A 270,317-nucleotide genomic window follows, 5' to 3' on the forward strand; every position below is an offset into this window, starting at 1 on the left:
GATTCTCTATTCCATCATTTGCCATTTCTATAGACTATTACTGAGTTGTAGCAAAGTTAGTATTCATTTGCTGGTAATATTTCCTCTCTCATTTTAGTCCTAACCATTGAAATCACAACACCTCTGACCAAACAAGTAGAAGATTCACAAAACAAACATTTGGAGAAGGATAGTGAGGGATGCAAGGTCAGGGTTTTTTGCTGCACAAGGAGAAATAAATTGCTTGCTGCTCTTCTAGAAGAGCCAGATGTTATTGCTTTTGATTAGTACCAGGCCAGATGTTCTCCAGTTTTGATATTCTCTTTCAAAATGCTGCAATCAGCAAAGTCAAACAGCATGTTGTAAAGGATGCTCGTCCATATGATACGTATATTTCTGATAATGTTTGTGAGTCATTTGTCTCACCCCTGCTGCTCTCCCTCCATTTAAGTGCTTGGATGGCACTGTCGGAACATGCAAATGACAAAAGAAAAAAAGGGATAAGATGGCACAAAAAAGAAGTAGCTAAAATGAGTCTCTAGTATGTGAAAAAATAGCCACAACAGGAAAACAAGAACAAATAACCCAATGATTTCAGTCCAGTCTAGCCTAAATTTGCTTTTATGTCTGTTGATCATAGTAAAGATAAACATTTTCTCCCGACATTAATTCCAGTCATGTCTGACTCTGGGGGCTGGTGCTCATCTCCACTTCTAAGCCAAAGAGCCACCGTTGTCCATAGATACCTCCAAGGTCATGTGGCCAGTATGACTGCATGGAGTGCCGTTACCTTCCTGTTGGTGCTGTACATATTTATCTACTCACATGTACATGTTTTCGAACTGCTAGGTTGGCAGAAGCTGGGGCTAACAGTGGGAGCTCACGCCACTCCCCCCCCCCCCCCCCAATTCGAACCTGCGACCTTTCGGTCAACAAGCACAGCAGCTCAGCGCATTAACTCACTGCACCACTGGGGGCTCCCTGTTGATCATGTAATTGAGTCTATTATCTAGATTATCTAGATAAGACAAATGAGGCTGTATGAGCATGGTGCCTTCATCTGGTCTGTGCATCTATGTCATAGTGAGATAGCACAGTAGTCATGATGACGGATTTGGGGTTCTGAATTGCCATTGTTACTGCATATACTCATTTAACAGGGGGAAAAAGTTTGCTGTGGTGGTATCCATGCTACAGAATTATAGCACTTTGACTCCCATGACCTCTTCTTATGTAATCTTGGGATTTATTATTTGGCAGTGAGCTACAGAATTCAAGCTCCTTGGTACAGAATCCTAAGTGTGAGGATTTTGAAAAAGGACACCATGATATGGTGGGTTAACTAGAGAGAGATGTGTCAGCAGCTGATTGGCTGAACGTGCCAGGAGCCAGAGTTCTGATTGGCTGCTGCCTCTGGCTAGCAGCTAAGACCAACGGTTCTAACTGCCATTCTGTCATTTTCTCACTTTGGACAGTGAAGAGATAGTGCTGGCTGCCAACTATCTTGAAGCTTGATCATTTTAAGGCATGAGGCTTATTTCAAAGACTATTTAAAAGGACTATTTTATTCCCTCTGATCTCTACCTGAATTCAAAGAGACAGAAATATATATTGTTACCCTGTTTGAACTTTTGAACTAAAGTAAAAATACTGTTACTTGTTTCATAAGCCTGAGTGACATTTTATTATACTGCAGGGTATATCTTGGTTTAAATACTGTGGTAAAGCTTCTGCTTATTCACATTTACCAACCCTCATACTAAGTACCTTATGAAATTCAAATGCCAAGATTCCATAGGATAGAGCCGTGGCATTTGGAGTGGCGTTGTGCAGTTGTGTGGTGTAGTTATGAACCATATTGTTTTGCATGACCTCTAATAACTTTCACACAGTAGCTGAACTTGTATATTAGTTAGTGGTCCAAGGCTTCTGAAACACACAAGTAGTTCAATTATAATACATAAGTAACTCCACAAAAAATCCCCAAAAAATCCTCAAGGAGAAATGTTGCAGAGAGGAATGTGGTTTAGTGTTAATCCAGACACTTTTCTTCAATAGCACATTCATCGTGAACCATCCAAACTGCCTCTTCCAACTCACACAGCTGTGTTATGTCTGAAATGTACTTTAGCCTGGTGCACAAAGCTAGACTCTCCACATGTCGGCATGTTGCTTGTGGACAGTACATTTAATCTTCTTTAATAATAGCAGGCATCTTGGATTACAGACAAAAACACAGTTGCGGACAATTAATTGGCTTCATGGGAAGGGGGTTCAAATATTTGTTCAGACAACCCCAGTAAAATACAGCGTGACTTGAATTTGTGACAGTGTGATGATTCCATTTTAACAGCCTTGGTTCCATCCAATGGAATCCTGAGATCTGTAGTTCGTGAGCTATTTTGAATTATCTGTCAAAGAGTTGTAGGCCTCCCTTCGCTGCAAATCCTACGATGATAGAGGAGAACAAATGAGGTGAGGCAAAAGTGTAGAACCTCTCAGTGAAGTTTTTCCTAAGAAGAGCCCATCAACCCTTAATAGATCAGATTAAAGACATTACCGCATGCTTGCCTCTATTCTGCAAAATTCCTCCAATGTGGAATAGTGGCAATTTACCATCATGTTGATAGGTAGCTTCGTATAGCCACTGACATTACGTAATTGTGATGATACAGCTGTGCAAAGCCACATGTGGGGGGGGGGTTTGCGGGGGGATTACAGGCATTTCACAAAATTTAGAGGGAGGGGCACACATCAGATCCCATCACAGAAGCTTCCACACACATTGCACAAGGAAAGTCTTTGGACTGCAGTATCGTCAGGGGTTATTGATGGGCTTTGCATATCAATACACTCTGATGGATTAATCATAAAGAGGAGGAACAGCAACAGGTATTAGCACAATTTCATACAATAGAGATCCTCACCATGGCAGTCCTGCTACTGTGCCAGTTTGCCACCTAAGGGTCTGTGATTGATGTCCACATTAGGTTTTGCAAATCTACACCTTATAGCCCATGATCCAAAGATCTGTTTACTTTAGATATGTGATCTGTATAGGCTCATAGAAGAGCACTCACTTGCCAACTAAAATGTTTGATGACTTGGTCACGGTAGTCCACATTCTGGTTACATTCCATATAGACTACAGCAACACGCTCTACGTGGGGTTGCCTTTGAAGACTGACCGGAAGCTTCAAATGGTCCAATGGGCGGCAGCCAGATTGTTAACAGGAGCGGCGCTCAGGGAGCATACAACTCCTCTGCTGCACCAGCTCCACTGGCTGCCAGTCTGCTACCGGGCACAATTCAAAGTGCTGGCTTTAGCCTATAAAGCCCTAAATGGTTCTGACCCAATTTACCTCTCTGAACGCATCTCCCCTTATGAACCATCTAGGACAGGAGTCCACAAACTTTTTAAACCGAGGGCCAGGTCACAGTCCCTTAAACTGTTGGAGGGTCGGATTATAATTCGAAAAAAACATGAATGAATTCCTATGCACACTGCACATATCTTATTTGTAATGCAAAAAACACTTAAATGAAATACAATAATTAAAATGAAGACCAATTTTAACAAATATAAACTTATTAGTATTTTAATGGGAAATGTAGGCCTGCTTTTGGGTGATGAGATGGGATTGTTGTTATTGTTGTTGTATGCTTTCAAATCATTTCAGACTTAGGTTGACCCTGAGCAAGGGCCAGGCAAATGACCTTGGAGGGCCGTATCCGGCCCATGGGCCTTAGTTTGAGGACCCCTGATCTAGGACTTTAAGATCGTCTGGGGAGGCCCTGCTCTCAATCCTGCCTTAATCACAAATACGTTTGGCAGGGACAAGAGACAAGGCCTTCTCTGTGGTGGCCCCTCGACTATGGAACACCCTCCCTAAGGAAATTAGATCGGCTCCCTCACTCTTAATGTTTCGGAGACCAGTTAAGATATGGTTGCATGAGCAAATGTTTACAAATGCAGCGTAACTGACATAGGAAATGGAATCACTTGACAATGGAATTTGGACAATGTTTTTACTAGGAGACGCTGATGATAATGATGTTGGTTTTTGTTGTGGTTTAATATTGTCTTAATGCTTAATCTTTATTTTGCTATTATGGGTACTGACTTGTAAACCACCTTGAGTTGCCGATAGGCTGAGAAAAGCGATATACAAGCATAATAAATAAATAAATAAATAAATAAATAAATCTTTTCTTCCACCACATCACAGATTGATTTTATAACATACACAGCATATTCATTTACTACCAAAAGCAGTCTTTCATGTAACCTGGTGGCATTATATTCAGTGGTGGCTCAACCCATTACGCAAAGTAAGCATTTGCAGTATAGTTGTTTTGCCAAGGGGCGCTCTTGGGGGAAAATAGACCTTGACATATGTGAGTTGTAGTTACGGGGATGTATAGTTCACCTACAACCAAAGAGCATTCTGAACTCCACCAATGATGGAATTGAACCAAATATGGCACACAGAACTCCCACGACAAACAGAAAATATATATCAGTGATTGGTTGGGGGGGGGGGGGGCAAAATACTGTTTGCTTACTGTTGAAAATTACCTAGGGCTGCCTCTGATTATACTAATAGTATAATGCCAAGTTGTTAACTTTGTTTGTAGTTTTTCTATACATGTCAATTCGCTTCTGACACGATAAAAAATATACCCTGATTCAGAGGCCCCTTGGTCTCATGTTTTATTGTGCTCTAGATTTTGCCCATACTTTTTGCCTTGGATTTTATCGATGCTAGACTGATCTTTTGTTTTGTACTGTGGGATTTATTGAGATTTTTATCATTCTATTGCACTATTTTTTATTATATACAGTACCTCTTCAGGAACTTATGAGCCACTCACTTGCAAATGGTGAAATAAGTGACTGGGGAGCCTTCCATGCAGACAGATGACCCAGAATATCAAGACAGATTAACCACAATATCTGCTTTGAACTGGATTATCTGAGTCCACACTGCCATATAATCCAGTTCAATGTGGATTTTATACAGCCATGTGGAAGAACCCTGGGATCCAAAGTTCTACGTGTAGCATCTCACCAAGTCAAGGAGACCACCACTTTTTCAATGAAGGGTTTCTCTCTCTCTCTCTCTCTAAAGCAGTCATTGTTTGAATCACAACCAAGTCCAGTGTGAATCTACTGCCCCATTTTCAGGTGAGCCAGGCAGATTTTGCCTTAAAATATTGTAAGCATTTAAAAATTGAGATTTCTTGAGTGAGCGAGGAAAAACATTTCCAATTTTAGTTCAAATCCTTTTGTCCACAAGAAACTTCAGTCATAGAATCATAGAATCATAGAATCAAAGAGTTGGAAGAGACCTCATGGGCCATCCAGTCCAACCCCCTGCCAAGAAGCAGGAATATTGCATTCAAATCACCCCTGACAAATGGCCATCCAGCCTCTGCTTAAAAGCTTCCAAAGAAGGAGCCTCCACCACACTCCGGGGCAGAGAGTTCCACTGCTGAACGGCTCTCACAGTTAGGAAGTTCTTCCTCATGTTCAGATGGAATCTCCTCTCTTGTAGTTTGAAGCCATTGTTCCGCATCCTAGTCTCCAAGGAAGCAGAAAACAAGCTTGCTCCCTCCTCCCTGTGGCTTCCTCTCACATATTTATACATGGCTATCATATCTCCTCTCAGCCTTCTCTTCTTCAGGCCCAGTTCCCTAAGCCGCTCCTCATAGGGCTTGTTCTCCAGACCCTTGATCATTTTAGTCACCCTCCTCTGGACACATTCCAGCTTGTCAATATCTCTCTTGAATTGTGGTGCCCAGAATTGGACACAGTATTCCAGATGTGGTCTAACCAAAGCGGAATAGAGGGGTAGCATTACTTCCCTAGATCTAGACACTATGCTCCTATTGATGCAGGCCAAAATCCCATTGGCTTTTTTTGCTGCCACATCACATTGTTGGCTCATGTTTAACTTGTTGTCCACGAGGACTCCACGATCTTTTTCACACGTACTGCTCTCAAGCCAGGCGTCCCCCATTCTGTATCTTTGCATTTCATTTTTTCTGCCGAAGTGGAGTATCTTACATTTGTCACTGTTGAACTTCATTTTGTTAGTTTTGGCCCATCTCTCTAATCTGTCAAGATCGTTTTGAATTCTGCTCCTGTCCTCTGGACTATTGGGTCCCTAGAGTGCCACTTATCAATCCTGGATTTTTATTTGTATGTGTATGTTTGCTGTTTCTTCATTTTGCAGTTGGTTTTGCCACTGCTAGTAAAATTACATTTTATTACGCTGAAAGAGCTGTGGAAATAAATAGCACTGAATCATGGTCTTTCTTCTACTCTTTGCAAAACACCAGCCAAGAAGTTATGAGGGATGCAAACGTCCTTTTAAGGGAGGCATTCCATAGCAAAAGACAGAATGCAGCCTTTCCCATGTCTTGAAAGAGATTCATTCTACACTGTAGAACTAATGCAGTTTGGTACTAATTCAGTTGTCATGACTCAATGCTATAAGATCTAGTCCTTTTTGTCAGAGGAGACTAAAGACTTTGTAAAACAACAATTCCCTTTATTCCATAGAGATAAGCCATATCAGTTAAAGTCACATCACACTGCATTAATTCTAAATTGCATATGCAACCGGGGTTGAATCCAATGCACATTGCATAGGGCAGCATTTTTCATACTGGGGTTCAGGACCCCTGGTGGGGGTCGCAAGGGGGTGTCAGAGGGGTCAACAAAGACCATCAAAAAACACCGTCTTTTCTGTTGGTCATGGGGGTTCTCTGTGGGAAGTTTGCCCCAATTCTATCATTGGTGGGGTTCAGAATGCAATTTGATTGTACGTGAACTATAAATCCCAGCAACTACAACTCCCAAATGTCAAGGTCTATTTCCCCAAACTCCACCAGTGTTCACATTTGGGCATATTCAGTATTTGTGCCAAGTTTGGTCCTGACCTATCATTGTTTGAGTCCACAGTGCTCTCTGGATGTAGGTGAACTACAACTCCAAAACTAAAGGTCAGTGCCCACCAAACTCTTCCAGTATTTTCTGTTGGTCATGGGAGTTCTGTGTGCCAAGTTTGGTACAATTCCATTGTTGGTGGAATTCAGAATGCTCTTTGGTTGTAGGTGAACTATAAATCCCAGCAACTACAACTCCCAAAGGGCAAAATCAACCCCACCCCAATCCCAGAAGTATTCAAGTTTGGACATATTATTGGGTATTCGTGCCAAATGTGATCCAGTGAATGAAATACATCCTGCATATCAGATATTTACATTACGATTCATAACAGTAGCAGAATTACAGTTATGAAGTAGCTACAAAAATAATGTTATGGTTGGGGGTCATCACAACATGAGGATCTGTATTAAGGGGTCACAGAATTAGGAAGGCTGAGAAACACTGGCATAGGGGAAAGCCTGGTTAAAGAGGAGACTATCACTGGAAAAAAAAGAATATTTTTGTCAACTTCCTCTGAAAACATAATAGATGGGATTTTGTGACAGTATTGTTCCACAATGAGACTGCCCATGCTTTTTGGTTCAGATATAATGAGTTACAGCTAAGAAATGTTTTAAGTTATGGTTGCTGTTTAATGTCTTCATTAGCTATAATTCAGTTTCAAAGAAGGATTAAAATTCTGTGTTTAATACTTTCAAAGCAGAGCAGTCCTTTTTGGCATAACTGAATGAAATACAACTGAGTAAAGCTATTCATAGTCTTAATTTCAGGTCCTCCTTACCCCACTGTTATGCTGGATAGCTGGTAGTTGATGCTATATATATCATGGGTCCTCAAACTAAGGCCCAAGGGCCGGATATGGCCCTCCAGAGTCATTTACCCGGCCCTCACTCAGGGTCAACCTAAGTCTTAAACAATTTGAAAGCACACAACAACAACAACAACAACAACAACAACAACAACAACAACAACCCTATCTCATCAGCCAAAAGCAGGCCCACACTTCCCAGTGAAATACTAATAAAGTTTATATTTGTTAAAATTGTTTGTCATTTTAATTATTGCATTGTTTTTACAGTATTTTTGCACTATATTTAATATATGTGCAGTGTGAATAGGAATTCACTCACCTTGAGTTTTAGAGTTGTAATTCACCTCCATCCAGAGAGCACTGCGGACTCAAACAATAACGGATCTGGACCAAACTTGGCACGAATACTCAATATGCCCAAATGTGAACATTGGTGGAGTTTGGGGGAAATAGCCCTTGACATGTAGGAGTTGTAGTTGCTGGGATTTATAGTTCACCTACGATCAGAGAGCATTCTGAACCCCACCAATGATAGAATTGGGCCAAACTTCCCACACAGAACTCCCATGACAAACAGAAAATACTGTGTTTTCTGATGGTCTTTGACAACTCCTTTGACACCCCCTCACAACCCCCTCAGGGGTCCCAACCCCCAGGTTGAGAAACACTGAGTTAAATCCAATAGATGTCTGAACTACAGCCCTGAAATGCTGTATGTTTTGATGCCTGAGCATGTAACCTGGGGTATCAAATCTGTGCCACTTCTAGCATGGTGCAAGCGCTCTAGCCTGGTCTTTGTACAATTCTGTACGAAGACAGAGGAGTGCCAAGAAGGGTTAGAGAACTTGAGGCTGCGAAGCATGCGTAAAGTCAAGAGTAGAGTTCAGAATTCTTCCTGGAAATAGGGATTAATTTCCAGATGTTCTTAGAAGCCCAGGGCCATTTGTCTCGTTTTCTCAGGTGAATTCTGCATTTACCTCGAAGTTACTCATCCCTGAACAGTGTGTGTTGCTGCATCCCTCTTGCTTTGGAACTGAATTGTGGAAGATTTGTACACAGAAACTCCATGAACATCACTCTGAAAGCTGTGCAAAGGCTCCTTTCTTTGACTCTTCAAGATATTAGCATGACAAAGTCAGCATACTTCACATGACATGCTATAATTTATCTGCAACAATTGTTTGTTCTGATGTTATTGCTGAAATATGCATCTAAGGCTGAGTCAGAGGATACCATACGTTTTCAGCAGGGAAAGTGGATTATCAGAGAGATTCTTTCCTTCTCTTTCTCTTCGGACCAAAGCAGCAGAGAAGCCGTTGCCCATCTTCACTATCAGTTGCAAGGCACACAACCTGCTATGCATTCTTCCAGTGTCAAGAGTGGACCAGTGATTAACTATGTGAGAGTTTCGTAAAAGGGGAACCAGGAAATTACTTATCAAGCTCAAGTATTGCAGAGATTTTAGTGCCAAGGTTTGGGGTGGAGAATGAGGGAAGGCTAAACCAAACACGGCATCTGCATACATTATAATCCAGAGGCTCCAGCTGTTCGGAACTTTTTCAGGCCATGTAAGTAAGAAAAGGCTTTCTTTCTATCTTTGAAGCACACTGTCTTTTCTTTTTTGACTCCTGAGAACTTCAAACAAACCAGATTCCAAATGGGTTTGCTAAAATCAGTTTGTGTTTTATCTGCTTTCTTGCATCTGGCAGTGCATACCCAGACATCAAATAAATAATGTACTATTTTGCTTGTAAATATAGTGGTATGCTAATCAGTTCCTAGACAGACTTGCTCCTAACACAGAGAAATCTAACATCTAGCATTAGTAGTTTAACAAAAGGGATGTCTGATTTAGTTCGATGTATTTATTTACATTTTCTATGCATACAGTTTCTTTTCAGAAGAAAGTGGTGCGGTCAGTAAGCTCTTGGAGTAAGAATGGTTTCATTCTCTTCAGATAGTAGTTCAAGATTTATGGTAAATACGACATTTTTAAGAGCTGTGATGGCAGCTTGATAGAATAATCATTGGCCCCAATACAAATATGCCTCTGTTTATGCTTTGCTGTGGGCTCCCATTAAATAGCAAGCTCCGCTTTTTGTTTGTTTGATTTATTTTTTAGTGTGTTTCAAGCCAAACTAGGAGAATTCAGTTCTTGTCAAAAGGGAGAAAATATCTTATTCAACAGTTGTGTTGAATGTGCCTAATGGCAGTATTTGACATCCTTATTGCTGAGTTAGTATATCATTGGATGCCAAAGTCACATATGTCCATGACACCATATTTCTGGTTTTAACATATGGTTGTAAAAGCTAAACAATGAAGAAGATTCATAGGAAGAGTATCAACTCATTGGAAATGTGGTGCTGAAGAAGAGTTACTGTATATACTCGAGTATAAGCCTAGTTTTTCAGCCCCTTTTTTAGGTTGAAAAAGCTCCCCTCAGCTTATACTCGAGTCAAGGTTATTTATTATTTTACTCTGTTATTAGTATTATTTTTATTTCATGCATTATTTTACTCTCTTTATTATTATTACATTTACAGTATTTTACCTTATTATTATTATTATTATTATTATTATTATTATTATTACATGTATTATTTTACTCTATTTATGATTATTATTACATTTATTATTTTACTTTATTATTATTGCATGTATTATTTTACTCTATTATTACATTTATTATTCTACTCTATTATTACTGTTATTATTGCATTTCCATTATTTTACTTTATTAATATATTTATTATTTTACTCTCTTTATTATTGTTGGAAGGATACGTAAGTACATTTACACTGAAGATATGTAATGGTTTAATCAGAGTTGGGCAGTCTTATCTCAAATTACAGTTTTATGTAAATATTAAAAAACATTTCAGCTCCTGATGCCTCAATTAATGTAATTTTATTGGTATCTATTTTTATTTTGAAATTTACCTGTAGCGGCTGCATTTCCCACCCTCGGCCTATACTCGACTCAATATGTTTTCCCAGTTTTTTGTGGTAAAATTAGGTGCCTTGGCTTATATTCGGGTCAGCTTATACTCAAGTATATATGGTATGTAAATACCCTGAACTACTTGAAAGATAAACAAATGGATCTTAGAGCAAAGGGGTCATACAGCATATCAAGCCTGAACTCTTCACAGAATCCAAGGTGATTCAAAATGAGACTGTAGTTTTGGCCATATCACGAGAAGACATGGTTCACTAGAAAAGACCATAAAGCAATAAGAAAATAAGACTGCATTACAGATGGATAGATTCAAATCAGGGTGGCTATGGCCCTCGGTCTGCAAGATCTGCTGGTAATAGGGTGATTGGCTGGGTCACCACAGGCAATAAAAATTAATAATGTCACAAGTTTTGCCTGCCAGATAAGATTTTATCTAGAAATATTAAAAAGACTTCTAGATTTTAGTATGTTTGGAACACATAATGGGAGACTTGAATAAAATAGGAAACATTGTCCCATGCTGTTATTTCTGACATTGAAGCCAAGCTGAGACTTCTCCTCCTGTTCCCAACTTCAGTTTTCTATTTGAATTTCCAGTTTTCATTTTGTGCTGACAGAACAAATTTGTGTCTTTAGGATGTCAAGCATAGGACGTTTAATATAGTTCTCCACTGTATTGTTTCTATTGTCTTTTTATATGTACTTGACTATGCAATGTGTTCTCCTTCTAATTGTATAGCATCCCCACTCTTGGTTTACAGTTCCCATTGAGTTCTGATCTTGTAGAAGAGGTCTCCTATTCTTCCTTTTTATTGTCATCTTTTTTCTGTATTAATTTTTATAGTCGTTCTATGTGTCCCTGGATAGTTGTATTTAGGATTCTGACCCAATTTCTGTCTTTTTTCTGTCCTTAATTGCTTTAATAGTTTCAGCTATCATCCATTAAGGCTTTACTTTCTTTTTGGCTGAAAATGGTGTCATTTTTATTGCCTTCTTGATAATATTCCTATCTTCATTCTAGAATTCCTTTGGCTTCTGGTCAGTAAAGCAAATTGAGTTTTACATTGTCTTTAATTGTACAAGGATATTCTTCAGGTTGTATTTTGGCATAGTAGTTGGTTACCTGTCCAAACGTATCCCATTCTATGAACCATCTCAATCTTCGGGGGAGGCCCTGCTCTTGGTCCCACATCTTTCACAGGCATAATTGGTGGGGATGAGAGACAGGGCCTTCTTAGTGGTGGAACTCCCTCCCAAGTGAAATTAGATCAGTTCTCTCTCTCCTGGCTTTCTGAGAGGAAGTGAAGACATGGATGTGGGACCAAACCTTTAGATAGAAATTCTCAGTGCAATAAGTGACTATGGTATAGTACAATTTACAACCAGAATGGCTCATGGAATATACCTTTGGATTGCATGGTTTTAATTAATTGGTTTTAAGATCAACATCTTTTAATTATTAGTTTTAATGTATATGTTTGATTTTATCTTATGTATATGTGCCTCTTTTGTGAGCCACCCTGAGTCCTTTTTGGGGTAAGAAAGGCGAGATATAAATGCAATAAATAAATAAATAAATAAATAAATAAATAAAGACTATTACTAATGTTTCAAAAATGGTTAGAAAATGAAAATCAGGAAGCTCTGACAGAGAAAATCCAACACTGGCAAAAAATCTTTTCAGTTGGGAACCTATTCTGTAACCTATTCCATTTGTATGTTGGGTTTTGGTTTTGGGTTTTTTAAAACATAAAATGACATGTTTTTCACCAAACAAAAGGCTCTTGAACAATTATTCTGAGCAATAAAGAAATATATAAATCTGTGCTCTTTTTTGTACAAAATAAGTTGTGAATGGTCCCTAAAAATAGTACTTGTTTTCCACAATTTGTTTGCAGCAAGTAGAGAAATTGTTGGGTTTTTTTTACCTGCAAGATCAAAATGTATAAAAATGTATATCCTTAGTTTGGATGCAATAGAAAACAGGAAAAAAATTTACTCTTTAGATCAGGGGTCCTCACACTTCTTAAACAGAAGGCCAGGTCACAGTCCCTCAAACTGTTGGAGGGCCAGATTATAATTTGGAAAAAAAAATGAATGAATTCCTGTGTACACTGCACATATCTTATTTGTAGTGCAAAAAACACTTTAAAACAATACAATAATTAAAATGAAGAACAATTTTAACCAATATAAACTTATTAGTATTTCAATGGGAAGTGTGGGCCTGCTTTTGGCTGATGAGATAGGGTTGTTGTTGTTGTTGTGTGCTTTCAAGTCGTTTCAGACTTAGTTTGACCCTGAGTGAGGGTCAGGTAAATGACCTTGGAGAGCCGTATCCGACCCCCAGGCCTTAGTTTGAGGACTCCTGCTTTAGATAGTAGTGTTCTTCATAATGAGGGGAGAGATCATTTGTGTAGCAAAACTATTATTTATTTGTCTTATTTAAAATGTACATTAAATTGTGGAGACCTTTTCCTAGCAGGTTACATCGTAGTCTGAGCAAAAGCTCATCATATAGGAATACACAGGAATGTTTCAGGCTGTGTCATACAAATCTTATATACTTAATGAAGAGCTCTTCTAACTGATGCATGATGTTATGTACTAGACATGGACATTTGGGGCAAAATTTGTTCTGTTTCATATACCAGCTTTTGTTGGGGTCCCCAATCCATTTTTGTAAGCCTTCCAAAATTGAGAGGGTTATTTTCGGTTCTTATTTTTTGGAGCCCAAAAATCAGACCATTACGGAGAGAGGAGCTTCCCACCCACTGGCTCCCCTTCCCGGCATGTGTTCTTCTTACCTGGCACCTGCTATTTCTACTCTAGGGTATGTAAGAGGCATGTGGCTGTAGGCAATGGCAGGTGTGCATGCTTTCTGGGCCTGCCTGCGCACCCCACCACACACACACACACACACACACACTTTCCAAGGAGAGAGTGTATGTGGCAGGGTGTGCAGGCAGGCCCTGAGTGCACCTGCAGCCAAGCTCCGGGCATGCCTGCCTGTACAGTCCACCACACAAACACACAAACACACACACTTTCCAAGGCAAGGAAGCAAGTTCAGATGCACACAAAAGTAGGCTTTCCTATCAAGCAGATTTTCATGTGGGGAGGGAGCGTCCCATTTCATGCTTCTGAAGAAATGGAAAGCACAAAAGAAATTATTGGAACAGTAGGAACAAATTTCGTGCACATGTCTACTATGTACTGGTTCCAAAGATATCATGTTACATTTGGCATTTCATTTCTGTTGTTTTGTATATGGAAATATTGTTGGAATTGAGATATATCTCTCAGTGCTCATGGTCCCAGTACCCACAGCCCCAGTTTAAACTAGCTAATCATGCCCCACAACTATATTTTATCAATGAGATGCAAAATTCAGTTATTGAACTCTATAGTGTCTCCTCCTTTAGCCCAAAATTTCCATACAAATTGCCTACATCAATGGATAATATTGACTAAGTAGGCAATAATGTTTGGCCTCTTTTTTTGATAAGGGCTCCTCCAAGTGGTAAAAGGCATATGTTTTTCATACCACATGATTTCTCACACCTTTCTATCTTGCATATAGTGTGCTTTTTTTGCAGCTAATCATTGCAAAATAAATATGGAGTTAATTTAAAAGCCAGATTGCTAGAGTATGGCTCTTTGAAAACTCCTGCTCTGGGAGAAATAATCAAAGGAATACAGAAAACACTCCATGCCCACAGATTCTCTATCCATGGATGTCATTACCTGTGGCTTTAAAATAGCTCTTCTCCCAAATACAAAAAGCTACTCTTGGACCTTATCACATTGGGATATACTCTGTTTCGGAGACTCTTTGAACATGGTCCCAAACGGGTCCTATCACATTTGCTCCATTCTGTCAGTAATCTGCCTGCAAAGCATCACAGAAACAGGGTAAATACACAAGGGATTCTCATCGTGTTTTTTAAAAATTACTGTGACTTTATACATTGCTGAAGTGCTGTTTTTACGTGTGATCAAAAAAATCAGTATGCATTCCGTCAGCTAAAATCTTACAAGAACGGTAAATTGAAACTTCAAGGTTATGTCACTGTGCAAAATTAGGGAGGAAAAATAAAAAGTGATGGAGGGAGGCATTCACACAGATTGGAAGGAGCCAATCTTTCATGGCATGATGAGTCAACACACAGCATTTTCAAATCGTAGAAATTGTAATACAAGTAATCCTTACATTACAAACAAGATAGGTTATGTAGGTTTGTTCTTAAGTTCAAGGAGAAAATGCCTTTAGAACATGGCCATATAGCCCAAAAAAACCTACAACAACCCAGTGATTCCGGCCATAAAAGCCTTCGACAATACATTAAGTTCAATTTGTTTGTAACTTGGAACAGGTACATTTTTCAAGTGTAAGACCAGATGTGTGTGTGTGTAATATATATACATTAGGCATGGATAGAGCCGTGTTGGATTACCCGTTTCTCATAATAATTTCATTAAAGTTACCTTTTTGAAGTGATTTCTAAGCATTTTAAAAACCCGGAAGTCCCTTTGCCTTTCCGAAGCTTTCTCTGCCATTTTTGTTCCAACTCACAAAGTGAGTTGGAAATGGTTCCGTGTATTTTCAGCCCTCTAGCCTGCTGGGAGGCTGGGAGGCTCCTTGCCTCCCCTCGCAGCCAATCAGGGGAGAAGTATTGGGGAGAGGAGGGGTTTTGGCACTAGCGGTGATTGCTACATATAAAAAGGAGCACATGGCTCAGAGGGTCATTCGCTGCCGGGAAGAGAAGGAAGAAGGGAGAAGGGGAAAGGGAAAGGGGAAGAAAAAAACAAAGACCAAGGGAAGGGAGGTTGGAAGAAGAGCACGGTGGGCAAGCAAGCAAGCAGAAAGGAAGAAGGGCTGTTGCCAGCCATTCTTGGCTGGCTGCCTGATACTTTTTTTTCTTTGTTTCTTTGCTGTGAGTTGCCTAAGAAGACACTAGAAATCCCATTCTTTCCTGCATATACTTCCCTGACAAGTGAAATCTGCTCAAAAGGCCCATAAAGTTCTCAGGGCTATTTCTTGTTTTCTTTGTTTGCTGTGAGTTGCCTAAGAAGACACTAGAAATCCCATACTTTCATGCCTATGCAGTTTTTCACATATTGTGCAATCACGTCCACCTTTAACGAAGCGATTCGGAAATTTCGGAAATTTTGGAAAGTCCCAAAAAAATTGGGAAAAATTCGGAATTCAATTCTGAATCGAACCACCAGTGCCCCCTACATCTGAAACGAGTTTTGAACCATTTTTTTAAATCAACCAAGCCTAATATAAAACCGCTTTGAGTCGCCTAAGGGCTGAGAAAAGCAGTATAGAAATAAAGTAAATAAATAATATACATATAAGCTTTGGGTAGCAAAGGGAAGGGTTAACACCTCTGTGGTGTATGTTTTGCTTCCTGTGCCCCTGTTCAGAAGATTTCACCTCACTTTCTGTCCCTGTGAGAATTGAATTTTGAAAAATGTGGCTTGTTGTGGAAATATGGATTGGTGACAAAGCTTTGGTAGAGACACCTTTTCCCCATGATAATAACTCTTCCAGGAGTGAATTCCCCTTCCTAGGGGTATATTTCTCTCCCTTCCTTTTGTCTCACCCCCGTTTGCAACTTTGAGTCATTTGTAAGTCGGATGTTTTTAACTCAGGGACTGTCTGTAATTGGATGTGATGGGGAGAGTATGCATCTTGTCTCAATACAGTATGCATCCAGTTCTTTAAAAATATGGGATGCATATTGGTATAAATGGATTATATCTCAATGTGACAAGGTCCCTAGATTTTGGCATGTTATATCCAGTGCTATTGTGTATAATTTAATTTGAGCATTCATGGATTTTGGTAACCAAGCAGGATTCTGTAACCAAAGTGAAGCAAAGCCGAAGGGCTCACTGTATATCTAGTTTAACCCCCTATTTTACAGATTTCTTACTACAACAATCCAGGGCTTTAAATACTCAAACACAACATAAGTACTATGTTAGATGGCATTATTTCAATCAAGAAGAAACCATATGATAATATTTAAGTCAAGGTATTTTTCAGTAGGTTTCCTAGATTCTCAACAGATGCACCTTCTACATATTTAAGCTTTCTGGATCTATTATTCCTTGTCCCTTTGATCCAGCAGATGTCCCATGAACTACAGATGGTTAAGCTTCTTTACTTTTCTTTATAACCCTCAAATGCTATACTCAGTATATTTCTACATGCAGGAATGTGCTGGGCCGTATCATACAGACCTCATATACTGAATGAAGAGCTCTTTTAACTGGTGCATGATGTCATTTCCTGGCTCCAAAGCTAATAAGCCACATATGTCATGTTGTGTATTTGTGCGGGTTAGTTTCTTCCTTTTCTTTAATGCATATCTTCCAACTGGCAGCCATGCACTAAATGCTTTAATGTGGTTCAACTCTAGTTATGCAAGCAATCAAAAAAGGTTTGTTCTCAAGAGTTGCATAACTGAGTGTTGTCTGGATGTTATTTCCCAAACTATATCTTGTGAAAAATAAATAAAATTGTATAATTACGTTACAAACCACAGGTTATAATCTTCCAAATAAAATGCATCTTCCCAAAAGCTGGGTCCACATCTCATGTGTGCTGCATTGCCTAGAACATCAGAAACAGGGATGGGAAGATCTGCATTTAGTTTTGTGGATCAGCAGTTGTGCCAAAAAATATGTATTGGCTTGTTTACCAACACATAACCTATGTCTACCATTTGGATAGCCTGAAAAAAAAGCAGATTGCACACAAGAACAATATTTCCTTCTCCCAAGCATCCATACTTTCAATCCTGGTAAATATTAACAGTAGAAGATGTGACATTTCTGGTACTGCAGTTGGTTCTCCACTTTTGCTGGTTTGACTCTTGTGGATTTGATCATTCATGGCTTTTATTAAAATGTTCTCTCTAGAAAGAAAGTTCTTGATTTTCCAGGGCAACTCTATAGTCAACTTCACTAGAAGTTGATTATAGAGTTGTGCTGAAGGATGCAGAGATTCCCAGAGAAGTATTCTCTCTAGGAATGTCTAGGTCCTCAAGTGTGACTCAATGATCAACATCTGGTGGAAATTGATTGTGTCATGCTGGAGAATCCAGAGGCTCCCAGAGATGAATTCTCAAATAAAAATGGCATCTTCTTATTCGTAGTTTTTCATTTTCACAGTAGTCTTGTCTCCCTAACCCCGGTAAATGTGGAGGGCTGACTGTAATGTCTATCAAGGCATATTTAGGGAATGGGGAAGGGAACGTGTCTGGTGAAAGCATTAGCAGGTCACAAAACAACTCCGTGAAAGTATTTCATGAGCATCTACATACTTAGCTGTTGCAATAGCCATGAACATAGTTGTCCTGGCTTGGGAGCACAAGTAATGATGCTGCATTACATGTGTAAATGAGAGAAATCAATTGAAATACTAATTTTGGTGAAAAATAAATAAAATTGTATAATTACAATACCACAGGTTATAATCTTCCAAATAAAATGCATCTTCCCAATTTTGGTGTAATGCTCATTGGGTAACTTTGGACAGGCCACTATTTTTCACTTGCAGAGTCACTTACAACAGACTGGGGGATGCAAATGGTGTGAAGCACAAATGTAGGGTGTATTATTTATTTATCTGCTATATTTATATCCCACCCTTCTCACTTCAAAGGGGACACAAAGTGGCATACAATAGGCAAAAAATCAATGCTGCATAACACAGATATACAAATAAAATAAACAATTGCATTATAAGCCAAAAAGTTAAAACATCTAAACATTAAAATCAATTATTAAAACCACACAATCCAAAATCTTAGCCTAGGAGCCATTCTGGTTGTAATTGCACTTGTTCCATATCACTTATTTCACTGTGTTTATTGTCCAAAGGCTTGGTCCCACAACCACATTTTTAATTTCTTCTTAAAGGTCAGGAGGGAGGGAGCTGATCTGATTTCACTGAGGATGGAGTTCCACAGCTGAGGGGCCATCACTTAGAAGGCCCTGTCTCTCGTCCCCACCAACTGCACCTGCAAAGGAGGAGGGACTGAGAGCAGAGCCTCCCCCGAGGACATGCCAACTCTCCACTACAAGTTGGAATTTTTCTCCGTCTACCAAGTTAACAGGACATTTGTCAAATGAGACAGGTGATCAGAAGATTAGTGTTAAATTCTGGTTTGTCCATAAATTAGCATGGGGCCCCTATGTCCAGGGAGTGGGGGGAGGAATTGCCCAGTATGCCTGTTACAACGGCACTGAGTTTGACCCCTATTTAACTGCCATGGCTAAATACTATGGAATCCAGGATTTGTGAGGCATCAGTATTCTTGGGTTGTTGTTCATTCATTCAGTCACTTCCGACTCTTCATGACCTCATGGACCAGCCCACGCCAGAGCTCCCTGTCGGCCGTCACCACCCGCCCTAGCTCCTCCTAGGTCAAGCCAGTTACTTCAAGGATACCATCCATCCATTTTGCCCTTGGTTGGCCCCTCTTCCTTTTTCCTTCCTTTTTCCCCAGCATAATTGTCTTCTCCAAGCTTTCCTATCTTCTCATTATGTGCCAAAGTACTTCATCTTTGCCTCTAATATCCTTCTCTCCAATGAGCAGTCAGGCTTTATTTCCTGAAGTATGGACTGGTTGGATCTTCTCGTGGTCCAAGGCACTCTCAGAACTTTCCTCCAACACCACAGTTCAAGCACTCTTGGGTAGAGAAGGCTAAAGACTCCCATAATTTTACATCCTGGCACTTAAAATGGATAATTCCACAGTGTAAATGTACCCTGTGACTTTTTGTTCTGATTGTTCCCAATTACCCTTCCCAAGCACCTCCCATTTCCATAAAGTGGGAAGTCATAAAGGCCTCTGACTCCTCCCTCTATAAGAGTCACCCTAATGCTGGAATATGCTACCGCATCAGTGCAATAGCCCAGGAAATGTGTGACCCACATAGATGCAACTGATACCCCAGTACTTAGGAGCCACCAATGTTGGCCAGGCTCACATCATTCAGCTTCAGGGAATTCTAGCATCTCAAGCTCTGGTTCCACAATGATGCAATTCTGAGTATCCAAGTAATGGCTTGATACTTAGGACAGGATAGGTCAAAGTGGAATAAATAAATAAATAAATACTGAAATCTTGATGACTGCATTTAGAGCACCATGTTGGAAATGTCAACTCTGGAAACGGACACAAGAGGCTGGCAAATAAATAAATAAAGGGGGGATTCTAAATAAAAATTCCAAACAACTGATAGATAGCCTCATTCTCAGGTGTATCCTGCCAAGCTTGTTTTCTTTTATTTTTTTATTTTTTGAGTCAGGATTCCATTCATTAATTTTAATAGATGTGGGGTTAGTTCATCTTTCATAACTTTATAGTAAGATGCTGTAAAGCCGTCTGGGCCCGGAGCTTTGTTCCCGTCCATTTTAGTTATTGCCTTTTTAATTTCTTCCTCAGTTACTTCTTTGTTCAGTTTTAGTCTTTGTTGGTCTGTTATTTTTGATAGATTTTGTTTACTTAGGAAGGCCATAACTTCTTCTTTTTTTATCTGGTCATTAGCATAAAGTTTTTGGTAATATTTATAGAATTGTTTTATAATATCTTGGTTGTTTGTAAAATGTTTACCCTCTGTTTCTATTTCTGTTATTATTTGTCTCTGTTTCTTCTGTTGGATTCTCCTGGAAAGCCATCTTCCAGGTTTGTTTGCATGCTGGAAGTCTCTTTGTTTGATAAACTTCAGCTGTTTAGCTAACTGTTCTGTTTCTAATTTCTCTCTTTGGGTATGCCAGAGTTTTAATTCTTGTTTTATTTTTTTGTCAGTTGGGCTCTGTTTTAATTTTCCTTCTAGTGTATTAATTTGTTGGATTATCTTATCCATTTTTTGTCTTCTTAATTTTTGTTTATTTGCATTTTGTTGAATAAAATGGCCCCTCATTACTGCCTTACTGGCATCCCAAATTGTCTGTATTGAAACCTCTTGAGATGAATTTAATTGGAAGTATTCTCTTAAAATTTCTTTGTTTTTGTTTATATCTTCTTCTGATTTTATGAGGTTGTCATTTAATCTCCATCTATAGGTTTTCTTTGATTCATTTAATATAAATTCTATGGGGCAATGATCTGATATTGTTCTAGGTTGGATCTTAATGTCTGCTGTCTTTGTGAGTATATTATTTGAGGCCCAAATCATATCGATCCTAGACCACGAGTCATGTCGATCTGAGAAGAAAGTGTAGTCAATTTCTTTTGGATGTATTTTCCTCCAAAGGTCATTCAGATCAAATTCTTCTTTCAAATTTAGAAATCTTTGAGGTAATTGGCTCATTTTACTATTTTGATTCTTCTTTTTCTTTTTTGATTTGTCTAATTTTGCTTCCATCACCCCATTAAAATCACCTGCTATAATTAGGTTATCAAATTTCTGACTGAGAAGGTTTTCTCGTAGATCTTTAATGAACCTTGTTTTAGGCCCATTTGGAGCGTATATATTACAGAAGAGCATCGTTTGACCATTTTCATTTAGAGTTATTCCTATCATTCTTCCATCTTCATCTTTAAAGGCTAATTTGGGGTCTAATTTTGGGTTTGCATAAATAACTACTCCTCTTTTCTTCTCTTTGGCAGCCGAGTAAAATTCCATCCCTATACTTTTCTGGATTAAATTTGAAACTTGTTTCTGATTTATATGAGTTTCTTGAAGTGCCACTAAATCGAATTTACCCTTTCTTATTTGATTAAACACTTTTTTTCGTTTAAACGGGGAGTTCAAACCATTAATATTAACACTCCAACACTTCAACTGCATCTTTAATCTTTATTTATTTAGTTTCGTTCAGTTGATCAAGGTCCAGCTTAGGAGGGTTTGGGGTCATGGCCGTGGTCAGCGTCGGGGAGAGGAATCTTGCTCTTTTCGTATCTCTGTCATCTGGATCATTTGGTGACCGGTCCCTTTCTATGTCTCTCAGCAACTTTTTATGAAAGTTTTTTGCTTTATCTTCAGAGGTGATCCAAATTCTTTCCTCTTTATATGTTACCATCATTCCTTCTGATCTTTCCCATCTGAATCGGATCTGATTCTTCTTTAATTCATCCGCTAGGAACTGGTATTTCTTTCTCTTCATCAGCGTGCTTACTGGGTATTCTTTCAGAATAAGGACTTTCTTCCCTTTATAGGACTGGGGATTCTTGTTGTTTTCCCTCAGTATTTCTTCCCTCAGGCTTCTTCTGGAGAAGTGCACTATGACGTCACGGGCCACTTTATGTTTTTTGGCATAACTTGTCATTATTCTGTATGATTTCTCAATATCGTCTGAAATGTCTTCTTCTGTAGCTTCTAAGAGATCAGCTATTATTTTACAGATCTTACTTCTTATATTTTCTTTCGGTTCTTCCTCTATATTTCTGAACCGTAATTGAAATTCAGTCTCTTTTTGTTCTAATTTCTCTTGCCTTGCTTCAAGTTTGCTACAAGTAGCCTCTAAGGTCTTCACTTTTTCTTGCAGTATGTCTTGTTGTTGTTTTAGTTCTTGTTTATCCTGTTTAATTACATTGATGTCAAGTTGAACTGAGTTATAATTTTTTTTCATTTCACTTAATTCGTTTGAGATCTCATTTTTCATCTCCAGCATTTTTTCCTGAAACTTTGTCTGATTTTCTTGGGCTACTTTTTGACTTTCAGATATTCTTAGTATTTCTTTCAAGATATCTTTTAGATTCGGGTTATCTGGGAGAGAGTTTCTTCTTTGTGGTAATTTTGGTTCCTCTTTTTCTTTTTCCGATTTTGTCTTTGGTGTAGTCATTTTGTCTTTCAGTTAATTGTATTCAGTTAATATATTACTTAATTTAATAGCTGTATGTTACAGAATTGTGATTTGTATGAATTTCTTTAAATTTGTTAATAAATTCAGAAATATGCAAATTGATTTATCTGCAAATTGATTTATCTGATTATTGGTGTAGTTTTTAGGATCCCAATTTAGTGGGCTTTTGCTAAAGTGCAGTATTTATATTACAATAATTAATTCTTATAGTTCCAATTGACTTAGTTGCCTTGATTACCTTGGTTTTAATTAAATTATTTCATTCCCTTTTAAATATCTCAATTGATTGAAGTTGGCTGAGTCAAATAGAATTGATTGGAAAAATTCAGTTAATATTAGAGTCTTTGTTTTATCTTCTTTCTTCTGTTCTTCACCCAAAACACCTCTCCGTTGCTCTCCTGCTATGCACCAATTTCTTTAGCTTTGCTCTGTCTGTCGTCAGCGCTTTTGATGTTCTCCGTCGTCCCCCGTCGTCCCCTTCAATCCGTCGATCCTGTTGCCCTGTTGTCCGTCGTCCAGAATCATGGAAACTAGCCCACATCACAATGATACATAAAGAAAAGCAAGATCCACGAGATGTCAAGAATTATAGGCCTATCTCTTTGTTAAACACAGATTACAAAATCTTTGCGAGTATTCTAGCTGAAAGACTAAAGACCTTCCTAAATGAATGGGTAAAAGAAGAACAATCTGGCTTCCTCCCAAATAGGCAAATTAAAGACAATGTGAGAACTATTTTAAACACAATCGAATATTACGAAAGACATAATCAAGAAGAATTAGCTCTACTTAGTTTAGATGCTGAAAAAGCATTTGATAACCTTAACTGGGACTACTTAAAATTTTTAATGAAGGAAATAGACCTCGGATACCAATTCATTAATGCCATAGATGCAATATATGATTCCCAAGAGGCAAAAATTTTAATAAACCAACAAGAATCGAAGAACATAAAAATAAATAAAGGAACAAGACAGGGGTGTCCACTATCGCCCCTTTTATTTATAATGGCAATAGAAATTCTATTAAATAATATAAGAAACGACCCAGAATTAAAAGGGATCAGAATCAACAAGGAAAACTATAAAGTAAGAGCCTACGCAGACGACATAATCTGCATCATTAATAATCCAACAGAAAATATTTCAAAATGGTTGGACAAATTTGAGCAATATGGGAGGGTAGCAGGATTAAAAATCAATAAGAAAAAGACAATGGTATTAACAAAAAATCTCTCAAAAAGCAAAAAAGAAGAACTCGCAAAACTGACAGAATTTCAGGTAGTCGAAAAGATAAAATATTTGGGGATCACGCTGACAGCCAAAAACTCCCAGCTAATGAAAAATAACTATGAACAAAAATGGAAAGAAATTAGAAAAGATTTGGACAACTGGAAAAACCTCAAATTATCTTTATTAGGCCGAATCTCGGTAATCAAAATGAATATACTACCAAAAATGCTATTCCTTTTTCAATCCCTGCCAATAATCAGAAATATGAGTATCTTTAACACATGGAATAAGGATATTTCCAAATTTATATGGCAAGGAAAGAAACCAAGAATAAAACGATTGGTCTTATTAGATGAAAAAAGAAGAGGCGGATTTGGATTACCTGATTTGAAAACATATTATGAAGCATGCGGACTTAGCTGGATTAAAGACTGGACTACATTAATAAAGAAGAATGTGTTGACATTAGAAGGGGCAGACCTGAGACGGGGCTGGCATGCCTATCTGCGGTATGATAAAATTAAAATTGAAAAAAATTTTACTAACCATTATATTAGAGCGGGACTAATTAAAATATGGGAAAAATATAAAAGAAGATTTTACAGCAACACACCACTATGGCTGTCACCTCTGGAAGCTTTTCACAGGAGAGAGCTAGGCTGGGAGACCTGGCCAACATATGAGGACTTATTGAGGAAAGAGAATGGGAAATATGAATTGAAAGAAGAAAATGAGATTAAAGAAATTTTTACTACCCTATCATGGTTAAACTACAGGCAAATTCGGGACTGTTATAAGACTGATAAAGAACTAAACTTTGGGGCTAAAGAAGGTTTCTGGGACACTATTATGATGACAAATAATAAAATAATTACAAAAATTTACAAAAAATTATTAGAATGGACAACAGAAACTGAGCAAATAAAAGAAACTATGATTAAATGGGCACAAAACATAGGACATCAAATTCGCTTAGACCAATGGGAGAGGGTATGGAATCAGAAAATGAAATACACCTACTCCTATAACCTGAAGGAAAATCAACTAAAAATGATACACAGATGGTATATTACGCCACAAAAGATTTCAAAATTCCACAAAAACCTATCGGACAGATGCTGGAAATGCGAACAGCACACAGGATCCTTCTTTCATATGTGGTGGTCTTGCCCAAAAGCCAAGAAATATTGGAAAATAATACATACTGATATTCAAAAGATACTTGACATAAAAATGAGAAAGGAACCAGAGTTCTTCTTGTTGGGAATGTTTGATATTATAGGAGACAAAAATAAAGATATTATTTTCAATTACCTAATCACTGCAGCCAGAATTGTCTATGCCAAAAATTGGAGGCTGAAAGAAATACCACAAATAGAAGAGTGGCAAAGCAAGATACTTGAAATAATGAATATGGATGAGTTAACATACTGGCTAATGCCGAACGAAGGAAAACCGAAAAAACAAACAAACTGGGACTCAGTGAAAAATTATTTTAAACAACTAAAAATAGAGGTCATTTCTTGAAATGTAAGAAGATAAATAACTGTGTCACAGGAAAGCAGCCTGAAATATTGAGAATGAAAACCGGGTCTTTTTTCTCACCCGGCTCTCACTATCTCTTTTTTAACTCTACACCTGATTTTTTTAAACAAATATAGAAGATCTTCAAAGAACAGATGGAAGTCCACCCACATTTTTATTTTTATTTTTATTTTTATTTTACTTTTATTATTATTCTGATTTTTGATTTTTGATCTTTTTTCTTATTTTTGATTGGACTCTTTGATTTTTTTTTCTTTTCCTTCCGGATATTTTTTGTTCCCTTTTTTTTTTCTTCCCCTTCCCCTTCACTGCCCACTTCTTGCTTATTATTATTTCCTCCTTTTCTATCTCCTCCACAATTATTCCCCCACTTTCCTTGTATTCACATTTTACTGCAATAAAAATTATTAAAAAAAAAAAAGCTTGTTTTCTTTTAGTTTGCATCCTAAAAAGATTATATTAAATCCACCACTTCAATAAAGCACAAATGAGCAACAGTCCTTTTTACATGTGCATTTAAAAAAGAGAGAGGAGCGAGAAGGGAGTCAAATCTATAATTCAATACTTGTACAACTGCAAGCCAAATTTAGGCATCCCCTCATGGACCAGTAAAAATGCTCTGTGATTTCTCATACACTATTCTAAGAAATATGTGGCAGTATTGTAGCTATGTATTGTCGAAGGCTTTCATGGCTGGAATCACTGGGTTGTTGTAGGTTTTTTTGGGTTATATGGCCATGGTCTAGAGCAGGGGTCCTCAAACTATGGCCCGGGGCCCGAATACAGCCCTCCAAGGTCATTTACCCGGTCCTCACTTAGGGTCAACCTAAGTCTGAAACGACTTGAAAGCACGCAACAACAACAACAATCCTATCTCATGAGCCAAAAGCAGGTCCACACTTCTCACTGAAATACTAATAAGTTTATATTTGTTAAAATTGTTCGTCATTTTAATTATTGTTTTGTTCTTAAGTGTTTTAGCACTACAAATAAGATATGTGAAGTGTGCATAGGAATTCATTCATTTTTTTTCAAATTATAATCCGCCCCCCCCCTCCCCAACAGTTTGAGGGACTGTGACCTAGCCCTCTGTTTAAAAAGTTTGAGGGCCCCTGTTCTAGAGGCATTCTCTCCTAACGTTCCCCCTGCATCTGTGGCAAGCATCCTCAGAGGTTGTGAGATCTTGTAGCTGTTTGCACTTTCCTTTCAATATTTAGAGACTTAGGACTTTATTGCACAAGGCAGGCAAACCAGTATTGCAGCTCCCTATCACACAATGATGTGCATCCTACTGCCAATCTGCCTCCTCCCTGGGGTTCTCCCATTCCTACCTATTAACAGGTAAACTCACCAATAGTTCTCAGTCTCAAGCTGTTCCTATCACCTACCTTGATGAAATGGGTTCCTTCCACATCTATTCCATCTTGCCGGGAGTAACATGACATCAGAGGTGGGATTCTCCTTCACTCCCTGGTCCCTCTCATTATTCCCAAACTTACTGGTTTTCCTTTTATATTATAATTTTATTTGGACCAATGGACACTGAAAATAATTGAAATAATGAACATGGACAGGTTGACCTATGTATTGACAACAGACTGGCAACTAGTTAAAGATTACTTTAGAAAAGGAAGAAAAAACTGACTTTATTACTATAAATGCGATAATAAGAAAATTTATATAAAATAGCAGACTGTGAATTAAGTATGATTTAAAGAAGGGGGAGATGGAAGAAATAAGAAAATAAAGGAAATACCAATAATAATAACAATAGTCAATATGAAAATATATGTGTATTTTAATTTTACTTTAATGTCAAGGTATTTTTCCCTTTTTGGTTTTGCTTCCCTATTCCCCCATTTCCCCACTATGTCTGATTTTGTGCAATAAGGAAAAACACTAATAAACATTATTTAAAAAAATAAAAAATAATTATATTTGACTTTTTTAAAAAAATGCTGTGATTTAGAATATCCTGTGTAGGAACCATCACAACAGCTATCTTAGTGCCTAAGGGCACAGCCATCAGAGGACAAATTATTTTTCCCACCCATTATTTTTCAGTCATCCTTAGGCAGAGAAGCCTCCCACAGGATGGTAAAAACATTCACGTACCTGCAGACAGCCAATTCTCTCACACCAGAAGCGACTTGCAGTTTCTCAATTCCTTGGGATACGATTAAAAAAATCCTTATTTTTATTTACAACAACTATTTTATTATGGTCCAAAGATCCTTATTACACTGTAGTATGCAAGTTATACAGGTAATGAGATTAAGAACAAAAATTTAAAAACTCCCTCTTGGTGTTCAGAAACCATCTATCTTATAATGTCTTGAACACAAAATCTACAACGTGGCAGCATATTGCATTTCTCAAGCTTGAGTGCCCTGGGATTTCCTTGCTCTAGTATTGCTGTTACTCTCACAGTCTCTGCACTGCAGCAGATGGCAATTTGGCTGGCTGCTGCCTGGGTTGGCCCCTAAACCATTTCTTCTTTTCAGTTTCCAAATCCTTGCTTTGGCCTCTATGAAAACATGGCATATACATTATAAAGATCTTCAGTGTCCAAATCCTTGCTTTGGCCTCTATGAAAACATGGCATATACATTATAAAGATCTTCAGTGTCCAAATGAGGTTCATGAGTAACCATTTTGTGTTGTTCCTATGCAGACCTTCTTTTTGCCAATCTTGCCTCATTTCATCTCAAGTCATTATTTGCATTCTCTGCATACATTTAGGTCATAACTCAGTAGGATTTCAGATAAACAGCCTTCACATCCCAAGGTAATGTCAAATTCTTCATTAAATTTGCCCCAGGTTATAAGATTAATTCCTACTTATATCAGAGACCATAGCTGTAAAAAGTGAAGAATTAGAAACTAGCCCAGGGGCATAAATATTCCTTTCTTTCATTTCCCCCTTTCTCCTTCCTTCCTACCTGTCATTTCTCTTACTGGGTGCTTGTGGACAATTTCAACAGAAAGGAGGAAACCATGAAAATGAACAAAATCTGGCTACCAGTATGAAAAAAAAAAACTAAAATTACAACAGCACAACAACAGAGAGGAAGCAAACAAGGACATCTAATCACCTCTCAACAAAAGTTTGCTCCAGGCACTGTCAGGCCATTATGTGCTAATCAAGGTGGTCAGTTGAAACATTCACACCTAGCTCCAGCAGACAAGAGTCCTTTGTCCCACCCTGGTCATTCCACAGATATATAAACCCTTTTTCCTAGTTCCAACAGACCTCACTACCTCTGACGATGCTTGCCACAGATGCAGGTGAAACGTCAGGAGAGAATGCCTCTAGACCAGGCCCATAGCCAGGATTTTGTTTCGGGGAGGGGGGGGGCTGAGTTTGGTTCGGGGGGGGGGCTGAGTCTGAGCGAAAGAGGGCCTACCCTAGCAAACCTTTTGTATCATTACCCCAATACCCCCATGCATATGGGATATATTGAGCATGGTGATCAGATCATGATATGAATAAACATAACAGTTTTAATAATGTACCAGTAAGGCCTTCTCGCGGACCACTATCAGAATTCCTGGGGGGGGGGGTCTGAAGCCCCCCAAGCCCCCCCCCCCCCAGCTACATACCTGCTCTAGACCATGGCCATCTAGCCCGAAAAAACTTACAGCAACCCATTTCACTTAACTATCAGATTATCCAGTGTAGTGGTAAAATCCATAGTGCAGACCTTCACCAGGAAAGTCTCTACCCCAACAACCTCCCAAAGATTCCAAAAGTGTAGATGGCTGTTATTAACTGAAATACTAAAAACATCAAAACATCCAGGCATCCCCTGGGCAATGTCCTTGCAAACAGCCAATTCTCTCATACCAGAAGCGACTTGCAGTTTCTCACGTCGCTTCTGACATGACAAAAAAAACAACAACCTGAAATACTTCCAGGTAGCATTTATCTCCACCAAGAGGGTCCTTTAGAAAAACAACCCGAATACTTATCGTTGAGACCACTCACATCAATTCATTATTTCTTGGCAAATCTATTTTCACTCATTATGGAGATCACTGCTGAACTCAGAAGGAACATGGCAGTCTGAGGCGTGGACTCGTTGCTGCTAATAAAGAAATCACAGTTCTTTGACTTTGTAAGCTCTGGGCTTGTCATGCAACCAGCCACAGCATCCTACTGGCCAGTGGATTTTGAAATTATCCATGAATAAGTCGAGGGGAAAAAAGAGATGGGAAAGTACCAATGCCAACTGAAGAGAGGCAGCTGCATCTGGCTGCCACTTCGACTTTTCCATCTAGGCATTCAAAAAGGCTAGAAATTGTGTCATGAAGGAGAGAATAGAAGGAATTGGTGTTTCTTTTGGGTTCTCCTGGGACAGACTTAGCTTAGCTTAGCTTAGGGCGCATCCAGACAGCCACTTTATTGTAGGAATCCCCACAATAAAAAGGGGGCTCCCCAGATGACATCCTAGACAAACCCGAATTTATTTATTTGTTTATTTTATTTGTCGTGTCAGGGCAACCAGTCAAATTATATTACATTTCTAACAGAACAAAGCAAACAAACAGACAAAATACAAAATGTGTGAGTTTGGTAGTTGATTAAATGTCCCTTGACCAGTATCTGGGCACTTGGAGTGCTTCTGGTGTTGCTGCAAGAAGGTCCTCCCTTGTGCATGTGGCTGGGCTCAGGTTGCATTGCAGCAGGTGGTCTGTAGTTTGCTCCTCTCCACATTTGCATGTCGAGGATTCCACTTTGTAGCCCCATTTCTGAAGGTTGGCTCTGCATGTCGTGGTGCCAGAGCGCAGTCTGTTCAGTGCCTTCCAAGTCGCCCAGTCCTCTGTGTGCCCAGGGGGGGAGTCTCTCATTTGGTATCAGCCATTGGTTGAGGTTCTGGGTTTGAGCCTGCCACTTTTGGTCTCTCACTTGCTGAGGTGTTCCAGCGAGTGTCTCTGTAGATCTTAGAAAACTATTTCTAGATTTAAGTCATTGACATGCTGGTTGATACACAAACAGGGGATGAGCTGGAGATGTCTCTGCCTTGGTCCTTTCACTATTGGCTGCTACTTCCCGGCGGATGTCAGGTGGTGCAATACCGGCTAAGCCGTGTAATTTCTCCAGTGGTGTAGGGTGCAGACACCCCGTGATAATGCTGCATGTCTCATTAAGAGCCACATCCACTGTTTTAGTGTGGTGAGATGTGTTCCACACTGGGCATGCATACTCAGCAGCAGAGTAGCATAACGCAAGGGCAGATGTCTTGTGATCCCCAGGTTGTGCCAGTCAGCTTTTGTATGATATTGTTTCTAGCACCCACTTTTTGTTTGATGTTCAGGCAGTGCTTCTTGTAGGTAAGAGCATGGTCCAGAGTGACTCTGGACCATGCACTGCAATGCTCCAGTGGGATTCCTTCCCAGGTGATCCTCAGAGCTCGGGATGCTTCTCTGTTCTTGAGATGAAAGGCACATGAAAGGCATACTTTGATAGTATGTTTATTCTGTGCTTTTTTGGAAGGCACGAGATAAACCCACTACTTCCAGTGCCTGGACTGAAGTCCAGACAGCATTCTCATGGTTTTCCAGGCTAAATTAGCCCAGAAAACTATGAGAATATCAACTCCCTTTCTAAAAGATCTCAAAAAGCCCTTAAAAAAAGAAAAGTACCTATCTGGCCTCTATTGGAGAGCTGCTGGAGCTCTCCTGGTGTGTATAAATAATGTGCCAGGAGAAGGGGGGATAGAAGGAAAATTGCTCTCCCCCCCCCCCCTTCCTCCTGGGACATCATTTCTACATGTCGGGAGAGCTGGGGCAGCTCTCCAATGGAGCTCTCCTTTTTTTTTTTTTTTTTTTAAAAAAGGCTTTTGGGGGCTTTTGAGGAGGGAGTTAAAGTGTCTGGATGTTCTCCTGGGAAGTTCCAGGAGAACATATGGACATCCACCCAGAAAGTGCATGCTGCTCCTGGGATAACGTGGCTGCTCTTGGGATAACGGGCTGTCTGGAAATGCCCTTAGTTACTATATCAGTGTGGCTGTTTCCTTTTAAAAAATAAGAGTTAAAGTACAGTGCCCACATTGACATATGGATTAGTCAACCCAATTTTGGGGTCCCAATTTTTTGACTAAAATTTCTAGACTTATATAGCGTAGCTATGTATCCTGAGTCCTGTTATGGGGAGGAAGATGGAATAAAAATTAAAATGATAGAGATAGATAGATAGATAGATAGATAGATAGATAGATAGATAGATGGCAGAGGACTTAAGTGAGGTCTAAGCTTCAGCTGGAACAGACCTTTGGTTATTTAGAACCGAACTTCCAGTTACAGTTGATGCAAGGATATCATCAACAATGGCAGTCACTTGGAGTTTCCCCATCTGTATGATGATGTATAATTAAGGCAGGAAATTTTATAACACAGTGATGTCTTGACAGACTGCAATATTCGGAGACAGTGAGCATCCAGAATCAAAGTTATCAATACTATTTGCAAAGCCCTAAGCAGCTCAGGCCCCAGATATCTGAACTGATATCAACCCAGAAAGGTTTTCCTGAATGCAAGATCCTCCACAAGAGCTTGCTGGTGGTATTCTGGAGCAGAGTGAAGATCTACTATACATGTCAGGAATTTCTTGGTCATGACACCACAGTTTTGTTCATTGTTTGATAGATGCAGCATAAAAAGCTTGTTTTAATGAGTGAACTTTCTTATTGCCACAAAGACAGTATTTTTCAAGAGAGCAGAGTGATACAATCAGCTATGGACAATTAAGAATAAATATATGCAGATGAATTAAGTCCATACATGTGTGAATCAGATCCTTGGCAAGTTCTTCTGAAGCCCATGGAAGTTAGGGTAATTAATGTTACTGGAAGCAACACATCAATCAGTAATTTCCATGTCTCTGTAGTAACATTTGCTTAAAGGAACATTTTATTGTAGGAAAGATCCCAAAAATAAGACACATAAAAAATGATACCACATATGTGGCATAGACAATGAGATAGGTATTAACACTCATATCTTAGAATCATAGCAATATAGAAGTGAAGAAGACCACAAAGACCATCTTGTAGAACCCTATACTGCAATGGAAAAGTACACAAAGCATTCTTGACAGATGGCCATCTAGCCATTGTTTTAAAAGATTCCATCACACTACCATATTCCAATGTCCAACAGCTATTATTGTCAGGAGGTTTTTCCTAATGGGTCGGACTGGTAGCCCAACTGGTTAATCAGCTGCAATAAATCACTGCTGACTAAAAGGTGGCAAGTTCAAAGCCTGAGTTGGAGTTGAGTGCCCGACTGTTAATAGCTGTTTAAAAAATAGCTGTTAAAAAATGTTCAGCTCACTGTCGAACTAAGCAATTCGAAAGCAGCTGTGAACTGTGAGTAGAAGAATTAGGGACTGCTTAAAGTGGGGAAGCTTATTTATGACACCATAAAAATGCCGGAGAACAAGGAGGAAATACTACAATCAAAAAAGCTCAGCATCATAGTGGATGAAGCGACAGCTCCCCTTGTGGCCGAACTGAGCAACCTCCAGGATCCAAAATGGATGTACTGCTGAATGACCTCTATCTGTCTGTATGTCTTGTATGTCAGAAACGGTATTGAATGTTTGTCGTGTATATGTACACTGTGATCCTCCTTGAGTCCCCTTTGGGGTGAGAAGGGCAGAATATAAATACTGTAAATAAAATAAATAAATAAATTTAGGTAGAATCTATTTTCTCGTCGTTTGAATTCATTGCTCCATGTCCTAGTTTCTTGAGCAGCAGAAAGCAAGCTTGCTTTCTCCTTAACATGACATCCATTCAAATATTTAAACATGACTATAATACCCCGTCTTAACCCTCATTTCTTCAAGCTTAACATATCCAGCTTCTAAAGCTTGGCTCCTTAGAACTGGATGTGTTAAACTACATGGGGAGGGAGTGTTTCACCAAAGTTCACTGAAGAATTGTTTAACAGATTTAAAAACTGTATTCTTTTAGTACAAGATATTTTTGGAAGCAGACGTTTACAAACAGCCTTATGATGTGACAGCGTTAGGAGGCTGGGATGCTTTGATCATTGAGAACTCATGAGTGGCTATCAATTTCAATAAAAGATCAGAAAAGTCTTTTCTTAGATGTTTAGGAAGCTCTGGAATCTAACAGAGTTTGGGGAAGATTGAGGCAGTAGAAAAATGTTTCAAAGCACAAAGGTGATTGAACTTGGGAATAGATTGAGAGTGAAGAGTTTAAGATGGAGTTAACAAAATTGAAGTTCAGACGTGATGGATTGTTTTGTGTCTTTCTGAGAATTTGACGTTGGGCCAGCAGTTCTACGGTCTGTTCTTGCTAGTGTGCTTATTCGTAACAGACTGTGCTTACATATTTGTAATTAAAAACAAATATTGTAAAGATACCATCAGTCTTAATTATTCTCTCACCCAAATGAAAATAAACCCTTTAGCACTTTCCCTGGAATTACCAGTATGTAACAACTGAATAAATGTGCAAAAAAATGTTTTGGGGATTTTGCCAAAACCACTATTTTTTACTTTTAAATACTAGATTCTTTGCATATGCTGTGGCTCATGTACTGAACCTGCTCCTCTTTATTTTCTTTAATCATATGAGAGTGCAGAACTATGATTGTTTGGTCTACCAAGAAATCTATATAGTACAAGTGGTACCTCCTGCTTCGAAATCATCTAGCTTGTTTTGTCTATAAAAGCTTATTAGATTCAAATGGCATGTTAACTTGCGGAGGACAACTTTGGAAAAGCTAGTCAGTTCTTTATTGAATTGAATATTGTTACTGGTAATTTTCATAACTTGTAAAGTTGCTTGATCTATTACCCGGACTATGACAGCACTGGCCAGTAAATCAGAACTAGCCCTGAAGGTGGCCACATCCATCTTTCCACTCCCTTTGTGACAGCAGGTTGGAGTCAACACGGTCCAGCTAAGCCAAAACCATGTTGGCCCCCCTGACCGCACGATCTGTGTTGCTGTCACCACTCCCAGCCGGTCACATAGATCCATATGCACTTCTGCTGTTGCAGGCACCTAGCTCTGGCATCAGCAGAGGTGCCCACACAATCTGTCCAACTTTTCATGGTCATGTGTGTGCCTTGGATGATATCAGTCCAAGGTATCTGCAGTGGCCAAGAGTTCACACTGCTCTGTAGCTGAGAGTGGCAATGACATTGAGAACAAATATCTAAAATGGAGACTGAAAAATCCAGATATACAGAAGGGAAGGACTGTTTGGAGACAGCTCTAGCAATCCCACACACAGCCTTCATTGGCATATAACAACAAAATGTACAGCAAGAGGAAGTCACAGATGAAGAGGAAAACATACTTAAACATTATTAATCTCAAGAAAAAGATTTGAAACAGTATCAAATGCATCAGAGTTGTTCAGAAGATATGTTCAGAAGACAAGAGAAGGGAGAAAATACAGCAAAACAGAGACTGCCGCCAAGAAGAAGAATGGAAGTCAATGTAGTGTTTAGTAACCACACACATATATTTTCCTTTTATTTTTATTTTTATTTTTATCTTTATTTCTTCTTATTTATTTATTTTTTAATTATTATTTTTATTATTTTTTTCTCTCTCTCTTTTTCCTTTTTCTTTCTCATTATATATAATACCCTTCTTTTAAATCCTACACTCCACTAAACCCCCACCCCATACCCTTCACTTTTATGCTGTATTCTATCTTTAGATGATTTACTCAACATACTGTATTCTGAAAACTTCAATAAAAATACATTTAAAGAAAGGAAGAGGATATGGAATTATATAACACCCTGTGAAAAACGGAATTCCTGTGTTTCAGCTGTATATTATTGTATTCAGGGCAAACAAATGGAGAATGGTGAAATGTTTCAACAGAGACCAAGTCACAAGAACAAAACCTTTTGGAACGTTCCACATTTTTATATCTGCCATCCAGAAGAGCTGATGGCAACACATTACATATTGCAGTTGGCAAAGCTCTCCTCTGGGTGGGATTAAACAAATATGAAGATATGTTGCCATGATTCCACACTTGTGTGGAATTAATGATGTGGTAGGAGAACAAGCTGTCTTCGCTATCTTTGCTGCAAGAGTCAGATTATGAAGGTCAAGATCCAAAAGTCTGTTCTTGAGTGACTTGCACACTTCCACATTTCCTCTAGCAATCTCCAGTTTTCATGCTTTTGTTGTTAGATAATATTATTAGGTAATGCTCATAATTTGAAAACAGGACCAAGCGAAGCCATAAATCCTCCCTTCTCATTGACCAGGAAGGTTGTGTGATGATCTGGTAGAGATAGGTGAACTATAAAACCATTATTCTAATGAGGCCAGGGTCCTATCTGTTCCGTTTTTGTCCTTTTTTGCAAGCCTGAATAAACTTTTTTTCTTGATCCAAGCAATAACTGCATCAGCTGTTTCCCTGCTTGATGGGGTAATAGTGGCAACACAAGCATGTGTTCATTAGAGTACAGATAAAAAGGGGTAGAAGCAGTGCCCTGTGTGGACAGCAAACTGACACAAAGCCTAGGGTTTTAAGCAAGGTCTGGAGCATTTCCTGACTTCTACTAATGTGTGGCAAAAATGGATTATTCTGCTTTATCCTGAGATATTTATCAGAAGTGGAGAAACATCAGGAGGAACGCCATAAGCCAACTTCATCACATTGAAGCAGGGAAGTGTTTGGTAGAGTAGAGCTCAGTCATACTCAGTTTTGAAATGAAACAGATGTGAGTGAGCCTGGATTTTAATGGCTATGTAGATGAACCCTTGTTCTCTATCTGATACATAAGCATGTCACTTTGCTTGTGACACTGTCATAACAGAATTTTTCACAGCTTAAATCATTGTTTTAATAAGTAATGTTCAACATTCCAGATGTTTGCATTTCAGGGTCTTCACAACACCTAAGCTCCAGACATATAAATAGACATGTTATTTCTGATTGTTTACAAAAAAGGAAGGGAGAAAGTGCTCTTCTAACTTTATTCCCCTATGATATATTCAAATTAAATTTAGTTCTTATGTAGAGTTTTTTTTAAATAAAAAGAAAGAATGAAAGAAAGAAATGGGATCAAGGGGTGGGGCATTTTGGCAATTCTAGCCCCTTACAAAATGAGATATACTTTCCATTATTTAACACACATCCCTAAGTCCCTGTGCATTGGAGTATGGAGGAGAAAGTGAGGGCTTGGGTACTCCTCCACCCTGGAATGAGATTTATTCATTGTTTTACTTCACTCCTACCTGTGAGCTCACAGCAACTAGCACAAATATCATCACTGTCCAGAGAGGGGTCAAATTGAAGGCCCACCAAGGGTATAGCAATGGGAGAGCACATAAACATTCCTAACACTGCATGGAGTGAGGCACTGAATGCTATTCACACCTACAATTCTTACATTTGTTGAGTGCTCATTCCCTTGGTGCCTTTTAGTGTCCGTTTTCTTATATGCCTAAAATGTGTTTGCAAATTCTCAGCTGACATTTTAAGTTATTGTGGTGCTAGAAACTTGGAAAGTGAAGGAAACTTTTATTAGGGCAGAATTCTTTGGGGAGGAATGACCACATTTCCCCCTTCTAGTAATGACACCATGCACTTGGACTTTAGCTAGGATGCATTAATTTTCAGGTCAACAATGGACAAAATCCTCCAAACAGCAAAGCTACAGTAGTCCAAAAAGTCACTTGCTTGCTTGTGGCACAAGTGTTGTGACTCCATATTTCTATGGTCGCTTCTAGTTTCTTTACAACCATGGCTGGTTAATTCAGTACAATGTTGGGACAGGGAAATACTAAAAATTCAGGTTTACATTATTTGTGGTTGATCTCATGTGCTTTCAAGCGGCTTCCAACTCTTGGTGACCCTGTTCCTGTGGTATTACTTCAGTAGGTTTGCCATGGCTTTCTTGTAAGGCTGAAAGAATGTGAATAGTTCAAGGATATACCCAAGGATATACCCAGTGAGTTTCTATACATGAGAAAGGATTCACACTCTGGTATTCCTTTTAGAAGCCAGTATGATGTAATGGTATGAGTATTGGACTATAACTCTGAAGAGCAGGGGTGGGGTGCCTGTTCAGCCCTGGAAACCCATTGGGTGACCTTGGATAAATCACACTCTCATGGTTTTAGATGAAGGAAAATTTTGATGGGAAATCCCTGTGATAGGTTTGCTTTGGAGCCAAAATAAGTTGAAAACAAGATTAATGCACACAATAATTACAAAGAATAGAAGCTAATATCAGATATGCCATAAAGTGGGACTTAAGAGTGCTGGTGCCTCACCAAACTATAAAATCTGTTGTAGTTCAGCCTGTGATTGTGTCTGATGTCAGTGGATATAAGGGTTCTTCTGGGCCTGTGTCTGTTGTCAATGAGGATGAGAGTTTTGCTGGGCCTGAGTCAATTCCAGGAGAGAGGCCTGCAGATGCACAAGGTCAAATTTCTGGGAACGGGCCACAGCAGTCTTTCTCTGAGGATGATTTGTCAGGTACAGAATTTAATGAGGATAAACTAGACTTTTGTAAACAGAGGCATAGTTCTCAGGCTCTAAAAAGGTCAAATCATCAAGGAAAATGCTTTCCTTTCATTTCAGGGACCAAGAAAGGTTTTATATTGAAACCAGGGAAAGTTTTACTTTAGCCTCGTCAACGTTGATACTTCATGACAGTCTTGTTTCTCCAAGTGGATGTCTAGATTCATGTTTCAAGTTTTGCCAAGCTCCTGTTCCATTCATTGGCTTTTCATGCTGTCTTGTTCTATGGATTCTGTACCTTGGATCTTGTGTTTTTAACGTATTCCCTGGAAGCTTATTGACTGATTTTTATCTTGGAACAACATTGCTTTGAACTATACTGTTTTTACCATTTTATTGCTTTGCTTACATATATATTTCAATAAACTGTTTGCTGATTTTACTAAACTGGTGTGTGATGTTTAAAGACAAAGGTGTTCCTGTTCTGGCACACAACAGTATCCCGAGAACCCCAAGTTACAGAAATAAGACATTTGCCTATAATCAATAATACAATCCATAGCATAGAATTAACAGTTTAACAGATATATGTTTCATAATAATAAAGAATATATTTGGACAAGAGCAGAAAAAATATGCTCACCACTTAGTACTATTAGTACATAACAACATGCAGAATTATTGTTTATAAAATTATGGCCTATCTTTCCTGCAGAACAAACGTCTTGCCCTATAAATTAAACATTACCCCTGACCCCCAGGAAATTACAACTAGAGGTCAGATATACCAGTCTGGAAATAATATCTTATTTCTTTTTTCCATTTATTCTCCCTCCCCAGGCAATTGCTGTACAAATAGACCCAGTATGTGAAATGGTTCCAGTACAAACACATTTGTGTTTGCAGGAATGTAAAAAAGCTATCCATGGTGTTAAGCAGCTCATTCTTGCATTGAAGTAATTCCATGAAGTCAAAGGATGAGAGCATTTATGCACAAGAATAGCTCTCAAGTGTCTGGTTTTCATTCTGATTTCCAAGAACTACATCGATAGCAGCAACAAATATGACACAATGCTGTCCAAACTCTTTAAAATAGGAATGTAAACTGTGCTTTTTCTGCTTACTTTTTATGGAATTGTTTTATTCATGAAACAATTGTTTATTTTTATGGTGTGCATAAATACAGTCATAGCCTATGACTATGACAGAAGGCTGTATGAATTTATCCATGGCAATAGTAAATGGGTTGCTCAGTCAAAGCTTTTCGTTGGGTTACTTTATTTCTAGCACTTGTTTTCTAGTCATAGTAGATTGTACACATTCTGTACAATCTACTACATCTACAAATCTAGACTATACAATAGAAATTATGAAGCCAAGGGCTGCTTTACAAGCTCTTCACTATTTCCTCTAAGTGAGTCTTTGGCAGATTGTTTTGGCTGTAGTAATCATTGTGTATCTGTAATGTTTGTGCTGGCACATACAGCGGTGGATAATTATTTTGGTGACAATGAAAATAATGTCCAACTACATTCATATTTTACTATTATTTCTAGGCATTGTGCACTAAACCCAGGCAAACTGCCAACTCTTCTTTAACAATCTCTGTAAAAATATCCTTTGTTCAGTATCTTAGAACTGAACAAGAAATTTGCCACCAGATGCTGATTTGGGGATCCTTCTAATTGCTGAATATCTGTGAAGCACATAAAGTATGGTATATGTTGCATGGCTGATTGTGATATTTGGGGTCTTACAAAAAATGGAGCAGTGGAGTACAGTGGAAACTTGACTTAAGAGCATCCCAACTTAAGCTTACTTTGACTTAAGAGCTGTTGCTTGGCCTGGGTTTTACTTTGACATAGGAGCAGCATTTGAGTTAAGAGCTAGCTCCAGAGGGAGTGCTACCATGAGAGTACAGGGCATCAAGTGAGAAGCCTCCATGCCTGGAGCTCTTGTCCGCTTTGGGAGATTGCTGTCTGCTTTGCTCTTGCCCACTTCTAGAAACTTTGAGTTAGTTGATTTTGTGTGTTTTTATATTTCTGGTATGTGTGTCTTCATGAAGAGGGAGACAGAGAGAGAGCAAGAGAGGGAGGGAGGCTGAAATGAGTATAGTATGATGAAGGTAATGCTTCCTTGCCACAACTTTGTGCTTTTACCATTGTGCCATAACTTTGTTCTTACACCATTTTAAAGTTTATTTTTCTGTTTTTATTCTTATTCGTGAATGTGCTTTTATACATTACAAAGTACATTTTCTTATTTAAAAACTTGTAACAAAAATGGCGGGGAGTGGTTTCCAAGGGCCAGTACAGATTAATAGTATTTCAATGGAAAAGTTTGATTTGAGATGAGTGATTTGAGTTAAGAGCTCAGTCACAGAACAAATTAAACTCTTAAGTCAAGGTATCACTATATATTGGTGTCTAGGCTGGTGTGAGACAATAGGGCCTTTTATTCTACTCAGTTATGTCACCATGTTTTCAATTGAAGGACTTTATTCCACTAAGCAGCTATTCTACCACAGTTGTAAGAACCAATAGCAGCTACATATTGGCATAAAAATCCTCATTGTCACACCTCTACCCATTTGTGCAATTGCACTGATGCACATACCCACAAAAGAAAAAATAAATTACCAGAAAAGGTCTGGATCTTTGCAGTTATGGGGCCTGCCTCCTGGGATCACCATCTGTGATCCCAAGAAGTGTCCCCCACTCAGTCATTCCTTCCTCCCATCTCTGAAGCTACCTGGTATCATTTCTCAGCATCACAGAACTAAGGCAAGCCTTGTGCCTTGATAATGCCCCTTCCAACCCATGCTAACAGAGGATCAGTGGGTTTCCCCCACATGTGTGACTACAAAATGTGGTATGATGCAATTTTAAATGCTGATTCATGTCACATCTTGATCTGTGTAGAAAGGTCCTCAGGAAAGCACACTGTCTAGAAAATAATATTAATATATTAGTGCTCTCTCTGACTCCTTCCATTCCACCTTCCCCTGGTTCTTTGTCTACTTTGCTCATCACTTGGCCATAACTCCTGGTCATCTTCATTTTCTCAACATCTCTTAATTGATTGTATCTTCTCAATCTTTCATTAGATATAATATCTCCCCTGTTTTTCTTTCTCCTTTTCCCTTTCTTTCTCTTTTTTTCTGGTTGCAACTATCTTCTCCCTCCTTTAGCATTTCTCTCTTTCTCATCCTTCTCCAGTTGCCCTCACTTCTCTTCCGTTTATTCCTCTCCTTTTCTGTCTCCCCAGCTCTTTCTTCATTCTCCTCCCTTACCAAGAAAGCTCTGAATCCATGACTGGGATGTGCTTGATTCTCCATATTTAAACTAGTAAGTCCTATTTAAACTTGGTACAGCTTGCTTCGGAATGATCCATGCAGACTCCATTTCCCTGTTTGCCACCATCATCATTGTTGTGGTGTGCCTTTTCCTAATATATTTGGTAACTATTAGTGCATTGCTACAATTATTATTTTCATAAGCAGAGAGAAATTCTACATACTGATTGTAATAATATGAAAAAGAAAAAGAAAGCGTTGGTAGTGAAAAGTATGATTAATGAGAGCAATCTATTGAAAAAAGAGTTTAGAAAATCTTTTTAGTTTAAACATATCAGTTGACTGAAACTCTCGTATGTAAACATATGCTTGTAAAATTGTCAAAAATAGAACTGGAAAAGGTTTGGATTTTGTTCCTCTTCAAAATAATGCTTAGGAAAAAAAAACAGCTAGAGTTTAGCTCCCATGTGTTGCTAAAACAGTGCTTGTGAAAGGAAAAGTTTGGATTTTGTTAATGTAAAGCTTGTAAAATGTAATTTACAACCAGATAACTATTTTAATATTTGTTAGACTTGGGAGTTTATCACAGGAGGCTGGTAGTTGCAATTATAGCAACATAATTACATCTGTATCTGGTACTTATCACATTCACTCGTGTCTCTCCTATTTCTGCTTTGTATCTAAGTTGCTGGTGGACTGTATCCTTTCATTGATGGGAAAGCCCCATCAATCAGTTCCAAGATTACTGCTTCAGTAGAAGTGATCCTCCTCCTCTCTTCTCCTCTCCCCATTCCTCTCCTTCTCCCGTCACTGCTACTTAACAGCCCAGGACAACTTTTGGGAGAAAAATTATATGACTTATGGGTATGTTGAAGGTTATTCTGTGGAGAGGAGAAAACACCAGCATTCCCTCTGAGGGCCAACACCCATGGCTCCCACCATTGTCCTGCCCAGAAATCTAACAATGCTGGAAGCTGTGGTGTAGCAAAGAGGATCAGTGTTCTTTTAGGTTCTCCTAGGATGGATTAAGCTTTTACCTTTCACTACTCTACTAAGATAGTTCATTTTTGACAATAGTTAAGGTAGAGTACTTTCCGTGACTAATAGAGTAGTCAACCCAATTTTGAGGTACTGATTTTGATTAAAATTTCTAGACGTATACCTTAGTATGTACAGTAATGTGAAATTTAGAATCAGACCAATAGCTTGTGATCTCTTTAAGACTATGCCAGAATGTTTAAAAAGAGAATCAAGAACACATAAGATATCTGCAGTTCACTCATATAATGATAAACTAAAGCAGGGGTCCTCAAACTAAGGCCTGGGGGCCAGATATGGCCCTCCAAGGTCATTTACCAGGCCCTCACTCAGGGTCAACCTAAGTCTGAAATGACTTTTTTTTGTCATGTCAGGAGCAACTTGAGAAACTGCAAGTCGCTTCTGGTGTGGGAGAATTGGCTGTCTGCAATTACGTTGCCCAGGGGACGCCTGGATGATTTGATGTTTTTATCATCCTTGTGGGAGGCTTCTCTCATTCTCTGCAGCTGGAGTTGATAGAGGGAGCTCATCCGGCTCTCCCCAGATTTGCACCTGTGACCTGTCAGTCTTCAGTCCTGCCGGCACAGGGATTTAACCCACTGCGCCAATGGGAGCTCCGGTGACTTTTTTTTTTTTTTGCATTACAGATAAGATATGTGCAGTGTGCATAGGAATTCATTCATGTTTTTTCAAATTATAATCCAGCCCTCCAATACTTTGAGGAACTGTGACCTGGCCCTCTGTTTAAAAAGTTTTAGGACCCCTGAACTAAAGCTTGGGAAAATTACTTTTTTGTACAACTCCTAGAATCTCCCTGTTGGAAAAGTGTAAATCTTAAAGCATGAAAACATAGGCTGTGTCTGTTCTGAGTACCGGATCATATAAACATTGTTCAATTTGCTGAGATGAGCCATGCCCAGTTTGTCCAATCTAGCTTCAAGACCCTGTTTTCAAGTCTCTGGGATAACTAGTCTCAAATATCTAGGCTGGTGGAAGTTTTAGAAGAGAGATGCTACTACTTCCATATGCCAATCTGTCACACCAAACATCTCTTTATATGTCAAAGCCGTGCTACTTGGAATTACCTCTCCAAATAATTAAGATGGTAGAAAGTGTGGTGAAGAGACTAAAAAAAGAGAAGAGGAATGGGCAGCAGTAGCAGTAGAAGGTTAGTTACAAGTGATCCCAAACAGAATTTAGACTGAACGGGAAAGAAGGGAGGGACAGTGCAAAAATTCAGAAAGTGAAAGGTAGAAAACTGGGAAATAAGTGGATTTTAAGAATAACAAAGAAACAGGAAAGAAGAAAGTAGAAGATCTCAGTGACCGCACGAAATCAGACTCCAAATTATGAAATAAAGTGCATAAATAATAAGTTGCTGCTCCATTGGGACATGCAGTGAGTTCACACTCCTTTTTCCAACAGTAACCTCTCTCATGAATTGTCTTTGGAATGTTGCCTAACACATCTGGACCCCAGGCAACAATCTCTCTAATTCCCATAATACCCTCACAATGAACTGGGAGAATTGGGGGGGGGGGGGGCACAATGAATTTGCATGAGTTCCAGTGTCTTTTTCCTGTTCCTTCCTCTGACATCCTCTATGGCCAATCAGAATAAAGCATCTGCTTTTGTCTTCAGCCCATCTGTGCCTTATCTGCTCCTTTGGAAGTTTGGCACTCCAGTCGCCAAACCTGCGGTTTTAGTGGAGCTGAAATCACATAACATTAGGAATAAATAAAGGAAATGATGCAGGAAGGTGATGTGTGTGAGTGAGTGTGTGTGTCCCTACGGATGTCCCAGTCCTCAAACACTCTCTGCTTCATTCAGAAAAAGCTGCACTCGCAGAGCTCAGGCAGTGTTGTATTTCAGTGTCAATGTTGACTTTTGTGGAGAGGTGGCTGCCAAGGTAGCAGAAATGATCAACATTTTCTAATGTTACACCATTAAGCTGTATTTCTGGCATTGGAGAGGGATTGGCTGGAAGAGCACTTTGGTTTTCTCGATGTTCAATGACACGCCGAGCTTCTTGTATGCTTCTGCAAAAGTGTTTAGAGTGGCTTGCAGGTCTTCTTCGTGTGTGTGTGCGCGCCCGCATGTGCGAGCGCATGTGGAAAAGATGGAATTGGTTAGGTTGTTTGATTTATTTGCATCTCAGATATCTATTCATATTTTCACAGTACACAAGAACTTAAAATGAACCGCACATGAAAACATAAACTGTTCCCTGTTTTCTAAAACACTGGCTTCCTGATAAAGTCCTGTTACTAGTTTTTAGCTTTTGTGTGGTGTCATGTTCAAAGGTTGTTATTGTGGGATCCTGGCATCTCTACAAGTTAATTCTTCAAGCAGAGCAACATATGCATCTTGCGTCTAGTGCACATGCACATAAAACACATGTGGAACAATACAAATGTACCATCCAGTGCACAACCACATGTTGGAAATGTTAATTTTGAATTCTGGATGACATATTGTGGGATAATCAGGTTTTCAAAAAGCCAAAAAGAACTAACACCCTGTTAGAGTGCACTCAGCGTAGCATAAGCTATTGCAGAGGAAATAATTACAGTAAGTGGAGCAAAGCCTTCAATAGCACATGGGTGGAAGTAGGGATATTTGGGCAAAGATCTTTGCTATGAGATCCAAGGAGTTACAAGCAAATCTCCATCTGGAGTACTCCAGTATATTAGACAAATGCAGAGGCAACTTTAACCAACTTTAACACCTTTGGGTGTTGGAGCTAAGAGCCTGCCTACATCAGCCCCATACCCTAAGGTTCCTGGGCATCCAAGAATTTCCAGGGACTTCTTGTCCCAGTACGGGTTTAATTGGCCAACCCAAGTGAATGCCACATTAGCAAAAGTTGCAGAACAGCCTGGTAACTTGGGGAGGAGGTGAACAACTAAAGCACCTGTACAAACAAAACAGTCTCTATGAAAGACGATAAAACAATACAATTCTGATATAAGAAATGACAATCCCTGAAAACCAGTTGCAGAACATTTCAGATTTCCTGGACATACTGTATTGGATTTTTATGTTACAGTCCTTGAACAAGGAAATTACAAAACAAAGAACAGAAAGAGAAACAACTAAATAGAATTATATTCACTGATTTCAATCCATTAGCAAGGTATAAACAAAGACAATGACTTCATAGAAGACTTTGTATATTAATACAAAGCCATAGAACCCAAAATATACACATACAGAAGGAAGGGGGAATAATAGACACAAAACTGTACAATACAATTATCTGGATGTACAATACTGTGCATCCAGATAAAATGGGGGAAACCAACTTCAATATAACACAAAACAAACTGATTAATACATGCAAACAAAATATTCAAGTTTTGTTTGAATACAATACTAAAATTCCAAAAGCTTTGGAAAACAAAATGAAAATATTGCAATTGAGATTTTAAAACAGTGAGGAAAAGGGCAGTACACAAATGTTCAGGAAGGCCTTTGATAATTCATTATGCGTATGTTGTGAATGCACATTTGTATAGTTGATATGGCTCAATGTCCTAGAAAAATACAAGGGACATTTAGCAGACAATCAGTTACAATATGGTTACAATGGGTTTAACCCATTGCACCACTGCAGCTCCTGTTTAAGTAGAAATTAAATACTAATATCAAATGGAAATGCACGGAACTAACATTAACACAAAAAAAATGCATATATTTGACATACATTTTGTGTGCCAATCTAAAATATGTATGTGCTTTACATATCGATTTGGAAACTGCTCTGAGTCCCCTAGATAGAGCAGTATATAAATAAAGTTGTTGTTGTTGTTGTTACTACTAGTACTACTACTACTACTATATCTATTATGCTCCTGAAAACACACATATAGGAGGGCAAGTGCATAGAAAAGATTCTGCAGCCGTTGCTGCTATAATGACGACACCCCCCGGCCACCCCAGAGAGCTGAGCACCATCCTTCCTCTCTCCTTGTCTTTCCCCATTCCATCCCCTCCCATCACGCCATCCACCCATCCAAGTGAGTGAGCAAGTAACATGTGCAAGGATAGGTCCAGACAACTCAATGGTTTGATTTCCTCCCAACAATCAAAGAGTTGAGCTCTGACAAAGCCTGTCTTAACTGAACACAGCTCAAGATGGACTCCGGTTTTATCAAAGTCCCTATTAAAATGTCACAGGCACGCGGCAAATAAAATAGTCAAAGGTGTACTTTATACATATGTCTATGTAAAAGCTTGAATTCAACAAGGTTAATTTATTGTCTGCACATCTGTGTTCTTTTTCCCCAGCACCAAGAATGTTTGTGTTCCTCTATGTCACAAGCTTTGCCATCTATACGAGTGGACAAACCCTCCTCAGCCATTTTAAAGGAGAAAATTATTCAACCAAATATGTTTGTAGCATACCTGGATTGCCAGGTCCAGCAGGTCCTCCTGGAAATCAAGGATCACCTGGACCTCATGGGCGCATCGGTATCCCAGGACGAGATGGTAGAGATGGCAGGAAGGGAGAAAAGGGTGAGGAAGGAAATGCAGGTAATGTTCGTTCATTTAAAAACCTGGTAAAAGTATCTACAGGGTTTTTTGTGTTTCTAACACTTATGCATGGGTCAATGTGATCACTGTATCTTAATTCTTATCAGAAAAGGAACCATTTCCTTCTCCGAGTAGAGTGATAAAAGGCAAGAGCTTAGTTGTGGGAGAACCTAAAAGAAGCAGTGATCTTTCTGCTCTCCCCACTGTGGTGCCACCTCTGGTCTTTATGAATGCTTAAGTGGGAAAATGGTGGTAGCCATTGGTTGCTGCAGTCTTGAAACAGCATAGGGACTTTCCCCTCTCCATGGAATAACCCTTGACTTATCCATGGGCCATGCCAACATCTATAATTTTGACCCCAAATCCTGCTCTTGATTAATACATCAGGTTGACATACATGGGAATATATGGTAGAACCCTTCACAAGTTTTGGAAATTAAAAGCACAGCAAATATTACACCACACACACACACACACAACTTGGTGAGAAGTTAGGTTAGATGATCACAGGTTTTCATCTTCTCCTTTTAACTGGAATGTCATACAGGAGTGATCTGTTCAATGAGTGCCAGCTACAGGAACAGTTTTAGTCTGCGTCATAACATTGTGTATAGCACAAGTGACAAACACAAGGCCCATGAGATGAATCCAACCTGTGATGTCATTTTATGGGGCCCACGAGGCTTTCAATACCAGGACAATGTAGTTATATTTATACAGTCTTAGAATCACAAATGGTCCTTTGAAGGTAACAATAAGGCTGGTGTGGCCCTTGGTGAAAATGGGTTTGACACTCCTGGTGTACACAGTGAACCAGGAGTCAGATCCCCTGTAATAAACAAGGGTTCTGCTCACAACTCAACACTCTCTCCCTCCCTCATGACAAAATGGTGATTAGTGGAAATTGTGAACATAATGTTGCTAGTGGCTACATATGTTGTAGTAATAATGGTAACAATTGTGCTGATAAGACACTTTGCAATAATTACTAATGCCACTTTTGGTAACCTATTGTAGTATGCCCCCAACTCCTCATGTGGGTACTTCAGTTCCACAGAATTTCAAGGTTTTGCACATTTCAGAAGGAAACATTCATTATTCTGAAATAGCTGCTGCTGTTCCCCTCGGTCCCATTAGATGCATTTCCCCACAATCCCCTAGAAATGAGAGATATCCAGAAAAAAACCCCAAAGTAGCAGTTTGAAAGGATTTCACCATGGCTGTGATTAGGCAAACAGTAGTATGTTGTTGTTGTTGTTGTTGTTGTTGTTGTTGTTGTTGTTATTATTATTATTATTATTATTATTATTATTTTGTCCCCTTTCTGAAACAAAACATATTTGCGGCCATTTTATTTTTAGTGTGAAATTGGAAGGACCCTTTCTAAAGTCTTAGATGCTTTTCTATAGCATTTTCATATCTCTGTGGCCTCTTGGAAACTCAAATGGCAGAAGAAATGTGACACTAGGTTCAAGTAGGAAGTTTAACTTTTTTATCAGTGTAAAAATGCTTGTTGTTCTGTATACTTAGGAGGGTTGAATTTATTTTTAAAATACAGCATTATTTTTGGATGGACTCATTTAATTTCAGAGCATTAGTCAGCTGAGTACCCAAGTTATCCATGAAGGGAATAATATTATTTTTGCTCAAGCTTTGGGGTCAGATGTCATCTGTATGCAGATGATGTTCAGCTCTATCACTCCTTCCCACCTGTCTCTAAGGAGGCTGTTCGGGTTCTGAACTGGTGCTTGGTAGCTGTGTCAGACTGGATGAGGGTGAACAAATTGAAACTGAATCCAGACGAGACAAAGGTCCTCCAGCTGTGCCCACCAGGTTTTGGAGTGCATCAGCAGGCCAGACAAGGGGGGCGGGGAGGAGGGGTCGCAGTAGTCTTTCGGCAATCCATCGCCGTGATCAGATGCGCTGTCCCACAGGCTTCTGGGTTTGAGTGTGTCCACTTGAAAGTGGGGAGCCGTGACAGTGTGGGGTTCCTGCTGGTGTACCGCCCACCCCGCGACCCAGTAGTTTCCCTGTCGGAGCTAGCGGAGGTGGTCTCTAATTCGGCCTTGGTCTCCCAGCGCCTGGTGGTGCTGGGAGACTTTAACATCCACGCCGAGACCACTTTATCTGGCGCAGCTCAGGACTTTATGGCCACCATGACGGCCATAGGACTGTCACAGATAATATCCGGCCCCACGCATCAAGCTGGGCACACTCTCGACCTTGTCTTTGTGGCGGACAACGAATTGATCAGAGTGGAAGATCAAAACATCCTTCCAGTGTCATGGTCTGACCATCATCTGATCACATTTAGACTTACTGCGACCCTAAACCTCCGCAGGGGTGGAGGACAAATTAAGATGGTCCGCCCTAGGAGACTGATGGATCCGGATGGATTCCTGAGGAATCTTAGGGTTCTTCCTGCCTTGGAGCCTGGCGATTCTATCGACGCCTCGGTAACTCTCTATAATGGGGAGATGGCCAGGGCGTTAGATATGATCGCACCCGAACGCCCCATCTCGTTGCGTCGTGACAGGCCATCTCCTTGGTTCACCGAGGAGCTGGCTGTGATGAAGCACACGAGAAGGGGGCTAGAGCGCAAATGGAGGAAATCTCGAGATGTATCTGATCGAACACGGGCTAGAGCCTCTCTTAAGGCATACTCCGTGGCCATACGGGCGGCCAGGAAGTCATTCATGACCGCTCGTATAGCATCTGCAGCAAATAGATCATCGGAGCTGTTTCGGGTCGTGGGAGAACTCCTCCACCCACCTGCGGTGGAGGATGTCCCTGACGACCCCGCAGCTCGGTGTCGCGATTTCGCACACCATTTTGCAGATAAAGTCGCCCAGATACGCCTCGAGCTCGACTCCAATTCCATCGCAGTGCCTGAAGAGGTGACGGAGGTACCTGCTTGTCCAATTTTGTGGGATTCTTTTAGGCATGTTCTTCCTGAAACCGTAGAGGAGGTTCTTGGGGCTGTGAGAGCGACCACCTCATCTCTAGACCCATGCCCATCTTGGCTCATTAAATCAGCCAGGGAGGGGTTGGTTGACTGGTTTGTATTGATTATCAATGCATCGTTGGAGCAAGGGATTTTTCCATCTGGTTTGAAACAGGCAGTGGTTCGTCCACTCCTCAAAAAAGCTTCCCTTGACTCCACGGTGCTGAGTAACTACAGACCGATCTCCAACCTCCCCTTTCTGGGCAGGGTGCTGGAGCGGGTGGTCGCCTCGCGGCTCCAGGGCTTCCTAGACGATACCAACTACCTAGATCAGGCACAGTCTGGTTTCAGGCCTGGCCATGGCACCGAGACAGCCTTGGTCGCCTTGGTGGATGACCTCCGCAGAGAGCTGGACAGGGGGAGTGTGACCCTGTTGGTTCTCCTGGACATCTCAGCGGCTTTCGATACCATCGATCATGGTATCCTTCTGGGTCGTCTCTCCGGGATGGGCCTTGGGGGCACGGTTCTGTCGTGGCTCCGGTCCTTCCTGGGGGGACGCACCCAGATGGTGAAGCTGGGAGACGCCTGCTCGGACCCCTGGCCTTTGACCTGTGGGGTCCCGCAAGGATCTATCTTGTCGCCCATGCTCTTCAACATCTACATGAAACCGCTGGGAGAGGTCATCCGGAGTTTTGGAGTTGGGTGCCATCTCTATGCGGATGACACACAACTCTACTACTCCTTTCCACCTAATTCCAAGGAGGCTTCTCGGGTGCTGGACGAGTGCCTGGCCGCTGTGTCGATCTGGATGAGGAAGAACAAGCTGAAGATCAATCCCGACAAGACAGAGGTCCTCCTGGTCGATCGTAAACCGGATCGGGGTATAGGGTGGCAACCTGTGTTGGACGGGGTTACACTCCCCCTGAAGCCACAGGTCCGCAGTTTGGGTGTCCTCCTGGATTCTTCGCTTACACTTGAGGCTCAGGTGTCGGCGGTATCCGGGAGGGCCTTTGCACAACTGAGACTTGTGCGCCAGCTGCGACCGTACCTCGTGAAGGCAGATCTGGCCGGGGTGGTCCACGCCTTGGTCACCTCTAGAATGGAGTACTGCAATGCGCTCTACGTAGGGCTGCCCTTGAAGACGGCTCGGAAACTACAATTGGTCCAGTGGGCAGCAGCCAGGATGCTAACTGGAGCTCATTATCAAGAGAGGTCAACCCTCTTGTTCAAGGAGCTCCACTGGCTGCCATTTATTTTCCGAGCCCAATTCAAGGTGCAGGTGCTCACCTACAAAGCCCTGAACGGTTTGGGACCACCCTACCTGCGTGACCGCATTTCCATCTACGAACCCACACGCTCACTCCGGTCATCTGGGGAAGCCCTGCTCGTGATCCCACCTACGTCGCAAGCGCGCTTGGTGGGGACGCGAGACAGGGCCTTCTCTGTGGCGGCCCCCCGACTTTGGAATGCCCTTCCAAAAGAGCTTTGTCAGGCCCCTACTCTGGCAGTTTTCAGAAGGAACCTAAAAACTTGGCTGTTCCGATGTGCCTTCGCAGATTAGGAATCCCCATCCCAAGTCCTAGATGCACTTTAGCACAACTAATGTTGCTGCACACCGCACTTAATCCCACGTTCCTCCTGCCATCTCAGCACTTTTAACCCTGTACCCCATTGCGCTGGCCGAACCAGTTTTAATAGTGTCTTGTGAGTCTGTAGGTGGCCTATTCTTGATCTGCATCTTCTTCCTCAGTGAGGGCATTGGTTTTGGCAAGGGATGGCATCAGTTGTACTCCAGAAGTTGATAGGTTCCCTAGTCTATTATGTAGAGAGAGAAATCTGGTAGAAATATCTTGTTTGAACAAGAATACGTCAGGATGCCTTCACCAAAGATCTCCATATCACTTAAAACATGGTAGAAATTCTTGCATCCAAAATTTTAGGAAAAAAATAAATCCTCAATTTTGTTAATTTTCAATCAGTGATATGCATAGAAGCTACTCTGAATTTGCACATCAACTCTAGATTACTTAGTTGTTTGTTTGTTTACACATGTTTGGCTTTTAAGCAGAATTTTGTGCCAAGTGTTTAATAAATTTTAATTCAATTTTGCTTAATTTAACTCTGACTTCCTTATTTTTTGTTAGGGACTTCCTTATTTTTTCTTTGCCTTGGTTGAACTATTTAAACCTACATTTAGCTCAGTCATTCAAAAGGAGGATGTTTTTGATAACGAGACCAAATTACATTACATTCCTTTTCAAAACAGTGATAGGTCATGTCTAAAAATGTTAATGGAAACATGGGAGGAATTCTCACTATCTGAGGAATTTGGTCCTTAGAGGGATGAAGGAACAGAGTTTTCCAGCACTTGGTTGCTACTGACTGTTCACCTGATTAATATCATATACTTATTCATAATACTTAATTCATTTCTTTAAGGTTTAAGAGGAAAGACTGGCCCCGTAGGACAACCAGGAATGAAAGGAGACCAAGGAGAACCTGGTAAAAAAGGACCCAATGGATCAGGTGGTTTTAAAGGTGACATAGGTCCTGTTGGCCCAGCAGGCTCAAAAGGGGAGAAAGGAGAAAGAGGAGAAACAGGCTCACCGGGAGTCTGTAAGTGTGGAAAAATAATACTAAAATCTGCCTTCTCTGTTGGGATTACCACAAGTTACCCAGAAGAAAGAATACCAATTGTCTTCAATAAAGTACTCTTCAATGAAGGAAGTCATTACAATCCTTCAAATGGGAAGTTCATATGCGCCATCCCAGGAATATATTACTTCTCATATGATATCACTTTGGCAAATAAACATCTTGCCATTGGCCTTGTCCATAATGGAAAGTTCAGAATAAAAACATTTGATGCCAATACAGGAAACCATGATGTAGCTTCTGGGTCAACAGTGATTTATCTTCAGCCAGAAGATGAAGTATGGCTGGAGATCTTCTACACTGATCAGAATGGCCTCTTTGCTGATCCCACATGGGCGGACAGTCTGTTTTCAGGATTTCTCTTATATGTTGACACAGACTATCTTGACACCCTGTCAGATGAAGATGAACTGTGATGTTCGAAATGGGCGAGGAGATCTAAATGAACATAAGAAAAGGCACAGAACGGGATCTCCATCATTAATACCACAATACAACAAAAGATTATTTTGGAATTTTGATTTTGCAGTCAAGAATCCAAAAGTAGAAAACCAATTGCCTAGGTTGTCTGTTTTCAGGGTTGACTGTTGTTATTTTTATTCTACAGATGGTTCTACTAATTCAGTGTAAATAATTGTCTTCTCATATGTTTATAATAATATTTAAACAAATTTGAAATTATATGCATGAGGTTGTCTAACTGTATTATTTCTTTGAATGGCATGGACTTCAAGGTGCTCCTCTCTTGGAGCAGTTATATTTCCAATATACTAGGGTCCTCATCACATTGATGCCCCACCCCTCTGTTCTGTTTCTCCAGCAATCATCAGCAAAACAGAAGGCACACATGGTACCTCATGGCAATCTGCACACCTTCCGACCTTCCCCATTGCATGGGGGCAAGATTCATTGGCTCCCTGTCCCTTCCCCCATTGGACAGGGAAAACTGTGGCAATGCGTGTTGCCACATTGCCATTTCCCCCATTAGAGGGGAGGAAAGGCCTAAAACTGCAGGTAGCTCCATTAGAACTACCCAAAACTCAATTTACCTACTGTGGCTGGCGAGGAAGCATCTTGCCATGCTTCCTCATCACTTTGGCCATCAATGGGGCAGGGCCGTTGCCTGTATCATGTGATGGCACACAGCAGGATCCATGGCCAAAGAAGAGTAAGAGACCAAAAATCCCTTGTTTGATGAGGTGGCTAATTAATCTCATCTTTGGTCAGGGCTTATTGTCCAATGTTGCGGTTCTTCTGGTGTCTTCTCAATGAAAGATTGCTGGAAAAGTACTTCTCTTTTGGCTGTTTAAGCACAATTTAAGCAAACTAAACAACAAGCAATGAACAATCCACTAAGACACAATAAAACTGGGCCGGACCAGAGTAAGGGTACAAGGGTTAAAAGTGCTGATGTGACAGGTGGAATATGAGACTTATGGGCAAGTGCAGTGTGCGGTGTGCGACGATCTTAGCTTTAATAAAGTGCTTATGGGACTTGGTATTGGACATTTCCTATTCGGGAAAGGCACATCGGAACAGCCAGGTCTTCAAGTTCTTTCTGAGGACTGCCAATGTAGGGGCCTGTCTAAGATCTTTGGGGAGGGTGTTCCAGAGTCGGGGGGCCACCACGGAAAAGGCCCTGTCTCGTGTCCCCACCAAATGCGGTTGCGACGCAGGTGGGATCACGAGCAGGGCCTCTCCAGATGAACGAAGAGAGCATGTGGGTTCGTAGACTGAGATACGATCACGCAGGTAGGCTGGTCCCAAACCGTTTAAGGCTTTGTAGGTAAGCACCTGCACCTTAAATTGGGCTTGGTAAGTAAACGGCAGCCAGTGAAGCTCCTTGAACAGGAGCTCCACTTTCTACCCTTTCATGAGTCATGTACATTTTCTGTAAATGTTTTAGCTTGTTTCAAAAACTAAGAGCTTAACTCATGGAACTTCAGTTTTTTTTTCCAGCTATTAACAATGGCAACAAATTACACAGTAAATTACACTGGCCAACACACATTTTAGTGCCTCAAATGTTAGATCTGTTCCTGGCTATATTTGACCTGATTCAAAAAAACAAAAAAGGCACCAGTTTTCCAGTATTAGCTCTAGTTTTTGAGATACATAACATCTGCCATATACCATTTGCATCTTCTCGCCTATAGAAAACCATGATAATCTTATCTAAGAAACTGGAACTGGTCCAATATTCTCAATAAGTGTCACAAATATTCCCAAGAACAGGCCTAAACACCAAGACACCAAGAATTTTGCTTTGGTTAGGCTGCGCTATCTTTCAGGAAATGCCCTCTACTTATCAGATTTTTTTCTTTCCTACAAACTCCACCTAAACAATTCTTGTAATAGGATGCTATTTCAAATACTATCCTTACCATTTCCCCAGTAGTCTTGCTCACCTTTGCAATAGAAATATATTGGCTGAGAAAGTAATGCTCAAAACCTTTCCTCTGCATGTTTTTCCCCACAGCATTCCAGATATGTTTATTTATTTACCATATTTATATCCCACCCTTCTCATTCTGAAGGAGACTCAGGATGACCATGTCTTCGCTTTTTTCTGAAGGCCAAGAGGGAGGGTATTGACCTGATTTCACTAGGGAGGGAGGGGCCACCACTGAGAAAGCCCTGTCTCTTGTCCCCACCAACCGCACCTGCAAAAGAGGTGGGACCGAGAGCAGGGTCTCTGTGGAAGATCTTCACATCCAAGGTGGTTTATAGGGGGAGATGTGATCGGACAGGTAAGCTGGGCTGGAATTGTTTTGGGCTTTATAGGCTAAAGCCAGCACTTTGAAGTGTGCTCAGGATTACTATTTATTAGTTACTGTGAATAGCAGGAGCTTTACAGGATCTCAGGCTGAAATCTTTTTCACCCCTTCTTTTCTAAGAGGAGGAAAGTGAAGCTGGGGGCCCTTTTTCACCACAGAATTATAATGCTATAATTCAATTTTTGCTGCTATATTTCCATCTTATGGAATTGTTAAGCCTAACAGGGCCCGGGAGGATGGAATAATGATAAAGTGGAATCAAAATATTATACTTGTGTTGTATGACTTCTCCATGAATCTCCTTTGTGTAAGACCTGTAACTTGAACACTCAGGCCTGGATCCTGTTTTAGACCCACAGAATCAATCTAATTTATTAAATGGCGGCTTACCATTGAAGTGTTTATTCAATCAGTCTATTCTAACTCTGAGGTGAGATGTAGAAGGAGATACGTTCAGACATATACGCTGGGCCGGAGCTGTATAGGGTTTTGTAGGTCAATACAATTTAGGCTTGTTTTTTTCTGCTGCTAAAGGTGACTCATAACTAGTGGTATAAATTGATCTCTTGGATTTTTAGCCCAATTTTCCCCATCTTTGGGCATGCTGGCAGTTCACCTTCACCTGGAAGTTCCCAGAGGCGGCCCTAGGTAATTTCATCATTGGTGGAGTTCAGAATGCTCTTTGATTGTAGGTGAACTATACATCCCAGTAACTACAACTCGCATATGTCAAGGTCTATTTTCCCCCAAGAGCGCCTCAAGAGCGCCCCTGGGCAAAATCAACTATACTGCAAGTGCTTACTTTACGTAATGGGTTGAGCTGCCCCTGGAGGCTCCCCTAATTCTCATCTCTGTAGTAGACAGTGACCTATTAAATTAGTTTTGGTTGCGCCCCTAACCTTACTCACTCTATGTATAATGGCCATAAAATAGCATTAAATAAACTGTGGAATAGCAAATGTTTTAGCCACACCTATGGTGAAAGTGAAGTCATTGATCTACACAGATGGAAAGGCTTTTCTTTCATACTCATTTCAGTGAATCCTTATAGTAATGGAAAAGTTAGCTCCGTTTCCTCAGATTTATCCACATGAGAGATGATTTCAGTGGCTAAATAATGATGGCATATACAGATTTTATTACTTCTTCTCTTTATGTTTATTAATCTTCAATGCAAGCAATTAATTTCCTTTGAACCTACTTCACAGTCTTATATCTTAGCAGTGCACTAGTAAAAAAAAAAGGAGAAAATAAAATTTTGTTATTTTCCCACCATCACCTGTCCCCTGCCAAAGGTGCTCTGTACACTTACATTATGTTTTGGTGTTGATGCTTAAACCATAGACCATTCACATTCAAAATAAATCTATATAAATAAAAATATAATGTTCGTTTGTGGGATTAACAGAACTCAAAAACCACTGGACGAATTAACACCAAATTTGGACACAAGACACCTAACAACCCAATGTATGTCCTTCACTCAAAAACATTGATTTTGTCATTTGGGAGTTGTCGTTGCTGGGATTTATAGTTCACCAACAATCAAAGAGCATTCTGAACTCCACCAATGATGGAATTGAACCAAACTTGGCACACAAAACTCCCATCACCAACAGAAAATACTGGAAGGGTGGGTGTGGTGGGCAGTGTCCTTTGGTTTTGGAGTTGTAGTTCACCTACATCCAGAGAGCAATGTGGACTCAAACAGTGATGGATCTGGACCAAACTCTACACAAATACTCAATAGGCCCAAATGTGAACACTGGTGGAGTGTGGGGAAAATAGACCTTGACATTTGGGAGTTGTAGTTGCTGGGATTTATAGGTCACCTACAATCAAAGAGCATTCTGAACCCCACCAACAATAGAATTGGGCCAAATGTCCCACACAGAACCCCCATGTGGGCAACAGCAATGTGTGGCAGGGGATGGCTAGTATGAAATAAAAGAGCAACAACATAGAAGTACTATGTAAAATAAATGACATGTTAAAAGAATGCAATATAATTATCATTAAAAGAACTCAGTGCAATTAAAATATAAGGCGGCATGCTAAATATTCAAAAACCTGAAAACATAGATGAGATAAAATTAGATTAGATAAGATTAGCACCCCCAAAGTGCAGTTGAGCCCCAAAGTGATCAACAACAATATCATTTTTAGTGTAATGTTAATATTTGCCAGCATTGTTATACTGGACCTCACCTTTTCTCATAACAGTGGGGAAAATGTCACTAGGCATCACTACTACCATCACCACCATTATCATCAGTATCATCATAAATTTTTATTTGTTATCTGCCTCTCCTCCAAGCTCAACACAGAGCACAACACAGTTAGAACACATCACAATAAAATACTGACTGTTAAATACATACATTAAATACACATCATAAAATACATATATGAAAATGCATAGTGTAAGGATAAGATACAATGCAAATGCACAGATTAAGTGGAATGTAAATTTCAAATTTGCTATTTAAGATTGATGGTCTTCAGTTTTTGTTTCACTCCAGGCCTGGGAACACCTATGACCAGAGCACTACACAAGAGTCCAGAATATAAGCAAACAGTTTATTGTAGAAACATATTAAAAGTATTGGGGGGGGGGGGGATCAGGAATAAAGAAAGTAGATGTATAATCCAAAAAGATTTAGCAATAAATGATAATCCAAACAGTAATCCAAATGTCTCATGGTGATCCCAAGGTAACATAGTCCAGGAATAACCAAAAAGTCACAAGTACAGCATAAGTCCACAAGCAAAAGGTATACTTAGTAAAACTTGAGCAGGAATATTAAAAAAAGAACATAGAAAACTTCCAGGAAACTTAAATCCAAAACCAGTCACAGCTTCTCACTTGAATGCTATGTTGCCTGAACTAACTCTTAGGTGAATGACTTGCTAATTAATAGGCACCCATGAAGTCATGTTTCCCCCCACTAAATCTCTCCCCAACTTTCCCATGCAATCACTCTGACTTACGTTGTCTATTTTCCGCTCTGATCTGTAAACGAAGACCTTTATTGATCTCCAGGGGTTTTTTTTTCCTGAGAGCCTTCTGTGTCACTTATCTCTTTGCCCAACTCCTTATCTAATATTGCAATTTCTGGCTCTTCTGACTCACCCTGAAGCCCTGCACTTTCCAAGTCAGAATTCTCACAGAGAGAAGCATCATTCTCCTGACTTGAATCTTCATCATTTCAAATCCCAGGAAATTCCACAGGTAATCCCACAGTCATCTCTAAATCATAAGTGAACCCATCACCCTCAGGAGTCTCTGTCTGATCTTCAACACTTTTGTCTTGAATGCTGATAGCTCATTGGAGCTCTTCCAGTAGGTCATTCCACAGTTTTGGGGCGGCCAATGAAAAGATCTTCTGGGTGATGGTTGCAAGTCAGGGTCTGGTGGGTTGGAGTAAACATCCCTCTAGAACAGTGGTTCTCAACTTTCCTAATGCCGTGACCCCTTAAGATAGTTTCTCATGTTGTGGTGACCCCCAATCATAACATTGTCATTGTTACTTCATAACTGTAATTTTGCTACTGTTATGAATCATAATGTAAATATCTGATATGCAGGATGTATTTTCATTCACTGGATCAAATTTGGCACAAATACCCCATATGCCCAAATTTGAATGCTGGTGGGGTTGGGGGAGGATTGATTTTGTTATTTGGGAGTTGTAGTTGCTGGGATTTATAGTTCTCCTCCAATCAAAGAGCATTCTGAACTCCACTAACGATGGAATTGAACCAAACTTGGCACACAGAACTCCCATGGCCAACAGAAGTTACTAGAAGTGTTCGGTGGGCACTAACCTTGAGTTTGGGAGTTATAGTTCGCCTACATCCAGAGAGCACTGTGGATTCTGACAATGACTGATCTGGTACAAAATTGACATGAATACGCAATATGCCCAAATGTGAACACTGGTGAAGTTTGTGTAAAATAGACCTTGACATTTGGGAGTTGTAGATGCTGGGATTTATAGTTCACCTCCAATAAAAGAGCATTCTGAATGACACCAACGATGAAATAGAACCTAACTTGGCACATAGGACCCCCATGACCAACATACAACACTGTGTTTTCTACTGGTCTTTGTTGACCCCTCTGGCACCCCCTTGTGACCCCCCTAGGGGTCCTGACCCCCAGGTTGAAAAACACTGCTCTAGAAGACCTAAGTGTCCTGGATAGATCATAAAGGAGAAGGCGATCCTATAGGTAACATTGACCCAAATCATGTAGGGTTTTAAAGGTAATAACCAACACTTTTTTACTTTGATTAGAAACTAACTGGCAACCAGTGGAATGATTTTAGCATGAGCGTATTTTGCTTACTCCTAGATATTCTCATGATCACTCTGGCTGTCATGCTTTGAACTAAGTGGGGCTTCTGAACTTGGTACAGAGGTAGTCCAATATATATTGCATTACAGAAGCAGGTTCGAATCCGGGGAGAGGCAGATGAGCTCCCTCTATCAGCTCCAGCTCCTCATGCGGGGACATGAGAGAAGCCTCTCACAAGGATGATAAAAACATTACATCATCCAGGCATCCCCTGGGCAACGTCCTTGCAGATGGCCAATTCTCTCATACCAGAAGCGACTTGCAGTTTCTCAAGTCACTCCTGACACGATAAAAAATTTACAGAAGCACAACCTTGAGGTGACTAAAGCATGAACTACTATTCTACCATGTGACAATAACTTCCTCTGCACAGTCAAAAGTGAGAAAAAGTGCTTTCCCTGTGTTTGTGAAAGTCAAACCATTTACAAAACTATTTTGATGCTAGGGTCCCAACAGGATTCAGGTCATTACATTACAGTTGAGAGTTCTATGGTAGATAAAAATTCCAATGAGAATGTGAGATAATGCCCTGTATTGAACTGCTCATCAATTACTTTGAACAGTTAGGAAAAACTTCTCCCTGGTGAAGACAAAGCATTTTGGGGTAACAAGTAGGAGTGATCCCATGAGAATATTTCTATTATGGAATTGCTTCCTATTTCTATGATGAAATGAAGCAGATATTAAAATTGGCACCAACAGATATAACATTTGATACCTTTTTAATACTTAACATGACATGGGTTTATTGATGCTTTCATGAGAAATTTGGTGAATCAGTAAATGGTAACTGGAGTTTAATGCAAAACATCCAGTACATTCTCGAATTCTATTACAGCAGGCAATAAATCTAACCCTGCAAGTCATTTATCTGAACTCTTAGGCGATAAATATGGCCAGGAAAACCATCTATCTCAGTCAGTGGGTTATATATCATCTACTGTACTGCATCTGCCCTGTCTTAGTTAACGTCTCATCTTTTCTTTGAGTAATTTATATTTCCACATAGCCATTTATTGCTTATAGTTTAAATGCAACATGTAGGTCATTTATGAAGGGAAGAGCACAAATTTCAGAAGTGTGTAATGTTATTTCCATTTTAGACATGTTATACTGCACTAAAGAAAATTTTAAATATATTTATGACCCTTTGTTTCTCTTTATATTTTTCATTTTTGCATTGCTATCTACCGTAAGTGCAACAAAAAGGGAATTTAGAAAATAAAATAAAACCAGGGCCTATCAAAACTGGGATCCAACATATTATTTTCTTTACTAACCTTTAAGTAATTTAAGCTAGTAATGTTGCTTAGTTTGACTGAAATTGGGTTATGTATTTAGGCTTTACCAAAAGGAAAGATTCCTCTAATAAATTCGACTGAAATCAAAATTAGTTTTTTGTCCATTCTCCTCATAAACAAAGTCTTTAGTGAAACAAATACTTTGGTTTTTATTAAATCGCCAATGATAAAAGCAGATTCCATAGTGTTTACAAAAGTATTAAAAAATAAAATACAATGAAACCCAAGACAGCAGCTTGAGCAATCTTGCAGTAAGAGAGTAGTGAATACAATAGCAAGTTGTATCAATTGATGAAAGTTAAAATGCCCTGGCCAGAAAAAGAAAAGTTTGAGCAAACAAATGATTGCAACTTTGTTATTCCCATGGGAGATATCTGAAACTTCCAAGAGATCTTCAAGGGCAGCCCCAGCCATGGTGCATTTCCCTATATTTAGGCAAACGAGGCCCCCAAACCCATGATTCTAGCCAGATCTTGTATGTGGCATCAGCCTGACCCATACTGCTAGTGCTGAATTGTGTAGGATGTTGAAAAATGATGGACCCAATTTTAACCCAGTATATCTCATGGTGGGAACATGTTACAGTTACACCAAGTTGCAAATGGTTCTTACCGAGTTACCGTGTTTTAGTAGCCATTTGTTTGGGAAAACCAGAATCTCCATAATCTTTTGGAGAAAAATGGCACTCTCAATCATTTAAAAATCATACTTTACTTATTTATTTATTATTTATTTATTATTTGCACTTGTTAACCGCCACTCTCAGCCCGAGGGCGACTCGTGGCGGTGTACAGAACATAGAACATAAAGACAACAGTTTACAATAGATCGGGACCATAACACACATCTTACTAATACACAACTAATTAAACTAAAAATCCGCTTCGTCTTGTTTGGGGTCATAATCAATCTCGTAGTCATAATCCATTCCGGTGGTCATTCCAAAAACATAGCACTTAGTTGAAGGCCTTTTCGAAGAGCCAGGTTTTCAGGCCCCTGCGGAAGGCCATGAGGGAAGGCGCCTGTCTGATTTCAGCAGGAAGGGAGTTCCACAGCCGGGGGGCCACCACCGAGAAGGCCCGCTCTCTTGTCCCCGCCAGGCGTGCCTGTGAGGCAGGCGGGACCGAGAGAAGGGCCTCCCCGGATGATCTCAAGGTCCTCGTGGGCTCGTAGGCCGAGATGCGGTTCTCAAGGTATTTTGGGCCGGAACCGTTTAGGGCTTTGTAGGATAACACCAGCACCTTAAATTGGGCCCAGTAGCTGATCGGCAGCCAGTGGAGCTGGGACAGCAAGGGCGTAGTGCGCTCCCTGCGTCCCGCTCCGGTTAACAACATGGCTGCCGCGCGCTGGACTAGCTGGAGCTTCCGGGCCGTCTTCAAGGGCAGCCCCACGTAGAGAGCGTTGCAGTAGTCGAGGCGGGATGTGACCAAAGCGTGTACCACCGTGGCCAAGTCAGACTTCCCAAGATACGGGCGCAGCTGGCGCACGAGCCGAAGCTGTGCAAATGCTCCCCTGGTCACCGCTGAAACCTGGGGATCCAGGCTCAGCGATGAGTCCAGGGTCACACCCAAGCTGCGAACCTGCGCCTTACTTACTTAGATGATCCCTCCTTGGCCGAGTAGGATAGTCTTCCAGGATCAGAATTCTTGTGAGTCTGTAGGTGGCTGTGGAGCCCTATTCTTGATCTGCATCTTCTTCCGCAGTGAGGGCATTGGTTTTCAGGTGGAAGGTGGTCCCGGTTGGGTTAGCTTGACGCTCCTTCCTCTTGGCACGTTTTTCTCTTTCACCCTCCATTCGTGCCTCTTCAAATTCTGCAGTCCTGCTGGTCACAGCTGACCTCCAGCTGGAGCGCTCAAGAGCCACGGCTTCCCAGTTCTTAGTGTCTATGCCAGAGTTTTTTAGGTTGGCTTTGAGCCCATCGTTAAATCTTTTGAAGCTACAAGGCCATTAAAAGCTGATCAAGGTGGCCAATTGCAACATTCACACTTGCCTCAAGCAGACAAGAGTTCTTTTTCCCATCCTGGACACTCCACAGAGATATAAACCTCACTTGCCTAGTTTCCAACAGACCCCACAACCCCTGAGGATGTCTGCCATAGATGTGAGTGAAAGGTCAGGAGCCATACTGCTCAGAAAACTCACAGCAACTCAGGAATTCCTGTTTGCATTTGCAGATCTCAAGAGCTAGTAGCTTGGGGGAGGTGGTGGAGGGGGGGCGATTCTGTGTGGGATGTTTGTTGGTGGGGTTCAGAATGCTATTTGATTGTAGGTGAACTATAAATTCCAGCAACTACAACTCCCAAATGTCATGGTCTGTTTTTCCCAAACTCCACCGGTGTTCATATTTGGGCATATACTCAATCCGTGCCAATTCTGGTCCAGATCCAACATTGATTGAGCTCACAGTGCTCTCTGGATGTAGGTGAACTATAACTCCCAAACTCAAGGTCAATCCCCACCAACCCCTTCCAGTATATTCAGTTGGTTATGAGAGTTCTGGGTGCTAAGTTTGGTTCAATTCCATCATTAGTGGCAGGCCCATAGCCAGGATTTCGTTTTGGGGGGGCTAAAAAAAATTTCGGGGGGGGGGGTTTCGGGGGGCTGAGTCTGAGTGAAAGAGGGTCTAGCCTAGCAAACCTTTTGTATCATTACCCCAATACCCCCATGCATATGGGATATATTGAGTATGGTGATCAGATCATGATATGAATAAACATAACAGTTTAAATAATGCACCAGTAAGGCCTTTTCGCGAACCACCATGAGAATTTCGGGGGCTACATGCCTGATTAGTGGAGTTCAGAACACTCTTTGATTGTAGGTGAACTATAAATCTCATCAACTACAACTCCCAAATGTCAAGGTCTATTTCCCTCAAACTCCACCAGTGTTCATATTTGGGCAGATACTCAATCCATGCCAAGTCTGGCCCAGATCCATCATTGATTGAGTCCACAGTGCTCTCTGGATGTAGGTGAACTAGAACTCCAAAACTCAATGCCCACCAAACCCTTCCAGTATATTCTGTTGGTCATTAGAATTCTGTGTGCCAAGTTTGGTTCAATTCCATCATTGATGAAGTTCAGAATGCTCTTTGATTGGAGGTGAACTATAAATCCCATCGACTATAACTCCCAAATGGCAAAACCAATCCCCCACCTCACCGGTATTCAAAATTTGTTTGTATTGGGTATTTGGGTAAAATTTGGTCCAGCAAATGAAAATATATCATTACGATTCATAACAGTAGAAAAAAATACAGTTATGAAGTAGCAACTCAAATGATGTTATAGTTGGGAGTTGAGAAGGTTGAGAATCACTGCACTAGAGAGAAAAAATCCACTTCTAATCCGGTTTCTGCCTCCTGCAGAGTTCTGGGGTTTGTAGTTTAGTGAGGCTGTTAAAGGTACCTGAGTATATAATGCACTGTGGAGGAAGAAGACAAACACAGAGATGCTGGGCTTCTTCCTTCCCTCTGGGCTGGAGGAAGGACGAAGGCGGGCCCAGTGCTGAGGCCTTTGAGGCCACTCTCTGAGCTCCTCCTCCTCTTGCTGTTGCTCCTCCTCCTCCTCCCGCTGCTTCTTCGTTGCCAAGCGCCCAGGCTGAAGGCGGGCTGAAGGCGATTACACCGGGAAAAGGCCTTCGTTGCACGGCTGGGAAACCTTCTCGTGACTCCCCGCCTTTCCTTGCAAGCAAAAAGGTAAGTGCAACAAGAGCAACCCGGGGAAAAGCGCGCGCTCTTCGCGTTCGAAGCTCGTGCGCGCGGAAGGAGTTCCTCCCATTGGAGCTCCTTGCAATTATTGAATTGTGGGGAGGCCCCAATAGAGCAGGCCCAAGGCCCTGTAGAACCACAGCTCCCAGCACTGAACCCAGCTATATTCATTCTGTAGTCTAGCTCAGCCTTCCAAAGTCTCCCTGCTACAGCATATATTATTCTGCTGTACATGCAAAGACCTCTTTGTCTGCTATGCATTACAAACTGCTTGTGCCCCCCCCCCCTTTTTTAAAGTGGAAGAAACTACAGTGAGAAACTACCTACTTTATCCACCCTTTCTCCCCAATTTTCCATTATCGATATATTTATTTATGACATTTATATGCCGCCCTTCTTGCCCTGAAGGGGACTCAGAGCGGCTTACAAGATATATATACATACAATATATTATATTATTAGCATAGTACCATATCAGTATTATATATTACTATATTGTACTATACCATTTATATATATTACTATATTACTATTATTTACTATACTCTCAGCCTTATCAGTGATTCAAGGCGGTACGATATAATATAGTATATGTAATTATAGTGAATTTTCCTTCCAAGGGGTAGATTTCTCGCACTTTCTGTTGTCTCATTTCTGTTCTTAACTATGAGTCATTTGTGAAGTCAGATGTTTGTAACTTGGGGATTGCCAGTACTTTCCTCAATAGCTGATCCATGTGGTTCATCACAAATGTCACTGCCAATACATTAATTTTTTTTAAAAAAATAGAAACTTAGGAAATTAGTGGTAATTAATTATTGCAACTGAATTTGCCAAAGTTAGAACTGTATCTAGATTTGAACAGCACCAACACTCGACTTCTGTAGTGATTAAATCTGTCTGGATGGCCATCCATGGGTACTTTGAGTCTTTTTTTTTTTTTTTTAAATAATCTTTATTGAAATTTTCCATACATAGTATGTTTATAGGTAAAAAAAAGGAAAAGAAATAGAGAGAAAATAAAGAGAGGAAAGAGAAAAGAAGGAATAGAAAATTGATAGTAAAAAGAAAAGAGGGGTAGAGATGGGAGTAGAGGATAGATAGGAAAATAAGTTATAGAAGGAAAAAAAGATAGGATAAAATAGGAATATTTCGACCTCCTGGTGTCTTCCAAAAATCTTCTGTTCATTCGGTTTCATCTTGTCATAGAATATACAATCTAAGCAGAAAAAAAAAAGAAAAAAAAAGAAACAAGGAAAAAAGAAAAAGTTTCTTTATTCTTCTTCTCTTCTGAGATTTCTTTCCCCTCTTTTTTCTTTTTTTTGAGTTTCATCCTTAATTTCTTCTTTTCTCCTCTAAATCCTTGTCTCATTCATCTTTTTCCTTAGGTATTCGGTGACTTCTTTCCAATCTGTCTCTTTTCTTCCACTTTCCTTGTTTTTCAATAGTAGAAAAGTAAGTCTATCTAGGTTACTAATATCCAGCATTTTCGTTCTCCAGTCCTCTTCTTCTGGTGTTTCTATCTGCCTCCATTTTTTTGCATAGCACATCCTTGCCGCCGTTAATGCTAAGAATAGTATTTTGTCTTTATTGTTTTCTATATTGTTATCATACATTCCCAAGAGAAACAATTCTGGTTTCATTGGTAAATTTATTTTTAACATGTTTTGTAATTCTTTCTGTATCTTCTTCCAGTATTCTTTCGCTTTCTCACAGGTCCACCACATATGGTAGTAGGAGCCTTCTTTCTTCTTGCATTTCCAGCAGGTCGAGCTTGTGTTATTATATATTTTCCCTAATTTTTTTGGAGTTAAGTACCATCTTAATGACATCTTGATCCAATTTTCCCTAAGGTCTGTGGCATATGTGTATTTTAATCTTTTCCTCCAAATTTCTTCCCATTCTGATTGTCTAATATTTCTTCTTAGATTTTCATTCCATCTTTTCATGTAGTTTTTGTCTTTTTTGGATTCTAGTTGCCATTCTAAAAGCTGTTTGTATAGTTTAGTTATCGGTTTCCTTTCTGTTTCTAGTATTTTATCCCAAAAATCTTTACCCTTTGAGAACCCTACTTCTTTATCTAATTTATACTTCTCTTTGATTTGCCAGTATTGTAGCCATGATATTTTTTTATCTATAGTGATTAGTTCCTGTTGTTCCTTTAATATTACCTCTCCTTGATGGTTTTTCAAGATTTCTTTATATTTTGGCCAATCATTCCATCCCATACATCTCCTTTGAGTTGCCTCCAATGGTGAAACCCATAATGGTGTCTTTGTATGGAATTTCTTTTTATATTTTTCCCATACTTTCGAGATTGCGGATCTCACAAAGTGATTTCCAAAAAATTTTTCTTTTTCCCTTCCCTTGTACCAAATGTAAAGATGCCACCCTCCCCTTAGGTCTACTCCTTCTAATGTCAGTAATTTTTTCTTTTTTAGCATTGCCCAATCTCTGGCCCAGACCAGTGCGCTTGCTTCGTGATAAAGTTTCAGGTCTGGCGCTGCTAGTCCTCCCTTATCCTTTTGTTCTATTAAATTATTATAATGGATTCTTGGTTTTTTGTTGTTCCAGATAAATTTCTTTATATCTTTATTCCAATCTTTAAATAATTTCATATTTCTTATTATTGGCAAATTTTGAAAAATAAATATCATTTTCGGTAGTATTTTCATTTTAATTGTCGCTATCCTTCCTAATAGTGATAAATTTTTATTTTTCCAGTTTTCCATGGAAAACATGGGTACTTTGAGTCTTGTGTTGGCTTAAGGTGGTTGGACTAGGTGTTCTTTGGGGGTCTCTTCAAACCCTAGTAAAGTCTAGACTGCTTGAGAGACCAGTGGAGTCTCCTTCTCTGGACGTTTTTGAACTGAAGCTGGATGACTGTTTGGGGGGCGGCGGGCTTTAACTGTATTGACCAGGCATCCTCAAACTGTGGCCCTCCAGCTCTTTGGGCCTCCAACTACCAGAAGACCTAATGAGCTTGTTCAATTGTCAGGAATTCTGGGAGTTGAAGGCCAACGTTTGACGATGCCTGGTATTGACTGTATCTTTCTGTCTGAAGAGGGTTCAACTGGCAGCCTTCGTTTATTTGGGGGGGGGGGGCATACAACAAGCCTAGGGACTAAACCTGACACACAGTTGGGAAACTCTGCACTAGACAGGTTTCTTCCCACTCTTCCCTTCTTTCCACTACACATCTACAATGTATTTTCTAATCACAAATACAGCTTGAAACATAGTCACACTCCAAATAAAAGTTACATAGTCATTAGATTGGGATACACAGTTATTCTGCCCTTACATTTGATCTTCCTTGGCACCAAGGAACCTAACTGCAAAACTCCTGGGAGTCATAGGTGAGTGTGATGGTGCTCTACAGAAAGCGGGGCAGGAAGAGCAGCTCTTTTATTCTATCTCTCGAATTAGCTTCTCCCAGTTTCAAAAATATTGAGTAAAGATGACACAGACTGCCTCAAACACAGATAATGTAAAACAGAGCATTCATTTAGAGAACATATAATTCCAATGTGCACATTTCCTTGCTTTGAGCCATAAGGAGAGGTTGGTAAGAAATAAAGAAATATCATCATCATCATAGCATTCCCTTAGCATGTCTATAGGGTCTTGGGTAGATGGTTCTGCTTGGTGCCATGGCTCTACAGATAGGCAAGACATCCATTATTTTTTTGTATTCAATCCTTGGTCCAGGTTGGACTCAACAGTCACCTGTTTCCCTTCCTCAAGTCTTCCACAGAGAAACAGTGCAAAATTGTCTTCATTGTGTCACCTTGCCCCCAGACTAGAACTCAGATGCAATCCACTGTCTTGCAGTAAAGGTCTCCTATCTATAAGGTAAAGGTAAAGGTTTTCCCCGACATTAAGTCCAGTCATGTCCGACTTTGGGAGTTGGTGCTCATCTCTATTTCTAAGCCAAAGAGCCAGCGTTGGCCATAGCCACCTCCAAGGTGTCTATGGACAACTGTTACCTTCCTACCGGAGCAGTACCTATTGATCTACTCACATTTGTATGTTTTCGAACTGCTAGGTTGGCAGAAGCTGGGGCTAACAGCGGGAGCTCACACCGCTCCCTTGATCTGAACCTGCAATCTTTCAGTCAGCAAGTTCAGCAGCTCAGTGCTTTAACCCACTGTGCCACCAGGGGCTCCTTAAAGGTCTCCCTGAGCATACATTACCTATGTATGCTCAGAACACTGACAGGGAAGTAATAGTCATTTGGGTCATCTGGTATTCTTACTGTTAAGCACTTGGCAATTATTATGATCTATTTTCTTCCCAATCTGTCTTTTAGGTGCCAAAGACCATACAAGTACCATCTAACAATCCTGGCTAATACACCATGGAAACTACTCGTGTTCACACGCCTCGCAGTAAGTGTTGAGTCAATGTGTGCAGAGTGGTTTAGAGAAATGCCTGTCTCTCTGAGTAGCTGCTATCACTTCAAGAAGGGAATCAATACTACTTTATCACTGTAAACTAAAAAAATGTAATAATGTAAATTTTATAGCTAAAAATCAGGGAAATATATAAAGTTAGTATGCACATTATAATATGCAGCCATTTCCCAAGCATTTTCTTTGGAACCACAAAAGGCCAAATTACTCTTCAATAATAATAATAATACCTTTATTCTTATATCCCACCGCCATCTCCCCGAAGGGACTCAGGGCAGCTTACATATGGGGCAGAATGTCCACAAGACATAAAAACAAGCACAATTCATAAAACAAGAGACATTAAAATAGGAGCATCATAAAATACAACAACCCAGATAAAAACACACTAAACATAAAAGTAAAAAGAAAAACACGGATTGCATTGAAGCTTTATTAGACAAGATTTAACAAAAACTAATGACCAGGATTACTAAAATAGGCGTGACCAAGCTATAAAGGGGCTGGACAAGGAATAGTGCAAACAGCATACCATAGGGCTGGGGAAGTGGATGAAGGGCAAAACAGAGTGCTATCTGGTGGCCATTTATAGTTAGGGACTAGTCACTCTCAAATGCCACCTGGAACATCTAGGACAGTGTAGGGGCTTGCCTAATCTCCCTGAGGAGGGTGTTCCAAGGTCAAGTGCCTACCACTGAGAAGGCACTCTCTCGTCCCAGCTGTGTTTGTGAAGGCAGTGGAACTGAGAGGAGGGCCTTCCCGGAGGATCTTAGAGCCCATGCTGGTTCATAGGGGGAAATGCAATCATGAAGATAGGTGGGGCCCAAACCATTAGGGCTTTGTAGGTCATAACCTACGCCTTGAATTGGGACCGTAAACTTAGTGGCAGCCGGTAAAGTTGCTTTAATATGGGCATTGTACACTTCAAGAATAATTTCCTATAATCTACAATAGTTTCCATGCTATTTACCTCCAGAATTATGGGCAAAAGCATTCTAAACCACTATGTATTTATGTAACTTTTGTTTATGATGCCAGGTTGTTGCAGATACTATCTTTGTTTTGTGCTGTTGCATGGTGGTGGGGAATAGATTAAATCAGGGGTCTTCAAACTTTTTAAACAGAGGGCCTGATCACAATCCCTCGAACTGTTGGAGAACCGGATTATAATTTGAAAAAAACATGAATGAATTTCTATGCACACTGTGCATATCTTATTTGTAGTGCAAACAGCCACCTTAAAACAATAAAATAATTAAAATGGATAACAGTTTTAACAAATATAAACTTATTAGTGAGATTGGGTTGTTGTTGTTGTTGTTGTTGTTGTTGTTGTTGTTGTTGTGTGCTTTCAAGTCATTTCAGACTTAGGTTGACCCTGAGTGAAGGTCGGGTAAATGACCTTAGAGGGCCGTATCTGGCCCCCGGGCCTTAGTGTGGGGACCTCTGGATTAAATGATGCAGCTGGATTTCCATATAGCAGTTTTCTCAACATCAGACTAAACCAGGGTTGCAGCTACACTGCAGAATTAATGCAGTTTGCAACTACTTTAACTGGCATGGCTCAATGCTCTGGAATTATGAGAGTTGTATTCTGGTGAGGCACCAGCACTATTGGGCCAAGAAGTCTAGCGGCCTTGTAAAATTACAACTTTCATGATGGCACTACATTGAGACATGACAGTTATAACTTTATCAGATAGTATTAATTTTACAGTATAGATGCACTCTTAGTTCAGTACTTTGAATCAATTGGTGGCCATCCAGAGATCTCCGAAAATCTCAGAAACAGAGTATGCAGTACCAGTTGCCTTCCCTGTTGATCATAAGGTATTTATAAGAACCCCCAGTGGTGTAGTGGGTTAAATCCTTGTGCCAACAGGACCGAGGACTGACAGGTCAGAGGTGCGAATTTGGGGAGAGTGTGGATGAGCTCTCTCTGTCAGCTCCAGCTCTCCATGCGGGGACATGAGAGAAGCTTCTCACAAGGATGGTAAAACATCAAAACATATGAGCGTCCCCTGGGTAACGTCCTTCAGTTCTCGCACCAGATGTGACTTGCAGTTTCTCAAGTAACTCCTGACATAAAAAAAAGGAAATATGAGGACTACATTTAGCCAATATGCCTAATAGACCATAGTTTTATGAATGTTCTGTAATGTAGGTAACTCTTAATTGTATATTAACATTCTCATGGGGCTCTTTTATTTGAAGGAGGCCTCCCATACCCTGACTCTGAAATCAATGTTTTCTCACATGCTTTGTCATGGATGGCATGTGAGATCCAAAATTGTTGCTTCTTACATGGAAGTAGGATTTGCATGGATTGAAGGAAAGAGGACTCTTGATCTCTTTAAGCCTTTCTGAATTCTGTTCTCTGCTCTCTTATAAATGCCTTTAATTTGCTTCTCTGTTTTTCTGTAATGATAGAACTTAATTATCATATTTGTAAAGGCTAGGTATTGTCCCAAGACAGCTGTGTGGGTGGGGGAGAGGGAAATCCCAGCATGTCCAGACTTAACTTAATATCCCACAAAAGTCACTCAACTTACTATTTATTTTTTTAATACTTATCCCAGAATGACAGCCCGTATATAAAATTACATCCATGGAATGATTAACAATTGCAACAAGATACTTTCATTCTCCTCTGAGTCTTGTTCCATATTTTCCTTTTTTAAACATCCTTTGGCAAAAAAACACCCCTCCCATTTCCCTTTGTTTAATCTCTACACTCTCTTGGATTCAGAACTGTCCTTTTAACTCCAAGACATTGGCAGTATTTAAATACACTAATCAGGAAGACTAATAGGGAATAGAAAACAGCTGTGGATAATGAGGAAGTGGTGTTTTAGTTTTTGACAGCTATTCCCATGACAAATGCGGGAAGATGAAAACATTGTGAAGTTCATTCCAAGTCTATATGGTTGCTGTGAGAATGTTCACGTAGGTTCTGTCTTACAACAGTTTTATCAACTTTCTGGTTTTAGGGGTCCACACAATTCTGCATACAAAAACTAGTGACCTGATAGTCTGTCAGAAAGAAATCTTGTTCATTGTTCTTGATTTTATTTTCAAGCATTGATGTATTTGTGTAGGATTGTGTCCCTCTTCTCATGAGCTGGTCATTGACCATCATAATGTGAACTTGAACTGTTTTCAGGCAAGGAGACAGAATATCTGCATGTTCTTTCCTCTTAGCTTCAAGTGCTTCCTTTTGTAAGGAAAGTGCTCCTTGAATGCTGCTCTTTGTGTTTATTGCCATGCACAAAATGATCTTTCACAAAGGCACTGGGAAAAGTATCAAGAGATAGATCAGAAGGAACTAAATTTTTAGGATTTCGGAATGGCTGCATTGTGTGTGGGATTACAATTGGACTAATGCTGTTGGCCCAGTATTCCCATCCATCTCCAAATTTGGAAAGCAATACTTCTGACTTCCCTAGTTTTTCCCTCTTGGAAAATCATCCCAGTTCTTTCTGTATGCACTCCATGTTGTATCAACTTCTTGTTTAATATATTGTTGAAGGCTTTCATGGCCAGAATCACTGGGTTGTTGTAGGTTTTTTCGGGCTATATGGCCATGTTCTAGAGGCATTCTCTCCTGACATTTCGCCTGCATCTATGGCAAGCATCCTACTACCTCTGAGGATGCTTGCCGTAGATGCAGGCAAAACGTCAGGAGAGAATGCCTCTAGAACATGGCTATATAGCCCCAAAAAACCTACAACAACCCAACTTCTTGTTTTCTCTCCAGTCTTCCTGTAAGCATTATATTTTGTGGGACCAGACAATTCAATCACCCATTTTCATGTTTGTATCTATAGTAATGGTTCTCAACCTGTGGGTCCCCAGATGTTTTGGCCTTCAACTCCCAGAAATCCTAACAGCTGGTAAACTGGCTGGGATTTCTAGAAGTTGTAAGCCAAAACACCTGGGGACCTAGAGGTTGAGAGCCACTGGTTTATAGCCTTTCTGACAGGGCATTTGGGGTATTTTACAATTTACAATACAAACAGCCTCCCCATTTCAATTATCTGCTTTTCAATTATCTGTTCTTTTGGCAGCAACCCAAACTCCTTCTATCCTCCACTCCAGCCATCCCGTTCCACTCCAAACCTCACCCAGTCAGAAATGTCCTAATGGAAATGGGGGTTAATCATAGTTTTGAGCTTTGTGCAGATCTACTTCATTAGAAAGCTGTTCTCGCTTTATTCCACCCACCCATTTCCATTCATCACTCACTTCTCTTCTCCCATTCCATATTTTCTAATCACATGGATCAGTTTCTCATGCTTGTAGCTGCCTCATCACTACTCCACCATCTTTAAAACTCGTTCTGCATTTTGACAATTTCCAATTTTTGGCAATGCTCTGGTCCCTAACCCATCAAATAAGAGAATGCCTGTATTGAGAATGAGAACAAAAGAGAAGGAGGGAGATAAGTTGATAGCAAACCAGTGGTGATAACTTGATTATACTATGTAACATGATTTTTGTGCCTGGGACATTTCATATCTATCATAAGAAACACAGAATAGGTTTATTACACTGCAAAAACTTTGTTTTTGCGGGACATCCTGGGGCACCTTTTGCTATAAGTTTTTCAATGAATGTCTCGTAGAGTCCCAACCAATTCAACATAGTTTTTGACGGCCACAAAAATGAAATTTCTGGAGTATAACAATTTAACAACTACTTTCAAAGCACAATTAAACAAGAAACAATGCCTTTAAACCAGGAACAGAAAATGTTTCCAATTTTGTTGCATAGGGTTCAAAGTTGGTCATGTTGGGTATGTGTGCCAGGTTTGGTCCAGATCCATTGTTGGTTGGGTTCACAGTGCTCTCTGGATGTGGGTGAACTATAACTCCCAACCTCCAACATCAATCCCCTCCAAACCCCACCAGCACTTAAAAGTTAGTTATGTTGGGTTTGTGTGTTAGGTTTGGCTGAGATCCATTGTTAGTGGGAGTCATGGGGCTCTCTGGATGTGGGGTAAACTATAACTCTCAAAATCCAGAATCAATCCCCCTAAAAAAGCCCACCAGTATTTTTTATTGGACATGAGGATGTGTGTGCTAGATTTCATCCAGATCTGTCATTGGCAGGAGTCACAGGGATCTGTAAAAGTGGGAGCCATTTTGGAAATCGCATACAAAAATATCCCATAGTGAAAACAAAGAGCTAGAGATAGCTATCATTAATATGTCACAAAAGTGAGTGTGTAGATGCAAATCCTTTACCAGATGGACTGAGGTCTATGGATTTGATCTGATCCAGGAGGGTAATGTTCTTAAATGTTTCTACGTTGCCTTTTAAGTAGATCAGATAGTATTTGCTTTGTTGCAGTTTGATTTAGCAGTGGCAAACCTTATTTTAAATGCTTTCTTCATTGTGTTGTAATTATTTTGCTAACTTCAGTAGGATGTGGGATTGATTTTGTTACAAAATAACAACAGTAGTAATAACAATAGCAATATATTCTTTTTGTAGGTTTGCCTCCACCTCCCTCTGCCTTAGAATCAAGCTTTGTTGAGACTTCTGTGAGAGAACGCATGAGAGAGAAACTGAAAGCAGCACGGGTGAGAGTAAATACATGCAAACCTTCTAAAGTGAGCTCAAGTGGTAGAGAGCCTATTATTTTGGAAACTACACAGAATAAGGAGATGGTTTCTCCCTGTCTGATGACCTCCCTAGAATCATTTAGTTGGAAGAGACCTCATGGGCCATCCAGTCCAACCCCCCTGACAAGAAGCAGGAAAATCACATTCAAAGCACCCCTGACAGATGGTCATCCAGCCTCTGCTTAAAAGCCCCCAAAGAAGGAGCCTCCACCACACTCCAGGGCAGAGAGCTCCACCTCTGAACAGGTCTCATAGTCAGGAAGTTCCTCCTAATGTTCAGGTGGAATCTCCTGTCTTGTAGTTTGAAGCCATTGTTCCACATCCTAGTCTCCAGAGCAGCAGAAAACAAGCTTGCTCCCTCCTCCCTATGACTTCCCCTCACATATTTTTACATGGCCATCATGTCTCCCTCAGCCTTCTCATCTGAAGGCTAAACATGGCCAGCTCTTTAAGCCGCTCCTCATAGGGCTTGTTCTTCAGGCCCTTGATCATTTTGGTCACCCTCCTCTGGACACATTCCAGCTTGTCAACATCTCCCTTCAATTGTGGTGCCCAGAATTGAACACAGCATTCTAGATGTGGTCTGACCAAGGCCAGAATAGAGGGGTAGCATGACTTCCCTGGATCTAGACACTATACTCTTATTTATGCAAGCCAACATCCCATTGGCTTTTCTTGCAACAGCATGACATTGTTGGCTCATGTTTAACTTGTTGTCCAAGAGGACGCCAAGATCTTTTTCACACATACTGCTCTTGAGCCAGGTGTCCCCCGTTCTGTATCTTTGCATTTCCCTAAGTACACATAGTTGTATAAAAATATGAATGGTTGTAAATTAAAAGAAATACATGTTTAAAACTTACAAGGACCTGCTTGCTTCTAGAATTGAAAGCTAATCACGATTTTTTACCAGGGTCAGGCCCCTGCAAGTTAGATGCTAAATATAAAATCTACATTCACATTGTAGTTATGGACATTGTAGTTATGGACATTGGGAAATTGTGTCTGTATGCTCCAGGTCACAGGTTGACTTGGAATAAACAGCTGTGGTAGGATCCTAAAGGGTCTCTCCAGTTGTCTGTCTTCAAGTCATGCCACAATCTCCTATGCTACACAAAATCTTCATCCAGAATGCTGCATGGCAAAAAAGGTCAACTTGGCAGTTTTTCCTGTCATCATTGTTACAGTCACAACTGGCATCTCAGCCAAAATGGACTGAAGTTGAAAGTAATCTCCTTAGGGTAATAAATGATGAACTTATTGAGGTAAAACCATGATTCCTTTTCAGGAAGACTGGATAGCACAGCTGTCTGGACACAGTGCTCACTAAATTTGAGTATAAACAGAGTAACTTTAGTATAAACAAAAGGAAGCCCAGTGTATTGGACTAAAAAGTGAGAATCCATTCCACTTTGTGTGCATCCGCCTTCAGTCACCTGTCAATTTATGGCAATCCTGTGCATTTTGTACATTTTTCTTAGGAATACTCAGGTTTGTCATTGCTTTCCTCTGAAATGTAAGCTACAGCACCTTTTATTCTTTGCAACCCAGCATTTAATACTAACACTGCATGGCTTCCAGGATCACATGGGATCTGATGCCTTCAGAGTGTTAGGCTCTTTAGTGTGTCCTTAATCAGGTTTGATGGCAAATTGCCAGATTAAGGCTTTTAATTTCAGGCTCATTGGAGATGCAAAATCTTGTGATTTACAGCCCTGAAATATAGGGTCTAGTTAATGTAATATTTAATAGTTAAAGAAGTAATTTAAGTCAAGTTTCCATTGACCAGTGGAAAAGGTGGTTTGGTCATAACAGTGCAATGGCTTTTTTGTGATGCAGTGAAGGGAGGAGACTCATCAAAAACCATCTTTGTTTCTTACCCACCTTAAGCCATGAGGAGAGGTGGGTAAGAAATAAATAATAATAATAATAATAATAATAATAATAGTTATTATTATTTGATACACAACAAGATTAGTACACAGCAAACAAGATCACTATGCTGGCTTTTGTATTCGATCACACATCAGACACTTCCCAAGTGTCTAGGACTATATGATGTATTGGCAAATAACACCTGCAGATCTGTGTGTCACATTGCCAGGGCTCTACCTTGTTTAGGTAGAGCTGAATCAAACTCCCAGTTTTATCAAATAGTTTAATTAAAACAGCACTTACTTGCTGGCTGTTTTAATAGACCAAAACATAAAGATAGCACCCAGCCACAGAATAAACAAAAACTGATAGCAAAAACAACTCCGTAGTCAAAATGGTCCAGTCCAGTGGTCAAATGCCGAGAGTTCAATAAACAAAGTCCAGGGATCAAGAGTCTATACCGTAGTCAAAAGCCAGTCCAAAGGTTCAAGGTTCCAGGATTCCAAGATTACAGGAGACAGGTCAGGATACCGAAAAATCCAACAGACCTGGGGGGAAAACCAGCAGCATCCACCACCAAAATACAACAGATATTTTTCTCCCAAAGATCAGTCTCAAGGTTAGCTCCTTAAATCCAGTAACACCCAGCTTTAACCCATCTCCTGCACACCTCCATCCCTAATTGCTTTCACCCATGAACTCCCACTTACAGATTACCAAACCCTCTAGAACTAATACTCACATTAACCCTTCTATCACCAACCACCATCAACTGCAGAACATATGACACTGTGTAGGGTGGCCTTTTGCAGTTGACAGATAGTAATTTTGTCAGTGTCAATTGTTTTACGTGCAGGCCAAGGTCTTTAGGCACTGCACCTAATGTGCTGATCACCACTGGGATCACCTTGACTGGCTTGTGCCAGAGTCTTTGCAGTGTGATCTTTAAATCCTTGTATCGTGTAAGCTTTTGCAGTTTCTTCTAGTTAATTCTGCTGTTGCCTGGGATTGCAACATCGACGATTCATACTTTGTCCCCCCCCCCCCTCATTCATGAGGTCAGGAGTATTATGCTCCAAAACTCTTTATCAGACTGCATTCAGAAGTCCCAGAGTAGTTTGACGTGTTCATTTTCTGTAACATTTTCAAGCTTGTGATCCCACCAGTGTTTTGTCACAGGCAGATGGTATTTGTGGCACAAGTTCCAATGGATCATCATCATTATCATCATGGGATAAAGCTGTTCTTCATGCTCTCAAGGGGCATAGGAATGGAAGAACAGCTTTATCTCCCAATTTAAACTTGGTTTGCTGCTGCTCTCTGTGTTTGCTGTTCCTATGACCTGCTTGAAAAAGTAATGTTTGCTGTCATGGCAGCATCAGGATTCCAACCTAAATTTTTACTGCTAATTATTCTGTTGCAGGCATTTAAAATTTGAAATCTATATCTAGTTAGAAATTGGAGGTGCAATTTATAGTCTCTGCTCATAGCACTTCCCAAAGTGGGTTGTTTATGCAAGCCATTGAACTAGTTTTTATACATGGTATTTGTGGGGTGCTGGCAAATTGTGACGTTGAAAGAATAAAAATGATTTCCCCCTTTCAGTCAAAAACAGAAAATGCTCTACAGGAGGAAGCCTCAGGCCCTCGTCCACGATCCCTGAAAAAGCTCGGAGCGAGGAAGGCACAGATTAGACTGGATAATGAGGTGATTATAACATGTGAATTCCTGCATTGTTCTCCCCTTGCTATATCAGAATGTTTCACAAGATGGAGGTGGATAGTTGCATGATATTTGCAAGGCTAATGTATTTATAACATTATTAATATAGTTAATTTTTAAAAGCAGTTTGCTAGATGAATAGACACAGTGGGAATATATGTATTCACATTTTTCCAACAGTAAATATAGGATACTTTGTTTTATTTATGACAATTCTAGCTATGGAATCCAGTACTATTCAAGAGATTCATTAACAATTATTAATGACTGTTCAGTTTCAATTGCACTGGCGAATGAATGAGTGCTTATCTCTCTTGGGGGTTCAAACATCCCTCTTGTTGCACATCAGTCTCCATTGCCCTTGACAGAGCATGTCTTTCCCAATTTTCTGCCAAACACGCTGCTTGTTTGAATGAAAATATAATTGGAGTGCCCCAAGGCTCCCAAAGTAAAATATATTTGTGCCACATAGCCTGTATTTTAAGTCAGACTGTCCCAGACATAACATAAGACATTGGAGGGAATTCAAATCTGTTTTCCCACGATGCAGTAACAAACAGCCAGAAATTTTATATAGGCTGATGTTTGGATAATCCTACCAAAACTGAAAGAAATAATTATTTAGTTTTCCAGATGATGCTGGACTGGGCTGCCAGGACATGGATTGAACATCTGGGGATCTCCATGCCTGGTTCCTTCTAAAAGATCTTTAATTGGACAGTTTAAATCCTCATCAAGACAAATAGGACATGTTTGTCTCCCAGGATCATTTCAGTTGCAGAATTCATGCAGAACTCAACCTAAAAAATGATTATTTGTCCACATTGTCGTCTGACATTCAAGCACCTGTCATGTATGTTCTGTAATAGGCAGATATCTGGAGCAAAATAATCTGTTTTATTTGTATTGTTTCATTTTTGTTATGTTAGTCACAAAGGGCTGACAAAATTTTATGCAAGAATTTTACATCACAGGAACATTTGATTTATGACTCTTGAGAGTTTGAGTGTTGTAGAATATACTTGATTTAGTATCCACAAACAGTTCTATGGACTTCAGATATAATACAATGCACATTATATATACTATATATACATTATATATATTATATTGCAATTCTCATTGGAGTCAAAATCTGCCTTGTGACCAATTAGGGAAATCCATTATGTCATTAAGGCCAGTAGAGATCTCTCTGCTATGGCTCTATCTTATGTAATCCTGAGATTTGTGAATTTTTGAGGTACTTGGAATCCACCTGTTAGAGAACTTTAGCTCACAACTTTGAAGTGCAACACTAGAGTTCCCTGGGAGGAAAATCTAATAACGAATGAAAACTATAAACCCCGGATTTCCCTCAGAGTCATGACAGTTGAAATGGTATCAAACAACAAGATCTGTGTAGTGTAATAATGTATTTGGACAGGGGCTTCGTCAATAGGAAATAGACTAAGGGCAGTTTCCACAGAAAAACAAAAATGACAAACATGCAATGCCTAAAACAGACAAACAGCATTCAAGACATAAACATGAAATAAATGAAATCAGTCTAACTTATAACTTACAGAACTTAACTGAAATTGACCAAATATTAAACTAAATGAACATAATATAAGACAAGGAGTCATATATTTACCATTGCAAACAAAATTATCCAAAACTCTGAATAGTCACCTCACACATAACAAAAAACAGAAGCACTAAAGTAAAATTGATCTACCTGCCAATTTAAGTGGATGAGAATTTATTTCAGCAAGTGTTATTGAGTTGCTTGATTTCATTATGTGTTGGTATTGACGTAGTCAAAATGGTTTCTATGACTAGATCTCACTTGTAATAAATTTAATCATAAAGACTGGTGATAAGAATCAACAGATTTTTGCCAGAGTTGGTATCCTAATGTTTTTGCCATAAACTATCTCTCCAGTTCAGGTCAAATGCTGACTTAAAATCTATTGAAACTGTCCAAAGGAGAAGAGTATTCTTCTATCAGTTGATACATTCATGATGCCATGATATAAAACTTGCTCATCCCCCCAAGTTTTTTGGGTAAAAAACTTGATATAAAAACTTGATATAAAACTTGCTCATCCCCCCAGGTTGAGAACCAGTGGTTCTCAACCTGTGAGTCTTCAGGTGTTTTGGCCTATGACTCCCAGAAATCCCAGCCAATTTACCAGCTGTTGGGATTTCTAGGAGTTGAAGGCCAAAACATCTGGGGACCCACAGGTTGAGAACCTGATTTAGAAGATGACTAGCATACAATTTACTCTGTCTGTACAACTTAATAGCATACAATGTAAATGACTAATTGATACATAATTGGTAGGATCCAATCTTTCACTTTATTTATAAATTGCAGTAATTACTTCAAGTCCACATTTGGATGGAATGTATGTAGTACATTCAATGCACATAAAATCTTTAAGGACCTTGGTCACTGGTCTAAATTCAACTTAAGCAATTTGAGTCAGAAATTAAAATGCATGAGCATCAGTGAAAGTGAGCAGAATTTTAGAAACAGAGCATTTATAAAATTAGATAAAAGCCAACATTTACACCATTACCACCATTTCTTGTAAAGTCTATGTTAATATCAGAAGGTGAAACAAATTATTGATGTAGTTTGTGTGTTTGAATGTGTTAGCAGATTGGTGAAGGTGAATCAAGTGTTATGCAAGAGAATGAAAGCAAAGTATCTGCAAGAGTGAAGTTTCATGATTCTGTCAGAAAAGTCAAACAACGGCTACAGGTGAGGAAAATAGGTCTGTTTCCCCTTTCTCCATGCCATCCTTCATTTTCTACATGCCTATGCTATCTTCTCTTATTTCACTTCCCCATTGTAAACTAAACAGCTATAAACTTTGTAGCCCAAAGGCTTCTTTCCTGGTTAATAACTACTCAGATCCCTTCAGTATATAGGGGAAGCTTTGGGCTGAAATGGTACATGTAAATGGTAATATTATAACTGCATATGTTAAATGTCAGGCAGCCTTTTCACACCATGGTTCTCTGGCACGAGGAGATATTATATTGTTCAGTGCTCTGCTCACCAGCAACACAGAACTCCTTTCTTTGGTAGGGCTGGTTTTCATTAAGGTCAGTTTGTGAGTATGGTTGTGGCAACGATGCCACCGTTGTAAATGTAAATGTAAAATAAAGTTGTAAATCTAGTTTATGACATCACGTAACAGCATGTAACAGGATTCTGACTAGGATGTGTGTTTTTTTCCCTTTCAGCCTGATTTTATCGCCATGCACATGTTTACACTGAATTGTCTTTAGAGTTATAATGCCCATCCTCTCAGTTTAGAGTGAGGCTTTTGAAGTGTTAACTATCTGTTTTTATTCTAACCATTCAACTGTTTATCCCTACTTCCAGGTCATTCATGAGCAAGTTGAAAAGCATTGGTCCCAACAGTGATTCCTAGTGGTCTGTGTTTACATTTATCCATTGTAAGACTAACCATTTTTCCTTCCATAATCTCTGCTTCTTTAACCATTTACCTGACAATAACACAATTTCTTTTTGATTCCATAACTCTTAGGTTTGCTCAGGAGTCTTTAGACAGTGGGAAAGTGGATCCAGGATTTATTCTGAATTTTGCAAGGAGCTATCCAATGTAGTGAACCATGTCCATAAAATAGATTCGGCACCTTGGATAGTTCCATTAAAGTAAAACTTCTTTTGCTATGAAACTATAACATTTCAACTGGATCATTCTTGTTCATGTGTTTATTGACACTCTAAAAGAACTCAGACCCCTTTCACCAGCAATAATAATAATAATAATAATAATAATAATTATTATTATTATTATTATTATTATTGCTGGTGAAAAGGGTCTGAGTTCTTTTAGAGTGTCAATAAACACATGAATAAGAATGATTATAGTGATGATGATGATGATGATGATGATGATTTTATTTGTGGTATTTGTATACCACCCTTCTCAACCCCGAAGGGGACTCCCTTACCCTTTCATATGTCTTAACATTTTTATAATCCTGCTTTCCATTACTTTGCCCAACAGATATCACATTTTTCTGATCTATGAGTTCTGAGATCAACTTCTGTCTTTTATTTTTAAATGTTATTAGGCAGTTTGTTCTCATGACTTTTGGTGCAGGTGTTAGTCTTGAGTACAAATGTCATATTTTGTTAGGAAGATCAGAAATTTGAATTTGAATTTTTGAAGAACTTTCAAGAGAACACTATCTGGCCTATGACATTGTTTTGTTTTGTTTTCACTACCCATTTCCTAGGGTTTCATCACTTTTGGATTTCAGGGCCATGATTTCTATGTATTGGGGCAGGTGGAATCTAAACACATGGGTTTGCTGCCTTCAGGTGCAATTTATCTTTCAAACATGTACAGCTACATAGCAAAAATACAGAACTAGTGGAAGCCTGAGTCTTCTACAGCTCTTCTGTGGACAGAGAAATATAATATTGGACAAATATGCCATTCTATAACAGAAAGTGGTCTGCTGTGCACTTGGCTGGTACTCCTTGAGCAGAGGATATTATTATTATTATTATTATTATTATTATTATTATTTGAATGAGATGCAAAATGAATGATAAAGAGACCTTGGTAGGCCTTGTATGGCAAAACATAATGGACCTGAAGCAGGCCTAAAGTAAATTGGTCATCTCTTTTGGTATTGATTTACAATTCAATGTGGTGTATTTGCTTATGACTCAATTCAAAATTTCAACTCAATATAATGTTTTTGCTCTTTTTCAAATTACAGGGGGAAATGTAGTGTTCAAACCAATCCTGTTTATTCCCTCAGTGTGCATAATTCTGGGTGCAATTTTTTTTTCAGAATGACTACATTTTCAATTTCTTTTCAAAATGGCTAGGTCTGGATGAGGCTTCTCAGACGTTTTTGCTGTTTTTCCAGGGTTGTTTTTTGTCATTATGGAGGATGAATGAGAACAGTTTTTAACTGCTGAGTTGAATATCTGCTTAGTTTTCCCAAATAATAATTCTGTGAATTCTACCTTTTATTTCTATTAAAAATTATGTCATGAATATCATTTTAATGAAAACTACATTTTCCACTAGGTTCAGACTGGTTTCCCTTCTTCTGAAGAAGCTTATAATTTTTTTACTTGTGATTTTGGTCCTGACCCAGAGGATGGAGGAGACAAAACAGATAACAAGAAAAAGGCTACATTGACTATGGGTGAAAAAGAGGGGGAAATTCAGGGATCTGTACTCAGCAGTCAAGAAGAACAAGGAGAGAGTGAAATGGTACTGTTGAACTATACATGCCTATTTTATTAGTGTTTATTGTTGTTAGTATATAGTAAACATAATTTGGAAGCATGATATCAATGCCTGGGAAGCAACAGGAACATTTCCACGTGTTTTTGCACATTGGACATTATAACCCTATCAGGAAATACAGTTAACAACAATGTTTGGGCAGAGTGAACATGCTACTCTTTCCGTACTCACTATAGCTTTTTCCATAGGGCGATTGGTGATTTGAAAAAGAGTGATCATGCTATGTGCAGCAGATCTCTCTGATGGGACCCAAAACGCTCAAATGGAGAGGTTATAAATGTGCACATCATGTCAGTTTTCCTTTTCAAATAATTTCTTCTCCAGTGAAGAAAATGGTAGAGGCGGTGGGTGTTTCCTCTGTTTGACAAGTTTATTTTATCCTCAAGTTGTGTGTTCAGAGAGTTTATATCTCGCTGACACCTGAACACCGAGGGACTTTCTAGACAGGCCTTTTATTCCAGAATTTGATCCCAGGTTTTCTATTTATCCCAGATTTTCTGGCAGTGCGAACTCATATAATCCAGTTTAACAGTGTCTTTTGACTAGACAAAACTTTGAGTTGGGTGTAAGGCTATGGCAACTTATCAAGGCTATTGTCCTTGAGGTTCAGGCTGTCATTTATAAATACTGGAATGAGGTCCCTAGTCTCTTCAATCTAGTTCCTTCTTCATTTGTAAACATTGTAGCAAATGGAAAGTGTATAGCATACATTGGCCAATAGGCTCACTAGTCTAAGGCCCCTTCCACACAGCTGAATAAAATGCCACATTATCTGCTTTGAACTGGAATATATGGCAGTGTGGACTCAGATAACCCAGTTCAAAGCAGATATTGTGGGATCTTCTACCTTGATATTCTGGGTTATATGGTTGTGTGGAAGGGCCCTGAGATAGCATTTTGAGTATAGACATGAAAAGTGGAAAGGTGCAAAGATAGCCTTTGTGAACAAAGTGCTTAAGATTGAATTTTGTTTTGTTTTAATAATTTTGTGCTTTTTATACTGTTTTGTCTGATTTCGGTTATAATTTTGTAGATATCTTTCATGTAAACATCTCTTATTTTTATTCTTCTCTGCGCTTCTTAGTCCATATTATTAGTAGAAATTAAAAGATTTTGAATAGTGTCTGAAACATGTTGACACTTGTAAACTGTATTCCTTTTACCTTAAAAAAATGTGTGTAAGATACAGGATGAAGAGGAACATCTTGTTGGTGATAAAGATGACGATGACCTATCTCTTTTAGAACAGACAGTTCTTGATTTCCTAGTATTTAGACCTGCAGAATATGAAAGCTATTCTGCACGAGTGCAGAAAGAGAGAGAAATATTCTTCATTCCCAGTATGCTCAAAGGTATGCATATTATTGTGTGGTTTGTGAGATATACATAATTAACAACAATAATGTTTCTTATGGAACTAAAGTACACATTGTTTCTGAAATTACTTCAATATAAGGAGATTTAAATTGGTATAAGATAAAATAATTCTGAGATTATTCCAGCCATGAATAATTTGTCTAGGGTCCCTTCTACAATGCCATGTAATCCAGATTATCAAAAGAGATAATCTGCATTATGCTTTGAACTGGATAGTGTGAGTCTACACTGCCATATAATCCAATTCAAAGCAGATCATTTGGATTTTATATGACAATGTAGAAGGGGCCTAAACCATTGCCAGAAATCTGTGGGCTCATTTGCGCTACAGAATGCCAGTTTAACTACCATGGAATCATGAGATTAGTAGTTTAGGAAAAGCCCTTTAGAATTCTCTCTCAGAGCACTTTATAATGGCTCCCCAAACTACAAACTTCTGGATGCCATAGGATGTAGCTGTGATAGTCAAAGTGGAATAATAGTCCATCCCAATATCTCAGTTGTTACATCAAGAATTTGTCTGTATTGTCACTAAGGGCCCTTTCAGACAGGCCCTATATTCCAGGATCCAATCCCAGGTTTTCTGCTTTAAATTGGATTATATGAGTCTGCACTGCCAGATAATCTGGGATAAACAGAAAACCCGGTATCAGATCCTGGGATATAAAGGCCTTTCTGGAAAGACTCTAAGCTTTCAAAACTAAGATTACATTATACTTACAGGCTAAAATGATGTTAGTCTCTATATTGTTCAAAGACTAGGATTTTCAAAACAATACTGCACCACAAACTGCTGTCAACATTTAAATAATGTAATATGCTCCTAAACTTTCTTCATCATGGGGTTGCTTAGAATTGGAAAGGTCAGGTGCAGAAATTACTGGTAATACAAAAGTGCCATCATTGACTTTAAAGCTGATAGTGATTCTGTTGCTAGTTTGGTCAACTGAACAGGGCTTTAAGGTATATTTTATCTATGCAGTGATTGTCTTCCATTTTTTAGTCATATGTACTTTGATGACTTACTCATATCCTTTGATGACAAAGGATATGTACTCGTATCCATTGATGACGGCATACCTCTTGCCAACCCTTCTCCAAATTGTTGCTACTATATTTGCTAGGCCTGGGTAACAACGGAAAAATTTGTTTCTAAAATCGATTCGTTTTTTGGGGGTTTTTGCATTTCGTTATTTAAAATAATTACAAAATTTTCCTTTTAAAAAGTTCGATATTTACGAAATTTCGTAAATGTGAAAAAAATTACAAAACATTAACGAATCGATTTCCGAAACAATAATGAATCAATTCGTTAATGGCGGACGCGACCGCGAAATACGCTAAGAAACCTCCAAAAACTTCTGAAGCTTCCCTCTCCCTCTGTTGTTGACTGTTGGTGTGATATTATAATTTTTTTTCACTAATTAAACAAAAAACTTGCCCCAGACATGCGGAAATAACGAAACGACCTCAGAACAATAACGAAACGAATACAATAACGAAATACGAAGCATTTACAAAACGTGTTTAAAAATTCGTTTTTTTAAAAAAATTGCTCCAGAATGGTTTGTTATCGTTTTGTAATTGAAAAATAATAACGAATTATTAACAAATTACGAATTAACGAAATGAAACCGCCCAGCCCTAATATTTGCATCAACCTCTCTTCCAAAGAGACTGTGTAATACTATATTTTCCATTCATTGGGATACAGTTTTCTGTACGCCTTGGACAAGATATTGTATCATTTGAAAGTGATATATACAGAGTTCACAGAAATGAGTTACGAATAAATAGTTGCTATTGTGTATAAAGGATGGAAAAAAGTCTTTGTTTGACAGTCTTGATAAAGGCTGGCTTTTTATTTTCTTTAAGGCATGCTGTTACTTCATTTTAAGCATATGCCTTTGTCAGTTTTACAGGATGTTTTGACAAATAAATTATGTGTATTTTAAAATAAAACTGACTGAAATATGAATGTGTGTGTGTGTATATATATATATATATATACATGTGCGCAGAAATGAGTTTTAATCAAAGAAAAGTTATGGGCAAATGAGAATATTAAATAAATACAGAGATTGAAAATTGAGACAATTTAAGTACAGGAAGAAAACGCAGACTTGCAATCTGATACAAAAGAAAGATGGGAAGAAAGTGCAATTATTAAAAAGTCAGTGAAATTGAAAATAATTAATATTCTTGTCTTCTCTGGGTGTGTGTAACATATGACTCTTGCTTTTAGTTCCTACCTCTTTGAAGGTACCTGAAAATATGCAGCCAAGGTATGTTGAAGATGAAGGTATATATGCAGGAAGACGTCCTATTGTATCATTCTCGAACCAAAACATTATTGAGAATAGGATACTGAAGCAGGAGCAGGTAAATTGTCTGAAATATTGCTGCTTTTCCTTCTTTCTTGTAAACCAGGAATAACAATGCTTCAGTTAAAGGCACTTAGTGAGAAAATCTGAAATGGGCCAGTTATACAATATCACACAATACCTTTATAACATGGAAGGATTCCAGGTGGTGGAATATTATTGAAGGACTATAATAAAGTAGAATAGAAAGATGTATCTATTTTGCATTTTATTTTTTTATTTTTTTATTTAGAGTTCTTATATTCCGCCCTTCTCACCCCGCAGGGGACTCGGGGCGGATTACAGTAAACACATATATGGCAAACATTCAATGCCAGTTTGACAAATAACATTTAACAGACAAATACACCGAGGCTATTTAACTTTTTTTCTGGCCGCCAGGGGAGCTGCTGCTTTTCATCGTCCATCAACGACACCGATGAAGTTCTTCCGCATTCCACATTCCCCGGAGTCTTTTTTTTTTCTTTATGGCCTCATAAATTAGTTAAATTTAGCCTCCCACACAAGGTGGTACCTTATTTTCCTACTTGACAGATGCAACTGTCTTTCGGGTTGCAAAGGTCGACAATGGGCTACACAATGGCTGGACACCCACTCCAGCCCGGGCTGGCTTCGAACTCATGACCTTTTGGTCAGAGTGATCTTAATGCAGCTGACACTCAGCCAGCTGCGCCACAATCCCGGTGCCACAATTTTGGTTTTGTGTGTGGGTGGGTGTGTCTATGTCAGGAGCAACCTGAGAAACTGCAAGTCGCTTCTGGTGTGAGAAAATTGGCCATTTGCAAGGACATTGCCCAGGGGACACCCGGATGTTTTATCATCCTGTGGGAGGCTTGTCTCATGTCCCCGCATGAGAAGCTGGAGCTGACAGAGAGGAGCTCACCCCACTCACCAGTTCCGAACTGCCCAACTTTCAGTCAGCAGTCCTCTCATTGGCCAGTGGAGGCTCCTGCTTTTTGGTAATTTGTTGGGGAGTAGGAAGATATAAATAAATATTCCTATGATCCTGAGACACAGCATTTTATTTATGTATTTATTGAATTTGTATTCTGCATGCCTCTCAAGATAGTTGGTATTCAGAGTGACTGGTTTTATCAATAAATTCCAGTTATAATTAGAGCTGATATAAAAGTTTAATATCAGCTTGATTAAAGTTTGTGGTAAGGTAGTTGTGGCGATGTAAGTAGGAATGGATAGACATTTCAGCTATTTTTTTCAAGACATGTGCATATTCATATTTGTATTTGATGTAGAGAAAGCATCTGGCTATAGCTCCAGTAGATAAAACTTTGGACTAAGTATGCATGACTCTTGTCAATATTCACTTTATATTACACCTACTAAGTATAGTGAATCTTGTCCATGGTATTGTTGTGTCGTTATGGTGTATTGAAACTCTTTCCTTTCCAACTATTCCTCATGCTTAACTAGTATGTTATGGTGAAAGCGCTTGTGTGAAATTGGTTAAAATCATTTTCTGAAATGGTACTTGTGAGTTGATTCTAGATTTGACCCATGGGAGTCAAAAGGGGAAGGCGACAAGGTAAAAGGGGATGAAAGGAAAGCCTATATAGAAATGGATGCAAACTTACCAATCAAAACAAAAAGAATTTGAAATTTGCAGTACTTGGAAGCATTTTGGTCAAACCTTTAGATCAGGGGTCCTCAAACTAAGGCCCTGGGGCCGGATACGGCCCTCTAAGGTCATTTACCTGGCCCTCGCACAGGGTCAACCTAAATCTGAAACTACTTGAAAGCACACAACAACAACAATCCTATTTCATCAGCCAAAAGCAGGCCCACACTTCCCATTGAAATACTAATAAGTTTATATTGGTTAAACTTGTTCTTCATTTAAATTATTGCATTGTTTTTAAGGTTTTTTGCACTATGAATAAAATATGTGCAGTGTGCATAGGAATTCTTTCATGAAAAAAAAACATATAATCTGGCCCTCCAACAGTTTGAGGGACTGTGACCTGGCCCTCTCTTTAAAAAGTTTGAGGACTTCTTCTTTAGATCAATATATTACATTGGTTTTGTATCTTGTAAGTTTGTTCCTGCGGAGACAGCATCAATTGATATAAGGAAGGATCTATCTACTCTTCAAAAGAGCTGCTATGATATCCAGAATTGCCTTTGAGGACTATTTCATTGGAATTCCTTAGAAAGACTCCAGATATTTATTTGGGGCTTTAAAATGCTCACATAAGAACCTTTCTAGTTATGAATCCTTCCAATAGCGTTGTACAATCATATGCAGGTATGGTAGGGCAAGTAAATGAATACCACATATATAATTGAGCTGAAGCTATTGACGTAGCGTGATACTTAGAATGCTGAAGTATAATTGGGAACAATTGAGTTCAAATTTCAGCCTAGCCATGTAACTTACTGAGTGACTTTATACTGACTGTCTCTAAGTCTAGCCTACATCACAGGATTGTTGTTATAAGCATATGAATCATAGAAACATAGCTCTTGTAGGGTTTAGGCTTTTCTGTTGGTGTATAGTCCTTTAAAATGTTGGGGCTTTGTTTTCTGAAGTATATCATAGTTCTACAAAATATTTCTTGTAGTTTACTTTTTGTTTGTTTGTTTTCCAGGGGAAAAAGTGGTTTGGAGATGATGGGCAAATTTTGGCTTTGCCCAATCCAATTAAGCAGTCTCTAACTAGACCACCAATATTTCCATCTGAAGAAGGGAAAGAATCCGAGCTAGTAACATTTTATAAAAAGGTGAGTTCGTTTAATCATCTTTTTATATCTTTCAGCATCATTTGCTGTGTTATGAAGAACCTTGAATATAAGCTGTTTTTTTCTGCCTGAAAACGAATCAATGGTTCCTGGACTTTTTCACCAAGGGGTCGAGAAGATTCAAAGATATTTATTAAAATATTCCCCTTTTCTTCTCAACTTAAGAGTGTTTTGCCTTCATATTACAGGAAGAGATGCTTACTTAGCTAGTTAGGTTCTCAAACCTTTCAGCAACATGCTTGACTTTGGACTATTCATAGTATCTGTATTATTGGATTTATAAGAAGGTATCTTGAGTTTGCGTGGAGGTTCTTTACATCTGCAGTGCACATGAAGATGGTTTCATATCCTGCTTCATTTGTCTTCCAGTCATGTTTGTCTGAAGTTTGTTTGTTTTTTAACAAGTAAATTGTATATCCAACAAAAATATTGTGTCACATTCTGTATTTAGTTGTGTTGAGAAGGCTTTGTAAATTGATTAATTGAAAAATGAGTCCTGTGTTTTCTTTAACGGACTCCAAGCACTTCTCCTTCACTTCCTTTTGCACTCTGGCTTTAATGTTGGCAGCTCTGGTGGATTTAATCTACTGTAGTACCCCCAAAACTAGCTTGCAGATAATATGGAGAGCTGTAAGTGAGAGAGGAGAACAAGAAACTTCCACTGTTTTGTGAAAATTACATTTTTACTTATATATTTCTAAGCTTCAATGTGCACATTGGAAAACTTTTACTACTATTCATTTACTTAATCTTCTTTTTAGGCCATAAAAATGAAGCTTGCCAGTCAGTATATTGTTGGATCAGATGATCCTCAGGGACAGTTTCAGTTGGATGTTGATATTTCTGGATTAATATTCACTCACCATCCCTGCTTTAGCCGTGAGCATGTCTTAGCAGCTAAGCTGGCTCAGTTGTTTGATCAGTATCTATCAAGAGGACAAAAAAATCTCACTAAACTTCTTACAGATAAGGTAATTTGTATACTGTTGGGTTTTTTTTACACCTTGGAACTTCAGAATAAAATAGAAACAGATATTCATGTGGAATATCATAGTCACTCAAGTATGGCATGCCATCAAATGTAATATGGTCTCAATTTTGAAGTTGCACATTACAAAACATGAATTTGCCCTTGAATTTGATGCACCCAATAGCATCACATCATGGAGGCGGGTAGCATGAATGAGCCTATTTGGAAAGCCACACTCTTCTGTCAGGTTTATTAGCCTCACACGATTCCCAACTGGTCTCATTCACAAGACCTTCAAAACCAAGGGGACATTTGGACTTTCCCCTGTCCTGACACCTGCTTTTACAGGGGTTTTGTGTAATTCTAGCAGCAGAATATGAAGCCCTATCTCCACATCCCCCCCCCCCCCACAACAAATTTCAGGTGGTGTTGAAGCCAGAGCTCCTTGAGAAAAAACTAGCCCCCTTTCCTCAAGGATGGAAGTGGCTGGCATCAAACAATCTGCATTTTGGATTTCTGGGAAAACAAGACCCAACCTGTATTATTGGATGTCTACAACATACATATGTTTGCATTCTCCTTAAAACACAATTTTGGTCTGGGGATAAATAATTAGCTATTGCTAGCCTGACACATCTCATTAACTCATCCTAGCTATAGGCTCAACAACTGATATCATGGAATATTAATGGGTCTTCCAGCTGGCGTAGAATGATGGCTATGAGATGGCCTTGGGAAACCTGTTTCCATATGTGCCTCATCTTTTGTATAACATAATAATACTAGTAAAGTTACTATGTCTTAATATTAACTCCTTCATCTGCTATACACTGAGTCACTAATTTTTCAAAAAATTTGTCTTCCTTTTGAAGTTGCGTGCTCTCAGAAATGCCTTACAGAGTATTTTGGATGCGAGTGAAAGTGGAGTTCTTAACCCAATAACACAACAAAGCATAACTGAATATAAGAATGAAATAAGGTGAGCAGAGAAATCTTTCACTATATTTATTTTGTAGACAGGATAAAACTATTCTAATTGACACTGGAAAGACTAACACTTGTAAAGCAACTGGTTCAAGGTATAGCAAGGGGAGTAGACCCTCTTTTATTGGATTTTTCATAAACTTAACATAAATTCATTTTCTTTGATAGCAAATCTTAGATTGGAGTGAACTGAAGGTAGTTGAAGATAGTTGGTAGAACAGCAAGAATGTCTGGTTTGCTATCATCTAATAACTACTTACAATATACACTTTGTAAATTATAAATATAAAATATAAACATTTCATATTTGGAGCCAGTAGGGTATAGTATTTTTTATCGTATCAGAAGCAAACCAAGGTGCAGTTGTCATGTATTTAAAAAAAACACAAAGTTAAAAAACTTGGCATTATATTAAATGTCCTTTGACAAGTAGCTGTCCACTTGGAGTACCTCTAGTGTTGCTACAAGGAAGTCCACCATTGTGTATGTGACAGGGCTCAGATTGCATTGTAATAGGTGGTCTATGGTTTGCTCTTCTCCACACTCGCATGTCGTGGACTCCACTTTGTGGCCCCATTTCTTAAGGTTGGCTCTGCATCTCATGGTGCCAGAGCGCAGTCTGTTCAGCAGCTTCCAAGTCGCCCAGTCTTCTGTGTGCCCAGGGGAGAGTCTCTCATTTGCTATGAGAGAAGCCTGCCTGTAGGATTGCAACACATCCGGGTGTCCCCTGGGCAACGTCTTTGTAGACAGCTGATTCTCTCACACCAGAAGCAACCAGAAGTATGATATAGTGATTTGAATATTAGAATGTGACCTGAAGAGAAATGTTGAAACCCTTGTTTCATTATAGAAACCCACAGGTGGATTGCCCTCTGAACAAATCATGCCAAGAAAACCCTTAAGGTTACAATAAGTTGAAAACAACTTAAAGGCACATAAGAACAACAAAAATATTATATTTTCCAAACCCAAAATATGCTGAGGAACTCTCCAGAATAGCAAGTAACGTGGCATGGGGGAACAGTTGGGATGAGGAATCTCTAGAAATCCTGTGAGGGTGTCTTTCACAAGCATTGTAGCTTCCTATACCATACTTCACTTTGTGCTGAATATTGGAGACATTTCTATTTAGTTCTCACTATCTCTTTCTGTCTCCATATAGTGGAGACAAAGAGATGTGAAAACCCACTGAATAATCAGCCTTTTACTACTAATAATAAATAATAAACTTTCTTTATATCCCTCCACCATCTCCCGAAATGAACTCGGGGTGGCTTACAAGGCATTCCAAGTGCAGCATGACAAAAATGGTACATGGGTATAAAACAATATCATATACAAATTATAAAAACAACCACTATCAACACATATAAAGACAAAATAACACAATTTTAAAAATGCAGACCATCTGTAATTAAAACTAGCTGCCATCAATTCACAACTAGCATGTATTTGGAACCAAGTATTTTTATTTACAGTCCCCGAGAGGCATGGCTTCAGATGTAGTGTATTTCTTTTTAGCAGAATTACAGTTCTTCGGGGCTTCGTTGTATTATTAATTTGGCCAGAAAAATCCTTTTGGTTTCTGTATTCACAAACAGATAATTACATATTTGAAAATGAATGCATTGACCTGCTAATTTTAGAAAAATAATTTTAAAAATGCCACATGAATATATAGCTTTGGTAAGTATTATTTCATAGTGTTACTAGCATTGCTTTTTAGGCCTACTGGCTCATATAGCCATATGTATCAATTTCCAGCTTAAATTTAGCAGAACTTGTGCATATTTGTGGCTTGGATTGCAGCCACATTATTAACATGTTCTTATTCCTGTGTGTTTATAATGAACCTTATTTGTGCTGGAGAGCTCAAGGGAGGAAACTAATTTCTGTGTGAAGAATTAAACTAAGAAAACCAAAGGAACTACTTCCAGTATGGTGTTGTGGCAAGATTGTTGGACTCGGAATCCCCAGTTTAAAATACCTGTCAATCATAAAGCTAATTGGATAACCTTGAGCCACTCACAGCTTTCTACCAAGCCTTCTCTTCACCAGACTCTGCATATTCCGCAGATCTTCCAAACCATCCCACAAAATGAATTTTGTATAATTGTGTACCTATATGGTATATCAGAATATCTCAAAGATCCCCTCAAAATCTGGTGGATATCTGTTTAACTTTTTTCATGTCAGGAGTGACTTGAGAAACTGCAAGTCACTTCTGGTTTGAGATAATTGGCCATCTGCAAGGACATTGCTCAGGCGATGCCTGGATGTTTTACCATCCTGTGGGAGGCTTCCCTTATGTCCCCACAAAGGAAGCTGGAACTGACAGATGGGAGATGATTTACCATCCTGTGGCAGGCTTCTCTCATGTCTCTGCATGAGAAGCTGGAGCTGACAGATGGGAGCTCCCTGTATTTGAACCACCAACCTTTCAGTCAGCGGTCCTGCTGGCACAAGGGTTTAACTATTTTCATATCACTAGTAAGTAAACAGACCAACTATTTTTCCAGATGAAATGACCTTGGCTTTATCCTGCACACAAAGGGAGAGAAATCGGATCTAACTATCTTTTCCCTTATCAGAAAGCAGTTTTTAGCAAACTGGCAGTTTACAGGGAACTTCAATCAATGGGGCTGGCATGATTGTACTTGAGGGGAGCCGGATCTTCTTAGTTGGTCCCTAAGGTTCATTTAGATTTAGAGCATTGTAATTACTTAATATTGCTGACCAGAGCATTTGATGTTGAATCATTTGTGTGCTCCCACATGTGCGTAGGCAGACAAGAAGACTTCGTGATGCTGAGCAGGAAAAAGACCGAGTCTTGCTTAAGGCAATCATCAAAGTTTGGAAAGAAATCAAATCCCTGCGTGACTTTCAGAAATTCACAAATACACCCTTGAAACTCTACTTGAGGAAGTATGTTTTGAAACATAATTTGATCGCTTAGGGGTAGCATGCTATAGTCATAGTTGGTTTGGGATGGCATTCCTCCATAAGTAGCTTATAGATAGAGGATTGAAAAACAATTACGCCATCTCTTTATACATTAACTCCCTAACCCTATCCCTCTCTAATATCTATTGTGATCAATAATACTCAAATCCTCTTGGAAATTACTATAATTCTGTTATCTGGCTCGAACTTTTCATCCAGATTCTTTTGCAACCAGTTTTTGATCTAGGGCAGTGGTTCTCAACCTTGAGTCCCCAGATGTTTTTGGCCTCCAGCTCCCAGAAATCCTGACAGCTGGTAAACTGGCTGGCATTTCTGGGAGTTGTAGGCCAAAAACATCTGGGGACCCCAGGTTGAAACCACTGATCTAGGGGAATGCTTAATCACATCAGAATTTACTTGCAATTTGAGTTGGTACCAGGCCCGTAGCCAGGATTTTGATTTGGGGGGAGGGGGGGCTGAGTTTGAATCTGGGGTGGGGGGGGGGGTTAGGATCTACCTTAGCAAACCTTTTGTATCATTATCCCAATATCCCCATGCATATGGGATATATTGAGCATGGTGATCAGATAATGATATGAATAAACATAACAGTTTAAATAATGTATCAGTAAGGCGTTCTCGCAGACCATTCTGAGAATTTCGGGGGGGGGGGAGCTGAAGTCCCTCAAGCCCCCCCCAGTTACGGGCCTGGTTGGTATGTAAGTTTATGACCACAGTAACAATTTGTTTGAGTATACGCTACGTATTGTCTCTGTCAGCTTTTCTTTCTCTGGACCTTTTCAGTTAAAGTGATTTTGCCACTGATAAAAAAGACAGTTGATTTTTTTTGTAGTGCAGGGCATAATAATGATCTTCACATTTGGAGAAAAATCTGGATTTCAATCCAGTTTTATGGTTTAATGAAATATAACCATATCTTGGCATATAATCTTCCTTTTATTGGGATATGCCTGCATTTTCATTATGGTTTTCAGTGGGATTGGAAGACAGACTTCAGAAATGCAAAACCTTTGAACTAACAATGTGCAATAATATGCTAATGAACTGATTGTTTTTGAAGGGAAGAAGTTGACAAAAGGTTGGATGAAAAGGCATATGAGACAGAAATTCAGGCTGAAATAACTGAATTGTTTGAAGAAAGCAATGAAGAGTATGAAAAGAAAATGGAAAAATATAAAATTGATCTTCAGGAATGGAAATCTTGGAAGAAGGCACAGGTTAATGATGATTTAATGATTTAATGCCATTCTGTGTTTGATCATTTTTCACTTTTTCACAGATAGGGCATGGCACTGTAAAATGAGAGAATTGTGATAGTACAGAGTGAACAGGTGTTTTCATAATATGGCCACAGCGGCCAAGATTCAACAGTGTCTTGAAGGATGGACTTTTGTTAGGGAGATATGATAGAAGTATCTTCCCTATATTGGACTGTTTACTCCCCTTCACAGGCCGCCATACAGATTTCCACTACAGGATAAACACAGTGTGATAAAATAAGTGTTGGGTTTTTTTTAAAAAAAACAAACACTTATTTTCTCCCTATATTGGTTTAAGTTCAGTTCGAACAGTAAAAATAAATTAACTTAAAGTGTAGTAGTGAAGATAAACGTACAGGGAGCGAGTGATGTGTCAAAGAGAAGGTGCTGAGTGCCCCTTCTGCCACATGTGCCATAGGTTTTCCACCACTGGATAGGCAACTGTGGAAGTCTTAAGAAGCTGCAGGAGTCTCTCCCCTTAGATCACATGTGTCAAACTCGAGACCCAGAGGCCAATGCCAGCACACCATATCATTTATGTGGCCCTCCAAATGCTGGACTATAACTTCTATATTTCTCATCATTAGAGATGTAGTTCTGTATTCCTCATCATTAGAGCTGATGGAAGTTATATTACAGTGACATTTGGGAGGCTGCAGTTTGTTCTGTTTAGTCCGGATAATAGGGTTTGAATTTAGATGTGGTCCTTTAACTTTTTCTCAACCTCAGAGCCACAAGAGCTATTGGGTTTCAATTCCGACTATCCCCAGTCCACATGGCAAATAATCAAAAGTGATTGGAGTTTGTGAGGGTTGGTAAAAAAAATAAACATAAGCTTTACCACAGTATTAAACCAAGATATACCCTGCAGTATAATAAAGTGTCACTCAGACTTATGTAACAAGTAACAGTATCTTTACTTCAGTTCAGAAGTTCCGACAGGGCAACAATATATACAGTAGGGCTGGGCGGTTTCGTTCATTAATTTTGTAATTCGTTATTAATTCGTATTTAAATTAGCTTACGATCTGATATTGAGCCATGCTGGAATAGTGTGAGGAGTAAATTAGATTCGAAACAATTTTTTCAATTTATTTCATAATTATTTTGTTATTTTTTCAAAATTATTTCGTAATTTTTTCGTAATTATTTCGTAATTATTTTCGCATGTCTGGTGCAAGTTTTATAGTTGTTGTTTGTTTTATCACACCAACAGTCAACAACAGAGGGAGAGGGAAGCTTCAGAAGTTCCCCCTGTCCCATTTGGAGGTTTTTTTTTAGCATATTGCGCAATCGCATCCGCCATTAACGAATCGATTCAAAATTAACAAAATTTTGTAAATAACGAAACTTTGAAATCTCAAAATTTCGGAAGTATTTAGAATTTGGAAACGCTAGCGCTCCCTGGAAACGAATCAAGTTTAGAAACAATTTTTTCCGTGGTTACCCAGCCCTAATATACAGCAGTCTTTCTGAATTGACACAGAGAATAGAGGTAATAAAATAATCCTTTTAAATAGTCTTCAAAATCTGCCACATGCCTTAAAATGATCAGGCTTCAAAATAGTTTGCAGCCAGCACTCTCTCTTCACTGTTCAAAGTGAAAGTGACAGTTAGAACCATTGGTCTCAGCAGCAAGCCAGAGACAGTAGCCAATCAGAACTCTGGCTCCTGGCATGCTCAGCCAATCAGCTGCTGACACATGTCTTTCCAATTAAGCCATTACATCATGGCATCCCATTTCAATTTTTTTCTTTTCAAATGGAAACTCAAGTTGTGGATGAAAAATGAGAAGCAGCATCAAATCCCTGGGAAGATAGAATTGATAGAAGTCCCTTGGTAGCATGTTGTATCCTGCTGATGGCATGCTAGTCCTAAGAGGACATTACCCTGGCATTTAAATTGATAATGTGGCTGCAGCAAGCAGATCTTCCATTTGTATTTTATCTATTTTCCCTTCTCCTTTTATTTTAATTTGATATTTGTGAACTATCTAGAGTTGGAAGTTTTTGTTTACTGATATATTTAGTTGTTATTGTTTTCTATGGACATTGTCTTCTCTGGAAATTATACATGTTTACAAAGTCTATGACAGTGTATAAATCATTTCTACTTAGGAGGTCTTAATGAGAAACATTTGGAACAATGATATACATTAATGTATAATGATATACATTAAACTCAAAAGGAACTAGGCAGTAAATATACCAAAATTTTGGTATGGTATGTTTTTTATAGATCTGGCATTTTAATTCATTTCATTTGATCATTTCCAAATTATGAGAAACAGCCAATTTACTAATATTATGTATGTGTTTTTAATAGTAGGCTATACTTTTAATGTTTACAGAAAACCAGAAAGAAAAAGAAGAAGAAATCACATCAAAACTTAGAAGATGAAGAAATACTAGATGAATCTGAATGCACTGATGAACATGTGAAACCTCTTCCTCCACCAGTGGTTGACAGACTGCAGATGGAAATGCAAGTTCGAGAGAAAGCTGCAAATATTAGAAGGAAACCAGGAGAGCCTGTTTTAATTCCTGAGTTGACCTTAACAGGGAATATTACTCCTAATGAACTTTGTCCTCGGTGAGTTTACAATTTCAATTTTTGTGACAGTAGCCTAAAAACATTTGAAATGTGTTTTGCTACTGGTCCATACAACCCTAGAATCTGTAAGTCAGTGAAACTAATTTAAGATTGCCGTTTGACTTTTTGATTGATTGATGCAGAGTATTTCTATATCATCTTCTAGTCAATCCGATTGCTCACCAGAGTGGGGTACAGGGAGCACACAACCCCTTGTTACGCCAACTCTACTGGTTGCAAGTCTGCTACCAAACACAATTCAAAGTGCTGACTTTAGCCTAAAAGGCCTAAACCAGTGGTTATCAACCTGTGGGTCCCCAGATGCTTTGGCCTTCAACTCCCAGCAATCTTAACAGCTGGTAAACTGGCTTGGATTTCTGGGAGTTTTAGGCCAAAATACCTGGGGACCCACAGATTGAGCACCACTGACCAAAACAGTTCAGTCCCAGCTTACCTGTCCAAATGTCCCTCTATGAACCATCTCGAAGGCTAAGATTGTCCAGGGAGACCCTGCTCTCGGTCCCACCTCTTTCACAGGTGTGGCTCATGGGGATGAGAGACAGGGCCTTTTCAGTGGTGGCCCCTTGTCTACGGAATGCCCTTCCTAATGAAATTACATCAGCGCCCTCCCTATTGGTCTTCAGGATAAAAGCAAAAACATGGCTGTGGAACCAAGCATTTGGGCAGTAAGTAGGACAAGAAACAAACACGGATCATGTGCAGTTGTTATTTAATACTGGAATGGCCTGGACCATGCTTCTGGATTATGTGATTTTAATGTTTATATTAATATGTTTTAATCCCATGTTTTAATGTAATTACGTTTTATGATTTAATTGATAATTTTATGTTACTGTTGTTTTATGTTGGGGTTTCATGTTTTGCAAGGCATTGAATTTTGTCGTGAATATGCTGGAAACAGCTTTGACTCCTCCCAGGGGTGAGAGAAGTGGTATATAAATGAAGTAAATACATAAATAATAAATAAATAAATCAGGGTTTGTGACTCACCTATTTGGGTTCAAAGCCCCAAAATTTATTAGGGCTTGATTCTGAGCCTTGATTCAGGGAGAAGTTTGAACATGGGTCTCCAAATCCAAGTGCAGCAATCTCTGCATTTGGATGATTGCTTGTTGCTTATTCTTATAGTGTCTATGACATCTTCCCATCATCATGTAAGAGAAACATGCCATTAATCTCAATTTGTCATTTTAATGCCAGATAACATTATATTTTGCGTGTTCTAAATTCTGTAGCACTTTGGCCTTTCCGTCAATTTGTAATTCCATAAAATTCTGTTTATGTTATACTCATGTTGAAAACTTGGTCAAACTATTGTTCCATCATATTAAATACAAGCCTGGGAACTGCAATTACAGTCAATAAACATACTTTTAGTGTTTAGGGTTGGGTTTGGTAGGATCAGCCTTCAAGTCCTCTTTGGGGAAATCCATATGATTCCAGGAATTGGGGGTGGACATTGTATTACATTGGAGATCCTCCAACATACATTTCTATGTTGGAAATTTGCTGTCACATTGCCTGGGATTTTAGCTGGTTTTAGAGGAAAGACTTGGTTCCTGATTGTTCCTTTCAGAAATATGCCAGGTTCTTTTTTCTATTCTGGAAAAGACATTATAAGATGGCAAAACATTGTGTCCTTAAAAACTACACACCTAAAGCATTTTGAAAAAGGTGGACAGGTTTTTGTACTATTTTTACTGGTTATATGTTATATGTGCACCCTGGAGTGCTCTGTAAGCCACCCCAAGTCCCTTCAGGGAGATGGTAGTGGGATATAAATCTATTATTGTTGTTGTTGTTGTTGTTGTTATTATTATTATTATTATTACAGCAAAAGGTGATTCTGACAGTTTCTCTATCCTCAATGGAGCTTGTTTTGAAGTAGTCCAAGATTAACATTAATATATATATATATATAGATAGTGCTGACTTGAGTTAATTACAGTAATAATTTTGCAATTATTTTAAAAAATGGGACCACAAGAGGTAACACTTTCTTCTTGAGCATAGCTTTGTCCTACTTCAGTGGGAGATCATTGTTACCAAACTCCCATGGCTTGTTGTTACTGTACTTTTGATGTTGGACATACATATAACTACAGCACTAATTCCTGAAGTGAGGTGTACCGAAGCAAGGCATGCAAGCAAGGCAAACAGGAACATATTGTCAAAAGCTTTCATGGCCAGAATCACTGGGTTGTTGTTGGTATTTTGGGCAGTATGGCCATGTTTTAGAAGCATTCTCTCCTGACGTTTCACCTTCATCTATGGCAGGCATCCTCAGAAGTTGTGAGGTGACAACCTCTGAGGATGCCTGCCATAGATGCAGGTGAAACATCAGGAGAGAATGCTTCTAGAACATGGTCATACAGCCTGAAAAACCTACAACAATCTACAAACAGGAATGTTTGAATGGGTGGGGAGGAAAAGACAGCACAAAGTGAGTGAGCTTGTATCTCTTGGATTTTAAAGTTTTAAAAGCAGAGGGTAGGTGTTTTAATTGTTCCTGCATGGAAGAAGGGGGTTGGATTGGCTGGAGCATGCAGTCTCTTCATATATACTCCTTCTGTATATTATAACTGCTATGTTCACTAAGAAGCATTTTTGGATTACAAAATTTGTCCTTAGTGTACACCAGTATTTCCCAACCTTTGGTCCTCTGGGTGTTTTGAACTTCAGCTACCACAGTACCTAAGATGGCTGGGGTTTCTGGGAGTTGAAGTCGAAAACACCTGGAGAACCAAAGTTTGGGAATCACTGGTGTAGACTGATGTACAAAGTAATATTTCAAAAGATGTGTATATCAACATGAAGTTGTTTTACAATGGGAAAAATCTTGTCCTTCTAAATGAGACAATGGGTTATAGCTTCTCAAGAATCATAATTGTTAAAGAGAATGTACAGAACTAAAATCTAATAATCATAAATCCAAATTGTGTGATTGACTTTTGCACTTTTGATATGGGCACAAGATGATAGCTGCACTGTTTTGGCTTTCTGTACATTGGTTTTAGGAATGTACAGCATAATCAGTTACCTGAACTGGTAGATTCAGGTTTCTTAAGAGATAGAACAGTTAAGCCTAGTAGGCATAATCTGCCTTTTCCTCTTTATGGTGGATAGGGGGTATGTCAAAGGTAGGCATCCAATACTTGGTAGTTCTCAACCAGAAATTCACAGATTGTTTTGTGCTTGTATTCCTTGATTCCCATTCTGGGAAAATGGTGAGAGCTTTTCCTTTGATTAAGGGGAAATTTAAGGGAAATTGAAATTCCACTGCTTTCTAAGTAGGAGAGTTTTTGAGATTATTCTGCTAGACTGGAGCCCTATTGGCTCAGAGAAATTCCTGGGGCTGTTGGATACAAGCAGAAGGGTTCTGGTGCTCTACTTTGGATTTGAGGCAATGCTCCTGTATATCAGAGCGGTTATCTTTGGTGCTATGGAGCCTCTGCTGGCGCAAATGAGTTAAACCCTTGTGCCGGCTGAACTGCTGACCAAAAGGTCAGTGCTTTGAATTTGGGGAGTGGGGCGAGCTCCCAGCTGTCAGCTCTAGCTTCCCATTCAGGAACATAAGAGAAGCCTCCCACAGAATGGTAAAACATCCGTGCATCCCCTGGGCACCATCCTTGCAGATAGCTAATTCTCTCACACCAAAAGCAACTTGCAGTTTCTGAAGTCGTTCCTGACAGGGCCAAAAAAAAAAAAAAAGAGAGAGAGAGAGAGAGAGAGAGGTATAACAACTGCAACTGATAGGCAGGTTGGGAAGACTCAATCTCTATTTAATCAAAGAAGGAAATGTAGATCATAGTATCATCTAATAGTGAGATTTGCATATGTGTGGTATTCAAGTCCTGTTACATACCCCAAATTCTATCTATCTTTCTTTCAGGAAAGTATGCATGTTCTAATGTACACATCTTTTGACCTCTTTTGTAGGGCAGAAGTTCTAAGGCGTGAAGATGTAAAGAAACGATCTCTGTTCATAAAAGTTCTGTTCAACTCGAAAGAGGTATCGAGAACTGTCTCACGGCAAATCAGCTCAGATTTCAGAATTCATTTTGGGCAGATTTTCAATTTGCAGATATTCAATTGGCCAGAGAGTTTGAAACTACAGGTAGGTTATAGTATGTTTTAAGCTACCTCCATACATATACAAACTCATATATATTGCTGTTATTGGCCATCAAGTCAGCTTCAACTCATGACAATCTTACAGTCTCAGATCTGTGCCTTCCTTGGGTGAATTGTGCAGCTTTGGATTATCTTTTCACATCTGAAGATATCAGCAATTGAATGTCCATTTGGCTTGAGCTGAGTTCTTTCGTTAGACATACAGCTCTTGAATTAGACTTTGTTGTTCCCCAGGTAGCTGATGGAGTGCATTGGAGGGTCTCATCTTCCAACACTATCTTTTGCTTTATTTTCATTAACTCATCATAGTCTTTTAAAGGTCAAAGAGGTTTATCACCACCTTTTTCTGCACACTACTGACAAGAGTTAATTAAAGTGTCATAATGGTTGCCTCTGAAAGTCTCCACCTCCACTACTCCCTGCCCTCCCACACACTACCTGGGGGTTTCACTTCCCATATATTTCTCTGCTGTGCCAGTAAGGCTAAACCACACTATCTAATGATAAATGGAAAAATTGTCCATTCCCAAATCACTATCCCTCTGCTAGGAACATAAAACAGGTCCAAAATGTGTTCTGCAAAAAAGATGGCACTAGATATTGTCTTGAACTGCTTCTGATAGAGCAGTTCACATATGAATATTGATCTCCCCAAGGACAACAAATGAAGGTGACTTCCAAAACAGCTGCCAAGACCAATTCAACCAGCTTTGAAAGGTAGACAGACTGTTGAACAATGGGGTGGCGGGTACACCAACAGGACCTTTGTCTCAACCACCCATTTTGAAAAACAACACTCAAGCTCAGCAGACTGTGGGATCCTGATAGACTACTGCTGTTCGACCTCCCTGCTCCCCTTCTCTACAGATAGAAAATGAGATTTCATAAAATGAGATTGTCATGCATGTGCGTACACATATTCTTTCTCTGTTTCATTTTTAACAAATGCTTTTTCTCATTCATTTTTGTACATCCTTTATAGATACTCTGTACTAGATGCTGTTGCCTGTCTTGTGACGGCTTGTCTTCCTTCTCGTCAACAATGATTTATAGTCACATACTGCATGAGACTCTTAAAGAGTGAATACAAATTGTTCCTTGTTAACTTGTTTTGGGAGTACCTCCTCTTTCCAGTCCTGTGCAACTTTGTCTATGTTATGTGTCAATATTAGGGCTGGGCGGTTTCGTTTCGTTAATTCGTAATTCATTAATAGTTCGTTAATTTTTTCAATTACAAAACGATAACGAACCATTCTGGAGCAATTTTTTAAAAAAACGAATTTTTAAACACGTTTTGTAAATGCTTCGTATTTCGTTATTGTGTTCGTTTCGTTATTGTTCTGAGGTCGTTTTGTTATTCTGCATGTCTGGGGCAAGTTTTTTGTTCAATTAGTGAAAAAAAATTATAATATCACACCAACAGTCAACAACAGAGGGAGAGGGAAGCTTCAGAAGTTTTTGGAGGTTTTTTAGCGTGTTTCGCGGTCGCGTCCGCCATTAATGAATCGATTCGTTATTGTTTCGGAAATCGATTCATTAATGTTTTGTAATTTTTTTCACATTTACGAAATTTTGTAAATATCGAACTTTTTTAAGGGAAAATTTTGTAATTATTTTAAATATCGAAACAAAAAAAAACCCCAAATACAAATCGATTTTAGAAACAAATTTTTCCGTTGTTACCCAGGCCTAGTCAATATCCACTCACTCAATCTAATTGCAGTTACAGTTGCAGTGCTGCTTTCTCCTGATACAAGTTCTCACCCTTCTGTAGTCTTTGGAAATATGTAATCTCATTTGATGTTTTAAGAATAAAGTTTCAGATTTCAGAAGATGTTATGTACATTTACTCTAAAATAATAAAAGGACCCACAGTGTGAAAATCAAAAATGTATTCTATTCTTTCTGCAGCTATATGAAACAGTTGGACTTGGCACTACTAACTTATTAATGGAAGTATTTATTCCAATCCCAGAAACAACTGTGCTATCTGGGAGAGCTCCAATAGAAGAAATAGAATTCAGCAGCGACCAACGTGTGATGTTGGACCACGAAGGAGTGGGGAGTGGTACAGAGCTTTTTTCTTACTAATTTTATTTTATGTCCAAGGATTTAAAATTTGCTTGTAAGGTTGTATTGTAGTGGATAGATTGCTGAATATAGATTGTGATGACCCAGGTGCAAATTGGGTCACTCCACTGCTAGCTAATCTCAATCTTTTATTCTAACAAGGCTCATTTAAATATCTTGCTTTGATACTTGGCAAGTGGTTTCAGACATTGTCTGCTCTTCTGGAAATTCTGAAACCTTCTACTCTTATGCTAAAAACATAGGAGGAACAATACAATTGAGGTATTTGCTACTTTAACAACAGTCAATGGTTTGTGTTGCATCTAAATAAAACCAGGGCTGTGCAATCAATGAAAACAAAAATTTCAGAATTCATTACAAAATTTGTCATTTTGTTTCTAAAGTGTTTCTAAAGTATCATTAGTGAAAATTTCATTACTATAACGAGAGTAATGAAATTTCATTACTTTCTGTTATAGTAATTGTGCAAGTGTACAGTTTTTAACAGTTTTAATTTATAGTTTTAATTTATAGTATTGCTCTATGTGATTGTAAGGCATTGAATATTTGCCATTTATTATGTTGGAAATCGCTTTCAGTTCCCCTGGGGATTGAGAAAAGCAGTATAGAAATACAAAAATAAATAAATATGTGGAGAAAATTCAGGGTCTCCTTTCTCCCTCATTTTTACAGCTATTGGAGTGAAATTTGCCACAATGGTAGAACACATTTACTAATTTTGTAAACTTTGTCATAAGTACAAATTTAACATGTTTGATCTGACTTGTGAGGACGAACAATAATTTTTCACAGCCCTAATAACCAATATGTTTTGTTTCTTATTTCAGGTGTACCATTTTCCTTTGAAACTGATGGTAGCAATAAAATAATTTTAATGACATCTGGTAAGGTGTCCTGCTGTGTTTCCTGGGCAGTTGGAGAAAATGGAATACCATTGATTCCCCCTGTATCGCAGAAGAATTCTGGAGTCTCAAGGTGATGAATATTAACACACATTTCAAGAATCCTTTAGAATCTTACCATTAGAATAATACATAAATTATTCTAATAGCAAGCAGTTTTATTACAAATTATGAATTTTATTATAATTGTGAGGTAATATAAATTCCTGTATGGTGTGTCTTAAATGTATCCCAAGTCCCTTCCATACAGGTTCCTTTTCTGGTGTTCTTAAATCCCACACAACAAAGCACTACATGTTTCCATTTGTCTCTTTTGTTTTAGTTGTTACAAAATGAAAGTTTGTTATAGGTTTCCTCAGGTTCACGCCTTGTTGGATTAAATAGTGAAAACTTTCACACTATCAAACACAAAAATCCTGACTAAATGTACCAGTGAAATGGAAAACACTTATGTGTATGTGTGGTTCCATTGAGAGAAATCACAAAAAGAGCAGACTGTAGGCTAACATGTAAGGAAACAGTTACAGGTTGAGCATCATGTATCTGGAATTCTGAAATCTTAAATACTCCAAAATTGTCTGCGTGGATGGCTGAGATAGTGGCATCTTTACTTGCTGATAGTCCAGTGTACCCACATTTTGTTTTATGCATGAAATTATTACTAATATTGTATATAAAATAATCTTCATGATATGCATCTACAGTACAAGTCAAACATAGATGGACTTGGTGTTTAGACTTCATATCCTACCTAGAAATTATCTGGTTTATAGTGATAATTTTGATTTTAACATTGCTTTGATAATAGCACTGACAGTTTTGTTACTTTTGGAAAGGGATTACCCTGTTAGAAGTCACAACCTTTTGAAAAATGATACCATTACCTTTTTGTAAAAGCATGACCTGTTAGAGTCATAACCTTTTGAGAAATGGCATTCACCAGCATTCTTGCAAGGCAACTGGGTTTCTCAGCTGTTAAACTAATGTACCTAGGTATGTCTTTGAACAAAGATATGCCAATGCACAAAACACACATATATTCAACAGAGTTTCAAAAGTGTTCTTTTAGTTGCTCAAAAACATCTACTCCCCTTTAAAATATATTTGCCTTTAAATCATGCTCTCAAGAGAAAAAAATAAGCAAACTTCTTTAAAAGAAACATAGTTGTTTACTCACAAACTTCATGTATTAAGCATACAGGTAATTTGCTTATCAATCCAGTTATAAATAAATTTGAAGTCGTTTCTCTGTGTAGGTAACACAGGGCATTATTTCTTAGAATCAATAGTCCATAGTCCAAAACATCTCTCTGTTCTGAGAATCTAATAGAGTATATGTAGTCTGTTTCAACTAACTTCTAAAAGCATACATCTGTTTCTACTGAAGTCTCTAAGCATACAGTTCCTGCATTGAAGTCTGAAGGCAAACTGTTTCTAGAATGGAGTCTGAGTCCTGAACAAGCCCAGTTCTGATCATATGGTCTACAGCCCCTCCCACAACAAAGAAGTAAAAGAAACCTGCAAACCAATACATAAATATACACTACAGTATATGAGTTTATACCTTGAAGAAAAAAATCATATGAGAACATCATTTCTTTTCTCTACTATGATTTCTTCTAACTATGCTTGTGTTGTTGTTGTCATTTGTCACAATTTCAGTGCTTTAAAAAATATTGATGCCATTGCATCAATTGGCACTTCAGGATTAACTGACATGAAGAAACTGGCCAAGTGGGTAGCAGAGACGAAGCTTGACCCAAACGATCCGAGCAATGCAGCCCTGATGCAACTAATAACGGTAAGACAGCTCTAGCAGACATGACAATGAAATTAAATTGGCAAAAGTTCTGGTTTCTAGAACTTTCAGACAGATGATAATTCCCTATTTCATATAGAGTCCCTTTATTATTTGTGTATGGATGGGTGGTCATTTCAGTTGTTACAAGTAAAATACAGACAGTCTCCAAGTTACAAACAAGATAGGTTCTGTAGGTTTGTTCTCAAGTTGAATTTGTATATAAGTCAGAACACGTACATTGTTAAAGTATAACTCCGGCCAAATAGGCTCTTTTCCTAGTTGATTGCTAGAAAGCCCCCTAACCACAGCTTCCTCCTTGCATTTGGATAGCAGGTAGCAGATTCCTAATGTAGTTGGTTACTTCTAAGAACCTATTACAGTTTGTAACAGTTTTTCTATAACTTTGTATTATTCATTTAGGTTGCTGCAAGTGGAGATGCTTCTGTTCCTGATTTCTTTAGACTAGAGCAATTGCAACAAGAATTCAATTTTGTTTCTGATGAGGAGTTTAACAGATCCAAAAGATTCCGACTTCTTGAGCTCAGAAATAATGAAGTGGCTGAGTTTCGGAATTATAAATGTGTTCCATTACTGGAAAGAGAAATTAGCGAAAAAGTCTTTCAGGTAGGAAGTGATCTAGAATTGTTGTGATTAAATTGCACACTATAGGGTTGCCTTTCTCTCTTTTGAATGCTTCCCTTCTATCAGATAACTTCATTTTTGCATTGTTTTATATCTATACGGTTCCTTTTAGAGGTTTTTATAGCTATAGTGAGACTCCTAAAGTCCATGTGTCCTGTGCACTCCTCTTGGGATGTTTCAGTGCCCTTTGTAAACATTATTTGCTGAAGAAATGGAAAGCTACAACTTGTAGAAGTTCCCAGAAGAAATGATTCTTCATCAGAAGAAGTGTAACCCCTTGTGTCTCTTTCCCACTTTAAAAAACAACAACAAAAGGACATTTCTGATGACTTTTAATTCTCCTTTCTCCATTAAAAATGAAATCCATGCAACCTTGAACAGATTCTGTGGGTTGTGAAGTTGACCCTTGGATTTCCGAATCTGATGTAGATGATTCACAGTAAGGGACCTGTGTGGCTTTGCCATTTATTCAGTTTATTCTCACATGAAATGGAAGAAAATGATCAGCATGCACTTGTCTTACTGAATCCAGGATCAGCCACTGAAGCTGGTTTTCACTTTCAGGAAGGAATTACTTCCTTTTCTGAACAAAATTAAATTATTTGCCTAGTATTTTGCCAGTCTGTGGAATTTCCTACTGGAAGATGTAGGCCCCTTTATACTGTCATATACTCCACATTATCAAAGCTGATAATCCACATTATCTGCTTTGAACTGGATGATTTGTGTGTACACTGCTATATAATCCAGTTCAAAGCAGGTAATCTGGATTTTATATGGCAGTGTAGAAGGTGCTTTAATGAACCTTGCAAGAGGATACCAGATTGAGGTTTTAAAAAGAGATTAGGGACACTCACAACCACTAGTAACAATCTTTGTATTTTTACTCCAAGTATCAAAGAAAGACTGTTGCACTAGGATTCTCAGTGGGTTTCCATGGCCAAGCAGACCAGGCTTCAGATGCCTGCTTGGCCATGGAAACCCACTGAGGCTCCTTCACACTATCTGATGTAGATGATTCACCGTAAAGGACCTTACAGAGTTGGCATGTCCCAACTCTGGCAGTCTTTAGGAGGAGCTTGAAGACGTGGTTGTTCCAGTGTGCCTTCCCAGAATAATGATCCCATAGCATTTTGTCCTCCAAAGCACTTTATATTGTTTTAGGTCTGCTTGTATGTTTCCACAAATGCCCCATCACTTTTTCGCCCATGTCCAGCATTATTTTTAAATTTTAATTACATTTGGCCTACCCATAGATTTTAAAGTGTGTTGTTTTATTGTTAATGCTTATGTTATTGTTTTATTGTCTTGTTTGATTTTAATTGCTTGTATTGTTGTTGTTACTGCTTGTATTGTTGTATTCTCGGCCTCATGTAAGCCGCACAGAGTCACCTGGGGAGATGGTAGCGGGGTATAAATAAAGATTATTATTATTATTATTATTATTATTATTATTATTATTATTATCTGCTTTGAACTGGAATATATGGCAGTGTGAACTCAGATAACCCAGTTCAAAACAGATATTGTGTGATTTTCTGTCTTGACATTCTGGGTTATATGACTCTGTGGAAGGGGCCTGAGTGATCTTAATCAAGCCACACTCTCTCAGCCTCAGGAGAAACTGCAGTCAAACCCGTCTCTCCCAAACAGATCTTGCCAAGAACATCCCTGTAATAGCTTTGCCTTAGGAAAAATATAAGTAAGAAATGATATGAAGACACACAAGAACAAATTAAAGGGAGTTCCTTTCAGAAAACTAGTTACTTAGGAAATGTCAGATGCACTCATCCTATTTGTGGGCCTTCCCTCGGCATCAGGTTGGTTAGTATTAAACACAGGAGATCTTTGGTCTGATCCAGCATGGCTCTTCTTGGGCTATAGTGTGTGTTTGTGTATACACACACACGCACACACTATATATATATAATGGAAGGGGGAAGTTTCAAACCCACGTGTTACTTATTTCCTGACATTGTTTTTTTGCTTAGATCCTATAATGTTTAGATTTTTACTGTTTACTCATTTGAATTACACAGTCTATATGTATTCATTTGCTACTCCTGCTGCTTAGAAGTTTACAGATAATAAAGGAACTGCCTCTAAAACTACACAGTAAAATTAATTGCCAACATAAGCTTGCCACTTTGAGTAGCACTTGCGTAGGGCATTTATGGAAGTCATCTTTGTTGACCTGTTTCTCCTAGGACTATGAGAAAAGATTGCGTGAGCGGGATGTAGTTGATACCAAAGAGCACCTGGATGCACACAGAGCATTAGTTGCGAAGTACCTCCAAAAGGTAGGAAATAAAAGAAGGTTGTCTTTTGATCAGTGAATAGTTGACTTAGTTTGGTAACATAGTCATAAGTATAAAATGAACTTAATAATAATAAGTTTGGTAACATGGTATAAGTGAAGTGAATAATAATAAGGTGTCATGTTAAGTATGTTAAATTGCAGCCTCAGCAGCCAGTCTCTGGTACCTTGCATCTAATATGCATGTTCTTTAAAATTTCAATTTCATGGGTAGGATCAAAGTAGGGTGTATGTGTGAAAGGGAAGAATTAATCTTTTCTTCCCATCTGCAGGCCTTGAGGAAAATTCCTCTATGGAGAAGGTATTTGCTTTGGTACAAAATTCTTGTTTTAACCGTAGCATTATAATGCTCATATTAAAAGTATTTTGCTTGTTACTTTTCTCTTTTACCAATGACACTATATATATACCACTTTTGCAGATTCTCTGGACCAAAATGTTGCCTAAAAGTTTAAATATAATCTATTTATTTATTTTATTTATGTACATAATTTATATATTGCTTTTCTCACCCTTGGGGGGACTCAAAGTGGTTTACACATAGATGGCAAAATTCAGTGCCTTGCATTTGGCACCTGACATGATGCCAATACGTAACAGTTACAATAAAAACCACAATTAACATAAATAATAAATTAAGCAATACATCAACAGCATTAAAACTATTAAACAATCTATAATATAATAACATTTCACGTGGCATTTAGTTAAATGTTAGCATACGTACTTGTTGTTTGGGACAATTTATAAAACACATATAACTATGGAACCAGATAAAAATCCAGATAAATAAAGTAAAGGTTTCCCCTTGACTTTAAGTCTAGTCAAGTCCAACTCTGCGGGGTGGTGCTCATCTTCATTTCTAAGCCAAAGAGCCAATGTTCTCCGTAGACGCCTCCTAAGTCATGTGGCCTGCATGACTGCATGGAGCACTGTTAACTTCCCATTGAAGCTGTACCTACTGATCTATTCACATTTGCAAATCTTTGAACTGCTAGGTTGGCAGAAGCTGGGGCTAACAGTGGGAGCTCACCCCATCCCATGGATTCAAACTTCAAACCTTCCAGTCAGCAACCTTTGCAGCTTAGTGGTTTAACCCACTGCAGCACCAAGGCCTCATAAAATCCAGATACTTGCCTTGAAATGAGATGTAGTAAATTAATCCATTATGAGAGTACAACTTAGTGTTTGTCCTAGTGTATTGTGTGGCAGACAACGATCCTCATAAATATTTTTTAAGAAAAAGAGTGATTGTATTTGGTCAGTTAGTGTTATTCCAAATTTCAAGTAAAGGTGGGTTTTTTTCCCCCAGGTTCGAGAGTCAGTAATTAACCGATTCCTGGTCGCAAAGCATCATTTTATCCATTCTGATCTGATCAATGAAGATGAAATCCCCACTCTTGGGTAAGGAAAGTAATATAAAGAAAAATTGTATTGACGTCAACTATGTTTCTGTATTGTTCTTGGCTGTTTCATTTATTCCCTTTTAATTCCTCCTTCAAACAATGAATGGGAACTGCAGATAAAAGCAACTTGGGGAAAATGCAAATTAAACATTAAAGAACAAATGTGGACTTTTCCCAGCTATTGCAAATATCTCTGTGAGGAAGTAAAATTTGATGGTCTGTTTACATATTTAAAATGATATAGCCTCCAATGAGGTGCTGCATTGATTGAAGTTGCTTCGTTGAGCAAAAAAACACAGAATTTGGATAGAGATCTTGGGAAAGCAGCATTTGGCCCAGTTTCTTCTGTCTCTTCTGCAAGGGGCACAACTTCTTTATGCTTATTCCATGAATGTTTTAAAAATGATTATCATTATCATCATCTATATAGGCAGTCAACAAACATATGACTTATGTATGATGCATGGTTCAGAACGGGGGTGAGACAACAGGAAGTGAAAGAAATCTACTCCTTGGGAGAGAAATTCACTTTTGAAAGAGTTATCATGGGGAAAAGGCGTCTCCACTGAATCCTTGTTTCCACAACAAGCCATTTTTTCCAAAATGCAATTCTCACAGGGACAGAAAGGGAGACAAACTTTTCTGAACAGAGACAACAGACAGCAACTGTACTCTTTTCTCAATATTTGTATTCAATGTGCCTAAAAGTTAAAATGATTACAGTAGAATTGAAAGCATATAAAATTCAATTAGAACTGAACTATTAACCATATTAAAACAATTTCAAATATACATTTTTAAAATGTTAAAACAGTACCATTTAAAACAATACAGCACCCTCTTACAGACCTTTCCTTACAACTCTCTCTCTCTCTATATAGCATAACTTCCCAAGCATTTCACATTGGTGACACGCATTTTAGACATACATCATTTTGCAATGCAATAATTAAGTTTATTTAATTATTGGTTTAAGGTTAAACCAACCACTTATAATTATTGGTTTAAGGTTAAGCCAACCCCTTATAAGAAATACAGACACATATGGAAATTGTAATAATGAAATGTATGGGGATACAGAATATCTCATGAAAACCTTTGATTCATATTTTGAAAACTATAAGTTTTGCAAGATAGTAGCATATATTTCCAAGATTTTTGTGAATTCTTGTTGCCTTCACATGATACACCTAAACACTACAACTGACACACTAACATGTTTGAACACACAGTTTAGGAAGCTCTGGTCTATATAAATAAAAAGGTATTTGCCTAATGATGGAGGGACAGCAACAAGGAGACCAATCTAGCCTTCCTTGGGAGGAGGTTCCAAAGTGCAGGGGCCGCAACCAAGAAGGTTCTGCCTGATAAGCACAGCGATCAAGCAGCAGGTCAGAGAAGAGGCTTCTGCTGAGGATCTGGGCAAGCTTATCTGTGGATATATGGTCCATGAGATCACTTGGGGCCAAGCATTATAGGGCTTTATTGATCAGAGCCCCAACTTTAAGTAGTGCCCAGACCTGCCAGACTAGGAGACTTGTACAATCCCTGTATTCTGAATCAATTCTTTTAATTAGATAGTATCTGTCTGAACAGTACCATCTGCTGGACATTTGAAAAATAACAAAAAGTTGCTTGTATTTTATTAAAGAAATTCATCTTTAGTTACTGCAAGCCATTTCATTAAGCATTTAAGAGATAAAGGCTCTTAAACAGATTATTATATCTGTAATTAATGCATATGTGCTGAAAGAATTACACTGTGTAACACGATTTTTATTCTTGGATTATAAATGTCATTTCCTAATTGGTTCTATCATAAAAACATGGAAAATGTTTATTAAACTGCAAAAACTTGGTTTTTGCGGGACATCTTGCAACACATTTTGCTATAGTTTTTCAATGAGTCTCAACCAATTCAACATAGTTTATGGTGGCCACAAAAACAAAGTTCCTGGAGTAAAACAACTATTTTCAAAGTAAGCATTGTACAATTAAACAGGAAATAACACTTTCAAACCAGGAACAGATTGGTTTTTTTAATTTTGTTACATAGTGTTATAACAAGAGTGCTAAAACTGTTGAGTAATCTTTATCTAAAATGGCCAGGACCAGAAGTGTTTTAAATTTTGGATTTTTTTTTAGATTTTTAAATATCTGCTTGTGCATAAATGTACAAAATGAGATATTTTTGGGATAGGGCCCAAGTCAATACACAAATCCATTTATGTTTCATTCACACCTTATAAAATTATATCTGAAGGTTATTTTATATGCAATATTTCTAATTTATGTGGAATCCCCTGATGGTGCAGTGGTTTAAACTTCTGACCTGCTGGATTTACTGATCGACAGGTGGACAGTTTGAATCCGGGGAGCAGGGTGAGCTCCCGCTGTTAGTCCCACCTTCTGCCAACCTAGTAATTCGAAAACATGCAAATGTGAGTAGATCAATAGGAACTGCTCTTTTGGGAAGGCTTCATGCAGTCATTCCAGCTACATGACCTTGGAGGCATCCAGGGACAATGCCTGCTCTTCAGCTTAGAAATGGAGATGAGCACCATCACCCAGGTTGACTAGACTTGACTAGACTTAATGTCAGGGGGAAACCTTTACCTTTACTATTTCTGATATTTTTGTGCATGAAATAAAGTTTGTGCACATTGAACCATCAGAGAGCAAAGGTGTCACTATCTCAGTCACCCATGTGGACTGTGTGGGATTTTGGAATTCCAGATAAGGAACGTTCAACCTGTAAAAGTGTGTGCCTTTTAGTGACATATATAATAATTTGTCTAAGAGCCCTTAGCATTTTTACTATCCTGTCCACACATATCTGCAAGTAAGTGCTACTAAACTCAGTGCCAAATACTTCTCCCACAGCATATTATTCAGCTACAATTACCCTTCTAAATGGTTCAGGACCTGCCTATCTGTACAACCACCTCCTCCCTTACGAGCCCACGTGGTCCTTAAGATCTTCCAGGGATGCCCTTCTCTCGCTCCCGCCCCCATCTCAGGCACGGTTGGTGGGGATGAGAGAGAGGGCATTCTTGGTGGTGGCTTCTTCTCTGGAACTCCCTCCTCAGGGAGATTAGGCTGACAACCTCCCTAGACACATTCTGTAAGGAAGTAAAGACATGGATGTTTCGTCATGCTTTCAATTGACGACTCCTATGACAAATGGCCTGTATCATGACTTGAATTGTCATTCAACTTGATGTCCTATATTATATTAACTGATCCTGTTAATTTGCTCTGCTTCCATGATATTTCCTGTGCCGTTATACATTGTTATCCACCTTACTAAACCACTTTATCCTTTAACTAGTTCACATAGTGGTTTTCTTTCCCCCCTCCAAAATTAGTCTACTGTTATTGTTGTTGCTAACTATTTTTGTTATGTTGTTTTACACTGTTTTATGCTGTTTTAATTGTTATTGTTTTATTTTAATTGTATTCTGCCTTGGGCTTGGGCCCCATGTAAGCCACCCCGACTCCCTTTGGGGAGATGGAGGCGAGGTAGAAAAATAAAGTCCTCCTCCTCCTTCCTCCTTCCTCCTCCTCCTCTTCTTCTTTTTCTTCTCCTTCTCCTCCTCCTCCTTCTCCTTCTCCTTCTCCTTCACCTTCTTCTCCTCCTCCTCCTCCTTCTCCTTCTCCCCTTTCATACAATCTTTCCCCACAGACACTTCCCTTGCCTCCTCACTCATACACATCTAACATGATTTTTATATATTGTACAGGAACCTAGGAAGATTAATGCATTTATGGATATCAGCCCCACTACAGAGATAATTGCAATGCAACCAAATATATTCTCCTGTATGAATGAGAGAGCTTCCTGTTGAGAACACACACATTGCCGGGCAACCACAGAGTGCTCCTCTTTCAAACAGAACACATATATGTCTAAAGACTAACACAGCTTTCCCCACATACACTTCCCTTGCCTCCATTTTCTCCAGCAAAGGTGACCTAACCTTTCCACATTTCACACCTGTTTCTGATTCTCCACTACCATGCTGCCCGTTTCTCCCACTACCAGGGTTTGTTAACTTATCTTTGGCCTATGCATCTTGCACTGTGTTCAGGCTGATTCTTGCTGTTGCTGAACCAGCACAGTATAATACAAGTCTTGAAGCAATTGAAAAAGTTGAGAGCTAGCCAGAGCACAGTGCAATGAGCTACAGTGGGACATACTTCAATTCTGCCTCTCAATTCATTGTAGCCCAAGTGTGTGCTTCTGTTCCTTCATTCCCTTCCAAACTGGCCAAGAAAACAGCAACAGTGTGCATTCAATTTTAGATTGGAAATGAGGAGACAAAAGAGATGAGGCAGAGCCGGTGGAATTCTGCATCGGCAGCAGTGAATAGCTTTGTCTTTAATTTTTTTTACTGAATAGCATAAAATTCTGCTTCTGGAAGGTGCTGATGGAGCTGTTTGATACCGTTTTCTTAGTGGCCAGACCTTGGCTGCTCTTTATCAGCACAAATCAAAATGTCTGTTTAATTGTATAGAACTAGTTATGTAGTTCTTTAGTCCCAGATGTGCAATTGCATGCAGGTTTCTCGGTTGAATGACATTCTGACATGCAAACTCATATTCCATTCCATACTTAAAAATATTTTTTCACAAAAAATGTGATACAGTGGATAGTATTTGTGTAACTCTGACACTGATTGTCAGTGGGAAGCTAGCTTGGCTCCTTCTTCAACTTTAATTTTGGCTTCAGTATGATTTACAAGAGGCTGGGAAGCTTCTGAATAATGACACCCTATTTGTGCTAGAAAATAATGCAATACTTTACGGCTTCACTCAAGCAAAACTGTGTTGAACCTGGGGTGCAAGATGAAATGTTTCGGTAATAAGGGAATTTGTCTTTGATTACATGTTATTTGTGAATGTTTTGTTAAGTTAGTTTGCTATATGCATGTATGCCATTTTGCTTGATTTGGTATCTACATAACTGTTTTTCTTTTATTCTTTGTCTCTCTTTTTGTTCTGCTTTGCCTTCTGTTAAGTTCTGAAGGTCCAGGGTATGTTGTTAATTTTTGTATCTCTGTAGATGGTTGCTTTGGTATGTTCTGTGCATCCAAACAGGCATGATTTGTACACTATTATCATAGCTTAGACATAACTGTATTCTATAACTTTAGCTCCGTTTTATGTTTCCTTTATGAGTGCCCACTGCATGTTTTGACTTAACTTTTTAAACTCAAAATATTTCCTACTTTAAAAATGAAGAAAAAACTCTGTGAACATCTCTAATTTTGCCTTTTTATGTCTAGCATTTTGGGGCTCAGCCTTTTCAAATTGGCAGAGGTAAAGCGACCCTTAAGACCAAGACGAAAAGAGAGGAAAAAAGTAACTGTGCAGAATCTTTCAGATGGTGACATAAAACTCTTAGTGAACATCACTAGAGCTTATGAGATTCCTATAAGAAAACCAGCAGGAAGGTATGAAGCTTTTACTCAGTTAATCTAGCTGAACTAATTTCTTATTTCCATTATGAATCAAGATGTATCAGATGATGACGCTTGAAAAAACACATAAATTCAGTCCCAAGGAGAAATGAAACCAGGCTATGTCTGCTAAACATAGTAGCTTGCTTAGGAAGGTTGATTTTCTGTGGATGAAATTGACCATGAAGTCATACTGGACCAACCACTTCATCACACAAGTCTTTGCAAGTGTTGCATGATGCTTGCTGTACACTTCATCTACGGAGTCCCATACCACCATCACATGGCACACACTGACTTCTGGTGGGGCTCTATAGATGGAACTGTATTGCAAGCATCCTATGACACTTCACCCAGAACACAGGAGGTTTCCCGAGCAATGGGGCCAGTGCGGAGGGAAGCCATGTGGTAACACTTCTGCCCATAGGATGGGGAAGCATCTCTGTGGACAGGGCGGGAGGTGATTGGATTGTCTTGTTGCCCTGCAGAATCTCCACAGAGGCTGGGGACCCCCCCCCCCCCCCCCCCGGCTGCCCCTCACCAATGTGATGTGTTCCTTAGATACTACTCTGGAATCTCTAGGTCATCCATCGCAATTCTGTGAGCAGCTTCCAGTGGAAGTTGATCACTGAATCTACCTCGAGAACCTAGAAATTTCCAGAGAGCTGTTCTCTTGAGTGGAAAAATTGTGCATTTTTTATTCACATTTTCCCACATTTTGTGGGGGTCTTGCAAACCTAGTCACTGTGAAAATGTAAAGCCTACTGTACTTACATATTTTTTTTTCTATCTCCCATTTTGTTGTCATGCTACTCTCTGCTGCAAGGATGCTCCTTGGATTGCCCCAGCAGTTGAGGGCTGCTGATGCTGTTGTTTAAATGTGCTTTCATCTGTGATCAGAAGTCCGTTTAGTCAACCACACACTCCATATAAACATGAAACTTGAAACCTAGCAGTTTAACTTGGAAGATCATTAAAAAAATATATTTTTAGAAGTCTAGCATGTTGTCCTAGTGAATTATATCTGCCACAGATAAGCAGACACACTAGTTTATTATTATGGAGACATGGATGATCCCCAGAATCAAGTGAAGAAGGGTGAGAACTTGCCATTCAAGTTTAATCAATTGTATTGTGACTTAGTATATTTCATCAGTTTATTATATATTCTGACTTTACAAACATTTTATGAAACAAAAAGGTGAGAAAATATAACAGAAGAATGTTTTCTATCTCACAATACTCCAGAAAGAGATTTTATAAAATTAGCAAAATATGCAGCTTCAAACCTTCTTCTCAGATGGATGGTTTTTTAATGGTCGTGTTGACAGTTCATTGAAATTTTTGTACATTTTCCTTTCTAGCAAACTTCAGCAGGCGTCTAAATCATCATGGTCTTTCAATGAAATGTTTGCTGCTTCTGCACCACCTCAGAGCCCTACACAAAGTGTAGACTGGGCATTTTACCAAGTAAGTTAGCATGCCCTCATTCCTTTCCCCTTGATTTTTTTTCTTTTTAGTTAATTATTTTGTTATAATAGTAAGTAACATAACAGGTATGAAATACTTGCTTGAAAATGTGTAGTAATCTTCAGTGCCATATAAGGGGGAAATTTTCGAATGATGCATTATGGACCTGTGCTGCTTTTTCCTATATATCTAGTTCCAAGATACAGAGCTTCAGGATCAGAAAGCCAGATTTTACTTTGTTGAAAGTTAAGGCTTCAACTAAAGACCTCATTAGACATGTGAAGGGAAAGTGAGGGGACAGCAAAGAACACAGTCTTACTCTGTTATCTCCTGTTGAGATCCATTTTCTGCTACCCCACATCCTTTCCCCTTAGAGGCCCTTTTTTCCTTTGCTTTATGCCATTTGGAGTCAAGTAATACCTGACTTAAAAGGCACTCTGAGCTCCATTTCTCTATGCTGCCAAAACAAAGCCCCACAGAGTTCCACTGGAAGTTGCCTTGCATCATGTGATGGACTCTGTGGGACTCTTTTTTGCAGCATAGAGAAACAGGGAGAAGACACAAAGAAGACTGCATCTGATGAGGTTGTAGAACCATCTTCCACATTTCAGTCCTTCATACCAGCAACAGTAGGGACTTTACAGGTCAATTTTTGCCTCTTGCCATGGGTTGGTGCTGAGGAATCCTAGTCCCCTGGCCACCTTGATCTTCTGAGTGTTCATAAATCTTCTGGATATGTGCAGATGGGACATTCAGCATAATAGTTAGGCAGCTTTCTACATACTTATGTGTATGTGTCATTAACTAATTTTTAAGGATTCTGCTCTGAGCTTTGACAAAAAGTATGCCCTTTGTTCACTTTATAGGTTTCGGTGCGACCTTTTGTAGAAGTTTCTTTTCAGAGAACAGTGTGTCGGACAACCACTGCTGAAGGGCCAAATCCAAATTGGAATGAAGAGCTTGAACTTCCATTTAGGTGCAAGTCCACCCTCTAAAGCATTTAATTCTGTGCCTCTTACAATGGATGATAATCTTACCTGAATAAGTATTTTGAGTTGGTCTGTGTAAATCACTTGCTATGACGTCTTTTCTTTATTTACACCTGTGAACTTGAATAATTTTTATTCCATTTTTATGGAAGAAGGAATGAAGTTAAAAACAAAAAGCTTCATCTTGGAGGGCAAAATATCAGCATTGTCCTCTCAAATAAGATTTCTGCTCTTCTTCCTCAGTATTTTTTTGAAATTGTTACTTTTCTAGCATTACACAGATTGTGGATCCATTTGTACCATTCAGTTATAGTGCTAGCATTCGTTTTTTATGTTTTTGGATTTGTAGTTTAGGAAGAGGTGTTTTTGAATTCTCAGCCAGAGAGCTCTGTGGTCAACAGACTACAAATCCCAGGATTCAATAGGATGGAACCTTGATAGGCACTACTACAGTATAGTGGGAATGGGCCCTTGAGATACTGAAAATTGTTCACACTCCGAATTTGTTTTAACTGGGTTGACATTCTGTTGCCAACTTTCTCTACACCTTTTCTTTGGATGACTAAATTTTCTATCTAAATGTTCAGCTGGAGTTTTAAGTTACTGTGATGCTAAATATTTGGGGACTGAGAATAAATTTAATTGAAGATAGCAGAGTTTTTGTTTGAGAAGGCCGTCCCCACTCTTCAAGTTACATCCCTGGCTTTACCCCTACACCTCACAAGTCACTCCACAATATCCTTTACTATGTTTTCTTTTGGGGAAGGGAAGGGAAAACCATTGACTGTCCAAACTCTGCCTTAACCATTGTGTGAGATCTGGATGGTAACCTTCCCTTGTTCAATGCTTGACCTCCATCTCAGTCTTTTTTAAGCAATTCCCATAAAATGTTTATGGAAATCGATGAGACATATTTGACATGTGTGAAAAAAAGGAGAAAGAAGAGAAAAGTGGTGATGGACCAAAGCAAAATATTCGATGGTTTGAAATTGTGTATGTGTGACTACAAATTGTGAAATCGTTTATTTTGAATATTTATCTCTATTTTTAAAAAATAATGTAGAGCTCCTGACGGGAACTACAGCACTTCCAGTTTACAGTCAGTAAAGGATGACGTCTTCATTAACATCTTTGACGAAGTCTTGTATGATGTCTTAGAGGTGAGCAAAGCACATTATACTTATATTGTATCTTAGGAGGACAAGGTGCTGACAGCCAAATACTACATAATATATGTGAGATACCAAATTGCAGAAAATCTTTTCAAAGCAAAGATTTCTTCCAGGATTTGCCAGCTAGTTCCTTCCACACAAGATGGATTGAGTTTGTCATGCTAAAGTTCAACAGTCTGAACACTTAAGCATTGGTCTGTATGGTGGTACAGATGGAAAATATCAGCAGTTAGACAAAGTTTTACCCTTTCAAAAAAATACCTGTATTTGCATAGATATACATAACTTTTGAAATGGGACTCAAGTGCAAACATAAACATTCATTTATTTGTCACCCATACCTTATACACAAAACAGAGTTTGGGTAGAATGAACAACTGGCAAGCAAATGTGTCCCTATCACAACCACCCATGTTACAATTTTGGATCTGGGTCTATTGCAATTCTGGATGTTCAATCTAGTATTCAAGAAACAACAAACCTACTAAACATAAGTTTGCTCCTATAATATCCGATGAAGTACTTCCTCCCATGTGTGCCTATTTTGTAGACATCTGTAGAAGACCTTCCCCAAGGTTACCAATGGGATGGCCTTCTCTGTGGACCTCCTCATCCAACCAGTTTTGGCAAATACTTTGTTATTTTATTGCATTGCTGTTCCAGTTATAAATTCATGTTTAACTGCTGAAAATTCATGTCAAAAGCTTAATTTGCCAAATAAGCTTTTCTTTTCTTTTGTTTTTTGCACAAACCTGTCCTTTCATCTTCATTGAAAATCAAGTACATTGTACTAGCTTCTCTTAATCCCAGTTTATGTATGTGGGGGAGCTCTCTGGGATATGAGGAGACTAGACATATTCTGCTTATTAGGATTTTGTGATTTCTATTTAGGATAATCGTGAAAGGGAAAGTGGTGCTGTCCATACTCGCATTGAGAAGCATTGGCTTGGATCCATTCGTATTCCATTTACAACAGTGTATTTTCAAGGAAGAGTAAGTACAAGTTCTAGAATGTGTTTCAAGGAATTGTGTGTTTGGGGATGGTGGTGTTTAAATCCTTTTATTCATGGCTGGGCAAAATTCAGCTTTCTATATGCTGTTGGACTACTAACTCCCATCTGCTGTAGCCAATAGAGCCAATGGTTAATGAATGCAAGGAAGTGCCATCCAGCAATATCTGGAGGAGTGCACATCGCCCTCACTGGCTATATTAATAACAAAGCAAAATATGTGTTGATCTTGACCGTTAGTACTCGGGTGAATATTGAATTTAAAAACGGTTGTGTTTAATTTCTCCTAGATTGAAGGTACATTCAAGATAGATATTCCCCCGGTTCTTCTTGGATATAGTAAAGGGAAAAATATGGGAATTGAAAGAGGCTTTGAATCATTTCGAAATCTGAGTGAAGGCTCTTTTCTGTCACTGTTTCTTACAATTGAACCCCAGCTCATTCCTGGAGAATCTATTCGAGAAAAGGTAACGCCCTTCAAGTTATTTTTTCTGAGTATAATTTTGAAATCTCAGGGAACGTTAATTAATATTTAGATTTTTAACTCATCAAAGATGGAAAGCTCAGAATAAGCAACCTTATTTGCAATTTGCAACCTGCAATTTTCTGCTCAAATATATTGTTGTGGTTTAATTTATGACAAAATTATTTTCATTTATTTTATTAAGTAATATGTAGAAGAAAACAACACAAGATGTGTGTTTTAGAATTTGATTGAATATGTTCAAAATAGCAATAGCTAAAAGCTGTAGCTATTTGTGCTCAGATGGATTTCCAGTTTCATTGTGGCAATACCCTTAATTAGTAGTAATACATTAATGTATGTGTAAATCCTGGGGAAAGTAATTGATTTGAGACTTTGCAAAGAATCAGATAAGTATAGGGAATGAGATTGCAGCTTCCTTGCATTTTTCAACTATCTTAGCTTTTTTACCCATGAGTCTGTATTGGTATGGTTGACTTCATTTGCCCATAAACCATTAGAGATGTGTACTATGGGTTGTTGTGGGTTTTTTTCGGGCTATATGGCCATGGTCTAGAGGCATTCTCTCCTGACGTTTTGCCTGCATCTATGGCAAGCATCCTCAGAGGTAGTGAGGTCTGTTGGAACTAGGAAAAAGGGATGTGTACTATTTGTAAAATTTTAAAAATGATAACCAAAATCCTGTATAGAAGCTTCATCTTTTTAAGTGGGAATTAGAATTAGGCAGTTTTATAACGTATCTATTCTGTAGTAAGCTGCTGTTATGTTATTATGCAGCAGGCCTATCAAAGTGATCAATGCACAATGATACCAATGAGCATCATATGCTGATGTGCATTGGTCCAGTTGAGCATCAGGCATCTAGACCTGGGGTCCCTAAAGTAAAGCTCATGGGCTGGATGCAGTCCTCCAAGGTAGTTTCTCTGTCCCTGCCCTAAGCTTTAGACATGGGGTTGCTCTAAGTCTGAAACAACTTGAAGGCACACAACAACAACAACAACAAAACTAATTAACTTAACTTTTTTTTGGAAGATGTCTTGAGTGTTCTAGGCAGGTTTTTTGGAGGAAGTTCCGGATGTGGAATGGGATAGCCAAGTGTTTCACTGAAGCCAAGGATGTATGGGAAATTGTTGGAACTAGAGTGGAAAATGAAAATGAAAGGGAAGCTGAGAAACAAGCTGAAATACTGGATAGGATAGCCTATGATGGTTCTTTTGGGAAATGTATCTCCATGTATTTACATAAACCTGACATAACAAGCATGGGAATCATGTGGCAGTTTAGATAATACTGGACTTTAGCAGCTCTAACTAGTAGAGGTGTGCAATTTGGCCAAAATGCATGCCATTTCGGTGACCATTGTTGGCTAGCCCCTCATTCTGTTTACCAGGAAGTTACTTGAATTGGGAGGGGTGTTGCTGTTTTCATTCAGAAAGATTCAGCCCGTTGGCTACAATGGGAAACTTTAAAGGCTCAATACTCAATCATTTTAAGGCCTATCTGCATGAACCCTACCTCAGTTTTAGACACCCACTTACAACTGCAGGCCTGCCAAGTTTCAAAACAATTCACCAATCTACTTATTTCTTAGAATTATTTTAAGTTTTTACCATAACATTTTTTTTAAAATAAGAAAAACTGCAAGGGAGGGTTCTGTGAATTGTCGTCACTGGTTATTCTCGGCCAATCAGATCATGGGCACAACCAGGCTTTTTATTGGCTGAGAAACAGAGAGAGAGAGAGAGAGAGAGAGAAACTTCAACTCCCATCATGCTCAGAGAGGAACGCAGAGACTTTTCTATGGCCACCCTATGCAAGTTCTGCTGGGAAAGTGAGTTCCCAGCAGGGCCCATGCTGGAGGAGGAGCCTAGGAAACTTTCCAAAAAGAAATGGATGGATCCTCCTGCTGCCAGGGAGGGAGAAAAGACACTGCAATAATCCCATCATCTCCAGGAGTCTTTCCTCAGGTATATTGCAGATTTAACCTCATCCTTTCCAGGAGCCAATAAAATCTGGCTCCCTTCATCTGTTTTGCTGGGCTTTGTGGTTCCCTCCTCCCCATTCTGTTTTCGGACATTATCTAAAATGGACCACCGAATATTACAAATTACTTTCGTTCAAACTGATTTGGGCTCAAGCCTACTAACTAGTATAACTAATGATGAGAAACGTTGGGAGTTGAAGTCTGAGAGGCCTCATGCAATAATTAATTGCATTCTCTGTTTTGGTTTTGTTGTTGTGTTCGTATACAGTTGGGAACTTGGTTAGATGTTCTGCAGAATCTTAATCATGATGTTGTCTGACTTTCGTTGTTACCAGAGACATTATATAAGCTTAGTCAATGTTTAAGTTTTATTTTAGGAACTTTTATTTTATGATTTTTAGTCATCTTTTATATTTCACCGATGTCATTTGTTTTCTTTCAGAAATAGTGTTAGCTAGTTTCTTTCAAGACAAAATTCAGTATCTTAGGAACTGTGGAGGAGAATATAAGAAATGCTCTGGAGATGGACTAAAAAGCATACTACTGACTTTTAAAAAAGTAATAGAAGAGAAAATTCAGTTTCAGTGTTGGAAGCCAGTTATTATCAAAATGTTAGCTAAGCAGTGCTATCAAAATAAACAGTTTAAAATTGGGAGAGAGAGGAAAAGGAAAAAGAAGTCAGGTAAGAACCTATTAAATGTCTCCAAAAATGAAAGGAGAATAATTGGGTGCATTCAGGTAGTCATTTTGTAAACTATTCTTTTTAATAATCAAGTTGTGGTGACAGAATTTAAATAGTCACGTTTGTTTGTTCACATGTATAATAAAGTGAACACAATGAAGAATACATATATATATATTTTAAAAACAACATGTTATTCTTTTTTTCTACCAAAATGTCCATAATTATGTTTGATGGTAAAACCTGGACTGTATGTCAATAAGGAACTAATGTAAATGGTGTTTTCAAAATCCCTCTGATTGAAATTTATATCATCCAACTTCAAAGGCATGGAGGTGTGTGTGTGTGTGTGTTTGGTTATGATTAATTTCTAAAGAACTTTGTTTCCTGCACTAGTCAGTTCTTTTTCACCTATTCTGTTACTTTTAAGCTTTCAATAAAATGAAATAATTGAATATGTTTAAATGCTTAAAATGCTTAGTTGATTTTTCATTTTATTTTCCATTTCTCACATCTTTGTCTCTCTCCGTGCTTGCCTTCAATCTGGATAGATGAATGAAATGCTTAAGAAGGTACACAATGTTGTGTGTAATGATGGAGCTTGGTTGGAATTGTTTTCATTCTTGTCTTGTACAGCTACCCCCTCCTTTTTAAAAAGTACAGTAGAGAATCGCTTATCCAACCTTTGTTCATCCAACATTCGGTATTATCCAATGCAGTCTGCCTCCCGCTTGGATCCACAGCTGATTTTTTTGCTAAATTTGTTAATAAGTAATTGCTATTATTATTATTATTATTTTTATTATTAACTTTATTTGTACCCCGCTAGCATCTCCCGGAGGACTCGATGCGGCTTACACAGGCCGAAGCCTCAAAACACAGTACAGTAAAACGTAACATCACAATAACAGCAAATCAAAACAATAAACAAAATAACATAACTCCACAATAACTAAGCAAATCAGATAATAAGCAAAATAACGACAATGACAGTACATCAAGACCTTATTAAAACTGGTTCGGCCGGCGCACTGGGGTACAAGGGTTAAAAGTGCTGAAATGGCAGGAGGCACGTAAGATTAAAAGTGCGGTGTGCAGCGACAATTTGTTATGCTAAAGTGCTACTAGGACTTGGGGTGGGGGTTCCTAGTCTGGGAAGGCACAACGGAACAGCCAAGTTTTTAAATTCCTTCTGAAAACGGCCAGAGTGGGGGCCTGTCTGAGATCCTTTGGGAGGGCGTTCCAGAGTCGGGGGGCCGCCACAGAAAAGGCCCTGTCCCGTGTCCCCACCAAACGCGCTTGTGATGTGGGTGGGATCACGAGCAGGGCCTCTCCAGATGACCGTAACGAGCATGTGGGTTCGTAGGTGGTGATGCGGTCACGCAGGTAGGGTGGTCCCGAACCGTTTAGGGCTACATAGCATTACTGTGTATTGAACTGCTTTTTCTGTCGATTTGTTGTAAAACGTGATGTTTTGGTGCTTAATGTGTAAAATCATGACATAATTTGATTTTTAATAGGCTTTTCCTTAATCCCTCCTTATTAACATTTTCACTTGTTCTGCCAGCCCATTTATGTTGGATAAGTATGACTCCACTGTTCTCTGTATTGTTGTGTCATACCAAATACGTATTTTCAGATAATGCAAAATGTGTAAACAGTAGAGTCTCGTTTAGCTGGACTTCACTTGTCCAACTTTCCGTGTTATCCGATGCTCTCTATCAGGATGAAAGGGGCAAAGGAATCCTCCGATGTCGCTTCCCGTTAGCTCGAAGGCAGGGCAATCTTTTGGCCTGGGAGTGGGAAAGGCGTTCTAGAGAGGGTTGCTGGAGAGCACTTGCTGGCACCTTGCATTGCGTCAGAGGAGAAGCAAAGAAGAGGCATGTGGTGGAAGACCAAATGGAGGGAGGGGGCCAAAGCAAAGGGCAGTACACACCACCTCTTCCCTGAAGGACTGCCACCTCCACGGCTCTGAGGGATGGGGCTTGGAGCTCCTCCAGGCCAGGAGAGAAAAGGTAGAAAATGTCCCTGCTTTAATTCCTCCATGTTATCCAACATTTTTGGCTATCTGACATTCTGCTAGCCCATTTATGTTGGATAAGCGAGACTCTACCGTATATCTTTTTGCCATAATGTTTCAAAACCCAGATAATTACATTTATAACAAAAAATGTAAGTACGTCTGCCCAATTCAGAAGTAAACTAGACTTCGTCAGAACCAAATAGAAAGAAGGGAGGTTTGAGGATCTGAATATATCTGAGTTAATCCTGTTTTAATTGATGCTTTTTGGCCTTACTTTGTCTGCTGAATCTCACTGTCTCAGAGTCTTTGCTCCAAAGATTGCCTGCTCATCAATAAAAGGAAAGGCAGGCTGTGACTGTACTTTTGAAGGAGCAGTACAGATCTCTTGATATTGTGAAGATAGGGTGCTAAAACAAAAATCACTTTATGATTACAGTATGATTGATCATACTGCTGGAGCCATCTACCTACATCCAATAAAATATGCCCTCTCTGGGAATTGTCTAAGTCCTCAGATGATTCTGCTGGACATTGTTATAGAGTCACCATAGAGGACATAGGAAAGCCCTTGAGAGGATACCACTAGCAGTTTTCTAGGTCCTCCAGGAACTTCTGGCAGAAGTCATTCATTTTTAAAGGGTTCACTTTTGTTCATGGTTTCCTGTTTCTATTGTAAGTTCAGGCATATATCCTCCTTCCCTCCCAAACTGGAATCATACTGGATATGGTAGACTTTGAAATATCTGAGATTTTAGGTAGAATTATCTGAGGAAAGTAAAATGATTCCAAATAGTTTAGGGCTCTATAGGTCAAACTCAGCACTTTGAATTGTAAATAGAAAAGACAATGCAGTTGACTGAACTGGATCGAGTGAAGGAAATTGAATCCTCCGTCCCATCTCTGTAAGAAGCATGTTTGCTGTATTGTGGTCCAGTTGACGTTCTCAAGTGATCTTTAAGAGCAACCTCACTTAGAGCACATCAGAAAAATCAGCAGAAGAGATAATTGATGCATATGCCTTCCATTGGATATGTACTAGAGCAGGGATGTCAAATTCATTTTCACTGTGGGCCACATCAGTCTTACGTTTGCTTTCAAAGGGCCATTTAAAATTGTAAGATGGTACAAATGTAACTATGTTTCCCTGGCACTGAAAGCCTCGCGGGCAATATAAAATGATGTGGTGAGCCAGATTTAGTCAGCAGGCTTTGCATTTGACATGTGTGGGATAGAGGGCCTTAGTAAACAGGATTATCATTTTTACAAGTTTGACAGCCAAGAAGATGAGAAGCTTCTCCAAGCAGCTGAGAGATACCAAGCTGAATGTGCTCTGAAGTTTCCAAGCCGCCAGTGTGTGACGACAGTAATTGACATCAATGGGAAGACAGTGTTTATTACAAGATACATCAAACCTCTGAACCCACCAGAGGAGCTCCTACAGCTTCAAGCAGACAATCTACAAGAAACTTCTGTAAGTTTTCTGGGATGGGTGGATAAAATATTTTCAGGTGTTGTAAAGTGCATTTTTATTTCCCCTTGTACACATACAGGGAGGTTTTGTGAAAATTAATGAAAAGGGGACTTTTATAAACAGCTGTAATCCTAATATACAAAATTTCCCTAATCTGGTGGAATAAGAACCCTTATTGTAAGCATCAGGAATATATACTGAACAATAATTTATTTTATTTCATGTCAAAAGCATTGCATAAATAAGTATAAAACTGGTAAAGGAAATACAATCGGTTAAATAATTTTTTGACCAAAAATGGGCAACAGCGACTGCAAGTCTTCCTCTGTGCGTGAGGCAGGGCATTGTGGACAAGCATACAGATGCAGAGTTGTTTGTTCTGCTCCACAGTTGCACAAGGTGGAGGAGTCTTCTAGGTAATGCCATTTTGCCAGGTTGTCTTGTGATCTGCCCATTCCACTTCTGAGTCTGTTCAGGGACTTCCAAGTTGACCTTTCTTGGTTTGACCCTGGAGGATGACCCTCGTGGGGGCCATCAATTTGGGATTTCCTGGTTTAGCTGCCCATAGGGATCCTCTTGTTGTTGCTAGAGGAACATTAAGAGGAGTGGTGGTTCTCATGAAGCTTTTCATTGATTAGGACCTACAGGGAGGAGGCTGATAGCCATGCAGTGGATGGCTTTCACAATGTTCAGCCTTATTTCTCTCACCATTAGCAGCAACTTCCTGCCGCACATTGGGGGTGGGGGGCAATGGCAGCTAGCTTGTAGAGTTTATCAACAGGTGTAGATTTAAAACATCCTGTGATTATTCTGCATGTTTCATTCAGTACTATGTTCACCTACTTCGCGTGGATAGACTTGTGCCAAACAGGGCAGCCATGCTTGGCAGTTGGGTAAGACAAGGCCAGGGCTGATGTTCTTATTAATTTTGGGTCTGCACCCCATTGCTGCTTGTACATTTCTACAGGATATTATTGTGTGCAGCTACTTTGTGCTTGATGTTCATATAGTGTCTCCTAAATGTTAGTGTTCGATCTAAGGTTACACTGAGATATTTAGGATGGAAACAGTGTTTGAGCTCTTGGCTTTCTCAGGTAACTTTCAATTTCCTGTTGTCTTCACCATTACATAAGTGGAAAGCACACACTTGTGTTTTGGCAGGGTTAGACTTCAGGTGGTTATCTTTGTAATAGTTGAACAATACTGACTTGCATGCCTTCAAGCTTCTTATTCCTTCTGCCGCCACCTACAGCTGCATGGTCATGGCGACATAATGTACCAACATAATTCTGGCATGAATCTCAGCTGAGTAATGATCTCTTGGCATTTTGATTTGTGAACCTTCTACTTCAGTCATCCTCAGATTGTTCCATGAATATTTCTCTATGCTTTCTACAACTTAACCCTCAAACTGAGCCAAAATATAAACCAGATTTAGTTTTAAAATGATTAAACTGGACCAGCAAAGAAGAATCCCCTGAAAGCTGGAGGTTGTTCAGTGTCTGGTGGGAAGTGATGCAGAGCTAGGAATGGGCCGGGGGGAATATTCTGTGGATTTCATCAGCATTAGCAATAGCTCTAGCATTATGCTAATGGAAATATCTATTCTGTGTCTTTTTTCTAGGAACTTGTGGCACGCTACGTTGCCTTGATTCCTTTCTTACCAGATGCTGTATCATTTGCTGGAATCTGCGATTTGTGGAGTACTTCAGATGTAAGTGAAAGGCCTGCAATTTGTCTTCATTTTTGTCTACAATTTCTTCAGTTCCCCTTCAGTTATTTTAGAACTAAAGAGCAGTTCTGATGCATAAAACCAAAGGCCTATCTTCTCCGGCATTATGTTCCCACAGTAGTCGGCCATTCTCCTGGTGCTGCAGATAAATGAGTATATGTCACTATTTAGATCAGAATCAATGTATGAACACAGAATGTTCATATTTCAGTTTTATTTGAGACTTCCAGAGATGTCACTTTTTACTGTTTTGAGTTCATGGTGATGTTTGGACATGGGCAAAATACTTGCTTATTTAGGCGATCTCTCATTGTCCGAGTAAGATTGTCTTCCAGATTCAGTGTACTGGCGGTGGGTATACAGGTAACTGTGGAGCTCTGTTCTTGACCTGCATGTTCTCCCGTAGTGAGGGCATCAGTTTCCAGGTGGAAGGCGGTCCTGGTCGGGGTTTGCTTGATGCGCCTTCCTCTTGGCACATTTCTCTCTTTTGCCCTCCATTTGTGCCTCTTCAAGTTCTACAGCACTGCTGGTCACAGCTGACCTCCAGCTACAGCACTCAAGGGTCAGGGCTTCCCAGTTCTCTGTGTCTATGCTACACTTTTAAAGGTTGGCTTTGTGCCCATCTTTCAATCACTTTTCCTGTCCTCCAAAATTCCATTTTCCGTTCTTGAGTTCAGAGTAGAGCAACTGCTTTGGGAGATGGTGGTTGGGCATTCGGGCAAAATATTGCATACATTACTGCTGATCTGTATATGATAAAACATGACTATGATTAATATGGCTTTATTAGGTAATATGGACTGCTTGCTGAGGCTATATTTATGAATTTAAAAGGTTTTATGTTGTAGATCAGAGCTTTCCGAACTTTTTATGTTGATGAGACAACTTTTAGTCATGCATTACTTTGTGATACAGTAATTCAGTTTTACTAGCAAACTGGATGGTAAGCCAACTCCAACAAGATTTTGTGAGACCCAACATATTTCATGAAAACCTTTCATTTATATTTTTAAGTATATGATTTATTGCTTATTTATGTTTGCATAACACACCTACACAGCACACTGAGAATGGCGACTTCCCACTAATCTGAGGGATGCTGAGTACTTGAAACAAGAATATTGCCCATCTTTCTGGTGCGGAAACAGATTCACTCAAAATGAATCTCATTCTCATTTGCAAACTCTCTCCCTCCCACCCATTTGGTTGCTCTTCCTTACCCTTCACCCAACCCAATTGTGTTCAGGGTCAGCTAGCCTTATTTCTCTCTCTCTCTGAGCTAAGTGCTCTTTTTCTTTTCTCCCTTTATCTTTGGAACAGGTGAGCTTCGTTGCCATAGTAGCACAACTATGGATGTTCTGTTTTCCTTTGCGTTGCATAGCAATGGGTTCAAGACGTTGACACAGAGCTAATTTTCTCTGTTATATACAGTGGGCTCTCTGGATCTGTGGAATCTGGATATGCAGTTTTCATGGGTTACTGTTCCCCATATTACTAAATGGCAGTGATATAAAAGCAGACATGCTGAGGCGTGCACATTCACATCACCACCATTTAATAATGTGAGCGGAATCATACGTGGACATTTGTGTGTCTGCGATGGCTTTCAGAACAGAGACCACTGTATATTAGCGTTTCCCCTCCAGAAGTGGTCCCCAGCTCTAGCTATTTCTGTTGTGTTTACTTCTTGTTTGAATCCAGAGAGCAGGGTGAGCTCCCTCTGTCTGCTCCCATGCGGGGACATGAGAGAAGCCTCCCACAGGATGATAAAGAATCCGGGCATCCCCTGAACAACATCCTTGCAGACGGTCGATTCTCTCACACCAGAAGCGACTTGCAGTTTCTATTTTAAAATAGTTTTTATTAAGGATTTTATAGTATAAGATAAGATCTGGGAAATTGGGTCGATAAAAGTTTGGACTGGAGAAGGGGATGTGGCTGGGGGGGGGGGGGGAGAGAAGGAGGAAGTAAAAAAGAGGGGGGAGTTACAAAAACTGTGTGGGGGGTTGTACTTCCATTCTTTATAGTGATTCACTGTAGATAGTAGCACCGCTAAGTCCTTTGTTAAACTTCGGCGACCTCCTCTTCTCTTTTTTCACACGATGGTACTTTCTTCTTCTCCTATTCATCCTGTTAAATTAACATATTGAAATTATTTTCTTTTAACCATTCTTTTAGTGGGGTCCAGTCAATTGTCCTTATGGGTATGATTTTGATAACAAGAAAGTTAAATTGTCCATACCCATAATATCTATTATTTTCTCTAACCCAGGGGTCCTCATACTTTTTAAACAGAGGGCCAGGTCACAGTTTATCAAACTATTGGAGGGCCAGATTATAATTTGAGGAAAAAAAACATAAATGAATTCCTATGCACACTGCACATATCTTATTTGTAGTGCAAAAACACTTAAAAACAATATAATTAAAATGAAGAACAATTTAAACAAATATAAATGTATTAGTATTTTAGTGGGAAGTGTGAGTCTGCTTTTGGCTGATGAGATAGGATTGTTGCTGTTGTTGTTGTTATTTTTGTTGTTGTGTGCTTTCAAGTTGTTTCAGACTTAGGTTGACCCTGAGCAAGGGCTGGGTAAATGACCTTGGAGGGCCGTATCTGGCCCCCGGGTCTTGGTTTGAGGACCCCTGCTCTAACCAATTTTCCTTGGATGGTATTGCAGTTTGTCTCCATACCCTGGCATACACGATTCTCGCAGCCGTTGTCAAATATGTGAATATTTTGTCATTGTTTATGTTCCATTAAGTATTGGTCATTCTTAATAGAGAAAAATCAGGTTGCAATGGCATCTTTTGTTTCAATTTTTTTTGGACATAGTTCATGGATTTCTTTCCAGAAAGATTTAGCTTTCTCGCATGACCACCACATATGGTGGAAGGTACCTACACAATTCCCGCACTTCCAGCAGTTGTAATTTATGTCTTTACAATATTTGGCCAGTTTCTCAGGGGTTTGGCAGTTTCTCAAGTCGCTCCTGACACACACACACACAAAAACATATTTGTGTTGATGTTTGCTGTTTACATTTGCCACAGCTATTTCAGATGGAGCCTTCCTCACCTTTTTGTGTTGTTGCTTGCCTTACAAGCATTTGTTCTTCAGTCTAAAGTGCTCTCACTGAAACTTTTGTCTTGTCCCTCTTTGGAGACCTAATAGCTCTTTTGAAGTTCTACTACAACAAAACACTTTCTTTCAGTAGTTGTCCCAGATCAGTGTTTCTCAACATTTAGCCATCTTGATTTTTTTGAACCTCAGCTCCAGAAGCCCAGACAGAATGGCCAATTTGATAATGAAGCCTACATTCCCCCCTAAATCTCAGTATTTAGCCTCACACCTTCTAGGTCACAAGCTGAACACCTCCAGATGAAAGCAGAGATCCTGCCACCATGACACACTATCCTCTGGAGGTTTTTTTGTTAGTTTAGGCACATTAAATCATAATTTACCTTCCTTATCTCGTGTTGAACTGAACCAAAGTCCTAGGGGGCATAGGGCATTTCCAGACAAACAAGGCAGTACATTACGAGGGAAGATTCCTGCACAATGCAAATAAACTAGGAGTGTTAATGATTCTGCTAATACAAGTTGTTTGCTTGCGTCTGCTAGCAATTCCTTGATCTTTTGGCTGGAGATGAAGAAGAACATGCTGTGCTGTTGTGTAATTATTTCCTTGCCCTTGGCAAAAAAGCCTGGCTTCTAATTGGAAATGCTATTCCAGAGGTAAGTCATTTGATGTTTACACAAACCTCCACATGACTTAGAAAATAAAAAATCCTTTGTAGTTTGCTGCATCAAAATGGTCAGATTTCATTGCACTGGCAACGTATTTTAAGATAAAATCATTCAATGTGCTTGACAAAATTGTGCAACAAGTTCTCTAGTTCTAGTGGTCTTCAAATTCAATAGAATCACACTGGATGGTGATTTTTTTCTTTGTTTTTATTTCTCATAATCATCATCAACTACTTTTTTGTGTTTTGTCAACAGCTTTTAAAATAGGAAACCTAACATTAAAATAAAAAATAAATTCTTAGAAATATTAGAAATTACTTTAAAACAGGGGGTGTGGTGGCACAGCGGGTTAAACTGCTAAGCTGCAGAACTTGCTGATTGAAAAGTCAGCGGTTTGAATCCACAGACAGGGTGAGCTCCTGTCGTTAGCCCCAGCTTCTGCCAACCTAGCAGTTCGAAAACATGCAAATATGAGTAAATCAATAGGTACCGCTTCTGTGGGAAGGTAACAACACTCTATGCAGGCATGCAGGCCACATGATCTAGGATGAGAGCTAACAAATTGAAACTAAATCCAGACAAGACAGAGATCCTACTGGTCAGTCAAAAGGCCAAACAGGGCATAGGGTTTCAGCCTGTGTTGGATGGGTTTACACTCTCCCTGAAGATGCAGGTTCACAGCTTGGGAGTGATCCTGGACTCCTCGCTGAGCCTGGAACCCAAGGTCTCAGCGGTGCACGGGAGAGCTTTTGCACAATTAATACTTGTGCACCAGCTGCACCTGTACCTTGGGAAGTCTGATCTGGCCACAGTGGTCCATGCTCTCAAATAGATTACTGCAATGTGCTCTATGTGGGGCTGCCTTTGAAAAATGTTCTGAAACTTCAACTAGTCCAACAGGCGGCAGCCAGATTACTTACTGCGGTGACATACAGGGAGCATACCAACCCCTGTTATGTCAGCTCCAATGGCTGCCTGTCCAGTTCTGAGCACAATTCCAAGTGCTGGTCTTGACCTATAAAGCCCTATATGGTTCTGGCCCAGCTTACTTGTCCAAGCGTATCTCCCCCTACGTCGCACCTCGAAACTTACAATCTTCTGGGGAGGCCCTGCTCTCGATCCCACCTTTGTTGCAAATGCGCTTGGTTCCCGCCTGTGGAACTCACTCCCCAGTGAAATTAGGTCAACAGCCTCCCTCCTTTCCTTCAGGAAAAAGTTGAAGACATGGCTATGGGACCAGGCATTCAGATAGCAGGCTGACAATAGAAATGACGATAATTCTATGGAAAAAAAGGACTATGGACAGGCTTCTGATTAAGTTGTTGATCATAGAACATGGACTTGACATGCCAACTAATTCAATGTGTACTATCTTAAATGGTTTTTAATCTAATTTTAATGTTTTAACTTATTATGTCACTGTTGTTTATTTGTTGTATATGTGGGGCATTGAATTGCTGCCAGCTATAACCCATCCTGAGTCCCCCTTCAGGGGTAGAGAAGGGCGGGGTACAAATATTTGAAATAAATCTATATATATAAATTTGTTAGGGGCATCCAACGAGGAAACAAAACTCAAAAACCCCCTAACGAAACTTAACCAAAATTCCCATGCCCATAACACAACCCACAAGGTACAAACATATCTACTCAAAATGAAAAACAACACAACAACACACTCACAAAACGGCAAAACAACAAAACTCAAAAATCCCCCAGCGAAACTTAACCAAAATCCCTGTGCCCATAACACAACCCACAAGGTACAAACATATCTACTCAAAATGAAAAACAACACAACACACTCACAAAACGGCAAAACAACAAAACTCAAAAATCCCCCAACGAAACTTAACCAAAATCCCTGTGCCCATAACACAACCCACAAGGTACAAACATATCTACTCAAAATGAAAAACAACACAACAACACACTCACAAAATGGCAAAAGAACAAAACTCAAAAAAACCCCAACGAAACTTAACCAAAATTACCATGCCCATAACACAACCCACAAGGTACAAACATATCTACTCAAAATGAAAAACAACACAACACACTCACAAAACGGCAAAACAACTGAGCATGCGCATTGGCGCCCAGCCGCAAGTTCCATCGCGCGCGCACATGGCCTTCCGGCCAACGTTCCCTCTGCGGAAACCATGCCCACTCCAAGCCCCGCCGCGCCACTTCCCGCACACACACACACCCTGCCGCACACACACACGCAACCCCACACTCCATCACTCCCCCCGCCGCCGCACACACACACGCAACCCCATGCTCCATCACTCCCCCCACCGCCGCACACACACGCAACCCCACTCCCCCCGCCGCCGCACACACACACGCAACCCCACTCCCCCCGCCCCCGCACACATACAAGCAACCCCAGGCTCCATCACTCCCCCCACCGCCGCACACACACACGCAACCCCACGCTCCATCACTTCCCTGCCCCAATCTTACCTCCTTTTACTTCAGGCCACCTCCAAACCCCACCCCGCCCCTTCCCGCCCTGTCAAAATCTAGGAAAGACAGGAAGGAAGGAAAGAAGGAAGAAAGAGAAAGGGAGGTAAAGAAAAAGGGGGAAGGAAGGAAAGTTAGAGGAAGAAGAAAAGGAAAGGAAAGGAAAGATGGAAGGAAAGAAAAGAGAGACAGCAGAAGAGAAAGAAAAAGGGGGAAGGAAGGAAAGAGATAGAGAAAGAAGAGGAGAAGGAAAGATGGGAAGGAAGGAAGGAAGGAAGGAAGGAAGGAAGGAAGGAAGGAAGGAAGGAGGGAGGGAGGGAGGGAGGGAGGGAAAGAAGGAGAGAAAGAGGGAAGATTGGCCACAGCAACACGTGGCGGGTAAAGGTTGTTATTTCTATTATTATTATTATGATGCTATTGTTCCTATGAGACCCTTTTAGGGGGAATGGGAGAGGTGTCCGGTCCCAGAGGCAATGCATTGCATTATTGTTATTGTTGTTATGGTGGTGAAATAAAAGGAAATAAAAAGTGAAAGAAGGAAGCAAACAGGGAGGGAAGAAAGGCAAAGGAAGAAAGGGGGAGGGAATGAAGGAAAGAGAGAAGGATGAAACCAAGTAGTGAAAGAAGGAAAGAAAGAAAGAGGTAGAGAAGGAAGAAAGGAGAGAAAGGGGGAGGAAAAGGGGGAAGGAATAGGTAGGGAGTGGGACCTCTCTTTCATAATAGTCCAGATAGCTACCTCAACTTTGATAAGTTTTACTATAGGCCACAGCAACGCGTGGCAGGGCACAGCTAGTAAATAATAAGAGGTGTCTACGGACAACGCCAGCTCTTCGGCTTTGAAAAGGATGAGCACCGCTCCCCAGAGTCAAGGGGAAACCTTTACCTTTACTTTAAAACAATTTTAATAGGCCCCCCATATAATCAATGGTCACGGAAGCATAAAGCTGATACTTAAACTACAATATATTTCTTAATAAAATAAGCATGTAGTGTCCCTTAGCTGACAATGCAAATTGGGCTACCTTGACAAATAGGCATTATCACTTATCAATGCCATAAACAGACAACTCCTTTAGTAGGGAGTCTCTCTCTTTCCCACTTTCTAGGCTGTGGATTTTCTTCTGCAAGGTTTACCTTCACAAATGTTTTCTGGCTCAGTCAGTTACCCCTGGTCTTCCTCTATCTGGGAATCCAAATCTTCTGCAGAATGTAGCATAAGACTTTACTGCTAGGCTCACAGATTGTTGATCTCAGCATCCCAGTTCTTCAAGATATCAACCAAGATATCTAGGTCTTTCGAAAAAGCCCTCTCCATAAACAGGCGATTAAGACACCATTAATGAGCCTTTTGAAGAGAAACCAAAACTTCTGAGTTTTGTAAACACTACACAGGCTGTAAAATATCTAGACAGACTGAGAATAAGAAGAAAAACACTGAAAAAAAAGCTGGAAATACAAAGTGCTTCAAAAAGATGAACCTGATTTGAAATCAACATATCTCTGCAACCACAAAAGGATGGAGCATAGAGTTCCAAATAATTATTGCTAGATGCCTCTCCCAGCACACAAACAACCCCTAACCTCAGTCAATCACAAGATGGCAACTACACAACTTAAGGCCTAATGAGATTATCTCCATTTGTGGAGTTATTTTTTAAGATTGATTTCTGTCTCAAAATGGTTAGTAAACTATTTGTAACTTTATACTGCTTTGAATTTGGGACCATCATTTTGAAACATCTTATACATAACAGAGCTTAAGACAAGCCATTTGTTGTCATCTTCTCTCTCTAGTCCAGTGGTTCTCAACCTGTGGGTCCCCAGGTGTTTTGGCCTACAACTCCCAGAAATCCCAGCCAGTTTACCAGCTGTTAGGATTTCTGGGAGTTGAAGGCCAAAACATCTGAGGACCCACAGGTTGAGAACCACTGCTCTAGTCTTTGTTTTTGTCGGACTCAACAATAAGAAAGTGACTTCTCTGTATGCAGCTGAACTAGTTTTCTTTTGAATGCACATTGCCTGGCCACTCCATGATGTTGGCTCAGCTAACAGTGATGTGGCTAGATTCATCCCCATCCAGAGCAAAGGCAGCCTAATGTATGCCTATGAGTCATAGGATGCTTCTAGGCATGTCATCTTTATGCCCCCCCTCCCTCCAGGATTGTCTCATTGCTCAGCAAGAAAAACAATCAAATGATTGTTTGCCATACCTGGAATAAAATAGGGCAAAGTCCTGGACAGGCCCAAAGGAACAAAAAAAGAAATTGACTTTTCAGCCACTATTGATTTTATATGAAACATATGTTTATACTTTTGAATCTCGTGCAATCCTTGTGGAAAATTCCTTGGACCTTTAAAATTGCCACCCCGAGCTAGAGCTGCTAGATTTTAGGTGCTCTGCTGGCAAGAGAAGTTTAATTCGAATAAATACTAAACACTGGGTCTAAAGTAGAACTTGAGTATCTCTGCTACATATTTGCTTTCTTAACTGAGTCCTGGTGGAATGCTCTTGATGAAGACAAATTAGATTCTGAGGGAACATGAAAAATGGGATGTGTTATGCTCAGCTGTAGGCCTCACCTATCTTTCCCTACTGCATTCGCCTTCCTCATAGATATGCCAGCAAGGGGTTTGAGATGCTGAGCATACAGAGTATATGCTGAGTATATGCCAGCAAGGGGTTTGAGTTGCTGAGCATACAGAGATTGGAAAAGTTACTTTTAGGGGTGACTGCAACTCCCAGAACCCTCCAACAGGATTCGGGAAATTATCCTCCAAAAATTTCTCATATCTGGAAATCTCCAAAAACGCCCACCTTTATTCTGCTAGCAATCCAATTCTGCCTTTGCGGTGGCAGCTGCAGCACTTGCTCTTTCATCTATCAGATATAGTATATCTCCAACCTTGTTTCTTTTATGTCAACAAGATGTGATGCTCGAAACAGACTAAGGATCTGTGAAATGGTGGAAGGTATAGATTTGTGCTGAGTACTATACTTTGCTTTCTGCCATTTCGTAGATCCTCAGACTCTCTCAAGTCTTACGGCTCATACACGAAGAAGTTGAAGGTTGGAGAGACACTAAAGATCTGCAAAATGGCAGAAGGCATATCTTTATATGCAAATATTGCTATTCCAGAAGCTGAAATGTAAAACACTTCTGGTCCTGAGCATTTCAAATAAGGGATGCTCAACCTGTATTTCAAGCTCTGTGAGCATATATGTGTTTCTTGCAAGAGTTCAAGGCAATTCAGATGCACTGTCTCAAGAGTGAGGCACATTTGAACTTCCAGATGGTTTAGACCAGTATTTGTCAACCTGTGGGTCCCCAGATGTTTTTGCCGTCAATTCCTAGAAATCTTAACAGCTGGTAAACTGGTTGGGATTTCCGGGAGTTGTAGGCCAAAACACCTGGGGACCCACAGGTTGAGAACCACTGGTTTAGACTGAAATACTCATAATGTCATGCCGGGAGCTGAATTCCAAAACAGACTAATACTGACTTTCTAAAGTCAGTATTAGTATCCACACTTAATTCAGATAAGTTAGCTTGTCTGCCTGGGACATTTAAAGGCACTTGGATAAATCAAGCATTCAGAGGTTTCTCATTAATACAATTGCTATAAATCAATGCCAGTTTTGTAGTAGATAACAAATTTGCCTAAAACCAACATGTCAAACTGGCAGAATAATAAACTGTAGTCCTAAGTGTTCACAGTAGGGAAAATCTGCTTGGTAATGAAATGCCTTCCCTCCTGAATCTGGACACAATTTTAAATGGCCCCGGCCCAATTTACCTTTCCGAACACATCTCCCCCTATGAACCATCGCGGAGATTAAGATCCTCTGAGGAGGCCCTGCTTTTTATCCCACCATTGTCACAGGCACGATTGGTGGGGACAAGAGACAGGGCCTTCTCGGTGATTGCTCCCCAGCTATGAAAATCCCTTCCTGGTGAGATCAGGTCAGCCCCCTCCCTCCTGTCCTTTAGAAGGGTGGTAAAAACTTGGCCGTGGGACAAAGCTTTCGGGACAGGGCAATAAAGCAGCAATAGGAAAGATGACCAGGTCAATTAGATTTGACACGGATGACTAGGACGGTTTTTAAATGGTGTATTTTAATATTTTGATAAATGTTTTTTTTAATGTTTATGTATTGTATGTGAATTTGTGTCCCGGCATTGAATGTTTGCGTGTACCTGCTGTACTCCGCTCTGAGTCCTCTTCGGGGTGAGAAAGGCGGAATACAATTTTTAAAAATAATAAATAAATAAATAAAATCCTAAAATGTACTGTTATAGCCAAAATATAACCCCTAACCACAAGATGAGGGCAATATATAACATCCTAAAGTACCAGTAATACATTAGGTCTTCCAGCCCCTTACAATGCAGTGTGTAAAGCCCAGTCTATGAATAATTAATCTTGGTATTAGAATGAATTCACTGGATATAAAATACAACTTAGCTAGAATAATATCTGTGTATGATAGGAATTGCTGATATCACCTATTGTGTGCTTCATAGGGATAAGTGTGCGATCAACTGTTTCGGCTTATGTGACATGCTTACATTTGCATATATCTGTCCTTGTCTAATAGCAATGATTTTTTTAAATGCATGCAAAATTGAAATGTTTTCTGTATTGCAAAAAATATTTCCTAAGACTTTCAAAAACTTTATTCCCAGGGACCAACAGCATATGTGCTAACTTGGGAGCAAAATCAGTATGTAATTTGGAATCCCAGTTGTGGCCGTTTCTATGGACAGTATGATGCTTTCTGCCCATTACAAAGTGTTGGCTGCTTAATTTCCTGTGACAATGTAAGTCAATCACATTTATGTATCTGTCTTTTTATCTTAAGAATCTATGAAGCTCCTGGGTCAAGCCCGTGACCCATTAAAGCAACATAATTTAGGTTATACGCAGATTCTTTTTACTAAGTTGTCTGTGCCTGAAACCCAGTCTTCAGATGCAGAAGAAAGGGACAACCCTGTTTCATCTAATGGTCATCTTTTTGGCTAAATTGCCTTGCCAAAATTAAGGTTTACATTAGATTTGCCTAAGAGGAAGCTCCTTCAGTAGCGGCTGGAGCTCCTATTTGAGGGACAGTCACTTCTCATTTAACTGGTACACTCATTAGTCATAAAACACAATTTAAAACATTTAGCACACATTATAAAACCATGAAAAAATCATTAAAACATATAATCACCAGTGACCAAATAAATATAACCAAGTAAAACCAAGTTGCTCTTCAGGTCAAAGTAGAAACTTAGTACTTGTTTGCTGTTAGGGAGTATTAACATCCTATATTCTCCTAGGTTTGGTTCAATGTTCAACAGTACGATTCCCCACTGAGAATAAGCTTTGATGTCACCAAATCTAAGCATTGGAAACCCTTTTTTTCAAGAAGTCTACCATTCCCTGGTCTTGCTAGTGTGCAGGTAACAGAAATTTTATTCAAGCATTTTCTAGCATAGAAATATATTTGTAGCTTTTCCTCCATGTTTCTGTTTTGATTTTCTTGAGAGGATTTGAGACAAATCCTAAACTGGACTTTTACTGTGCAGTTTTAGGAAACGTTTGTGAAATTGCATGCATGCACATGTTTGTGTTTGTGTATATTGTTCTCCTTCAAATAATAAACCAGTCAGGAACCTGTACCATTTTTCTCCAATAATAGAAGGCATAGTTTTTCAAATAACACTGCAGATTTATTGCAGCACATAGAAGAGTTTCAAGCAGACTGGGTTTTTAAAATCATCTTTATTGCATGATTTTTTAAGTAATTATACATTAAAATTTTGGGTAGGATGGGATGGTGTGGTAGGGGTTTGGATGAGAGGTGGGGAAAAAGAAAGGAGAAAAAAAAGAACCAAATGAAAGAAATAGGGGGACGAGGAGGGAGGGAGAGAGGGGCTTTGTCTTCCAGTCCATTCCACAAGTGGGTTTCTCTTCCTAAAATTTCTCATAATTTTCTCACAGTTTTGCACCAAATGATATCTTCTTTCATATTTTATCAGCCTGAAGAACTGTTCTACCAACCTGCAGACAATGCAGCTGCACTAGATCTACAGAGCAGGTAATCTTGCCTGCTGTTTTGCAACCACATTAGCCATAGTCTATATCAGGTGACCATTGACTTTCAATATCTGAGTTTTCCAGGCTGTATGGCCATGTTCCAGAAGCATTCTCTCCTGATATTTTTCCCACATCTACAGCAGGCATCTTCAGAGATCGTAGGTCTGTTGAAAAATAGGCAAGTGGGGTTTATATATCTTGGAATTTCCAGTGTGGGAGAAAAAACTCATCTGCTTGAGGCAAGTGTGAATGTTGCAATTGGCCAGCTTGATTAGAATTTAATGGCCTTGCAGCTTCAAAGCCTGGCTGCTTTCCTGCCTGGGGGAATCCTTTGTTGGGAGATGTTAGCTCGCCCTGATTGTTTCATATCTGGAATTCCCGTTTTTTTAGTGTTCTTTATTTACCCTCCTGATTTTAAAGTTTTTTATCATACTGATAGTCAGATTTTGTTCATTTTAATGGATTTCTCCTTTCTGTTGAAATTGTCCACATGCTTGTGTATTTCAATGGCTTCTCTGTGTAGTCTGACATAGTGGTTGTTAGAGTGGTCCAGCATTTCTATGTTCTCAGATAATATGTTGTGTCCAGGTTGGTTCATCAGGTGCTCTGCTATGGCTGACTTCTCTGGTTTAATTACTCTGCAGTGCCATTCATTTTCCTTGATTCATGTTTGGGCAATGTTGCATTTGGTGGTCCCTATGTAGATTTGTCCACAGTGGCATGGTATATGGTAGACTCCTGCAGAGGTCAGAGGATCCTCCTTCTCCTTTGCTGAATGTAGCATTTGTTGGATCTTCTTAGTGGGTCTGTAGTTTGTAGGTTGTTTCTTCATCAGCTTCCCTATGCGATCAGTGGTTCCCTTGATGTATGGTAAGAACATTTTTCCTCTGGGTGGATCTTCATCTTTACTTTCATGGCTTGTTGCTGGTCTTGCAGCTCATCTGATGCCTGCCATAGATGCGGGCATCAGGAGAGAATGCTTCTGGAACATGGCCATATAGCCAGAAAACTCACAGCAACTCAGTGATTCCAGCCATGATAGCCTTTGACAACACAGTATCAGTGTCATTCTTTTTGTATTAGTTGATACATTGCAAGTGTGTGCTAAATAACCCAATAGTTCTCTCCATAAAAAAACCCAATCTCTACAGAAAGATCTCTTGTACTATACGGAGAATCTACATCCTTTTTTTGATATGTTTTTTTCAAATATATGCAATTTTTTGTATGGAGGCGCATTTTATCATATAAGCCCTGCTCCATTCTCTCCTGAACAAAGTTTAACTCAGTTTGCCACTTGCTTATGAAATATCTGGATTGTGGCTTTTTGAAACTGGTGGTAGTTTAATTGTAATTCTGACCATTCATGATGAGAGCCATTAAATCAAATGGATTTATCGGTGTTCATTAATCATTCACAGTAAAATTCAATGAGTTTCTTGTAGGGACTCACCAACAGAATTCCAGTCACTTATTTCTACTAATGTTTTTAAACCACATTCTATAGGCAGAAGTCAGTCTCAAAAGTCTGGGTGTCCTCTGGGTAACGTTCATGCAGACGGCCAATTCTCTCACACCAGAAGCGACTTGCAGTTTCTCAAGTCGCTCCTGACACAAGAAAAAGATCTCAAAGTCAACCAGATTTCCTAGTTGTTTCATACTTTGTGAATCCAGTGTTGCAATGAATCTGCAAAAATTTAACAGCACCTTTTAAAACTATTTTATTCAAATTTAGACTTGAGAAGATACTGAAAGAAAAGATCATGGAATGGCGGCCAAGATACTTGACACGTTGGAACAGATATTGCACTTCCACTCTTCGGCACTTTTTGCCCTTGCTGGAAAAAAATCAGGGCAAAGATATGGAAGATGACCATCAGGTCGAACTTCAGAAACAGCTGGGAGATTACAGGGTAGTGTGTCACTTTCCTGTCCCTCAAATCATACATAGATCCTTGAAATATTAAATTGACACGGGGATTATAGATGTGGTTTAAAAAGTGTGCCTGGTTTGCATGCACCAGTGGTTTGCATGCACCAGTGGAGCTGGGGAAAGGTAATCTTGATTGTGGAGCAAAGTCCCCAGGCCAATGGCATCTCTTGGTGGCAAAACATTTTTGGAAAAATTAACACTTTAGAAGAGCATCAGATAGTAAATTTACTATCAGCAGATGGTGCCGTGGACCAAGAGAAGAAATATCATATTTTATTGTACAAAATATACATTGTAACATCATTAAAGTATGTATGTCTGCTGCTTCGGCAAACCTGGGATACTGTCATTGGCCAACTGGGTGTGGAAGCCGTATTGCTATAAATTGACATTCATCATCCACAATAATTTAAGTTCTAAGGCAGAAACAATCTATATTTTATTATTAAGCTAACCGTGAACCGGAAAGGTATTGTTTTAAAAACAGCTTTAATTCCTGTCAAGTCCAGAAGTGATTTGCAACCTGTTTTTTCTTAGTATAATTTATAGTGGAACTACAGGAATTGCTATTTTGCTGGAGATTAAGTATTCCCAGTATAGGGAACATGTGACCTTCAAGCTTTTGAACTGCATCCCCCCCTCACCCCAGATCTCTCTCCTAGCTATGCTGGCTAAGACTGTGACCGAATTAAGCATGCTATTAGTTGCCAAACCTCATCCAGTTTCCCACTCCACCTCAGCCTGGCCATGGTATTTCCCAAAATTGCATCACAGGTTATTGGCTAACACTTACCTTCTTTTTTCCTTATAGGTGTCCGGGTTTCCTATCCACATGCCCTTTTCAGAAGTTACACCTTTAATAGAGGCTGTATACAGCACTGGAGTTCATAGCATTGATATTCCCAATGTCGAGTTTGCGTTAGCAGTGTATGTTCACGCTTACCCTAAAAATGTTCTTTCAGTGTGGATTTATGTTGCTTCATTGGTTCGTAACAGGTAGACGCTTTCCTACTTCAATTTTTATCTTGAATGCTTTCATGCATTTTTATCTGCTCTTTTTAGTATTTGAATATGCATCAGTTTGTATTTTAAACTGAGAAGGCTTTGTATTTTTATACACTTAAAATAAAGTCCAGTGTAGGCCTCTTCAACCAGTGGTTTTCCAGCTGTTTGGACCTCCAACTCTCAAAAGCCCCAGCCAGCTTGTTCAATGATCAGGATTTCTGGGAACTGGAACCCACAGGTTGAATAGTCCTGGTTTAGTGGCTTAAGTCTGGCATGTTTTAGCCAAGGCTTGGAAGCAGGGCTGGCCCTGCCATTCAGCAAAATAGATGCAGTAGATGCTTGGAGGAGGGAAAGAACACTGGCAAAGTGTTGGAGTTCAGAAACCTATGTACAATCACTCAGGTTGGCACTGACTAGAATTATATAAAGAGAGGAGGGGATCAGGAATCATATCCCCTCCTCTCTTTATATACTTCTGTGTACTGATCAAAACTATCAAAATGTATCAAATCACCTTAGTACAAGGCTTGGAAAAATCGAGTTTTATGGTTTTAAGAATTCATTTCCTCGGTAGTTTTTTTCCAATTCCTGTAAATCTTGTTCAGATGGATTTGGTACCTTTTGGAAACAAGCTTCACATTTGTTTTCATATGCTTTTAAAATACCATTTCACATTTAATTATAGGATCGGAACATGTTAATTTGAACATCTTAATGAACTGATCTGTTGACTAGTCTATGAAGACCACATGGTTACCATCATAAATAGCAGCTTACCTTCTCCCTCCCCTAAGGCACTTTAACATAGGAAAGCTGATGAGTCCCCTAGTCCTACAATGGGTTAAAAAAAAACAACCAACCAACAACAAAAACTCTTGAAATTCCTCTTACTGACCACTAGATATATTTGCACACAGTCCCAAATGTAAACTGTATTTTTTCAGGATGAAAGTCAAGAACTGTTTCAGGCAATTTTATTTATAGAAACCTTGATTGTTATTTGCAATGTTTTATACTTTTTGTAATTAGCACAATCCAAAACATTGATTAAAATAATCCTTGTTCAAATTGAGTCTATGGTCAATTTTAAAGCAATGGTTAATCAAATGCTAAGCTCTGTAATATACAGTCAATTCTATCCTTTGTCCTCTGTAATTCATCTTTATACCAAGTGCTGCACTGACTTGGTACTTCTATAGCTAGCTGTATAATAGGGCTGGGCGGTTTCATTTCGTAATTTCATAATTCGTTAAAAATTCGTTATTTTTTTTATAACGAAGCGATAACAAACCATTCAGGAGCAACTAAAAAACGAAACGAATTTTTAAATTCATTTCGTAATTGTTTCGAATTCGTTTCGTTATCGTTTTGAAATCGTTTCGTTATTATTTCCGCATGTCTGGGGCAAGTTTTATAGTTGTTGTTTGTTTAATCAGTGAAAAAAAATTATAACTATCACACCAACAGTCAACAACAGAGGGAGAGGGAAGCTTCAGAAGTTCCCCCTGTCCCATTTGGAGTTTTTTTAGCGTATTGCGCGGTCGTGTCCGCCATTAACGAATCGATTCGTTATTGTTTCGTTATTGTTTCGTATTGTTTTGTAATTTTACGAAATTTCGTAAATATCAAACTTTTTAAAAGAAAAATTTCAGAATTCTTTTAAAAATCGAAACGCAACCCCCTCAAAAAAACGAATTGATTTTAGAAACAAATTTTTCCGTGGTTGCCCAGCCCTACTGTATAATATTAAAATTCAAAGTTTAGACATAGACAGTTGATTTCCTACATGCAGGAAGTTTAATACATAAGTAATGTATTTCCAGAGTGTCGAAGGGTCCACTTCCTCTCTGCTTTCCTCCCTTTTTTCTCTTTCCTTTGTCTCCTCATACCTTTTCCTCTTTTCCTTCTTCTCCTTCCTTTCTTTCATCCCTCCCTTTCACACCCTCCCTTTCACACCCTCCCTTTCCTTTCTTTCCCTTCTCCAGCTCTGATTGGTCCTACCTCACATGTCTTTGTGCTTTTTCCTCCCTTCCTCTCATACATGTTGTGTTTCTTTCCCAGTGATATCACAGGCCACTTGACCTGGCAACAGCCTTTGGAGCATGCATATATGTGTGTGTGTGTGTGGTATAAAAATTTTCATATCAGATGTTAAATATTTTATCAAGAACATTCTTTTTCAAATAGGGTTATTAGCAAAATCTTTCTACCATCTTAGTATAACAGGAAGCATTTTAGTGTACTTCAGTCTCCATCATGTAGGAGTTCTCAAAATACACAATAGCATGTGACCCACCATAACACAGTTGCTAGATCAATAGCGCTCTTTCCAGTTAATCTACATTTCCCCCTGAATCAAATGAACAGACTATCACAAGGGAATTCCTTAAAGCCGCATTTTATTTATTTATTACAGTTGCTCTTATGGCAGAGAAATCACTTCTTGAAAAATCCCTTTCAGATTTCAGCATCTTTAGTGGGTCTATACAGAAGATACAGGGGATTGTGGTTGCTATGCAACTATTAAGCTGTTACTTTGTGAAGTCCACAAAATGATGTGGCAAACAGTCATTGGCCTGCTGTGTTAACATATCGAACTAACAAACTTTGATGCTGATGGGAATGTTTCATTTACTGTTTTTTCAAGCCTAAAAAATGTAAGTTCAGTGATAAGACGGAGGTTATCTCCCTAATCTTGCAATAGGACAACTCTGGGATCAGAAGGTTAGGAGGAGAAAACACTACTGAACAATATATATTGTTACTCAGATGTATTTCACATTCACCGTAAGGTTTATATTTAAGCATGAGCTTTTAAAAAATGTTATGGGCTCAGCACAAAAAACACAAACCAAATTAAGTGCCAAACATTAGGGGAGAAGTGTCAAAATAATTTGAAAAGTTTTCCACAGCACAAAGACACCCCCCACCTTCCAAATAAGAGTGAAATGCTGTGAAAATGGCATGACACTACACAGTTTGCTTATAAGACCCTGAATTATGGAGCAAAAAGGACCTACGTATCGCACTCCAAAAAGGGAACTGTTAACACAAGATGCGGGCTGTAAGTAAAGTGCATGAGAGGAAGCCTGCTCAGCTAAATGAAGTAGACTGAAAAAGGTAAGTAGTGAGGTCATTCACCAGAGCGGCAGCAGGCACGGAAACCACACTGCAAGTTCTGGCATCCACTGGCGGTTTCAGCGTGAGGACCTGTGTAAAGACAGAACAAATGTGAAAGGAAGAAACGGGGAACACATTCATTTGGGACATTTATATGTACATACATGCACATTTCCACTGAAAGTTTTTAGTTTTATTTTTAATAGAATTAGATTTTACATTGGCAACAATGTTCAGCTTTCAACCCTCATGTAGTTGCACCAATAGCTTTAGATTAATGAAACCATTAGTAAAAATACACTTAAGATGGTAGTCCTCATTGGTAGAAACATAAACATCAAGCCTCAGTATCATGACTGTACAAATACCTCCAATTTGCGCAAAATGTTATTGCAAAATCAGAGACACAACTGATGTGCCCTAAAAGTTTTTTTCCTGAAGGCAAAATGACATTTCTCTTTTTACCCTCCTCACTCATTGTCTTTTTCTGAACCCCCTCATTTTCTTCTAAATCTATTATTATTATTTATTTATTTACTTTATTTATATACCGCTGTTCTCAGCCCTTAGGCGACGCACAGCGGTTAACAACAGGAGCAGCAAAAATTCAATGCTAACAACAACACGATATTTAAAACAATTGACATCTCTGCCTATGAACCCACCAGGAGTTTGAGATCTTCCGGGGAGACCCTGCTCTCGATCCCGCCTGCTTCTCAAGCTCGGCTGGCGGGGACGAGAGATAGGGCCTTCTCGGTGGTGGCTCCTCGGCTGTGGAACGTCCTTCCTACGGACATTAGACTAGCACCATCTCTAATGGTATTCCGCAAAAAGGTGAAGACCTGGATGTTTGTGCAGGCGTTTGAGTAATTTAGTGCAATCTGGTAATGGAACATAGGAATGGAACAATGGACGACAAACCTGGACTACGCTTGGATGATGAGAAGATTGGGTACGGTTGTTTTTTGTAATAATTGTGCATTGTAATTGCTTATTGGTAATTTATGGATAATGTGTTAAGTCAATTGTTATATGTTGTATGGAACCACTGCTGTTTCTACTGTTTTTACTGTTTGTGAACCGCTGTGAGTCGCCTTCGGGCTTGAGATACAGCGGTATATAAGCAAAGTAAATAAATAAATAATAAATCATAGACACATTATACAGTTAACAACAATAACCATTCACTGGCGTCTCATAACTAAAAACATGATCCAAATTCGTCATCCATTGTTCCATTCCTATATTCATTACACTCATTGCACTATCTATTCAAACGCCTGTTCAAATAACCAGGTTTTCACTTTTCATCAGTGTAGAATATCTGCATATAGAAACAATATAAAGAATGTTCTTTCACACTGATCACTTTATCTTCTTTGGACTGCTCCCAAATCTGTTATGGTGAGACTGATTATTCATTCCCAAATGAAAACTCGTGCTTTCTAGCATCATGGCCACTTCAGAAGAGTGAAAGTTACTAAGATTGACCAGTCGCAAAATGGCACAGCAGAAGCAAAGAATCATGAAAACACATAATCCCATAATGAGCTGACAATAACTGACATTTCTGTTGATGAAGATGGAAGTAAGGGACTAAAAGACACACCCGAACCCTACAAGTGCTTTGCCTAGTACTTCTCCATTCTTTTTGTCTTCTTCATTCCCTCTATGCTTTCCTCTCCCTCTCAAATTCGGCATGCGACCATCTACTGCATTCCTCACTTCTGAACTCTATTGCCTTGCTCTTTATTCAAGTCACATTCCACACATGCAGAGCTAATAGGGTTTTTGCGAGGGGTGGGGGGGTAGGTACTTAAATGTTTTGCCACAATTTTGCCTCTTCACAGTGCTGAGTATGCTGTGATATCTCAACAAGGTGTAGTATAAGATATGGAAACAATTACATTAAATCTATTTAAATTCCAGGTTATACTTTAAAAACCTATGGAAAACTCAAAAGGGAGATTTAATACCTCTGCAAAAGCACTGTAAATGACAGCACACATTATGCCTTATTTATTTATCTCTGAAATATTCTGCAAAGACTTATGGCAAGATTGGTGTAATCATGATTCAAATGAATCGGTAAGAAATGCTGAGTCTGAACTGTGTTCTGATTACACTTCAATTACAGTGTTACCAAGATTAAGAAAATCTAGGAAATGGCAACATAATTACTTGATACTACAGATACTGTGTAGTAAAGCACGAGAAAGTACTGACAGAGACATTTTCTAATCATTTTCAAAAAAGAAATGAAAAAACAGACAACTAAAGTCCATGTTACCATGGTAAAAGTCCCTACTATTGTAGTCAAAAGGACTATTTTTTGTAAACTAAAGACTCAATCAAGTGCAGGCATTTTTCTGATCCAGAAAGATTATGAAAGGAAAGTACGTGGGGATAAATCAAATTTGTACATTAATTTAAATTGTCCCTCACTGTAAAACTACCATGACGGCTGACAAACAAGGTCTCAATTTAATAAACCATCAACAAACCTCGGGATGGTAATAAATGTCAGATTTCAACATTCACAAGATAAAAGCTTGTGAAAATAAGAGAGAATTATATTTGTCTGGTCTCAAGAAGACCTTAAAGAAAATGCCAGAAAAGAATCCGGCATCACCTCCTGGACTAAGAATCCAAAGAGCAAAAGAAACAAAGACACATCATGCCTTCAAACCCAAGTTAGATGGCATGGTCACATGATCTCTCAATGGCTTTTCATTCCACTGCCTACTGAAGACATCACTTTAAAAATCTACAGTCTAAGGAGGATGAAGGTGAGTGATTTTATTCTCATAATCCCTGATGAAAAACACCACCACTTCCAATAGTTAAAGGATTCCCGCAAATAATATAATACTTATGCCAAGCAGTATGCACAATCTATGACATGATGATGTAGTCTTTCATGCAAGTCCATGATGCACATGAAAGGAATTTAAATGGGATGGTGGCAACAATAAAAAGAGAGCTGGTAGGAAGGGTACATGGAAATTCATGTGGCTACATGATAAAGTCCCAGATAAAGTCCTAGAAAGCTTAGGATCAAAATATATGATCATTTTCTGCCATACGACTCTGCTCAAATCCCCAAATACATCCTCAAATACATCGCTCTGATATTTTCTGAGATTAAGTAGATTAATCAAACGTTTAGAGGGGCAAAGGCATACTGGATCTGGAGCAAGCTACCATCTTGGATTCAGACTTCATGTTTCTATTTGGGAAAGCCTGCACTCCCTCATCTCTTAATACTTGTACCTGGGAAACAGGGAACTAAAAGCATCTAACAAAAAGCATTGGATCACTCAAATAGAAGAGGTGTGTATGTGGACAACAGAAGCACACAGAAACATAAGTGACTGAATAGACTGTACTTCTGCCAAAATGTAGATATTGGACCTTTAACCTCCATACAATCTTTTCAGGGAAGTAGAAAGATGACCAAGTACCACAAGACTTCAAAGTAAAAGTAACATACTAAGGCCCCTTCTACACTGCCATCTAAATTCCAGAGTATCTGCTTTGAACTTGATTATATGGCAGTATAGACTAATATAAAACTTTAGACTTGGGTCACCTTAATTCTGAAATGACTTGAAGGCACACAACAACAATCCTATCTAACGTGAGTATCTCATCAACCAAAAGCAGGCCCACACTTCCCATTGAAATACTGGTAAGTTTATGTTGGTGAAAAATGGTTCTTCATTTAATATGTTGTATTAATCTTTCATACAAGTTTTTTGCACTACAAATACAGTATGTGCAGGTTGCATAGGAATTTGTTCGTGTTTTTTCAACTATAGTCTGCCCCCCACCCCAACAGTCTGCAGGACTGTGAACAGACCCTCTGCTTAAAAAGCTTGAGGACCCCTGTTGTTAACCCATCTTAGGATTCCAAGGCCATAACATCAAATTAAAAAACAAGATTTCGCAACACTATTTGATAACAACCCCCCAAAAATGCATGTGATTATAAACAAAAATCTGGTTTTAAAAATCAGCAACACCCTACAGCATTGTCTATATAGCTTCAGATTCCTTGTGAAATATCCAGTTCAGCTGGATGCTCAGGGAGACTCCTTGAAAGCATCTGCATAGTATAATACAGCTGGACAAAAAGGTTTGCAAACACCACACCCTCATTCAATGCATTGTCTGTCAAAAATTAACAAGTAGCAGCACAGACAAATGATTAATACAACGCTCACTTACAATTCTAGTGAGCGTGTATAGATTTCAACTTTTTTGACTTTCTATAGTGTATAATTTAACTGTTTTTCCACATCAGTGTTGTAATGGGTAGGGGAGCTGTGTGGTACTTTTATTTTAATTGCTATATATTATACTTTCATACTATTTGAATTCTGATATTTTAGTAGGATAGCATACGTAATAGTGTATGTTTTTTTTCCACCATGAAGTTTAGCTGAAGTTGATGTGTTCCTAGGCATCACTTCTTTTAAAGAAATTTGGTGCCAGAGTAAGAAATAATATGGAAAGAATGGTGATATGTTTCAGCACCATAAAAATGTTTGAACAAAGTTCAGCAAACTTTTTATTCAACACTGACAATATGCACATATAAAATGAAACCACCAGATCAGATAAGCTTTGCAGATGTAAACAAAAACATGTTGAACTTTCTAGAAACTATCTGAATGATCTTCCCAAGGATGCTCATGCTCATCAATCTACACGTTCTGTTCACCCATGCTCAGTAACACATTATGGAGGCGGCTACTGTAGGACAGCAATGGGGGAATCTCATTCTTTCCCAGCTCAAACTGGTATAATTTATTGCAGACATACTGCTGACAGCAAAAGTCTGTATTTCTCCTATCCCCTTCTTTACTTTTCTCCTACAGTTAAAAAAAACTTCCAACTAGACACGGAACAAAGATGAAAAAGGGTGTCTAGATGAAGATAAAAGGAAGCTTCTTTTTTAGAAGGTTTCTTAAATGAGATCTGCCTAGTAAGGTTCCATGAGATTGATGAAAGTCCTTGAACGAATTGTGGTAGGAGGTATTTTTTTCTTCTTCTGAGTAGTAAGTATAATAGTTTTATACAGCATATTCCAGAAACCTGAAAATTATTTCAAAGGTTCTTCCAGGGTAAAAAGATTGAGAAAGAAAGAAAATACTTTGTTTTAAATTATGCTGTAAAGCCACCTTGAATCATATGTCAAGAGAAATGTATGACAAGTAAAGTAATTAAAAGATGCTCGACAGGTATTGTCAAGACATATGGGACCAGCGGAAGCAATCTGCCAACAATTAGGATACTTCTTATCATGTTTCTAAAGAAACGTACAAAATGAGGGATGCAGAAACAGCTTTCAAATCAAGAGAAATTATGCTAAACATTCAAATAGCCATCCTTATTGGCTTTGAATACACAATTAACATCTAAGACGTGACTTAGGCACAATTTCAAGATACAGAATTAGATTCGGAACATTACACAGAAATTCATGTAATGGCCCTTGATTCCAACCAATGTTACAAGAACATACAGCTGTATTCCCATCTCCATTCCTAGTGCTATATCTTGGAGAAAAGCATGTTTCCTTCTCAAAATTGTGATAAGATTACCAGAAAGAATAAGGATGGAGTAGCAGCATTTCTGGATGATACCTTTACAGAAGTCAAGGGCTAGATAACAACTGAAAATAGTACTTTCAACACATGGTAGCTTAGATTATGGGCAGCAGAGGGCATTAGCTTGTGCTGGCCCTTCATTATGAGTAAATAGGGCCAATATTAAAATCAGAAGCAGGAATTCCTCTCAAGGTACCACTACATGAACCATACAGTACTTACATTTTAAAAGCAGACAGCATGGAAGGAGTTATCCTTTATAGCAAGTCTTCACAACATATTTTTAAAGATGGTGACCAGCAAAATTGTGGCCAGTGAATTAAACATCAGCCAAAGGTAAAATATTTTTTTTCATAACTAATGTGTGTTATCTACATATATATTAAATGGGAGTATCAAATTTTGGAAAGGTACAATGCTTTATACTTGAAAAATTAAGACAGGCAGTCCCTTGCATTTATCATATGAAGTAGAAGAGGCACATGACAAGGCAGTCAGGAAGGCACTGTCCATTGCACAATATTAACACAAATCAGCCAGGTCTGTTTGACACTGGCAAGGCATCACTTTTTTGTGGAGGAAGATCAAGGAGGAGCTGTGTAACAAGCTATTTTTTTCATTTGTGAGATATATTTTCTCTGCCCCATCAACACTAAAATTCTCAGAGTGGTACTAGTAGGGCTGTTGCTTTCCTACAATCTCATTACCCAACATTAAAAATTTGAATAACTACTTCAATACTTCAAATTAAAGTATCCACTAACGGCAACCTATGGAAAAAGCTGAATTTTCTTATCTTTTAAGAAACTGAAATAAGACGTCTAAAATTATATGAATACTAACTAGTTAAGTACATAAATATTCAGAAGCACTAAGGAAACTCAAGAGTTTTAAGTAACAATATACTCAACAACACTGAATAATAGACTGCTTGAATGAAAGATATAACACAACCAAGATATCCCTTCCTGAGGAAAGAGCCACCATATGTTTTGTTAGAAGCAACACTCTGATCATCAAAAGCAGGTACACTAAGAGGATTATCATGGACCATGGCTTATATTTTGTAGGTCCAGCCACAAATCCAAGCCTAATAGGATTTCAGCTTCATACATTAACATGAGTTCTACATATATTGTCATGCTAAAATCAAGTCAGCAAATTACCAATAAAATGTTCAAATTTGGCCTTTATACTATAGAAGACACTTCTAAAGCACTCTGGAGAAAAATAACTATCTATGACACAATTTTCCCATTTCAAATCAGATTATTTGGATGGGAGGCCACCAAGGAATATCAGGTGCTGCAGGTTATATTTTAAAGGATGGAACAGTTAAAACTACCTCTTTCCCTCAAACCCTGTTGAAATTCATGGAGTTGCCATAAATCATCAAGTTACTTCACACCTGCATTTGCTGTATTAATTCTATTTGTATACATCATTATGAGAAAAAAGTGGTGGAACACACACACCAAGTATTTAACTGTGCAAACAAATATTTAAAGAAAAATAAAGTTAAACAATTTAAAGGATAAAATAAAGGAAAATTTAAAGTTTAAAGAAGCAAATTAAAAAAGGCAGGACATTAAAATAAATAAAATAGATGTATAAAAGAATATTTTATTCAAAAAGACATTACCGTTAATGTTGTCACAGTAGTAAAAGTGTTCGTGATTTAGAGAAGGGCACACCGAGACCAAATCTTGCAGGCCTGCACCACTTACAGTCAGGCAACCAGAGAGATTGAGGTGTTCTAGGTGAGGAAGTCCACCTCCCAGAGTCAACATCCTAGGAATAGAAAGAAAAATCACTTTTAAGACTATATCAGGAACCGGACAGTCATTGAAAAATCTTTGTTATGATCATAAGATAGATAGATAAATAGATAGATAGATAGATATATTGTAAGCTGCTCTGAGTCCCCTTCAGGGTGAGAAGGGAGGCATATAAATGCCGCAAATAAATAAATAAATAAATAAATAAATAAATAAGACCATCAGTCCCTTTGAGCTTCTCAGAACCAAGCTTTACTACTTTGCAAAAAGCCTTTCCCCACTTGAAATCACCAAATGAATTTTGGTACTGCTGAAACAGCAAGTTAACAAAAGAATTGGCAGACTAGATTTTGAGCCTGGATTTTTTTTTAAAAAAAAAAGCAGAATGTGCTTCAAATGGAGCTACACACCTGAGACCACTGTCTGTTATCTGATAACATCCTGATAGACTGAGGAACTGAAGACCTCGTGCTGTCTCTTGGTCTGATTTTGCACTCCTGAAGTGTGCCAAGTCCTTCTCCTCTGACAGCCTACTAGTCCTTTGTGCATGTTTAGGCAGTGCAGAGGATCCAGGGAGTGTCTGAATAGTCCTTAACGCTGTTCCCGCACAACAAAATGAATGACCACAATAGGTCAATGCAGCAGGACAATGCTGCTGCCAGCAGATGCTAGTCCTTAATCCAAAAATGTCTTTTCTGCAGCATGTTGCAGGACAAGTAAAGCTAGATGCTGGTTCTACCACGCAAACTCTCTCCATATTTTTCTGTTTCCATTCTGCAGCATCTTCAATATCTGCCAGATCTTCTGCATCCAACATCCATATATAGGCAGAGCTGAGGCTATCTGATCCGACAGATGAGCTCCAATGGCTTTCATTTCCTTCTCCCTTAATGTCATTGTCATTTGTAATATCATGCAAGCCACAGTTCTCTTTGTTGGCCTGCAAGGTAATGTTGTTGCTTTTCCACACCGTTTTTCCATTCCGGTTTCGGCCATTTTTCTGAGATCCTGCTTCAAGGGACAGAATTCCCAAGGCTCTGGAGATCTTTCTTACTGCCACATCTGTAATTCTTTCACATCCAGAGAGATCAAGATGCCGCAGATTCTGGCAGCAGCCAACCCAAGACCAACTGAAACAAACATTCAAGTCTTTATTAAATAGTATTCAGCTTCAATACCAGGCAGCATGTCTAAACTTTTATCCTAAAGTTGGCATATAGCAAATCTATGAATACTACTCACCACGCAAATCAGAAAACACAAATGTGTATCATAGAAGAAAATGGGATTACATTAACACACTAACAGTGTTAGTCTGAATATTCGTGACATCACAAGAAGCTGGCTCAAATGTAATTCTGTCGAAGCCCTCATAAGAAAAAAAAAACATTGCTAAAAGCAAAGTTACCATGCTTGCAACACGGTATAGCATGTTCTGTATAGCATTTTAGCTGCAACACTTTATCAATCACCATCTTTGGTTATTCAAACTATGGCTGAAAGGACCTGCAATCCATCAGCGTTACCCACTCTATTTCAGGTAATGCAAATTTTAAAAATTTGCTTCTCTCATAGGTCCAAGACTAAATAACATTACCCTTTCCTTTAGTTCTTTCTTTTCTTTACAGACTAAATAAGTAAGTTGCCAATCAAACTGGACAAAGTTTCATCCTACTGAATCTTCTGTAAAGTTTTTACACAACTGACACTTGTAACAGAGTACTAAATGTGGTATAAAATGCAATCAATAAAAGTGTGAATTTCAAGTTGAACATCCACATATTTTTTTATCAACAATTATTTTAAAGAATATGGATGCTCCATTTCAGTAAAGCATTAAGCACAAATTATCATAGCAGATATTTACCATTCTAAATACTCTTAGTCTGATTCATAAACACACAAACCAGTGAGACACAAGCCAGAAGCCTGTGATCAAAGGAACACAGGCACAATGATGATATTTGGAGCACTCAGAGCACTGCATATTCGCATTTAAAATTATATTACTGTTATATTCCCCAATCTGTAGGCAGACTATAACCTTGACCAACTGTCTAAATACAAGGTTCTTTTTACTTGCTATTGTACTGTTTTGTAAACAACAACACCTTCCCCCACACACATGAAATGAAATTATATTGAACACACACAAATGAAATTACCAACCTTTCAAAAGCAGAATCAGAAATATCAGTTTGAGTGAGATCAAGATATTCCAAGTTTGGACAAAGTTCTAAGATCTGCCTGACCTATTGTTTAGAAAGAAAAGTCAGATTAAAGGGGCTGCATTACAAAAAGGAATCAAGCCATATGTAGTTATTTTAGTATACTATATTGATATCTTTAGATTTTCTTCTTCTGTCTTGAGTGCCAACTAAGAAAGACAAACAGCACGAATTTTGAAATAAAATACATCTCACACAGTATCACTCTTTACAGATTGCACAGACTCACTCAGTATGTATACTGTACCATTTTGTTAGATATGGCTGAGCTATAGGCCAGCACAATTGTTTTCACTGAGTTGCCTACGCGTGGCAGAACATGATGAATTAAACCTTGGAGTAAGTCTTTCTCCTTCTGAATAATGCTGATAGAGAGTGATTCTTCTGCATTTTCCTCTATAAAGAAATCAAAAGACAAGTTCAAGAGCAAAACAATCACATATATTTACAGGAGCTGCCCATATATAGTAACTCCATTTTAAAAATACATACATGATTGGTCAACGTTCGTATTAATGAAGTTATTAAAATCTTACAATCTAATAAGCAGCCTTGGTTGAAAAGATCAAATTCCAGATGTAAAAAGGGGTGATTTGCTGGGGTGATTCCAGATCACTGTTTATACTGATAGAGAAGATGGAAATGCAGTAAAACAATATCTAAAGAGACATTTAATCCACACACTCCTGCACTAATATATTTAACATGAGGCAAACAGGCAAGAATGAGCTGAAGTATATTTTGGAATTATTCAGTTAAACCTTTCATCCTTCTGTGTGGTCAAGATTTCAAGGATTTCATCTTATTTATTATTTATTTATTTCTTGCATTTATTGACCGCCCCTCTCAGCCCGAGGGCGACTCGGGGCGGTGAACAACAACAGAGAAGACAGTGTACAGTGCGTCAAGACGATACAAAACCAGACAAATACAACATAACATATACTTATACTAAAAATCCGCTTCGTCAAGTCCTGGGGTCATAGCCAAATTCGTAGTCCTAGTTCAATCCAATGTCATTCAAATACAACTCAATTGAAGGCCTGCTCGAAGAGCCATGTTTTCAGGCCCCTACGGAAGGCCATCAAGGAGGGCGCCTGTCTAACTTCAGCAGGGAGGGTGTTCCACAGCCGGGGGGCCACCACCGAGAAGGCCCGCTCCCTCGTCCCCGCCAGACGTGCCTGTGAGGCAGGTGGGACCGAGAGAAGGGCCTCCCCGGAAGATCTCAAGGCCCTCGTGGGCTCGTAGGCCGAGATGCGGTCTGCAAGGTATTTTGGGCCGGAACCGTTTAGGGCTTTGTAGGATAACACCAGCACCTTAAATTGGGCCCGGTAGCAGATCGGCAGCCAGTGGAGCTGGGACAGCAGGGGCGTAGTATGCTCTCTGTGTCCAGCTCCCGTTAACAACATGGCTGCCGCGCGCTGGACTAGCTGAAGCTTCCGGACCGTCTTCAAGGGCAGCCCCACGTAGAGAGCGTTGCAGTAGTCGAGGCGGGATGTGACCAAAGCGTGTACCACCGTGGCCAAGTCAGACCTCCCAAGATACGGGCGCAGCTGGCGCACGAGCCTAAGCTGTGCAAATGCTCCCCTGGTCACCGCTGAAACCTGAGGCTCCAGGCTCAGCGATGAGTCCAGGGTCACACCCAAGCTGCGAACCTGCGCCTTCAAGGGGAGTGCGACCCCGTCCAGCACAGGCTGTAACCCTATACCCTGTTCGGCCTTGCGATCTTCACTTTTCAGAACACATGGGCCCTTTGAAAATAGCTGCCAGAAAGGGTTTACGAATGGATTAAACTCATGCTGGATAAGGTAGTTGACATCCAGGTTCCATATCATGTAGGCTATATTAACATCAGCATTTTGAACTGTGCTTAGTGGTGGTCTAGTAGCTAATGCACCAGTCTGAGAATTGGCAAAATATGTGAATGATAGTAGTCCAGACTGGAGGTTATGTCAGTACAGACAACCATCAGGGGAAAATATTCAATTTTTTAAAAAAATGTTTCATAAACTCAATTAGTCTCATTGAATGTATGTAAATATAGTATTAGACAAGGCAATAATGGAGATGCCCAAAGGAAGATCTTTAAACTAGGTTAAGGTAGATTAATGCATAACTATAGCATTTCACTGGATGTGTGGAATTACTGTATTAACCATTTTCAGTAGCGTTTTGCCTTACATTTAAGAAAATAATGTAATGCTGTAACAATATTATGGCAAGTATTCTAATAAAAAGTCTAGCTATACATTTCATTATCCTTTGAGTTCAGTTCAAATACAGACAGGTCTGTTTATCGGTTAGTCTATTGACTATATCAACAATAACAGACAAAAACAAAGATACACAGAGAAATAGACGCTAATCACTATCTTTAAACTCCTGCAATAATTAACTAAAATGAATTAAAACACAATAAAACTTGATTAAACAATATGTTTGGTAAAATGGGATTATACTGCAAGAGGGGGAATAAAGTGATGAGTGTAAAAGAATCAGTTGGGAGAATTTAGTTCGTCATGACAAGGGATCCCATTTTATGAGATAAAGAGATCTCTCGGGGGGGGGGGGGCTTTTATAATGAATTTGGCTTGAAGGTGTCTAATTCAAATATATATAGACACCTCTGAGACTATAATTTTATATACACAGAGAATATAATTACTTATGTAAAATATTTGTGATAAACAACTTCACACTGCATCGGCTGTAATTTACCAGAAGAAAACCATTAATGACTATAGCCAGGCTCTGCTTTGGTGTAAGTCTTGTGCACCAGCCTTAGATTGAATATACTAAGATAGTGAAAGGAAGTTCATGACGTTGTTCAACCTGTTCCTCCATTATGAAGAATGATGCATTCATATTCCCAGACTTTCTTTCAGGGGAAATGCAATGCTATGCAAATCACGTATCTCCCAAATATATTGATTCAGATTTAGTTTACTGCCATTCACCGCTATCCCAGACCCTGTTTCAACACCCCCATATCTAATGAACAGAGGAAAGTATATTGACAACATCCTTCTCACATTCTGGATGCCTTGATTTAGGTGTTCGATGGAGATGCTGAGCAGCATGGGATAAAAATGACCAGAGAGACAAAATGGTCAACAGATGGAGTAGGAATTCCCCAGCACTATTTCAGTTCGTCTTATAAGAGTGCATATATGATTGCATTGAGAAATCCTGATTACCAATCTTTACAGTGGGTTGTGAAAACAAGCCACAATCCCTGAAAAGCAACACTTCGGTTCATGAGAGACAAAAGCTAGTTTTGCAGAGAACAAACTACTGAGGACAGATAAACTTTATACTTTAGTTTACCAGACTCATCTATATCTGCATCTTCATCCCATTCCTGAAAAGCACGACTTTCATCTTTTCTATTCTTTACCCATTCTTCATCAGGCTCTGTGTCAAGGTCACCTGGTGGGCCGCTGGACCAGTCTCCTGATTAGGCAATGATAAAGAAATTGTTAAAAAAAAAATCAGGTTTGGGGTCAGTCACCAGCATGAGTGAGTAAGAGGTTTGTAAAGAAACAAAATGGTAAGCACAGAAGTTGCTAGGAACACTGCATGCATCTTGCCATCTTTAGTCCCTAATGACTGGAAAATGTGGGCATACAGACTTACAGCACCTTAATATATTTTCCAGGTCAGGATCATTTCTGTTGGTTCAATCTTCTGCGGACTATGCTCAGTTAATACATTCCCAGTTGGATTAGCCTGCAGTCTTCTCTTCCTCCATGGAATTTTAAAGGATTACATTTTGTCATCAAGAGATTAAGAGCAAGGTTGCACAGCAAGATGAAAGCAAAGGCGCCAACCTCTTTCCTTATAGCTCAATTATTATTTCATTGTACTCTCTATCTACTATATAGAGAGTTGTGTGCACTTTAGAATTTCCCAGATTAAAATTATGCATTTTCTTTAAATGAGTGCATCTGTATACTGCCATGCTACTAAATATATAGAGCAAAATCCAAACCTATGCTATGCAACCCACATGCTTTCTGAGCTATTCCTTTTGAGAGGTTTATTGATATCTATAATCACTCTATACCAGGCACGGGCAAACTTTCTAACTTGGGGGCTGCATGGTGGGCCAGAGTGAGGTAGGTAGGCCAGGAGGAAGTGGGTTCTCCCCAAGCCCCGGCCTGCCCTTTCCCCTGCATCCTCTTCTCTTTCGGGGGCAGAAAGTAAAGACAGGAAACGTTTGGATCCCAAAAAGGTTGGCTTTGGTCAGGATGAGATGGTGAATGGAAGAGAAAAAGTGTATCCATTAGACCCTGTATTGCATATTCCTGATATAGAATCATAGCGCTGGAAGAGATCCCCTGCCATACAAGAAGACACAATTAAAGCACTCCTGATAGACAGCCTATGCAGAAAAGCCTCCAGAGGAAACTCCACTGCACTCTACTCTAAAATACACACAGACACAAAGGCGAGGGCTACAATCAAATACAAGATATAAGGAAAAAAATCAGCAGGAACTTTCAAGAAGTAGCAATTTATCAAAATAGTTGTCCATGAGAAATTTTTTAAATTAAATAAATTAAAATTAATGTGCCATTTTACAGATGAAATATATGATATTTACAAATCATAATATGTAGCCTTAGAAGTCAAATTATTTTCCCTTCCCCAGCCACCTCCTTTTTATATTAAAAAGTATTGACTGTTCTAATGTAGCACAAATCCTATGTAAAATCATACTACATTATTTTTGACATTAATATTGAAATCTGAAATATATACAGAAAGTCTTTACTTTGCTAAACAACGAATCTCCTCCACTCACCTCTGGCCCAGCGAATAGGGTAAAGATGTTTCCAGAGAAATCCAGTTTTTGCCAGCTGAGACCATTTGGTGTTTACTTGACTACATCGACACAACTCTTGAGGGCTGAGGTAACTAAAAATAGTCAGCATCACCTCAGAAGGAAGATGAATAATATTGCTAGCCTGTCCTGTTTCTTCAGTTTCTGAAATATACATGAATCCATTCAGAAGTGGCTTCACTAGTTTCTTTTTTTCTATTAGAAAGCAAGCATAAGTGTCCTCCACTAAAACTGTAGCAGCAGGATATACTGAACAACCATTACATTTTTAAAAAATCTGTTTGCATAATTCATTCTGGTTTATGGTACTGGCTTTTAATACCTTGTATCCATTTTCAAAAGGATTTTAACAGTCAAGAAATTAAAAAGCCATCTCAAACTATAGTGATACTGGTTTATACAACTGGAAAACTTCATGATACTGAAATACTACTAGCCTCCTAGATATTTCTCTGTAGAACTATTACCTTTTTTTCTACTGAATAGCAGTGCTACAACCTTGCATCAGAAAGTCAAAGTATATTTGGAATTTTAAAAATATACAATCCGAAAGGCAAAGGAAATTTATGCAAAGGGAATGGTGGTCACATTTCTCTAACTATAATGACTTTGAAGAAGAAACCCACTCAAATCACGCTAAGTTTTGTAAACTATGTCTACGCACCATTGCATTCTTTACCAATATTTTCAAAGTAACTTGGTCACAATGGCTACAAATTGATTTCAACTGAAATAGTTCACCTTGATCTGCTTTTTCATCCACAGAATATTTGAAAGCTTTCTGGAGCTCCTCAGCTTGATTCCAGAGACTAATGCCTCTACGAATTTCTGCTGTAGTTTCCTTCTGAGAGCAATGTTGTGCAATTACTTTCTTTTTTATGTCCTTTAATTCTTCGTAAGTGAAATATTCCATCAACATTGGCTGGAAAACCTAAGATGGACAATATGGAGCACTTTTTGAACAATTCTCTCATCATGCTCTTTCCTCCATTTTTATACTGTCAACACATTTTTAAAATTGTTACAGTAATCTGTTTTTCTCTAAGAGATTGCCCCTACAAGATAAACTATAATCTTTTTATACTACATATTCATCAAGCATAATTTTCCCATTTGGACAGTTTGATAAGGGCTTCTCTTAACAAAACTTAATTTTTCTAATATGTGATGACTACTGAAAGCGTTGTGCCATGTTTCTGTGTAAGTCTGATGCACAAAGGAAAAGATGTACAGCCAGACTTATACGTTATGTCAGATATTCAGTCTTATATCTAATTCTCTATCTCAGTTATTCTTAACCTTAATACTGCTTACCTCCTCCTCTTCTTTCATGTGAGGAAGGAAATCCCTGGTAAAAGCTTCCAGCCTCTCCTTTAACTGTTTAGCATAGTTTAGTTGCTCATATTCATTCTGAAAACAATTTATTGTAAAGAAATGCATCAGAGAACCTTTCTATTATTTTAATTTACAGACACTTATATCACATATTATATTATACTAAAGTATGTTTCAATTAATAAACTTCAGTTATTTGTGATCATTAGCAGTGTAAATTTATGCCATCACTATCACCACCAGCTTTCCAATTTACCTAAAATAGGTATCCAGATGTCAGTGTACATACAAGATCTGGATACTGTTGTTCTTATGTTATGATGTTCGTTGTTTGGTTTTATTATTTTAATTATCGAAATGCAATTGTTATTAATCATGCTATATTTCATTCTGTTTTTTGCTGGGCATAATCCCTACATAAGCCACCTCCCCGAATCCCTTCGGGCAGATTGCAGCAGGGTATAAGAATAAAGTTGTTGTTGTCGTTGTTGTTATTTTATCATCTGGGAACATTGCAATAGTGTATGACAACATTTAACTTTTAGAAGCATTTGTGGGATTTATTTCCAAAAAGGTACCAAATCCAAAAAAATTGAAAAAATAGTTATAAGTGGCAGCACATTGCTGGCTATGAGTATTTTGCATAGATAATAGCTATCAAAATGTATCAATTTATTTCAGGGTTTGGAAAATTGCCTTATAGCGCAAAAGAATGCACATCCTAAGCACATTTTTTATTCCTGTAAAATCTGTTCAGATAGATATAGTACCTTTTGGGGGGGGGGGACCTCCAAATTTATGTTTTCTATCCTCAAATAAAACAGCTATTTTTATATGAGCCAATTAAGGTAAATTTAGATTAGGAACAGGAAAATGTGTGGCTGTCAGGGCCATTTTTGTGAACCCCAGGAGTAGAAAATTATTTGACCAAAATTTTCAAAATGGCCTCTAGAAGGTATGGAGGGAATCTCCACAACATTTGGCGAGTCCTCTAGAATCAAAATAACTTTTTAATTTTTTTTTTAAAAAAACCTTTTCTCTCAAAATATCCCCAAATGTGCTCAAAGTCCCAAAGCAAGAGTGAGCATACTCCGGTGGTCTCTAGGAAGTACTTGTAAACAAACAAATGTTTTTTTGCCAGCATGATAGGCAGTGCAGGCCTCAAATATCATCGGGGGTTTGTGGTCTCCTAGCATTCCAAAGTTTCTCACCCCAATTCAGATAAATTTCACCATCTAACTTTAAATGTAAAAGAATTTTATACATATTTTACTGGCATGAGAGATTTGTCTTTTGAAGATGTTTATAGCCTTCATCTTAGTTTCTAAAGCTGTGGGTACAAACATAAGAGTTCATACTTTTTATGGCTCAATTGAATACTTTTATTTAAACTCCTCTTAGGCCAGCAAAATTGAATAAAAGCATAAACCATGAGAACCATATAAAGCAATAATTTTTCATTAAAATTATATATTTGTACAAATAAATTTTGTGTTGTATAGATAAAATACAGAGGTAGAAGATTACAGTCTGTGTTTCTTTAACATAGCCATGTATGTACTATATACTACTATTTAAATCTTCAATCTTTAACAAGCTTTATTATGATCATTATTCATATTCAAAATGATTTCTGAATTGTTATTCACAAGGGAACAACATCCAAAAAAGGAAGTTATGCCTTTTACAGGTATGTCATCATTCACACCCTACCAGAGAAATCCGAGGTCTGACCTAAAATTATGGCTAACTGGTAAATAATAATAATTAAAACACACACACACACACACACACTAAAGTAAGTTGCACTGAACACAGTGGGACTTACTCCCAAGCAGACATTCACAAGACTACACTGCAAAAAACAAACAAACAAACAAAAAACCAAAAAAAACAGAAATATATTAACTCAAATGTAACCAAGTTCAGACCAGATTTTAGGAACAAAGTTTCCCATTATACAACAGAGATAACAAACTCTTTCCTCTAGCAGATTACCTTCACATTCTTCAACCCTTTCTCAAACAGGCTCAGCATCTCTGACAGTTTGTTGTCTGAATGAACATTATACACTGTCCGGCTCCGTTGCTGAAGTAAGCCAATGATGTATTCATTTTCAATCTGCTCGTGCATTTTAAATTCCTTAAAAGTGGCATAAAGGGATTGGAGTAGAGCACGGAAATCATTGTTGTTGGAAAAGTTGGTTTTAGATAGCTGGAGGAAAAGAAAGATATTATTTTTCCTGAAATGTCAACATGCCATCTTCTTGAAAAGCATTTTGGAGCATCTCACTTCAACATCTATTCACACAGTGTCCACTAAGGAGTCCACCATCAGTACGACATGCATCCAACTACAAGCTCCATCTCATGTTTCCTGACGAGAAATATACCAATATAACAATATCTGATACAAAAGTTGAGACATGTCAATTCTGGCTTATAGCCATTAATTGCACCACCTCCCATGAATTTACTTAATCTCTTCATAACAATACTGAACATGGCAGACAAAATTGACCATGAATTCCACTGCCAAATTCTGTGTGTGGGTGACATAGTAAACTGTAATCCACCAGATGCCAGCCACACTTAAGGATTGCATAAAAAACAAAACCTAACTATGAATCTTCAAAAAACGTCTCCTGTAAAAGAAGTCAAGTACACAAAGCTCTGACCACACTGTTGAGCAAGAGGCTTACTGTCAACAAGCTGGTACAAGCTTGTTTGACTGCTCTCACTTGGTTCCTGCCAAGCATGAGCAGCTACAGAGATTGCAATGTTTTTATTTATAGGCATACCATTATTTTATATTTAACCATGTCTCTTGTCCTTTCAATTAAAATATATATGGATTTTTTGATATTTATTTTTTATTTAATAAAGATTAAATTAAATTATGCACCAGTTAGGAAACTGAATGTTTTTTCAGATTCCCCTCCCCCCCCCCCCAAAAAATAAAATTCAAAATCTTCGCTAAAAAAATCCACCATTACTAGCATTAAGTCAATTCCTTGATTAATGACATACAAAAACTATCTCTGGGTAGAAGCAAAATGTTTGTTTCCTTATCAAAAGGAATATCGACATCTCTGGCCCATCCTCTGTTCGGATATCAGCCAGCAAGCCAGCACTTTAAATAAGAAATAGCTTTCTAAGATCTGCAGAGATACTCGCAGGAACACCTCTGCAAACGAGAGTCCAAACATGGCAGGCTAAAACCTAGAACCTCAATCAGTAGCTGATACCAGATGGGAGACTCCCTCCTAGGTACACAGAAGATTGGGCTTCCTGGAAGGCGCTGAACAGACTGCACTCTGACACCACAAGACACAGAGCTAACCTTAAGAAATGGGGCTACAAAGTGGAGTCCATGACATGCAAATGTGGAGAAAAGCAAACCAGAGACCACTTACAATAATGAAGTCTGAACCATGCCACATACACAATGGAGGACCTTCTTACAGCAACACTAGAGGCACTCCAAGTGGTTAGCTTCTGGTCAAAGGACATTTAGCATAATGCAAAGTTTTTAACTTTGTTTGTGTTTTTAAATACATTATAACTGTACCCTCAATTTGCTTCTGACACGATAAATAAATCAATCAATCAAAATAAAATAAACTACATTTACATCACTATTGTACATATGTTGCAACTACATGGCAACAATATCCTTTCCTCCACTGATTCAGCATAGTATGCCATTAATTCATGATTATTCTTCCAAGGTCTGTAGCAGGTACCAAGAATTCAATCCCTGCTACACATTAGAGAACAAAGGGATTATACCTATATTAGCCTATATTCAGGGCACAGCATGAACACTCATTTCTTTACTAAAGAAATGCCATTATAAAATATATATGTTTATATGCCACTTCACTGTATTACCAAAGAAATTCTAACTGCCTAGCACCTGTAAACTAATCCAAATACACAATTGATCTCTGTTTAGTAAGTGAGAAGTTCAATATTCTATATTTAGCTCAGTGAGGCCTGACAAGTGAAGATACAATGAGAATGTTTGGTTATTTACAAAAGAAAATAAAGGTTAAATATAATGATACCTAAAAACTAATTCAAGCTCATAGCCAACATCTGAACTGCATGGTGGACTAAATACAGGAACTATTACAGTAAATGAATTCATAAGAATTAGATCTTAGACAAAAGAAATTACTTATCCAAGTGACACTATGCTGTTTGTGTCATTTATGCCATAATGAGGTTCAGTGAACGAAAATACCACCTGTCTTCCAAAATTTCCCCTCCTAATAACACAAAGTCAATTTCACTTGCCATATACAAATAGCGTTAAGAAGTCTGATAGCATTTACTAAGATCTAAACATTGGCAAATGACAGCCTTTCAGTATATTACACCAACTATCAGAATACTAGAAAATAGATGAGCCTCAAATAAAACACCTTCTCCCACAATATCACAAAGGCTATGCTAAATGTCACCCTCTGACTTTCTCATTCCTGCAATCCTAGGGCTTCTATATAGTCCTGAGGGGAGAAAATAATACCTTCTCCAAAGTCTAAATATCTCTGCAAAACAACATACTAAAGGTCTATTCAATGATTTCTCCATCTCCAGAATACCAAAGTTTTTCCAAACTGTAGATTAACTGAGATTTTAGGGATTAAGTGGCACGTTCTTTAATAATAACTGTGTAAGCCCTACAAAGCACTAATTATAGATTTTCACAGGATGATCAATGACTTGAAGGAAAGAAAATATAATAAAAACAGATTTAAGTTTATAGTACAAGCATAAACTTGTACTATAAACAAGTAATAGAAGTCAACAAGTAGTGTTAATTGTTTGACTACTCTGCTGTTCCAACGAATATATTGTTGGTTTGCAAGATTATAGCTTTTAATACCCAGCAATTTATTCATACTGTGGTTCAACATACACTGTACAAGATCTTTTTAAAAGCCTATTCTCTGTCATGTGTAGACTTTTTACACTTCCCACTGCTCGGGGCTTTGCCTGGCCACCATGCTCACTAGGTAACTCTTTATGCTTTGGGTTTAAGACTCCTGAAAATGAGAAGCTATATATTTCAACCATGCAGTACCAGCAAAATAATATCAACAATGCACAAACCTTCACTACAATGGAAAATGCAGAAAGGACAACATAATATATGAAAAATTGCAAAGTGGATCCAATTGATACAATCTTCTTAGGAAAAAAGAACACAAAGGACAGCACAAACAGGCAAGATTGCACAAGTCTAGTTAGACAGCATAAAGTAATCATACTGACCTACACAAATACTCCCATCTTTTGACTTACTTTATAAGCAACATCCCACACCAACCTCAATGGCGTTAAGTAAATTCAACTGTTCCATGTGACCATTTCTGTCTTAAATAGAAACTATATATTGCAGTCACTGGTTTACTCATCTTAAGTTTGGCTCATAAAGAACATTCAACTTACTTATTACTACTAACAATGGAAATAAAAATACTTATGAAACGAGCATGCAAGAAAGAGAAAGCACGATCTTCCTTACCCCTATCTAGAGACCTCTATACTCCCATTGTTGTGTTAACCTTAGCCTCCAATTTCAGAACGGGGTGTCAGATGGTGGTTACTTCTATGTATTGTTGCTGTATGCCTTCAAGTAATTTCCAGTTTTTGCTCACTCTAATGAAAACCCATCACAGGGGTTTCTGGGGCTAATTGTGTGTGACTTGCCCAAGTTCATTTAGTAGGCATGCCTAGCTGAGTAGATTCAAACTCTAGTCTCTATAATTGCAGTTCAATGCTGAACTAGATTTTAAAAATCCAATGGGCAGTCAATATTTACCCATTCTTCCCCTCCTGTCGATCTTTCAAACTCTTTCAGAGAGTCCCACAAGTCTCTATAGTAGATTTTGAGAACTCAGGAAGGTGCAATCAGTGAAAATAATTTATTTCCCATTTTCTGATGGGAGCCTCTGTGAGCAAACTAAACTTGAAGAGTTTTAAAATAAGTATTTGAAAGATTCTGAAAGTACAGTTATAAAACTGAAAAAAGGAACCTAGAAAATGGGGGGTCAATGGAGATTAATGATACTGTAAATATAGGATTCATATAACCAATACAAGGTTTTGTTTATCCAGTTTGACATTCACATAGGGCCTCATGTACAAACTATATGCCTTCTCAGTATCCTCATCATTTATCCCATTGAAAATTCATCATTAATCATAATTTCAAAGTCTGGGAACACATCTCCCATGAAAATAGGGGTTGTACTGTAGATTTTGTGAAATGAAGTAAAAGAGACAGTCATGCTGCAGGATTGAAAAGGGAGATATTCAAATAAGAACATGAGCAGATCCTTATTTTTGATCATTCCTCATAAACAGTAAATTTAATAAGGATATTTAAACATTCTATACTAAACGTATTCATCACACAATCAAGAGCCTGAAAAAAGAAGCCAAAACAAGACCTATACTTTCCCAAAACAGTGTCCCTTTAGCAACATGTCATTTCCATTGTACCTGAAAGTTAATATTCCTGCAATACGTCTGTTGCTGACTCATGCAGCTCTCTGATTATCTGGAAAAAAAATGCACTGGGACAACTCATGATAATATAACGTCACAACAGTGCAAAGAGAGTTACATGTACACTTAATGTATCAGCAGACCAATCATCCACTGCCTGACTAAGACCAACCATTGTCTCAAAATTCTAGCATCCTCCTACAGCAGTGGTTCTCAACATGTGGGTCACCAGGTGTTTTGGCTTACAACTCCCAGAAACCCCAGCCAGTTTACCAGCTGTTAGGATTTCTGGGAGTTGAAGGCCAAAACATCTGGGAACCCACAGATTGAGAACCACTGTCCTACATAGTATGTGATCCTCACAGGAAACCAGTAAACGAGGGGAGGAGGGGAGGTAACAGGGCAATAAAGTATGTATTACAACATTATTTTGATTCAGGTTGGCAGCATTACAGAGTTTAAAAATCATGCTTATATGAAAATGTATACCAAACACAGCTACAGAATTGACATATAGTGGTAACAGAATGCAAATCAAAACTCATGATTGAAAGTTGACTGTGTAGGCCTGCTGGAAGAGATGAATCTTCAATAGTGTTGTAAATTCGGATTCCTCGTTTAGCTGTCAGATCTCTTCCAGCAGGTTATTCCACAGGTTGTGGTTGTTGTTATTATTATTTTAGTAGCTATTAATATTTTGGAAAGTTAATGTTTGTGCACCAGCTGTGTACATTCCTTGAGATATCAGACCTGCCAGGAATGACACACATCTTAAGTTACATCCCGTTTGGATTATTGTAATGCGCTTGACACATGGATGCCTTTGAAAAATATTCAACTGTTTCAAAGAGCTGAAGCCAGATTGCTAACTGGGGCTGGCCACAAGGGAGCAAACAAGTTTGTCAACAAAGGCCTGCGGTCTTATGCTGTACAGCAATATAAAGAATATGCATACCGTATGTGTGTATAGAATTAAAACCTATCATTACTGTCTAGTAAACGCTGGGACAGTAATGAAAAAAACCATAATATTTTAAAGACGCAAGCAAAAACAGCCCAGTTGATGGCTCCCTGTGTGTCAAGTACTGGAATCTTTTATAATGAGTGATGCTAAGCCAATCCTTTCAAAGAGAAACCAAAAATGCCATCCACAACAGGAAGGGCCAGAATTCTCAAAACAAGTTGAGCAACAAATTTATCTGCGCATCTAATCCACCTACATGTAGTCCCCTTCCACACAGCCATAAAACCTAGAATATCAAGTCAGAAAAGTCCACAATATCTGTTTTGAACTGGGATCCTTTCCACACAGCTGAATAAAATCCCACATTATCTGTTTTGAACTTGAATATATGGCAGTGTGCACTCAGATAACCTACTTCAAATCAGGTATTGTGAGATTTTCTGCCTTGATATTCTGGGTTATATCATCATCAATATTATCATCATCAAAACTTTATTTGTCTCCTGCCCCCTCTCCCCATAGGGACTCAACATTAAATAATAAACAAAGCAAATGGGCAATATAAACAATCAATTATATGACTGTGTGAAAGGGCCCTGGGTTATCTGAGTCCACGTTGCCTTCTTTCGTTGCCACCACCATCACATAAAAGGGGGCCTTCTCAATGTCTGCTCCACAGCTCTGTAACTCCCTTCCAAAAGACATCAGAATGGCCCCCTCCCTACTAACTTTCAGGCTTCAGATAAAAACTTTTATCTGGAAGCAGACCTTCAATGAAAATTAATACAAGCTCGATAGGCGCCATAGTAATATCTGGTGCTGAACATTTCTGTGCAATACCTTATGGACATGTGGAAATTGGAAGGATAATGGCTTCGGTTTATGTTTATTATGTGCTTAACTATACTTAAAGTACTGATTGTATTTCAATCAGTAATGTGTTTTATTACGGTTTAATTGTCTTATTATGTTTTCATTGTTATTACTGACTATGTCAATTTCCTTTTTGTCCTAACATTCCTGTATGTTTTATATCTTGTTGTTAGTTGCTTTGAATCCCCTGTGGGGGAGAAAAGCAGGATGTAAATAAATAAATAATAACAATATATTCCAGTTCAAAGCGGAAAATGTGGATTTTATTTAGCTGTGTGGAAGGGGCTGTAGAGGCCTCCTTTCCTTTCCAGTTATGTCACAAGTGGCTTACAAAGAAGGGGGCTACGCCTAGAAAACCTCAAATGTAAAAGTGACAAAGTGCAAGGTGAAGACTGAAAGGAGGAAGTGTCTTCCAGGGTGAATAACTGCAGCTTGACCCACTTTGGCACCATCCACACACAGCTGAATAAAATCCTACGTTTTTTGCTTTGAACTGAAATATATGGCAGTGTGGACTCAGGGCCCTTCCACAGAGCCTTATAACCCAAAATATCAAGGTAGAAAATCCAACAATATCTGAGTCCATACTGCCATATATTCTAGTTCAAAGCAAAAAAAATAAATATGTGAGATTTTATTCAGCTGTGTAGAAGGGGCCTCAAGGCCCTTGCACACAGCCATATGACCCAGAAAAGCCACAATATCTGCTTTGAAGTTGGTTGTTATAGGGTGCTTCCATGCAGCCCTACATCCCAGAATATCAAGGCAGAAAATCCCACAATATCTGCTTTGAACTGGATTATCTGAGTCCACGCTGTCATATATTCCAGTTCAAAGCAGATATTGTGGGATTTCCTGCCTGGATATTCTGGGTGATATGGCTGCATGCAAGAGCCTTTAAAAGAGTGGGACCCCTTCCTAAATGGTTCTGGCCCAACTTACATATGTGAACGCATCTCCCCTTATGAACCATCTAGGACCTTAAGATCATCTGGGGAGGCCCTGCTCTTGTTACCGCCTTCATCACAAGTAAGTTTGGCGGAGACAAGAGACAGAGCCTTCTCGGCGGTGGCCCCTCAGCTGTGGAACACCCTCCCTATAGATATTATATCAGCCACCTCCCTTTTAACATTCTGGGAAAAAGTGAAGATGTGGCTTGTTGAACATGCGTTTCCAAATGCCGAGTAACTGTCATAGGAAAATGGAATGACGACAATGAGGCCGGACAACATTTTTAACAAGGAGACACTATGAATTTATATTTTATTGAGATGTTTAATTTTTTATTATATGTTATGTTTTAAATTATATTTATGATATTGTAAGCATTGAATTTTACCCTGTTCACCCCCTTGAGTCGCCTATTGGCTGAGAAAGGCGGTATACAAATACAGCAAATAAATAAATAAATAGTTGAATAAAATCCCACATTATTTGAACTGGAATATATGGCAGTATGGACTCAGATAATCCAGTTCAAAGCAGATATTGTGGAATTTTCTGCCTTGATATTCTGAGTTATATGGCTCTGTGGAAGGGTCCTAAGTTTTTGTCATGAAGGGACGCCAGAGGAGTCTTCGCGGAAGTGGATAGATTTAGGGCCCTTCCAGGCAGCCCCTATATCCCAGGATCTCATCTCAGGTTGTTTATCCCAGATTATCTGGCAGTGCGGGCTAATATTGTGGGGTTTTCTGCCTTGATATTCTGGGTTATATGGCTCTGTGGAAGGGTCCTAAATTTTCGTCATGAAGGGAGTGGAAGTGGATAGATTTTGGGCCCTTCCAGGCAGCCCCTATATCCCAGGATCTGATCCCAGGTTGTTTATCCCAGATTATCTGGCAGTGCGGGCGCATATAACCCAGTATAAAGCAGAAAAACTGGTATCAGTTCCTGGGATATAGGACCTGTCTGGAAGGGGCCTTAGAGTCGACGGAGGAAAAGAGGTGAGGAAAGAGGGGTGAGGAAAAGAGGTGAGAGTGAGTCCTGGGATGTCTTGGCGGGGGGAGGGGGGAGCCTTCCCAGAAGAGCGGCTGTTCCGCAAGGCCAGTGGAGGGAGGGGGTGTGATGCTGATGAGGCGCTCAGAGCGGCGCGCGAGGCGGGGACGTCTGCGCAGCCGCCAGTCTCGCCCCTCTCCTCAGATCGCGCGCGCTCGCCGCCCCCTCCCCTCCCCTCTGCTCTCGCGCCCAAACCCTCGCGCGCCAGGCTCCGAACCCTGGCTGATGGAAGCGCGAAGGGCCGGAGGCGTGTCTCGGCGGCCGAGAGGGTTCCGCAGAGCCCCGCCTGGCCGCCCCGCTCTCTTCCCAACCCGGCCTCCGTACCTTGTCGCAGTAGAGCCCCACGAGCTGCTTCATCCGCCAGTGCGGGGCCGTGAAAACATCCACCTCCTCAGGGAAGGGAGCCATCTTCTCTTCCCCATATAGAGGCGCTCGCTCGACGACCGCGGGTCAAACGGCGGCAGGCACGGCCTTCGCCTTGCGCACGCGCGCCGCAGCGGCCGCTCGCGACCCGACGCGGAAGGCGCATGCGCTGGCAGGTTGCTTCACAGGTCACGTGCGAAGCGTAGACCCAAACGAGGCGGAAGAGGCGATTTCCGAGTGCGCCGTTGGGGAGACGCCATGTTTCAGCGCCGCCCTTGAAAACCAGGGAGATTTCCATTCAGGGCCCTTCCAGGCAGGCCCTACATCCCAGAGTCTGATCCCAGGTTTTCCCTTTATCCCAGATTATATGGCAGTGCGGACTCAATCCAGTTTAAAGCAGGCAACCTGAGATCAGATCCTGGGATATAGAATCAGAGTTGGGCCATCCAGTCCAACCCCCTGCCAAGAAGCAGGAAAATTGCATTCAAAGCACCCCCGATAGATGGCCATCCAGCCTCTGTTTAAAAGCTTCCAAAGAAAGAGCCTTCACCACACTCTAGGGCAGAGAGTTCCACTGCTGAACATCTCTCATAGGAAGTTCCTCCTAATGTTCAGGTGAAATCTCCTTTCTTGCTGCATGGGTCCTTGCACATAAATGCCTTTTCGAAGAGTTCCCAAATTTTGAGGCCGTTTTTTCTGCTGAGAAAAACAATGTGGGCAGTCAGAAAATGGCTGCACTTCAACCCACCTTGCATAGGAAGAAAACATCTTTGGTTAGGTTTATACAAGTCTGAGAATTTGCTTTTCTCTGTTGTAAATAGACTTTGTGACGCTATCCTACCGTGAATGGAGATTATTTGCAGTAGAACTTTGTGAGCACAAATATATCATGTGATAAGGCAACAACCTTCAGGCAAGTTATCTCCAATTGAAAAGCGATTTTAGTCTGGACCGTGGCACACTGAGATGGAAGCCCCTTCTACACTGCCATATAAAATCCAGATTAAATTATTTGAACTGGACTATATGGTAGTGTAGACTGATATAATCAAGTTCAAAGTAGATAATATCATAGAATCATAAAATTATAGAGTTGGAAGAGACCTTGTGGACCATTCAGTCCAACCCCCTGCCAAGAACCAGAAAAATCACATTCAAAGCACCCCCGACAGATGGCCATCCAGCCTGTACTTAAAAAACTCCAAAGAAGGCGCTTCCACCACACTCAGGCAGAGAGTTCCACTCCTGAACAGCTCTCATAGGAAGTTCTTCCTAATGTTCAGGTGGAATCACCTTTCTTGTAGTTTGAAGCCATTGTTCCACATCCTAGTCTCCAGGGCAGCAGAAAACAAGCTTGCTCCCTCCTCCCTATGACTTCCTCTCACGTATTTATACATGGCTATCATGTCTCCTCTCAGCCTTCTCTTCTTCAGGCTAAACATGCCCAGCTCTTTAAGCCACTCCTCATAGGTCATGTTCTCCAGACCCTTGATAATTTTAGTTGCCCTCCTTTAGGGAGGGTCCTCCATTGTAAACGGGGAAGCTGCCAGTAAGGGCCCTTCCACACAGCCATATGATTATAATAAAATAGTTAAAAACTAATTTCTACACACTAGCATATGGAGAGGAGGAGGATTGGATGACGGATGCACAGCTAAGTAGGCCCTGTTTGGAAATTACTATTGCGTATGGGCTTTGATGACTTTGTTGGCCTTGTTGACACTACTGGCCATATAATTAATTTTAAACATTGCAAACGATCTTTTATGTGTGTGTGTTTTTAAAAACAAATGGTTGTACTTTTATGTTAATTATTAGATCAGGTTCTTAATGTTAGATTGTGTGTTTATAACTTGGTTTTAGATGTTGGTCTACTTTGGGATTTAGTTGGTTTGTTTATTTGTGTCTATTATTTTTCAAGGCATTGAATTTTTGCCTTTTTGTCTGTAGGAATCCGCCCTGAGTCCCCTTGGGGACATAGGACGGAATACAAATGAAGTATTAGTATTATTATTACATAACCTGGAATATCAAAGCAAAAAGTCCCACAATAACTGCTTTGAACTGGGGCCCCTTCCACAGAGCTGAATAAAATCCAACATTATTTGCTTTGAACTGGAATACATGGCAGTGTGGATTCAGATAACCCAGTTCAAAGCAGATATTGTGGGATTTTCTGCCTTGGTATTCTGGGATATAGGGCTGTGTGGAAGGGCCCTGGGTTATCTGACTGCCCTTTCACATAGCCATATAACCCAGAATATCAAGGTATTAGATCTTTCTGGTGGAGTTCAGAATGCTCTTTGATTGTAGGAGAACTATAAATCCCAGCAACTACAACTCCCAAATGACAAAATCAGTTGTGCCCCCCCCACCCCCAACCCCACTGTCTTCAAATATGAGTGTATTGATTGGGTATTTGTGCCAAATTTGGTCCAGTGAATGAAAATATATCCTGCATATCAGATATTTACATTATAATGCATAACAGTAGCAAAATTACTGTTATGAAGTAGCAATGAAAATAATTTTATGGTTGGGGGGTCACCCCAAAATGAGGAACTGTATTAAGGGATTGCAGCATTAGGAAGGCTGAGAAACTGGTTTAGAGGGCACTGTGGTTTTGGCTTTGAATACATTTTAAACTAGTTTTAAGGATTTACACTGTTTATTTTTATACCATTAATATTTAATTCTATGTTAATGTTTGTATGTTCTTCAGGTTTTAAATTGTATTGTATCTGTTTTATTGTAAGCCACTTTCAGTCTCTGGATAGAAAAATGGGGTATAAAGAATAATCATAAATAACAACATTATAGCTGTATTAGAAAATAGCAGCTCAATAATTTGTTGTTTTGTTCAGAGTGCAGTGTAACTTTTTATTTTGCACACAAAAATCAAGGTGGCATCATAGCAACAAAATTTTAGCAGCAAACCAAAGAAACAAAATATCACTCTCTAGGCCAAGAAAACAACAGTTTCCAAGCAATGTTAGAATGCCAGTAGTGTGGGAGCCGTGCAAGTTTCTGTGGGAGGATGTTCCATAGCCTAGGCAACCCTAAAGAGAAAAAAAGCCTTGTCTGCCAATTAGACTTCTGGTAACAGTGGGATGTGCTGCAGTTTTTTCCAATTCCCAGCTTGCCCAATGAAACTAAGGGACAATGTTCTACTTTCTGGACAAAAATATACTTTCAATGTGTAAAAAAAACAAAAAAAACAAACAGAAAATGTACTGCTTCTTGTTTTGCACGCACAGCCATAAATTGCTTGGTCCCTATGAAAGGTCTAAAACCAGACATTTTTACCTCTGTCATCAATTTTTCAATTTTCTGTGGTGGGACTGTGTGTGCCTGTGAGGCAAGAGGCTATTCTGGTGGTAGCGGTACAGCTAGTAGGGCCACCTAGTGTTCATGGTTTGAGTGAGTGGGTCAGAGATGGGGCTAAGCCCACAGTAGCAATAAAGGTAAAGGTAAAGGTTTCTCCTGATATTAAGTCTAGTCATCTGACTCTGCGGGGTGGTGCTCATCTCCATTTCTAAGCCGAAAAGCCGGCATTTTCCTTAGACACCTCCAAGATCATGTGGTCAGCATGACTACATGCAGCATCTTTACCATCCCGCAGAAGCGGTACCTATTGATCTACTCACATTTGTATGTTTTTGAACTGCTAGGTTGGCAGAAGCTAGGCCTAACAGCGGGAGCTCACCCTGCTCCCCGGATTCGAACCACCAATCTTTTGGTTAGCAAGTTCAGCAGCTCATCGGTTTAACCTGCTGTGCCACCAGGGGCCCCAGTAGTATACCCTTTCACAAATAAAAATCAGGATGTTTGTGCGCAGATCTGGGTGTGATTATTCAAAGGGGTCTCCTCAAAGAAAATTCTGTTTAACTGGAATGGCTCTCCATCTCCCCTGTGTTTTGAAAGTGCGTTCATTCCATTTGCTTCCTTTCAGAAGCAATTTGAAGTCATATCACACAGGATATACTGTTCCAAAGCAAGAAGAGGCTGTACCAGTTTTTGCCTGGATCTACTGGGAAGGGAAAGATTCTGTCCTTCCTTCCCCTCCTGTTGAACGGAGTACAAATTACTTTTGCACTTTGAACTTTGCAGCAATTGAAATAAACCCAGGGCAAAGGGAATTGTTGAGAATATTTTTCCTACAAATTGGGTCAGATAAACTCATGAACATTGTTTTAGTTGCAGAGCAAAAGTGTTTAGGGTACCAGGACCATAAAATCAACAGTGACCCTGAGCAATATTCTAGTAGATTCAAGTGTTTCACAAGTGTCTCATCTTACCACTGCATTCCTTCCAACTATCCCAGTTTGAAAGAGACACCTCTGGTTGATCCTCTGTTGTCCCATTTTCTCAGATGTGTTTGAAATAACCCAGATTAACTCTCCTCCTCTTTCTAGGACAATCTGGAAGAAACTGGGATTTGTGTTCCTGATCAGAAGTATTATTTTAAGCAAGTTAACCTCCTTCCCCCTCTCCTTGTGGCTCAAGCCAGGTTACAGAATAATTAAAACACATAAAAACACAGCACTAGTTTAAAATTCATGGGTAGGCCTGCTCTAACAGCTCATTTAGCTGTTAGAGATCTTCCAGCAGGTTGTTTCACAGTCTTGGGGTGGCCAATGAAAAGGTCCTTTGGACAACAATTGCCAGTCGGGTTCTGTCTGGAATAGACCAGACAAGCTAAGTTTTTGGGGCGGATTGTAAGGCGATACTGTAGGTAACCAGAACCGGAACCCAAACCATGTAGGGCTTTACAGATCAAAATGAACACCTTGTATTATGGCTGGAAACTAACCAGCGACCAGTGGAGTGACTTTAGGATAGGTGTAATATGTTCACTCCTGGATGTTCCTGTAACCAATCTGGCTTCCGCATTTTGAACCAGCTAACGTTTCTGAATTTGGCACAAAGGTAGCCCTAGGTAAAGCGCCTGCAGAAGTCCAGACTTGAGATTACCATCGTGTGCACTACCATCTTTTGGTCCTCCAAATCTAGGAAGACACAGTTGGCATATCAGTCAAAGCTGGTAGTAAGCACTCCTGACAGTTGCATCTACCTGGGCTTATGTTTGGAGAGACGGATCCAGGTACACTTCCAAGCTGCGAATGCAATCTATCAGGGGTGACCATAGCAGTCTCAACTCTATCCAGCTCAGAAGCTTTTTTGAAATGGGTCAAGGAAGTGTGTGTCATCCAAGACTACCTTTATGGCTTTCATTTGGTTGGATCACAGCTCTGATCTTTGGTTTTGACTTCACATAGGAGCAAGCTTGGCATAATTGTTTGCATGTTGGACAATAGCCACATTTGCACTGACAATTTAAAGCAGTTCAAAGCTAGCTTCAAACTGTGGCAGTCAGACAATAAACTCCCACAAAAGTGTGTGAAAGAAAACCCTTAATGTGCATCAGTGCTCTTTATGCAGTCACCATCTGGACCTCAAACTGGTTCCAGGATATCCTATGTTATCTGCATAGCCAAACCATTTTTGACTGCAGTAAATGGTGAGTTTATATGGGGGCTAAGATGGATCTTCACTGCCATATATTCCAGGATCTGATCCCAAATTATATGCTTATCCCAGATTATCTGGCAGTGTAGGCTCATATAATCCAGTTCAGAGCAGATAATCAGGGTACAAATCCTGGGATACAGATGAGTGTAAATTCAGCCTAAGACTATGGAGACAAGGCTTCAAATCCCCATTCAGTCATGAAAACCTATTGGGTGACCTTGGACATGTTGCACACTCTCGGCCCTAGAAAACTCTATAAGGTGGAAATATTTTGAATGCACACAAAAACAACAATCTCCAAAGAAATAGTCTCTTTACCTATGGAAAGGTGTATCCGAGCTACCATGACAAATTAACTTTGTCAGTTTAGTATACACACAATAAAGTATCCTCTAGATGGCACTAAATGAAAGCCAAAAAACATGCTTATTGGCAGATAGCAGATGATCCAGTGGTTTGTCTAAATAGCTTTTGTGGTCTTAATGGGAAGAATTTGATTTGAAAAATAATAAAGATTATTTGCTTAAAATGCCAGTTAGATTACAATGTCATTTTCCCATTACTGTATGTTGATGTTTAAACTCCGTTTGTTTCAGCCTCTGATATGCCAGAACACAATACTTCAGATTTTCCACCTCTCAGCAGGTGGTTCAAGCTCTTTCTGGTAAGGTGCATCTATGTTTTAGAATCTATACAGTTTGACACTACTTTAACCGCCATCACCTCTGGAATGACTTTGACCACAAGCCGTAGGACCACTGAGGAGCTAGGGAGTAGTCCTGACCGTACAGCAGTGTCGAACCCAATTCTCCACTACTAGGCAGCCACCCCTTCAAAATCTTTTTGTAGCAGTAGCAAGCAGGCACAATGTGGCTAGTGTCAATAGCTTGTTGCCTGGAATGGTGTTGGCCAGGGCACCAGAGAGATGTGAGAGACAGAGAAGAGGAATTGTTCCTTCCTTTCCCCCCTCCCTTCCCTGATCATCCTGGCACTCCGGCCAACATCCCTCCAGGCAGCAAGCAATGGACACTAGCCATGTTGCAGCCACTGGTTAGGGCTATGATAAGAATAGGAGGGAGACAGTGCCATCCCATGTCCCCAATCTCTCCAAGCCCAGAAAACATGAAATGGCCGTGTAAACAGTTGCAGCCAGTTCCATCTGGGTTTCATTTGTTTACATGTCACTCTGCTGGATTCTCAGGGAAAAAGTAGTTCTTTGCCCCAGATTCCCGGGGGGAATTTGGCAAGCTGTTACTTTTACTAAGTACCAAATAAAATGTAAATAGGTTCCATTCTTGTTCAGATTGTTCATTACAGGTTTCTTTCAATAACTGAGTTGATTTGCCCATCTCTGTAGTGTTTACTAATTCTCTCATTCATTCATTCTCAGGATAAACTATCTGATTAGTTTATAAAAAGTAAGTAATTAAGGAACAGCAGTACTGTTGAAAGGTGGGCTTACAAGGGTTTGTGAATGTCCAATTGTGGGGCTATGAACTGGTGAATTGGCACAACTGCACTAATGAAGAGAGGTGTGATGTAGAAGATGTTCAACACAGTATGTATCTGCTATCAATGATAACACAACAATAGTGGAATAGCAGGTTCATGTGATAAAATCCATAAATCTATCTTTTTATAAAAAAACATGCTGGAGGCAGCTGATGAGGCTTAAATTTTCTCTCCTGTACTCCCCACTTTTCTGCTCACACATGCTCAATGAGAGAATCTATGGGTTGATAGAGAGACATTTAAAGATGGGCTCGAAGCCAACCTTAAAAACTCTGGCATAGACACTGAGAACTGGGAAGCCCTGGCTCTTGAGCGCTCCAGCTGGAGGTCAGCTGTGACCAGCAGTGTTGCAGAATTTGAAAAGGCATGAATGGAGGGCGAAAAAGAGAAATGTGCCAAGAGGAAGGCGCGTCAAGCCGACCCCAACCGGGACCGCCTTCCACCTGGAAACCAATGCCCTCACTGTGGAAGAAGATGCAGATCAAGAATAGGGCTCCCCAGCCACCTACGGACCCACAAGAATTCTGATCCTGGAAGACTATCCTACTCGGCCAACGAGGGATCACCTAAGTCAGTATGTAAGAGAGATATTCTAACAATATCCTAGGCTTGAGAAGAACCCAATTTCCCCCAATTCAAGTTTTATTGCATTATTTACTGCTGTAAACCACCACCAAAATCCAGCCCATTTTCACCAGTGTTATACTGGGAAAAAATGACTTTGCTAACAAGATATGGCTGTAGTTATGTTGTATGAAAGGGCCCTGGTCCCTTCCAGAAGTTATTTGTGAATGGTACTGATGCCGATATTTAGAGGATTTCTATGTCTCTCGGAAAGCTGAGAGATACCTGACAAGCTTAGCTAACTGAGGAATACTAATCAAGAATGGAAAATCTCACCAGGATGAAGGCAAATAACAGAGGCTTTATTCGATTTGCGCAAAAAGGACACTCATACAGCACGTTTGCTCAAAAGTACAAAATGTAAAGTATGTTCATAAAATAGACATTTTTATAGACATAAGTTTCCATTCATACCCAATGTCCAGTTTTGAAAATTCCCTCCCTCTTCCCTGATTGGGCAGCTTTAATAAGATGGCCATCGTCCTCCTTGGCCTCTGATTGACTGGGAGGTGGGTCCAAGCTGGCTCCTGCTCCGATTAGCGGATGTGCTGGTGATGTAGCTGAGGATCTCCTCCCAGATGTACCAGGAAGCCCTGAGGCTTTCAATGAGCTAGCGTAGGTGGTCCGAGGGAGGGAGCTCAAGAGGTTGTGCCCACCCTGGGTGTATGGTGATGGAATGTATCACAAAAAAGAATATCCAAAAACTGATCTGACAGGACTATGTCCACAATGGAAGTTCTTGTCCCAGACATCTCCCCATGTCAGGGGACAGTCCCCAAAATGTATATTTGGTGATGGGATCATAATTACAGTTTTGTCCTGGACCTTTGTCCCATAGGTAGCTGGGATCCAAAAAGGGGAACCGATGAACAGCTGGACTTCTGCTGTGATACAAGGGGGTCCTTTGTCCCCCAGATTATGTCCCATCTCAGGTTCTCACACAGGGCATAGAATATGGTATCTGGCATTGCTCAAGGGAGGTTATTGGAGTTCATAGGTTCATGTACATTTGCTTTCCTTTTATAGAGTTTTGATAGCAATAACAATAATAAAAAGAAAATAGAAATGAAGAATAGACTTTGTGTGTTGCTTGGAGCGAGTCACCTATAGAGAGGGGATGAGGAAGAAGGGTCTTGCCATGGTTGTGCAGCAGCTGGAAGGGTCATCAGTAGTATTTGTTATATTTTAATTCCTCTGCTCATGTGCACATTTGCAGAAGAGAAAATAAGAAAAAAGAACTATTGAGAAATGCAGAGCTCCTAGAAGTCACATAAGTTCACATATTCCATTCTATTTCAGTGATCCAATGAGATAACTCAATCCTGCTTTTGCATTTAGCTTAATTCAATTTATCTCTAAACGTATATGGCAGAAACAGAAGACTTGGGAACATTGGCCAGAAGTGGCATATCTACACTGACACTATAATTCAATTTGGAATTGATTTGAGTTAAACCGGTTTCACTGTGCAGATGATTAGGTCAACATGGCTGGTATTGGTTTCAGGCCAGGATGATGACTACATTGTAAAGGGAAGTAGCCTCAAGCTACTGTGCAGCCCTCCGCCCCATTTCCTATAGAGATGTGCATCAGTTAAGAATTGAGATAATCAATTACACCTTCCAAGAGCTGAATTAGCTTCCTGCTTCCCAGCCATACCCTTGGGGCATTTCTGGGCAGTTCCTATTCTAGATTATCTAGATTATATCATGTGATTCAACAGGGGCGGGTGTCTACAATGCACTTCACATAATGTAGAGCTGCTTTTGCACTGCATTTGGGATATACTGAGATCTGCTACAGAGCATTTTATGGCTTAACTTGGACTTTCCTGGGATTTTTACAAATGTGCTATTATCTCCTTTAATGTGAGGCATAGTGCGAATTGGTGGTATACATTTTGTGGCTGCTGCAGTTTCAAGTTGTCTTGAAGCTGCATTACAGTATACTGTAGATTGGGCCAAAATGGTATCATATCTTCCATGTGCATACATACATTGAATTGGCATAGGCTCCTGTAGGGACATGCACTTTCTCCTTTCCACCGACTGCTAAGGAGGCTGTCCAGGTCCTGAACCGGTGCTTGGCAGCTGTGACAATCAGGATGACAGCAAACAAACTGAATCAAGATAAGACAGAGGTACTCCTGGTCAGTCAAAAGGCTGAACAGGGCATAGGGTTACAGCTTGTGCTACACTCCACCTGAAGACACAGATTTGCAGCTTGGGAGTCCTCCTGGATTCATCGCTGAGCCTGAAACCCCTGGTTTCGACAATGGGCAGGGGAGCTTTCGCACAATTAAAACTTGTGTTCCAGCTGTGCCTGTACCTTGAGAAGCCAAATTTGGCCATGGTAGTCCATGCTCTTGTTAAATCTTGAATAGACTACTGCAACACACATCAAATACTCCATCTAGTATCCTCTGTAATGGACTGGAGTCCATTCACACCTGCAAAAAATGATACTCCACATTGGCCCTTCAGATCAGGACTAGTTTACAGGGTTGGATTAAAATGGAAAATCCATTTTTTCTGCTTCTCAAATAAAATTATAATATATCATGAAATAACTCTACTTCTCATTTAATGGTGTCTAAAATCTGCTTGCTTTACTTCATGGTGGTAAATGCAGGCTTGCAGAATGTTAAACACTGAAGTGTTGTAGGTTTTTTTTTTTAGCTATATGGCCATGTTCTAGAGGCAGTCTCTCCTGACATTTCGCCTGCATCTATGGCAAGCATCCTCAGAGGTAGTGAGGATGCCTCTGAGGATGCTTGCCATAGTTGAGGTAAAACATCGGGAGATAATGCCTCTAGAACATGGCCATATAGTCCGAAAAAACCTACAACACCCCAGTGATTCCGGCCATGAAAGCTTTCAACAATACATTAAACACTGAAGGTTTCCTTAGGAAATCTCAGGTGTAGCTCACATATTACATGTTCAAATGAATGCCTAACATTTTTCATATTTATGCAAGCAGGTACCAAGTGCAAGTGACATAAATATATCGTATTATTTAGCTTGTTAAGGAATTGTCATTGTCCTTGGCAACCTAGGTTTGCCATAATAGGTGCAGTGGCAGAGCACAGAACTGATTCCTCTATATCTAGGAAATATACTCTGCTTTACCAAAGACATTACCAAAATCATTTTAAAAGATAAATTATAATCCATAGCTTTGTCTTTTAAGATTCCACAAGAAGCCCAATTGGCATAGCAGGCTGCTACGCTATGCTAAATTATTATCTTGCTACCTATATGGCTCCAGTCCAGCGTACCTGTCCAAATATATCTCCTCCTACGTCCCACCTCAGAGTTTAAGATCTTCTGGGGAGGTCCAGCTCTCGGCCCCGTCGCTGTCTCAAACACGGTTGACGGGGACGAGGGACAGGGCCTTCTCAGTGGTAGTCCCCCACCTATGGAATTCACTTCCTGGGGAAATCATCATCCCTCATTACCTTTAGAAAGAAGGTTAAAACATGGATGTGGGACCAGGCCTTCAGGAAATTAGGTTTCCTGAAGGACAATTGATAATGTTTGACTATGGCTTGGAAGTGGATTTGGATAAGTTAAGTGAAGTACTCAATAGTATATAGCTAGTTAAATAGCCACCAGACCGGTAATAGCTCAATGGACTGTAAGTATACTGTTTTAATATTTATGTCTTAATGTTTATGTTTTTTAACTGTTATAATTGCTGTTTTGTATTTTATGATGTGGCATCAAATTGTTGCCAATTGGAAGCCACCCTGAGTCCCCCTAGGAGTTGAGAAGGGCGGGGTAAAAATGTTCGAAATAAATAAATAAAAATATCTTGTTAATAACATTTTTAAATATAAAAAAAGTTTTGAAAACGATGCTTCTCCAGTTTCCTTAAACCAGAAGATTTGTAGCTGTGGCTTAAGCACAAACACACTGGAAGAGAAGGCTTATGCACTTTTGCCATATGTTTGGTGTTGATGATAATGATGTATGCCTTCAAGTTGCTTCCAATTATGGTGACTTAAGGTGAATATATCACAGGAGTTTCTTGGCAAGATGAGGCTGAGAGAGTGTGGCTTGCCTGTGCTCATTTACTGGGTTTCTATGGTGGAGTAGGGATTCAAACCCTGATCTCCAGAGTCAGAGGCCAGTGCCCAAACCGCAATGGTCCATGCCTGTGTATACATGACAGCAATATTTTAATACCGTGGGGCCCTTCCAGACAGGCCCTATATCCCAGAATCTGATCCCAGTATTTCTCATTATCCCAGATTATGTTGCAGTGCGGACTCATATCATCCAGTTTAAAGCAGAAAACCTGGGATCAGATCCTGGGATATAGGGCCTGTCTGGAAGGGCCCTTGGAGGTTTCTTCTTCTGGCTCAAATAGCCTTTGATTGATTTTACAAAATAATCCTGCCACATTTTTTGCAGGGGTGGGGTATATGATGCTTGCTACCAAGAAAACCAAAGGATAGTCTAGTGTCAAAAAAACAGGACCGACTTGTCACTCCAGTGCCCTGCAAATCTGCAAAGGCTATTGTTCTCTCAGTGGGCTGAATGAGTTTTATCTCCCCTTGTTTTGAGGAAACTGTTCTTGCTTTGGGCCAATTGAAATGCTCCATGGGCTCCTGTGCTGGGTGGAATTCACTTGCTTGAGTGAGCCTGTGGACAGAAAGAGAAAGGAAAAGAAAGGGAGGAGGCACTGGAACACTGTGTGACCTTAGGCTGTCGCTCTCCTGCCAGGGAGAAAGGAAAGAGACACAGCAGCTGCTGTTGCTTCTCAGGAACTTCCATCAAGATGCCCTTTCCAAATAGTTCGACCAGGACCCGGCGGCACAAGCTGATACTGGCAGCGACCATTATCCCCTTAGTTACGCTAGTTGTAGTTGTGTTGCTTGTTGTGATCATTCAGGGAAGAAAGGAGGGCCCCAAATCAGAAATACTGCTGGAGTGGAGAGGCAGGGGGACTACCCCACATCTGCGTGAAATCGTCCTGGGGAGATGTTACAACTATGTGGCCACAGTGAACTCCGAACTCAGGTGAGCCTCTTTCTTTTATTTTCTTCCTTTCCTATCCTTTCCTTTCCTTTCCAAAGTCAGACCAACTCCTCTCTTGTGTTGCCTTTCTCATTCCATTCTTGTAAATACTTCCAGTAAGCAGGGTTGCCAACTTTTTTCGGAGAAGAGCTACTTCGCCCTATTTATGGATGTGACTGAAGGAAATCTATAAAACTCTATGTATCAAATGTTTTGCTTATTGTTCAGTAGTTGAGGCATAGGAATGACCAAATAAAATATGATATTTAGAACAGGAAGCTGGAATTGTAAATGAAATTAAGGATGGAATATAATCGCTTTGGGTTTTGTGTGTGAAAGAGAGAGAGACTAAATGGGAAAAGACATTGAGTGCCACAGAAGGTTCAAAATGCTCACTGTTTTAATAGCTTAATTGTCCTTACAACAATGCTCCCATTATTTTTGCCACATTGTATGTGGGAGAAGAAGCAGGATCTTGTGGACTTCGGGTTTGCTTAATGTCATCTTGTGAGTCATGAAAAAAGTAATATTTGAACTGGAGAATTTCTTTTCCTGGTTTGGACCTCACAGTGTACTGTTATGCATATTTACATGTATATGTATGGACTATGATCCCATTCATATTTACTCAGAAATAATCCCATTGTTGAACATTTATGGTTATAGCTATAGACTTTTAGATTAAGGTTTAGAGAAAAGAACTGAAAATCCTAAATAAATGTTAACATGTGTGGCTGTTAATTTTTGTTTGTGGGCATAATGTATAAACTTGATAGCAAGACTTATTTATTGAACCTTATCAGTGTTTTGCAATAGCTTTCTTTGAACTTTATCAATTGCAATGCTAAATGTGCCTCTGTGGGATAGTTGGCTATGTAGAAGACGAATCATATAATAAATGTTCTGTGAAGTTCTGTGAAGTCCTTTCAAGAAAAATATGCCTCCCCTTCCCATTTACTTCCATGTTCAGAATGAATGTTGCTGCCATGCTGGATTTGACACAGTGGTGTATTTGCTTGCATGCATGCACATAGAAAATGTTCATGCACACATCAAGTGTTGTCTAGTGCACACCGCATTGTTACCTGTATATGGGATGCATAATAATTTACATCCAGGAATGTGCTTTTGGGAAGTTACCTACTTTTGAAGAAACTCCAGGATTTAATCCTCATGATATGAGGTGACAGCTAATTTGTCACTTTGAATATGGTAGGCAATGGCATGTTCTTTCTCCTACAGAACTGAGATTCAGTTTCCTGCAAGGATCTATTTAGCTTGTATACAGTCATCTCTTTTATCATTGCTCTCTGGTACATGAAAATGAGCAGGTGTTCAAAGGTTTTCAGAACTAAACCCGATGGCCATGTAGGAACCTAATTCACATGTGCACATTAACCATATCACATGGTTTAGACTTTTAAAAAATACATTAAGGAGCCCTTCCACACAGCCCTATATCCAGAATATCAAGGCAGAAAATCCCACATTATCTGAGTGTGGACTCAGATAACCCAGTTCAAAGCAGATATTGTGGGATTTTCTGCGTTGATATTCTGGGATATAGGGCTGTGTGAAAGGGCCCTGAGAAGGTATGTGGGGTTGCCTTTGAAGACTGTTCAGAAGCTTCAAGTAGTCCAATGGGTGGCAGCCAGATTTCTCTACCAATTGACATTTCCAAGCCGTCTTCAAGGGCAGCCCCATGTAGAGTGCATTACAGTAATCCAGTCTGGAGGTGACTAAGGCATGGACTACCATGGCCAGATCCAACTTCATGAGGTACGGTCGCAACTGGCGCACAAGTTTCAATTGTGCGAAGGCCCTCCCAGCCACCGGCGACGCCTGGGCTTCAAGCGTTAGCGATGAGTCTAGAAGGACACCCAACCTGCGGACCTGTGACTTCAGGGGGAGTACAACCCCATCCAGCACAGGTTGCCACCCTATACCCTGATCCGGCTTACGATCAACAAGGAGGGCCTCTGTTTTGTCAGGACAGAGGTTAAAATATTCAGTTAAAAATCTAAACAACATTAAAAGCAATTAAAACATAGGCATTACCGCTTTCAGCTAAAAGCCATAACCTTTGTTCTGATTTAGGAAGGTATCGATATAGAAAAAAAGGTCTTTATTCCCTAAGGCTAGTGGCATTTCAAGCATTTGTTCTCCACCGTACTTGCATTTCTCATAAGCTGCTGATGTCACTCATGTGAAATCTGTTTTCATGAATGGGAGATAAAATTAAGATATAGGATTAGATACTGCAGCAGATTCTCAAATTCACATTAAAAGGAGTATCAGGGTAGGAATATGTCCGTATCTTTCCCTATTCATCCCTCATAGGGAAAAATATGAAATGAATTTTGCCTTATCACCATTTAGAATGATAAGGAAGTGTGATCAACTCATTTTTGGAGCAAAGGAATGGCCACTCCAAAATCTCAGAACAAGAATCTGAACATAAATATTATTCACAATAGGAATACACATGTATGTTGCTTCTTACATCAAAAGCAATCTAGAAAATATTTTTGCCAGCTTTCCAGTTAGAGAACCCCAAAAGCTCAGTTACTTATTTGGGGGAAGAGAAAAGCAGGGAAAAGTGGCATTTCACAGAAATGAGGCAAACACAGCTGTGCTTGTTTAATTGCTGGTCACAAAAGTGTGTGGTTATTCTTGACTAGTTGCCACACTTGTAATTCAATAACATACATAGGTAATGGGCCAAGAAAGCAAACATTATTATTGTAACATTATCTGCTTTGAACTAGAATATATGGCAGTGTGGACTCAGATAACCCAGTTCAAAGCAGATATTGTGGGATTTACTGCTTTGATATTCTGGGTTATATGGCTGTGCGGAAGGGCCCTGGGAGAATAGCTACACATATATGATCCAGAGAAAAAGGCAGGAAACTTCAATTCACACAGGAATCACATGCTGGTTTTCAATGGAGTTTTTAAACCATTGGAGGTCAGGTGGCCAAACTTTTCAAGCTATTTCTACTTTTGCCATATAGGTCAAGCATCATTGATCTGAAATCTCATAAATCAAAATAGTCCAGAATCGTCCACATGGGAGGCAGAAATAGTGACACCTTTCCTTTCTGATAGTTCAGTATATACACATCACTTGCTTCATGCGCAATTATTAAAATACTTCTTGCTAACTTATTGAATGAATAATACAAAAAATGAGGGGGAACACCCCATAAGCTGCTCCAATCAAAATGTGGAATCAACAGAAAAATTGCCACTTAGCAACACTTGTAGAAAGTCTTCCATCGATATGTTTAAGAGTTGATTACCTTAAGCCATGTGTAAAATTACCTTTAGGCTATGTGTAAAAGGTGTGCATGACATGTTAATGAATTTCAATTCTAAACTTGATCCCATCTCCAAGATCTGTCATTATGTATGTACAGGTAGTCCCCAAGTTAGGTTCTGTGGGTTTGTTCTTGATTTTGTATGCAAGTCAGAACAGGTAAACTCATATATTAGCTTTAGTTAGCATAAGTAGGGGTTAACGCTCCTGCAGTGCTTGTTTTGCTGTTTGTGCCGCTGTTCAGAACATTTCACCTCATGTTTTCTCCCTGTGATAGTTAGATTTTGAAAAAAATGCCTTGATGTGGAAACAAGGATTGGTGATAAAGCTTCAGCGGAGACCCCTTTCCCCATGATAACTCTTTCAGGAATAAATCTCCCTTCCGAGGGGTAGATCCACTCCTGAAATTTATGTTGTAAATTTATGCTGTCATAATTTATATGCTTATGTATTGTTTATTTTATGTCTAGCACTTGAAGTGCTTTTGTGAGCCAACCCGAGTCCTGGCCTTATTTATACCTAGCTTGGAGACCCAGTGGTGCCTGGATTATTTGAGAAAGGCATTGTTTGTCTGTGCTCCAAGTTTAGTCTAGATCCAATGTCAGCTGGGTTCAGTGAGTAAAGCTAAACTACAACTTCCATATGCAAGTCCCATCGTCCATGGTCCATCCTCCTCCAAACTGCACCAGGATGTAGAGTGGGTCTTGGGGGCTGTGTGCCAAGTTTGGTCTTGATCAGCCATTGGTGTGGGTCACAGTGGTCTCAGGAAGTGAATGAAGGTACTGTCAGTCCCATCGTTCATGGTGTGTCATCCCACAAACTGCACCGGGAATTAGAGTGGGTTGTGTGTGTGTGTGTGGGGGGGGGGGTGTCTGTGTGCCAAGTTTGATCTTCCTCAGTCATTGGTGGGGGTTGGAGCCCCCGGTGGCGCCAACAGAAGTCCCCAGTTTGAATCTTGCCTTTTTAATAAGAACAGTGTCAGACAGGAAAAATTGAAGGCACAGAGCTATGATGTAGTTACACAAGAGTGTATGTACACACACCTTAAGGCTAAACATTTGTAGGATAGGCAAGATCTATATAACTGTGCCTTGCCCAACCATTGCCAATCTGCATTACTGGCCAAGGAAGTAGACATCCCTAGATGTCCTTACCCAACACAACTTTTCTCTGCCTTCGCACTGTATTATGGAGATGCTCTTAACATTGACCTATCTTGTAGATGGTTGTAACAATTAAAACAAGAAAAAGTGCTTTTGAATACTTGACAATCAATATGCATTGTGACGTATTAGTAAAGATAATTAATTTCCTCTGACTTTTGAGGACTCTTAAATCCAGCACAAGGACTTCTAAGAACATTACAGTTCACTTATCTAGAGAGAACACAAAAGTACCTTTCTGTACCTGAGCTTTCTGAACATCACTATAAATAATTCTTTGTAAATTATTCACTTGCGTGGTTATTCTGTACCTTAACCATCATTTTTTCTTTGAGGCAAAGTATTATTGTGCTTCAAGTCATGGGCAAGTGATTGAAAGAGATACCACAATGTCCGCTTGGTCATTATTGCCCACCAAATTCCTCAAAATAACCTGAATACCCTCCTGGAGATCACACAGAAACTGTTACCAGCATCCGACAGGTGAATGCCATCTGCTCAGTAGAATTCATGTCTGGCATGTGTAATTTCAGAATGCCTAATGAAAGACCAGTGCTGAAAGCCTTCAGCATTGACCTGTTGACCCATCTTTGGGACTGAACCATTTGCTTAACAATTCCAGCCAGCCATGTGTGACGGGGTATAATTGTGAACCAAATCAGCCTTGTTGAGGCCATGCCTCCCTTATTGTCCAAAAATCAACTAGCGCTTGTTCACTGAGCGCTTTCCCCTTCAGCAGTCCAAGGTTGTTGCCTCCTAGGTGGACAATCAACAGGTTGGGTGGGTTGGATCCAGTTCCCACTGTGAACAAAAGAGGAAGTAGGCCTTCCAATTGCAGGCCCCTATGCCCTTCCATTCCACTGCCACCTCCACAAGTAGACCCAGGTGCTGGCCAAAGGTTGTCCTCTGTGTATGATGCTCGGCCCAATCAATGTAACTGTGTCCACAGATGAGTACCCACCACCTTGGCCGTGGCTGAACCATGCCTGAAACAACAATCACAGTTAGTATAAGGAAATGGGCTAAATATGTCCGAAATGTCCCTGACTTCAACCTTCCCGTGTTCTTAATCTGAGCCTCATCATAACCAATTGCACCTGCCACAGAAGCTGCCCCAATTCGAAAGGAATGGGTCTCTAACTTCTGCCCCTTGATCCCCATGGCCTCCAACACCCTGAATATAACTCATCCAGAACTGGTATTTAGTAAGGGAAGAACCATCCTGATGTATAAAGAATGGGCCAGGCCTGTCCCCCCTGATGCTCATGTATGCTGCCATGGCACTTACTGGGCAAAGCACAATATTGGAACATGCTAACAACTTAATATTTCCCCTTGCCCTTTGACCGGTCTTAGATTTCCTTATAACCAGTGTCAACTGTGTAGGGGTAAAACTGATTTCTGAAAGCAGGAGCGCCCTGCCTGACTTGTCAGCTTTAGAACCAACTACTAGCTCTTTAATCCTTAATACCCCCCGAAAGGCCGTAAGGCCAGCCCCATAAAAAAGTGCCACCTCGTAAGGATATGAGCACACCACAGGCCAAACCTTCCTTAAGCCCTTCAAAATGACTGGGGAAATAGGTTTCCTATCATCCTGGAGCTTGCCATACACTGAGGACCACCCTTCCAGATATTTCTGCACCTGAAATTCATCTGTTGCAACCTTGGGCCTTGAACCAGAAGGCTACTGCCGACATCTTGGCCCGTATAGATTGCGGGGCTAACCCTGATCTCCTGAGCAGGACACAGGACACCTAGCTGAGTGGTCAATTGCTTAAATGCCTCGAGCAGATCTCTGCATTCATTTGTACCAGCTTTCCCAGTGAATAGAAAATCATCGAAATAGTGAACCACTCCTCTGAGTCCTGGATGTGCCTCGTGGGCCCATTCCAGGAAGATGCTAACCTTTTCAAAAGACTTCTAAGAACATTCCAGTTGGCTTATCTAAAGAGAACACAAAAGTACCATTCTGTACCTGAACTTTCTGAACATCAGTATAAAGAGGGTTGTCTTTATTCTTTTAAAATTATTCATGTGCACGATTATCCTGAACCTTAATCTTCATTTTTTCTTTGAGGCAAAGTATTATTGTGCTTCAAGTCATGGACAAGTGATTGGAAAAGATACCACAACTCCCAGGGCATCTCTCTCAGTCCTTTTACTACCTTGCTTTGCTCCATTTTAAGCTCCAGGAAAGATCACTGTGCTATCTCCTCCAACCTTGAGTGATTTAAAGACCAAGTCTGTGAGGAGATAAAGTCTCTTTTATTCAAGTTCCCAGTTTTGCAATAAATATCAAACATACTTGAAGTCATACAATTATTGACCAAACTTTATTTTGTCCTCATCCGCTTTGTTTTTCTTTATATATTATTTCACCATTTAATTTGAAGTTTATCTAGACACTACAATTCATCAAGTTGTGGCAAAAAATCATGTTGAGTCATTCACTTCCAAATCTAAATGAATATACTGTATATCATGCAGCTGTGGACAAGTCTACATAGGGACCACCAAACGCAGCAATATCCGAACACCAATCAAGGAACATGAAAGGCAGTGCAGACTAATTCAACCAGAGAAGTCAGCCATGGCAGAGCACCTGATGAACCAATAATAAATAATATAATAAATAATAAACTTTATTTCTACCCTGCCACCATCTCCCCGATGGGGACTCGGAGCGGCTTACATGGGGCCAAGCCCGGACAACATAATACAGCAATAAAATCAAAACATATACAACAGACAACAACAACAACATTATCAAAGTGACATTAAAAAGGATTAAAAAAAACCAACCTGGGCACAGCATATCATTTGAGACCACAGAAATGCTGGACCACTCTAACAACTGCCATGTCAGACTTGACATAGAAGCCATGGAAATTTATAACCATGTGGACAATTTCAACAGAAAGGAGGAAACAATGGAAATGAATAAAATCTGGCTACCAGTTTTTTAAAAAAAAACTCTAAAATCAGCAACACTCAAAAAGCAGGGGAATTCCAGACAAGAATCAATCAGGGCCAGTTAATGCCTCCAAACAAAGGATTCACCCAGGCAGCAGTCAGTCAGACTTTGAAGCTGTAAGGCCATTAAATGCTAATCAAGGTGGCCAAGTGCAACATTCACACTTGCCTCAAACAAACAAGAGTTTTTCCTCCCACCCTGGATATTTCACAGATATATAAACCCCATTTGCCTGGTTTCCAGCAGACCTCTCAACCTCTGAGGATGCCTGCCATAGATGTGGGTGAAACATCAGGAGAGAATGCTTCTGGAACATGGCCATACAGCCCGGGAAACTCACAGCAATCCACTATACCATTGTTTTAATTATTTGTACTTACATGAAGCTAAAAAGATGTATGATTACACTTAGTAGATCTATCCAAGTCTTCCTCGCTTATTTAGTAGATTATGGACCAAGGCACTGACCAAAAATTGAAACTGACTGAAAAATACTCACCCTTACAGATGTCAGACTGAACTATCCATGATGCTGAACTGACTGAGAGAAAGAAAAACACTGAAGCTAGCAAGTGACAGATCTGGACCAAACTTGGCACACAGACCCAACACAGCCAACTGTGAATACTTGCAGGCTTTGTGGGTGGTATCAGAGACTTATAGTTCACCTGTATTCAGAGAATACTGAATCCAGCAGATGAGGGATCTCGACCAAACATGGCATACAGACCCAACATGGCCAAGAATGCACACTGCTGGAGGTCGAAGAGAATTGACCTTGGCATATGTGAGCTGTAGTTTGCCCTTGCCCAGAGAGCACTGATCACAGCCAATGACAGATCTGGACCAAATTTGGCACACAGACCCAACATGGCCAACTGTGCATACAGCCAGGCTTTGGGGGAGATTATCCTTGGCATATGGAAGCTGTGGTTTACCCTTATCCAGAGAGCACTGAACCCAGCTAATGTTGGATCTTGACCAAACTTGTCACAGAGACCCAACATGGCCAACTGTGCATACAGCCGGGGTTTGGGGGTGAATGACCTTGGATCTGGAAGTTATAGTTCACCCTTATCCAGAGAGCATTGAACCCAGGACAATGGATCTGGATCAAACTTGGCACGCACACACACACACACACACAACACGGCCAACTTTGTATACTGGCGGAGTTTGGGGAGTGATTGAACTTGGCATTCAGGAGTTGCATGCAGTTCACCTGTATTCAGAAAACACTGACCCCAGCCGATGACACATCTGGATCACACTTGGTGCACAGACCCAACGCTGCCAACTGTGAATACTGGCTGAGTTTGGGGAGGATTGACACAAGATTTTTGGGAATTGTAGTTCACTCACATCCTTATGCATTTTCTAATGGGAGCATTCATAAAAAAACAAAAGCAAAGACTGTTTTTCCCCTCCTAAGAAATAGTGTAACATATCATCAAACTGATATTACCTAACATCCAAAAACAAACAATGCTCTTTTCAAATAACTCAGGCCTCAGCAGGTACCCAAGCTAATTGAATAAAATAGGAACGGCTATATGTAAAGGCTAAAGTCTTTCTGAGTACAAGATTTTTCCTCATGGTCATTCCTATTAAAAGGGGGCAAATCCAGGCAGGTAAAAGAAGCGAAACTTGCCAGGACAGGTAAACTTTGATGTTAACTGATGGTGCCACCTCCACACCCAGATGGGGTCTGTTGTTTCATGCTCCTTGTCAGGAGAGGTTGGAGAACTGTAGTTTCAAATTCCATAACCTTTATCAACATTTGCCCCTGTCAAATCTACCCAGAGAGCAATATTCTTAAGATACATTTTGAACTATCAGTAAATTGCACATGAAAACGGTTTACAAAGAATGTTTTAAGTGATTGCCTCTCCATAGGAATGGCTTGGGGTTGACCTTTACAACATACTTAATACAATCTTAACATGAACATTGTAGTAATGGATTGATGTAGTAATGGATTGATTCTCATTCTCTGATATCATATGTCATCCTCTGTCAGCAGTGCCCTTCAGCATTCTGCATTGAGGAAACAGGGCAGCCTCGGTGCCGAAAGATAAATGGACATAAGTTAATAATGAGAATACAGTGCTCCCTCACTTATCGTAGGTGTTATGTTCCAAGACAACCTGCGATAAGTGACAATCTGTGAAGTAGGGACACTATCTATATAAATAAAAATGTAATGTTAGTTTGTGGGATTAACATAACTCAAAAACCACTGGACAAATTGACACCAAATTGGGACAGCATACACCTAACAACCCAATGTATGTCCTTCACTCAAAAAAAATTGTCATTTGGGAGTTTTAGTTGTTGGGATTTATAGTTCACCTACAATCAAAGAGCATTCTGAACTCTGCCAATGATGGAATTGAACCAAACGTGGCATACAAGATTCTCATAATCAACAGAAAACACTAGAAGGGTTTGGTGGACATTGATCTTGAGTTTGGGAGTTGTAGTTCACCTACATCCAGACAGCACTGTGGACTGAAACGATGGGTCTGGACCAAACTTGGCATGAATATTCCATATGCCCAAATATGAACACAGATGGAGTTTGGGGAAATAGACCTTGACATTTGGGAGTTGTAGTTACTGGGATTTATAGTTCACCTACAATCAAAGAGCATTCTGAACCCCACCAATGACAGAATTGGGGCAAACTTCTCACACAGAACCCCCATACTTAAGACCATCCAGTCCAGCTCCCTTCACCAGGGCAAGAAAACATAATCAAAGCCCTCCTGACAAAGAGCCATCGAGCCGTAGATATAGATAGATATGTATAATTCACATACACACACATACACACACACACACACATAGATTTGAAAGAAACCCCTAAAGAAGGACAACTATATGCCGTAGATATAGATAGATATGTATAATTCACATACACACACATACACACACACACACACATAGATTTGAAAGAAACCCCTAAAGAAGGACAACTATATGTTGTATGTTCCAGAGTGGGCAAACGAGACAATCGCCACATCAACACTGACAAAGAAACAGCAAGAAATACTGTTTACTCACAAGCATCAACACATTACATATATTAGAAACCAACACTTTCTCATTACTTTATTTTCCAAATCAGCAGACTGGGCAGGGGACAGCTGGTATGTACACACACACTGTATTTACAATCCTATTTACTGTAAATCGTATTTTTTATTATTTATAATATTATTTTAGTGTTAGAATTAATCTTGCCCGAAGGGCTTTTTGACCTCTTACCAAGAAAGTTCTAGTTCTTCATCAAGTTATAAACTCTGAAGTGATGCAGGATGGGGTTAGGATAATCCAAGTGGATTCATAGTGCTATAATTGAGAAATGTGAAAGGACCTTGAGTCCAATTACTCACTACAGTTCTAGCAAGAGTTCTTTGTCCATCATTTTTCCTCATTAATGCATTTATTTCTTTGTAATGTAGTTTTTTTCAAGCTTACACTGGAGCTGAGGGTGCATCTACATGTAGAATGAAAGTAGCTTGACACCACTTTAACTGCCATGGCTCAGTGCTATAAAATGCTGGGATTTGTAGTTTGGAGAGGCACCAGCACTTTTTGACAGAGAAGGCTAAAGTTACAACTCCTAGATTTCCATAGAAGTGAGCCATTGCAGTTAATGTGGTGTCAAATGGCATTAATTCTAAAGTGTAGATGTACCCAACATCTGAAAATGTAGGACCTTGAAATCACTAGTTTTCAGAGTCCTATTTTGTTAAGCAGTGTTTCACATGATTTGTATATGGCATGAAGCATGTTTTGAAGTATTCTAGATCCAACTGTGTGTACTTGTGATTGACAAATGAAACAGCCCTGGATTATGTTTTGGATGGCATGATTTTAATTTATGTTTTAATAATTCATGTTTTAATTGTTTGGCTTTAATTGTAATTGTTTATTTCATATATGTATGTATGGCATCAAATTACTGCCTGTTGTAAGGCTGCCTTGAGTCTCCTCTGGAGTGAGAAAGACAGGATACAAATATGGGAAATAAAATAATAAATTAATACTTGCTTGTATATCAGGATGGTTTCATATGCCATTCTCATTACTTTGTATGTAACATTCCTATACCATTGTTTTGTTTTAAAACAAATCCTTGCCAGCAAATTTGCCCATTCTTCAAGTTTAGTTGCATCAGATGCATTCTGGCTATGAAATAGGTCACTTGTGTCTGGGGCTTTCTAGGCAGTAGTAAACTAAAGACAAACAAAGCTTACAAAGAACCTTTGAAATGCCACCTTTTCAAAACCTCTGAAATTGGCAAGACGTTTTAGAAACAAATTAGAAAGCTTGAAAGAGCACTGCCTTTCTAAATTCAAACAACGTTCAATATCTAGGCATTTACAAAAAGGGAAATAAAAACCGAAAAATTCAAAAGCTTAGAAACACTGTTTAATAACCATTTATTTTTTTCTTTGCAATGCAAATTGCAACTAATCTTTGTTAATAAATGTTCCGACTTCTCTTACTGGCTGCAAATAAATTTCTTCAAAAATGAAGAACCGTCCTGTCTTTGTGGTTTGAGATGGTTTAAGTTGCGACAGAAAATATCTGAGAGATTGTGGGACACTTTTTCACAACTGTTTGGAATCACCATGCCCAAGGGGAGCAAGCCAAAAATCATGGAGTGGGAAACAAAGTCCTTTCTTTCTTTCTTTCTTTCTTTCTTTCTTTCTTTCTTTTGAACAGTATTAAGCCATGACAGTTAAAGTGGTGTCGAACTGCATTCGTTCTAGAATGTATATTACACTCTAAAAGTGAATAAACAATTTCACTAGATCTGTGAACTTGGCAGAAGTCAATCTGTTTAGTGTGGTAATATGACCTGACTGTTGGATCACTGGAAGAAAAAGTCTGGAACATGTTGATAAATGTGATCTTCTAAATAAAAATGCAATGTTTGTTTGTGGGATTAACATAACTCAAAAACCACTGAGTGAATTGACATGAAATTTGGACACAAGACACCTATCAGGCCAACGAGTGACCATCACTCATAAAAACACTGAAAAACACTGCGGAAGGGACTTTAAAAGCAACCCCCCCCAAAAAAAAAACACTACAGTGCATGCACAAAACAACAAAACACACAATAGCTTATCCACACTCTTTTTTGGACTACAGCTCCCAGCATCCCCTAGACTTGGCCCTTTAGGAGAGGAGGAGGATGCAAATGCACTGCTTCCAAGCTGTAAGCTTTCTTCTCCTTGGATTTCTTTGAGAGCATCCCAATCCCTGCATATTTCCAATTTGCTATTCCTGGACTGCAACTCCCAGCGATCCTCCAGATAGATAGATAAGTAGGTAGGTAGGTAGGTAGATCAGGAGAACTGCTGGGTGTTGCAGTCCAAGAATAGGTAGAGAAGGAAGAAATGGGAGAAAGAGGAAGGGAAAGAAAAGGGGAGGGGAGGGGAAGGAAGAAAAGAGGTAGAGAAGGAAGGAAGGAGAGAATGAAAGAAAAAAAGGGAAGGAAGGAAGGAAAGAGGGGAGGAAGGAAGGAGAGAGAGAAAGGATGAGAGAAAGAGGGAAGTTTGTCCACAGCAATGTGTGGCGGGTACAGCTAGTTTGTATATAAACTAACACAACTCAGGAGAATTAACTGAATGAGCAGGTATGAAAAATTCAAGTACAGGCTGAAGGCATGCCAGATGACGCAGTTTCCTCAAGAAGGGAATCATATAGATCTCCTGGGTGGATGGACTCCATGACAGCCACATGATGCACATGGTTTATTTTCCAGGTGTTGCATCCTTGTCCCACATTAAGAAAAGTCATGGGATGCTCCAAAGCTTACCACTTTTAAGACAAGTGTAAACAATTGTTTCCTATTCAGGAAGCATCTACGGCTGTCCATACTGCCATATAGCTTTTCCTAGGCTTGGCAGACAATGGACAAGGAATGCCACTTTCATTTCTCTGCCTATCTGGCCTTTGTGATGACCACTGGAAATGACAATGGTGCTTGGCCTCTGTAATGATGATAGCCAAAACAATGAGGCTATTCGAGAAGGGATTTGGAAAACGAGGGAGCAATTTCTCCTTTCCCTCTTTTTTCTTGCATCACTTTATCCCTCTGGCTACCATCCTGTGTAGATGGGCATAGTTGTTTGTGTCTTGTGTAGATGGCCCCAAATTTATTAGGGGATGCCACAGAGGAGACCTTTTCAAACCATGGCTTTCACATACAAAAAAACTCAGAAAATTATTTCAAAACTTTGCGCTGTTACCCATGCAGCACCCAAAACTTTGTTTTACTTTTAATTAAGTTTTTCACAAATACTTTTTGTGGGTTTTTTTCTTCCACATGGTGGCAGTATTTAATCTTACATCAAGTTATAGTATGATTCTGAGAAAGATCAATCAAGCTCTAAATAAATTTTGCCGTCCCCAAATGTCTAGCATTGCAAAAAGAAAAAATATTGAACATATTCCACACAAGAAACTTTTATATTTGCTCTGTGTTTTTTTCCCTTGATACCTTTGTCTCCATTTTCTTTGAATGCCTATACTATATTTGTAAATACTCAAATGTAGTTTTACATTATTGCACTACTTGAAATTTGTGGGCTGAAGGATAATTTCATTGGGAGACAGAATTTTCATGGGAGGGGCAATGTTCTCACCCCCTTTCCCGGCAACTACAGCCTTGTTTCACTATTTTTAAATGAGAGATTCTATAATCACCTTCTGCCAGTAGTTGGCCGTAGAACTGCGCTGAAGGAACTAGAAATTCCCAGAGAAGTGTTCTCTAGGAATCTCTAGGTCCATTTGACTTTATGGTCAATGCCTGGTGAAATGTAACCATAGAGTCAGACTGGAAGACTGAGAAATTTCTAGGGTGAACATTTCAATCAAATCCGCAAAACTCAAACCTGCATATGACTGACTGGAGCAGCATGTGGGATAGACATATCCATTCATTCTCTCTGGCCCCTTCTACACTGGCATACGGGGATAGTCCATATAGGCATGTTTAGCCTGCAGAAGAGAATGCCGAGAGGAGACATAATGACCATGTATAAATATGTGAGGGGAAGTCATATGGAGGAGGGAGCAAACTTGTTTTCTGCTGCCCTGGAGACTAGGACATGGAACAATGGCTCCAAACTACACGGAAGGAGATTCCACCTAAACATTAGGAAGAACTTCCTGTGAGAGCTGTTCAGCAGTGGAACTCTCTGCCCCAGAGTGTGGTGGAAGCTCCTTCTTTGGCGGTTTTTAAGTAGAGGCTGGATGGCCATCTGTCGGGGGTGCTTTGAATGTGATTTTTCTGGTTCTTGGCAGGGGGTTGGACTGAATGGTTCACAAGGTCTCCTCCAACTCTATAATTTTATGATTCTATTATATTATCTACTTTGAACTTGATTATATTAGTCTACACTGCCATATAGTACAGCTCAAAGCATATAATCTGGATTTTATATGACAGTGTAGAAGGGGCCGCCATCTCAGTGTGCCTTGGTCCATACTAAAATCACTTTTCAGTTGGCGAGAACTTGCCTTAAGGTTGTTGTCTTATCACATGATATATTTGTGCTTACAAAGTTCTACTGCAAATAATCTTTTGAGCAGTAGCATAGCGTCACAAAATCTATTTACAATAGAGAAAAGCAAATTCTCAGACTTGTATAAACCTAACCAAAGATGTTTTCTTCCTATGCAAGGTGGGTTGAAGTGCAGCCATTTTCTGACTGCCCACATTGTTTTTCTCGGCAGAAATAAAGACTGCCTCAAAATTTGGGAACTCTTTGAAAAGGCATTTATGTACAAGGACCCATGCAGCATAACTGAGAAAGATTACCAGCCTCTGATGGACATGGCAAGGCATTCTATCCCTTGTAACAAGGTAAGCCTCAGGACTTTTGGAGCGTTTTTGTACTCTTTTATTCTGCTGGATTCGTTGGAAAAAGTTTACTACCCTTATTCCATATTGACTTCATTTTCTTCATAAAGGGTATTTTTAGTAACCCGTGACCTTTCAATGTGTCATTTTTAATATGCTATATTTAACCTTTTGTGCAAACAACAAAAACATTTTTTTGCAGTTTACTGAACATTTTCCATGTTTTCATGATAGAGCCAATTAGAAAATGACATTTATAACCCAAGAACAAATATTGTGTTACATAATGTTATCTATGCACTAGATCGCCAACATTGCTTTTTCATGAGCTATCCCAAAATTGGAGAGGTGATTATAAATGGTAACCGCTGATATTTTTCCAAGGTATGGCTATTAATGAATTTTTCCCATTCCACTGTAAATTTCCAGGAAAGAAACAGTATAGTCAATGAGTGTGTTTATAGTGCCAGTCCCTATCGCACTGAGTGGAAAACTCTGCTGGTTCCCCATATGAGTTTGCTTAAGGGTGGAGGCAGCATGGAGGCTGCAGCAGCTTGCTGAGGCTCCTCGAGCTCCAAAGCTGAAACCTCACCTAAGGGGTCGGGGGAGTAATATCACCCCCCAACAACGACAGATAAAGTGTGTTGGCATTCCTCCAAGGCACGCAGCGAGGGGGGGTTTCCTTGGAAACCTCTACTGGCAACGAGAGACCTTGAAGATAAGACCCGGAATGAGGACGCCGACCTAATGGGATGGTATTGCGGCTTACCGCCTCCATTAAGATTAATTAATTGGAGTTACAAAGAGACAAAAAGTAAAGAGAGATAAAGGAAACGGAGGGAAGAAAGAGCAAAGAGCACAGAAAGGAAACTTGCTGAATAAGCTACCCATAGAGACTGGACATAAGAGTAAAGTATTTGTTTGAATGGGAGCTCTTTGAAGTCGAACTATTTGCAAACTACAAACTACAAATTACTCAAAATGATGGCGGCGTGGTAAGCAGCGAACCTTCTTCCCAGGGTAAGAGAGGGGCCTCAATTTACCTTATTCTGGCTCTATTTCCCCTTTTGGACTCCTAAAAAAACCGCCCCCACACAAACAGTAATTCCCAGGGTCACGAAAGTGAGCTTGGAGACCTTTCGGGGAGCGTCGGAGAAAGAAGACGAACAAACGGGGAAGGAGGAAAGGAGAAGACAACTGGGCCACCGCCATTGTTGGCCCCAAGCTCCCTACCTCCCAGCTACTGGACCCCTTCTGGACCCCCTTACACCCTCCAGTCTCCAGCTTCGATAATCTTAGCTTGGACGTTGTACCTGGACGGAGAAGTGGAGGCTTTGTTCGGCTGCTTGGCCGCCCAGCGGGCTGGCAGACTGACCTCCGAGAGGGCTGTTTTCACCCACGGCGCCCCCTCCTGCTCGGCCCAGCCGGTTTGCGTTCCAGCTGCAGCCTCGGACATCTGGCTGCTTCAGCCGTGCGAGTCGGCTCCCCAGAAGAGAAGAGTGGAGGTGGAGCGAGGCCCACCTCTAGTTGGGTCCGAGCACGCTCCCTCCCAAACCACAGATTAGTCGACCGGAGCTTTTGGGGCCGGGATAACTCGCAGTTTGCTGGCCTTGTCGGCGTGCGGCGCTAGGACCCCGGGGTGGCTTGAGTTGTCGCCCCAGGTCTTGACGCGGCCGCCATCTTGGTTCGTGGTGCGGTTATCGCACCCCTCCAGAGCATCACTGGGGCCAAACTGTGTATGCCATCGACGCTACCAACTTTAGGCCAACGCTGTGCTGACCGACCTTGGTTGTCCGACGTGTGCTGACTAACTATCTATTGTGCCGACTACCTGTGCTGTTTAATCTATTGTGCCGACCGCTGTGCTGTTCAATTTACTGTGCTGTCCACCTGCGTGTCCATCCTTTACCATCGGGCCGATTTCGGCCGTTGATCATCCTTGCGGACACTAGCTTTATCTCCGGAAGGACCAATACCAATCCACCTTTTGGTCCATTTTCAGTCGTTCATTGCCTTGATTTTGTGTGTCTTAACATCTCTACCAACAGATTAGGTGGTGCTGTTATTTTGTACAATTCTAGCACTTTATATTATCAGCACCTTAATCCTTTAGCACTTTAAATTGTTATCCTGTACTGTATTGGTTACTATCCAGGTGCTAGTCCCTAGCTTCTGAAATTGGGGTTCCTCCATGACGCACCTTATTTTAGCACTTTAGAACAATCTCAATAACCTTTTGCACTTTAAGACCTGGGAGGTTGCTACAACCACTGGCTGCACTTTAAGAACTTTGGTAGCTTTAGTGTGAGTGTTACTATCCTCCTTTGCACTTTAAGAACTGTAAGATTTATACAACCACAAGCTGCACTTTACGAACTTTGGTAGCTTTATTGAGACTGCTAACATCTACCACCCATGCTAGTTCCGATCTCCTGGTATCTTGTAACACTGCTGTTAGCTGCCTGCGGGAGAGGTAAGGAGGGGAGTGAATTGGAGATCCCAGTGCGAGTTAAACCGGTGATAAATCATATAACCAGCAGTGAAGCATGGGGTGAAAATTGGAAGGTAGACTGCGTCATGGAGGAGGGAGGGTGTTCCATTGGTCGGGGAGCCCCCATAGAAGTCGTGGTGGGGATGGGGAGATACGGGAAAAGGAGACCTCGAATTCGGCCTAGGGATCGTACAACAACATTAGTAACTCCAACTCGGTCTCCTGATATGGTGAATTGGTGTAACCAGGTCGGCGGTCCCCCCGGATTGAAGGTGGTGCTGTTGAACGCCAGATCTGTCAATGGCAAAACAGCTTTCATCCAGGATTTAATCCTGGATGAACGGGCAGATCTGGCGTGCATCACGGAGACCTGGCTGGACGAAGCTGGAGGTGTGAATTTGACCCAGCTTTGCCCGCCAGGTTTCTCCGTGCAGCACCAACCAAGATCCGGGGGGCGGGGAGGCGGGGTTGCAGTGATCTATAGAGACTCCATTCTTCTGACCAGGGCCCCCATCCCGCAGTCAACAAATTTTGAATGCGTCCACCTGAGGGTGGGTGACCGGGACAGATTAGGGATTCTGTTAGTGTACCGTCCACCTCGCTGCACTACAGACTCCCTGACTGAGCTAGCGGGGGTGATCTCGGACCTGGCATTGGAGTCCCAGCGGCTGCTTGTGCTGGGGGACTTCAATGTCCACGCCGAGACCACCCTATCGGGAGCGGCTCAGGACTTCATGTCTACCATGGCAACCATGGGGCTGTCCCAACAGGTATCTGGCCCCACCCACAGTGCTGGACATACATTGGACTTGGTTTTCTGCCAGGGATGGGAGGAAGGTGGCGGTGTTGAGGAGTTATCCATCTCTCCGTTGCCATGGACCGACCACCACCTGGTCAGCTTTAGATTAACTGCACCCCCTAACCTCTGCAGAGGTGGAGGACCCATTAAGTTGGTCCGCCCCAGGAGGCTTATGGATCCGGATGGATTCCTGACGGCTCTTGGGGAATTTCCTGCCGCCTCGGTTGGTGATCCTGTTGATGCCCTGGTCGCTCTCTGGAATGGGGAGATGACTAGGGCAATAAACATGATCGCTCCAGAACGTCCCCTCTCAAGTAGCCGAGCTAAACCAGCTCCTTGGTTCACTGAGGAGCTGGCAGCGTTGAAGCGAAAGAAGAGGGAACTAGAGAGCGTGTGGCGTTCGAATCCGAGCGAGCCAAATCGAACACGGTTTATGTCCTTCTTAAGGGCATATGCCGCGGCAATAAAAGCCGCAAAGAAGACCTTCTTTGCGGCCACTATTGCGTCTGCAAAGAACCGTCCGGCCGAACTGTTCCGAGTTGTCAGAGGCCTGTTAAAACCCACCATTCAGGATGGGTGCCCTGATGACTCGGCAGCTCGCTGTGAAGCCTTTGCTCAGTTCTTTGCAGACAAAGTCGCTTTGATCCGCTCTGGTCTGGACACCATATTAACGGCAGTCTCTGAGGATGTAACACGAGCATCTGCTTGTCCGGTTTTGATGGATTCATTTCAATTGGTTCAATCCGAGGATGTGGACAAGGTGCTTGGAGGAATGAGAGCTACCACATGCATCCTAGACCCCTGCCCATCCTGGCTTCTGAAGGAGGCCAGAGGGGGATTGGCCGAGTGGGTGAAGGTGGTGGTTAATGCCTCCCTCCGGGAAGGCATCTTTCCAGCCAGCTTAAAGCAAGCTGTAATAAAACCGCTGTTGAAGAAACCATCACTGGACCCCACTCAATTCGTCAACTTCCGGCCTGTTTCCAATCTCCCCTTTTTGGGCAAAGTCCTGGAACGTGTGGTGGCCTTACAACTCCACGCTTTCTTGGTAGACACGGATTATCTGGATCCGGCACAGTCTGGCTTCAGGCCGGGGCACGGTACTGAGACAGCCTTGGTCGCCTTAGTGGATGATCTGCGCCGGGAGCTCGACAGGGGGAGTGTGTCCCTGTTGGTGCTTCTGGACCTCTCAGCGGCCTTCGATACTGTCGACCACGGTATCCTTCTGAGACGCCTCGCGGGAATGGGTCTTGGAGGAACTGTTTTACAGTGGCTCTGCTCATTCCTCGAGGGTCGGTCTCAGAAGGTGTTACTGGGAGACTCCTGTTCAACCCCACAACCTTTGTCTTGTGGGGTTCCTCAGGGCTCAATACTGTCTCCCATGTTGTTTAACATTTACATGAAGCCGCTGGGTGAGATCATCCGGAGTTTCGGAGTGCGATGTCATCTGTACGCGGATGATGTCCAACTCTGTCACTCCTTTCCATGTGCTACTAAGGAGGCTGTCGAGGTCCTGAACCGGTGCTTGGCCGCTGTGACGGTCTGGATGGGGGCGAACAAATTGAAATTGAATCCAGACAAGACAGAGGTACTCCTGGTCAGTCGCAAGGCCGAACAGGGTATAGGGTTACAGCCTGTGTTGGATGGGGTCGCACTCCCCCTGAAGACGCAGGTTCGCAGTTTGGGTGTGATCCTGGACTCATCGCTGAGCCTGGAGCCCCAGGTTTCGGCGGTGACCAGGGGAGCATTCGCACAGTTAAAACTCGTGCGCCAACTGCGCCCGTACCTTGGGAAGTCTGACTTGGCCACGGTAGTCCACGCTCTGGTTACATCCCGTTTGGACTACTGCAACGCTCTCTACGTGGGGTTGCCTTTGAAGACGGCCCGGAAGCTCCAACTAGTCCAACGTTCGGCAGCAATGATACTAACGGGAGCGGAGCGCAGGGAGCATACAACTCCTCTGCTGCACCAGCTCCACTGGCTGCCGATCTGCTACCGGGCTCAATTCAAAGTGCTGGCGTTGGCCTTTAAAGCCCTAAACGGTTCTGGCCCAACTTACCTATCCGAACGTATCTCGGCCTATCAGCCCGCCAGGACCCTAAGATCTTCTGGGGAGGCCCTGCTCTCTATCCCGCCTGCTTCACAGGTGCGGCTGGTGGGTACGAGAGACAGGGCCTTTTCTGTGGTGGCCCCGCGGCTATGGAACGCCCTGCCCTTGGAGGTAAGATCAGCCCCTTCATTGATGATATTCCGAAGAAGATTGAAGACCTGGATGTTTAAGCAGGCATTTGGTTAACCCAATGCAACGAATGGTAACTGACTAAAGGACTGGCAACATGGATGACGAACTGGATCACGTTTTTAGTTAAGAGTCGAACTGGATTGGTATTGATGTATGAATTGTGTTTTTATGTTTTTTATGTTTTTTATGCTTTTAACTTTTTTACTGTTGATTGTTATATTATGTTGTAAACCGCGTTGAGTCGCCGGCTAGGCTGAGAAACGGCGGTATATAAATATAGCAAATAAAATATAGCAAATAAATAAGAAGTACAGTGTGGTATGACTCATACTGCATCCCTAGAACTACCCAGCTGCCCTCAAGTCTCATGGAGGATGCCATCCCGTAATAATAATAATAATAATAATAATAATAATAATACCTTTATTTATACCCTGCTACCATCTCCCCAAAGGACTCGGTGCGGCTTACATGAGGCCAAGCCCGCAACACAAAATACAAGCAATAACAACAACAATACATGCAAATAAAATAAATCACATAGACAATAACATAGGAGATTGACAATAATACAGCATACTTTTAAAATCTATGGCTAGGCCAAATGTAATTAAGATTTAAAATGATGCTGGTCATGGACGAGATAAAGAGGTGGGGCGTTGGTAGGGGGCATATGGGCAGACTTAAATCAATGTAAAGTGCTTTAGAGGACAAAGTGCTACGGGTTCATTATTCTGGGAAGGCACACTGGAACAACCACATTTTCAAGCTCCTTCTAAAGACTGCCAAAGTTGGGGCCTGCCTGATGTCCTTAGGAAGTGAGTTCCAGAGTCGAGGGGTCACCATCGAGAAGGCTCTCTCTCTCATCCCCACCAATTGCGCTTGCGATGCAGGTGGGAGCGCGAGCAGGGCCTCTCCAGATGATCCTAATACCAATGTTGAAACAAAATTCAGCTGGGTTGCTGTGGATTTTTTGGGCTGTATGGCTATGTTCCAGAAGCATTCTCTCCTGATGTTTTGCCCCATCTATGGCAGTCATCCTCGGAGGTTGTGAGGACTGTTGGAAATTAGACTTCCAACCTCTGGGGATGTCCGTCATAGATGTGGGCAAAACGTCAGGAGAGAATGCTTCTGGAACATGGCCATTCAGCCTGGAAAACTCACAGCAACCCAGTGATTCTGGCCATGAAAGCCTTCAACAACACAAAATTCAGCAGTTTCTCCATTTGAGTTCTATGCATGGACTTGGGGGGAAGGGTGAATCCTGTTCTTTGTACCAGACATTTCGAGTATTATAGATAAACATTACAGCAGTACTTCGAGCCAAATGTAATATGTATGTATGTATGTATGTATTTATTTATTTATTTGCCTTACTTGTACCCCACTCTTCTCTACCCCGACGGGGACTCAAGGCGGCTTACAGTGGCACACACGTTGTGCCTCAACAACAATTACCTAAACATTTCAAAAATTGCAACATATTAAAACAGAGTTAAAACAGATTAAAATTAAAAACTTAGAAAACACGCTTGGATGATATAAATAGGAGGAAATATATTATTGTTGCTGTTGTTTCTGACTTATAGTGGCCCTATCACAACTTTCTGGATCTTCATGGCTAAGGTAGGAATCAAACTCTGGTGTCCAGTATTCAAACCAGTACACTATGTTCTTTATTGTTTTTCTGTTTGCAGTCACTATTCTGGAGCAAGACAGGTAACCTTGTCCATCGTTACACTAAAGCTAATCAGGATTTTGTCACTTTGGAGGATACTCTGCTAGGCTATATAGCGGATGGCATTTCGTGGTGTGGAGACCCCTCTAGTCCAGGTAAGAAGAGTTTCCAATTCTGTGCAAGAGATACATGATTTTTGGTGGAGGAGCATATGGAGGGGGGCAGATATTTCCATGACATTCTTAAGAGATTTGTAATGGGAAGAATTTTGTGTCTGCAGAAGGAAGGTTTCTATAGTGAATTAGCAGGAGGCAACTAAATGAATTTTTGATGAAAAAAATCAGTGGAATAGAAAAGTTCTACATTATGCACACAAGTACAAAACATTTTCTTATATTAGGGAGAAAACAGAAAATATAATGTGTAAGATCATATTAATAGAAGGATTAATATGAAAGAGGGAGGGGGATAGAGAAAAAGTGAGAGATTATAGGAAATCCTAATTCTTTTTGCTTCACAGAGCACTAGATATTTATTTATGTTTTAAAATTTCTTTATTTTAGGAATAAACTACAAGTCTTGCCCAAAATGGACCGAATGTGAAAGTAACCCAGGTACAATATATTGGAAAATGGCTTCCAAGATGGTATGTTCTTTAGAACCCTCTTCAGTATTAAAAGACATTCAATAATCTATCATGTAACAATATTTGATAATATAAAAAGATTAATGAAAATAAAGTCCTAAATAAAATAAAGTCCTAAATCCAGTTGATAATTTAGTTACAGTAGACACACTGGATCAGTTACAGAAGTAATGGCCCTATCTACACTGATTACTTAGGCCAGTAATTTAGATTTGGATTGAGTTTTTTTCCTCGACTTAGAGGTAGTGGGGGCAGTTGGGTAGGTCCCCCCTCCCCCCGGAACTGCTCCCGACTGCCATTCCACATTCCCTGGCCTCATGGGCAATGGGACACAGAATAGCAGTGCCCTTTCCCTCCTTTTACAGTGGTCTCCAGCCATGATATGGTGCCTACCTTTCCACTGTCACTTGTCCTGACACCAACCAAAGTGACGGGGAGTGCTGGAAAGGGGGGGTGGAGGAAGCATTTCTTCCTCTGTATTGTTGAAGGCTTTCATGGCCAGAATCACTGGATTGTTGTAGGTGTTTTTCGGGCTGTATGGCCATGTTCTAGAAGCATTCTCTCCTGATGTTTTGCCTGCATCTGTGGCAAGCATCCTCAGAGGTTGTGAGGTCCTCTGCCTCAATGCCCCATCGCTCTTGCTGATGTCAGGGCAAGTGATGGTGTAAAGGTAGGTGCCATGTCCCAACTTGGGGGGGAGGGGCAGCCATCGGAGAACATCTAGACCAGTGGTTCTCAACCTTCCTAATGCCGCGACCCCTTAGTACAGGTCCTCATGTTGTGGTGACCCCCAACCATAACGTTATTTTCGTTGCTACTTCATAACTGTAATTTTGCTAGTTAAGAGTCATAATGTAAATATGCAGGGTGTATTTTCATTCACTGGACCAAATTTAGCACAAATACCTGATACACCCAAAATTTGAATACTGGTGGAATTGGGAGTGATCAATTTTCTCATTTGGTAATGCTGAAGTTGCTGGGATTTATAGTTCACCTTAAATCAAAGAGCCTTCTGAACTCCATCAATGATGGAATTGAATCAAACATGGCACACAGAATTCCCATGACCAAGAGAAAATACTGGGAAGGTCTGATGGACATTGACCTTGAGTTTTTGGAATTGTAGTTCACCTACATCCAGAGAACACTGTGGACTCAAGCAATGGTGGATCTGGATCAAACTTGGCAGAAATACTCAATATTCCCAAATGTGAACACTGGTAGAGTTTGGAGAAAATAGACCTTGCCATTTGGGAGTTGTAGTTATTGGGATTTATAGTTCACCCACAATGAAATAGCATTCTGAACCCCACCAACGATAGAATTGGACCAAACTTTCCAAACAGAACCCCCATGACCAACAGAAAATACTATGTTTTCTGATGGTCTTTGGCGACCCCTCTGACACCCCCTCGCGACCCCCCACAGGGGTCCCGACCCCCAGGTTGAGAAACACTGATCTAGGCTAAGTGCCCAGTGGAACCAACTTTTTCTGCTTCTGTAGTGGTGGTGGGGAAGCCCATGTAGGGACTCTCCATGGCCCGTATCCAACGTGCTGAATTGGCCACAAAACTGGGGCTGGTGTACATATCAATCCCATTGCTTCCATATTTTTGTTGTACTTGAGACAAATAACTGAATTTAGAAAAAGTAAAAACAATACATAGACTCATGAAAATATGAACTAGGACCCTTGCATGGGATGGATATGATCGTTTGAATCCCTTGCCATCACTTTTATGATTTGGGATCAGAGCCACACCATGCATGCAATTTTTGTTGTTAAAAAGTGCCAGTGTGGTCAGTAGATAAAATATGGGCTGGACTGGGACAAAAGTGGACACCAAGGTCCTCTCCTTTCCTGTACTTAGAATAATGACTGAAATTGGAACTACTTTAGAAAAAGAAGAAAAGATGTAGCTTTTAGCAATGTCCTTAAATTATCATGTTATGGACATGTCGTCCTACTTGTATTTGGCTGGGACATCTGAAGAACATATTAATTGTACCTGACTTCTGAACAATCTGTGCACATGTTTTAATCTTCAGATAATCATTGTTTTATGCTTATCCAAGGATTGTGATGTTACTCGTTTCAGTTTGCTGAAGCAGCTTGTGGGACAATCCAAGTCATGCTCAATGGGTCAATAGAAACTGGTGCATTTAGGAACGACAGGTATATTCTTCCTTTTGTAATGTTTGTCTGTCTGGTCATTTGTGAATAAATGTCAAGTAGGTGTGCTAGCAAATCCGAATGTTCACCTGCTTAACATTCCATAAGAAAATGCATTGCATTCATGGATGAAAATATACAGCCATCTTCACTATTTATTTATGTAATTTAGAGGCATACATTTTTGTAGCTTAGCTTTTGTGTTCTTATTCTGTCAAGACCCAGATGCTTGTAAACAATGCCAGACACAAAATAAAGGTTCAAACACAGCTTTATTGAAAACAAAAGGACCAAAAACGCACTTAACAACAGTGCAGAAGGTCCTATGAGTGATTTGGCACCAAAAAGAAGTAGTTTCAGTAAACAAAAATATAATCCGGATTATAGCGCTGCCTTATAATCCGCTTTAAACAAAAGGTGAAGCCAACTGCTTAAAAATCGGGATACAGCAAAAATACAGACAATGGAGGATGAAAAACACAGTTTCAAAACTAAGAAATGTTTCAGTCACAAAGATATTAGTTAACAAAGTCCAGAAAAGCCAGAGCATAGTCAAACTGGTCCGTGGTCAATCCAAAGTAGAGCAAAGCTGGAACACTGGAAACGCTGGAGAAACAGAGGTTCAGGAACACATGAGGCTAAAGCCCAGAGTTGGCAGCACAAAGAATTAAGTCCAATAAAGACACTTTGCTTCCTGCAACTAGATGTGCCAACAGAACCCCCTTATATCTCACAGATCGTCGTCAGAGCTTGATGAGCTCCCCACCCTCTCGTCATCGCTATCACCTGCTCCCAAGTCCGCAGCTGAGTGCCCATCCCTCCACTTCTGCCAATTATCATCAGGGTTCAGATCCTGCCAAGAACCTCCTGGCTGCCAGTCCCCAGTGAACCCCTCAAACTCCTCGCTAGAGGTGGGCTGGTTACAGGTGTCCCTTATGTTTTGCACATGGGTCCAATCCAATTCTTCCCCCTCCATGTCACTTTCAGACCCAGAACTCCTCTCAAAACCCAGGAAGTCATCCTCATCAGTTGGTGCACTAAGTATCTCCCGAATACGCTTCCTTTGTAATTCCCCCTCCAACTCTGGCTCACGAGCAGCCCTTTTTACACCTTTTCTCATTTCCCCATTCCCCATGTCATAATCTGAAAAGCCTGGAAACGTATCGGTATCACTTGGAGCCATGATGATTTCCCGAATGCGCTGACGCTGCTGTTCTCCCTCCGACTCCCGAGGAGACCTTTCCCCTCTGCTACTGGGAGTAGCAACTCTGTCAGCACACTGAACTACAACATATTCTAAAATAACAGGACGACACACAAGGATACATGATTCATTGAAATATATTTTTATTGTGCTTTAATGTTTAACTTATGTTTAACTTTCTTTATATCCCGCCTTTCTCTAGCCCGAGAGGGTCGCCTTAAGTCCCTCTCGGGGTAGAGAAAGGCGGGATAAAAATAAGGTAAATAAATAAATAGTAAAGAAATTTCCAAAAAAGGTGTAACACAATATGGCCGAAGTGCTGATAAGCTGGAGGTTTTATTTTATCTCTTAAAAATGTGGGTTTCAATCAAGCTAATCTTATGACTTCATCACATGGATGATCCCCACCCTGTGCCGTTTTGTCAACCTATGTGTTGAAATGGCAGGGATTTCGTGCAGTGACACTTTCCCCATCACATGGAGAAGCATTGCTGAAGCGGCAAGTGTGTTATGAGGGAAGCATCCTATAACATTTCCACTCTGGTTGGGGGCGGGACTCCAATAGGAAGTCCAACGACATTGTGTGATGGACAATGTGCCTATCCATCACTGGACTGTCCCTTTAACATCCTAGGATGCTTAAAAAAAAGTGAGTGTGATGAGGTCCTTAATCTTGATTAAGGACACATTCAGATTGATTAAAAAGACCAGAAAGTCCAAGATTTGATCATCATTCTTTCCAACTGGAGACCCATGCATTTTTTTTTGTTTATCCCAGAATATTTTCTATTGGTTCCCGGTGTGAGTTGAGATTTTGTATACCAGCTTTCCAGATTGGTTTCTTTTATTCATCTTGAATGAGCCCTCTGTTAACAAAGCATCCAGCTTTCAGAAATTCAGATCTTATGGAACCAAACCCTGTTACATTCCAATTTTTTAACTTGAAAATTAGTTACTTCTTTCAGTTACTGGTGCCACCTAGTGGACTTAAATTAAGTTTGATGGGAAATTAATATTAGTTACCAGTTTCCTACAGTCCTTTAAAATAATGTAGTAGTAAATTTTATTGATTAGGCCTTAGGTCATATCACAATACCAAACCAAACAAAAGGCTTGATAAAACTTGAATTTATTTATTTATTTACGACATTTATATGCTGCCCTTCTCACCCCGAAGGGGACTCAGAGCAGCTTAAAAGATACACACACACACTATTATTATACTATTATTAGCATAGTATAATATTAGTATTATATATTACTATATTTTACTATTACAATTATATTGTAATATTATTAGTAATACTACATGTAATATAAAATATATAATCATAATATTGTATTATTATTGGTAGTATTATATTATATTACATTATAATATTATAAATATTATATGTATATACAATATATTATATTATATTATTAGTATAGCACAGGAGACAAGGTGGAACTGCCTTCCTGGCCCCCTCTCTATTCACTCTGGGCCAGAACAACAGTTGGTGCTGTGGGGAAGCGTTCCCAGCTGATGGCCTATGAATACACTCTATATAGTAAGTTAAATAAAAAAAATTATAACAACACAGTAAATAAATATGATAAAACTAAATATATACACCATGTTTAAAATAATGGAAAAATAAGATACCAAATGTTGTCAAACCACAAAGGTAATAAATAAATAAATAAATAAATAAATAAATAAAAACCCAATGAACCGAATCTATTCTTATAATATTGAATTTTGTTGTTGCTTTTTTTTTTTTTTTTTTTTACTAGAAACCTTTCAGAAATTATTGGGGACAACTGTGCATGAGTTGATTTTGATTCTTGGTTTGAATACCATTGTCCACTTGCTAATGAGTGTGGTTTCTACTGGTTTCCATCATGGTTGCTCCTCTTATCTAGCACTCCATTCTGGAGGATGGAGACACTCCTTCCTAAAGAGTCTCTTCTTTGAAACTATTAGTGTCTAATGTCAACAGGCTTAAAACTGCTAAAGAATTTTATGTGTTACAGATGTGTGTGTGTGTGCACTACTTGAGATCCTTTTTCTGTTTCTGCTTTTTCAGCATTTTTGGCAGCGTTGAAATTAGGAACTTAAATTCGGATAAGATTTCCGGGATGTACGTTTGGTTAATGCACGATATTGATGGACCACAAAGGTATGATTTCACAGTATAGAATAAAATTACAATACACCAAATCAACATCTTCATAGATCTGGTTGTTCCTGAATGATCTCCATATTCTTCACTGGTTGGTTTGTTCTTGCAAAATTTACATTATTATTAATCATTTATATAGTCCTTTGATATTCAGTTCCCCCACAAAATGGGCAAAAGAGCACTCCCTTGGCATTGCAGCATTAAATGCATGCTTCTGAAGTTAGGCATAACTACAGTCCTATATCACTTTTTTTAGCTGAGTTCTTTGCTTTTTGGCTGAAGGCAGACTGAGCACGAAAAATGAATATCAGTATCATATCACTAAAAACATAGATTTTTTTTATAAAGGATCCTGGGATTTATAATTTGGTATGAATTGCTGTGCTTTGAGAACATAAATATGAAAGCAGTTCAAAGTTGTCATCTAGATATACCCACAGTTTCAAGAACTGTATTCACAGCGCTGAATTATAGCAGTTTGACACCACATTAATTTTGATGGCTCAATGCTATGGAATCCTGGGATTAGTAGTTTTGTGAGATATTGATCATCAACTCATAAAATCATAGAATCATAGAGTTGGGAGAGACCTCATGGGTCATCCAGTCCAACCCCCAGCCAAGAAGCAGGAAAATTGCATTCAAAGCACCTCTGACAGATGGCCATCCAGCCTCTGTTTAAAAGCCTCCAAAGAAGGAGCCTCCACCACACTCCGGGGCAGAGAGTTCCACCGCTGAACAGCTCTCACAGCTAGGAAGTTCTTCCTCATGTTCAGGTGGAATCTTCTTTCCTGTAGTTTGAAGTCATTGTTCTGCATCCTAGTCTCCAGGGCAGCAGAAAACAAGCTTGTTCCCTCCTCCCTATGACTTCCCCTCACATGGCCATCATGTCTCCTTTCAGATTTACCTTCTCCAGGCAAAACATGCCCAGCTCTTTAAGCTGCTCCTCATAGGGCTTTTTCTTCAGACCACTGATACTTTAGTCATCCTCCTCTGGACACCCTTCTCTGACAGAGAGCTGTGGCACCACAACAAACTGCATATCCCAGGATTCCATGGGATGGAGTCATTGCAGTTAAAGTGGTGTCAATCAGCTATAATTCTGCAGTGTGGATAGTCTTGTATTTTCTGTTCACAGGATTTTTTACCCTTTGTACTGCTCCAAAACATGCAAAAATACGTTTCTCAAGAGACAAAACACACAAATAAATACATTTGCAGATACAATGTCTCACAAGTTTGCATTTTCGGCTTTCTAAGCTAGAGTTTGATTCTAAAATTTGCCTCTCTAATATGTGCGTAATTTTCCCCCTGTTTTTGCATTATATATCTTGATCTTGCACTTTATGATTTCAAGCACAGCTTTACATTTTTCTGGCTGTAATACTAAGAAATTGCTCTATATTTCTTGGGAGAAAATATAGTGCAAAATATTTAGAACTAATTTCTCTTTGTCACCAATATCACATTTTTTGGAACTGAACTGCATCTATTTATTTATTTATTTATTTACTTCATTTGTATACCGCTATTCTCAGCCCTAAGGTGACTCATAGCGGTTTACAACAATCAAGCAAAAACAAGGCAAACAATCAAGGCAAAAATTCAATGCGGCATCAACAAGATACTTAAAAACAATTAACACAGAAACAGATTAAACTATTTAACAGTAATAAACATTCAAGTGGCGTCTCATAACTAGAATCATGGTCCAAACTCATCAGTCATAGTTCCATTTCCTGAAATTCATTGCACTGCCTATTCAAACGCTTGTTCAAATAACCAGGTTTTCACTTTTCTCCGGAATACCATCAATGAGGGAGCCAATCTAAGGCCCGTCGCAAACTAGGTTCCTGCGGGAGGAAAATTGCTAGCATGTCCCTGACGTCACGAGACTCCGCCTCTCGCCCCGCCCCTTTCTCCGCCCCTTTCTCTTTGCGAGCGTGGTTTTTCCTGTGCTAGGGCAGCATTGCCCGCATTTTCTCTCAGTTGGCAGAATTCAACTGAGAGAAAATGCGGGCAATGCTGCCCTAGCAAAGGAAAAACCACGCTCGCAAAGAGAAAGGGGCGGAGAAAGGGGCGGGGAGAGAGGCGCAGGCTCATGACGTCAGGGACTTGCTAGCAAGGTTTCCTCCAGCAGGAACCTAGTTTGCGACGGGCCTAATGTCCGTGGGAAGGGCGTTCTACAATCTTTTATCATAGTATTCATTTCTATTGATAACATGGGAAGTGGGGAAGGGTACAAGAATGGATAGAAAGCAAGGACATTTTTAATAGCTTATGTTATTGTCTTCTTCTGTCGTTATCTAATACACAAAAGGTTTATATGATGTTAAACTCACTTCCAAACAACAACCCATTTATTATCTAATCTAAAAAAAAGAATTGAAAAGCAGGTATAGAGTGTATTAAGCAAAGAAGATAAGAAAGTTGAGAAATGGAAAATAGAAAGACCTATCTAACATTTCCTACCTTCTCACTGCTGTCTTCTTCATAATCAAAAATTTATTTTTTGTCATATCTTATTTATAGTAGATTAACTTTTCAGGATTCCTTGAATACCATTGAGGATCCTGTTATTCTTCTAACAAACTCCCCTTTTTTCAAGATTGCTGTGAGTTTTCCGGGCTGTGGAACCACGTGGTTTTCTGCATGGTTTTCCGCAAGCCTGGAAAACTCACATTAACTTAATGATTCTGGCCATGAAAGCCTTTGACACCACATTCCCCATTTTTCTTTTCTTGTTGTTCCTGCATCTCTGTCATACTGATTTTCTCTTACTAATGTAAAAAACCCAATGATTTTCTTTTCTTTTTCTTTTTTTTAAAAAAAACTAATCAAAAGGCTACCAATCTAATTTAAATTTATTTATTTACTTACTTATTTATTTACCATATTTGTATACCGCCCTTCTCAGCACGGAGGCAACTCAAGGTGGTTCACAGTTGGCAACAATTTGATGCCTCAACAATTATAAACAAGTAAAACAGTCATAAAATGCTGTTAAAAACATTTAGTATAAAATATAAAAATATATAAAACTTTACAAAGCCATAAAAACATTGTCGTGAGCGTTTCCTGGTCAAAATCATTATTTAATTGCATCGTCAGGTCTTTCCATGATTTCGTATAATTATGATGGATTAGTGATTGTAGAAACATAGTCCATTTATCCATAATCCTTTGGGTTTCTTTGGTTGAAGTTGCTGTTTTATGTCAGCAGAGGTCTCTACACCACGTAAATAGGTTTTGAGGAACACTTGGAAAAGTAGCAGCATTAGTTTTAGTTCCAAGCCCAAAAGGAGTTTATAAAGATCATACAAATAAATGTTAACCCAAATAAATGCTACTCCTTATGAAAAACAAACAAATTGCATTATCAGTTATTATATTATGTGTAAGAGGACTATTGTTGCCCAGAGGTAATCTTATGTCAGTAATGTGTGACTTTAATTTGCGGTACACAGCTAACCCTGACTATTACACTACCAATGATCATTTGGAAAAGCACATGGACATCTGATTGTTTTTCTTTCCAGTGAATTTTGTGGGGGGCGTTCCATCACAGTCCTAAAAGAGATCCTTAAAAAGCAGAAAATAAGAGTCTTTTGTGAAGATAATTACAGGTAGGTTTCTATATCCTTTTGTGTTCCAGTGATCTGATTTTTTTTAAAAATGGGGAAATTTTATATTTTCAAGCATTGGTAATTTCCATGTAATATGCAGGACAGGGATCTACTTTAAAAAAACTTTGAGTGATGTTTACAGATTTTTTTCATGTCAGAAGTGACGGGGGGAGGGGGCTGCTGTCACTCCATCTTCCATGCCAAGGAGCTTTGTTGTCTTTAGATGCTTTCCTAATCGAATCGCCAGCATGTCCACATGGACGCCTTTTATTACCTCCCCCCCAAAGCGGTACCTGTTTGTCTACTCACATTACTGTTTTCAAACTGCTAGGTGAGCAGAAGCTGGGTTGATGGCTGGGAGCTCACCCCAACCTGGGCTTGAACCGTCGACCTTTCAATCGGCAAGATTTTCTGCAGCTGGCAGTTTAACCTTCTGTACTAAAGCCCGGCCCTATAATCCAGTTCAATGCAGTTAAGCATCATTCTGAACCTGGATAATACGGCAATATAGATCCAGCATAAAGGTTTCTGAACACCACCCATTTCCACAAATCTGCTACCACCAATGTGCAGTGTTTACAGTGGACTTTGCAGAAAACGTATCAATTGTACCCTACAAAAGGAAAATGTTTAGCAACCCTTGAAAATACTAGTTTATTATAAGTAAATGTTTGATTTATATATATACCTGGGGTCATGTAAAAAGTCCTCGGGCAAAGAGGTGTTACAAGCAGAAAAAGATAAAGAAGCCCTTGTATCAGTGAATGAGTTGATTTGACCTGTTCCCTAACAAGTGTGCACAAAATGAGTTCTAATAGTATGCAGGCAAACAGCAGAAAATGATCTGAAATGCCTTCCTCTCTCTGCTAGAGTAACTGGTAGTTTCTGATTCTTTGCTTTATTAAAGCAGCCACTGTATAAATTGATTTGCTTATGTGTCTTTTGTCTTACAACAGACCCGTTCAATTGCTTCAGTGTACCAGCAGTCCTGAGCACACCGCCTGCAAAGCTTGTTCATGATACCATGGTTCCCTGTGCTGTTTATATCATTGTTCAGCTTTGTATAATATTGAATGTTGTGTGTGTGTGTGTGTGTGTGTGTGTGCGTGCCCTCCCACATAGCCCTATATCCCAGAGTATCAAGTCAGAAAATCCAACAATATCTGCTTTGAACTGGGTTATCTGAGTCCACACTGCCATATATTCGAGTTCAAAGCAGATAATGTGGGATTTTATTCAGCTGTGTAGAAGGGACCTGTGTGTGTGTGTGCGCGCGCGCGTGTGTGAGTGTGTGTGTTAGGAATCTCTAGATCCTTCATATGCTGGGACCAGAAGTGAAGTAATTTCATGGTATTCGGCAATATCTGCAGTTTCGTGTAATCACAGTCCAACCAGAAACATGGTTCCCTCAGATATGGGGATCATAATCTCTTCCTTCCACCTACTTAAACATGTGTATTTATGTGTGTATATGCTTGGAACTAAACTAAATGCTGGCAGATCTTTGTATTTTATACCCACACCTGCTTCCCAACCCAACTGGACAAATTCATCATTCAACCTAGCGATTCAACATGTATGTAAATTGTCTGATCACTGGATCTATTCAACATGATGCTGTTACATTAGATTTAGCCCATAGTACATAGGGGCAGAAGGTAAACCTTTCCCCTGCTTGTATCTTAAATCTCCAATCTTTCCCCTTAGATCTATTTTCATACAGCCATGTTTAGTAAAAGATAAGGGTAAATAGGGATGAAAGCTTTGGGAACCCTCCAGGACTCCGTAGCATTGAGACACGACAGTTAAAGTGGTGTCAAACTATATTACTTCTACAGTGCAAATGCATCCTGAAATCTGCAATCAAAATGGCAATGTGCTTGCTGAAAACCAAACTACAATCAAATCCTCTGCCTCCATTGAAATCCTGTGTCACATGGCTTTCAGTTGTTACATTTATATTTTAGCCTAATTTCTGATCAAACATCTTTGTAGGTATAACAACACACCCCTCATAATACAAATAATGAATCAGTCATTTCATATTTGTTTATATTTGTTTTCTTTTGTACTTTGTTAAAAAAGTTTTATATTAATTTAAATAGAACTACGTTAATGGAATACTCCCGTCTTAATTAAAAGAGTTCACATCTTATATGTTCCCATTTTTCAGAAACAATTAAATCATGTTTCTTGGACTAATGTATTGAGGTGACAACATTCTTTCATTCATGTGAAATAGTAGCCAAAAGTGAAGATGAAGAATAGTCTAAAGGTGGTAAACAGAACAATTGTTTAAGTGATTTCCAACTTTTTTAAAACCAGGGACCACTTGATCTACTTTTTTTTCTATGGGCCTTCTATCTTTACTTCCAGACAGAAAAAGTGAGGAATAATTTTGAAACATTATGTGTATGTGTGTGTCTTCGATATGCCAGGCAAGTTATGGTGAATTCATACATTTCATAGTGTTTTCTTAGGGCCCATCTAGACATTACCTTTATCTCAGGAGCTCTTGCAGCAAACCGGAGGGTGGCAAAATGCAGTTCCCTGTAAATGTGGAAGGAATTGCTACAGATGGCAAAAAGTGAGCTTTTCAGGTGCAGGAATGTCATAGAGCTGAGCTGAAAGTCCGCATCTTCGAATGTCTGTATGTCCCTGCACTGGGAAATCATGGGATTTTAAAAAAATCTAGGTTTGTTCCTGGGTTTTAAATGTTTGTTCCTGATTGTTCAGTCCCCAAAAAGAAGGTGACAGTTGAGTAGAATGCGAAAACTTTGTTTTTGTGCCAAAAACTTCATGAAATGTGTGGAGGACACATTTACTTTGGCCAGGACGAAGTTGTGGCCCCCTTAGTCATCGTTGTACATCTTTTCACAAGAAGATCAATCAGAAACAGACATGTATATCCCAGGAACAACATCCTGTCTGCACAGATGGCCCTGCACCTTATATAACCCAGGAATGGATTCTTTGCATCTTGAGTTTCTTTTTTTAAAAAACAGACATCCCTTGGTGGCCATCTTGGGAGCCTCTAAATCCTGCAATGAAGCAGCAAGTGTGGACGACGGAGGCAGAAATCCTGAGACCAACAGGTCTGTATGTGGACCTCTTCTCAGGTCCCGGGATTTTCTGTCCCTGCGATTTGCTGCTGTCTGAATGTCCACACTACCATATATCTCCAGTTCAAAGCAGAATGCAAAAACTTTGTTTGTGTGCCAGAAACTTCAAGTAACATGTAGAGGGCACTTTTTCTCTGGCCAGAACAAAGTTGCGCCCCCCCCCCCCCCCAGTCCATGTTGTACATCTTTTCACAAGAAGATCAACCAGGAACAGACATGTATAACCCAGGAACAACACCCTGTCTGCACAGATGGCCCTTCAGTTTATACAACCCAGGAAATGAACTTATAGAATGATTCACATCTTTGCATGTTCTCATCTTAAGTTTTTTTTTTTTTTAAAGACCTGCAGAAATTTCCAGCGGAAGTCTCGCAGCCTTAGGCATGAAATACTTACATGAAATTTTGCCAGGTCCTTCTTGTGAAATACAACCTACAGCATCTGGTATTTATTGGTCTCCTGTCCAACTACTACTCAGGACTGAGGGCCCTTCCAGGAAGGCCCTATATCCCAGGATCAGATTCCTAGTTTTCTGTGTATCCCAGATTATCTGGCAGCGTGGACTCATATAATTCCATTTAAAGCAGAAAACCTGGGATCAAATCCTGAGATCTGGAAGAGCTCTATGCTTGCTTAGCTTCCAAGAACAGATACGATCTGGTACCTTTAGGATATTCAGGCCTTTAGCATTATTTTTATTTCTCTTTAAAATGTTGTTTCGACTTAAACTGTGATTATGTCACTGCAGGTGTACATTGCATACTGCAGTGGTTTAAGCGCTCTGGGGGGAAACTGCCAAGCAATTTGAATGCTGGCCACATCACGCTAATTCACTTCCGCTAAAGAGAATTGTGGATGTTGTCATTGTATAAGCACTAAAAACTGCCAGAAAGCAAACTTTGGGGTTTCGATTTCATCAAGAAAATGGCATATTTTAAGGCAAATGTGAGCCATTAATTCTGATGGCTGCACTCTAATAAATGCACAAGTGGTTATTGGCACTCCCCGCCATGCCAGTAGAAATATTACTTTTGGAAGCTTACAAAGTCAGCTGGCACTAAAACCCAATGAACGTTATGAAGTCATGAAACATTCGTCTTGCTTCTACTTTGATCTAAATTGAGAGTTATAGCTTCCAATGAGCTTGTGAAAGTTTGTATAAAGTTCACTAAGATAGGCAGGACTAGTTCATGGGCTGATCTGGGAGCCGTACCACTGTGCTGTTTAAGCCACATAGGTCTGTTCAGAGCTTAGAAAGGAGAGTAAATTGCTGGGATCTTACATAAGTCACCTTTTAAAGCCATGCTAAAATACATAGAAATTCTTATAGAGGTGTCTTCTTGGGGGGGGGGGACCCAATTTCTTTATTTGCTTCCCCCACCCCACTTCCAAAGGGGTCTTTTCCCTCAACTCCAGCAAATGTGGAAGGCTGGTTGCATTTGACAACTTGTGGACTGAAAAAAACCTCACAGAAAACCTTATTAAAATATCTGAAAATATTTTCCTCTCTCCCCATCTCTGGCTCCTTCTGCACTGCTATATAATCCAGATTATCAAAGTAGATAATCCACATTATCTTCATTGAACTGGATTATATGTGTCTGCCCCCGTCACGATTCGCTGATTGCCACCATGGGACTTTTGTTGGTTTTTTTTATTTTCTTTGAAAGACGCCTGTGCGTGAGTTTTTTAATGTGTGGAAGTCAGTGCACAACTGATCAACACACAGTCTTCACAGAGTGAGGTTCCACTGGTGGTGTAGTTTAACACAATGACCATGGCTTCTCAATCTGTTGCAGCCTTCTTCCGCCTTCACAGCCGTTGTCACATGTGCCATGTTATCCTCCGCCTGCTCCACTGTTGAGGTCTTTGGGTCTTCGGACTGTGCTTGGTCTGGAACTTCCCCCGCAACCATTCCTCGGAGTGCATGACTCCAGTTGGGCCCGCAGGTTCATTGGAACACGCAAGCCCCCTCACCATGACAAGGTGACAGTATATGTGTCTACGCTGCCATATAATCCCATTTAAAGCCGATAATCTGGATTTTATATGGCAGTGTAGAGGGGTTCTCTCTCTCTCACACACACACAAACACACACTCACACACTACTGTGGAAAACAAGTCATAATGGTTTCAGTGCATTAAAATCTTCACAAACATTACCCAACTTAGGGCCCTTCCACACAGCCATATAACCCAGAATATCAAGGAAGAAAATGCCACAATATCTGCTTTGAATTGGGTTATCTGAGTCCACATTACCATTTATTTATTTATTTTAAACATTTATATTCTTCCCTTCTCAGGGCGGAGCACAGCATATATACGGCAAACATACGCATACATAAACATTAAAAACATTTATCTCCAGTTCAAATCAGATAATGTGGGATTTTATTCAGTTGTGTTCAAGAGACCTAAGATTTCCTTCTAATGTGTATTGTATGTAGGATTGTACTATTATAATAGCACTGCAGATGTGACTGTTATTGCAAAACAGTTATACTATAGTTTGTGAATTACTCAGTATGGCAAAACTTAAATGTAGAATGGTCAGCATAGCCAATTGTATGACCAGAACTTTATGTGAATTGGTCTCCTTGAAGCGATAAACCATATAGGCATACAGTATCTGACTGGTGAAAATGGAAGCTTTCTAGTACTGCCTCTCTTCTCACATATTATAGCCTAGTTGTCACATCCTTAGCCTTAACTTCTTCTCATATATACAGCTACACTGTCAATTAGTTTCTGGACAAAGTACAAAATGTTGGTTTGAACCTTTAAATCCCTACATGACTTAGGTCCAGGTTACTTTGAGCCAGGATTATCATTGAGATGACTAATATGACATGTACTGTGTATACTCAAGTCCTCCTTTTCCTTCTGACAAAGCAAATAAAACTACCACATTCATATGTGTCTTGATCAGCCCTTGACATTTGTGGCTTTTACTATTATAGCTGACAAACTGAAAAGCAATAGGGTTGTTGTAGGTTTTTCGGGCTGTATGGCCATGTTCTAGAAGCATTCTCTCCTGACGTTTTGCCTGCATCTGTGGCAAGTATCCTCAGAGGTTGGGAAGATGCTTGCCACAGATGCAGGTGAAACATCAGGAGAGAGTGTCTCTAGAACATGGCCATACAGCCCGAAAAACCTACAAAAACCTACAACAATCCAGTGATTCCGGCCATGAAAGCCTTCGACAATACATTGAAAAGAAATACATCACAACATTCTTAGTGAGCTGCACCAAAACATGTGCAAGACATTGCTTCCCCCTTGCATGGAAGTTAATGCATAAAATGTGCATACAAACCACACCATGTTCAGGATTGGAGTGGATATATTCATTTCGCAAAGGTTTGCTGACATCTGAGATAGAGCCACTTAATGTAATTAAAGGTAGCCTGATAAAATGACCAAACTGTATGATGGACAAATTAGGAGCAAACAAAACCTTTATGGTCAGTAATTCAAAGAATGGTGACATTACATTAGCAGAACTGATGCAGAAATGCCAAACAGTAAATATATCACTCAAAATAACTTCATTTACTTTGTGACAATATTGGCAAGTAACAGAACCATTTAAAAAAATCAGAGAGTTAACAGTTTTGTCAAGATGATTCATCCAGCTATTTTCAAATTTCTGAGAACCTAATCCCAGTATATAATAATTCCTGTGCTATAGAAGGTGACAATTGAGTAGAATGCAAAAACTTTGTGTACCAAAAACTTCATGAACCGTGTGGAGGGCACATTTTCTCTGTCCAGGACAAAGTTGTGGCCCCTTGTCAACGTTGTACATCTTTTCACAACAATAGCAATCAGGAACAGACATGCATAACCCAAGAACAGCACCCTGTCTGCACAGATGGCCCTGCTGCTTATATAACCCAGGAACAGAACTTATCAAATGATTCACAACTTTGCATCTTGAGGTTTTTTTTTTATTAAAAAAACAGACATCCTGCAGTGACCATCTTTGTTAAGGATTTGAAAAAGCGCGCCATGATATGGTGGGTTAACTGGGGAGAGATGTATCAGCAGCTGATTGGCTGAGTGTGCCAGGGGCCAGGGTTCTGATTGGCTGCTGCCTCTGGCTAGCTGCTGAGGCCAACGGTTCTAACTGTCATTCTGTCTTTTTTCTCACTTAGGACAGTGAATAGATATTGCTGGCTAACTACCTTAAGGACTGATCATTTTAAGGCATGAGGCTTATTTAAAAGACTATTTAAAAAGGGCTATTTTATTCCTCTAACCTCTGATTGTATTCAAAGAGACTGATGTATATATTGTTACCATATTTGCACTTTTGAACTAAAGTAAAGATACTGTTATTTGTTCCACAAGCCTGAGCATCATTTTATTATACAGCAGGAGATACCTTGGTTTAAATAGTGTGGTAAAGCTTTTGCTTATTCTGCTTATACACATTTACCAACCCTCCCAATCTTGGGAGCCTCTAAATTTTGCAATGAAGCTGCAAGTGTGGACAACGGAGGCAGAAATCCCGGGGCCAACAGGTCTGTATGTGGACCTCTTCTCAGTTCCCAAGATTTTTTGCCCCTAATTAAAACTTGCGATTTCCTGCTGTCTGAAAGTCCACACTGCCATATATCCCAGTTCAAAGCAGATAATATGGGAATTTATTCGTGTGGAAAGGGCCTAGGATCAGATCCCGGGATATAGGACAGAGTAGAAGGGGCCTCTGTTGCTTGAAGAAAAGAGGAGGATGTCAAAAGAGAGGAGGTAAAGTGGGAAAGCACCCTATGTAAATGTGGGTTAAGCCCGCCTGATCATGTAGTGACAGTAAGTTGAATCCTGTAAAGAAATCTAGCCCAGACGGGAAGGACAGACATTTCTCCTGCCAGCTTTCAATAAATCAAGCTTACAAAGATTGCTGTTCAGTATTACTTGGCTGCTTTCTCTGCTGCCTTGCCTTCCTGTCTCTCAGCCCCATGATTGGTGTGACCCTTTCTGATGGTGTCACTTGGTGTGGCTTGCAACCTCCATACCCAGGGGCGGCTCGTCCATTACGCAAAGTAAGCGGTCGCAGAACACATTTTTTTGCCAGGGGCGCAGAGGCGCCTCTGTAAATGCCCCTCGACCACCACTTGAGGAGCGCCCCCTCAGCTCACAACAGCCCTAGCAGTCCGGGGGGAGCCTCGGCTTTCTTGCCTTGCTGCCAAGCGATCCTCTTCCCAAAGGGGCCGGGCCCTTGAGCCTCGCCTCACCCCTCTCGTTCCTGCTCCACCTGGCCACCGGGTGCGCGAGCAGAGCCGGTGCTAAATCGTTCTCTGCGTTCGATCCCTTCCCCATGACTGGCTCCCTTTCCTGATCCCCCGGTGCTCCACCCGCCTCCTCTCCTCTCCCCAATCCATGGGTGGGCCAAGGGGCGGAGCAACCGCGCCCGGCCCGCTTTGGGTCGGGAGGCATGTCTGAAGACCCCAGCGTGCGCACCAAAAGTCGCCTCTTCTCCTGACTTTCTCTTCAGCCATTGGGACCAAGAGAGAGAAAGAGAGAGCCCCTCCGGCTGGAGGTATCTCCCACCTTCGCTCCCTCCTTTGTTTTTGCGCCTACCTTCAGGAAAGGTGGGCATCTCCACCTCTCTCTCTCTCTCTCTCTCTTGGTCCCAATGGCTGAGGAGAAAGTCAGGAGAAGAGGTAACTTTTGGTGCACACGCCGGGGTCTTCAGGCACGCCTCCGGACCCAAAGCGGACCAGGCAAGGGAGCAAGTGCAGCAAGTGTAGTTACTGGGATGTATAGTTCACCTACAATCAAAGAGCATTCTGAACTCCACTAATGATGGAATTGAACCAAATATGGCACACAGAACTCCCACGACATTTGCCTGTGAGCAACCTCAGTAAATGCAATGGGACCGACAGCTGCAAATAGTATTGCCCTGTTATTCTATTTTTATCTTGCCATACCAGGCATATTGTATGAAAAACATACAGTGCAGACTTACTAAAGCAGACAGAATAAATAATATGAATATTAAAAGAAGCAGGCATGTTGAATTATTCTAAAAAGCCATGGGCAGATAAAAGTGTCACAGATCCTGGGTTAAAAGGCCTAGTGAACAAAATAATTTGTTTCTGGTATCTAAAAGTTATATGATAGGCATGAGATGCATAGCCTTGGAATAAAGCATGCCAGAGGAAGAACAGCATTGAAAAAAAGAGCTGGCATTCACTCATTTTTATATAATTTTTGGGTGTCCAAGAAATCACACACAGATTTGAATGGGGATTTTGAAAAGAAAAACAATGAAACTGAAAATAGTTTCAACCATTGCTAACTGTACAGGAGGTATTGTTGTCATTGGCTTTACATTTCAAAAATATGTGATGCTGTTAATAACACTATGTAACGAAATTTGAAAAAAAAATCTGTTCCTGGTTTGAAAGTAATATTTCCTGTTTAATTGTGTGGTACTTACTTTGGAAGTACTTGTTCTACTCCAGGAACTTCGTTTTTGTGGCTGCCACAAACTATGCTGAATTGGTTGATACTCTATGGGATATTCATTGAAAAACTATAGCAAAATGTGTTGCAGGATGTCTCACAACAACAAAGTTTTTGCAGTTTAATATTTTTTTCCATGATTGTATGATTGAACCAACGAGGAAATGATATTTATAACCCAGGGACAAAAATCATGTAACATAGCATAACTGATCAATTCAAAAGTTTCTGTTGTTGTGGTTGTTATTGTTGTTGTTGTTGTGTGCCTTCAAGTTATTTCCAGCCTGTTACAACCTTGAGATGAACCTGTCACAGGGCTTTTTGGCAAAATTTCTTTAGAAGAAATCACACTAGAGAATGAATAGACTTTAAATCCGGTTGCTGCTGCCTGCAGAATTCTGGGGTTTGTAGTTTAGGGAGGCGCTTTTAACATACTCACTAAACTATAAACCCCAGAAATCTGCAGGAGGCAGAAACCAGATTTAAAGTGGATTAATTCTCTAGTGTGATGATGTCATTAATGAAAGGCTACTTGGTGGTACATGTGTTGAGGTGCACAGGGTGGAAAACCACAAGGCACATTAATAATAATAATAATAATAATAATAATAATAATAATAATAACTTTATAATAACCCGCTCCCTGAAAGGACTCGGAGCGGGTTACATATGGCACAATGTGCCTAGAACAATGCATAAAATAAACACGCAACACAATAAAAGATAAAACCACTAGCACATAAAACAATGAATTAAATTCAAAACAGCGCCCAATAACCTGTGGTGAGAACTGTCATAAAACCTGGCCAACTGTAACCAGGAACAGGGGAATAGGATAGTGCAAGTTGTAGCTCATGAACTAGGGCATGGGATGAAAATGCAGTGCTCTGTTATTAATTACGGACCATTGGGATTAGACATTCTCAAAGACTTGTCCAAACATCCAAGTTTTCAATTCCTTCCAGAAGGAGGACAGTTTGTGTGTGTGGAGGGGTCTGCCTAATATACCTGGGGAGGGCATTCCAAAGCCGGGGGGTCACCACCAAGAAGGTCCTCCTCGTGGTCCCCACCAACCGCACTTGTGTTGTTGGCGGGACCACGAGGAGGACCTTCTCACTTGCATGGGAGAATAGGTGGGATCCGGTCATGAAGATAGAAAGGGCCCAAACCATTTAGGGCTTTATAAGTGATGACCTTTGAATTGGGACCGGAAACTTATCGGCAACCCGTTGAGCTGTTTTAATAGGGGCATTGTCCACTCCTGTTAGCAATCTGGATATCTCAATATCACTTTGGTTGGGAAAGACCAGTAGGGCAGATATGTTGAGATTTGGGTGAAAACTGTTACAAGGCAGTCTTTGCAATCTTGTGGGGCTTTTTAAATCACAATCATGTGAATGTAGTCACATTTCTACTGCACGCCTTCCCTATTAACATAGCGGGGAGAACAGTCGGAGAAGCATGGCTGGAATGTGTCTATCCCTTCTCTTTTCTATGCTTACAAGGTTTCCATAGAAGAAGAAGAAGAAGAAGAAGAAGAAGAAGAAGAAGAAGAGGAAGAAGAAGAAGAGGAAGAAGAGGAGGAGGAGGAGGAGGAGAAGGAGGAGGAGGAGGAGGAAGAAGAAGAAGAAGAAGAAGAAGAAGAAGAGGAAGAGGAAGAGGAAGAAGAAGAACTTTATTTTTGTACCCCACCTCCATCTCCCCAAGGGGACTCGGGATGGCTTACATGGGGCCAAGCCCAAGGCAACATACAATTAAAAACAGAAATAACATATTAAATAGCATAAAATAGCATAAACAACAATAAACAAACATCATAAGCAACAACAGACTCATTTTTTGGGGGGGGAGCAATATGCGAAACGTGTTATAGTCTGGTCAATAAGGTGGATAGAATGTATAGTAGCATGGGAATAGAGCAATTAAACAGGATAATTTCAGCTTAACTTAAAATTGTAGTAATCAAATAAAGGGATTTGAATTCAGGTCATAATTAGAGACCATCTGCCAAAGGAGTCATCAGTCAAACGCACAACGAAACATCCACATCTTTACTTCCTTATGGAATGTGGATAGGGAGGGTGCAAGCCTAATCTCCCTGGGGAGGGAGTTCCAGAGATGAGGGGCCACCGCCAAGAATGGCCTCTCTCTTGTCCCCACCAACCATTCCTGAGACGGGGGTGGGAGCAAAAGTAGAACATCCTCGGAAGATCTTAAGGACTGTGTGGGCTCGTAAGGGAGGATGCAGTCACGAAGATAGGCAGGTCCTGACAGAGGCGGCCCTAGGTAATTTTCAACGGTAAGCAAACAGTATTTTGCCCCCCCCCCTCCCTCAACCAATCACTGATATATATTTTCTGTTCGTCATGGGAGTTCTGTGTGCCATATTTGGTTCAATTCCATCCTTGGTGGAGTTCAGAATGCTCTTTGATTGTAGGTGAACTATACATCCCAGTAACTATAACTCACATATGTCAAGGTCTGTGTATTGTCGAAGGCTTTCATGGCTGGAATCACTCAGTTCTTGTGGGTTTTTTCGGGCTATATGGCCATGTTCTAGAGGCATTTCTCCTGACGTTTCGCCTGCATCTATGGCAAGCATCCTCAGAGGTGACCTCACCTCTGAGGATGCTTGCCATAGATGCAGGCGAAACGTCAGGAGAAATGCCTCTAGAACATGGCCATATAGCCCGAAAAAACCCACAAGAACTGAGTATGTCAAGGTCTATTTTCTCCCAAGAGCGTCTCAAGAGCGCCCCTGGGCAAAATCAACTATACTGCAAGTGCTTACTTTGCGTAATGGGTTGAGCCGCCCCTGGGTCCTGAACTGTTTAGAGCCATATACCTCTTAGCATGCAGTTCCCTGTTGTTCAGAAAGATCACTAAGACACAAAGATGTCACTAAGCAATAGATACCATTTCCATATACTGACACAGTTAAAAGATGAAATGTGGGGTGATTTTAATGAGCCAATCATCATGATGCGGTACTGTTTAAACTAAGTTACATGCTTCCATGGAAACAGTCACTATAAAACATTTGTCACTTTATGTATGTGAAGGAGGAAAGAAGATTATACGATTGTGGGCTGGGTCCTGGGAACTGCATTGGCAGGATCTGAAGAGGGATCACACAATAGGGAGGTTTCTGATTAAAGCCTCAATTGTAATCATGCTAGGAAATTTAATCATTTAACAACCAGTTGTCCTTATGTGGTTCTATTCCACTAGTTCTGCAATTACAACAGCACCAGAGAATAGTAGAGAGGTCCATTATTTCACTGAAATCTTTATAAAAGCATTTCCTTTCACTGTACTTCGGAAGGCCCATGTATTTCATTTTAAAATTCCCCCACCCTTCTCATTTACATCCTAGGTTTAAAAAAATGTTCTCCTATGACTATCATAGCTTGTGTAGGGGGAATGTATTTCTTTAATTATTTATTTAAAACATTTTTATCCTGTCCTTCTCAACCCCTGAAGGGGGACTCGAGGTGGCTTACAATTAGCAAACATTAGATGCCGACAAAGAGCAATTAAAGCACAACAATTAACACAAACAGGTCAACAACAGTAAAAATATATTAAAAACAATGGTCCTTAAAATAGTAACACAACTAAGTCTGAGTCTCCAAATCCAAATCATAGTCCAGATTTCCTGTCCAAGGTCTATTCATTTGATTTTTTATTTCATTTCTTGTATTTGATTTTGTATTATTTTGTTTTGTTTACATTTCTTTTGATGTTATTATTTGCTGTATGTATTTTATTTGATTTGTTGTAATTGTTTGGGCTTGGCCTCATGTTAACTGCCCTGAGTCCCCATTGGGGAGATGATGGTGGGGTATAAATAGAGTTGTTGTTGTTGTTGTTATTGACACAAAAGCACAGTCTATCACAGCAAACGAGATCTATATGCTGGATTTCGTATCACAAAATCACAAGTTGAACACTTCCCAAGAGTCTCGGACTGTGTATTTTCGAATGATGCGCGCAGATCCAAGTAAGGTGGCCTTTTGCAGTTGACAGATCGTGATTTTGTTGATGTTTATTGTTTCCAAATGCCGGCTGAGATCTTTTGGCATGGCACCCAGTGCACCAATGACTACTGGAACCACCTATACTTGTTTATGCCAGTCTTTGCAGTTCGATTTTGAGGTCTTGATAGCGGCTGAGTTTTTCCTGTTGTTTTTCCTCAATGCGACTGTCACCCGGTATGGCGACATCAATAATCCAGACTTTTTTCTTTTCCACAATCGTGATGTCTGGTGTATTGTGTTCCAAAACTTTGTCAGTCTGGATTTGAAAGTCCCACAGTATTTTTGCATGTTCATTTTCCACGACCTTTTGCGTATTTATGATCCCACCAATTCTTTACTGCTGGCAGGTGGTACTTGTGGCATAAATTCCAGTGAATCATCTAGGCCACAGTGTCTTTGTTTGTAGTCCGTTTGTGCAATTTTCTTGCAACAGCTGAGGCTATGATCCATGGTTTCATCAGCTTCCTTGCACAGTCTGCATTTTTGGTCATCTGCTGATTTTTCAGGAAAAATCTCAAGTCTTGGCTCTGGGACCAAGCATTTGGGCAGCTGGCTGAGCAACAACTGCAATGACTCATGAGAATTGTCAATAATAATAATAATAATAATAATAATAATAATAATAATTTCATTTGGCACTTTCATTGAAATAATAATAATAATAATTATTATTATTATTATTATTATTATTATTATTATTATTATTGGCAATTCTCATGAGTCATTGCAGTTGTTGCTCAGCCAGCTACCCAAATGCTTGGTCCCAGAGCTAAGACTTGAGATTTTTCCTGAAGGAGAGGAGAGATGGAGTCGCCTGATTTCACTGGGGAGTGCATTCCACAGACGGGTGGCCACTTTCCCCCACACAAGACAGAGAGTGCATTTTGAGTTCTAAACTTTTTCCCACAACAAACAAACAAATGAAATAAAATAAAACTGGGATGAGAACACAGTGGAGGGAGGTGTGTAACTCTCACCCAGAGAACCCAGATATCATATGGCTGCTGAACCATTGGCAGCTGCAGCCCCATCCTTCAATGGCATGGGCAATAGATTTGCATCCAGAATGAACATTTGATACGATGTGATAGAGTGCTATGAAAAGGAATTATTCTCCTTCTATTGCCTAATCAAAAAGATTATGCTTCCCTCCTCTTCTGGGGCTGAGTGCCTACCTGTGAGAGTTCAAACACAGCAGGAATATAGAACATCTAGTTACTTATCAATTTCCTTGATTGTTATACTGTAATCTTCAGTCACGCCAAAGAAGAGAGGGGTGACCACTCAGTTTACTCTCTCTATGTCTTTCAAAAATACACAAAGGACCATTGGCGGGACAGTTATGAAGCCGTTATCAATCTCTATTAAGGCCAAAATTTTATTGTAACTCTCCATTAATTTTTTCTCTTCATGAACATACACATGGTGTGCATGTGTATGTTCATGCATATATGTTTGCACTTTCTTTTAACGGAAATTGCTACTTTCTGGATTGTTTCAGAAGCAATAATTCATTTGGCTCCCAATTTTCAGTTTGGTGGGATACCCAAAAATGGTCCAGAGCCTGCAAAAATGCGTAATGATGCATGTCACTTTATGGTTCATTTTCCTGATTTAGGACTTCATCAGATGGAGCAGGGGAAAATGGAAGGACATGAGGTAAACAATTTTCTTGTGTGTAGAGATGTCTTCTTTGCATGGCATTCCATCTTTAAAAAAGACAAAGAATTTACTTACCCCCATCAACACAGGATCGCTTCCTCCCACCTCAACCAGGAGGCACCATTCTTCAAACTGTCACTATTTTGGGATTCTTGACTTTCCCCTCCAACTCAATTACTTTCAAGGAAACCTAAGGCACTGTTCTTAAGACAGACACTACTTTTGGGATGTATTGTCGAAGGCTTTCATGGCTGGAATCACTGGATTGTTGTAGGTTTTTTGGGCTGTATGGCCATGTTCTAGAAGTATTCTCTCCTGATGTTTCGCCTGCATCTATGGCAAGCATCCTCAGAGGTTGTGAGGTCTGCTGGAAACTAGGAAAATTGGGTTTATATATCTGTGGATAGTCCAGGGTAGGAAAAAGAACTCTTGTCTGTTAGAGCTAGGTGTGAATGTCTCAGTTGGCCACCTTGATTAGCATTTGATGGCCCAGGCATGTAACCAGGGGGTCGGCTTGGGGAGCTTCACCCCCCCCCCCACGAAATTCTCAAAAAGGCCTTACTAGTACATTATTTAAACTGTTATGTTTATTCATATCATGATCTGATCACCATGCTCAATATATTCCATATGCATGGGGGTATTGGGGTAACGACACAAAGGGTTTGCTAGGGTAGACCCTCTTTCACTCAGACTCAGCCCCCCCCTCCCCCGAATCAAACTCAGCCTCCCCCGAATCAAAATCCTGACTATGAGCCTGTGATGGCCTGTCAGTTTTTAGGTATAGCTTGTTACTGCCTGGGGGAATCCTTTGTTGAGAGGTGATTTGCTGTTTGTAATTGTCCGCCTCTGAACCTTCCTGAGGTCCACCTCTCAACAAAGGATTTCCTCAGGCAGTAACAAGGCACACCTAAAAACTGTCAGGCCATCAAATGGTAATCAAGATGGCTAATTGAAGCATTCACACCTAGCTCCGAGAAACAAGAGTTCTTTCTCCCACCCTGGATTTTCCACAGGTATATCAACCCAATTTTCCTAGTTTCCAACAGCCCTCACAACCTCTGAGGATGTCTGCCATAGATGCAGGCAAAATGTCAGGAGAGAATGCTTCTAGAACATGGCCATACAGCCCAAAAACCTACAACTACTTTTGGGATACTTGTCTTTCCCCTCCAATCCTGTTACTTTCGAGGAGACCCGAGCCGTTCTTAAGACAGACCCCGCTTCTCTGGGCTACTCTCCTCCTAATACCATTACTCTCAAGTCCAAAACAACTGCTGTACTCAACTAGTGGAGGGGTGGGGAGAGGAAAGGAAGGGCAGAACAGGGTCAAGTAAAAGCATCTTCTAGCCTGTTTGTTCTTCCTCATAGACATTTTTGCCATTTTGACTATTTGGTGATATTGCTTGACTGCACATGTCCTAGTTTCCGTCTGGACGATATGTAGTTTCCCCAGAACTCCTCCCATGCATATTTTTAATTAGAGTTGGAAGATTTATGTTGGAAGATTTAGACACATGCTCTTTGAAGCACCCAAAACTATAAAACATGCAAACACACTACAAGAAAGTCTCAAGCCAGAGCAGGGACTCCTGATTGTGCTGCAATCTTTTTGCCAACCATAAACTCAAGTAACAGAGTCATAACAGGGATCTGTTGTAGGGATTTGTGGGGGCTCGTGATATGCACAGCAAAGTCCATTTGATGTGGCCACCTTCTGACTATATGGTGAATTCTGAAACGGAGACATGATATTTATCATGACTACTGAGAGATAGTCTGTTATCAAAGGCTATGCTAAGTCAAAACTAGTGAGGTGGCATTCACCCTATGAACTCTGTCCTGTAAGCTTCATACCTCTTCATAGCTTCCCAGCATCAAACAATGGTATTCAAGCACAAAAAGCTAGCAAACAAAAATAAAAATAATTTTCACATCACACAGCTCTAACATTGTGATCACACTAAACTGTTATTTTTCCATTCCATTGAATCCTAGAGTTTGTAGGGGAATTTATCTTCTACAAGAGCTCTAGCACCTCAGTTCCCATCTACACTATATAATGCAGTTTCAGAATACAGATTAATTGCATTGAATGGAGTTATATGGCAATAGAGATTAATATAATCCACTTCAATGCAGTTCAGCCTGTGCTATATGAGGCCCCATCTACATTGCCATATAATCCAGTTTCTGAATGCAAATGATTTGCTTTAAACTGGATTATATGGCAGTGTGAATTAATATAATCCACAACCTGCATTCCGAAACTGGATTATATGGTGAATGTAGATAGAGCCTGAGTCTACACTGACCATTATAATGCAGTTCACACTGAATTATATGGTAGTATAGATGGGGCCTCGGTAAACCCCAAACCCCAGGTTTCCCTAGCATATATCTGTGGAAATTAAATTGTAATCATAGTCATAGAATCATAGAGTTGGAAGAGACCTCGTGGGCCATCCAGTCCAACCCCCTGCCAAGAAGCAGGAAAATCGCATTCAAAGCACTCCTGAGAGATGACCATCCAGTCTCTGTTTAAAAGCCTCCAAAGAAGGAGCCTCCACACATTCCAGGGGCAGAGAGTTCCACTGCTGAACAGCTCTCACAGTCAGGAAGTTTTTCCTAATGTTCAGGCTGAATCTCCTTTCCTGTAGTTTGAAGCCATTGTTCAATGTCCTAGTCTCCAGGGCAGCAGAAAACAAGCTTGCTCCCTCCTCCCTATGACTTCCCCTCACATATTTATACATGGCCATCATGTCTCCTCTCAGCCTTGTCTTCTTCAGTCAAAACATGCCCAGCTCTTTAAGTCGCTCCTCATTGGGCTTGTTCTTCAGACCCTTGATCATTTTGGCTGCCCTTCTCTGGACACATTCCAGCTTGTCAATATCTCACTTCAATTGTGATGCCCAGAATTGGACACAGTATTCCAGGTGTGGTCTAACCAAGGCAGAATAGGGGAGTAACATGACTTCCCTGGATCTAGACACTATGCTCCTATTTACGCAGGGCAGAATCTCATTAGCTTCGTGAAACTATGAATGGTGGAATCGTATTTGGAGACTGCATGGTTCCCCTTTATGATTTAAACTTAGCGAACTATTTTTAAATGTATATTTATTATCATTTTATGTAATTGTGTATTTTATTGGTGTTTTTATATTGTTGGAAGCTGCCCCGAGTCCCTCTTCGGAGGTCGAGAATAGGACAGGATACAAATGTTCTAAATAATAATAAATAATAATAATAGACCCATCATATGAAAATAGTAATCTAATCCCTACATTGGAATGCATATCCTTCAACATTTCAGAGATGAAGACCAGAAGAAGTATGGACAAGCAATACCAGAGTTTAGTCAAGATGGCAAAAAGTATTTAAAAAGAACACACAAGCTATGAGAGACTGTAGAGATGTTATGTGGCAATATGTGTTCCAGTTTTCAACTGAAAAATGTTGGCGTATATGTCTCAATACCTTATGGATCTTTTCCACACACACACACAAAAAAATATCTAGCTTCCCCGATAAGGAAAAAAAATGAGAAACTGGTTTCCAGAGGCTTCGATCAACAGATGTAGAAGTGAACATGCAATTGTCTCTTAATCTTTCCCCATCGATTTAAATGGAAAAGAATGATTAAATAAACTTGGCTTATCAGCTGTTTCCTGAGCAGGTAAAAAAACCAAACAATCCTGCAAAGGCCCACTCCTACATGTTTAGAATTGCATCTTCCTTCCTGGCTGTTTACATATTACGGTATATATGTTTCAAGTCTAAGCTTCCCATAATAGTGAGGCCATTATATAAATTGCTAGTACAGGCTTGCAAGAAGGATTTTAGTAAGCCTACAAGGCTTGTGCCACTATCTCTATTTTACTATGCCCTCATCGTGTCTTTCCAGTAATGTTGGCATGTGATGTTGGTTGCAGATTTCTCTCATGTGATGCCAGAGTGTCCAGAGGACAGGAGCAGGATTCAAAACAATCTTGACAGATTAGAAAGATGGGCCAAAACTAACAAAATTAAGTTCAACAGGGACAAATGCAAGATACTCCACTTTGGCAGGAAAAACGAAATGCAAAGATACAGTATGGAGGACAATGCCTGGCTCGAGAGCAGTACATGTGAAAAAGATCTTGGAGTCCTTGTGGACAACAAGTTAAACATGAGCCAACAATGTGATGTGGCAGCAAAAAAAAGCCAATGGGGGTTTGGCCTACATCAAAAGAAGCATAGTGTCTAGATCTAGGGAAGTAATGCTCCCCCTCTATTCCGCCTTGGTTAGACCACACCTGGAATATTGTGTCCAATTCTGGGCACTACAATTCAAGAGAGATATTGACAAGCTGGAATGTGTCCAGATGAGGACGACTAAAATGATCAAGGGTCTGGAGAACAAGCCCTATGAGGAGCAGTTTAAGGAGCTGGGCATGTTTAGCCTGAAGAAAAGAAGGCTGAGAGGAGATATGATAGCCATGTATAAATATGTGAGAGGAAGCCACAGGGAGGAGGGAGCAAGCATTTTTTCTGCTTCCCTGGAGACTAGGACGCGGAACAATGGCTTCAAACTACAAGAAAGGAGATTCCATTTGAACATGAGGAAGAACTTCCTGACTGTGAGAGCCATTCAGCAGTGGAACTCTCTGCCCCGGAGTGTGGTGGAGGCTCCTTCTTTGGAAGCTTTTAAACAGAGGCTGGATGGCCATCTGTCAGGGGTGATTTGAATCCAATATTCCTGCTTCTTGGCATGGGGTTGGACTGGATGGTCCATGAAGTCTCTTCCACCTCTTTGATTCTATGATTCTATGAAATGAGACTGCCAGTTCTCAGGATGCCAGACAAACTTTCAGAAAATTATTATATTTCTCTGGGTCTCAGGTCATGTTGCCCCACTCAGGGCAAAAGAAGGAAAACAGTAGTCTTTCTATGTGAGGGGGCAATGAAACTTGAATATTGATTTCCACTATTTCCTAGCTGGCTCCAGTATCCTCTGGCTTATTGCAAAGGTATTTGCATATGAGCTGTGCTTGTGCAACACTGGGACACCAAAAGTGGAAGAGAGAAGACTGCGAAGAGAGAAGATGGTTACATGCACTTGGGCCCCTCTTGTCATTTCTGACAAAGTAGGGAGTGGAACATTGTGACTCATAACCTAACTGTTGTACAAACCGTAGCGGCAGCACCTGTATGAGGCTTGGGAAAACTTCCCCGGCAGTTAGCCTTCTGCATGCATCAACAACAGTATAGGGCTAAGGGAAAAATCCTATTGCCAGGTGTCCCGTAGACAAATCCTTATGGGTAGATAAGCCTGAGTGGGAACGGCAGCAATAACTACAGCTGCTTTGCACTTTCTGCTGACGGCCCTTCTCTGTCCCCTAAAATAATTTATTCACCTCCCTCTCAGCTGCTGGATGCATTTACCCAGATTGCCCAAGTACCAGTTTCCATGGAAAGCATGTGCACATCTTGCCGATGCTTGCCTGCCCCACCTCTGTGACATTAAAAATATCCACCTCATGATATCACAAGCTCTTGGGTTTTGCCTGAAAACTCAGGGCGAAGGTGGCTACTGACCTGGCAACCCTAAACACAAGGGCAAATGGCTTATTCTCAAGGCTACCTAAGGAGCTGAGGGCAATTGAGCCAGTTTGTTTTGGGATGCCATAAAGTGGGAATCCTTGTCTATCACTAGCACTTGCACCTGACCCTGCCATTTGCTCACTAGACTCCTCCACATGAATTGGTCCAACGGTTCCGGCCCAGCTTACCTGTCCGAACATATCTCTCCTTATGAACTATCTAGGAATTTAAGATCGTCTGGGGAGGCCCTGCTCTCGATCCCGCCTTCTTGGCAGGCACATCTGGCGGGGACGAGAGACAGGGCATTCTCAGTGGTAGCCCTGTCCCATCTTCCAGGAGCATAGTTTGCATTACCTTTTAGTTGCATGGGATAGTGTTCTTTTGCATTTCCCCAGGGCTGCTACAGACCCAGCAGCACCCTGGAAGTTAAAGAGTATCAGAGTCTGCAAAGCCAGACTGCAGGCCCTCTGCAGTTATTGGTTTAGAAAAGTATCTCTTTGGGTCTAGAGACTGCCCTTTTTCCAGGGAATGAGATCTCCATTTTGGAATATCCCCTGCCTCCTTCAGTAGAGAAAGAAAGCTTCAGATGTGCTGTTGGTCAGCTAGGTAGCTCTGAAAAAATCATTGTAAGTACGATTGAGTTGATTGAGTGATTGAGTTATATAGATAAAAAAGCTAATTGAGATAGATAGAATAGCAACTGAGTTATATATAGCAATTGAGTTATAGGTAGCAATTGAGATACAGAAATGTTATTGAATATTATTGAGTAGTACTTCATCTCCAAAGCTAACCTTGAGCTATAGGTAGGGAAAAACCTGTTTTTCTAACCATAGCAGCTCAGGGTTAGGGTGAAAGGATCCCAGGATATTTTCTACCTTTTGGGGAAGAGTTACCTCAGTAACTAAGAAAAATAAAGAAAGATCATCTCTTTGGTTTCATCAATTGACTGTTTTGTTTGTAACTTTGACAAGCTGTGCCAAGTCTGCAAGGACTTTGAGAAATATTCTGTTTTGGTGTTCAAAACCTGTAGTAGCCTCAGTTGCTGGGAATCTCAAGCTTCTAAAGAAAGACCCCCACGGTCCACCCAGACAAAGAGACAAGCACATCTTAGTTTTATTTTTATAGGATCTGGGTGTGACGGCAGAGGCCCCTCGGCTGTAGAACGCCCTCCCTTGGGACATTAGATTGGCCCCCTCCCTCCTGACTTTCCAAAAAAAGAAAGTAAAAACCTGGTTCTTTGTACAAGTCTTAGGAAATGCAGCGTAATAGATAAACATGGAACTATGAAAGAGTGAAACATGGAATGGCTTAGACGAAGCTACTGGAAAATGAGATTAACAGGAAGACGTTGGTGATTATAGGTTTTTAGTGGTTTTTAAATGGATTTTTATAATGTTCTAAATGTTTTTAATTGTATTTTATTATGACTATGGCATTGAATCACTGCCAATTTGTAAGCCACCTTGAGTCGCATTTGGGCTGAGAAAGGCGGGATAGAAATTATTTACAGTATTTCTATACCACTTTTCTCACTCCGAGGGGGACTCAAAGTGGAAATATCATAAATAAATAAATAAATAAAATAAATATCTGACCAAGACCCCATAACCCCTCTGGGCAGCCTGGTTTCTCCATCTCAGATACAAACTGTTTATGATGTTGCTTGGACTTGTCTTCTTAGCTGACAATAGTGGACATTGCAAGTCATGAATATTTAATAGCAGTTAATAGTTTTGAAAACTCATTTATTCTTAACTATCTTGGACATTTTGCAAAGAGATAAGGTGGAACATTTGTTTTTTTAACAAGCAAAAGACAAATGAACCAGTAAGTAAAAGTGGTAAGGTGTCAATGGTCAGGATGGGAGCGTCAACTCCATTTCTGGGCACTGTTTCTGACTTCTTGTATGACTAAAGAGTCTTGGAGAAACACTTCATGAGGTCATCGAGCTAATATCCAACCTTCACATTCGAGATGTCCTTCAGATTTCCTTTCCTCCCAGTTAGGGCTGGAACATCTGCAAATATCCAGGAAAGGTTATCAGGTACATATATAGGACTAGATATGAACTATGATAGGCCCATGTTTGTCATGGAAGCCATGATGTACTAGACTAATTCCCAAGGGACATTCATGATTTGAGTGCAGTGTAGGGTGATTCACAGCTACATGTCCCTATAGAGATAAGTGGGAAGTATTGCAAGAGAAAGCGTGTTGTGTTTTCTGTTATTTTAACAGAGATTCAGAGCACAGAGTCTGATTCAGGAGTTATACACCTTAGTAAATCAAAGGAGTGCCATGCTAGGAGACAGTCTGGAGGAAACAAACAGTTCCACAATCTGTAAGAAGCCAACGGAAGCAGAATATCAAACAAGTAAGAAGCTGCACAGCCTCGGGCACTGTCAGAAAGGGTTAACAACAGAGAGGGTGTGGAGCTTGTTATCTGAGCACATAACATGTTTGTATGGACTAAGAAGAATGCGTAAAATGTCTCCAACAACTGATCACTAACCTGACACAATGGTTGGCCAGACCCAGGTGAGGTGATATCAGGAGGTCGTCAGTCATTGGTCACCACTGAAAAGGGGAGTGCATCTAGGAAAGAACTGTTGACTCATTCCTTGTATCCCCAGCAGGTTCTTGAGCAATAGGATTATGAGATAGGTGTGTGCTTGTACCAGTGCCAGGTAAGTAAATGAATGAAGTTAACAGTGACAGGGGCAGAGATGCATAAAATGTTTCCATGAGAAAATGTGAAGGGGAAATAAAAGTATGATCCCATCTATACTATACATTTAGGTCAGTGCGAATTTGGATCAGTTCACGTGCAGCTATACAATGCACATGGGCTGATCTAACCTGGCAGCTGCACCCCAGGTTAAAATAACTCAGGAAGAAACCGGAATCCTGCTCCAGGATTCGGGTTCTCCCCCGAGTCTTGGCAGTCAAGACACCCACATCTGGTTCATATGAGTGGTATCCCAACAGCCACCCTGTATTCCTTAGCTGGTTGGGAATGTGGGATGGCTGTCCACTCCCCCACTCTCTTTCTCCCTGTCATGACCAACTACAGCAATGATAGGTCAACCTGCCCCATGCTTGGCTGTCTTTCTTCCTCCTTGTGTGGCAAATAACTGGCAAAGGAATCTGGGAGAAGGGTTGCTTCTTCTTCCTTCAGGCGGTAGGTTGCAGCTGATAGTGATAGGAAGGTAGAGGGGTTGGTACATTAAGATCATCAGCGGAAGCCCTGCTCTCAGTCCCACCCCCCCCCCCCCCGCATAAGTGCGATTGGTGGGGATGAGAGACAGGGCCTTTTCAGTGGTGGTCCCTCAGCTATGGAACTACCTTCCCACTGACATTAGATCAGCCCCCTTCCTCCTAACCTTCAGAAGAAAAGTAAAAACTTGGCTGTGGGTCCAGGCTTTTGAAGTGTAATGACAGATTTGGAATATGGACAGTGACTACGGAATGGCTTGGTTTACAATTATTATCATTTTTTAAAAAAATATTGAAAGTTAAGATAAAAGATAAAAGAAAAAAAGAGATGTATTGTTTTTGAGAAATAAAATAAATGAATAAAAGTGAGAGTCTGCTTTGCTATTAAGATTGTGAGAAAGCAAAAAACAAAAAGAAAGTATCCCAAAATAGAGCACTATCCGACAAGACGAACTGGAAGAAGTTCATCAACTTTTTGGAAAAAGAACAAATAAAAATTATTCTAAAACAGGAATAGAAGAAAGACCTTCCAGGCAAAGATAGAATAGGTTTTAGATTAACCTTCAACGTAATATTAAAATGCAAAGGAAAGAACACAAATGTTCACTTGAGGTATCTGGAAGTTAGAGGGAAAGTGTTATGTTAATTGTTATCAGTAAGATGTTATGCATATGTTTGTAATCATGTGTATGTGTATATATGTGTGTGTGTGTGTGTGTACATGTATGCGCGTGTATATGTCTTCAAAGGAAAAGTCCAAATGGCATTCAACAGGGGTGCCCGGGTATTTTTGTACCCTGTTTCGGGAAAAGCAATCCCCTTCCTCAGGAGTTGATAAAATCAGCAACTCTAGACTCTTATATCATGCCAGATAGCTTATACAAAAAGTGACTCTGCTTGAAGTAAATACACATTGTGAGAAATTCTGAAGATTCATCCAATCCAGAGGAAGGGGATTGCTTTCCCCGAAACAGGGTAAAAAAAATACCTGGGCACCCCTGTTGAATGCCATTTGGACTTTTCCTTTGAAGACTTATTTTGAGAAGCAGTGCTCCATTTTCACTGGACTTGATTTGGATTTTTTCCATGAAGATTGTTTTGAGAGTAGTGCTCCATCTTCATTATTGTCTTTAGTCTACATATAGCCTCATGACTCAATGCGTACTTTGTTTATATGATTTTTCTTATTGAATGTATCCCTGAAGCCTATATACAGTGGAATCCTTATCCAGATCTAGAACTGTTACATTTGAGAGCGGCTGCTCCTTTTGATTTTGCTGTGTGCCACTGAATTGAGCTATGTACTGGGGATTTTGGTAAATGGAATACTATATGCTCTTTTGACAATACACTTTGACATTACGCATAGATTGTTTTGCGTTTGTCATGTTTGTCATGGTTGTCATGTTTGTTACTTTGTTATTCTCTCCTGATATTTCACCTGCATCTATGGCAAGCATCCCCAGAAGTTGTGAGGATGCAACCTGTCGAGGTGGCGTAGGATGTCCTTGTTGTCCTACATTATTTGTCTGAGTAAAACCTTGCTAGGTGTATAAGCCAGTGGTATGCTAAAAGATAATGGTGCTCCATGCAGTCATGCTGGCCACATGACTGGCTTAAATATGGAGATGAGCACCATCTCCCAGAGTCGGACATGACTGGACTTAATGTCAGGGGAAAACCTTTACCTTTACTTATGCTAAAATGAACTGAAACTTTCCAACTTATTTTCATAATCACTCATGGAACCAAAAGAGCCGCAACTCCCTACTGAGGGCATGTGAACTTGTTTCTTTAACATCTGCCACCATCATTTAGAAAGCAACAGGGCATATAGGGGAGAGAAAACAAATTTGCATCCATTTCTCCAATAAATTCCATGGTCACTCTTTTTTTCCTATCTGAGTTCATTCCTGATATTGGAGGCAGGGCAGAAGAAAAGTAGTTAGGGCAGCAGGTTGGAGGAACATATGGCAAGGGAATATTCTTAATATTGTACATTTTACTCACATGGTGTATCATTTATGAGCAGGGTGGATAGTTTTTGCCCTCTCCATGTACCATCACTGCCTAGCCATACCTATCCTGGCTTTCATCTATGAAATGTTGGAGGGTAAGCCTTCAAAAGCAGGTGCTGGATGACTATCCAATATGATGAGTTTCCTATGGACTTCATCAGATGGGTGGGGGGAAAGTGGAAGAAAGTGGAGGGAACTGCCTACCCCATTAGTCACGTCCTTTTCCCCAACGTTTACTGTGCACTTAGGAAAGAGAGCCCCACCAGGAGTGCCCTTATGTCATGTGATGGCTTCTGTAGAGCTCCCATGGGGCTGTTTCCTAAGTGCAAGGAAATGGAGACAGAAGTCTATCTGATGAGGTACAAAGAGACCCATCAGATGTTATATCACCATGATCCTACTCATGAATTTTAACTGGTTAACTAAATCCCCCTGCTAGGTCGATGAGAAGCAAAATTAAACAAGTCCCTCCAGAACTCCAAGCACTATCCCAAGCAAATTTTGAAAATTTATTCACAGTCATCACTTGCAGCAATAGCTGATATAGTGGAAGCCACCAAGTTGGCCTATCCACAACTGGTAGGCAAAGCCTAAGGCATGGGAGGGATTTAAAGCCCTCCATGAAGGAGACGAGAAAATTGATTTAATTAAGTTTATATAAAATATAGAATGAATCATACTATTTAAATTATTTTGTGTTATGGAACTACTTCTCATGATTCGGAACACCCCCCCCCCCCCAAAAAAAATTTTCTGGCTACGGTCCTGGAAAGAGTCCCTGTTATAACCAGGGTTTGACTATTTGGGAATTAGTACTGTGGGACAATGATTCCTTTCCTATGGCATGTGGTCACTAGAACATGATATACAGTGGTTTCCTCTTATTTTGGGGCATTTTGGTTCAAGGACCCCCCATGGATACCATAATCTGTGGATACTTGAGACCAATTATATCCAATCTTCTAATAAAATAGTGTGTCCAATATAAAATGACAAAAATCAAGATTTGGAGTTGTGGATTAAGGACCCCCTGTGGATGCCATAATCTGTGGATACTCAAGACCAATTATATCCAATCTTCTAATAAAATAGTGTGCCCAATATAAAATGACAAAAACCAAGATTTGGAGATTTGGATCAAGGACTCCCTGTGGATGCCATAATCTGTGGATGCTCAAGACCAATTATATCCAATCTTGTACTAAAATAGTGTGCTCAACATAAAATGACAAAAATATATATCAAGATTTGCTTTTTGGATTTCTTATTTGGATATTTTAAAAGTCATAGATAGTTGAATTCATGGATGCAGAATCAGTGGATCAGATGGCTGACTCTATTCCAAGATGAGAGTCTGCTCCAAAAGCTGATTTCTGTCTGGGCAAAAATGTATATTGTAGAAAATAAACATGGTTCTTCCATATTTGACTGAGACCTTCTGTAGAGAATAGTGAACAGCTTTAAGTAGTACCTCATATTGTACTACATAAATAGGAAACAACACTTTACAAGAGGTAAGGGGGAATGAAGACAGTTGGGCTGGTTCCTAAACAGAACTAGCCACAACTGTCTTTATTGCCATCTCACATTCCTTAGATTCAGATGGCCTGGGGGCATGAGATAGCAGCCACCTGTTGTCCCACTTCCCCATGCTGTGTCTGTCTTCAAGCATGACACCCACCTACCTTATTCTTTGGCACTCTGGCTAATATTAACCAGAAGGTCCACATGCTGAGTGGGATGAGAGGAGGTGTCACAAGAAATTCAATGTGCAGATATGATAAATGTCAATTTAATATGATGTGTGGGAATGAATGGAAGAATGGAAGGTGAATGTATGGATGGAGCTAATAATTTTGGAGACACCAGTATAATATTAAGGCCTGCAATGACTAACTACCTGCTTGTTGGACTGTAATTAAAAGTTGCTTATAAGATCTGATAAGTAAACTCTTATAAGAATTGGAACAGTGATAACAAATGTTTACAATGTTAAGAAGGAAGTCAACATAAGATCAACACCAATCAAGAATATCAACATCTGGCCAGGAAACTGAGATGGATCCAGGATGAAAGACATCTATCATTAATTTACAACTTTGGGACCACATCAGCAGAGTATTTTTATAAAAGTCTCAATCTAATAATGCTCAAAGTGTGGCTGACCTGAGGAGTCTGTTCCACCCGCTATGCTCTGCTCCATGGGAAGGAGAGAGATAGTGTACCTATGGATAGTGGCAGATTTGCACTGGAGGAGACTGGTCACTTTGGAGCTTCTTTCTCAAGGGAAGAGAAAGAAGCACACCTTTTGAGTCTTTGATTTTGTGCAGGGAGTCAGTTTCTGCTGTATGGAAAACAGAGATCTGGTCCTTGGCATTGTTCTTAGGGAAGAAGTTCTGGCATTTTGGCGTTTTTAAGTTATGGTATTATGGAAGTTATGGGAAAGCAGGGTCTGGCCTAACAGGTGCTTCTCCAAGGAGGGAGAAAATGATATGGTAATATTTTAATGCCTGAGGATGAATGCATGTACATGTGGTGTGAATGTTGAGTGAAAATAGAATTCCCCTTTGTTTGTTTGTTAACCAATGTAATTGTAAATCCAATGTAGTTGCATAGAATCTGTATGTATGTATGTATGTCCAATATCTGTATGTCTAAATGTCTTTTTTGTAATCTGATATAGCCTCTCACACTGGAAATCGCAATAAAAAGAACCTATGCTTTAAAGTTATTGAAGATTTATTCATGACAGAGGGATTTCCCTCTCCCAGCTTCCATACTGAGGTAGCACTCTGGCTGACGTTAGCTAAAGCACTCAAGACCAGCTAAGTGGTGGTTGCAGCTGGGGATGTGGAAGGTGAAAAGACCCCTAGTATGGCTGCTCAGTGGCTCCAAACCATGCTTGGCACAGCTAGCTAGACAAGACTTCCTACAGTTTCCACGGAGCACCTGTCTGGCCACCATGTAAGCACAATCTGTGTCCCAGATGCTGTATTGGATCTGCACTAGTGGTCAGTATAGAAGAAGCCTGTTTTAATGGTGGAAATGTTCCACTGCTATTAGAAATTGGCTGGGAGCAGATTAGAAGATAGCAGGGGAAATTGGTACTGGGCTATGGTACAACGAATATATCCACAATTTATATGTAAAAAGCAGGGTTTAACACAGCTAGAAAACAAACTTTAAAAGACAAATATTTCAATTTATTTAAAACAATTTTAAAGTAAAAAGTATGAAAATGTACATAGCACTTAGGCCATCACTTTGGTTAGAAACATGTGGATTAGGGAGAAAGGGGGAAAACATTTCACAGAACATAAGGACTGCATTTTTACAGAGAGTTTTGTAACATCCGAAGGTAACATTTGAATAATATGCTGAAAAATAGTGGCTTCATGTCAGCAGGTGGGAGCCACTAACTATCTTATCATATTGGTTGCCAGAATCGCCACAGATTGTGGTGAATCCAAAAATGCCCAATGGGGAGCAGGAGGATCCATCACCCCATGTCCTGCATCACCCAATTTACACTTAATCCCATCCCACAGGGGGAAGCATCCACTGCTCAATTTCCCCCATTATTGCTAATGCAACATGGCTACCACCACGGCATATGCCAGTTCCACTTTAGTTTAGCCACAAAATCCCGCCAGAAGTAGCTGTACATTGTGGGATGGAAGCTGGCGGGTTCTCTGGCTAAACTGGAGAGGAACTGGTGTATGCCGTCAAAGGAACTGCCGTATGCCATCAAATCCAGTCCCATCTGATGAGGTCGATAGTCAAACCTATCCACTAACTCCTTCCCTCAATGTTACATGGAGGCAATAGGTATATGGGTAGTATTAGTGCTTACAATCATTGGATTTCTCTGGAGTCCATTTTGGGATAAGACGGAAATCACTCCTTACTCTGTTATCAGAGTGAGTAATATCGTTTCTTGACCAGATGTATTAGAATGGTTTATCTTTGTACTGTATTTGTCTTAAGTCAATGATCTTTGTCAACACTGTTACATATCTATTTGCACTTTTTATCCTGTACCATCGAAATGAAAAAATGGCAAAGGGAGAGCCATGTCTCTGAACAGTATTCTTCAGCCACCTTTTGCTGATCAATATAATCAACATCTTCAACACAATCGCTGGAGGACTCCCTTGGTTGGTTTCCAGTTGGAACAGAAGTTACTGGTACCAAAGGCTTCTCTTGTTTAGGCTTTAGTGAAGTTTGGGCTACCAGCCGAAGGTGAGCGGCTGGAGGACCTTTGCTACAGACTTTGGATTTTAGGATACCTTTGGGGTCGTCACAAATGTTCTGCTTCTTCTTCAGAGACCTTGTGATTTGTTTCCAAAACATCTTCTTGTTTTCTGCATACTGTGGACAGGTGGAAGGCTTACCGGAAAATTCGCAAGAGAAGGTGCTTTCCTCTTTTCTGCAATTAATGTTCAAGGTAGCCATTTCAGCTTCATGTAGTGTCCATGTGCATGTAGCTTTGTCTTTGGTGGTAAACTTGCCTTTAGGAGAACCTTTTTGCCCTCGTGTTCTCTGACCCCTTTCATTCTGGTTATTGGATCCAGCTTGTGCTCTTTGACCTTTTTCACTGTTCAGCCTTTCTTTTTTTCTCTCCTTCTGTCTTTCACAGTCGACGTGCAGCAACTGAGAGAATATGATGAAGGTGCAAAGAAGAGCAAAATGTCTGAATTTCATGGTTCCTAGTTCTCCGGAAGCCTGTTTTGGAAATATAAAAGTAACTTGTAAAAACCAACCCCATTTTGTTTATAAATGTTAAAATGGAAATAATCTACCATGAAATACAACCAAAGATTTTATAATGGATTATTATTATTAGGAGCCCCTGGTGGTGCAGTGGGTTAAATTGCTGAGCTGCTGAAATTGCTGACCAAAAGGTTGGCGGTATGAATCCGTGGAGCGAGGTGAGCTCCCGCTGTTAGCCCCAGCTTCTGCTGACCTATCAATTTGAAAACGTACAAATGTGAGTAGATCAATAGGTACCACTTTGGCGGGAAGGTAACAGCACTCCATGCAGTCATGCCGGCCACATGACCTTGGAGGCATCTATGGAAAACACTGGCTCTTCGGTTTAGAAATGGAGATGAGCACCACTCCCCAGAGTCGGACACTACTAGACTTAATGTCAAGGGGAAACCTTTACCTTTTATTAGTATCCACATAGGGAAGGACACAATAGTGGACTTCTGCACATGAAACCAGGAACTGGTTTGGAAGCAAAAGATCCAATTTGGTACTTAGCTTCCCCTTAAAAGTGGCATTGTGGGGACTAGGAAACCACTTGATCTAGTTTTTGGCTGAAAAAAGAATAAATAAAAGTGGGGGAAGAGGACCATTGTTACCAGGGTAACATTGGATTAAACCCATAATGATGCAATTCAAATATGAGTTTTTAGAAATTTACAAAATAAATTTCCTTTTAGATTTATTTCATATTTCAATGTCTCATTGCAATGTCAGCAAGAAAAGAATGGTATCAGATCGTCATTTTGATTCCAGGTGGAAGTTTGAAGGGCACTTTGGATACTTTGAATAATTCACATGAAAATGACATCAGTGTCTAATGACTGCTTGGAACTTACTCATGTCTGGTTCCTTATCTGATAAAGATGTAAATTAAGCATCATTCCCTAATCGCCACTAACAAATCAACAGTAAGCTTGTGAGATAACTGTGGAGTGATGAGTCATATTGCAGACTCCCTTAGGGTGGAACATCACTCACAGTTAAGAAGACGTAAATTGTATTTGAATGAAATTACCCCCTTTGTTTCTCATCCAGCCTTCTCTATTGTTTCTTGCTGTCCATGTTCCTTTGTTTCAACACAAATCACTAGCTACAGAATTCCAGAAACGATAGGAATTGAAACAATTCAACTTTAATGTATTGTTGAAGACTTTCATGGTCGGAATTACTGAGTTGTTGTAGGTTTTTTCGGGCTATATGGCCATGTTCTAGAGGCATTCTCTCCTGACATTTCACCTGCATCTATGGCAAACATCCTCAGAGGTAGTGAGGATGCTTGCCATAGATGCAGGCGAAATGTCAGGAGAGAATGCCTCTAGAACATGGCCATATAGCCCGAAAAAACATACAACAACCCAATTCAACTTTAAAATGACAGAATATAATTTTAAATACAAAATGAATAAATGCTGCCCAGATAAAATGGTTGAAACAGTTAAAATGGCCAGAAATCCTCATTCTCATCATCCTCACCTCAATTCAATGATGTAGAGCAGTGTTTCCCAACCTGGGGGTTGGGACCTCTGGGGAGGGGGGTCGCAAGGGGTGTCAGAAGGGTCATACAGTATTTTCTGTTGGTCATGGAAGTTCTGTGTGGGAAGTTTGACTCAATTCTATCCTTCAGAATGCTCTTTGATTGTAGGTGAACTGTAAATCCTTGCAACTACAACTCCCAAATGTCAAGGTCTATTTTCCCCAAACTCCACCAGTGTTTGCATTTGGGCATATTGAGTATCTTTGCCAAGTTTGGTCCAGAGCCATCATTGTTTGAGTTCGCAGTGCTCTCTGGATGTAGGTGAACTACAACTCCAAAACTCAAGCATCTCACAGGTAGGGTTGGAAGAAATACAAATCAACCTATACAGCAAGTATGATACCATAACATAGAAATAGCCCTTGCTCCTGCACTGCTCTAACTTGTAACTCCATTCTGTGATCTAGACTAACAAAGTCAGATGCTTTAGACCACTGCTTTTTCATCTGTGGGTCCCAACCCCAAATGGGGCTCTGTCTATTGAACTATATCTCCTGCATAAATAATCAAATCATACATTAAATTCCTCTCTATTCATTGAATCTCTGGTGTAAAATTACAGACAGAAACATCTAGTTATATGCTGTATTTTCTCCTGTGAATAATGTCAAAAAGCTGATCTTCTCTGCATGCAATTCAACTATGTGCAATTGAACTACAAGTATGTAAATGCAAATATAACATGTCCCTTTCTTTGAAAAGTGGGTATATAAGAGAAAGGTTAAATTTGCTCCCTGCCTGGAATTTATTTCACAAATTCAAATCTGTTTGGTAAACCAACAAAGATTCAAGAAGCAGATCATCATTATTTTACAAGTAAGAAGGTCAGACCTGGTAATTATGACATGATTTGGAGCTACTGTTAGTGTAGTATTACGAAAAGCTGTCAGACATTGACACACTTTCATTTCTAACGCTGGCATGCCTCCTCCCTCCTTCAGCACATGCTGTCCAAGCAAGTTAGTCAAAGCATGGTTTCTAGTAAAAGGCAACATTCACTCATGTGTAAGACGACTCTCCCAACCAATTGAACTAGACTGTGGCTCATCCAAAGGTGGGATCTCCTGAAAACAAAAATAGGGAAACTTGATGCTGCAATCCACAGTCTACAGATTTCAAGGGAATTATCCCTGAATGAAGAATTGGATGATCTGCTTATAGTTAAAGTGGATAAACCTGCAGTTTCAAGTATATGTATTTGGGTTAAAGTCCCAGCAGGATAACCTCTGAGTAAATATATGGGGTTCCACATCCCAGAATATTCTTTGTATGCCCTTCTGATTGCTCCACACAGGTTTTCTTCCAAGGTACAGTATTAAAAGCCTTATTAGGTAAAGGTAAAGGTTTTCCCCTGACATGAAGTCCAGTTGTGTCCGACTCTGGGGTGTGGTGCTCATCTCCATTTCTAAGCCGAAGAGCCAGCGTTGTCCATAGACACCTCCAAGGTCATGTGGCCAGCATGACTGTATGGAGCGCCATTACCTTCCTACCGGAGTGGTACCTATTGATCTACTCACATTTGCATGTTTTCGAACTGCTAGGTTGGCAGAAGCTAGGGCTGACAGCGGAAGCTCACGCCGCTCCCTGGATTTGAACCTGCAACCTTTCGGTCAACAAGCTCAGCAGCTCAGCGCTTTAACCTACTGCGCCATCACGGTCTCCAAAGCCTTATTACTTAGAGCCAAATTTTGCATTACATACAACTCCATTTTTCTTTCCCCAACAAGCAGCCAAAGAGATTGCAGTCAAGAGCTGAAAACCAGTAGCAGTGGTTGCTTAATTTTAGGTGCATATACACTATAGGGTTAATGCAGTTTAACACCACTGTAACTGCCATGGCTCAATGCTATGGAGTCCTGGGGCTTGTAGCTTGATAAAGCAACAGAACTCTTTGCCAGATGAGGCTAAAGACCTTATTTATTTACTATATTTCTATCCTGCCTTTCTCGACCCCAAAGGAAACTCAAGGCAGCTTACAGCATAGCCAATAATTCAATGCCTTAAAAACAATATATACCCAATATACAATTAAACAAACATTCAATTAAAATAAAAAAAACAGATTAGAAAACATTAAAGCATTTAAAACATTACAATTATTACTATAAACCATGTTATCCATGACCATAGTCCAGGCCATTCCAGTGATCATACGCTTAATTCTAAGTGTATGATCTATGACTCCTATGTTTCCATAGCATTGAGCCATAGCATCAATGACTTTCTGTATATATTTCAGATTTCAATATTAGTGTCAAAAATACGTAGTATGATTTTACATAGGATTTGTGCTACATTAGAACAGTTAAGACAAATATCACTTAAGTAAAATAAACATTAAATATTAAAAATCAAATAAGTGGTGTCAAACTGCATTAATAGACACCCTTTGTTTTGCTTCCACACAAAATCGTCCTATTCTAGCTGTTTTCCCAATTGCTGGGGAAAAGCCACTATGCTTCTTCAACTCTGTGAAGAAAACAGCTTGATCAAGGTGAGCGTAATGGAAAAAAAGATGAAAAGGAAATGCCAAAGCAGCCCCCTCCCAATAATAACATGAGTACATCTGATTTTCAGTTTAAAATGTTAGCAGAAGAAGCCACACACTTCAAGTAATGTGTAGTATGACCTTCAGCAGGAAGGAAAGTTCTGAGACAATACCTCTCTACTGAAGATACAAAGTGCAAGATAGTTGTAACACATACCTCTTACTAGCTTTTGAGTGTATCCAAATACAAAACTCAGGGTGATTTCCGTCTCTGAAAATTGGAGCTTATTTATACAGCCAGGGACACACCTACATGCCTCCAGAAAACTATTACTCCACAGTAGCATGCTTCTCTGTCTTATTTGCTAACCAAGACACACCTTCTGGTAACATGCCAGGTCTGATTTGTGATAGTTATAAAAAAAAAAAAGACATAGTTACAGCAGTAGTTGCATGTTTGAAGAAAGGAAGAGTTGTGTCAACTCCTTTCCCTTTCTTCCCTAACAACATAGTGGAAACACACCTTGATAAGTTGGAACAGGGATGGGCTGGTAAATGAACAATGAAATCATGAATAGAGAAATAGAAAAGATTATTGTGGTTATAGTATGTATTTGGTTGAGACGTTATGTATTAGTCATCATGCCTTTCTTACAAGCATATGAACATTATAGTCTTGTTGAAGAAGAAACCCTTCCTTTCTAACCAGCCCAGTTGAAGGCCAGCAACAGTGCTCAGAAACCGCATGCCTGAAAAGACACTTGGCAAAATCATGTTATTGCACATTCATTCATTCATGCATTTTAAAACAATTACTTCTTATAGACACCAGGTCAGTGTAACATTATAGGTATTAAATGTATACATGCACAAAAGCACATCAGCATCTATTTTTTTTTAAAAAAGGATTTGATACACCCCCCCCCCCAAAAAAAATAATCATTTCAGCTAGTTGAATTGGAAATAATATTACCAAGGTAATTATCTTCCTTTTCTCTCTCTCCTATTAGAATCAAAACTGTAAACACCTCATGGCAGAAATCATGAGGGGGGACGGGCGACAGTGGGGACCGTCTTACCCTGTTCCCTTTCATCTTTCCCTATCTTCTGGGATGGCCAGCCATCCTACGTCCTTTCTGTGTTGAAGTCCATCTTTCCCTCGCTTTCTGCTGCTTTTTCTCACTTGGAGTTGGATAACACCTGACTTCTTAAGATGGCTTGAGGGCTCTGTTTCCATACACTTCAGAAAAGAGCCCCATGGAGTCCCACACTGAAAGTATCCTTACATCATGTGATGGTCTCAGTGAGACTCCTGTGGGGCTCTGTTTCTGAAGTGTATGGAAACGGAGCCCTAAAACCATGGGATAAAGTCCTTTATTATACTACTATCTGTACCCGCCATGCGTTGCTATGGCTTACCTTCCCTCCCTCTTTCTCTCCTTCCTTCCTTCCTTCCTTCCCTCTTTCCTTCCTTCCCACTTTTTCTTTCCCTTCTTATTTCTCCTCCTTTCTTCAGTCTCTACCTGTTTCCTTCCTCCCTTTCTTTGCTCTTTGGTTACATCCTTCCCTCTCTCTTTCCTTCCCTCCCTCACTCTTTCTGTCTTTCTTTCCTTCTCTCCTTCCTTCCCTCTCTCTTTCCTTTAACATTTGTATTTCATTTTCTCCTTCCTTCCTTCTCTACCTTTCTTTCTTTCCTTCCTTCTCTCCTTTCCTCCTTCCATCTTTCCCTCTTTCCCTCCTCTCCTTCCTTTCTTCCCCCTTTCCCTCCTTCATTCCTTCCCTTTTTCTCTCCTTCTCTTGTTACTTCTCGACTGTCCCTTCCAACTCTATTGAGTCTATTTAATTTGTATTATATAGTAATCTATATAATAGTAAAATATAAAATATTGTAATTGTATCTTATATAATATATATTATGTTTTATACTATATATATATATATATATAAGTTATATATCGTGAAATACATATGTATTATATAGCAATATATAAAATAATAATATATAAAGTATATAATAATATATATGCAACTAACATCCATAGACATATATATGAGTCTATGCAGCCATATAATCCAATTCTAAGTATTTTACATGGCAGTGTAGAAGGGGTGACTTTAGGTGCATCTACACTGTAGATTTAATGGAGAGAGGAGGATAAGGTTGGCAAGGGGAGGAGAAAAAGGCTTGGAGAAGGGAAGAAGGTGGTGCGGGGAGGAGGAAGAGGCACAGGGAAGCAGAGGAGGAGGAGACCACCCTCCTGGCATAGCATGGAAAGAAAAGCCTCCCCCCCCCCCCGGGTGCAGTGACCCTCCACTCTGACCTCGCCAACTCTTGCAGCCAGTGTGGGGAGAAGGCAGAGGCCTGGGGAAGGGGAGGAGAAAGAGGCCAGCCTTTCACTATTGCGATGTGCCTCTGCTCCCAGGAAGATTACTCCAGTAGCCGGGGGGGGGGGGGGGAGGAGGATGAGGCCCGTGCAGGGAGGAGGAAGAGACATGGGGAAACAGAGGAGGAGGAGACCACCCTCCTGACATAGCAGGGAAAGAGACGGGGCTCCATGCAGCAAGTCTCCACCTCCACTCCCATGGTGCCCACTCTCGCTTGTGTGTGTGTGGCCGTGCATGCATGCCTGGCTCCCAATGCTTTAACAATCAGCTGGTTTGGTTTTTTTGTTGTTTTTTTTTGCGTGGAGGAGGCAGCGTGACCATGGCTGTCTTTGTGGACATGCACTGTTTCTCCCTGTAGGAATATTGGGTTTAGAAGTCCTTCCTGCATTTTTTTTTTTTTTGAGTGAAGGACATACATTGGGTTGTTAGGTGTATGCTGTCCAAATTTGGTGTCAATTCATCCAGTGGTTTTTGAGTTATATTAATCCCACAAACGAACATTACATTTTTATTTATATAGATTTTCTAAAGCGCTATATATATCAGAGTTACTGTATTGATCTTTAAACGATTGGGATGTTGTGTGTTGCATTCAAAATAGACTTGTTTACTATCACTATTTTTTTATTCTATCTACTTATTCATTGAAAGTGACCCAAGTGGCTAAAGCAGGAAGTGAGCTCCTCATCACACTGGACAAAGGGGGACCGCAGTGGTGACCCTTGGCCTCCCAATTATGGAGAAATAGCTACCCTCTCCCACATCAAAGATGGAAGAGGGGGATATGGCAGCACCCTCACACTTCTACCTGTGACTTCCTCCACCCATCCAAGAGGAACGAGGATGTAACGGCATACCTGCAACTCCAATAGCTTGCCCAATCAACAGTAAGAAGATGTCTTATTGGTGATGCCGTGACAGTCCTCATTCCTCAAAGAAACAGTAAAATGTGAAGTCAGTAACAACTCGGGACATTAGGTCTACTGGCTGGTTTCTGACTGTTCCCACCCCTGCCTTTTTTGGGCAGGGCAGGGATTGTGGGCTTTGCCATACTCTACACCCTGCTGCCTGGGGTAGCTGCCTCAATGAAGTGCACAGCAAGGCTGGAGCTATGTTTAATGCTACCCTTTTAGCCAGGAACAGCCATCTGGGGAAAAAACTTTTTAGATTTAAAGTCTAACAGGAAATAAATTTTAACACATAAGAATACCTTTCAGAAGATATGAGCGGATATGACTAAAGCTGTAAATCTTTCACATTTAAATTCTTTGGAACAGATACATAAATGGAAACTGCCAGGTTTTTTCCAGTTTCTATAGAAGTGTATGATGGAGACCTGGTGAATCCTGGTTATCATGAAGGAGAACACTATGGTCCTGGACTATTGCAACCACCAGATCACACAACAGGGGTTCTGAGAAGAAAATATTGTGGCAAAAGTATGATAGCTGGAACCCTACACTGGTTGCTCACCACGGGTCAGAATTAATGAAGGGAACACATGTGCAAGACAGCACAGTGAGTGAGAGATGCAGTTGTGGAAAGGGAGGAGGAGGGGGTCTATGGCTCACATGTCCTGCCCTCCCAGAGCCCCGGCCCCTCCACTGTCAGAAAGTGGGCAGGGGAAAGCACAAGAAGACGGGAAGGGAAATCCGGTTCCTGCTTTTCTGTTCGCACTAGGGCCTTGTAAAAACCTTCCCCGGCCACCAGCACACTTTCTGCTCTTTGAAGAAAGCAGCCCCAGCAGCTGGGAGCAGTCCAAGCGGACCTCCCTTCATTAACACTGGTGTGCATTGTGCAACCAGCATACGAGTTCCAGCTATGAGTAGGGTCCCAGCTATCATACTTTTGCCAATATTGCTATCTCAGTGTTCTAGCTTACCCAACAAAGAAGTATTTTCTGTGAATGACGAATAGTAACAGAAAGGGGAGGCCCCTACCACAAAAGCAGGGGACAACCAGATCTGGCCTAGTAAACCTGCCCAGCAATCTATCCATCCCCAGCAAGTACTGAAAGTGAATCCACCAGCCACAAAAGTTCTCCATTTGGTCCATCTGCCTGGTTTTTAACAGAGGGCAGATTGAGAGATGGATCATAGCTATATCTTCATAGCAATATCTCCCATGCAGGATCTCAGCCAAAAATTCCACTTTAATAACAGCACTGGTTTCAGAAATCCTCTCCTGTGCTTCTTGATGAGCTCCACCTATGGTCTCACCTTTCTGTGCCACCCAAGTTGGTCCCCATTACCTTAACTGCTGTTTTATCTATTCCAAAATTTCTACAAAGTCAAAGCCAATTTGAATTTCTGCATAACCTCTGGCATGGGAATCTACTTTATAGGGTGTGCTCACAGTGTACGTAATTATTTAATTATAATTAAACTTTCAAATCTGTATTTCCTTGTAAACTGCTGTCTGGAATGAGTGGCTCGTGAATATGCTTGCTCCTATTAACAACTCTGGTTAAATAATATGCAACCACAAATTTCTTTCTTAATAACTGTTATTATTGAGTGAGCATTCTTCCTCTGAGATCATGAGATGAAACAGATTATTTACAGTTGTTGGATCGCTGGTATATATAAATCTAATGTGTAGGCATTTTTAATAAGTATTATCTACCAGTACAATTTATTTGTGTTTCAATATTGGCAAGTTCTCTGCCAGTTTAATTATTTAAAATGAAAGAGATGGGAGTACCAAAAATGCCAAATGCTGAAAATCTTGGCCTTCCTAACTATGTGATGAATGGCAGCACTTTGGCTTCTCTTGCGAAATTTGCTTGTAGAAGCAATTCCTATTATGGAAGTCTATGGAATTCTGGCACAGTTGGACTGCCATTTGGTAAACAAGTCAAGGCAGGATGTTCATTTAATTTTCTTCCACTTGAAATAAATATAGAACTGGTGAAATAAATTGGCTTGAGGGCCACATGGGCAGACGTTTTGTGTCCTAAACTATTGAAGGATCAATAGCTGCCAGAGTTGCCAGGTGGCAGCAAAACAAGCTTTCCTTTATTCTACTCATCAGAGTCGGATCAAACAGTCCCTCGCTATGCTGGTTGGGGATGATGGGAGGTTTTTAGAAGATAATTTCATTTTATTGCAGGAAGGGCACAAGATTTCATCTGATATTGGAAGCTAAGTGTTTAGTTAAGTGGAAACCCTGGTTAGTGTCTAGGAGGGACACCATCATCAGGTGCTATAGATTACATTGTCATCATTCCACGTTCACTGGGCTTAGCAGCACAGGATCCTCCTGAAAATGCAAAACTATGGATGAAGAAAATGCTATTTTTTACTTGAAAGAACACCTCTCTAGTTCTTCCAGCACAACCCTATGGCACTGGAAGCTGACCATATAATCACACCGGGTGTGACGGCGTGAGTGGCGCCACCTATATGTAGAACTTTAATTTGCAAAGGTTTAAACCAGGGGTCCTCAAACGTTTTAAACGGGGGGCCGGATTACTGTCCCCCATACCGTTGGAGGGCTGGACTATAGGTTTTTATTTAAAAAAAACGATGACCAAATTCCTATGCACACTGCACATGTCCTATTTTGCTACTGTTAAGAATTGTAATGTAAGTATCTGATATGCATGATGTATTTTTATTGTTACAATCTGAACATAAAGCATCGTTTTAGCATTTCTGGAGATAAAATAGTTCCAATTAAAATGAGGAAAGCATTCTATTTTCTGTCTTTCTTAAAGTGGTTTTTGGAATATGTAAGCATGAGTCCCCTTTCAGGGGGAGAAGGGCGGGGTATAAATATAGGAAATAAATCTATATAAATAAAAATGTAATGTTCGTTTGTGGGATTAACAGAACTCAAAAACCACTGGACACCTAACAACCCAATGTCCTTCACTCAAAAAAAATTGATTTTGTCACTTGGGAGTTTTAGTTGCTGGAATTTATAGTTTATCTATAATCAAAGAACATTCTGAACCCCACCAACGATGGAATTGAACCAAATTAGGCACACAGTTCTCCCATGACCAACAGAAAATACTGGAAGGGTTTGGTGGGCAGTGTCCTTTGGTTTTAGAGTTGTAGTTGTAGTTCACCTACATCCAGAGATCACTGTGGACTCAAACAAGGATGGATCTGGACCAAACTTGGCACTGATACTCAATATGCCCAAATGTGAACACTGGTGGCATTTGGGGGTTGTATTTGCTGGGATTTATAGTTCACCTGTAATCAAAGAGCATTCTAAATTCCACCAATGATGGAATTGAACCAGTCTTGGTACACAGAACTCCCATGAACAACAGAAAATACTGGAAGGGTTTGGTGGGCATTGACCTTCAGTTCTGGAGTTGTAGTTCACCTGCCTCCATAAATCACTGTGGATTCAATGAAAGATCTGGCCCAGACTTGGCACGAATATTCCATATGCCCAAATGTGAACACTGGTGGAGTATGGGGAAAATAGAATCTTGACATTTGCGAGTTGTAGTTGCTGGGATTTGTAGTTCACCTACAATCACAGAGCATTCTGAACCTCATCAACAATAGAATTGGGCCAAACCTTTCCAGAGCAGCACGGGATGGAGAAGCCTGTGGAGGGAGAAGCGCTCTCTGCTCTCCCGCGGAGAACAGAGAGCAAAGCAGAGCGGACGCCATTGCTCTGTAACAGACGATCCCTGGTGGCAAGGAAGGCATCCGCAAATGGTGAAGGCAGCGCCGGGTGGGTGTGGCCAGGCTTCCAGGCCAGGGAAGCCAGCATCACTTGGCCACGCTCACCCGGCGCCGCCTCCACCATTTGCGCACGCCTTCCTTGCCACCAGGGATTGTCTGTTACAGAGGAATGGCGTCTGCTCTGCTGCGCTTCTCCCTCCACAGGCTTCTCCTTCCACACGGGATGGAGAAGCCTGTGGAGGGAGAAGCGCTCTCTGCTCTCCAATGGAAAACAGAGAGCGAAGCAGAGCAGACGCCATTGCTCTATCACAGAAGATCCCTGGTGGCGAGAATGGTGGAGGCGGCGCCGGGTGGGCATGGCCAAGCGATGCTGGCTTCCCTGGCCCGGAAGCCTCTCTTCTAACTCTATGATTCTGATTCTTTGAAGTTGGCATGTATGACAAGAATCCATTTATAACACTGATGACTCTTCAAAGTATGATTGCTTGTTCAAAATTACCTTACAACCAAAAAGTCAGGGTTGCTAGGAAAGAAACAGGAGCGGTTTCCTGCCTTTTTAGTAGGAATGTAAGGTGTTGGTTAAACAACCAGATAACAAGCAACGTTTGCTGAAAATCTCTCTTCAATGTAATCTTTAAGGATACAGCAGCCCTCTCCAGTTTTCATTGTGGGTGCCTAGACCTTGAGTTTGAGAGTCCATTCTCAGGCGGTGGTATACGTATATTATCTCTAGGATGGACCTCTTAGAATTCAGGTGAAGATTCACATGATTTAAAAGCTCCTGCTATTTACAACTATTATAAAACCAGAAAACTAGCTTCCGGACTTGTATATCAACCTGAAATGTTGATTTTCCAAAGCACAGATAGTGTTCTATGAGGGAGCATTTTGTTATATCAATTCCCAGCTCAGTCTGCAATGGTAGAACGCAAACACAGGTTGACTACATCAAAGAGTTAGGTGTTACTGTTTAGGGTAGCAGGTAAGGGCAAAAGGGGCATCTTTTTTGCACAGTAACTAATAAAACTGAGGCAGTGGCTTGTAAATAGACTTCCGGATAAACATAGCTGGATTAACATAGCTGGGGCCCTAAAGCAATTTCAGGAACAGGGTCTCCTTTGTACAGGTAGATAAATCCTTTCTTGGATTGCCAGATTCATGCTGTGGCAGATCAGCCTTGGCAATATTGCCAAGCCAAAAGGAGGTATTTTAGAGCTACAGGCAATTCTTTTCAAGCCCGAGGGAAGGAGTGACTCTTGATAGGCTGCCTGTCCATGTTCTACCCACCATAACTGAAGTCAGAGAACAAAGTCAGAGATCCCAGTGTACCATCCACCACTTTGTTTACTTTGGTGCTAGAAAATGGGGTTGGGGTGAAGGATAAATGTTAGCAATCCATGGGAGAGGGAGTTGAGGAAATGAGAGATCTACACTTTCCCTCTTTCCAAGATTATTTCTGCATTGAGAGCATCACTGTACAAGAGACTGCATAGGATTGGCACAAAAAGCAAGATGTCTTTAATAACTACTGCATTTGATCCCATCACACTACTGAGCCATGTGTATAAGTAAGCACTTCAATTTGTTATCCGACCACAGGTGAATTTCCACACAATACTATTACTGCCAGCCATATATGGGATGTAAATTATGAGGACCAGTATATCAGTCATTGTGGGAAACTGGTTGTGGGGTTAATCCTTTGGCATGATCCAGCTACACAACTCTTGTACTATTTTAACTAAATTTAAGACAGAAACTATTACATATGAGATTGGCCATAGCAAAACGAGGGACCTCCATATCAGCTAAATCTCTAAGGCCCCTTCCACACAGCTGAATATAATCTCACATTATCTGCTTTGAACTGGAAAATATGGAAGTGTAGACTCAGATAAACCAGTTCAAAGCAGATATTGTGGGATTTTCTGCCTTGATATTCTGGGTTATGTGGCTACATGGAAGGGACCTCAGAGTGCCTTTTGAAAGAGTCTGATGGGAGAGTCACCATGTATGTTTAGGTTGATCAACAAATGCAAAATAATTTGGGAGTCAGAAAATATGGCCTACAGTCTTCAGTGCTCCCAATCCCACTCCCCCTGCCATGGTTCCAGATAAATCATCTCTGGTGTGGCATTACCACCCACATATCTGTGGGCAATATGTTCCTGAAACTGCTGTGGAAAAAGGAAAGTGTCAGGATTTCAAGGGGAGCCAAGCGTGACAGCAAATCCAGGTGGCTAATTGCTAAGTCAGAATAACAATGCAAGTTTGAGTGTCTGATGAAACCATGAGATAATACCAAAGTACCAGGGATAATGCAATACAATATTTAACTGGCTGGGTCGTATATAAAAGTAGAACAGACAAAATGTTGGGGTTGGCTGGTGTTGTTGGTGTATTGGTGTTGTTAATGGATGTTGGAGCGAGAGATCTATGTTGGAGAATTTGCTGGGACTAAAAGAAGGAAAGAACGTTATTTTTTACAGAGCTGTTACTGTTTTATGTGGCTTAATTGTAAGATAAAAACCTTCCTGATTTGGAATGAAACCTTTGCTGTTTGCTGTGTGTGCTTTTTTAAACAAGTATCTCCAGACTACTTAGACTCAGGGCCCTTCCACACTGCCCTATATCCCAGAATAGCAAGGCAGAAAATTCCATATTATCTGAGTGTGGACTCAGATAACCCAGTTCAAAGCAAATACTGGTGCCACAGCATTAAAGGATAGAGATAATGAGTAAAGTGCAAATATCATATAGCAGCAATGAGGGGGCCAGGGGACAGTTCCATCTTGTCTCCTGTGCTATGCTAATAATATAATATAATATAATATAATATAATATAATATAATATAATATAATATAACATATTATAATATAATATATTGTATACACATATATTTATAATATTATAATGTAATACAATATAATACTAATAATAATAATAATAATATATTATAATTATATATTTTATATTACTTGTAATATTACTAATAATATTACAATATAATGGTATAGTACAATATAGTAATATATAATACTGATATTTTTACTATGCTAATAATATAATATATCATATGTATATATACCTTGTAAACCACTCTGAGTCCCCTTCAGGGTGAAAAGTGCGGCTTATAAATGTCGTAAATAAATAATAAATAAAATAAATGAGAGTAAGAACAATTTACCATTAAAGATTTGGATATAACAATCATAAAGTGCTTGAGGACAAGATTTTTGGGGCCAGCTGTCAAGGGAATTGCCTAGTTAAAAGCACAACAGAACATCCATGCCTTTAAGTCCTTGTGGAAGGTGGACAGGGAGGGTGCTAGCCTGATCTCCTTGGGGAAGGAGTTCCAGAGCCAGGGGGCCATGACTGAGAAGGCCTTTTCTCTCGTCTGAGACAGACGTGGAAGTGAGAGAAGAGCCTCCCTAGAGTAGGGGAAGATGCGGTCGCGAAGATAGGCAGGTCCCAAACCGTTTAGAGCTTTATAGGTGATGACCTGCACCTTGAATTGGGACCAGAAACTTATCAGCAGCCAGTGGAGTTGTTTAAACAGGGGAGTTGACTGCTCCCTGTAGTTTGCTCCAGTTAACAATCTGGCCACTGACCTTTGCACCAACTGCAGTTTCCGGGCTGTCTTCAAGGGTAGCCCCATGTAGAATGCAATCTTGGGGTAACTAAGGCATGGACCACCGTGGTCAACTCAGACTTCTCGAGGCATGGTCACAGCTGGCACATACGTTTTAAATGTGTGAAAGCCCTTCTGAGAATCAAGTGTCAGCACTAAGTCTAGGAGGACCCGCCAGACTGTGGACCTGTGGCTTCAGGAGGAGTGTAACCCCATCGAGCACAGGTTGCCACCCTACACCCCGACTGGCTGAACGACTGACCTGGAGGACCTCTGTCATGTCAGGATTTAATTCCAGCTTGTTGGCCCTCATCCAGCCCATGACAGTGGCCAGACACTGGTCCAGGATCTGAAGGGATTCCTTGGAATTAGGTGGAAAGGAGTAGTAGAGTTGCATATCATCTGCGTAGAGATGGCACCAAACTTCAAAATTCCAGATGACCTCACCCAGCGGTTTCATGTAGATGTTAAAAAGCATGAGGGAAAGAATAGAACCTTGCGGGACCCCACACGTCAAAGGCCAGGGATCCGAGCTTCACCAACTGGGTGCTGTTTACTGTGCAGAAAAAAAAATCTGCCAAAAATGTGCACATTTTGGCACATTTTGTGTAACACATTTGTACACATAACAGATTTTCTGTGAAAAAAATAGTACACAGAAAATTCTATTTCCTAAGCAAAAAGTGTGAAAACACTATGTAAACCACAACAAAAAAAAAACAACCCACATGTGAATTTTACATAGAATTCATTCTAGCCTGTGTAGAGTGGGAATCTTTCACAGTGAGAAAAAAAAATATTAAAATTAATTGTTGCTTCCCTCAAGAATGAAATTAATGAAGAATGGAATCACAATTTTTTGCTTCAGAGGACCTGGCCTGAAGTAATGGGATTGAATGGGGAAAAGTGGGGAAGAGATGTAATATTAGGAAAAATGTTCACATGGTTTCACACAATCCATTAGAAACTGGTAGTTTTACCTTTGATAGAGACTTTAAGTGGATGCTTGCTAGCCATCCATCAGATATCCTGCAGTAATAAAATTTCTTGCTAGTGCAAAGGAGTTGGTGAGCTGAACTTTAAAGTCCCTGCCATCTCTATGATTCTATCAAACATATGTTTTTCCAAACACAGGACCACAGAGACTTCATACCTGTCAACATTATTTTGTAGCTACATCAGTATCATATCACAATTTTGTGCACTGAACACCAGGTGATAAGGATCCCCTTTCAACACATCCTCTTGGAAAAGTTCTAGGAATCTTTATTAGGTTGTGACTCCTCAAGGCCTGTATACAGTTGTTTAAATATGTACACCTGGCATCAATAAATTCCACAATTGGTGTGAGAAATATCAGAATGCCTACAGCTAACAATGTTCAGAGTAGAAAATGTTGAGTGGCTCAAATTAACTCAGAATAAATGAAGATGCCACCCAGATTTGTATTTGAAGCAGTAGGTAAGGAAGGAGATTGGTATGGAGATATCGAAGCATGCCTTTTAAAACTGCCTTTATGGAATTGCCAATAAAATTAAATATATTCAATTAGTTTAAAAAAAAAGAAGAATCAGAAAATACTTGCCAGGTACCATGTAATAAAGCAGAGTGCAGTTTTTGGTAGTATTTGAATGAGTGTCAGTTAGAGGCACATATTTTGTCTAGGTGACACAGAACAACTACGTCAGTCACACATTCAAAGTGTGGCAGAAGTGGTCTTGAAGGCACATCCCACACCCTGAAAACAAGTCAATCTTCATGCCCATAAAAGGTCTTCAGCCCACTCAATGAGCAATCATTTTTTCTTGTTTCCCAAAGAGACCCACTGAATTCATGAGATTTGCTCCAAAGCATGTGGCTAGGTGTATTTCCAGACAAGGCAATTGCCCTGTCTCATTCATTGATTCTTTCCACATGCTCAGAACCCATCAAATAAACTCTTCCCACATGCTTTAGAGTGCTCTGTTAGCAAAGCGTAAATCTCTCTCAAAACTAGAAATCCAAGATTGCCATAGCATTGAGCCATGGCAATTAATGTGATGTCAAACTGCTCTAATTCTGCAGAGTAGATACAGAAAATATGTCACAACTGTTTTCTCATGTAGTACTGTAATTTAAAAAGTAGTATGAAAATACCTGAGTATCTTTTGTTTTGTCAGGAAAGCATAACTTTAGGTTAGAAGGCTGGTTGGCAACATAAATTCACTTCCATCTCCATCCCAGCTGACTAGTCACATCAAAAAGCCTAAAGAAAACTAGAGAAAAAACTGGGGACTTTAGCCATGATTGGAAAACTATTGTCCGGAGACTGGGGGGCATTTCACATTGCATAGTTACACATTACACACTCTGATTCTCCGTAAACTCCAATTTCTGTATCCTATGAAGTCCAGAGGTTTGCAGTCTGGTTTACAATTTTAAATGTCCTTCTATACACTGCGAAGTCTGGGGTTCTATAGGATGGAACCATAGCAGTTGCATTGTGCTATGATTTTGTTGTGTCAACAGGCCCCAGATCTTTCCAGTGACAAAGAATTGGGGTAGATTTGGTATATATATTTGTAAGTGACAACAAATCCAGGTTTCATTGTTATTCAGTCAGGAGATCCACTGGCATGGTATCCCTAAAGAATGTCCCTTTCCCATTTCCAAACAATTTATCTTACTTTGGCCCAGAAACTACTGCCATTAGGATATTTAAAACATCAGTATACAAGCTCCCTCTCCAAATAGCTCCATCTTGGTGAATTTGGTTAGAAAGTTGGATGACTGTAACTTTCAATCAAATAAGTATCAAACTCAGATAACAGGATACAATTTTTGTTCGAAGTGTGTCCATTTCTTTTGGTTAACCTGTAAACAGAAATGCCCAACTATCCGAAAGGCACCAGATCACATCCAACCTTGCACCAATGAATACCACAAGTTGAAGATTGTATTTCAGAGGAAGGAACTGAGAAAACCACCTCAAAATGTATGGGGTCAAGCATAGCTCTCCTAGCAAGGCTTACAGATACCCTCAACCAACCTTCAGGTTGTACTTGTAAGACTGAGACTGTCTACCATTTAGCTGCAGTGTCACCTAGTGGACAAGCAATTATTTTGTCAGGAACAAGTTCCCCAACATCTCCAAATGTAAGCATTGTACAAAAGAGCAATCACTGGAATTCAAAAACCCGTTGTACATTTTGGAGCAAAGAAGCAAGGCTGTTATTTGAGTTCTGGACAGGCTCCTGCCAAATAACAAGAAACGTGCTAGAAACCCCCTTTGGCTAGCTAATCAATCTGCAGGCTGTATTTTTCTTGCTATGGTATTTTTAAGCTCTACAATGATTTTAGTCAAGGGCAACAGAGAGCCTTTCTTTACCTTGCTAACGCTCTAGTAAACATAAATATCTGGAAAATGTTTTTTAAAAACCTAAAAGTAATTGCTGCCTATACCCCATTTTCACATGGCCTGTTGGTCCTTGTTTCAGAGATGTAGAGTTGAGATTTGCTTTAGGAATTCTTCCCAAAGCAAACAAACAAGCCTCAACACTCATTACAAAAAGTATGGATGATTTGTAATTTCTGAAAAAACCTTCATGGGAAGCAGGCACACCTCCTTTCCATATCACAAGGAAGGGAAAGCCATCATGTCTCCACTGTTGATCATAGAGCAAGCAACCACTGTTGAACATTCACTTTGTATTGTTGAAGGCTTTCATGGCTGGAATCACTGGGTTATTGTAGGTTTTTAGGGCTGTACAGAATTGCCATGTTCTAGAAGCATTCTCTCCTGATGTTTCACCTGCATCTATGGCAGGCATCCTCAGAGGCTGTGAAGTCTGTTGGAAGCTAGGAAAATTGGATTTATATATTTGTGGAAAGTTCAGGGTGGGAGAAAGAACTCTTGTCTGTTGCTGCTAGATGTTCATATTCACTTTCTCCACCTGAAGAGAAAGGTGAGAACCACAGCCAGTTGTCATGGAGCTGTAGAGCCGATGGGAGTACATTTTGTGAAGTGGTGCCACCCACCCCACCACCACCACCAGCCATTCTTCTTTGCATTTCCCCTCGTCTTACTTCTTCTTGCCTTCCTGCTTCATAGCCAGCTCTGCATAAAGCAATGCTTTCAAGACACACATTTTGAATGGCTAGCAATTCTGTTCATAGGATGAGCAGGCAGCAATGGTGGAAGCACCCAAAAAGTGATTAGAAGGGGCACAGACATGAGGGCAAGAGAGGGCATGGGTAGCTAGAAGGAGGGAGCACAGAGGGGCAATAATGACCTTTCAATGTGAAAGCAACCCCATTAATTTCTCTTCTTGAAATGATGAGGCTACATAATTCTGCCCAATTGGTCGGCGGT

At 40.0% G+C, this 270,317-nt stretch overlaps 5 protein-coding genes across 13 annotated transcripts; 3 read left to right on the forward strand and 2 right to left on the reverse strand.

Annotated features, from left to right (window-relative positions):
• Nucleotides 1-9,004: 9,004 nt before the first annotated feature.
• On the forward strand, nucleotides 9,005-52,968 carry C1QTNF7 (C1q and TNF related 7). Its single transcript, XM_060776151.2, has 3 exons — nucleotides 9,005-9,316; nucleotides 46,424-46,669; nucleotides 52,053-52,968. The coding sequence occupies exons 2-3, from the start codon at nucleotides 46,432-46,434 to the stop codon at nucleotides 52,682-52,684; spliced, it is 870 nt and encodes a 289-aa protein (XP_060632134.2). The 5' UTR covers nucleotides 9,005-9,316; nucleotides 46,424-46,431; the 3' UTR covers nucleotides 52,685-52,968.
• An 11,283-nt stretch (nucleotides 52,969-64,251) lies between these two features.
• On the forward strand, nucleotides 64,252-146,740 carry CC2D2A (coiled-coil and C2 domain containing 2A). 9 transcript variants are annotated; one of them, XM_067468975.1, is made up of 37 exons: nucleotides 64,252-64,406; nucleotides 68,731-68,809; nucleotides 74,330-74,418; nucleotides 77,941-78,042; nucleotides 80,702-80,806; nucleotides 83,130-83,318; nucleotides 84,538-84,706; nucleotides 86,977-87,113; nucleotides 89,722-89,853; nucleotides 90,633-90,842; nucleotides 91,714-91,820; nucleotides 94,610-94,750; nucleotides 95,850-96,006; nucleotides 98,399-98,640; nucleotides 102,601-102,778; nucleotides 104,707-104,863; nucleotides 105,714-105,861; nucleotides 107,451-107,589; nucleotides 108,010-108,213; nucleotides 110,439-110,531; nucleotides 111,861-111,952; nucleotides 116,976-116,990; nucleotides 117,243-117,410; nucleotides 118,781-118,886; nucleotides 119,753-119,862; nucleotides 120,939-121,035; nucleotides 121,939-122,040; nucleotides 122,348-122,524; nucleotides 125,759-125,779; nucleotides 128,498-128,701; nucleotides 130,326-130,415; nucleotides 134,059-134,172; nucleotides 141,339-141,473; nucleotides 141,975-142,097; nucleotides 142,677-142,735; nucleotides 144,470-144,647; nucleotides 145,479-146,740. In XM_067468975.1, exons 2-37 carry the CDS (start codon nucleotides 68,779-68,781, stop codon nucleotides 145,665-145,667), a joined length of 4,710 nt encoding a protein of 1,569 aa, XP_067325076.1. In that variant the 5' UTR covers nucleotides 64,252-64,406; nucleotides 68,731-68,778; the 3' UTR covers nucleotides 145,668-146,740. The 9 variants fall into 9 exon arrangements, with proteins under 9 accessions (XP_067325076.1, XP_067325078.1, XP_067325082.1 ...); XM_067468977.1 differs by having other exon boundaries at nucleotides 84,544-84,706; XM_067468976.1 differs by having other exon boundaries at nucleotides 64,253-64,406; nucleotides 80,705-80,806.
• A 1,314-nt stretch (nucleotides 146,741-148,054) lies between these two features.
• FBXL5 (F-box and leucine rich repeat protein 5) lies at nucleotides 148,055-175,458 on the reverse strand. Its single transcript, XM_060777959.2, has 11 exons — nucleotides 175,272-175,458; nucleotides 166,593-166,808; nucleotides 164,574-164,669; nucleotides 164,001-164,190; nucleotides 163,221-163,403; nucleotides 161,741-161,866; nucleotides 158,661-158,809; nucleotides 158,355-158,437; nucleotides 156,596-157,315; nucleotides 156,050-156,198; nucleotides 148,055-148,882 (listed from the first exon to the last, which is right to left on the reverse strand). The coding sequence occupies exons 1-11, from the start codon at nucleotides 175,353-175,355 to the stop codon at nucleotides 148,806-148,808; spliced, it is 2,073 nt and encodes a 690-aa protein (XP_060633942.2). The 5' UTR covers nucleotides 175,356-175,458; the 3' UTR covers nucleotides 148,055-148,805.
• Nucleotides 175,459-187,587: 12,129 nt separating this feature from the next.
• CD38 (CD38 molecule) lies at nucleotides 187,588-222,582 on the forward strand. Its single transcript, XM_060777949.2, has 8 exons — nucleotides 187,588-188,005; nucleotides 203,226-203,355; nucleotides 210,579-210,714; nucleotides 211,123-211,205; nucleotides 213,308-213,384; nucleotides 216,655-216,747; nucleotides 220,290-220,376; nucleotides 221,333-222,582. The coding sequence occupies exons 1-8, from the start codon at nucleotides 187,764-187,766 to the stop codon at nucleotides 221,394-221,396; spliced, it is 912 nt and encodes a 303-aa protein (XP_060633932.2). The 5' UTR covers nucleotides 187,588-187,763; the 3' UTR covers nucleotides 221,397-222,582.
• Nucleotides 222,583-250,428: 27,846 nt separating this feature from the next.
• On the reverse strand, nucleotides 250,429-255,623 carry FGFBP1 (fibroblast growth factor binding protein 1). Its single transcript, XM_060776150.2, has 2 exons — nucleotides 255,515-255,623; nucleotides 250,429-251,227 (listed from the first exon to the last, which is right to left on the reverse strand). The coding sequence occupies exon 2, from the start codon at nucleotides 251,204-251,206 to the stop codon at nucleotides 250,520-250,522; it is 687 nt and encodes a 228-aa protein (XP_060632133.2). The 5' UTR covers nucleotides 251,207-251,227; nucleotides 255,515-255,623; the 3' UTR covers nucleotides 250,429-250,519.
• Between the last annotated feature and the right edge of the window lie 14,694 nt (nucleotides 255,624-270,317).

This window comes from Anolis sagrei, chromosome 5 (assembly GCF_037176765.1).
Source record: "Anolis sagrei isolate rAnoSag1 chromosome 5, rAnoSag1.mat, whole genome shotgun sequence".
In the NCBI taxonomy this organism is placed as follows: Eukaryota; Metazoa; Chordata; class Lepidosauria; order Squamata; family Dactyloidae; genus Anolis; species Anolis sagrei.

What these genes read in the sequence shown, in the direction of transcription:
- CC2D2A (XM_067468975.1), top strand. Translation starts at nt 68,779, where the DNA reads ATGGAAACTACTCGTGTTCACACGCCTCGCA. An exon ending in GGATACTGAAGCAGGAGCAG is followed by an intron (nt 87,114 to 89,721) that starts GTAAATTGTCTG and finishes TTTGTTTTCCAG; the next exon opens with GGGAAAAAGTGGTTTGGAGA. An exon ending in CCCTGATGCAACTAATAACG is followed by an intron (nt 107,590 to 108,009) that starts GTAAGACAGCTC and finishes TTATTCATTTAG; the next exon opens with GTTGCTGCAAGTGGAGATGC.
- FGFBP1 (XM_060776150.2), bottom strand. Translation starts at nt 251,206, where the DNA reads ATGAAATTCAGACATTTTGCTCTTCTTTGCACCTTCATCATATTCTCT.
- FBXL5 (XM_060777959.2), bottom strand. Translation starts at nt 175,355, where the DNA reads ATGGCTCCCTTCCCTGAGGAGGTGGATGTTTTCACGGCCCCGCACTGG. An exon ending in GGATGAAAAAGCAGATCAAG is followed by an intron (nt 163,404 to 164,000) that starts GTGAACTATTTC and finishes TGTATATTTCAG; the next exon opens with AAACTGAAGAAACAGGACAG. An exon ending in TGCAGATATAGATGAGTCTG is followed by an intron (nt 158,810 to 161,740) that starts GTAAACTAAAGT and finishes ATTTCTTTATAG; the next exon opens with AGGAAAATGCAGAAGAATCA.
- CD38 (XM_060777949.2), top strand. Translation starts at nt 187,764, where the DNA reads ATGCCCTTTCCAAATAGTTCGACCAGGACCCGGCGGCACAAGCTGATA. An exon ending in GGTGCATTTAGGAACGACAG is followed by an intron (nt 213,385 to 216,654) that starts GTATATTCTTCC and finishes CTGCTTTTTCAG; the next exon opens with CATTTTTGGCAGCGTTGAAA. An exon ending in GATATTGATGGACCACAAAG is followed by an intron (nt 216,748 to 220,289) that starts GTATGATTTCAC and finishes TTTTCTTTCCAG; the next exon opens with TGAATTTTGTGGGGGGCGTT.
- C1QTNF7 (XM_060776151.2), top strand. Translation starts at nt 46,432, where the DNA reads ATGTTTGTGTTCCTCTATGTCACAAGCTTTGCCATCTATACGAGTGGA. An exon ending in GGGTGAGGAAGGAAATGCAG is followed by an intron (nt 46,670 to 52,052) that starts GTAATGTTCGTT and finishes CATTTCTTTAAG; the next exon opens with GTTTAAGAGGAAAGACTGGC.